This window comes from Stegostoma tigrinum, chromosome 32 (genome assembly GCF_030684315.1).
Source record: "Stegostoma tigrinum isolate sSteTig4 chromosome 32, sSteTig4.hap1, whole genome shotgun sequence".
NCBI classification, from domain to species: domain Eukaryota; kingdom Metazoa; phylum Chordata; class Chondrichthyes; order Orectolobiformes; family Stegostomatidae; genus Stegostoma; species Stegostoma tigrinum.
This window is the reverse complement of record NC_081385.1, coordinates 30,853,344-31,141,701: the sequence shown is the minus strand read 5'-3', so window position 1 is coordinate 31,141,701 and position 288,358 is coordinate 30,853,344. Positions and strand designations below refer to the sequence as shown.

The 288,358-nt window shown below is 42.7% G+C and overlaps 4 protein-coding genes and 1 non-coding gene across 8 annotated transcripts; 4 read left to right on the top strand and 1 right to left on the bottom strand.

The window, feature by feature from the left end:
- Positions 1–519: 519 nt before the first annotated feature.
- Positions 520–87,385, bottom strand: hepacamb (hepatic and glial cell adhesion molecule b). 2 transcript variants are annotated; one of them, XM_048562409.2, is made up of 7 exons: positions 87,253–87,385; positions 28,573–28,914; positions 23,161–23,442; positions 16,074–16,167; positions 12,915–12,988; positions 3,018–3,094; positions 520–2,930 (listed from the first exon to the last, which is right to left on the bottom strand). In XM_048562409.2, the coding sequence occupies exons 1-7, from the start codon at positions 87,335–87,337 to the stop codon at positions 2,640–2,642; spliced, it is 1,245 nt and encodes a 414-aa protein (XP_048418366.1). In that variant the 5' UTR covers positions 87,338–87,385; the 3' UTR covers positions 520–2,639. The 2 variants fall into 2 exon arrangements, with proteins under 2 accessions (XP_048418366.1, XP_048418367.1); XM_048562410.2 differs by having other exon boundaries at positions 3,018–3,091.
- An 18,497-nt stretch (positions 87,386–105,882) lies between these two features.
- ccdc15 (coiled-coil domain containing 15) lies at positions 105,883–144,593 on the top strand. Of its 3 annotated transcripts, none has more exons than XM_048562075.2 (11): positions 105,883–106,096; positions 121,559–121,726; positions 122,950–123,147; positions 125,282–125,398; positions 127,669–127,824; positions 128,867–129,022; positions 134,130–134,249; positions 137,689–137,792; positions 139,697–139,867; positions 141,735–141,883; positions 143,409–144,593. In XM_048562075.2, exons 1-11 carry the CDS (start codon positions 105,929–105,931, stop codon positions 143,522–143,524), a joined length of 1,623 nt encoding a protein of 540 aa, XP_048418032.2. In that variant the 5' UTR covers positions 105,883–105,928; the 3' UTR covers positions 143,525–144,593. The 3 variants fall into 3 exon arrangements, with proteins under 3 accessions (XP_048418032.2, XP_059494891.1, XP_048418033.2); XM_048562076.2 differs by having other exon boundaries at positions 105,884–106,096; positions 121,577–121,726; XM_059638908.1 differs by lacking the exon at positions 122,950–123,147.
- Positions 130,104–130,327, top strand: LOC125467084 (small nucleolar RNA SNORA53). The gene has a single exon (XR_007250560.1). It is a non-coding gene; the product is annotated as a small nucleolar RNA SNORA53 (small nucleolar RNA).
- A 10,331-nt stretch (positions 144,594–154,924) lies between the features above and the next one.
- Positions 154,925–207,950, top strand: slc37a2 (solute carrier family 37 member 2). The gene is made up of 18 exons (XM_048562379.1): positions 154,925–155,420; positions 175,691–175,772; positions 179,409–179,499; positions 185,167–185,245; positions 186,321–186,456; positions 189,605–189,681; positions 192,906–193,072; positions 194,854–194,891; positions 195,431–195,580; positions 196,718–196,808; positions 197,514–197,576; positions 199,456–199,541; positions 200,255–200,303; positions 201,276–201,349; positions 201,906–201,984; positions 203,200–203,291; positions 205,346–205,410; positions 207,595–207,950. Exons 1-18 carry the CDS (start codon positions 155,359–155,361, stop codon positions 207,608–207,610), a joined length of 1,497 nt encoding a protein of 498 aa, XP_048418336.1. The 5' UTR covers positions 154,925–155,358; the 3' UTR covers positions 207,611–207,950.
- Positions 207,951–230,897: 22,947 nt separating this feature from the next.
- On the top strand, positions 230,898–287,528 carry pde9ab (phosphodiesterase 9ab). Its single transcript, XM_048562190.2, has 19 exons — positions 230,898–231,066; positions 237,321–237,391; positions 238,426–238,503; positions 239,522–239,565; positions 242,374–242,428; positions 242,986–243,056; positions 247,096–247,177; positions 247,585–247,666; positions 259,807–259,881; positions 262,740–262,826; positions 267,803–267,907; positions 270,078–270,160; positions 271,689–271,845; positions 273,414–273,527; positions 274,051–274,155; positions 276,002–276,130; positions 281,001–281,096; positions 284,978–285,033; positions 286,365–287,528. The coding sequence occupies exons 1-18, from the start codon at positions 230,995–230,997 to the stop codon at positions 285,023–285,025; spliced, it is 1,554 nt and encodes a 517-aa protein (XP_048418147.1). The 5' UTR covers positions 230,898–230,994; the 3' UTR covers positions 285,026–285,033; positions 286,365–287,528.
- Positions 287,529–288,358: the final 830 nt, after the last annotated feature.

Here is a 288,358-nt window from a genome sequence, read left to right as displayed (position 1 = left end):
AACCCCTTAAATGTTAAAGATGCCTGAAGATCAGGCAGCATTATCATCTCCTCTTCACTATGTAAAACCACTCCCGAGGCAATGATTTGCGCGTTGGTGCTGCAGTGCCCAGATGTGACGCAGGGGATATCCCAGTGATAGCTCAGTGTTGAGATGGGCCCCTTCCACCCAATGCCCGCAGTGAAACTGCTGAACAAATGCCAACCGCTTCCCTGGTGTTGGGCAGGCAAGAATCTGAGGTGAGGATGATGGCTGGCAACAATTCACCTGCACAAAGCATTGTCTAGTGATTACTGCATGATCCAGGGGAAAACTTAGACAAAGGTATCAGGAGGGAAAAAAAGAGACAAGTTTACCAAAGAAAAGCAGTGGCAAGTAGGAGTGAATCATTGAGGGAACTCCCCAGTGAAGCACAAAGCTTGCACACTGTCCTGCAGAAGTCAAATAAATTGGATTTTGTCTTAACATCACTGTACCAAGGTAAGATTAAGCTGCAAGTAAATACAATTTACACTTGAGTTGATTAAAAAGCTTTATGTTAAAATTGAAACTGCAGCTGAGAACTGAAAAGTAATTAGGTGCCATGCTGTGACTTTTGACTCCTAATGTAATACATGAATAAGTTCAAACAGTATTAACTGAGGACTGCAGTATTTTCTCCTCTTATTTCAAACAAACTGCACCTGTCGCAAAATTCTCCAAAATCTTAATGACATTCAGAATGATCGCAGCTATGGGAAATGTCAGGTGAGGTTTGAAAAATCGGGAATCTAAGCTCTCAGTGTCCTGTCATGACTGGCTTAAAGATGATGGAACTGTCTGTGTACAATAACACAGTCTGGGATGGGCAGTCAGTTCAGAGACAATGTGAGTTGGAAGTATTGGATGTCCAGCAGAGACAGAGGAATTGACACAGCGAGGGTTAGGAAAGAGAGAGAGATGGACATCCCGAGGGTTAGGAGACACAGAGGATAGACAGAGTGAGGATTTGGGGAGACAGTGAGATGGAGAGAGTAGGGTATGGGAGAGAGAGAGGGATGGACTAAGCGAGGGTTAGGAGAGACAGCCTGGAAAGATTGTGATTAAAAGTGGTAAAGATACTTGTAGGCTCATCCAAACTTCTTGTACTCACTTTTAGCTGTAGAGAGTTTCTGGGGAAGACAAGGCCTGGATGTATGAATAATTAATGGTACCAGCCACTACTGGGACTGGGAACTATCCAGGCAAAATGTTTCTGAATGATTGTCTCTCTTCCCCTCCTGGACTAGCAAAAAAGTGCCAAGCTCCAGCAGCTCTGCAGTTCCTCACCAAAATGGACATTCTTCATGTGGGAGATGACTGTTTGACTATAGGAAACATCACAGTCCAATTCCCATATTCATTTGTTTTCACTTTATTGATGAGGGAATTACAGGACAGTGACCAGAGGTTACCATCAGCAGTGACCAATTCCCAGAAATCGATCTAATGTTTAACGCATGCTTCTATTGTTTTATATTTACAAAGTAATGAATTACACGTCCTGTTCATGCCAGAATCGTAAAATTCCACATCAAAGGCGTCCTGTCAAGTGTCCCTTCTCTTGGTTGGATTAAATTAACTGAGTTATTGATGGGTTTGAATCTAACTAGTTCCTACTGATTGACTCCCTCCTAATTAACCAAACACAGCCATCAAAGACTATTTGAGACCCCACCTACTTTCTACTCTATTGTCTTTTTGTACCTGATTAAGTAATGATTCCCTTTGCATAAGGGTGACCTGCCTTGTCGAAATCTCTGTGATAGCCCTGATCTGAAGGACCAATCCTGGTTGAGCCATCCTGACCTCAAAGAGAGCATTGGCTCCAGCGGATTGCATGATTCTAGGTTACTAATTAGCAGGAGTACTCTGACCTCTGCTCTGTTGACTGAAGTTTTGGATCTTGACCTCCAGAAGGTATAAGTGTAACTATCCAGGAAACATTGTTTATTATGTACCTTCAGTCCCAGGGCACAGTTTATGCATATTTCCAGTACCTTGCTAAAGTGGCCAGTTTCATGCATGAGCTGACATACTGAGGCATCAAAACTGAGTTCAGTTTAGGCTGACATGCACAGGGTAACAGGTTAGCTACAAAAACCCAATTCCCCTTTACCCCGAGCAACTCTAGGAAATCAAGACCAACTGCTGTGTCCATTCAAAGTCATTGCAGTTGAGAGCTGCTCAGGACCAAGAATGGGACCTTTCTGTTCCACATGGACTATGCCTGTACTTATCCACTGGGCCACTGGGAGCATCCAGGAAAGTCTTATATTCTTATGATTACATTGCTAAAATTAATTTGTGGCACTTTCATGTGATATCCAAAACTAAGGAATTAAAAATGCCCTCCCCGAAATGTCAATGACCAAAATGGGATGCATTTAAACATATCTTATGTACTTGGTCTTAGGGTCTGACCCTGGTTTGCATTGTAGGAGCTAAGGTCGCTGTGGTAAACTCTGGTTAGGGGAAAGAGGGTTATAGTACTCTATGATAGGTATATTCAGAAAAAGCAGGAGGTCAGAACCCTGGATATATTCCAGGATTTGATACTGATACTTCTGCACCTACAGTATCTTTTATGTCCATGGAAAAGTTACAGGGTCATTCAAGCGTTAATATTCTTCCATACTAGCTTCATCTTGCTCCATGATCATGTGGACTCCTGCTGGTCGGATAATGCGGTTAGCACTCCTTTGATGCACAGGGGAGCTGGATGATCGACTTGGAGACTTGTGTGATCTGGTAGAGCCAGGGGATCGGACAGGAGACCTGTTGTATCGTCTGGGTGATCGACCAGCTGGTCTTGGTGATCTAGTAGGAGGTCCAGAGGAAACTATGAATCCAGCTTGCTCAGCTGCGTTCTTGGAAACACTTCGGGAATCTTCCTCAGCATCTGGAGAATCCTGCAATATATATGGAATTGAGTAAAGATTATTTGTGCTGATTCAGAGGCAGGGGTCCCATTTCTAAACTCACTACCATGTTTCTACCTTTTCTCTGATGACATACAATCCCGCAGGGTTCTTGCGTTCCCGTTCATGGTCAACAGCTTTTGGTAGCAGTTCTACTAGAAAAGAAACAGAATAAGCATAAAATCACTAACTGACTGTTATTAACCTGTTTTGTGTCTTTTTTATTATGGTCACCATGTTCTACGTTGATTAGAGCATCCAACAATATGTAAGGCACAGTACTAAATTAACTAGCCTTTATGTGAGTTTGCTCACTGAACTGGAAGGTTTTTTTTCAGACGTTTCATCACCTTTTTTTTTATTTGAAAAAATATACTTTATTCATAGAATGTACAAAAAATAAAACATTTATACACCTACCCAGTCATGCAAGCCACTCCGGGTTACCCGGGGGTACGTACACCAACTAAAGGGAAAAAAAAAACAAAACAGAGAAAAAAGAAAACAAAGCAAAGAAACCGCCCCGGCAGTCGTCACCCCGCACAGTCCCAGTTGGCCCCCTGACCAGTTGGGGAAGGCGCCAGCTGGGCCCAGTTACCAGATAGGATTCTTTTCCCTTTTCTGGACGAGGGGGCTCATACGGTGGTCTTTCCCCACCGCGCCTTGGCGGCGGCTGCCCCAAGCTTTAGCGCGTCCCTCAGCACGTAGCCCTGGACCTTGGAGTGCGCCAGTCTGCAACACTCGGTCGGGGTCAGTTCTTTCAGCTGGCAGACCAGCAAGTTGCGGGCAGACCAAAGAGCGTCTTTCACCGCATTGATGGTCCTCCAGGCGCAGTTGATGTTGGTCTCGGTGTGCGTCCCCGGAAACAGCCCGTAGAGCACGGAGTCCCGCGTCACGGAGCTGCTCGGGACGAACCTCGACAAATACCACTGCATCCCCCTCCAGACCTCCTGCGCATAGGCACACTCCAGAAGGAGGTGATCAACAGTCTCGTCCCCCCCGCAGCCACCTCGAGGGCAGCGTGCGGTGGCGCAGAGATTCCGGGCATGCATAAAGGATCTCACTGGCAGAGCCCCTCTCACCGCCAGCCAAGCAATGTCCTTGTGCTTGTTTGAAAGTTCTGGCGATGAGGCATTCTGCCAAACGACTTTGGCAGTCTGCGTGGGGAACCACACGACGGGATCCACCCTCTCCTTTTCCCGAAGGGTCCCGAGGATACTACGTGCTGACCACTGCCTGACGGCCTTGTGGTCAAAGGTGTTTCCTTTCAAAAATTTCTCCACGAAGGACAGGTGGTACGGAACGGTCCAACTACTCGGAGCGTTCCGCGGCAACGAGGCCAGGCCCATCCTTCGCAACACCGGGGACAGGTAGAACCTCAGTAAGTAGTGACACTTGGTGTTTGCGTACTGAGGATCTACGCACAGCTTGATGCAGCCACACACAAAGGTAGCCGTCAGGGTGAGGGTGGCGTTCGGTACGCCCTTTCCCCCATTTCCCAGGTCTTTGTACATGGTATCTCTGCGGACCCGGTCCATCCTCGACCCCCAAATGAAGTGGAAGATGGCCCGGGTGACCGCAGCGGTGCAGGTCCAGGTAATAGGCCAGGCCTGCGCCACATACAACAGTACCGAAAGCCCCTCGCACCTGACAACCAGGTTCTTACCCGCGATGGAGAGGGACCGGAGCGTCCACCTGCCCAGCTTCTGCTTAAATTTGGAGATACGCTCCTCCCAAGTCTTAGTGCATGCCCCAGCTCCACCAAACCAAACACCCAGCACCTTCAGGTAGTCTGTCCTGACGGTGAAGGGGATGAAGGAGCGGTCGTCCCAGTTCCCGAAGAACATGACCTCGCTCTTACCCCTATTGACTTTGGCACCCGAGGCCAGTTCAAACTGGCCGCAGATGTCCAACAGCCTACTCACCGACCGACGATCGGTGCAGAAGACGGCGACATCATCCATGTACAGGGAGGTCTTGACCTGAAGGCCTCCGCTGCCTGGGATAGTCACGCCCTTCAGGCTCACGTCCTTCCTGATGGAGGCGGCGAAGGGCTCCACACAGCACACGAACAAGGCAGGAGAGAGCGGGCAGCCCTGCCTGACTCCAGATCTAACAGAAAAACTGTCTGATTCCCACCCGTTGATCGAGACTGCGCTAACGATGTTGGCGTAGAGCAGCCGGATCCAATTGCGGATGCCCTCCCCGAACCCCAATTTGGAGAGGACGTCCCTCATGTAAGCATGAGAGACCCTGTCGAAGGCCTTCTCCTGGTCCAGGCTGACGAGGCAGGTGTCCACCCGCCTGTCCTGTACGTAGGCGATCGTATCCCTGATGAGCGCGAGGCTCTCAGCGATCTTCCTGCCCGGCACAGCACAGGTTTGGTCAGGGTGAATCACCGACTTCAGGACAGACCTGACCCGGTTGGCAATGACCTTGGCCAGGATTTTGTAGTCCACGTTCAAAAGTGAAATGGGACGCCAATTCTTAATTTCTTCCCTCTCCCCCTTCCTCTTGTAAATGAGGGTGATGATGCCCTTCCTCATGGACGTGCACATTTCCCCTGCCCGAAGCGCTCTATCGTACGCCTCCAGCAGGTCCTGGCCGACCAGGCCCCACAGAGCAGAATACAGCTCGACCGGTAAGCCATCGCTTCCGGGAGTCCTATTCCTCTGCAAGGACATGAGGGCTCTGGCCAGCTCGTCCAGGGATATCGGCCGGTCCAGCCACTCCCTCGTGCCGTCGTCTAAGACCTCCGTGATAGACGACAGGAACGACTCGGAGGCCGTGCTGTCCGTGGGCTTCGTGTCGTACAGTCCGGCATAGAAGGATCTGCTGATCCTCAAAACGTCGGGCCGAGACGACGTCACCGAGCCGTCGTCCTCCTTCAGCCGGCTAAGCACAGAGCTCTCTTTGTGCACCTTCTGAAAGAAGAAACGCGAGCACGTCTCGTCCTGCTCCACAGAGCGGACCCTGGACCGGAAGATTATCCTGGAGGCCTCCGCGGCGAAGAGCGAGGCTTGCTGGCCCCTCACCTCGCGGAGGTCCTCCGTGACATCGACCCCCATCAACTGCAGAAGGAGCAGGTTCTGCACCCTTTTCTGGAGTCGCGACAGCTTTCCCCGCCTCTCTCTTGCCTTCTGAACACCCTTGAGGACAAAGAACCTCTTGATGTTCTCCTTCACCGTCTCCCACCAGTCGCCTGGAGACTCAAAGAGGGGTTTCACGGTTCTCCAACCGGCGTACTCCCTCTTAAGCTCCTCGACGTTCTCTGGGGTCAACAGAGTCGTGTTGAGCTTCCACGTCCCCTTGCCAGCCGGCTGGTCGTCCTGTAAGTGACAGTCGGCCAACAGGAGGCAGTGGTCAGAGAAGAACGCCGGCTCGACACCAGTGGATCTGACCGAGAACGTCCGTGACACAAACAGGAAGTCTATCCTTGAGCGGATAGACCCGTCTGGCCGCGACCAGGTGTACCTCTGCTGCGCTCCGTCTGCAGGGGTGCTGAAGACGTCGAGCAGCTTCACCGTGCCCATCAGGAATCTGGACGTGACGTCCAGTTGAATCCCCCCACCCGCTGTCCCCACGCCGGATCTTCCATCTGCATCAATGATGCAGTTGAAGTCTCCGCCTAGGATGGCCGGCCTGGACGTAGCCAGCAGGGGTGGAAGCCGCTGCAGGACGTCCAACCGCTCACTCCGTACCGCTGGGGCGTACATGTTGATCAGCCTCAGGGGAGCATTCCTGTAGGTGATGTCAGCCACTAGGAGGCGCCCCCCCACCACCTCCTGAACTTGAGAGATGGTGAAGTTGTGCCCCCGCAGCAGAATAGCCAGGCCCGAGGAGCGACAGTCGTTACCCCCCGACCAGATCGAAGGCCCACAGGTCCAGGCGCCGGACCATTTCCCGTACCTGCCGAGGTGCAGTATCCCGCACTCCTGCAGAAACAGGAGGTCCGCCTTGATGGTGGTCAGGTAGGCCAACGTGGACACACATCTCGCGGTTGACTTGACGCTGCGCACATTAATGCTCGCAATTCGTACCCCCGTTGTGGGCAGTGACCGCAGTACCCTCCCCAAGTCCAAGGTCCAGCCCCTCCATCTGTCCCTTCATGCCCATTGCCCGGGCTAACTGCTGGACGCTCTCTGGGCTCAGGAAACCGTCTGTGCTGCCTTCCGGGTGGCATCCCCCCGTCAGGGGTGCGGAGGCAGGAGGGTCCGGCTCCGGATCAGGCTGGGGACGTGCTGTTTCCTCCTTCCCGCCTGGAAGTTCCGGGGGGCCCTCCAGTGCTCCAGCGGCACTTGACTGGGTGTCGGAGTGAGCCTCAGGACGCCTCCCGTCACCTGGAAGCGGGGTGCTGCTTTCCTTCCCCCTCGAGACCTTTAACTTCTGCTTCGGGTGGGCCCTCTCCGAATCCTCCTCGTCAGAGGAGCTCTTATAGCCCCCCTGTAGCTGTCTCTTCCCTCCTGATTGTTGCGGTTCCTGGGCCCGTCGACGCACCTTCCTCCTCGCTTTCCGGACTGTAGTCCACTCCCCTGGGTCGCCTGTCGCCGCCTCCATTGGCTCCGGGTTGTCGGGGGGGATTGGAGCCTGCAGGGGTGCTTTGCTGGCCTCGGGCCCATCCTGCAGGGCTGGGCCCTCCTGCACGGCCTGGCCCTCCTGCACATTAGTGGGGTCCTTGTTGGGCCCTGGTGCCTTCCTCTCCTCCGGGGGGGCTGGCCCCGCATTTCCCCTGCCGGCGACCTGGGCGAAGGTGGTACCCCGCCGCGGGCATGCCCTATAGAAGTGGCCCGCTTCCCCGCAAAGGTTGCAGCTTCTCTCTCGTGGGCAATCCTTTGCAAGGTGTCCCTCCTCCCCGCAGTTCCTGCAGATGGTGGCTTTGCAGTCGGCCGCCACGTGACCTGACCTACCACAGGCATGGCAGACTTTAGGTTGCCCTGCATAGGTCAGGTAGCCCCTGCTCCCGCCGATCGCGAAGCTGGACGGTGGGTGTGCGACATTCCCGTCTGCGCCCATCCTCAGCGTCACCTTGACCTGCCTCTTACTCGTCCAGATGCCAAAGGGGTCCACCATGTCAGTTAGGTCCCCTTCCACCTTCACATACCTTCCGAGGAAGGTCAGGACATCAACTGCTGGCACATGCGGGTTGTACATGTGTACAGTCACCATACGGCTCCTCTGCGCTGGCATCACAAACAGCGGGACAGCGGTCAATACAGAGAGGGGGCCCTCACCTCCTTTCTCCTTGAAAACCTCCAGGAAGCGCTCGCAAAGCTTGGCACTCCGGAAGGTCACATCGTAAAAACCCCCTCCAGGGAAATCCTGCAGGCAGTAAATGTCCGCAGCAGCGAACCCACAACAGTCCAACAGGACCCTCTTCACGAAGAAGGTGCGGTCCACAGGTGCACCTTCATCCACCTTCTTTACGGAAACACGGATGGTGTTCCGGACCCCCTGACCTGGGGCACGAGCACTTGCCGCAGCCATCGTTGCAGGTTGGCTGCTCCCCTGAACCAGCATTAGGCCGAAGCCAGCATTAAGATCCACTGGTCGCAAGGGTGCACAGCCAACCCGACGTCCTCCTTTCACCTCCAAGACTGCACTCTCCTCCTCTCAGTCCACAAGAGAGTGGGTCTTTATTGTGTTCGAGATGTGAGCTGGTTCACTGAGCTTGAAGGTTTGTTCCCAAATGTTTTGTCACCATTCTAGGTAACATCAACAGTGAGCCTCCAACAAAGCGCTGGTGTTATGTCCCGCTTTCTATTTATCTGTTTAGGTTTCCTTGGGTTGGTGATGTCATTTCCTGTGTTGGTGATGTCATTTCCTGTTCCTTTTCTCAGAGGATAGTAGATTGATTTGGAGCCAATGTGTTTGTTGATGGAGTTCCGGTTGGAATGCCATGCTTCTAGGGATTCTCGTGCGTGTCTCTGTTTGGCTTGTCCTAGGATGGATGTGTTGTCCCAATCAAAGTGGTGTCCTTCCTCATCTGTATGTAAGGATACGAGTGATGGTGGGTCATGTCGTTTTGTGGCTAGTTGATGTTCATGTATCCTGGTGGCTAGCTTTCTGCCTGTTTGTGCAATGTAGTGTTTGTCACAGTTCTTGCAAGGTATTTTGTAGATGACGTTCATTTTGCTTGTGGTCTGTATAGGGTCTTTTAAGTTCATTAGCTGCTGTTTTAGTGTGTTGATGGGTTTGTGTCCACCGATTTCTCAGCAATAAACCCAAACAAACAGACAAAACGGGCCCAGAAACCATAACCACTCTCCCCTACATCAAAGACATTTCCGAAATGACTGTCAGACTACTCAGACTACTTGGCATCAGGGTAGCCCACAAACCCATGCATTTTGGAATCAATGTACAACTTCACTAGCATTACCCTCATCAGTTTGTTGCCTCTTCAAAGAATTCCAAAAAGCTAATTAAACACAATTTTCCCTCATGAAATCCATGCTGGTTCTCCCTAATTAACACGTTTGTCCGTGTGAATATTAATTCTATCCAAAATTATTGTTTCTATGTGTTTCCCAGAACCAACTTTAGACCAGCAGGCCTGCAATTGCTGGACTTTTCCTTACTAGATTTTTTGAGTAAGGGTGTAATAACTGCACTTTCCCCATCCTCTGGCACTGCCCACATGTCCAGGGAAAGGAGAAAAATTTATTGCCAGTGCATCTGCAACTCCTGCTTTCATTTTTCTATCAATATCCTTGGATGCATCTTATCTGATCTAGGTATTTTGTCAACTCTAAATACCAACAGCTTATTCAAAACCTAAACCAAAAACCAAACAAAACCGTAGAAGCTGGAAATCTGAAACAAAAACAGAAGCTGCTGGAGAAACTCAACAGATCTGGCAGCATTTGTGGAGAGAAAGAAGAGTTAATGTTTCCGATCCAGTGACCCTTCTTCTGAACTGACTGTAGCCAGAAAAAGGATGCGGACCAGCGAGGGGTAGGCTTTGGACTTGGAGAGAAGTAGGAGTAAATTATTGTTGGAGATGGAGCCCATAGAGAGAGAGAACAGTCATTGGACAGATAACGGAATGATTTCTCAGTTCCTCATTAACTGCTCCAGCTCAGACTCATCTCACATGGATTCCAAATTAAGTTTCACTCATTTCTTGAATCCATGTAGGATCGCAAGTATGTCCGTGATGTACAACACTCCTCAGACAGCTGTTCTCACAGCACTCTGAAATTCACACGCCGTGTCATGCATTGCCATATGCACACTCAGGACCTTTCTCTCCATCAGCAGTGCCTCTCACTGGCTCAGAGCTGTCCTATCTCCAGTTCCAGCTCATTCTCAGGCTCGTTTGATATCCAAACAAGAAACTTTTGCATTTCCTTTCAGGCTTTAAGGAGCCTGAGCTGTCATGCCCACCTGGAACCCTCCTTGCTTCCCTTTCCCTCTGTCTCTATCTCTTCTTCCAACCACACTTCCTGTTGATTGTTTACTATCCGTACTGAACTTCCGCGCTCTGATGCTGAACATTCTATACTCTGCAAAGTTTGTAGTTTTTGGGTCCCCACCTCAATCAGTTTCAGGCATGACATGGCATGGAGCTCTTGTTCTGTCGTCTTCACCTCCATGTCCATTTCATTGGAAAAGGGCCCCCTTCCAATGCCACAGGCACTTTCACCAGCCTCCCATACTCTCCCTCCATCTGGACCCCTCTATTTCCCTCTGAACTGATATTCTACATACCCCCAGATCCAACCCTGACTTTATTATCAAGCCTGTTGATAAGGACGGTGCTGTTGTTATCTAGAGTATAGGCTTCCACATTGCAGAGGCTGAGTGCCAGCTCTCAGATACTTCTTCCTATCTCCCCCTACACCATAACCCCACCATGGAACATCAGGCTGTTGACTCCATAACTGACACTAGTCTCATTTCATTTGCACTGCCTCCAAGCTCATAGAAACAAACCCTATACAGCTCACTTCTACCTCCTTCCCAAAATCCACAAACGTGAATGCCTGGTCGGACATATTGTTTCTGCCTGCTTCTACCCCTTGGAACCCACATCTTCCTACCTGGGCTTAATTTTTTTCTCCCCGTGTCCAGTCCCTTACTGCTTATATCAGTAATTCTTCTCACAATTTACATCAGTTTCAGAATTCCAGTTTGCGGGCTCTACCCACCTCCACTTCACCGTGGATATACAATCTCTTTAGACATTCATTCCCCATCGGGATGGTCTCAGGGCTGTCTGCTTCTTCCAGGGAAATAAGCCTGAACCATCCCCACCCACTGCCACCCTTCTAGGCCTAGCCGAGCTCGTCCTCACGGCTTCGCCTTTAACTCCTCTCACTTCCATCAGGTAAAAGGGGTGGCTATGGGTGCCTGCATGGGCCCCAGTTATGTCTGTTTCTTTGTGGGTTACATGGAACATTCCTTGTTCCGATCCTACTCAGGTTCCTTTCCACAACTCTTTCTCCAATATATCAATGACATCATTGGTGCTGCTTCCCGCTGTCATCTGAAATTGGAAAGCTTCATCAATTTCGCTTCCAATTTCTATCCTGCCCTCACCTTCACCTGGTCCATCTTTGATGTTTCCTTTCCCATTCTCAATACCTCTGTTTCAATTTCCGGGGATAGGCCAGCCACAAATATCACTACAAACCTAACGAATCCCACAGCTATCTGGACCTACACCCTCACACCCTGCTTCCTGTAAAGACTCTATTCCTTCTCTCAGTTTCTCCATCTCCGTTGCATCTGTTCCAATGATGCCAACTTCCACAAGTGGACCTCTGATATGTTCATCTTTTTCCTCAACTGAGGATTCCCCACCACCATGCTTGACTGGGCCTTAGCTGCGTCCAACCCATCGCTCACACTTTTGGACCTCACCTCTTCTCTTCTCTCCCACAACATCGACAAAGTCCCTCATTCCCTAGCCTCCATATTCAAAGAATGATGAGCTGCCATTTCCACCATCTCCAGCAGGATGCCACCACCAGATGCATATTCCCCTCTCCTCTCTTGTCAGCATTCCTTAGGGACTGTTCCCTCTCCACACCTTGGGGTCCACTCCTCCTCTCTTCCCAACACCTCCCCGCATCGCCACAGCACCTTCCCCTTGTTATGAGCCAGACCAAACTCTCTGCAAATATATCAAGGAGATGGCCGAGACCCTAACTTTCATTTTATTTAAAGGCAACTCACTTTGTTAATATTAAATGCTCTAATTCATTCTTGTTCAAGGAGAGGTTGTTGATTAATAAGTAAGTCCAGGGTTTCTCCAGTTCGTAGCATCAAGTCGCCCAATTCAACTATTGTCCAGGTTAGGTATGGACTAAACCTCTTTTTTTAAACGGATTCTGCAGTACATTTGGCTGTTAGTTGAAAGTTTGGTCATTTCAGACCATCCAGCAATGAAATCCTTGCTGTTTCAGGCTCTGTGGCTCAAAGGTTGTGTGCCCACCTATGAGCCAGTAGCATGGAGTCAAGTCCTACTTCCTCTGGACATCTAACACATCTGAACAGATTGATTACAAATCTACTATTGAAAGTTCTCTCTTCCTAACCTGAGCCGAGCACCTATTTGTGCAAAGATGAGATTTCTATTTCCCACAATTGACGTTTGTGTGGATTTGCCAAATGAGATTATTGATTTGTGGTCAAGGTGTATTAATCAGGGACTTTAGTTCAACCCGGCCAAACTCCAGTCAATCAGGCTTCAGGCAATTTATTGCTTTTTTCTAAGGCTCTCAGCCTCCCACTCATATTCCCTTTGTCAGAAATACGTGCTCTACAGCCTACTCAGCATACTTCAACGTATGGAAATCTTTCTTCAAGGGAATGGAGTAGTGTTTCGCCGGTGATGCTCCAGACAACACTGCTCCCTGCTTTTCATCCTATCCTTTCACCTGGATCTGAGATTGGGGGCCAGAGTTATGAGCTTCACCCTCCAGCCCCATAACATACACACCATTTGATGATATTCATGCTACACATTACCTTCACATTTATCCTGATCCTCATTTCGTTCTGCAGAACCTGAAGATGTTCCTTTCTGTCCTTGACCTTTATTTCTGAAAACAAACCAGGCAAAACGGTAAAACACAATACCTTACAAATTGACATATTAGGAAGTATCCACCCTTTCACAAACAGGCAGTCAGAAGGAGATAAAATGAACAGTAGAGGACGTATTTAAGAGTGTTTATGCTTATGACAAAGTTAATCAGGAACTAACATGAAAATAATCAGATTGTGTTCAATACAGAATGGGATAATAATTTGTTTTTGGCATCTTGTGAGCTTGGGGATTACAATTCCTAACTTGTTGACATCTGTTGAAACAGAGAAGAAAGTTAGACTCATTCAACTGCTAGGTTGCAAGCACAGCTGGAAACAGAACAGCTTGAAAAGATGGTGCATGAGGCTTGCACAGCTGAACTCCAGCACTTAGTGGTAGACTGTTCCCTCTGAAAGGGCAACTGCACAGGATAACTAAAAGCTACAACTGTGTGATATCGCAACAGTTAAACAATGGCTATGAATAACATCTGGACAGTGAGTGGGCTCCAAAATTCGTAGATGCAGTGCTGGAGACTTTCATAATGGACTTATTGATCCTACAGGAGTGGGGGGTAGGATGTAGAGAAACCCTTCCAAAGGATATGTAAGCATGGAAACATACAAAATCAGAGCAGGAGTAGGCTATTTGGCCCTTTGTATCTGCTCCACCATTCATTATAATCAATAGTCTGTTCCCACTTTTCCTCCAAATCCTTTGATCCCTTTAGCCTCAATTGCTATATCCAACTGCTTCTCAAAATTATATAATGTTATAGCCCTGATTGCCTTCTGTAGTGAATTCCATAGGCTCACCACTCTGTGTGGGTGGATAAATTTCTCCTCAGTCCTGAACAGTTTACCCCATATCCTTAAACTATGAGCCCTGGTTCTGGATTCCCACATAGCTGGGAACATCCTTCCTGCATCAAACCAGTCCAGCCCTGTCAGAGTTTTAGAGGCTTCCATAACATCTCCCCTCATTCTCCTGAATTCTAGAGAATAAAATTTTAATTCAATTCAACCTCTCCATTAATATCAGCCCTGCAATCCCAGGAATCAATGTGGTATACCTTTGCTGCACTCCCTCTATAGCAAGAACATCCTTCTTCAGATAAGGATACCAACACTGCACACAATATTCCACGCATGATCTCACCAAGGCCCTATGTAATTGCACCAAGCCATCCCCACCGTTATACTCAAATCCTCTTGCTATGAAGGCCACTTTACAATTTGTCTCCTTTGCCACTTGCTGTACCTGCATGTTTACCTTCAGCGACTGGTGCACAAGGACACCCATATTGAACATTCCCCACTCTCAATTTATATAGCCACTCTGATAATAATCCGTCGTCCTCATTTTTACGTACATTTACCCACATTATACTCCATTTGCCCGCTTGCTTGGTTTGTCTAAATCACACAGAAGCATTTCTCCATCCTTCTCATAGTTTGCCCTCCCAGCAGGTGATGTTGAAAGTCTGGCAGTAGGGTGGGAAGACATTTAATGACCTCTAATACATAGTCAATGCACCTTCACTTCACATCACAGGCTGATGAAACACTAGCCTCTCTTACCTCTCTGAGTGCACATAATCTCATTGTTTGTCAGCAGCTTTCATTACCACTCAGAGCTCGCATCTGGCATTTTATTTTTCTTAAAAGAGAGGAGAGTCCTGACCCGAAACTTCAACTTTCCTGCTCCTCTAACGCTGCCTGGCCTGCTGTGTTCCTCCAGCTCCACACTGTGTTATCTCTGACTCCAGCATCTGCAGTTCTTACTATCTCTGATATTTACACGCTCCATCTTAGTCCTTCATACCCTCACTTTCTCTCTCTGTGTCTCTATTTCCTTTTATTATCTCGTTTTCATGTATGTCCTGCTGATTTTACCATGTTTGCTGTATCTCTATTACTCAGCTGGTAGTGCTTTCATTCCATTGAGAGACTGCTACACTATCACTGCCACTGTCTATCACATGAAACATTAACAGGAAATATTGCTGAGATAACAAGATGTAGAGCTGGATGAACACAGCAGGCCAAGCAGCATCAGAGGAGCAGGAAGGCTGACGTTTCAGGCCTAGACCCTTCTTCAGAAAAGGAAATATTGCCTGTTCAGGTGGACATGGCACCATTTGAAAATGTGTCACAGAAATACTCTCAGTTTACTTGGCAATATTCATTTCTCATTGAACATTATTAAACATATAAGTAGATTCTTTGATCATTTATCTCATTTGTATCTTTGAGTCCTTGCTGTATGAAATTTAGGTGCCATGTTTCCCTACAATATAGTAGTGACTAAACTTCAAAAGTACTTCATTGACTGTAAAGGACTTCAGCATATCCTGAAGTTCTGATATGGACTATACAAATACAAATTCACATTTTCCAATAATGCAGGTGTTTGCAAGTCAAGCTCAAGCAGATGTAATCATTATTTCTTATCTTTTGAATTTTAACAGCTTGCTTTATTTCACCAAATTTCTCAATTAAAAAGAATCATTCAAATCAATAAGTGAATATATATAATGCTTGATGCAATTATTTGTTCCCCTAAATTTTCTGTTCTTTCAGATATTCCACTAAGCAGAATGTATTTTTCAAATGCAAATTATTAAAAACAAATCCATTCTTAGGAAATGGACATTGCTGACAAGAATGGCCTTTATTAAGAGTAGACTGAAAAGGTAACAGGCTTTCTAATAGAAACACTGTCTTTAGCAGCAGTTTGATACAACTAATTGCTCTTCTAGACCACTTCAGGAACAACCATATTTGTATGGGGCTGGACTCACATTTAGAGCAAACTGGAGAGCAATGTTATGTTTCCTTCTCTAAAGGATACCAATAAACCACTTGGGTTTATCTAACAATTTGACAGGCTTTTAATTTCCAGGTCTTTAAATTTTAAATAAAGTGTTACAACTTCCATTGTGGGAGTTCAACTCACCCACACTAGAATACTAATCCAGTAATAAAATCACAATATGACTGTATGCTTTAGTGCAAGGTCATTTGCAATAAGTCATTCTGCGCGCACAAAAACAAACAGGCGTGGCATAAAAACCAAGAAGCTCATTTAAATCTTACTTTCTGGAAGGTTTCCAGCAGGCACAAACAGTTACCAAGGTAACTAGGAGGAAAATCCCACCTGTAGAGAGGATGATATATAAAGAACTCCGCCCTAGAAAAAAAAATAACAAAATCACTGTCCGATCTTTCAGCCTTACAATTTTAAATGGAAGTATTCTAGTTATCTTTAGAAGAACTGCAATGGGCCCTCTTGTGGTGCAGTCATAGCATCTCTTTCCTGAACAGAGAAACCCAAAGTTCAAGTCCAGCCAGAGGTCTGTAACAGGTTGATTAGGAAAAATATGTTAAAAAAACAGAACACAAGAAAGGGCCATTCAACCCACAAAGCCTCTTTTACTCACACTATCATAGAATCTTTGAATTTTACAGCATAGTGAGAGGACACTTGGCACCATGTGTCTGTGTTGCCTCCATGACATTTGGCCTCAAATATTCAAAGATTGATCCATTTCCCTTTGAAAAGCTTTTGGTGTCTGTCACAACACGGCTTTTGAGAAGGCATTTTGGTTGCTGACAACTCTCTGCTTTAAAATAAAATTCTCCTAACATTTTAGGAATATAGGAACAGGAGTAGGCCATTCAGCCCCTCCAGCCTGTTCTGCTATTCAGTGATTATGGCTGATCTGTGGCTTAACTCCATGTACCTGCCCTTTGGCCATATCACTTAATACCTTTGCTTTAACAAAAACTGATCTACCTCAGATTTAAAATTAACAACTAATCTAGCATTTACTGGCACTTGTGCAAGAGAATTCCAAACATCTACCAGCCTTTCTGAGTAGATTTATCTTTGCTACCCTGTCTTTTCTTGTTAATATCTTGAAGATGTTGATCAAATCACCTCTGAACCTTATAAATTCTCAAGAAAACAGGTTAGTTTATATAATCCTTCCTCATAACTTAACCCCTGAAGTATAGGTATTATTATTCTAAACCTATATTGTAATCCATCCAAGACCAATCTATCCTTCCTAAGGTGTCATGCCCAGATCTGCTCACAGTACTCCAAGAGGGGCCTAACCAGTGTATAACTGCAGCACAACTTTTTCATCTTTATAGTTCAGTCTTCTAGATATAGAAGGCAGCATTCCATTACAGTTATTGATTATTTTCTGCTCCCGTTCATGGTATTTTAAAGGTCTATGCAGCCGGGCTCCCAAGTCTCTTTGGACATCACCATATTTGACTTCATTCCATCAGTAAAGTACCCTGTTTTGTCAAGTCATAGAGTCATACAGCATGGAAACAGACCCTTCAGTCCAACCTATCCATGCTAGCCATAATCCCAAACTAAACTGGCCCCACCTGCCTATACTTGGCCCATACCCCTCCAAACATTTCTTATTTACGTACGTATCTACATGTCTTTGAAATGTTGTTGCACTACCCACATCCATCACTTCCTCTAGAAGCTCATTCCACATTTGAACCACTCTCTGTGTAAAAACATTGTCCCTCCTTCTTTTTGCCATCATAATCACAAATCTACCCCTGCACAGGGACAATATACAATTGCTGACCGCTGGGTTAGTATGAAATCACAAGATACAGGAGCAAGAGTAGGCCATTCGGCCCCTCAAGCTTGTTCTACTATCTGATACTTGATCTGATTGTGGCCTTAGCTCTATTTTCAACAACAACAACAACAAAAACCAAAGTTGCTGGAAAAGCTCAGCAGGTCTGGCAGCATCTGTGGAGGAAAAAACAGAGTTAATGTTTTGGGTCTGGTGACCTTTCCTCAGAATGGGAACTTAGTCTCATTTTCCTGCCTGTCCACCCATGAGCCCTGACTCCCTTGTTGATAAACATCTCCCCAACTTTGTTTTGTTACATGGTAACCCCACCTCAAAACATCATCCTTGGCTGTGATGCCTGAGGTGGCCAAGGTGCCAGGGAAATGCAATTTTTTCTTTCCAGTTTCATTAAAGCTTGCTCATGAGCCAGTGTATCTCACACAAAGGCTCAGTTTTACAGTTGTTACATCTTAAGTAGAATGTAATAAGGCTTTATGCTGGAAAAGCATTAAAAAATAAAATTAAGAAACTAAGAGTGGGACCAGGCCATTCAGCCCTTCAAACCTGCTCCTCCATTCAATAGGATCATTCAAGAATCTTTCATTGGTTCAAAATGGAAAACCTCACATTTGCTTACATTGAACTCCATCCATCACAGTTTTTTCAATTCACTTAGTCTATCAATATCTCTGCTGTTTTAAGCTATTATCTACACTGTCTGCAAAGCCGCTCCGCTTTGAATCATCAGAAAATTTGAGTGTATGATTTTCTATCCATTATCCAAGCTGTCAATAAATAATGTGAATAACTGAAGTTCTAGTATAGAACCTTGTGGAACAGCATCGCTCACATTGGGCGGCATGGTGGCTCAGTGGTTAGCACTGCAACCTCACAGCTTTCGGCACCCATGTTCGATTCCAGCCTTGGGCAACTGTCTGTGTGCAGTTTGCACATCCTTCCTGTGTCTGTGTGTGTTTCCTCCGCGTGCTCTGGTTTCCTCCCCCAGTCCAAAGATGTGCAGGCTGGGTTGGATTGGCTATGCTCAGTTGCCTATAGTGTTCAGGGGTGTGTGGGTTATAGGGGGATGGGTATGGGTGAGATGCTTCAAGGGGCATGTGAACTTGTTGGGCTGAAGGGCCTGTTTCCACACTGTAGGGAATCTAGTCTAATCCTGTCAATTTGAGTACCTACCCATTTCTTTCTGTCTCTTGTCTGTTATCCCATTTGCCCACCATCCAATTGGTTTCCACCTTAGTTAGCAGTTACTTATGGAGGACTTTATCAAATGTCATCTGGAAGCCCATATAAGCAACATCCATAGACATTGCCCTGTCCGTTATCTCAGTCACTTCTTCAAAAAAATTAAGTGAGGTGTTTCAGGCATCATCCATCTGTCATGAATCCATGCTGGCTCTCCCTAATTAACTGAAAATTTTGAGATGTTCAATTACCCATCCTTGATGAGATACATCAAGAATTTCCCCACTGCAAATGTTAGGCTAAAAGGGTTGTAATTCCCTGGTTTTCTCCTTTCACCCTTCTTATAAAGGAAGAATGATGCACAATTTTCCAATCCAGACGGACAACTTCTGTATACAGTGGACTCTGAAAGATTATAGCTAGCCTAACTACAGCATGCTTCCCTCTTTCTTTAACACCCTCGAATGGAAACCATCAGGTCCCAGGGATTTCTCACTCTTTAATTCCATTAATGTCCCTGACTCACTATTAATTTGCTCAGGACTCCCAATAAGCTATTTTCCCTGTCTACTGTAAATGCTGAGGCAAAATAATTATTCAGCATGTCTGCCATTCCCCATAGTCACTGACATTGTATCCTCTTTCAATCTCCTTTCATAATGTCTTTTAGCAGCTCTTATAAGTTGTTTTGTGATCCTTTGCTGGTCTTTGTATCTTTCCCATTCAGTAGGATCTGTGCTTCTTTTTCTGCATTTTTGTGAGCCCCTTCTCTTAGTTTTATGCTGTCGCTTCTCTCTTTATTTGTCCATGGCAGTTTTTTTTCTGTGAAGTGGAGCCTTTCCCTGTCAGGTATATAAAGTAGTTTTGTGGTGTTAAATGTTCCTTTAACATTTCTTCTACAGTGTTTCTTCTACACTGTTCTTCAGTGGTTTTACCCCATAACAGACTTTCTCAGTTTATTATGGACAGTTTCTGTCTGATCTCATTAAAATCAGCCCTACCTAACTCAAAAAATTCCAGTAGCTGACTCACGCTTTTCACTTTCAAATGCTACATTGAACTCAATCATGTTGATAATGTTCATGCACAATTAAGTTACTAATTAAATCCAATTCATTACTCATTACTAAGTCAGTTACTGTTTATCCTTTGTTCCATCAAGGAAATATTACTGTAGGAACCTGTTCCGGACACTCTAGAAATTCACAGCCTTTCTGACAAGTGCTGTCTGTCTCTGCCAATCTGCACTAAAGTTAAAATTCCCTCTAATTTTACTCTGGCTTTGCCAGAAACTTGGCCAATTTCTACATTTATACAATCAAGCATTTCAGGGTTGCTACCAGCTGGTCTATACACAATACCTATGACAGTTTTACATTCTTTAGCATTCCTCAGTTCCACCTGTACAGTCTCCAGTTGATGCTTTCCCCTCATTATATCCTCCCTCAGCATTGAAGTAATTTTATTTCTAATCAGCAAGGCTATTCCACCTCCCAAGCCATTTTCCCTGTCTGTCCTGTAAATTTTATAACCTGATATATTTAGTTCCTTGACCAGTCTGCAGCCTTGTCTCAATAAAGGCTACTAGGTCATAATCTCCAATTTGAGCCAGCAGATCATTTAAATTATTCCTTCCAACCAGTGCACTTGTATATAGAACTCTTACTTAGGCCATATATTGATATTTTGTTCACCTATTTTTAATTTTTTTTCCAATTTCATCAATACATTTCTTATCATGTTACCATTATCTGCCATACTAAAAGTAGAGTCATAATGATCTTAAATTCTGCTAGTTTGCTAATGGTCTTAAAGTTTTATGCCCTTTATTAATGATATATTACCACACAGTTTTCTTCATATACCTATCAGAATATCTCAAAGTTTTAAACACTTTTACCCATTCTACTCTTAACCTTCTCTGTTCTAATTGAAAGGGTCTATGAAGCTGGTAGAAGCATCAAAATTATTCCAGCAGATTCTGGAGAAAGTCATTTTCTAGGCCTTGAGGGGGGACTTTTCCCTTGGTTCCAAAAAAATCAAACAACAGAAGAGATGAGGACCAAGGGTAGGGGATTTCTATGTTGGAAATTCTTGCTCTTACGCACTTAGGACCCATTGCTTGACTGCATAGGCTTACCTGATGTCACCTGGCATATCTATCCATTATTGGTCTAGGTAGGATCAGATCCTGGATTTTGGAAGATAGAAGATTAAATGTAATTTTTGAAGGGGACCGAAGTTCCTCCCTTCATAAGAGACAAGGGGCACCCAAATTCTTTCAGGGTGTTGGGGGTTATGGCTCTTACCTCCAGATCTGTTAATTGCCACCAAGCTTTCATGAGTGAAGTTGGAGAGGCTACTTCATACCCTATAAACCCAGCAATATTTGTGGCAGAGGTCCATCATGGATAGTTCTTGAACTATGTAGGTCACAGCCTTTTGAGAAAAGGTCTTACAGAGTTTTCCGCAACCTCACAGGAAAATCAAACAACACTAAGCACTTAGCTAACCTTCCTATTCATCTGCTCAGGAATCTGTCATAATTTCCATGCAATATCTCAGAAGTGGTATCCAAACTTAAACTCTTAGGAAGATTTGTAACTTTTGATTATAGTACAAATTGATGCTATTGGATTGATTGCTATTAAATACTTTGCCTTATCATACATTTAAAAGATGTCCTTCTTTAAGATCCATTGCAGCTAGTCGCCTTTATATTGTACTGCAATATCAGGTCCAGACCATTAGCTGCGTCCCTGAGCACGTAATGTCCTTACTGCAGCATGTTAGCAAGAATTGCCATTGACCCTAAAGTGCAGCATTGAAGGGCAGAAGTCTATTGTAAGAGGATCAGAAATGTGCCCTGAGGGTTCTTAAAGGTTGCAAATGTCAAAAACCAATGCCATTGAATGTGATGTATGTGAGGCCAGTGTCCATTGAGAGTGCCTGCAGATGTTGGTGCTCAGTGTTCAACTCTGGACCAAGTGATAAGCTGAAACTATCAGGCACTGCCCTCGCTTCCACATCCATCTCGGTGTCTAGTTTGCTCACAGTCAAGAATAGGATAAAAGCTGCATATTAATGAGCTAACAAGTGCTAGTCCCTCTTAACAAGATACTCTTGCTGCCAGGCAAAATATAGGAATATGGGAATTAGGAATGGGAGCAGGCGATCCACCCCTTTGAGCCCATGCCGCTATTTAACATAATCGTGGTTGATCTTATCCCGGTCTCAACTCAACTCTCCTACCTGCTCCCCACAATCCTTTATCCTGATCATCATCAGAAACATATCTATTTCTTTCTTGAATTTGTTGATTGATTTGGCCTCTACTGCACTCTGTGGCAGTGAGATCCACAGAATCATAACCCTCTGATAGAAGTAGTTACTCCTCAGCTTAGTTTTGAGCCTACCCCCTCTCACTCTATATCTATGAACTCTTGTTTGAGACTGTTCCACAAGGGGAAACATCTGTTCAATGTCCACTCTATCAATCCCCTTTAGCATCTTATATACCTCAATCAGATTCCACCTCATACTTTTGAAATCCAGTGAGTACAAGCCGAAGTTATTCAACCCCTCCTTGTACGACAGCCCTTTCATCTCTGGAATCAATCCAGTGAACCTCCTCTGAACTGCCTCCAGAGCCAGCACATCCTTCTGCAAGTAAGGAGACCAAAACTCTACACAATATTCCAGGGGTCATCTCACAAATGCCTCATATAATTGTATAAAACTTATTTACTTTTACAATCCAGTCCTTTTGCAAGAAATGCCAGGTTTCTATTTGCCTTTCTTATTTTATGCTGCACCTGCATACCCACTTTCTGTAATTCATGCATAAAGGTGCCCAGATCCCTCTGCACTGATGCATTTTGAATGTGCTTTCCATTTAAACAATAATTTGCTCTTTTATTTTTACAGCCAAAATGGACAACCTCCAATTTGTCCACATTAAACTCCATCTGCTAGATTCTGGCCCATTCTCCTAGCCTATCAATATCCATCTGTAAACTCCTTATCTCCTCATTACAGCTTGCTTTCCCACCTATTTTACTACCATCTACGAATTTTGCTCTGTTACACTCTGTCTCCGCCTGCAGATCATTTATATAGGATCTCACATCGACACTCAGAATTTATTTCAAAGATGAAAAAGTTGTTTCTGACTTTGAGAAAGGCCTTACTGGATCTCTGGTGTGAGTCTGCCTCATTTCACACCATAGCCCATGACTCAGGCCCCTATATGATTCTGCCTCAGTGTTTCCTCTTTAAAGTTCACTGACCTCCCTCCAATGTAATAATAATTCTACTTTGCCACATTATTTCCTACCATTCCACCATATTTTCCCTTTGCATTTACATACTGTATACAGTCAGCTTGACTGGTGTGCTTCGAGAGCTGCTGATAGGGTTCTCCACCATACAGCTGTAAAGGTCATCATCGCTTATGTGGACTCGTGTGATGGTCAGAGTTTTCTGATCACTGGACAAAGAGAATCTTTCATCATCATCTAGGGGCTTCCCTCCTTTCATCCATGTATATATCGGTTTGGTTCCATTTTCATGTGAGCAGTTCAGTGTGACATATTCACTCAATTCCAGGACAGTAGAGGATGATAGCACCACCACAGGCTTCGTCACAGGGACTGGATAAAACAAAGAATAAATTCACAAAAGGTACAAGGCTATAAAACACACAACAAAGATTTGCTAGTTGGAAAACTTTTAAGTTTGTAAATCCTCGTAAGACCACTTTACAGAAGCATAGTCAGATACGTAATGATGTAGAGTAAAAGATGGAGGAATTAGGGCAAGCGAGTAAAAATGTGGTCAGTGTCTTCAGGGACAGAAACAGTTTGAAGAGTTTTAGAGAATGAATTTCAGAAATTCAGATTTAGACAGCTAAAGTCACAATAACCAAAAGGAAGATGAACATAGCTTGAGATTTTGAAGGACTTGAAGTTGGTGGAGGTTATAGAGACAGGGAGGAAACAATCACAGGGGTTTTTGAGTGAGGACATTTTTCATATTTAAGGCACTGGTGGATAAGGAATCAATGCAAATCAGACTGCACAGAGGTGATGGTTGAACACAATTTAGAGCAATACAGGTGGCAGAGTTGGATGAGCTGTAATTAATGAAGGGTGGAAGATGGGAAACCAGCCAGAGAAACAATCCCTTGGGTTAACTAGTTCAGAAATACCCTGTGGCATTCATGAGAAAGGTATGGAGTTACCATGCCCTGGCTGGGAAGGAGTGGTGGGGTGGTGGGATGGCTACTGCCAGTGATTTTATTGAGGTCAACCAGATAATTGCAACACAAATTGGGGAAACAGCAAATTGTTCCTTTGCCTCAACCATGAGTCTTAGGGAGCTAACAACTGCATTTGTCAAAAGCGGTTGGTAAAACATTTTGACAATTTAATAACCCAATTTGATTTTGCCTGTTTCTTTTGGTGCTTCTGTTGGTGCAAATGAAGTTAAGATCTTTTAGTCATTACTATATATTGCTGATGCTTCTTGACTACCTTTCATCTCAGGCATAGTGGAACTTAGAAACCCAATCCATTTCCTGTGCTAGTGCTTTCACTTTAAAGAAAGAATCATCGCCTGGTAGTCAAAGGAAGAAGCCAGAACTAATTTGCTTTCACTTATGAGTCAACCAACACGAATAACAAGAGTTCCCTAATCATCATGCCAAGCGCAACACTGTCCGAGAGTGAACTGAATTGTAGTGAGCAAGAGAATGGCAACTTTGACTTCCACTCTGAGCTGAGATAATTGATCTAAGCCAGGCTGATCTTAGTCTACATTAAAATTTTCGTGACCCCGGTAGGAATGGGGAAATCAGACCATATTTCAACCTCTACGTCAATACAAATCAATTCTTCTTTCTTCCTTTCTATCTAAAGGAGTGTATTCCATAATATTTGGAGTGAAGTGGCCTGGACAAAGTAATTGAATATATCATGGTCAAATTTTCAAACAATAGGCAGGGAAGGAAGTTGAGAGGAAAATACAAGGAGTCTGGAAAAGGATATACAAAGGTGGGACAACATGGCAAATGGAGAATAATATGGAAAGCTTGTCCACTTTGGTATGAAGAATAGAAAAACAGAATATATTTTAAATAGCAGTGGACCACAAAGTTCTGTGGTATAGAAGCATCTATATGTACCTATACATGGAATCAGAAAGAGTCAGCATGCAGGTATAGCATGTCATTGAGAAACTAAATGGAATGTTGTCCTTTATTTTGAAGGAGATAGAATATAAAAGTATAGAAGTCTTATATCTGCATAGGGTATTGGTGGGATCACTGTTTGAGTATTGAATGTAGTTTTGCTCAGTTTATCTGGTGAGGGCACCTCTATAATGATATAATTTGGACTGATATATTTTAGATACCCAGGACTTTAAAAGTATATATTCATTTCACCTTGTTTTTGAACTGGACATTATTTTTCAACTTGTGTGCGTTAGACATTCTTAGAGAAGATGTTTTTCTATTAGAGTAAGTTCAAAGAACATTCACCAAAGGGTGAAGAAGTTCTCTTACGTGGAATGATTCAGCTGCTTGAGCCGATACTCTTTGAAGTTTAGAAATGTGAGTGACATTCTTGTGGATGTATATTAGATTTTGTACAAATTGACAATGTGAAAGTATGTTTCTGCTCAGGGAGAAACTGAGAACTAGGAGCATAGATTCAAAAACAACGTTTTTCACTGAAGATGGAAATAAGATGTTTCCTTTTTATGAGGGTCAATAGTGTTTGGGATTCTCTCTCCATGAGGACGTGAAAACTGGCACATTGAAATATACTCAAAGCTGAGTTTGAATTCAGGAGAGATTTAGAGTCATAGAATTATAGGCATATACAGCAAGGAAACAGATCCTTCGGTCTAACTCATCCATGCCGACCAGCTATCCTAAATTAATCCAGTCCCATTTGCCAGAATTTGGCCCATATCCCTCTAAATCCCTCCTATTCATATACCCAGTCAGATGCCTTCTAAATGTTGGAATTGTACCAGTGTCCACCACTTCCTCTAGCTGCTCATTCCATATGTGCACCACACTCTGTGTGAAAAAAATTGCCCCTTACATTCCTTTTAAATATTTTCTCTCACCTTAAACCTATGCCATCTAGTTTCGGACTTCCCCACCCTGAGAAACCTTGACTGTTCTCCCTATCTCTGCCCCTCATAATTTTATAAACCTCTGTAACATCGCCCCTCAGCTTCTGACCCTCCAGGGAAATTAGAAGAAACCTTCAAGACCATCAATAATGCCCTTACTGGCACAACATTCACAAAAGAGGAGGAAAACCTCAACAAACTGCCATTCCTAGATGTCACAGTAGAGCGAACAGCCAATGGGGAACTTCAAACCAGCGTCTACAGGAAAACAACACATACGGACCAAATATTGAACTACAGGAGCAACCATCCTAACACCCACAAATGAAGCTGCATTAGAACATTATTCCAACGAGCCACCACACACTGCAGCACAGAGGAACTACGCAGAGCAGAGGAAAATCACCTATACAGCATATTCAAAAAGAATGGGTACCCTATGAACACAGTCCGCCGATTCCTCAGCAATAAACCCAAACAAACAGACAAAACGGGCTCAGAAACCATAACCACTCTCCCCTACATCAAAGACATTTCCGAAATGACTGCCAGACTACTCGGACCCCTTGGCATCAGGGTAGCCCACAAACCCACCAACACAGTAAAACAGCAGCTAATGAACTTAAAAGACCCTATACAGACAACAAATAAAACGAACGTCATTTACAAAATACCTTGCAAGAACTGTGACAAACACTACATTGGACAAACTGGCAGAAAGCTAGCCACCAGGATACATGAACATCAACTAGCCACAAAACGACATGACCCACTATCACTTGTATCCTAACATACAGATGAGGAAGGACACCACTTTGATTGGGACAACGCATCCATCCTAGGACAAGCCAAACAGAGACACGCACGAGAATTCCTAGAAGCATGGCATTCCAACCGGAACTCCATCAACAAACACATTGATTTGGAGCCAATCTACCATCCCCTGAGAAAAGGAACAGGAAATGACATCACCAACGCAGGAAATGACATCACCAACCCAAGGAAACCTAACCAGATAAATAGAAAGCGGGACATAACACCAGCGCTTCGTCGGAGGCTCACTGATGATGTTACCTAGTATGGTGATGAAATGTCTGAAAACGAACCTTCCAGCTCAGCGAGCAAACTCACATCCAGAAACTCAACCTGAGCTACAAATCTTCTCAAAACTCGCTAAAATAGCCCCAATCTATTCAGCCTCTCCCTATAACTCAAACCCTCCAGCCCTGGCAACATCCTTGCCAATCTTTTCTGAACCCTTTCAAGCTTCACACCATCTTTCCTATAGCAGGGAGGCAAGATTTGCACGCAGTATTCCAATAGTGGCCTAATCAATGTCCCGTATAGCCACAATATGACCTATCAGCTCCTAAATTCAATGCACTGACCAATAAAGGCACGCATACCAAGCACCTTCTTCACTATCCTATCTACCTGCGACTCCACTTTTAAGAAACTATGAACCTGCACTCTCAGGTCTTTTTGTTCAGCAATACTCCCCAGTACCTTACCATTAAGTGTATAAGTTTTGCCCTGATTTGCAGCACCTCACAATTATCTAAATTAAACTCCACCTGTCACTCCTCAGCCCATTGGCTCATCCGATCAAGATCCTTTTGTACTCTCAGGTAACCTTCTTCGCTGTCCACTACTCCTTGAATTTTGGTGACGTCTGCAAACTTACTAACTATACATCCTATATTCACATCCAAATCCTTTATATAAATTACAAAAAGCAGTAGACTACACACTGGTTCTTGTGGCACACTTCTGGTCACAGGCCTCCAGTCTGAAAAACAACCCTTCACCACCGCCCTCTGTATTCTACGTTCAAGCCAGAACATTTTACCAGAATGTCACTGGGTATGGAAGGTTTGAGTGTAAAGATAGACTGGGTGGGCTGGGACTTTTTTCACTGGAGCGTAGGAGGTTAAGAGGTGACCTTATAAAGGTTTATAAATTCTTGAGGGGTATAGGTAGAGTTAATGGTAGGTATCTTTTCCCTAGGATGGGTATTTTTTCAAGAATACAGGGCATATTTATAAAGTGAGAGTAAAGATGTCTTAAAAAGACATGGGGGCAAATATTTTGCTTATGGAATGAACTGCCAGAGGAAGAGGGTAGATGCAGGCACGGTTACAATATTTAAAAGACAAACATGAGTGCATGAATAGGAAAGGTTTGGAGGGATATGGGCCAGGAGCAGGCACGTGGGACAAGTTTAACTTGGGATTATGTTCGGCATGGACTGGTTGGATCAAAGTGTCTGTTTCCATGTTATATGACCCCATGACTCTATAAAGAATTATGGAGTACAAGAAGTAAAATGGGGTTAACATCAGCCATAATCTTATTGAATGGCAGAGCAGACTTGAGCAGCCATATAGCCTCCTGGTTCTATTCTGTTATGATCGCAAATTGGCTATGGACAGAATTAGCTTTGATAACACCCAACCCTGTAGCTGGACAATTCTGTGAAACTCAACATATCAAAAAATGTCTATTTGAAAGTGAGATCGGTGTCCAACAAGCTGTAGATAGTTTGTGTGGAAAAGAAAGCTTGAAGGGGAGGGCAGCAATTGGTAAATAACTCAGCATAAGTCAGAACATGATTGCACGGACAGTGTGTTACATACCATCAACAGTTAAATTGAGTGACTTCACTGCAGTGGAGGCATCATCTGTGATTGCGATCTCGACTTCATACATTCCCTCATCGGTTGGCTGCAGGTTGTGGATCCACAGGGATCCATTGCGGAAGATCATAATTCGATCCTTGTACTCTGGCCGTAGCTTGCCCAGGATGCGTGTGCCAAAGGACTGGATCAAAGGGATGGGCTTATCCCTCTTCAATTGCCACTGGATGACTGGAGTCTCTGAGCTGCTAGTTGTGTAATGTATAGAAAGTAAGATGGATCCACCCACAATGCCGTGTGTAGTGAGCTCTTCTGCTGTTATATTCACTCCCTGTGCTGACACTGGAACAGCAAGAAGATATAAAGCATCAGAAAGGAGTATATTCAGAAGAAAATCAGAAGCTGAATTGGATTATTGTTACCCTGCCCATTAATTGTTGCTATCCAGTTTTGAGAAAGATACAAACTTGGAGAAGAAGAAAGTTATTGCATTTATATCACACCTTTCCCAACCTCAAAACCCTTCAGATTCCAGGAAGGACTTTTTCAGGGGTAGTTGCTAAGCTAATATCAGAAACATCACAACTGTTTGTGCACTGCAAGCTGCTTCAAACAGCAACGTGGTCATTGACCAGATCATGGGTTTCAGTGTGGTTTATAAATGGATGAACATTGGGATGGAATATGAGGTGGACACTCTTGTTCTTCTTCAAACAGCAACACAAATCTTTGCCATTACCCAGCAGAGGACAGGCAGGATCAGAGATTAATATCTTAACACCTTCAGCAGTGAAGCAACAAGATGTTAAAAAATGTTGGGAAGGAAGCAGTGTAAAATCCCTACAATGAGGAAGTAGGCCATTCAGCCCATCAAGTCCACACCACACACAGTAGCTCAGTGGTTAGCACTGCTGCCTCACAGAGCCAGGGGCCCAGGTTCAATTCCACCCTCGGGTGACTGTCTGTGTAGAGTTTGCACATTCTCCCCATGTCTATGTGGGTTTCCTCTGGTTACTCCGTTTTCCTCCCACAGTCCAAACATGTATAGGTTAGGTGGATTGGCCATGCCAAATTGTCTGTAGTGTTCGGGAATGTGTAGATTAAGTGGGTTACTGGGGGTCAGGTCTGCGTGGGATGCTCTGAGATTTGGTGTGGACTTGTTGGGTCGAAGGGCCTGTTTCCACACTGTAAGGGTTCTATGATTAAATAAGCATCCCACCCAGATCCACCCCATCCATGTAACCCTGCATTCCCTGTGGTTAACCCACCTAACCTGCACATCCCTGGACACTATGAGCAATTTAGCAAGACAAGTTCACCTAAATGGCACATCTTTGGACTAGGGAAGGAAACCCACACAGACAGGGGGCGAATGTGCAAATTCCACGCAGACAGCCCCGGAGGGTGGATTCAAATCCAGGTCCCTGGCGCTGTGCAGCAGCAGTGCTAACCTCTGAGCTTCTATGCCACCAGTAGTTTGCAAGTTTGTTTTTGTTTTAAAGGGGAGGGCAGATTTAAAGGGAAATGGTAGCCACCAACATTCCCTCCACGTTTTATCTGCTGTTGTCTATGTGGCCCCTTTACTGCAATGCTGGAACGTTGTAAAATTCCTGTGCAACTGCATGAGTGCATACGCTAAAGGAACTTCAGTTTACATGGCTCCTGTGCTGCACATTGCCAATTAGGGTGTGGCCATGCACCTACGAGCTTAGAGACAATGATGGACAGAATTTGAAGGGAAAGAATTGATGACAAGAGCAGCAAATACAGGGAATAAGAGCAGAAGCTGGCTGCTCAACAGTTTTATGAAAATAGGTTTAAGGTAGTAGGAGCTGATTCTCCTGGAGTAGACGAACTTGGAGAGGGCTTTTCTTTAAATTTTATATTTTTTGATCTATAAAACACAGGATCCCATTTATTCTTTGCAATTATTGTCAGTGTACAGCAATGCAATCAGCCTACAAATGGGGATGAGCATGTTTCCTCATGTCCTATATGAGTAGGCAGCTAATTGTCCATGAGAGACTGTAGGCATTATTCTCTATTAAGGAGAGACAATTGGTCATAAAGCTTAAGGGATGTCTCTTCACATCAAGCACAGGCAAGCAAGGAAGAAAGTCTTAATAAAGACTGCGATAGAAATGCAGATTCTGTGATCAGAAATGAAAACATAAAATGCAGGAAAAGCTCAGCAGGTCTTACAGCATCTGTGGAGATTCATTAGAGTTAACACTTTGGGTCAAGAGATCCATCTTCAGAAGGCCTTAAGTTTACTTCAGCCTGAACAGGAAGTGAACCTGTGCTGCTGGTGGCATTCTGAACTGTACACTATCCATCTAGCCATCTGAGGCTACCAGCTGTCTAAGCTACATAAATATACAAATAGACCTGCCACCGAATTGCCCACTCCACTGACTTGCGTGTGTCTCCTTGCAGTGTTCCTCACAGTTTTCAGTACATACAATTTGTTATTATCACCAAGCTTGAATATGATTCTTTTCTTTTGTGCATGTGTTTAAATCTGTCAACAGGGCAGTATATCAGGCTTAATGACTGCAGTACTGAGGTCAGTGGGCTGAGATAACTGTGTTTGGGCTGGGGGCAGGGTATTCAGTGTTTGGATCTAAGCTGGGGCTGCTGCACTTGGGCCAGGGGCAAGGCTGGGGATCCAGGTCAAGAACATGGCCAGGGCCCACGATTGTAGTCCCTAACCCAATCTGTGCCTATCCTACTCACGTAAATGGAAAACAAAAGCAACAACAGAGGCACATATCCGTGGGCACACAATCTCTAAATTCTGTGAAAGAGTGAATCATCCTTTGAATGAATGCAGTGCTACAGTTGAGCCATTTTCTAATGCATTAGTCTTGATAATGATTTCCACAAACATGACTACTGTAGCCACTGTAGTTATATGGCTAGTCAAGTTCAGCTTCTGGTCAATGGTAACTCCCAGAATATTGATATTGGTGGATTCAGTGGGGTTGTGCCATTGAATGTCAAGGGGTAATGGCTAGATATTCTCTTACTGGAGATGGTCACTGCCTGGCATTTGTGCGACATGGTTATTATTTGCAACTTGTCTGCCCATACCTGGATATTATCCAGATCTGTGTTGCATTTGGACTGCTTGTGTATCTGAGGAGTCACAAATGGTGCTGACCATTATGCATTTGTAGGCAAACATCCCCACTTCTGACCTTATGATGGAGAGAAGGTCATTGATGAAGCAGCTGAAGATGGTTGGGCCTAGACTACCCTAGGAACTCCTGCAGAGGTGTCCTGAGGCTGCAATGAATGACCTTCAAAAATCACACTATCCTCCTGTGTGCTAGGTATGGTTCCAACCAGCGGAGATTTTGCCACCTGATACTCATAGTTTCCAGTTTTGCGAGGGCTCCTTGATGCCACACTTGTTCAAATGTGGCCTTGACGTCAAGGGCAGTTAGTCTCACCTCACCTCTGGAACCCAACTCTTTTGTCCATGTTTGAACCAAGGCAGTAGTGAGGTCAGGAGCTGAGTGGCCCTGGCAGAATCCAAACTGGTTGTCACTGAGCAGGTTATTGCTGAGCAGATGCTGCTTGATAGCACTGTTACTGACACTTTCCATCACTTTACTGATGATTGAGAGTAGACTGATGGGGCGGTAATTGGCCGGGTTGGATTTGTCCTGCTGTTTTTCTGTAGGGTGGCCATGATATTAATTGGCAAACCAGAAGTCAGAAAATATCATAACTTATTTTTGCTCTATCTGAACTGCTAATAAGTGTGACTGAAGGAATCTCCTGGTCCTCCAATAAAATTAGGGTGACACTTATCAGAGTGCAGCAAGGACATACACATGGAGTCTTTTACCATGGGGAGGCTGTTATGCTGCTGATTTCACTGATCAGGAAACTCCCATGCCCCTACAGCATGCTGTGAGCACATTGAAAGGAGTTGCAGGTTAATGTTCAGCCTGTCTGGCCAAATTATGAATGTAGCATCCTTCAGCATAAAACCCCAGGGCTGAACACAAACTCTGACCTTCTGACTCAGAGACAGGCTCACTACAGAAACTGCAATATAAGGCTCACCCAAATAAATGATTCACAGAATTACTGATATAGAACAAACTACTTTACTGCACTATCATAGTGTAAAACACCAGGAGGTCAGCCCACAAGCGATTAATGTGGCCATTTTCAAACATCCAACTCATTGGAAATAAAACAATGGAATAAACTCTACGCGAGTACAGTCTTTCAATTATTGTGTGTTTCCCATTGTGAGAATATATATAGTAAACACTTTCTTCCAACTGAGTCAAGTTGGAAAGACAACACATTATCAGGGTCACATTGCTGTTTGTAGCTGGGATCATCGGTCATGCAGATTTGTCAGTTTTGTAGTTCAATTCACAATGGAGCTTGTTTGCACATCTGGTCTGAGAAGAAATGACTGCATATGTTCATTAATTAATTCCTAAATAATGGAATATTGACATTACCAACAAACAATTGAAAAGCTCACATATTGGGTGGATTTGATTCAGCAGCTCTATGGGGATTGTGAGCCAAAAACGTGCTGAAAGACAGAGATATATTCCCAGAGATGACCTCCTCACTGGCTGTCTCTGGGCTTGTTATCCTGTGGAAATTGTCAGAAAACCTAAAGCTTTGTCAGCTGTACCAGGTAAGGTGGCTGCTTCTTAAACAGCTCAAAAATACAAAGCTGTTTCAAAGTTGAGGCACTGTTAGACAGCTCGGTTTCATTTAAGTCAAAATATTAAATGGTCAAGTCTGGAGTGAACCATGGAACAGAGGGGCAAGCCCTGTAAGGGACAGCTTTGGGTTCCACATTGGCCTTTCCTTCATGCAGTTCCTTCAATGGTGCTAGCAGCCTCCAGTCCCTGGGTTATTGCAGGTCTCTTACTCCCAGGAGGATTGGATAGGCTCCGGGAATGGGCAAAGAAGTTGATGGAATACAAAGTGAGAAAGTGTGAGGTTAAGGAAGAATTGACAGACAGACTATTTTCATGATTGCGGAAAGACTTTGGAAATCTGAGGCACAAAGGGAATTAGGATTCCTAGTTCAGGGTTCTGTTAAAATTAACATACAAGTTCTGTTGTCAGTAAGGAAGGCAAATGCAATGTTTGCATTCATTTCGAGACAGCCAGAATACAGGAGCAGAGATGTGCTGCTGGGAGTGTGTAAGGCTCTGGTCAGACTGCATTTGAAATATTGTGAGCAGTTTTGAGCCTCACATCTAAGGAAGGATATGCTGGTGTTTGAGGCAATCCAGAGAAGGTTTACAAGCATGATCTTGGAATAAAAAGGCTTGTCATATGAAGAGGAGTTGAGTACTCTGGGTCTGTACTCAGTGGAGTTTAGAAGGATGAGGGAGGATCTTATTGAAACTTACAGAACACTGAGATGCTTGGATAGAGTGGATGCGGTGAAGATGTTTCCACTAATAGGTAAGACTAAGATCCCAGGCCACAGCCTCAGAAAGAAGGCATGACCCTTTAGTACTGAGAGGAGGACGAATTTCTTCAGCCAGAGGATGGTGAGTAGGTGGAACTCATTGCTGCAGCAGACTTGTTGGATGCCATTTCAAATTACCTGGCTTAGCCTCATCTAATAGTCAGCTATCCACTCACTGACCCAATCATCTCCATCAGGCATGCTGCGTCCACAGGAAGGAGGGCACCTCACCCGAAGAGGTGAGAGTGTGAAGAATAGCCCATGGATGAATGCATGGTGTAATTATGAACATTACCTGCCTCTGTAAGGAACTCGGGCCACTTTTATTTACTGCCAGGAGGCAAGGTGCACATCATACAGCACATAGTTGAATTGTTCAGACTATCCATTACCCTCCGGACGGTCAGGCTTCTGGCAATGCCAATAAAAGTTGCAAAGGTTCTGTAACATCACGCTGTTGCAGCTGCACCCCGACATCTGTGAATCTCACACCTAACACTGAAGCTTAGAGGTGACCAAGTTTCCATTGCTGAGGAAGCCCACAGAAAATTCCAAGTTGTCCTCTGGGAACACAATGAGTCACTCTCTATCTGGTTTGGCATGTGATATTTACTCTTTAGAGATGTGTTCGGGACATAGTATGAATCCCTTAAAATTCCTATACTTAACCACAGATACAATAACTGTTTAACTCAAGAGTAAACAGCACGAGAAGGGCACTTCCTGCTTCTGGAAAAGGAGGAATTCAAAATATATTTGTTGAAAAAGATAATGCTGTTTTATTAACCCGAATAGATACGTACGTTACAGACCTGTTAGGCATTCATCATTAACAGTAGAATTCCTGTACTTTGATTGAATAATGTGACATATTTAGTACTTTCACTCATAAGAGTTTTTTTTTCTCATTTATCCAGTATTGATGTCCACGTTCATCACTGAGACTGCTATCTGGCTGAGCAGATGGCCCACCAAGTATAGAATGCCCGTGATTTTCATCCTTATTGTTGCAAAATCGAACAAATCCATTCCAGCAGTTAACAAATGGTGAATGTGAAAATTAACTCCGTCAAATTTTTAAGGGCATACTTTTAAGGTGAGGAGAAAGATTTTAAAAAAGCTACGAGGGCCAATACTTTTACGCAGTGTAGTTAATGTGTGGAATGAACTTTGAGAGGAAGTGATGAATGTGGGTACAGTTACAATGTTTAAAAGACATTTAGAGAAATACCTGAACAAGAAACATTTGGAAGTTTGTGGGCCAAGTATAAACAAGTTTAGTTTGGGATTATGGTCGGCATGACTGGCTGGACCAAAGAGTCTGTAAGACTTTATGACTCACTAAATTGTCATTGGCCAACCTAGAGATAAACACGCTGACTTTAACTGCTCCCATTGTAACATCAGGATGGAGACTTCGGTATTTGGGTGCTTCAGAAGGAATATCCTGCAACTATGTTAGTGAATCTCTCATTTATCTAATATTGTCATATGAAGAGGAGTACTTACACAATGTACAGGGAAGATTTGAGCAAGACATCTCTAGAACCTTCCACAGTCAGGTTTAGATTAGATTAGATATTAGATTCCCTACAGTGTGGAAACAGACCCTTTGGCCCAACAAGTCCACGCCGCCCCCTTGAAGAATCCCACCCAGACCCATCCCCCCTAGTAACCCATTCACCCCTGAACACTATGGGCAATTTAGCATGGCCAATCCACCTAGCCTGCACATCTTTGGACTGTGGGAGGAAACCGGAGCACAATGTCCTGGAGCTAAATTTTGAAATATACAAGACAAGTTAGACTGTTTATGAGTTTACAGTGTTTTTTTCTTTTTCGGACTGGAAAAAGTGTAGAAAAAAATTGCAAGGATGAATACTACAAGTAGGAAAATAGAAGCAAATAAACTAGGAGCAGGAATAAGCCATTCAAACCTTTCAGCCTGCTCCACCATTCAGTATGATCATGGCTAATTCTTTATCTCAATTCCGAATTCCACTTTTTCCCATACCCTTTGATGCCTTAAAAATCTCTAGGTTAACAACTTCTTCCTTGAATGTATCCAGTGACTTGGCCTCACAGACTTTTTTGGTCAAAAATTCTACAGGTTCACTAACCTTTGAGTGGAGATTTGTTTCCTCATCTCAGTCCAAAATGGTCTCTCTCTCCTGTATCCTGAGACTGTGCCGCTGGTTCTAGATTTCCCCAACTGGGGAAAACATCTTCCCTGCATCTAGTCTGTCCAGCCCTGGTAGAATTTTATATGTGAGAGGTTGGGAAGGACTACACAGGTTAAGGGAACTGCTGAGATCTTTAAAGCTATGAAGGATTTTGGTAAGAGAGGATGTGTCCACTTCCGGGGAAGAACAAAATGAGGGCCATAAATGTAAGAGTCACCGATAATTATGAAATTGAGGGAGAAATCCCTTTACACACCGAATGTTTAGAATGTGAGACTCACCACAACATGGGAGGTTTTGGGGTCGATAACCTCTCTTAACTGTAAGATAGATAAGTACATCAGGGAGGAAGGAGCAGAATTGCATGCCGGGATGGTTAGCTGGTAAGGGATACAATGAGGCTCCTGTGGAACTGAATACCGTACATGAGTTGGGCTTCTGCTGTAAATCTACTTCATTTCAATATAATCCTCTCAGCCACCGTCATTTGCAGCGACAGGGCAGCATTGTGTTAACATGCCATGGTTTGCAAACACACATATACGCAGGGTCACCGTGAAACAAGGAATAAATTAGCCTCCCTCACAGGAAGTTTCTCCAAATGCGCAATCAAGTTAAATAAACTGAAAAGAACTGGTTGGCAGCTGTGCTTCTTGGCATCGGTGGCTGATAGTATCCAACGATAGCTGGCAAACTAAGAGCTATCACTCTGTAAATTCACCCAGCTTTACACTGGCTGGGCATGGGAAACCATTCTGGATGGTGCAATGGCCACATGCAATAAAAACAGAAAATCAATGCAAAGATTTTCGAGATTCAACTCCTAGACTGAAACAGGCAAAGGCAGACTCAATTCAAACAAAGGCCTGATGTCAGAATAAAATCAAACAATTGAAAATTTCAAAATTCTTTGGGTGAGCTGTTTAATAGAATGGCATTTATTGCCCATCCCTCATTACCCTAGGGAAGGTGCTGGTGAGCTTCTTGAACCAGTGCAATCCTTGAGGTGTGGAGACACTTACAGTACAGTGAGGGAGGGAATCCATGATTTAGACACAGCAACAGTGTTGTAGTGGTGATTTAGTTTCATGTTTGGATGAGGGTGGTGGTGTTCCCATGCAACTGCGATCCTGTCTGTCTAATTGGTAAATGTCACAAGTTTGGAAAGTGCTATGAAAATGGCCTTAGTGAGTTACTACATCTCAGCAACATGGTCCAACCTGATGTAGATTGCATTGAATCTATACAGAGAAAAAACACATTCAGCTCAGATGTGCTGTGTTGATGTTTATGTTTCGAGTGAACATTTTCATACCCTTCTTCATCAAACACAGGCCACAGGCCAAAATGTGACCCGCCAAGAGGGCCTCTCCAGCTCTTGACGGAGTCTATCAGTAGCAAACATGGAAGAGAAAAGCTTCCTGTGTGGAAGAGCAGCAAGTTGTGTCAATATCCTTAACTTAATTCAACTTGAAGTGTGATTACTGTAAGCAGTGACAAGTCTGCTGCTGATAGGGAGAGTGCAAAAAGACAAGATTCTGGGGCAGTTTTTAGGGCCAAAAAGATCAAAAGGTGTGGGGAGAAAGTTAGAACAGGGCACTGAGTTGGATGATCATATATGATCATATTGAATGGTGGAGTATTCTCAGATACCCAAATAGCCTACTCCTGTGCCTATTTTCTATGTTTCTATGAACCTGGGCAGGTGAGGGCACAAGGCTCCTGTAGGCAAGTAAATCAGGGGAAGTCACCTATGTTGGTGAACAGGTTGGGGAAGAGGCAGGAAACAGTTCCAGGCAATGAGATTGTCTCTTCCATGCACAGGCCCTGAGCTCCTGAAATACCTTACACTGTGTGTGTGTGTGTGTGTGTGTGTGTGTGTGTGTGTGTGGTGTGTGTGTGTGTGTGTGGTGTGTGTGTGTGTGTGTGTGTGTGTGTTAGAATGTGTGTGGGAGGGAGTACAATGTGTGTCCATGTGGGAGGGAGTGAATAGTAGAAGCAGCATGCAACATGTTAAGTGAACCAACAATCAATGTGTCAGATCTAAGCTCTGCAGACCTGCAGAGAGATGATGGACAAGTAAATAACCAATAGGAGCTGGACGCTCAACTTTGGGGAGGTCAACATCTCAATGCAGAAGACAGGGCTGAAGGATTTGTATCTGTCTCAGTGGAAGCCCAGCTGAGGTCAAGGGCAGTGAAATGTCAGTCTTCAAACACTTCAATTCACTCTACGTAAAATCAAGGAACCACTCAGAGTATGGGTAACTGCAAAAACTACAGGCCCTGACAACATTCCGACAATGGCACTGAAGACTTGAGCTCCAGCACTTGCTATGACCCTGGTCTAGCTGTTCCAATTAAAATACAACATTGACTGGATGTGAGTTTGCTCGCTGAGCTGGAAGGTTAGTTTTCAGACGTTTCGTCACCATTCTAGGTAACATCATCAGTGAGCCTCCGACGAAGCGCTGGTGTTATATCCCGCTTTCTGTTTATCTGGTTAGGTTTCCTTGGGTTGGTGATGTCATTTCCTGCGTTGGTGATGTAATTTCCTGTTCTTTTTCTCAGGGGATGGTAGATTGGCTCCAAGTCAATGTGTTGGATTGGCTTGGAGCCAATCTACCATCCCCTGAGAAAAAGAACAGGAAATGACGTCACCAACCCAAGGAAACCTAACCAGATAAATAGAAAGCGGGACATAACACCAGCGCTTCGTCGGAGGCTCACTAATGATGTTACCTAGAATGGTGACGAAATGTCTGAAAACTAACCTTCCAGCTCAGCGAGCAAACTCACATCCAGAACCTCAACCTGAGCTACAAATCTTCTCAAAACTCGCCATACAACATTGACATCTATCTGACAGTGTGGAGTACTGCCCAGGTATGTCCTGTACAGAAAAAACAGGACAAATCCAACCCAACCAATTACCACCCCATCAATCTACTCTCAGATTCATTACAAAAATATGGAAGGGATGGTCAACAGTGCTATAAAGTAGCATGTGCAAAGGAGTAACCTGCTCACTGAATCTTAATTCGTGTTCCGCCAAGGCCACTCAGCTTCTGACCTCCTCAAACATGAATAAAAGAGATGAATTCTAGCGGTGAGGTGCGAGTGATTGCCCTTGATATCAAGGCTGCATTCGACCGAGCATGGCATCAAGGAGCATGAGCAAAACTGGAATCAATGGGAATCAGGGGAATAGCACTCCACTGTATGGTGTTATACCAAACACAACGGATGAGGTTGTGGTTGTTGAGGGTCAGTCATCTCAGCTGCAGGACATCTCTGCAGGAGTTCCTCAGGATATGTCCTAGACTCAACCATTTCAGCTGCTTTATCAGTGACATTCCCTTCATCATAAGCTTGGATTGGGGATGTTTGTCAATAATTGCACAATGTTCAATACCATTCACGACACCACAGATACAGAACAGTTCATGTTCAAATGCAATGAAACCTGGACAATATCCAGGCTTGACCTGACAAGTAAGACGTTACATTCACATCACACAAATGCCAGGGAATGACCATCTCCAATAACAGATAATTTAACCACTATTCCTTGACATTCTATGGTGTGACCATCACTGATTCCTCAACTATCAACAACCAGAAACTCACCTGAACTCACCTTATAAATACAGTGGCTACAAGAGCAAGTCAGAGGCTAGGAATTCTGTGGTAAGTAACTCATCTCCTGACTCCCCAAAGCTTGTCTACCACTTACAAAGACACAAGTCAGAAGTGTGATGGAATACTCCCCAGTTGCCTGGATGAGTGCAGCTCCAACAACACTCGAGAAGCTTGATACTATCCAAGTCAAAGAAGACCACTTGATTAGCACCACATCCACAGCTTCAACATCCACTTCCTTCAACACTGAGGACAATGGCAGCAGTGTACACCATCTGTAACTCCAGTGACTCACCAAGGGCAACTAAGGATGAGGAAGAGAAACTGAAAACTCGGCCAAAATCTTGATATAAATTTTAAAGTTAGGTGGTCAAGAGGATTAATCGGAGTGGAGCTTCAATAAGTGTTGGCCAAAGTGGATGTTGTCTCAGGTAGAGCAAGGGGTAAGGTTGGAGATGGACAGAAATCTGACAATTAGAATTCAGTAAGGGCCACTATGTTAGACAGCACACATGCACGTTTCAGTACGGGCTCACTTTCTAGTGATTGAAGGCTCATCTGTACAATGTGGGAAGGATGGGTCTATTCAGCAAAGGATGTTGGACAAATACTACTAAATCTTTTCTACAGGAGGTTGTTCTTAGTAAGCTTAAGAAATGGGCTGGGACTAAATGGACAAATGAATGTTAGGAAATGGATTGCCTGAATAGCAGGCAATAATAAAAATGAGCTAAAGGGAACAAGATGAAGTGTGTGGTCACCCAGTGAAAGCAAAGGTTTGTGAGTTTGAAGAGATTGCCAAGTAACTCCAAACAAAGTGTCTGATTTCTTTCTCTGGGTTCATTTCCTGTCCTTGGCTCTGGTTAAACAGAGTAGCCTTGTGAAAAGCAATGTTTTTCCAGTGTAGAAAGTGCTGCAGGCAGCTCAGTGCACACAGTCGCTCCCAGACAATAAGTCCAGGGGTTCGAATGCTCCACACACTAACTGCAGGACTTTGACAATGCTGTTCTCTACGGACTGCATAGAATAGGGAGTAGCTCCATGTCGATGTTGCACAGTTAATGGCTGTAGGTTTCCCATTAATCACATGCCCCTTTCTCATGAAGACACAACCCCTCTTGTAGTAGTGTAAAAGAAGAAAACATTCCATGCCTCTGAAAATACCATTCACCCACTGTGTTCCATGCCATAACCTTAGCACCAAAACCGGTTAAACAATGATAATGCTAAAGTTATAGAATCACCAGAGTGCAAATCAGAAAAATCACATGCTACATAACACACAATTCTTTTGCTCTTAAACCCCTTCAATGACACAAAAATCTCCTAAAATGCAATTATATGTCTTTTTCAAATACTTGGACACATTTTAATTGCTGTCTAATTTATTTCAGCCTATTCAATTGTGTTCCTAAGCCTCCAGTTCCTTGATTCCACAACGTGGCCAAAGATGCCTGCACAATAATTTGCTCTCATGGGAATGATCTTGCATCAGCCCTAAAATAGAACAAAGAACAAAGAAAATTACAGCACAGGAACAGGCCCTTCAGCCCTCCAAGCCTGCGCCGCCGGTGGGGAATGAGGTATAGGCAAGAGGTTGGCAGAATGGGCGTTGCATTCACTTGAACACATCCTTTTCAGATGCTGGTCTGGATCTGACTGTTGCTGGTAAGCTGTGGGTGCCAGACGGAAACCCCACTGTGGCATGTTTCAGTGGGGTGTGGTGGGACAGTGATGGAATAGAATATTTTTGTGGAAGCAGGAGGAGTGCTCCTCCTTATCCTGGGCCCCACAAAAATAAAAGAACAAAGTTTGGGGCCTTTTCCTGAGGGTAACCACATTCCCTTTAAACACTGCAGGGTAAACCACCTGATGGAAACCAGCCAGAGTACTTGTGCCTCAGATTCTACTCTTTGAGACCAAAAAAATTGCAAACCAAGGCTTATTTAGCAAAGGACATCCAAGCTGATTATTAAGCATTCTCCTGTTCAACAAAGGTATTCCCACATCCCTACACATCAGCTAGACAATAAAATCAAGCAGACATTGGGCTGGAAACAGGTACCACGTAAATTCAAGGTGTACCATATAAATTCCCCACTGCACACCACTGCCAGTTTACTCGCCTCCTTTTTTTCAACAAGGAATGGGAGGCTAGCATTTGCCCCATATAATTTACCTGGCCTTATCAAGTGCAAATCCTTACTGTCAGGATCATCTGGTTTAAAGACCATTAAAAATATGACATAGAATGAGAAGTAAACCATACAGCCCAATGATTCAGCTCCATCATTCAATGAGATCATATCTGGTTTGATAATCCTCAGCACTGCCTTCCTGCCTTTTTCCCATAACTTTTGATTCCGTACCAACCAAACATTTATCTCAGTCTTGAATATGCTTAATAACTCAACCTCAGCAGTATTCTGTGACAGAGAATTCCACATATTCACAAAGAAATTCCTCCACATATCTATCCTAAATTTGCGACCGCTAACTCTGAGATAATGGCATCTGGTCTGAGGCTCTCCCACAAGGGGGAACAACTTTTGTTCATCTTTCCTAAGTATACTGACTGAACCCACTGCTGCAGCTCCCTACAGAACTCTGAAACAGAGGTTCGGGACAGATCCACCACATCTCAGGCAGTAGCTCTAGTATAGAATTGTGGTATCAGTTAAAAAGAAGAGGGAATAAAAACATTTCATCTCCCCCTCCCCCACTGCATCACAAAACCAGCCCAGCTCGTCCCCGCCTCCCTAGCCTGTTCCTCCTCTCACCTATCCCTTCCTCCCACCTCAAGCTGCACCTCCAATTCCCACCTCATCCCGCCTCCTTGACCTGTCCATCCTCTCCGGACTGACCTATCCCCTCCCCACCTCCCCACCTATACTCTCCTCTCCACCTATCTTCTCCTCTATCCATCTTCAGTCCGCCTCCCCCTCTCTCCCTATTTATTCCAGAACCCTCTCCCCAAGCTCCTTTCTGATGAAGGGTCTAGGCCCGAAACGTCAGCTTTTGTGCTCCTGAGATGCTGCTTGGCCTGCTGTGTCCATCCAGCTTCACACTTTGTTATCTCCATTGATATCTTCCAACTTGGAGATTTACAAGCAGCTGTTGATTCATGGAGAAGCCTTGCAAGCATTTAACCCTCATTGAACTCAGGACGAATCTTTAAAAACAATTAGTTCTTGAACCATTTTACGTAATAAGAACATTTAATAAATGGCACTTTTCAGTCCTGTATAGAATCCTTTTGGAATTAGCTGTCACAGCATTTTATCTCTTCAGAAATGCATAAACATTTCTGACACTTAGTGATCGAAGCAAGATTGAGAAAAGTGTCACAAAAATTGTGCACTGCATGTGAGGTGACTTTACAGGCATTGGGGATGTTGGAGAGTCTTCTGATGATGGGTGTGTCCCGTTCTATATAAAAGTGTTTGGAAAGGGTTAGCAAATAACCTCCAGCCCAAACTGTAACCTCCAACCAGCAAGGTGCGCAATGGAGCAAAGGTGACTATCCTGATATCTTTGGCGTCTATCTTTATATTTAGAAGGATTTGAACAAATACTTGACAGAGGGTTAATCACTAGCACCCAGAAATACAGAGAAATAAACTCTGAGGTTGTTTTAGTGGAGACAACAGACAGTCTCCGTGTTAACACCTTTGTTTATTTTGTCTAATCTATGGTGTGTTCCAATAGCTTCTTTTTCGATGAAGTGCTGGTGTTATGTTCCGCTTTCTATTTATCTGTTTAGGTTTTCTTGGGTTGGTGATGTCATTTCCTGCGTTGGTGATGTTATTTCCTGTTCTTTTTCTCAGAGGATGGTAGATTGGCTCCAAATCAATGTGTTTGTTGATGGAGTTCCAGTTGGAATGCCATGCCTCTAGGAATCACCAATCCAAGGAAACCTAACCAGATAAATAGAAAGCGGGACATAACACCAGCGCTTCATCGGAGGCTCACTGATGATGTTACCTAGAATGGTGACGAAACGTCTGAAAACTAACCTTCCAGCTCAGCGAGCAAACTCACATCCAGAACCTCAACCTGAGCTACAAATCTTCTCAAAACTTGCTATTTGAGCATCTGCATTTTTTTTAAACTTTAGTTTACATTGACTTCCCTCACCATGATTCTGATTCATTTTACACTTCTAAAGAGTTTAATCTGATTTCTGCAGTCATCTTTTCAAGGTGGGTCTCAATCTGACAGATTCTTGCACAGGTCCTGATCAGCACCCACAGTCCACCAATCTTGATCTGAGATCTGAGATCCAAAAGCAAATTTATCACAGAAGACAGCATACAAGTGGGCACAGCATATCAGGTGACCATGTATGTTCTGCTAAATTATGCTGTATTCTTATTTGGAGTTGGCCTCAATTTTTTACCTCAGGAATGCATGTTGTTCTCACCTTATAATTCATTGCATGGAACCAAATGGGTGATAAGGGCTGTGTCTCCAAGAACTTGCATGGGAGTTTAACATACACCCACAAAGAGTAGATTGCCCAGGGTGAACAATGAACAGAAATGGGTCCTTTGGCAAAGAGAATGAAATACAGAGTTGGTTTCATGCTAAAATTTGTGATCTAGTCAAATAACTGCGCTGCAGCAAGAGAGATTATGTAATGGAAAATGGCGTGAGAATAGAAGGAGAAAGAATTTGCCCTGATAAAGAACTCACGATCCAATGCACCATGAGAACGTCGACCACCCAGTGGCTCATTATTGAGAAGCATGAATCACAGCAATTTCTCGAGTTACACCATCTGCAGAAATGCAATGTGCATGCATGCATTTAAATGAAACCTTGAGTTTAGCAAAGATTTCAGAACAATAGCTCCTTGGTGGCAGAAGACCAAGGTTGCTGAGAGACCACTAAAAAACCTTGTTGCTAAAATTACCAGTTTGTTGCAATTCATCATCAGATAGCAGTGAAACATGAATGCCATTTGGCCACCATCTTCCAGACACAGGTTTGTAGGTTGTCAGATGGACAATCCAAGATGTGAGTCAGCACCTGCAGAAGTTCCAATATACTGACTTCTGTGGAAATTGCCTGGGAAGTCTCAACTCCTAATGGGCAATTCTCCTTCTCCCCAAGACTCTTTATAAATGTCTCTGAGTTAGTGTGAGAAACTGCAAATAGTTCCATTGGACTTTAACTTAGTGGTTACCCAAGAGATATTAGGCAGAAACATCCTGCTCTAACTCTTGCATAACTACACAACTGACATCCCTTCCTCCAACATCGACACTCATGCCACTCCTTGAAATATTCCTAAACTCCTGATTAAATCTTGGCTTCTTCTTCCTGTCTCCCAACTATCCCCTTGATCAGAACTGACCATCCCTTTTGATATGCTACCCTTGACCACTCAAATAACCCATCTCCAACCAGACCCAAATACCCCTTCCAACCTTGCTAACCCACCGTTATTTACAACCTCACCTGATTATCCCTCTTGATCTGTCTAGCCTTTGACCTTCAAACACGCCGTCCACTTGCCACTCTACAACCTGCCACCTTACTCACCCTCAAACCTGCCTACTTGCCAGCCTACCCACTTACTTCACCCAAATAACCCACCAACGACATAGCTTAACCCCCCAACCCACTCATTCACTCAGCCATTTGCCAACGTTCTCCCAACATGATTTGGCATTCACACTGGACACGTACACTTAACAGACAGTGCTACAAAAAATTTGAATGTACAGTATCTTCCCATTAATGCTATAATGTTGTGAAGGAGCTCCCAAATGGATAGAGAGCTCTATATTTCTGGAGAAGCTGAAATCAGAAGACCGGAAGGGCTGAGCGGCAGCAAGATGTGACAAAGTCCAAGCAGATCAACAATTAGACAAATATTGCTACTTAACCGAAGATCCAGGCCAAAATGTCACATTGACAACATGGATGCACTTCGATATGTGCAACAGATGATCACTGGAGTGAGAAGGTTGAAAACAGTTCAGATGAAAACCATTGGACATGGATAGCCAATACTCACATTGATGCTAGCTTGTGTGGCCAAAATTAAAGTCTATGGTAATTTTCACATTAAAACTATGCCAAAAATGAAGTTCCCTGCTGGAGCTTTTGTGCAAGTTCATGATAATGGTCAGATGGATGAGGAGAGTGTGAGCTTGCGGATTCATAATATGTGGAAGTAATAGAACACAGTGGATGTGTAAGGAATATGTTCAGATCCTACACAAAAGAGAAGATACAAGGCATGACATCCAAATTACAATTTAGGTTAATGTCTAGATATCAATATTGGGATATGTGCATCAACAAGCCATTCAAGGATCATGATTGTGATGAATGGTATAGGTGGGTAAGTTGATGGAATTAAAAATGATCACAAAGAGTGGTGTATTATGTTGTTTTATCATTGCATTGTGGAATGCTATTAGTGCAGAAAGTGTCATCAGATAGTTCAAAAAGTGCAAAACATTCAATTCAATGAATGGAGATGATGCTTATTTGTTATGGAGGGATAAATATAAAAGCAACTGCATAAATCCAGTAGTTCAAATTTTTTTTAAAAATTGGTTTTGGATTTTTTTTCATTCACTCATTAAATGAGGGTAACACTTCTGAACCAGCATCTACTGCACATGCTTAGTTGTCCTTGAGAAGGTAGTGCTGAGCTGCCTTCTTGAACTGTTGCAGTCCATTTGGTGCTGGTACACCCACAAAGCTGTTAGGAAGAAAATTCTAGGATTTTGACGCAGCTGAAGACAATTAATTTGGCAGTTTTTAAAATGTGTGATTGTGGTTAAAGATAAGATCGTGGACTTATTTCAATAAGAAATGTTACATTGATTTAATTCAAATTACCCATGTCATCTTTCTTCACATTTCAAAATGGTGACCATCTGCTCCAACTCTGGCATTTTACGTGTTATACTTGTCCTATACAATGACTCCCATTTCCGAAAGAATTTTTCAAGACTTCAAATGTTGACATTGTGATTTATGGTATTTTGTTCCAGAATGCTAACATGCCTCACCATTGTCCTAAATTTGAGGCACTAAACAATTGAGACACAATAAATATGTATGTTGACAGAAAAGAAGAGAATGAAAAGTATGTAAAAGACATATTGTCATGATCACACCGATCATGATTGTTGTGAACTCCTTCTAGGAGAAAAACTAAACTTGTTTCTAAACTCTGGTGTTTTCTTTAAAAAATTAAAATAAAATCACTCAATTCCTAGATTCTTCTGAGCTAAAAATAAAACAAATGACCTTATGTATTTACCCTACCCATCATAAAACCAACTGTATAAACAGCTTTCAATTAATGTCAGAGAGGTCTGCAATCACCTGTTTTTTGGTGGATAAACTATAGATTAGGTCACTGGTCTGAAGGACTCTCTGACCATTTTGTTAAAGAAAACACTTCACATAAGTAACCAATGTTATCTGTCTCTATTTTAAATTCAAAATTCTAAAAGTGACATTAATGTATAAAAATGATATACCTTTTCATCTCAACGGTGTCTCACAGTCTGTCTTACACAAATCAAAAATGTAAGATGGCTGCTATGATAACTTTTGCTAAATCATGTCACAAAGAAAATGTCCTTCTCATCTTCTGTTTTTTTCTGTCTCAGAAGCTATTCTCATGCCTTAGAAGGATGCATGTTATGTCCAAGGGTTAACCGAATTCTAAATGTCTCCCTTTGTGGCTGATTCTCTGATAGCTTACCAGACTGTCTGTTTTGTGGCTGACCGTACATTAACAAGGACAATCATGTGATATCCGGGAGCCACTCTGCAGGATTCTGTGTCTATTTTAACAAACAGATCAGCCTTCTTTACAAAATATATAACATTATAATCGCACAATTGTGACAATAGAAAGATTACTGTTATAGACTTGGGCATCAATCCAAACAGCTGTACAACAGCATTTTATATTTCTATTAATTCAGCTCTTCTTAAGATGTCATATTTTTTCTTTCTGCTAATCTGCTACAGAAATCCACAAAACTGTGTGAAATGCAGTTTCCTTTCCTAATTTTTTCACCAATTTCTTCCTCTTTTCCCTTTCTCTTGAACTTTCCTGTGGGGGAATCCATGAGTATTCATCAGTCTCCAGACTTAGAGAGAACACAATGTTATGGACTGTCTCAGCATTTAGTCCTCTGCTACCTCCAAGACACAGTGTGTCACTTGCTGCTGCCAGAATGACCCAGTTGAATTGATACTTATTGTCTCGGTGACCTTTATGATCATGGGCCGTGCTGTTCTCATCCTGCTATCAGGTCCCGTGCTGTGTTAATGAAACTCTGGCATAATTCTGTAACTACTAGCTTGGTGAAGTCAAGAATTACTTCTGCCTGCAATGGGGGCCTTTTTGGGCAGCAGCCTTCTCTTCCTCCACTTCGCAAGGCTTCTCTCCCTGTAGCAAGATTAGTTTTATACTCAGGTGACTGACCATTAATAGACTATATTGAATTTAACTATATACCAGTGAAAGTGAAAGAGGACATCTCTCTGGGACCCAACAGTTATGGGTTCCAGTTCCACATGATCTAAAATAAAAACAAACCCTGGAGGAACTCAGTATCCCCAATATTTTACCTCTATTATCTCTGTGATCTGATGATACTGTGACATCTATGACATAGCTCCTTACACATCAGTGCAGTGGCTAGTCTGCAGTTAACCCTCCACTCTACACTGTTGCAGCTTCTGTTTGATTTAATGCAGACTTACCGAAACAGCAACAGCACCCCAACAGCACCCTAACAAGCTACAAGCAACAAAACTAGGAAGACTTGCAATTATATAACATTTTTCACAACCATACAATAATTTAATGCACTACCAATGATGCACTTTTGAAATATAACCATTGTTGCATTGTAGAAACCTAGCAGCCAATTTATACACAACCCATACTGCAGCATTGCAGTAATAACCAGATCATCTACTTTTATTGAGGTTAATGGGGAGTAAACAGTAGCCACAGGAATAATGATAATTTCCAAACTTTTCTTCAAGTCAGTGTCCTGCAGTCTTTTACGTGCACTTAAGAGGGCAGGCAGGGCCATGGCTGATGTTTCACCTGAAATTTGGCACTCCCAGCATTACAGCGCTCCCTCAGTATTGCATTGGATAGTCAGCCTTGATGTTTGTGATTAGGTACTGGAGTGAGTCTTGAACTTGCAATCTTCTGACTCAAAGGAGAGAGCATTCCCAATTGAGTTATGGCTAACACACCTGTTTTTGCCCTCCCTGAATGGATACACAAGCTCTACCACCAACAAGCCATGTGCACAATTCCACAAACTTCTCAATAACATAAATAGAGCTACTTTCATGTTGGATGCCTGTAGCTTTAAATAGCATGGTTCCCCATGCATTTGAATCTGTTCAGCTAAGAATGATGGCATTCTGTATACTCACACAGGCCAAGTTTGAAAAATGCTCATGAAATCAGCTGAAACAGATGGCTGATATTACCATCTGGCCCCTCCTCATTCACGATTATACATGTGGCACATCGACACTGGCACGTTGCCCAGCATCAGGTGCTATGAGAGATATACTAGAAATGTCCAGGAGCTCAGCCCATGCAAATTTATGCTTTGAGAATTGTGTAATGCCAAGTCTGAGGCCTGTTACTTCTGCCGTAGCACTTCCATTTGCAGAAGACAATAAATTACATCTGATCTGGTACAGGGGAGGTTCTGCTAAAGTGTTCTAAAGGTCAGTTCATCTCAGAGCAACCAAGATCAACCCTCACTGTCCACCTCTGCCTATCTCTCCTTTCCCAAATGCCAGTCTGCTGTTTTACTAATGTGTCACAGACAGAAGGCATGCCCATTACCCTGCCAAATGAAAGTTCAGATCCAATCTAAGAGAGATTGAATCCCTTCAGAGCAGCGACCTGGCCCATCTCTCCTAAAATATGATTGTGGCTATCTCTCAGCAACTTACCCCTGTGTTCAAAGTCTGAAGGAACTATATGTGAAAAAGTCTGGCCCAAAGCACTCTACAGCCATGGAAAAAATTTTGAAGTGCAGTTACTGCCGTATTGTTGGAAAAGTACAGCAGCCAACTTGCACATAGCAAAGTCCAAACAGGAATTAGAAAATAACCAAATTACCTGCTTTTAGAGATGCTGTTTGAGGGGTAAGTATTGGCCAGGACACAGGGTGAACTGCTGCATTCTTCTCCAAAATCTACACGTTAAGTATGAGGAGGTCCAGTCCTAAACGTGTGCTATGACATTATATATTGATTTTTGAAATTCCAGCTTCCCCACTGTCTTAGTGACAATTTTTAGCAGTAGCACAACTCTGAGTGAGAGCTCGCAGCTCAATGTGTTTATACTCCACTGAACAGCCTTCATGTTCATTACTCTAGTCATCTGTCTCATTCTGATTTTAATTAGTTTGTTTGGAACTGTTCAGATCTTGCTCCTAACTGATTGAGAAAGGAAAAATTTTGAGTCACATTGAAAAGAGTAGATTTTTAGGTTTGTTCCCTGTTTAATGATTCTTAAATCTACTCAGCACTTCAACAAACATTAAATCTCAGTACCTAATGGTTCCTCTTTTCAGTCCTGTACAGATCTGGTAGTAAGTGTAGTTACAGTGAAATGAGAGTAGTATACAGAACACTGGAAGTCTGTAGGACATGCTATCATTGGCCTTGCTTTTTATCCTCTTCTTCCATTTCCATATTTTAAAACTTCTTCCACAATGTGGTAAAGCCCTGCACACTCTGTATCACAACCAGTTGAAAGGTAGCTAGTTCCACATATCTATCAGTGTCATGTCAACTGACTAATCCTCTTAACCTGTTGATGCTTTCCCTCCTATGTATATGTCCTCATGACAACCCAGCTAAGGTCAATTTCCTGATGTATTAGTTCTATACGTATTACTGCTGAACAGTAATAAAGCCAGTAGTCAGACAGGCCAACCTTATTTTCATAAATCATACTACAATCTTTATACCCAATATTCCTGAAGGCTTCTTTCCCATTCACAATGTTGAGTTGAAGGTCTGTTTGGCCTCTGCAGTTTTGTACTTGAGACAGAACATGGGACTACAGGGTATTTAGAAAGAGGCATTGAATAACTTAAAGGCAAAGAACTGAATAGGAAATCTCAACAGAAATCACTGGACAAGCAGGTCTGGCAGCATTTGTGGGCAGAGAAACAAAATTAAAATTTCAGTTTCAATACGACTGGCTCTAAAGAAGAATTGTATTGGACTTGAAACTCTATTTCTCTCTCACTGTACAGATACTGCCAGATCTATTGAATTGCTCCAGCACTTCCAGTTTTCATTTTAATTTGGAATATTTTTCCTCCTTCTGTTGCATAAGGCAGCCAGGATCTGAAACAGCTAACTTCTATTATAAGGTTGACCCAGCTCAGGATTTAAAGGACTGCTGCTGGGAGATCTAAGCAGATTCAAAGTGCTAGACACGTTTTTCATAATTTCCAGTGTGTGCTCCAGGGATCATTTTTACTGTTAACTGTATGTAGCTGAAGTTGCTATGTATACTTGTAGTTGAGCCTGATGTCTGACAAAGTCAGAAGTCACACAAAACCAGGTTATAGTTCGACAGGTTTATTTGAAATCACACACTTTCTGAGCTCTGCTCCTTCATTAGGAGAAGACTTAACCTGATGAAGGAGCAGCACTCGGAAAGCTTATGATTTCAAGTTAACTTGTTGGACTACAACCTGGTGTTGCGTGACTTCTGACTTTGTCCACGACAGTCCAACATCAGCACCTCCGCATCATGACTTTTGACAAGACACGCATTTTGTTTCTTAGATGCAACATAATTATTATTAAGTAATATGTAATAAAACTGTACTGTTTAACCAAAGTCAGAGTCCAACTTCTGCCTGAGGCATAGTGTGAGCGTTGCTCCCCACATGGTAGCAGTACTTTGATTAATATCAGCAAGAAGAATCAGTGTTAGTGAATCCACCTAAGATATTGCAAATAGTTCTGGCAGAAATAAGTGTTTACAATATTTTACATACAACATTTTAATCCAATTGTAACTGTGAAGGCTGTTAGGTCAGTTAACAGCATGTACAATACAATGGGAGAACATTGTAAAAGGACCAATAGTTTAGGAGAGTTGGGTGAATTAACCTTGCATTAGCATATCAAAAATTCTTGGGACACAACCTGGCAAAACAGGAAAACATTTGCCTAAAAGTAGATCCTTACTGAGTAAAAGAGCTAACAAGGAGTAGAGCTGGATGAACACAGCAGGCCGAGCAGCATCAAAGGAACAGGAAAGCTGATGTTTCGGGCCTAGACCCTTCTTCAGAAATGGGGGAGGGGAAGGGGGATTCTAAAATAAATAGGGAGAAAGTGGGAGGTGGATGGAAGATGGATAAAGGAGAAGATAGGTGGAGAGGAGACAGACAGGTCAAAGAGGCAGGGATGGAGCCAGTAAAGGTGAGTGCAGGTGGGGAGGTAGGGAGGGGATAGGTCGGTCCGGGGAGGACGGACGGGTCAAGGAGGTTCGTTGAGGCTGGTAGATAGGGGGTGGGGGTGGGGTTTGAGGTGGGAAGAAGGACAGATTAGGGAGGTGGGGATGAGCTGGGCTGGTTTTGGGATGTGTTCGGGGGAGGGGATATTTTGAATCTTGTGAAGTCCACATTGATACCATTGGGCTGCAGGGTTCCCAAGCGAAATATGAGTTGCTGTTCCTGCAACCTTCAGGTGGAATCATTGTGGCACTGCAGGAGGCCCAGGATGGACATGAGATAATGGGAACTGCAGATGCCGGAGAATTCCAAGATAATAAAATGTGAGGCTGGATGAACACAGCAGGCCAAGCAGCATCTCAGGAGCACAAAAGCTGACGTTTCGGGCCTAGACCCTTCATCAGAGAGGGGGATGGGGAGAGGGAACTGGAATAAATAGGGAGAGAGGGGGAGGCGGACCGAAGATGGAGAGTAAAGAAGATAGGTGGAGAGAGTATAGGTGGGGAGGTAGGGAGGGGATAGGTCAGTCCAGGGAAGACGGACAGGTCAAGGAGGTGGGATGAGGTTAGTAGGTAGATGGGGGTGCGGCTTGGGGTGGGAGGAGGGGATGGGTGAGAGGAAGAACCGGTTAGGGAGGCAGAGACAGGTTGGACTGGTTTTGGGATGCAGTGGGTGGGGGGGAAGAGCTGGGCTGGTTGTGTGGTGCAGTGGGGGGAGGGGACGAACTGGGCTGGTTTAGGGATGCAGTAGGGGAAGGGGAGATTTTGAAACTGGTGAAGTCCACATTGAGACCATTAGGCTGCAGGGTTCCCAGGCGGAATATGAGTTGCTGTTCCTGCAACCTTCGGGTGGCATCATTGTGGCACTGCAGGAGGACCATGATGGACATGTCATCTAAAGAATGGGAGGGGGAGTGGAAATGGTTTGCGACTGGGAGGTGCAGTTGTTTGTTGCGAACTGAGCGGAGGTGTTCCGCAAAGCGGTCTCCAAGCCTCCGCTTGGTTTCCCCAAGTAGAGGAAGCCACACCGGGTACAGAAGATGCAGTATACCACATTGTCAGATGTGCAGGTGCCCCAGCTATGCCTGCCTCTTTGTAGGTTACGTGGAACAGTCCATCTTCCGCACCTACACAGGCCCCAAACCCCACCTCTTCCTCCGGTACATTGATGACTGTATCGGCGCCGCCTCTTGCTCCGCAGAGGAGCTCGAACAGTTCATCCACTTCACCAACACCTTCCACCCCAACCTTCAGTTCACCTGGGCCATCTCCAGCACATCCCTCACCTTCCTGGACCTCTCAGTCTCCATCTCAGGCAACCAGCTTGTAACTGATGTCCATTTCAAGCCCACTGACTCCCACAGCTACCTAGAATACACCTCCTCCCACCCACCCTCCTGCAAAAATTCCATCCCCTATTCCCAATTCCTCCGCCTCCGCCGCATCTGCTCCCACGACAAGACATTCCACTCCCGCACATCCCAGATGTCCAAGTTCTTCAAGGACTGCAACTTTCCCCCCACAGTGATCGAGAACGCCCTTGACCGCGTCTCCCGTATTTCCTGCAACACATCACTCACACCCCGCCCCCGACACAACCACCCAAAGAGGATCCCCCTTGTTCTCACACACCACCCCACCAACCTCCGGATACAACTCATCATCCTCCGACACTTCCGCCATTTACAATCCGACCCCACCACCCAAGACATTTTTCCATCCCCACCCCTGTCTGCTTTCCGGAGAGACCACTCTCTCCGTGACTCCCTTGTTCGCTCCACACTGCCCTCCAACCCCACCACACCCGGCACCTTCCCCTGCAACCGCAGGAAATGCTACACTTGCCCCCACACCTCCACCCTCACCCCCGTCCCAGGCCCCAAGATGACATTCCACATTAAGCAGAGGTTCACCTGCACATCTGCCAATGTGGTATACTGCATCCACTGTACCCGGTGTGGCTTCCTCTACATTGGGGAAACCAAGCGGAGGCTTGGAGACCGCTTTGCAGAACACCTCCGCTCAGTTCGCAACAAACTACTGCACCTCCCAGTCGCAAACCATTTCCACTCCCCCTCCCATTCTCTAGATGACATATCCATCATGGGCCTCCTGTACTGCCACAATGATGCCACCCGAAGGTTGCAGGAACAGCAACTCATATTCCGCCTGGGAACCCTGCAGCCTAATGGTATCAATGTGGACTTCACCAGTTTCAAAATCTCCCCTCCTCCAACTGCATCCCTAAACCAGCCCAGTTCGTCCCCTCCCCCCACTGCACCACACAACCAGCCCAGCTCTTCCCCGCCACCCACTGCATCCCAAAACCAGTCCAACCTGTCTCTGCCTCCCTAACCGGTTCTTCCTCTCACCCATCCCTTCCTCCCACCCCAAGCCGCACCCCGATCTACCTACTAACCTCATCCCACCTCCTTGACCTGTCCGTCTTCCCTGGACTGACCTATCCCCTCCCTACCTCCCCACCTATACTCTCTCCACCTATCTTCTTTACTCTCCATCTTCGGTCCGCCTCCCCCTCTCTCCCTATTTATTCCAGTTCCCTCTCCCCATCCCCCTCTCTGATGAAGGGTCTAGGCCCGAAACGTCAGCTTTTGTGCTCCTGAGATGCTGCTTGGCCTGCTGCGTTCATCCAGCCTCACATTTTATTATCCAGGATGGACATGTCGTCCAAGGAGTGGGAGGGGGATTTGAAATGGTTCGCGTTTCGGAGGCGCAGTCATTTGTCGCGAACTGAACATAGGTATTCCACAAAGCATTCCTCTGCTTGGTTTCCCCGATGTAGAGGAGGCCACATCGGAAACAGCGGATACAGTACACCACATTAGCAGATGTGCAGGTGAACATCTGTTTGATATGGAAGGTCTTCTTGGGGCCTGGGATGGGGTTGAGTGGGGAGCTGTAGGGGCAGGTATAGCACTTCCTACGGTTGCATGGAAAAGTGCCGGGGGTGGTGGGGCTGGTGGAGAGTGTGCAGCGGACAAGTGAGCCATGGAGAGAGCGGTCCCTCCAGAAAGTAGACAAGGGTGGGGAAGGAAAAATGTCTTTGGTAGTGGGGTGAGATTGTAGATAGTGGAAGTGCTGGAGGATGATGTGTTGGGTCCAAATGTTGGTAGGGTGGTATGTGAGGACAAGGAGATTCCGTTTTGGTTGTTATTGCATGGAGAGGGTGTGAGGGATGAGTTGCGGGAAATGCGACAGACACGATCGAGGGCATTTTTGACCACCGTGGAGGGGTAGTTGCAGTCTATGAAAAACAAGGACATCTGGAATGTCTGGGAGTGGATTGCCTCATCTCGGGACCAGATGTGGCAGAGGCGAAGAAATTGGGAATAGGGGATGGCATTTTTGTAGGAAGGTGGGCGAGAAGAGGAATATTCCAGGTAGCTGTGTGAGTCGGTAGGCTTGAAATGGATAACAAAATGTGAGGCTGGATGAACACAGCAGGCCAAGCAGCATCTCAGGAGCACAAAAGCTGACGTTTCGGGCCTAGACCCTTCATCAGAGAGGGGGATGGGGAGAGGGAACTGGAATAAATAGGGAGAGAGGGGGAGGCGGACCGAAGATGGAGAGTAAAGAAGATAGGTGGAGAGAGTATAGGTGGGGAGGTAGGGAGGGGATAGGTCAGTCCAGGGAAGACGGACAGGTCAAGGAGGTGGGATGAGGTTAGTAGGTAGATGGGGGTGCGGCTTGGGGTGGGAGGAGGGGATGGGTGAGAGGAAGAACCGGTTAGGGAGGCAGAGACAGGTTGGACTAGTTTTGGGATGCAGTGGGTGGGGGGGAAGAGCTGGGCTGGTTGTGTGGTGCAGTGGGGGGAGGGGGCGAACTGGGCTGGTTTAGGGATGCAGTAGGGGAAGGGGAGATTTTGAAACTGGTGAAGTCCACATTGATACCATTGGGCTGCAGGGTTCCCAGGCGGAATATGAGTTGCTGTTCCTGCAACCTTCGGGTGGTATCATTGTGGCAGTGCAGGAGGCCCATGATGGACATGTCATCTAGAGAATGGGAGGGGGAGTGGAAATGGTTTGCGACTGGGAGGTGCAGTTGTTTGTTGCGAACTGAGCAGAGGTGTTCTGCAAAGCGGTCCCCAAGCCTCCGCTTGGTTTCCCCAATGTAGAGGAAGCCGCACCGGGTACAGTGGATGCAGTATACCACATTGTCAGATGTGCAGGTGAACCTCTGCTTAATGTGGAATGTCATCTTGGGGCCTGGGATAGGGGTGAGGGAGGAGGTGTGGGGACAAGTGTCTCTGCCTCCCTAACCGGTTCTTCCTCTCACCCATCCCTTCCTCCCACCCCAAGCCGCACCCCCAGCTACCTACTAACCTCATCCCACCTCCTTGACCTGTCCGTCTTCCCTGGACTGACCTATCCCCTCCCTACCTCTCCACCTATACTCTCTCCACCTATCTTCTTTACTCTCCATCTTCGGTCCGCCTCCCTTTCTCTCCCTATTTATTCCAGTTCCCTCTCCCCATCCCCCTCTCTGATGAAGGGTCCAAGCCCGAAACATCAGCTTTTGTGCTCCTGAGATGCTGCTTGGCCTGCTGTGTTCATCCAGCCTCACATTTTGTTATCTTGGAATTCTCCAGGCTTGAAATGGATATCAGTTTCCAGGTGGTTGCCAGAGATAGAAGCAGAAAGGTCCAGCAAGGAGAGAGAGGTATCGGAGATGTCTAGGTGAACTGAAGGTTGGAGTGGAAGGTGTTAGTGAAGTGGATGAGCAGTTCAAGTTCCTCATGGGAGCACGAGGTGACGCCAATATAGTCATCAACGTAACAGAGGAAGAGATGGGGGATAAGTCCATTGTAGCTGCGGAAGAGGGCTTGTTCCACGCAACCTACAAAGAGGCAGGCATAGCTTGGGCCCATGGGGTGCCCATGGCCACTGCCTTTGTCTGTAGGAAGTGGGAGGAATTGAAAGAGAAGTTTTTGAGGGTGAGGACGAGTTTGGCGAAGCAGATGAGGGTGTTACGGGATAGGAAGAAGCAGTGGGCCTTTCGGCCATCTGCATGGGGAATGCAACTGTACAGTGACTGGATGCCCATGGTAAAGGTGAGGTGTTGGGGACCAGGGAATCGGAAGTTTTGAAGGAGATGGAAGGCATGGGTGGTGTCACAGACGTAGATAAGGAGTTCCTGGACTAATGGGGACAAAATGGAGTAAAGATAATTAGAGATAAGTTCGGTGGGGCAGGAGCAGTGAAGACAATGGGTCAACCAGGGCAGTCAGGTCTGTGGATTTTGAGAAGGAGATATAAACAGGCGGTGTGGGGTTGGGGAACGATGAGGTTGGAATCTGTGGGTGGAAGATCGCTTGAAGTAATGAGTTTGTGGATGTTTTGGAGTGGGTGAGAGGGGTGGAGAGGTTGAGACAATTGATGACTCGACTACTGAGTAATGTTTGAGGGATAAATATTGAGTCTGAAACCATCAGAGCTTGAATTGTGTAATAAGACTGTAAGACCATAAGATAAAGGAGTAGAAGTAAGGCCATTCGGCCCATCGAGTCCACTCTGCCATTTAATCATGGCTGATGGGCATTTCAACTCCACTTCCCTGCACTCTCCCTGTAGCCCTTGATTCCTTGTGAGAACAAGAATTTATCGATCTCCGCCTTGAAGACATTTAATGTCCCGGCCTCCAATGCACACCATGGCAATGAATTCCACAGGACCACCACTCTCTGGCTGAAGAAATGTCTCCTCATTTCCATTCTAAATTTACCCCCTCTAATTCTAAGGCTGTGCCCACAGGTCCTAGTCTTCTCACCTAACGGAAACAACTTCCCAGCGTCCGCCCTTTCTAAGCCATACATTATCTTGTAATGAAATCTTTTAAAACCTCCTGAGCAGGCTTAAGGAATTTTGGTTTAATGTCTCATGCAAGACGTCACTGTACCCCTCAGCACTGCACTACAGTATCAATCTTGAGTTTTCATTTAAATCTCTAGAATGGAGTGTGAATCCATAAACCTTCTGAATCAGAGAGTTCTGCTACACAGTACAAATTAAAACCAGTGTTTAGCTCAAAGTTTTTGAGAAGATTTGTAGCTCAGGTTGTGGATGTGTTTGTAGACTTGCTCACCAAACCATTGGGTTTGGTTGCAGATGGGTCATCACCCTGCTAGGTAACATCGTCAGTGCATCTCCAGTGAAGTGTTGATATTCTGCCCTGCTTGTTATGTATATACCTCAATTTGCTGGGGTGGTTGGCATTACTTCTGGGTCTGTATTTCAGTGGTTTGTACATCAGGTCCAGTTCAATGTGTTTGTTGATGGAATTCTGTCACTGTGAAATTGTAGCCGATACACAAATCACTGAAATACAGACCTGGAAGTATTGCCAACCACCCCAGCAAACTGAGGCATTTAAATAACAAGCAGGGCGGAATATCAACGCTTCACTGGAGGTGCACCGACGATGTTGGCAAAACGTCTCTGACCAAACACATTGGCTCAGTGAGCATATCTACACTCTCAGTGTTTAACTCCTTCCAAATTATCTAACCAAGTGCTGCTAGATTGGATTTTGAATGTAATAAGGGCAATACACAGGCCAACTGCAGCAGAGAAGTAATGTATTTTGGTTACTGCTATGAAGGAGATTTGCTTTTTCCAATTCTTTCTGTACTTTACAATATCTCTCATGATAATGGTCACATGCCTTCTGTTTTAAAACAAAACTAGGATACAAAGGAAAGCAGGCTTAATCGTGAGTTGAACTGTTTCAATACAGCCACAACACTGGCATCTGCTCAATGAAGTGGCATGGTTTTGAGAGAAAGCTGGACAAGTTCTGCCTTCCTCCAAACATGGACAGAAAAGCTGGATTCATGAGGTGAGAGTGAATGACCATATCAAGATATACCTTTGACTACAGTGACATTAAGAGCTCTGGGGTAAAATTGAAGTCAGCAGGAATCAGGGAAATCTCTCCACTGGCTTGAATAATTCCCTTCAGGAAGAAGGATTGCTGAAGGCTTATCATCTCGGCCCCAAAATATCACTGTAATGATGCCTTAGGGTATGGTCCTGGGCGAACCATCTTTAGAACATAAGAACTAGGAGCAGGAGTAGGCCATCTGGCCCCTTGAGCCTGCCCTGCCTTTTAATAAGATCATGGCTGATCTTTTTGAGACTCAGCTCCACTTACCCGCCTACTCACTATAACCCTTAATTCCTTTACTGTTCAAAAATTTATCCAGCCTTGCCTTAAAAACATTCAACGGGGTAGCTTCAACCGCTTCACTGGGCAGGGAATTCCGCAGATTCACAACCCTTTGGGTGAAGAAGTTCCTTCTGACCGCAGTCCTATATCTGCTTCTATTTGTTTTGAGGCAATGTCCTCTAGTCCTAGTTTCACCTCCTAGTGGAAACAACCTCCCTGCCTCCACCTTCTCTATTCCCTCTGTAATCTTATGTTTCTATAAGATCTCCCCTCATTCTTCTGAATTCCAATGAGTGTAATCCCAGTCTACTCAGTCTCTCCTCATAATCCAACCCTCTCAACTCTGGAATCAACCAAGTGAATCTCCTCTGCACCCCCTCCAGTGCTAGTATATCTCTTCTCACGTAAGGAGACCAAAACTGCACACAATGTTCCAGGTGTGGCCTCACCAGGACCCTATACAGCTGCAGCATAGCCTCCCTCTAGCAATGGCAGACAAAATTCCATTTGCCTTTTTAATTACTTGCTGCATCTGCAATCCTACCTTCAGCAAATCAAGCACATGGACACCCAAGTCCCTCTGCACAGCAGCGTGCTGTAATTTTTTACCATTTAAAACATAGTCCATTTTGCTGTTATTCGTACCAAAATGGATGACCTCACACTTACCAACATTGTACTCCATCTGCCAAACCTTTGCCCACTCACTTAGACTACCTATATCCCTCTGCAGACTTCCAGTGTCTTCTGCACACTTTGCTCTGCCACTCACCTTAGTGTCATCTGCAAATTTTGACACACCACACTTAGTCTCCAACTCCAAATCATCCATGTAAATTGTGAACAATTGCGGTCCCAACACTGATCCCTGAGGCACATGACTAGCCACTGACCGCCAACCAGAAAAACATCCATTTACCACTACCCTTTGTTTTCTGTTGGTCAACCAATCCTCTACCCATACCAATACGTTACCTGTAATATCGTGCAACTTTATCTTATATGGCAGCTTTTGATGTGGCACCTTGTCAAATGCTTTCCGGAAATCCAGATACACCACATCCACAGGTTCCCCATTGTCTACCATGCAAGTAATGTCCTCAAAGAATTCTACCAAATTAGTTAAAACATGACCTACCCTTCATGAACCCATGCTGGGTGCTCCCAATGGGATAATTTATATCCAGATATCTTGCTATTTCTGCCTTAATGATAGATTCAAGCATTTTCCCCAATACCAAAGTTAAGCTAACTGGCCTAAAAACTTACTTTTTTAAACAGTTGCATCACATTGGCTGTTTTCCAATCTGCAGGAACTACACCAGAGTCCAGTGAATTTTGGTAAATAATTACCAGTGCATTTGCTATTTCCCCTGTGACCTCTTTTAGTGCCCTGGGATGCATTTCATCAGGGCCAGCAGACTTGTCTACCTTTAGCCCCATTAGCTTTCCCAGCACTGCCTCCATAGTGATGATGATAGTTTCTAGGTCCTCGCCTGCTATTATCTTCTTGCCACTAGTTTTGGGCATGTTATTTGTGTCTTCCACTGTGAAGGCCGACACAAAATAACTGTTTAATGTCTTGGCTACTTCCTCATTCCCAGGTACTAAATTGGCCTTTTCATCCTCTAAAGGACCAATGTTTACCTTTGCCACTCTTTTACGGTTTACATATTTATAGAAACTTTTGCCGTCTATTTTTATATTCTGAGCTAGTTTACTCTCTTAATCTATCTTACCTTTCTTTATAACTTTTTTGTGGCTTTCTGTTGGGCTTTAAAGATTTCCCAGCCTACGAGTTTCCCACTACTCTTTGCTTTTTTGTATGTGTTTTTTTTTCAATCTGATACCTTCCTTTATTTCCTTAGACATCCATGGCTGGCTCTCTCTTTTCCTACAGTTCTTCCTTATCACTGGAATATACTTCTACTGAGCACTGTGAAAAATTGTTCTGAAAGTCCTCCACTGTTCCTCAATTGACACACCATAAAGTTTTTGCTCCCATTCTACCTTGGCTAACTCCTCCCTCATTCCTTCATAGTCTCCCTTGTTTAAGCACAGGACACAGGTACTGGATTTTACCTTCTCACATTCCATCTGTATTTTAAATTCGACCATACTGTGATTGCTCCTTCCGAGAGGATCCCTAACTGCGAGATCATTAAGCATTCCTGTCTCATTACACAGGGCTAGATCTAGGATAGCTTGCTCCCTCATAGGATCCATTACATATTGTTCAAGGAAATTATCGCGGATGCATTCTATGAACCCTTCCTCAAGGCTGCCATGACTGACCTGGTTTGACCAATCGATGTGTTGATTAAAATCCCCCATGATAATTGCTGTACTATTTTAACATGTATTAGCTATTTCTATGTTTATTTCCCACCCCACCACGATTTCATTATTTGGACCACACCTATCAATGACTTCTTCTCCCTGCTAGCCCTAATTTCTACCCAATTTGATTCAACATTTTGTTCAGTAGAACCTATATCATCTCTCATTACTGCCCTGATATCATCCTTAAAAATCATAGCAACACCACCTCCTTAACTTCCTGTCTGCCTTCTGAACAGTTTGATACCCCTAGATATTTAACACCCAATCATGACCATCCTGTAACCATGTCTCTGTAATGGCCACTAAATCATACCCATTTGCCATGATGTGCACCATCAACTCATCCCCCTTGTTTCGAATGCTCTGAGCATTCAGATAAAGTGCCCTTATACCAGTTTTTGCATCTTCTTTTTTGTTCCTTTTGAGCTCTTGAGTTCTCCTTCCCTTTAACTATTTTCCTAATTTTCAATGGAGTCGAAGCTTCCTCGTCACCTGCTAACTTGCTGCTTTGCCTTATATTAATTGTTATTCTCCCTCTACGCTCACTTCTCCCTTCCCCCCTGCTTACTAGTTTAAAGTCCTTTTAACTACCCTATTTATCCTTTTCGCCAGAACACAGGACCCGGCCCTGTTCAGGTGGAGTCCATCCCAGCGGTATCGATCCCTCCTGTCCCAGAACTGATGCCAGCGTCCCATGAAAAGGAAACCCTTCCCCACACCACTCTTTTAGCCACATGTTTACTTCCCTGATCCTCGCCTCCCAATGCCAATTTACATGTGGCTCGGGCAGCAATACAGAGATTATGACCCTTGAAGATCTGTTTTTTAAATTTTATTCCTAGCTTTTCATAATCCTGAAACGGGTATTTTTCCTCAATCCTGCCTATGTTGTTGGTGCCTACGTGGACCACAAGAGCTGGATCCTCCCCTCCCTCTCTAGTGTCCTCACAAGCCTGTCAGAGATGTCTCGCACCCTGGCACCGGGTAGGCAACACACCATGCAGGATTCTCTATCCTGCTCACAGAGGATACTGTCTATCCCCCTGGTGATGGAATCCCCTGCAACTACAATCTGTCTTTTTGCTCCCCGCTCTTGAATGGCCTCCTGGACCATGGTGCCATGCTCAGTTGAGTCATCCTTCCTGCAGCCCTGCTCCTCATCCATGCAGGGAGCAAATGCCTCATACCTGTGGGAGAATGTCAAGGGCTGCGGCTCCTGTGATCCTGTGTGTAGAGTCCTTCTACCTGCCTCACTCGCATTCACACACTGCTGTCCCTGGCCACTGATTGAATTAACATTAGTTAATCTACCAGGTGTGACTGCCTCCCGGAACACAGCACCCAGGTATTTCTCCCCCTCCCGGATGTGCCGCAGTGTTTGGAGTTCGGATTCCAGCTCATCAATTTTGAGCTGAAGCTCCTCAAGCAGCCAACACTTACTGCAGATATGGTCACTGCCGTTCTCAATGGGATCAGCTCGCTACCACGTCATACAGCTACAGCACATCACCCGGCCTGCCATCTCTGCTGAGTTAATTATTTAAAATTAATTAGTTTGTTTTAGTTTCGCAGTGTTCTCTGCACCAGTAAGTTTACTCTGTTATATACTCAAACAGACTCCGGCTTTCCCTTCTGACCTGCTCCCAGAGGATTTGGCATCGAGATGACCACCCCAAAAGATAACAGAGATGAGGAAAAAAATTGCAAATAGCTTACCTGGTCACCACAATGAGTTGTTGATTAGGTTAGAGGAGGTGGAAGGGTGGGAGACACTATGTGTGTAGTGTCTTGGATATTAGTTAACTCCCAAATTTATTGGGTGGAAGCTTACTTTCCCAGGCTGCCCTCACGCTTTCTCCCAGACTCCCGCCACTGAAGCAACTGATGAAGGAGCAGCACTCTGAAAGCCTGAGTTTTCCAATAACCAGGACTCTGACCTGGTTTACTGTGATTGCTGACCTTTGCCCTCCCCAGTCCAACACCATGACTGTTCCACTATTCTACAATCAGAGGTTGGGATCTTCACACAGGACATTCACACAGAATTGCGTTAGATTCCATTTATAATTTCTTACGTATTGAAACATTACATGCCTGCTTACACTACTTCCAGGCTTGGGCTGATAACAGGCAAGTTAAAATTATCTTAGCTCTTGTTCAAAATGAATGTCTCCGAAAGAGAATGCCTAATTACTTTCCTTTGATATTTAATGGTATTATCATCATTAAAACCCTACTATCAATGTTCTGGGGTCACTATTGATCAGAGGATCAATTGGACTAGCCACATAAACACTGTGGTTCCAAGGACAAGTCAGAGGTTTGATATTCTGCAGTGATATAAAGGAAAAAGAGACCACAAGACCAGGACTGGCACAACAATCAGATTACAGGATGACCATAAAAGGTAAGTCACATGACAGGTTAGTGGGTGAGATGGTTGGCAGTAAAGAGCAGCGGTTAGGGTTTGGAGAAGACCTGGGAAACAGTAGCTACAGCTAAGTTTTGGGATTAGGGTTGTAGAAAATTCCCAAGAGCTTTCTGGAACCTTGAGGTGCTTATAAGAAGCCTCTGAGTCAGGTTGTAGACTTGCTCACCGAGCCAATTGGCATCACCCCAGCAAACTGAGGCATATAAATAACAAGCGGGACAGAACACCAACGCTTCACCGGAGGCACACTGATGATGTTACCTAGCAGGGTGATGAAATCAAACACACCAGCTCGGTGAGCAAGTCTACAACATCATTCGCAACACAGGCTACGAATCTTCTCAAAAACGTTAAGCCTTTGAGTCATTAATATTGTTGCAAAGTTTGGTAGAGTATTTGTGGATTGGAAGGCAGGATATTAGAATTTGATGTTTGCAAATTGATAGGGTGGGAAGAGTGCATGGTCTCTTCAAAAGATAATGTGTTTTTTTTCCTCGGCCTGGAGATTTTAAAAAATATGCAGGTGCACAGAGAGCTCCCAAAATTGAAAAATTGTATCAAAAGTGTGTACGGTTAACAATCAAGGCAGTGGTTCCTTTTGTTGTTAAAGCAACCAGCTTGAAAACCAGTCAATTAATTTAAACCAGGCACTTAGAAATTAATAACCAATTAAATTTAAATCAAGTGGTTTTGACAACCCAGGACTGAACCCTATTGTAAGAAATTAGTTGGTCATCATCGGTATTAAAAAGAGGCCGTTTGAAAATTGATGTGAGAGCAACTACCATCTGTTAGAGTTAACAACTGGGAGCTCTAAAAAGAAAAATCACTGGCTCTCACAGAATTCCGAAGCTCCCAGAAAACCATTTGACAAAAGGTACAGCAGCATTCTTAGTTAATATTCCTGACACAAAAATTTGACAGAGAAGGGTGCTCCTGACTGAAAAACAACGGAGAAGGCATAGAACATCCCAGAACATATATACTGGCTGCAATTTCTAGAGGTTAAGTTTTAATTTATTTTATTATTATTTTGGTTTATATAAGTGGGATTTGTATTTATTAGAATAGCACACCATTACAATTTTGTTTTAATCTGGAATAACCAGTGGTTATGGGGGAGTTTTTCAGTTTGTCTGTAGCTCCGTTAATTTGAACACTGTTAGATAAATAAATTGTTACTTGTTGATTATATAGTGACCATCAGGAGTTCCTATCACTTAACCTCTCACTTATATCAGGCAGGGTAAATTACGAGGAAGGTTATACCACTTTTCACACTTCCTTTAACAGATTATGAGGTGAGGTGAGCCTCTCTGGGTGCTTTGGTTTGATTATCAGAGGAAGGGCCAATCTCTTCTTCATAACAATATCTAGGTTCAACTGAGTCTAGAGTTAAGGTAGCCCACAAGCAAGATGTACTTGATCCACCTAAGAAATACTGAAACCTGGAAAAACTAGGGGTAGTGAGAGATAATGGGAACTGCAGATGCTGGAGAATCCAAGACAACAAAATGTGAGGCTGGATGAACACAGCAGGCCAAGCAGCATCTCAGGAACACAAAAGCTGACGTTTCGGGCCTAGACCCTTCATCAGAGAGGGGGATGGGGTGAGGGTTCTGGAATAAATAGGGAGAGAGGGGGAGGCGGACCGAAGATGGAGAGAAAAGAAGATAGGTGGAGAGAGTATAGGTGGGGAGGTAGGGAGGGGATAGGTCAGTCCAGGGAAGACGGACAGGTCAAGGAGGTGGGATGAGGTTAGTAGGTAGATGGGGGTGCGGCTTGGGGTGGGAGGAAGGGATGGGTGAGAGGAAGAACAGGTTAGGGAGGCAGAGACAGGTTGGACTGGTTTTGGGATGCAGTGGGTGGAGTGGAGGAGCTGGGCTGGTTGTGTGGTGCAGTCGGGGGAGGGGACGAACTGGGCTGGTTTAGGGATGCAGTAGGGGAAGGGGAGATTTTGAAACTGGTGAAGTCCACATTGATACCATTAGGCTGCAGGTTCCCAGGCGGAATATGAGTTGCTGTTCCTGCAACCTTCGGGTGGCATCATTGTGGCACTGCAGGAGGCCCATGATGGACATGTCATCTAAAGAATGGGAGGGGGAGTGAAAATGGTTTGCGACTGGGAGGTGCAGTAGTTTGTTGCGAACTGAGCGGAGGTGTTCTGCAAAGCGGTCTCCAAGCCTCCGCTTGGTTTCCCCAATGTAGAGGAAGCCACACCGGGTACAGTGGATGCAGTAATACACATTGGCAGATGTGCAGGTGAACCTCTGCTTAATGTGGAATGTCATCTTGGGGCCTGGGATAGGGGTGAGGGGGGAGGTGTGGGGGCAAGTGTAGCATTTCCTGCGGTTGCAGGGGAAGGTGCCGGGTGTGGTGGGGTTGGAGGGCAGTGTGGAGTGAACAAGGGAGTCACAGACAGAGTGGTCTCTCCGGAAAGCAGACAAGGGTGGGGATGGAAAAATGTCTTGGGTGGTGGGGTCGGATTGTAGATGGCGGAAATGTCGGAGGATGATGCGTTGTATCCGGAGGTTGGTGGGGTGGTGTGTGAGAACAAGGGGGATCCTCTTTGGGCGGTTGTGGCGGGGACGGGGTGTGAGAGACGTGTTGCGGGAAATACGGGAGACGCGGTCAAGAGCGTTCTCGATCACTGTGGGGGGAAAGTTGCGGTCCTTGAAGAATTTGGACATCTGGGATGTGTGGGAGTGGAATGTCTTGTCGTGGGAGCAGATGCGGCGGAGGCGGAGGAATTGGGAATAGGGGATGGAATTTTTGCAGGAGGGTGGGTGGGAGGAGGTGTATTCTAGGTAGCTGTGGGAGTCGGTGGGCTTGAAATGGACATCAGTTACAAGCTGGTTGCCTGAGATGGAGACTGAGAGGTCCAGGAAGGTGAGGGATGTGCTGGAAATGGCCCAGGTGAACTGAAGGTTGGGGTGGAAGGTGTTGGTGAAGTGGAAGAACTGTTCGAGCTCCTCTGGGGAGCAAGAAGCGGTGCCGATACAGTCATCAATGTACCGGAGGAAGAGGTGGGGTTTGGGGCCTGTGTAGGTGCGGAAGAGGGACTGTTTCACGTAACCTACAAAGAGGCAGGCATAGCTGGGGCCCATGCGGGTGCCCATGGCCACCCCCTTAGTCTGTAGGAAGTGGGAGGAGTCACAAGAGAAGTTATTGAGGGTGAGGGCGAGTTCGGCTAGGCGGATGAGGGTGTTGGTGGAGGGGGACTGGTCGGGCCTGTGGGACAGGAAGAAGTGGAGGGCCTTGAGGCCATCTGCATGCGGAATGCAGGTGTATAGGGACTGGACGTCCATGGTGAAGATGAGGTGTTGGGGGCCAGGCAATTGGAAGTCCTGGAGGAGGTGGAGGGCGTGGGTGGTGTCACGGACGTAGGTGGGGAGTTCCTGGACCAAGGGGGAGAAAATGGAGTCCAGATAGGTGGAGATGAGTTCGGCGGGGCAGGAGCAGGCTGAGACGATTGGTCGACCGGGGCAGGCAGGTTTGTGGATTTTGGGAAGGAGATAGAAACTGGCCGTGCGGGGTTGGGGAACAATGAGGTTGGAGGCTGTGGGTGGGATGTTCCCTGAGGTGATGAGGTCATGAATGGTGTTGGAGATGATGGTTTGGTGCTCGGGTGTGGGGTCATGATCGAGGGGGCGGTAGGTGGTGGTGTCGGAGAGTTGGCGTCTGGCCTCGGCGATGTAGAGGTCAGTGCGCCATACTACCACTGTGCCACCCTTGTCTGCAGGTTTGATGGTGAGGTTGGGGTTGGAGCGGAGGGAGCGGAGGGCTGCCCGTTTTGTGGGGGAGAGGTTGGAGTGGGTGAGAGGGGTGGAGAGGTTGAGGCGGTTAATGTCTCGACGACAGTTAGAGATGAAGAGGTCGAGGGAGGGTAGGAGGCCTGGGGGTGGTGTCCAGAAGGAGGACTTGTGTTGGAAGCGGGTGAAGGGGGTCAGTGGAGGGAGGGTTAGGTTCCCGGTTGAAGAAGTAGGCATGGAGGCGAAGACGGCGGAAAAACTGCTCTATGTCCAATCGTGACTGGTATTGGTTGATGTGTGGTTGTAGGGGGACAAAGGGGTAGGGGTAGTGTTTGCTTAGTGGGGCAGGCTATCTGTGAAAAAAGGCTAGAAATTTGTCCCTGAGTGGATGTCTGAGTGCCATCTGAAGAATCCTGGGGAATGCAGTCCCAGGAAAGGAGAGTGAACTGCCAGATCATAAACCATCATTGAAGCAGTCAGTGATGGAATAACTTTGAAAGGAGCTCTAAAGCCAAATCTTTGAAAGTAGAGAACTGTAGAGTTTTCATGAGATCTGGTGATCCATGTTTCATCGCTTGCTAAGAAATTTGTGGGAACTGTCTTGACTGCTTTGGAACTTTGATCTGCTCTATACATGTTCAACCACAGTTTGCTTATGATTCACATTTGCCTCATGTGAATTTTGCATGTCAGCATATAAGTTGTATGCTTTTGCATAGTAAAGGTGATTATTGTTTGTTCAAAACCATGGATCTTTAGACTTTATTCTCTTAGTAACTACTTGGGATGGCAAACTTTTCCTGCTTTAAGAAAATAAATTTTTGGTTCTTAGACAGACCATTACATAAACTTGATGGTCTGATCAGGGATCATATCAATCATCTGAAAGATGCAATGTGGCAACGCATCAAAACTCCTTTAACAATAGCTCCCAGCATCAAAACTTTTACCACCTAGAGGAACAAGAAGAGCAGGTTCATGGGAATATAGGTTCCCCTCCAAGAGACACACCATCCTCTCTTGGAATTATATGAACATTCCTTCAACATCAGTGAATCAAAATCCTGGACCTCTAAACCTAACAGCACTTTGAGAATACAGTCACCATGCAGGTTTCAGGAGATCCAGGAGATTACTATCACAACCTTCATCTTTTCAATGACAAAAGAAATGGACAAAAAATTCTGACCTTGCCAGAAACATGTATGAATTTTTTAAAATTAAGAACTGAAAGAGTTAGATTAAGGTGAAAAGACAGTGGTAAAAAGCAAAGAACAGAATCTGACTTGGTAAACTAACCCAAGATTACAAAACATGAAGAATAGTTAATGCCTTTCCAACAGTTTAAACAAGGAGTTAGTTCATCAGTGGCATTAATAGTGAAAAGATATTCGAAGGCATTTTATTGAGTCTTGCTAATAAACATCATGGACCAGGAATTACTTCCACCTTTAAAAGCTAATACTTCATACCTATCTTTCCACGAATGTAATACAAGAACAAATACATTTAATTTTTCAATATCGCCATTACAATAGCAAAAGAAGGGATCTCATGCAACCATACTAAGCATTTCATTACTACATTGGCAAAAACAATTTTTAGCCTCCATAGATCATACATATCATAACATGAATTTTGCATGTCAGAATATACGTTGTATTTTTTTGCATTGCAAATGTCATTATTGTTTGTTTAAAACCGTGGATCTTTAGACTTTATTCTCTTAGTAAGTACTTGGGATCTCAAAGTTTTAAACCACTTACAAACCACTGCAATTTTTTTTGGAAAGTTACTAAGCTGATCTGCATTGGCAGTTGGAACTCAGGTATACTTCCCATAGAAGTTATTCAGTCAGATTTTAAAGGAACTTTAACATGAGCTTAGCATAAAGGTGGAATTGATAGGGATTGTCAGTTAGTGTCAATTGATAGGGATTGTCAGTTAAACCCTAAGGCTGATGGATTCTCCATATCAGCTAGGAAGACAGGTGTACTAACATCAGCATCCTTGAAACATCCAATATTAGCAGCATCAAGGCCAGGATCATCCAAACCCAATTCTGCTGAGCAGTCACGGATTGGGATACCTAAGTTCCAATGTTAATGTAGATCATCTTCACTTAGCTCGAGAAAAGCACTCCAATGAGAGGGGCACAAAGGAAGTCTTGAAAAACTGAAGGTTCCCCTCAATAAATGCAGCATAGATGTCAATGCATGGGAGATCATTGTTTAGAAGAAACCAATGTGGAGGAAGCTCCAGTATGAAGGAGCACCATTCTTTGAGAACACCCATTGACAAGAGGAGGTATTGAGAAAGGAATTGCAGAAATAAATAACAGCAATTTCAAGGCCAAGAATCAATTCCACCTCCCAGAATACTTGCCAAATATATCATCAGATTTGTGATTCTAGGATCAGGATCAGCACCCACAGAACACATGACAGTAACATGGAATTTCCTTGGTGGATAATCATACTGTTTAGACAGTAATTGCGGACAATAACAATTAGCAACAAAGCACCATGGATGGAAAATGTTGCCCCTGAGAAATAAGAATTGTGGTTCACATAACTTGTGAATGGTTTGTTAGAGCTGGAACATAATTAAGTTTCCCAATTCCAACAGAATGAGTATGGATCATTTTCAAGTTGATTCAAGCCAGTTGTAAAGATGGGTTGAGACACAGTGGATTGAGTTTATTATTGGAAAAATGCAACTTGGTAAATATAGAAGGTAATAATAAACATTTATATAACATGAAAAGGTACCCAGAAGAGAAGAGGAGAAGCATTTCAGGTTGATGGTTGATGATATTGTGTTATATAGAGTGAAACTTATTAACCTGCTCAATAAAATATACAAATGAAGCATATTGGATAACAAACCAAAACATTTTGCATAGACTCCACAAATTAACAGTGAATATGGTATGTACTTTTGGATACTAATTCCCAAAAAAGATATTAATGTGTTAAAGACATTCAGAGAAAGTTGACCAGGTTTTAAGGGACTAATTTATAAAAAAAAGCTCATAACTAAAGTAAGATTCTTTGGAGAACAGACTGCAGGAGAAATTGGTTGCATGTTTAAAATAGCAAAACAATGACCAAAGGACACAAAGTGAAAATTCACAGAGTCCAAGTTAGGTTTATGGAAGTGATAAGGAGTCAATAGCACAGAACTAGATTTAATAGTCTTTAAATATTATAGCAAAATTAGTGAGGCTGCCCATTGTTCCAAATAGATAACAGAAAGAACTTAAGCTCCAATTTTTACTTGGATTGACTGTGCAACATGGAAGCAGCAGATTCTCTCTGATTCATTGACATTAAGCTCAGGCCATGTTAGCTCTCTGTCTTCATTAGTATAGTTCACATACAAGTCTCCACAACCCAGCAGAAATTTAACTGGGAGAAAGACTGCTATCAGGGACTGACAGAGACAATCCCCAGGCAGGATATTGGGGCAGTTGGTGGAGAAAGTGGGAGAAGATGTGAAAGCTGCTCAGAGACAATTGTTGGGAAGCCTTTGAAATTACAGATCCATAGTTTATTTTCAGTCCAGAGGGAGTTGCATCAGAATTAAGGTGGGGGAGGGGTATGGGGCAGGGGGAGATTACCTTAAGACTGAGATAAAGAAGAATTTCTTTTCTGAGGTTTATGAGTCTTTGTAGCTCCTTGCCACAGAGAGCAGTGGAGCAGAGTCCTTGTGTATATTTAAGGCTGAGTTTGATAACTTTTTGATCAGTGAGAAATCAATGGTGATGGGGAAAAGGCATGAAAGTGGATGTGAGGAACGTGTCGGATCAGCTATGCACCTAATGAATGTGGAGCAGGTTCAACGTGCTGAATGGTCTATTCCTATTGCTAATGGTCTTATAGTCGGTAATTCACTCAGATAAGAAAATCACAAGAAAGCCTGGCAGTCTATCTTACAGTCAAAAAATTATTAAGGCTAATTCTGTTCAATGTTGTTCAATGGAGTTTGGAAACATGACTGACAACAGTGCCAGAGCAATAATAATATTGAGCAGAATCTTCGGCTTCCAGTGGCGGTAAGCTTGAAGGTGAAAGAGCACTTAATGTATTGCGGCACATCCAGCTTCCTTGTTGTCTCTGCCAGAATTAAGTTCTGGGCAAGAAGACACATGGTCGATCTTCCTTCTCCCAGGTCAACTGAGACCCTAGATGGGCCAGTTAAAGACGATGTGAAGGTCTTAGGCCACCATCAATGGAGTTAACCCAGCTGCAGGCAGGGCCTGTCACCCATGCGGTAATCTCAGTAGCTACTATTCGGGGAGTAGATTGTTAACTCAGTTAACCACTGCTTGATCAAAAAACTGGATCTCAAATGGGGTTGGACGCAGAGCTGTTGTCAGACTCTTCTGCCCTTACTTCCAAACTCAGTGGACCCCTTCTTCCTGTGACCCGTATCCAAGACACTGTCTCCAACTACATCATTTAATCTTGTCCTGGGTGGACCCTGTATGAATGTGACTTCAGTGGGTATTTTTGCACCAGCAACCATTATCTTACTGTTTCACCACATTTCACTGAGAAACTCAAAATTAAAACAGAAGACACAGATGAAATTCGGAATATTTAAGTGATAGATTTAGGCTAAACTTTCTTGAAAAAGTTGGGTCAAATCCATTGTGACGCAAATCCATTTTGACAAGTGTGGTAAGACTTAGTCACTGTTAAATAACCTCTCTGGCAATGAAAATTGATTTTTGTTTATGTGTTGGGTCTCATTCATTCAAAAGTGAATTATTTTTGGAGATAACTTCAAAAAGTTGAAAACTTAAAAATTAAACAAAGTGGCTTTGTTAACTTTTTTCCCATATATCTCTTTCATCTCACTCTCTAAATCCCAATATTCTTTGCCTCTCACTTTCAGTTTTTCTGTTTGATTTGACATTGAATGAACAAATCAGACATACAGCTCCCAGTTTAGACTTGACACCCCTCATCAGAGGTGCACCAATTTGTCTGGTGAAGATTCAAGGCCGTGTGCTCTGCTCACACAGATCCCAGATTGGTTACAGATTGTACTGAGAAGAGTTTTTAATCATCATCAGTTCCAAGTGGAAATACCTATTAGAGGTCTGTGGGCGATTGTGAGTGCAATGAATAGCAGCACTGTTGGTTCTCTGCTGACCATAAAATCTGGCCCTTATAAATCAGAAACATGCACAAGCAGTTTGCCAAGAAACCTGAATTATACTTGGACTTGGATTACTTTATAAAGTGCAGCAGTATAAAAGTTATTAGAATCTGTAACAATATGCCAGTCATGAGGTTAAACTTGACAATGAGTAATTGGGAAATGTTTCACATTCATGGTTTAGGCTAGAAAAGATCAAGTCAACCAGCAAAGTTTGTAGTTATATGAGCTTGGGCATTAGATGGAAATACAATGAAGCTATACATTACAATAAATGCCTTACGATATCAACCTACTAGTGGATACTGGGAACAATTAGCTTTCTTCTCCAGTGTCATAAACTTCATTCCAGTGACATCATGAATAGAAATTGTGCTAACGTTATAGAAAGAGAAATCTGTATGAGTTGCCTCCTCTGAAGCTGCAAAGGTTAATCTTAACCAATGTCAGAGTATTCAAAACCCACAGAATATTGAATTCAATGCGTGCAGCAGAAGAATGGCTCATGATAGAGGAATGATTCTGAAATTGAAAATGCCACATCTAACCCAGAGTAAGATCCAAATGATGATGGCACAGCCAAACTGACTGAAAGAACTTGATGGACTCTGTGTCAGATGTCAAAGGCTGTGAATATTATGGTGTTTAGAACGTTTTGATTGTGGTACAAACTATCTGTGTAGAATTATTAAACAAAATAAAATGTGACACGTTGGATATGGTTTCTGTTGGCTTAGTCCAAGTTGTGTTGAGGTTTTTGAAGATATTTCTACTGTGAGGCATAATAAGTTTTCCTGTCGTATCTTATCAAACTCGCTTCATTACACCTACCCCATCCCTATTGGGTCCATTACTTCCAATATTGACCTCATCTTACCACGTACAGTTCCCAGAATGACTCACTGCTCCATAAGACATAAGGGCAGAATTAGGCCATTCAGCCCATTGAGTCTGTTCTGCTATTCGATCATGGTTGATATGTTTCTTCACCCTATTCTCCTGTTTTCTCCCTGTAACCATGGATCCACTTACCAATCAAGAGCCCATCTATTTCCGTCTTAAAGACAGTCAATGACTTGGCCTCAACAGCTTTCTGTGGGTAATGAATTCCACAAATTAACCAGCCTCCTGCTGAAGATTCTTCCTCATCTCAGTTGTAAAGGGTTGGCCCTACAGTCTGAAGTTATGCCTTTGGATTCTAGTCTCTCCCACTGGTGGAAACATCTCCACATCCACTACCTTTGCACTGAAGTGGATCCTCTAGAAGCCCCCTCTGAGAATTGTGAAGATGACAATACTGAAACAAGAGATCTACTCACCGAAGTGCAGAGGGACAGCCATACTCACTGAGCTCACCCCGATTGGGCTCCTGACTGTAGCTGCGGTATAGGAAGTTGCCCTTGACTTACTGCGCTGAAATCCCCTGACTAACAGGTATCCCTATGGGTTTTGGTGAGGACTGAAGTCCATGAGATATGTCGGTTCACTTTTACTCAGTAACAGGTTCATGGTGCAAGTATGAAATCAAAATAGCACACTGCTCTATAGCAAGATGTAAACGCCCCTGACTGAGGACTGATGACTAGCAAGGCAAGCCCTTGGTTGTGTAACTGTGCTAACCGATATGACAAGGCAAGAACGGTACGACTATGCAAGTAAGCACTAAGTAAGCAAGGGCTAAGAGAGAAAATGAGAAGCCCTGAGACAACATACAGTTCGGTCCTTCAGCTGAGTGCCTGTTCATGCACGGAAGGTGTCCCTGCTGCAGCCTTTCAATGCTAGTTACCTGTGCACCCTGAAGTGCGGATTGCCCTACCTATGTGTTGGTGAGATGTCATGATGGTCATGTGGAGCTGGCAAGCTGATGCCAATGCCTGTGGATGAGGGGTACATGTGGCTGGAATCCGTGGATTGTGCACTGAGTTGTACTTTGGTCATTTGCAACATAGAGGTCCTTTAGAGCAAGCAGCGAGCTGAATATGCCAGACTCCGATTTCCACATCAAAATTTCCTCAATGTATGTTTCATTGGGTATGTTTTATAAGATAGGGAGCTAAATATTAATGAGATGAGTTTGTCTGTAAACAATGTTTTCTAATAAGCACAATTCCCTGAACTGGCAACTCGCCATTGCCCTGTGGGAAACTCACTACGCTGCTTGTCTAAAGTATAAAAGATATCCAGGTACTCCTGATATTGAGTAGACTTTGTTAGACTTCTCATCCAATTCTGTCACAAATTTCACCATAGACCATGTTGCTCAGGTCCTGTCAGATTTCACCCAATGATTTAATTGGAGTTACTTGTCATGTGGGGTTGATTAGCTGAGATGACTAGAGTGTGGTTTAGAAGAAAGCCAAGAGTGCTATGTGAATCCCTGCCCCAGGTGTGGTAGTTCTTACCTCCTGACTTTACCCCACACTTCAGGAATGGTTACTTTCAAACTACATATAATCAGTTGTCTCTTTCTAAGGGACAGTGTTGTTTGTGGTCCTTTGCAGGCTATGACTCCTTCCATTGTAATTAGTATTTTTAATTCTCATTTCAAAACAGTGATCTCCTACCCAATACCAGGATTTACATTCTACATCAAGTGCATAATCACCCACTGTTTTTAGAAGGGCTTTTCAAATCTTCTAAAGGTTGAGTTATATATACTCCAGAACACTAGGCCAATGTTCTGGGGACATCAGTTTAAATCCCACAGTGGCAGATGATGAAATGTGGACTTAATTTAAAAAATTCTGGAGTAAAAACAAAAGCTAGACTAATTGGTGATCATGTAACTGATGTAGATTCTCGCAAACAGCTGTCTAGATCACTAATATCATTTAGGGAAGGGAATCTGCCATTCTTACCCAGTCTGGTCTACATGTGATTCCAAGGCACATAGCTAGGCAGTTGATTCTCAACTGATCTCTGAACAACTAATGATGAGCAATAAATGCTGGCCTAGCCAGTGGTGCTCACATCACATGGATGAATGAGAAAATAAAACTAGGTTCTTTATTTTTGCATGAGGGAAAGGGTGCACAGAAGGAATCTGAATTCCAAGTCAGTTGTAACCTTGGGAGAGATGGCATTGACCCCAAATTTCTTTGTTTGTTTCATATCTTCACAGCATAACAGCTTGGTGATTAACCTGTTTAACAATTCCATGAATGTTCCTGCAGTGGGAAATGGGACTCAAAACTGAAGCTGCTGATTCAAAGGCAGAGGCACTGACAGTTGAGCCAAAAGATATCCTCTCCTTCGCTTTTTTGTAGATGCCTTTCTGCTCATGATGGCTGTATTCAATTTCATGGCTATGACTTTGAGTAGTGAGTCTTGGAAATGCAGACCACAAAAGTCAGCCAACTTTATATTCACTCTTGATGAATCTTAGGGTGCTTTTGGCCAAGTCTGAGTTGCATCAGGTTTTTTAAACAGATTTTTATCAAAAGGCCCAGTGTGTTAACTGGCCCTTGAGCATCACCAAAATCTGACTCCAGCCCCATCATAAGATATGGCATTCCTGGAACAACTCACCACTCAACGATATCCCGGAAAACACTGGCATCTCTTGCACCTGTGTTGTATTTAAAAGATCACCAAGCAAGTGAACAATTGCAGTCAGTCTGGATTCCTGCACAGTTCTTGACATTTTTCTGAGTGTGGCAAATTAGAAGAAATCATGGCACCATCTAAATGGCAAGGGCCTGGAGACCTGCAAAAGTGGGATTTTCTCCATCTTACCCATCGGGACGAATGCCCAGAATTGCAGTAAGAAGATCTATGCCCTTCTCCAATATAAATTGTGCCATCATCTCTCTGATGCCTCCCATTCACTCTTATATCTGCTACAGTACCCACCATTCATCAAGACTCATTCTCTACCGTTCTCACAATTGCCTGCAGCATCTTCACTCACTTGCTGTCACCCACTTCAACCCAAGACCACTCTCCCTTCATACCTTCTGCACTGCCCACTCACTCACTCAGGGCACCTCCCAACCTCCACCAAACAGAATGGCTGTGCCACTACTTTCAATTCCCTTCATTCTTCCTCCCTCTTATTCCAGGAAAAAAGCAAATAAAGGAGAAGAAGGGCTGAAAACGGTTGACGAGCTGCCTGACATTTGGCCCCTCAACCTAACTCCGACCTCCATGAGTGGCTGACTGGCCAAGTCCAAGCCCCAGGACTGATCTTGGAGGCTGTTTTTGACTTACAGTGCCAGACCCCCCGAACAATGGCTACTTGCTTGGCTTGAATAAAGGCCACTGACAACCATGACCAACTCCTGGCCTTTGTTTCTGTAACCAATAACATGGTAAGACAGAAATAATATGAGCGTGCTTTTTCTGGCTGAGGAGACAAAGTGTGAAAAGGCAAGGCAATGCGAGGTAGGGATGCTGCAAACACCCAGGTAGTGAGTGTGTGCCATGACATCATTTGAAGAACCTGGAGATACAGCCTGGTCCAGTCATGAGCCCGTATCTATGAGTGGGCCTGCAGCATTAAGGTGAAGTTATATCAAACCTTTAACACTGTTTTTATTTTTCTCTACGGATGCTGTCAGACCTACTGAGATTCTCCAATACTTACCGTATTTGTTTCAGACCTCCAATGTCTGTAGTGTTTTGCTTTTATTTTCTTCACAGCTGTTGCCTTGTCAATATTATTTTGAAAATGGGCTGCTGTTTCTTCTGAGCTTGGCTTTTATAGAATTTCAGGGTCTGAGAACCAGTTTCAGTCACATGATCAAAACATTGCTCAACAATGGAAGATAAATGGTGGTCCTTCACACTTAGCTAGTCTTGTTAGATTTCCTTTGTTATGTTGCAAACCTAGAGACATAAAGTCTAAGGGTCCGTTGACTCTGTGCTTTGTGGTAAGCTTCCAACAATGGCAGCCGTAAGCTCCACAAAGGATTACTGTTTAGGCATGTCTATTCAAGGGGCAGACTGTCACTCAGTACGATTCAGTTTAGAACTTTCCAGATGCTTGATCATCTGAATTGAAGTTGCAAAGGTCACCTGGTCTGTGCCCGCCCCGCACCACCAGCAACCATCTTAACAGTTCATCAGTGTATATATTTTTTAAATAAATAAAAGCAGTTCCAGAAACTTCCGTACAAACATGGCAAAATTTAAAGTCACATACATGACATATCTTTGACTGTTAGACAAACATGTGAAAATAGCAGGTGAGAAAAGATTAGTTGGTTCATCAGGATGCAACGCTCTTTATTTTTGGAGATTGTTTTGCTGATCAAAATTTGAAGTGTTAGCAAAGTAAAATCCCATTCAAGTGCTCACGATCAACATCAACAGTTCCTAGGTCAAGTGCAGCACAGTCACTGGCAAAATAAAGATCCTCCAGCTCTAGTCTAACCTTTGAACAGTACCTGTACTGCACAAGAGTGGCATTTTTATTATCACTATTCCCTCTCAAATGTTACAAGCTTAGTGAAGATTAATGAGATGAACTCTTTTTCATTTGATGTGGAATTGAGATTAGTTAAACTAATCTCCCTTAGGAACAGTGAGAGAAGGGAAGTATTCATTCCAATTCAACAATGTAGGCAGATCAGAACTGAAAGTTACCCTTTCACTGACAACATAAGCTTCCCGAGCTGTAGTCCTTCATAACATTATCATTCTGGCAGCTCCAAGATATTAACCCTTCAGAACATTGACAACCAGTAGGGATATTCTTCACCAGATAGTTTAAGCACTGAAGAGGTGAAGAAAGGGCTAACACTGGGTTTTCAGCTGAAACACCAGCTTAGCCAACATTTAACACAAGGCACAGGAGTGTAGGAGTTGGGAGATCATGGTGTAGCTGTACAGGACATAGATTAGGTCACATTTGGAATACTGCATTCAGTTCTGGTTGTCCTGCTGTAGGAAAGATGTTATGAAACTTGAAACATTTCAGAAAAAATTTCCAAGGGCAGTTGCCAGGGTTGGAGGGTTTGAGATATAGGGAGAGGCTGACTAGGCTGTGGCTATTTTCCCTGGAGCAGCAAAGGCTGAGGGGTGATCTTATAGATGCTTATAAAACCATGAGGGATATGGGTAGGATGAATAGTCAAGGTCTTTTCCCCAGCATTGGGGAGTTCAAAACTAGAGGGCACAGATTTAAGATGAGTGGGGAAAGATTTAAAAGGGACCTAAGGGGTGACTTCATCACACAATGCGTATATAGAACGAACTGCCAGAGGAGAGCGGTGGAGGCTGGTACAATTACAACATTTAAAAGGTATCTGGATGGGTGCATGAACAGGTGTAGCATAGAGGGATGTGTGCCAAATGCTAGCAAATGGGACTAGATAAATTTAGAAAATTTGAATGGTATGGACGAGTTAGATTGAAGAGTTTGTTTCTGTGCTATACAACCCCATGACTCTATGAGATCAGCCTTAGAAACAACCACTCAAAGGCTTGTTAAATATACAATTGCCATTTAAAATGTTGGTGTTCGTTAAAGAAGCTACACATCATTTTGGTGTCAAGTACACCTACTAATAACTTTTCAGAACATTTTCTAATTTTGTGGGAGTAAACAAAGCTTAGAGTTTGATTTCAAGTATTGTTTAAAGGGTTTTCATCATTTTGTTGTCATTGCAAATGCAGAGAGAAAAAGCCAGTAGAAATACTGGGAAATGAACATACTGGTCATACTGGAGCACCGCCTAAGGTACACAAGACTAGTCTGACCAATGTGTGTCATTTGCAGATTTTACTTTTAAAGATCTTGCTTTTAAAAGTAAATGCGAAATTCAGTTGCAGATCAGTACATGCCAATTTACTTATGAAAAGATTTATTGAAGTTGGGTTTAAGGGTGATTTTAGAGATGGGGGGCTAGGATTTGTTCAAGTATTGCCCTCAAAGCAGTGCAACACAAACCAGGCAAAGGTAGTGTTGCAAGTCGGTCACTGAGTGGCTTTTTTTTTATTGATGAAGAAAGTTACACGGGCCATGCAGGTGGTGGCCCTCAACACTGCCCTTCCTGCAGAATCAAAGTAGTTTTATATTGCTCCAGGAAGCCAGTTGGTGAAGGATAGAACAGGAGTCATGCTTTACACATTTATTTCTAATTACAGTGTTGAATATTACAAATGTACATGTTCTAAACTGAAAAAAGTAGCATTTCTACACATTAACAGGGCTCGAACTACAATTAATAGAATGCAATAGTGCTGTGCAACAACACTTCTCCCCTACTTTCAACTGGTGCAAATTTACTTGCTACAAAAATACGAAAATATATAACCATAATTCTTTCATTTCCTCCCTAGCATTTCTCTTAATCTTTAAATAATAAACTACCAGCATTCTCTGATTTAGCATCCATTCATAATAAAGGTAAAAATTGCAAATGCTGGAGATCTGAAATAAAGACAGAAATACTGGAGAAACTCAGCAGATCAAGCAGCGCCCACGGAGACAGGAACAAAATTAACATTTCAAGTCTAATAACTTTTCTTCAGAAACAAAGCTCAGTTCCAAAGAAGACTCATTGGACTCAATCATTGCCTGTGTTTCTCCACAGTTGCAGCCAGACCTGCTGAGTTTCTCCAGCATTTTCTGCTTTTTCTTGCATTCCTTCCTGTTTGAGGAATAATTTCCTCTGCATTCACCTCACAAAGTTTTACAATACCAATATTCAGCTACAGAAAAACCAATGTCCATCTAATATCCAGTCTCTAACTTCCTAATACAAACCTTCTTCGTTAAGGTTTTAATAGCACTATCCATGCCTTAACTGTTCACTTTCTACAATTATGCTATGGAAAATCACTTTATTTCCCTTGATAATTTTTGGTAATTGTCTTTCTGATTGCTTTGGTTCTAATTTACCCATTGCTGATGTAACAATCCATTCATTTCATATTTCATTTAATCTGCACAAGTTCCATTTATATCTAGTCTAATTGATTTTTTTCATTTCTTAGTCAAGTACTCTTGATATGGAGTTTTGTGTATTCCTTTCTAATCCAAGATCTTGACTCTAATTTGCATTTGATCACTATTCCCTAGGTGTTCTCTAAGTTTACATCATCTAATTAAGCAACAACTCAATACTTGGATCAAGGTCAAGTTAAATTTACTTCATCATTCAATAATATATTGACTGAGAAAACAGTTTTGAATGAGTTGAACAATCTTCCTTTCTTTCAACAGAACTATTATTTCTCATTCTACATACTTTTCAATTAAAATCTCTCCAATTACTTCAATTCCTAGTACATGGCTCCCCGATTGAGGGTGAATTTTTTTGACCAATCTCATTTCACAGCAGATGTGGAAACATCTGTGGGCAGAAAGGAGAATTAACATTTTTGGTCCAGTGGCCCTTCTAATGGCTGACTATGGGTTGTTTGAGGTAGCAGCCCACGTAATGGCAAGGCCTGGTATGTGGAGCTTAGCGTCAGGCAGGAGAGAAGGTGTTCAGGCCTTAAAATTATTGAGCTTGATACTGAGTCCAGAAGGCTTTAGGTCCCCAAGCAGAAAATGAGATGTTGTTCTTCCAGCTTGTACTGGAGCACTACAGCAAGCCTGAGACAGAGATATTGGCCAGCAAACATGGTGGTGTATTGAAATGGCAGGCAACCAGAAGCCCAGGGTCTTTTCTCCCAACTACAATCAGTTCTGAAGAAGGGTCACTGGATCCAAAATGTTAACTCTCCTTTCTCTGTATTGATGCTGCCAAACCTGCTGAGTTTTCCAGTAATTGCTGTTTTTGCTTCTGATTTCCAGCATCTGCAGTTCTTTGGTTTTCAATCTAAACTATCTTCCCAATGTTATGGCTGAAACCTTGAAATTTCTGAGCTCAATTAAAATGAGTCTGTTAGGATCATTACTCTATTTAAATATTGAGACTCCAAGGATACTGTAATATGTTTAATTCATATTCAAATTACTTTTTTTGTCAATTCAGGCTCAGCTAAAACACATTTTAGTTCCTAAGTTTATTTAATACTTCTTTATTCTAATCAGTTTCCCAGTTTTTCTTCACTGTGAAATAGGTCTACATTGCTGTTTGCATTTCCATGGCTTGTCAAATTCTGCTTATCTTTATTTTCCCATAACCCGATTTCTTCCAGCTAGCTATCTTCTCTAATTGAACTTTGTTCGACCTTCCTTCCACCTAATTTGCTATATACTTAAAGCATATATTCCTTTCCAAACTGCAAAATATGTAACTTAAAATTAAAATCCCTTCAAAGAAATTGGCCTCAGTGCAGCTCAGTTCTAGGTCATCACATTGCCAATTAATTCCTATCCCAGAACAAGTGTCAATAAATGATGAAGATAAATAAGCCTCAATATATCCAAATTGAAAACCATATACCCTAAGAAGCATATCTGCCTGATATTTACCTCCTTGGTTTGCTTTATCTTTGTCGGCTAATATGTAAAAATCCTGCAATTACTCCATCACACAGCCAATTTCTTACTCAATCATAGTACTTCTAGAATTTTTTTACTAAGGCAGGAAATATATTTTTTTCCTTGCGCAATTGGTTCTGACATTAACTTTAATTTCTAGCTGTTTCCGTTTCCCATCCAATATTAATACGCATTGTTGGGTGTGAGCAACATTAGTACATGGAAGAAACCTACCTATGAGATCGCATGTGTTTCCCATTATATATAGCATTTATTCCTTCATGAGGGTATGGGCATGACCTTCCCACATTGCCCATGAGGTGAACCACTACCCTGAACCGAACGGTTGATGCTGTGTAAGTATATCTACAGTGCTTTTCAGGAAGAAAATTCTAGTAACATTGAAGGAACAGCAATATAGTTCCAAGAAGGATGTTTCCAATGACTGGGGAGCTCAGAACTAGAGGACACAGTCTAAGGATATGCTGTAGGCCATTTAGGACTTAGATCTGGAGAAATTTCTTCACCCAGAGAATGATGACCCTGTGGAAATTTTTTTGCCACAGGAAGGGCTGATGTCAAACCATGGAATGCTTTCAAGGAGGAGTTAGATATATATCTTAGGACTAAAGGAACAAAAGAATATGGGGAGAAAATGGGAACAAGATTCTGAGTTGAGTAAGTCATGATTAAGTTGAATAGCAGAACAGGCCCAAAAGTTTGAGTGGCCTATTCCTACTTCTATTTTCTATATTTCTATGTTATTATGGTGATTATCTTGGAATGGAGCTTGCAGATCATTATTTCTCATGCATCTTCTGCTTTTGATCTTCAAGGTACTGAAGGGAATGGATTTGCAAAGTGTTATCAAAGGAGGTTCAGTGATTGCCGCAGTACATCCTGCACATGGTAAACACTGCTGCCACTGTAGTGGAGGAAGTAATGCTTAAATTAATTTATGGGCTGCTTTATCCTAGATGGTATCAAACAATTTAAGTATCATTGGAGGGGCTTTCATCCAAGAACGAAGAGTATTCTATAACAGTCCTGGTGAGTGTCTTATAGTTGGCAGACAGGTTTGTGGCGTCAAGAGGTCAGTTACTCACCTCAGAATTCTCAGCTTTTGACTTGCTTTTATAGGCACAGTATTCAATTTACTAGTCCATTTAAGTTTCCAGGATACTGATGGTGAAGAATTCAATGATGATGATGCAATAAGCATCAAAGGTAATTGTCTGTGTGTAGTGAGTATGACTTGCTACTTATCAGACAATGCTTGAATGTAGTCCAGATATGGCCCAAACTCTGGAGATTTTACCCTTATTCATTTGGCTTTAATTTTATCTGGGCCAAATGCTATCTTTGACTCAGAAGGCCTCTTACACTGAAGTAAGATTTCTAAGCATGTGCTTCAACTGCGCCGGTGTTATAAATTCCTGAAGCTTTATCTCACACAAAACTAAATATAACACTGTATCCGATCATTCTTAATCTAACTAGCATTGTACATGGGCCTGAATGGGTTAATAGTGAAGAATGCGACGTGCACCACCCACTATGATGGTTTCTTGTGAGGCTGCATTTGGAGTGTTGCGTGCAGCTTTGATCACAATATTACCAGAAAGATGTGGAAGCTTTGGAGAGAGTACAGAGAAGGTTCACCAAAATGTTGCCTGGTCTCTAGGGCATTGGCTATTGAGGAAAGGTGAAAAAGACTGGGATTGTTTTCACTGGAAAGACAGCGGCTAAGAGGAGAGCTGATAAAGGTCAACAAAATTATGAGAGGCATAGATACGGTGGATATCAAAGGCTTTTTCCCGGGGTTGAAGTTTCAATTATAAAGGGAGCACAAACTCAAGGTCAGAGGAGGAAAGTTTAAAGCAGATGTGGGAGGGAAGTTTTTCACGCAGAGAGTCGTAGCAGCATTGAATGCATCACCAGAAGAGGTGATGGATGTGGGCATATTGAAGACATGTAAGGTGCACCTAGATGGGTACATGAATAGGAAGGAAATAGAGGGATACAGATTGAAAAATGGCAGGTTTGTTTTTAGATTAATTAGGGATGATGGTTGGCACAGGCTCAGAAGGCCAAAGGGCATGTTTCAGTTCTGTACCTTTTCATTTGTTCATATGAACTTGTAGACGAAACAGCTTAAGTTCTCACAAGAATGAAACTTAACACAGGGCCCTCCACAGTCTTTGTAACAATCGCTATCATATCAAAGTAATTTGTAACACAAAATCAGCTACACGTTGTAAACTACAATGGACTCATCTAGTTAGACCAGGAAGCGGTTGTCCTCTACGTGGTTGGCCTGAAGCAAATCTTATGGAGAGTGGTGGCACTGACCTTCATCACAAGCAGTGTTTCATACAGCGTAGTGAGCTGACAAGCCCATACAACAATCATATACATGACAACTTGAACTTCAATTGAAATAATTTAATTAAACTAACTTGACTTCTACCTGTATATGGTGACACCATCTTATTACCCCAGCTAGGGCAGAAAGTGCTAGAAAAATTCAAGTTGTTGTAATCACCAATAACATATTTTCTGCCACACTATTACCTACTGAAAATCATTTGTACATCACTGTTCTGCCCTTGTACTGACAGACATTTATTGGTACAAACCAGCAACACAACTGGCCAACAGAACATTTTTTCACCATGCCATATTAATTCTCCACTGACTTAAAAATTATTGCACTATTTTTAAGTTCAAGCAACAGTGAAGACAGGGAAGCATTTTTGAACTCTCGTTCTGTGAACTCCAGTGGGAAGAAAATCATGCACGTGGAAAATAATCTCTTCTGCACCTGTTTTGTGCTGCTGACATCCATTAACTTCAACCCCTTAAATTCTGCTCCGCTGCCATCTTTGAGCTTCACCTGTACCATCTGTCAGCTTCACCTGTACCATCCGAACCACCCTCACCATCCCTTATGCACAATAGAAATGTTTCAAAATTAGTGATTTTTTTCTGAAGTCATATTCTAGAAGTCACAACAATGAATTTACAAGGGAATTCATAAATTGGGAAAATTCTAAATAGTCACAGAGATTTCGTTAAATTTCTGTCATAAGATTCTTGTTGCACCCGGTTAATTTCATTGAAACATTACTGGTGGGAACTGGGAGAATAACTTTTACCCAAAATGATACTGAGCTATGGGCTATGAGAGGATCCCATTCTTGACAAACATTCAATTCTTCATTAGTTGAGCTCACCTGTTTGGATTGTATAATTGACTTCAGAACCCCTAAGTGAAAGAATAGAATAGATAGAGTTTCTGATCCTAATAACTATTCACTAATTCTAACTGGAAAGTGCCTCTTATTGTTTACTTGGATGCTGGTGAGAATGAATTGGACTGTGGTTGCCATCAGCCCCCGACTGAATTGCGAAATGGGTTCTTATTATCAGGCTTAATGCGAATGAAAGCCATGGAACATTCATTCATATTACAGCCAAAACATGTTGAATGTCAGCCTGTAAATCCTTCCAGGACGCCAGATCCTGGAGAGCTGGAGAGTCGACTGGTCAGTGATTCTGCAGAGAATGCTGGAAAACCACTATGGTATTCTGCCCAAGAGCATTGAGTAATCAAATGCAAGTCCATGCCCTGAGTCTTGAAAAGGAGGGTGGGAGAAAATTCAGGCAGAAAGAGATGAATACTAGTCACTTTAACATGGCACAAAAGGCTGGCACCAGGGAATGTGTCAGCAACTTTATCAGAACCAGAAAGGAGAAGGTCGCAATAAAGTAAAAGATGCACATTAATGTGATAAGAAAAACATTACTTCGATTGGTGTTCAACTAGAGGCTGAGGGTTTGATTTCTACAGTCATGAAGCTCCGCACCAGATGATACCTGATCAATGTTTGGGAGTGCAAAATCAGTATAAGTTCCAACTTAGATTGTCCTAAAGCTTCCCCCAATCCAAATGTGATTATAGGCTTTAAACATAGCCTGAATCATAGGACACATAGAAAAAAGTATGATAAAATAATGTATTTAGTGACTGTAAACATATTATCTTCAATGGATATTGATGTTGAAAGGGTTAAAGAGTAAACAAGTGCATAGCAAATACCCACACAGACATGCATGACCCTTTGCCTCTGCAAACTAATTATGCTCTCTGAATATGACAGCCCGTATCAACTTGAATGTGGGAAGCACAAAAGTTTACACCATCACTGTACAATGCCAACTTTCTATAAGTGTCCCTCAGAAATCCATGCACGAAGCATGTCATGGAGTTTGACATGCAATAGAGTGGGCAATTGACACTGTTTCCGTCTGAGAGAGACAGAGGCATAAACAATGCTTGTTGTTTCACAGGATGACTTGGTGGCTTATGTGCTTGACAGCCAAAAGCTTGAATTGTTATTTCTTTTTCAAAAAAAGTTCTCATTTTTTTTTTAAAAAAGTGTTTAGATCAATTTTCTGAGGCAATATCTGCTCTGACATAATGACTAGTCTCAGCAACTTTAACAAGGGACCAGCAAATACACCGAGAAAACTCTGCAGTAGGTGCAGAGACAGACTAAAGCTCAGGGATATGTTAATCTGCCATATTTTAAACAAATAGAATAAAACAGACTTCCTACCTGGCAGTGCCAGCAAAAAGCAGAAAACGTTGAAGAATTGCAGAGAAGTGAAACCTCTTGAGAATACTTCCCTTCCTGCCTTCATTTTGGGACTAACACTGACTCCTGGCTGAGGATGATTTGCATTATTTGTTTAATCAGGGCACGTCCTCAGTACCACTAGGAGTTTTCAACAGACCTCAGCTCTGCCAAGCCCCTGAATAGAAGAGCAGTGTTCTCTAATTTATTACGAAGCCATCAGCACTATGAATCCATGCCAATTCCAAAAAGAAAGATGGAGGAACATAAAGCTGGAGATCTTGTCCTTGTACATTACATAAAAAAAAACCTCTTGAGAAAACTTGGGAATAGACTTTTAAGCTCAAAACCATTTCCAGACACTGCTGGTGTCATTGCCCTCTGAATTATCTAACATGGGCTTTAACTCTTGCTACTCTCAAGCTTTCAAATCTTGAGTTTCCACAAAGCAACAGCTTTCCTTTTTAAGACTAAATGCCACCCTGAACATTAGTTTTCTGCCCTTGCAATTTTAAGCTGCCACATTGCAACTTGCCTTGATGCTGGAGGAACAAGCCAGTCCCTCCCACTGACCGCTCTGTGACCACTGCCAACATGTCTGCGGCGTTCCCACATCAGAATCAGATGATTTTTCCTGTAGGTCACAACCCTCCCCACAAAAATTTCTTGAGTCTTTTTGCCCTTCACCCCATCTGTCAAAGATAAACTGGAACAGTTCGACAGGAGTATAGAAAATGTGAAGTTGTTCTGGCCCAAGACTTAAAGTAAAAACTGTAATCATTCTTGCGACCGATGTTGCTCATTAGCCTGTAATTGCCACTTTGGCAATTCATTATAAATGGCTACGTGACAATTTGACTGATACAATATAACTCCATGAATGTCTCATATGTCCTGACCATTTCACTTCTCTAATGTACCAAGTCTGCAAATCATAAATACCAGTAATTGACTATTTATCTGAGACTAGGATATGCTTTTTCACTACCATTACACGTTTTTAGGTTCCTTATTTCATGGCCAGAGTCCCACCTCCTCTTTTATAATTGATCTGAGCATTAGCCTATCACTCTTGTTGACATAATGTTATTTTGCAAATGTTGTTGGACATGGGTTCCATGGTTTGGTTCATGGATTTTTTAGAACAGCTTTCCTTGGATCTTGTGTTCAACAGTGCAGGCAAAACAAAAACTGAAAGGATTGCAGGTGCTGTAAATCAGGGACAAAAACAGAAGTTGTTGAAAAAGCTCAGCAGGTCTGACAACAGCTGTAAAGAAACATCAGTTAACACTTTGGGTGCGATTCTGAGGAAGAATCACTGTCCCCAGTGAAGAGGAGGTAGTCATCTCTGACAGTATAAAGAAGCATACCTGTACCTTGATCTTTTAGTGAGGCTGCAGCTGAAACTGGGTCTCCTGGTGGAGCATTGCATCTTTTAAGATCTTGGCTGAAGTCACACAGTGAGTGCTGAGTTCAGCTCAATGACATGCAAGTGTTTTTTGATTCCTAAAAATTTTGTACTTGATATAGTACACTTCGCTCTGCCACCATTGAGGATGGGGGTGCAGATGGAGCCTGTTCCTTCTGTTAGTTGTTTAATAGCCCAAAACCATTCATGATAGGATGTGGTAGGTCAGGAAGTCCTTGATTTGATCCATTGACTTTGGGATTCTCAACTTGTCTATCGTTCCAGTTCTATATTGCACCTATACAATCCTATTTCTCACAGTTTGTCTGATGAAAAGTTGCCCAAAAGTTGCTGATTTTCAGTTGATAAGACAGCAGAATTTCTGAAGACAACCTTGGGCAGTGCACGAACAGTGCCATTATGGGGAGGTGACAGCCCAGTGGTATTATCGCTGAACTGTTAATGCAGGGACCCAGGTCGATACAAACAGGAAGCTGGAAGAACACAGCAAGCCAGGCAGCATCTGGAAAAAGGGAGAATTAAATGTTTCAGGTATTACCCTTCTTCATGTCCTGAGAATCCAGGTTCAAATCCTGCCACAGCAGATGGTGGAATTTGAATTCAATAACAATCTGGAATTAAGAGTCCAATGATGGTCTCAACACAATTTTCAGAAAAAAACCCATTTAGTTCACTGATGTCTTTTAGGGAAGGAAACTGCCATCCTTACCTGGTCTGGCCTACATGTGATTCCAGACTCACAGCAATGTGGTTGACTCTTAACTGCCCTCTGGGCAATTAGGGATGGGCAATAAATACTGGCCAAGACAACACCCTTGTCCCAAGAATGAATAAAAAACAAATCATAGATGAAATTAGTCTGGGCCACTTGGCTGCCAGAACAGAACACTGATGGAATGGCAGACATGTGAGAATGAATTTTATACTCTTGTGAAAGATAGTTGGCTCCTACTTCACAGAATCATTGTCATGTAGTTTAGTAGCACCTCAGCAATCTTAGTCGTTTCTTTATCATTCTCTTCTTGGTGTTCCTACACTGGTTGGCCAGGTTGCATCTTTTGCGGATTTGAAAGGGACAAAAATGGCACAAGCACTTGGCTATGGGGGCAGCAGCCAGAAGTTAGATGTGTGTGTCACAGCATCTGTAGCTTGTAACTCAGAAGGAGTTGTGGAATGAGGAGTATTAGCATGGGGAAGAATAAGAACAAGCATTAGTGTCAAAATATCATTGATTTCAATTAATTCAGCATGCCCAAGTTTCAGAAACCTGAGCACTGTGCAGTTAGAGCATGTTCCTGGTTAGCAGTTGCTGCTTCCGGTTGTGAACCAGCCAGTCTTGCAACAGTGAAAGGAAAGGCTGGTGCAACATGGAAAATCATGACTGACTTGCTGGCAGCATGTGCAGGCTGTGAGATGTGGCTGTGAGACTTTTTATCTGTTCTCTGTGTCTTAGAATTGTGTAGTAGGTGTAGGTGTAGGTTGTGCGGCGTGCAGCAAACAATCACTATTCTGAAGACCCAGCCTAACAACTACTGAAACATTCTTCTTGAATAAGGGAAAGCTTCCAGGCAGTGAAGGTGATTGCAGAAGGTTTTGTCCTGTGGTCATTAACGATTACTCCTGTCCCCAGTGAGCCATCCTTTTGACTCTTGGCCCTATGACTTTTTCCCTGGATATTCCTGCTCCTCTCCTTTATCCAATTCAGCCCTCTACTCCCATTCTCAAATTTTAAGACCCACCTCCCGCCCCAATCATTCGGTTCCACTATTCTTTCTCAGGAACAAAAACATAGTTGCTGGAAAAGCTCAACAGGTCTGGCAGCATTTGTGCAGGAGAAAACAGAGTTAACATTTCATGTCCGGTGACCCTTCTTCAGAACCACTATTCTTTCTCCCTCCCCAGCATACCAATTAACTCCATTGCGTTCCTTGCCCTTAAAATCCAGCTGTCACCATTCATTGTCCCAATCGCCCCAATGACTGTTATTCTCCCCGCTATCTTCAGGATCGAAGGCACACACATGCCTGTGGTCACAAATAGGCTGGTTACTGAGGGAGTGAAATCCCTTCCTGTTCACGAATCTGGCTGGATGATGCCATGGAACTCTGAGCACCACAGGCAAGCAGTTATTAGTCCCTCGGACCTGAGGGAATCCACCTGGGAGATACCATAAAAGTTGAGGATTGAAAGCAGTTGGCAGCACGCAAATTCAACACTACAGAGCTCTTCAGGCCCGCAAACATAGCACTGCCTCCAAAACCCAGTGACTGTCTGCAGAAGGTGGCAGATTGTTTACACTGCTTCCGGGGAAAGAGGGTGTCTGTGCCATGTAAATTGCCAAATCTTCATGGATATCTCTCTCCAAAGTCAGTGGCAAGGGCCCTGTTTTGCCACTCTCCACAAAAGCTGGATCCACAGCATTTTTGCAATCATGTGGCACAACTCAAATGCCAACCAGAGATAACAAGGTGTGTACAGCTGGCTGAACACAGCAGGCCAAGCAGCATCAGAGGAGCAAGAATGCTGAGTTTCGTGCCTTCTTCAGAAAATCCAAAATCAGCCTTCCTGCTCCTCTGATGCTGCTTGGCCTGCTGTGTTCATCCAGCTCTACAGACCTTGTTATCTCAGATTCTCCAGCATTTGCAGTTCCCTCTATCTCTCAAATGTCAACCATCTCTATTTCCTGTCTTTGCCATAAAAACCAATTACAAATGCACAGCGACTGATAGTTGTTCTTGTTGAGGCTTAACCCATTGAATATAATAAGCCTCAAACAGAATAAGGTACAAATTCTGATCCTAGAAGAGGTTTGTTGTAACAAGAATTCACTGTGTTGTTTTGTATGTTATGTAAAGTTGAATGGTGCAGAGCACAAAAGCAGTGGAACTGAAGCTTATTAAGGTCAAGAGCTCAGGGCACCAAAACACTACCTGACAAAATGAAAGACTGAATTGTTGCTTGAAGATTTTTTTACTGAAATGAAAGGCTTTAATATTAAAATACCCCTTTAGCCAAGACATATGCTTCCACAAATATTTTAGAATTTAATTGGATTACTGCAATAAACTAATTTGGTGCATTGTTAGTTTAATTTGATCTTTTTAAAGTTCTGACGACCTCATAAATCACATCACTACTAACAGTTGTGAGACAGCTTTCTGTGTTTGGAAGGGAGCTAAGATTTGTTTGTGGATGGAGCAGAATACAAACAAAGAAATAAAGAACACACGGAGTTCCCATAGTAATGCAGTAAATTCTCGCTGGTAATTTCTGTAAGTGGCGGATGCAACTTAAAAAGGGGAAAATTGAGCTGGGAAGAAAGTTCTATGGCCAAAAAAAAGACTTTACAGTCCATTGTAAACCAATCTAACTCTATAAATTTTGAAATATTACTGAATTACAACTGAATTGGGCTGTGTAATCTCCATTTCTTAGAACCTAGCTTAACGTTAATAGCACACTGGGAGCACCTTGCTGACTCACAATTACTATTTTCTAATCTTATAAACCTTTTTCCTTGGCATTATGAGATATTTGCTTAAATGTCACATACAATGTCTTTCCTCTTACTCCTTTTCCCGGCCCAATTTAGACAATTCTTCCTTAATACCTTTGTAATTAATCTTTTTTTAAAGATAAGGATAATGGTTTGAAAGGCCAGTTGCTCTACGTCCTCAGAGAATTCTTAACTATGAACTCTCTTAATAATCCTACGTCATTACATTTATCTAGATCAAAAATAGCCTGTTTCCTGGTAGGAGCTGCAGAATACTTCTCGAAGAAGCAATCCTGGTGCAGCAATCCTGGTGCACTCTCGAAATTCATCTTCCACATTCCCCTTGCCCATGTGATTTGTCCAGTCACTATGCAGATTAAAATCACCCATGTCAATTGTAGTCCCATTTTTACATGCCTCTTTTATTTCCAGATTTATACTTTGTCCTTCAGTGAAGAGTCTCTTCAAAAGCCTAAATGATGCTTTCCCTCACTATTCCTTATTTTGATCTAAACTGATTCCACATCATTATAGATTGCACCTACATCACCATCCACCATTGTACAGATACTTTCCCTTATTAGCAAAGGTACTACACTTGCTGTATCTATTTGTCGAGTCTTCTGGAACATTGAAAACTCTTTAAATTAAACTCCCACTCCTGGTTAGCTTGCAATTACATCTCGGTAATAGCTATCATGTTCTTTTATTTTTATTTCTGCTGTCCATTCATCTACCTTGTTACAAGCGCTGCATGTATTCAGATAATGAGCCTTGAGCTTTGATTTTTTCACTGTTGTGACTTTCTCTGGATCTAATTTATGTTGAACTGTTCTGCATGTATTTTCTACCTCTTCCCATTGCATTTTGATTATTGTTTGATTCTTCACTACCCTGCACTTCTACTTTCTCATTTCTTTTTGATTTCACTTTTGAAATTATCCCTTTAATTGAAACCTACTACCCACAAATTAGTTTAAAGCCCTATCTACAATCTTCATTATACAATTTGTCAGCACACTGATCCCAGGTCAAATGAAGCCCACCCCAGTGGAACAACTCTCTTTCTCCCAGTATCGATACCAGTGCCCCAGGAAATGTAATTCATTTCTCTCACGCCAATTTCTGAGCCATACATTTATATCTTTAAGCTTATTTAACCTATTCCAATTTGAAAATAGCTCAGGTATTAATCCACAGATTATTGCCTTTCTGGTTCTGTTTTTTAATTTAGCCTTGAAGATGCATGTAATCCACCAACTGACCATTTTTCCTAGTCCTCCCTATGTCAAGGGTACCTATGTGGATCATAACACTGGATACTTGCTTCCCACTTCAAGTTTACTTCAAACCCAGAAACGATGCACTAAAATAACAAAGTGTGAGGCTGGATGAACACAGTAGGCTGAGCAGCATCTTAGGAGCACAAAAGCTGACGTTTCGGGCCTAGACACTTCATCAGAGAGGCGTATGGGGAGACGGTTCTGAAATAAATAGGGAGAGAGGCGGAGGTGGGCTGAAGACGGATAAAGGAGAAGATAGGTGGAGAGAAGGGTATGGGTGGGGAGGTAAGAAGGGGATAGGTCAGTCTGGGGAGGACAGATGCACCACGTACGCACCACAGCCTTCGGGACTGTCTGCGTAGAGAACAATATATTTATTCCCCGAATTTTGCTACTCCTTATTACCACTATATTTCTATTTTCTCCCCTCACTTGAACAGGGCTCTGGACCACAGTTCACTCATCCTCCCTGCGCATTATATCCTTGTATTTTGTATCTTTGGAGCAGTGCACTGGATGAGACTTCTCCAAAGCTACATTCTGAATTCTCATACATGTCTCTCTCATAATGCTATGAGAAGGAGAAAAACTATTAGAGGGATGCCATTTTCCACCAAAAATGAAAAACACACACATTGCTGCAACATTACCTTCCCAACTAAATGGGTCCTACCCCATGTTATGGACCAGACGAAACATATTAGGAAGATAGCTATAAAACAATAAAAAAAAATAGGGTTCAGCCTAAGTGTAAGGTGGCGCATTCCAGATGCAATTTGATTGGTCAAACTATCAATTTTAAGCAAAACATACTTTATTTTTACACTACAGTTAAAATACAGACAAAATGAAAAGAATTGTCTTAACCGTAACTCTCTTAGAATGCTCTACAAAATAATGTATTGAAATAACTGCTCAGAGGCTAGTGTCCAATCAGGAAATCATCCTTTATTTACTAGTGCACAGTACATTGGCTGTGGCCAGCCATCTTGAAGTCAGTGCTCAATTGAGGAGATTCTAATCTCCTGGTTATATATATTTTATTTCTTTTTTTCTAACTGAGGAGATTCTAATCTTCTGGTTATATTGGTCAGCCAGGGCTTTCCTGATTGGCCCAGGTTGAGAACACCAATTAAGAATCTTGTAGTCAATGAGGCTTACCTCGTTCCAATCACTACATCCCTCCCTTCCTAAGTCTGGGGATGTAAGCCTGGTCTTTCGCTTATAGATTCTCTTGCGACACTTTCACCGCAGGTCCTGTTTCTTCGACTTGGACACAGACACAGGAGGCGTGTACCAGAACGTGGCCCATATTTTGCATCTGGAGCATCTCAGAAGAGTCTCCTCTTCTTCTTTCAGCAGCAATGATATCGAGGCTGCATCCATTTTGGACTCTGAGGTTTCCTCGATACTAGATGGAAGGGGAGCGCCTGCGGTTTCTGCTGGGCTTTCAGGTTGTTCTGACAGACCAGGTACATTTGGCTCCTGCCCTGTTTGCGAGATAACGGCTTTCAAGTGATCCACTTGTTTGTTGTGGACTGCATCCTCTACCCAAACTTTGTAAGTCATAGGACCTGACCTCACCTTGCACCCATTGGGTGCCATTTCCATGGTTCCAGCACCAAGCTTCGTCATCTGAATTAAATTAAATGGCATTCCTGCTGCCATTTCACCCTTGCCCTGCAGATCTGGAAATATCGGGTTTAACCTGGTGTAGAGTCTTCTCCCTGTCAGGAACTTTGCGGGAGCTATTCCTGTTGCTTTTTGTGGTGGTCCTATAGTTAACCAGGATTGGACAGTTTGGTATCAATAGATGCTGTAAGCTGCTTCTTTAAGTCAGCCTTCAATGTTTGCACTGCTCTTTCTGCTAGACAACGGATCATATGGCGCTGTCCTAATGTGCTGACAGCCATTGGACTTTAGGAAATATTTGGATTTTCTGCTGGTATTGTCCATGGCCAATACTTCTGGAAATCTGTGTGTCATGAACAATGCTAGCAGGTTCTCAATCATCATATCTGTATCTGACTTGAAGCCTGGGGATACGGTTGCACAATGACATTTTTTCTTCACAGATGGTGCCAGACCCACTGAGCTTTTCCAGTAACTTCTGTTTTTGTTCCTGATTTACAGCATTTGCAGTTCTTTCAGGTTTTATAGAAAATAGGGAACTTGGGAAAATAAATATTGATGTCTTAAAAAGCCTGAAGGTAGATAAATCTCTGGGACCTGATCAAGTGTACGCCAAGACATTGTGGGAAGCCAGGGAAGAACTTGCAGAGCCCCTAACAGAGATATTTGTATCAACCACAGCCACGTGTAAAATGCAGGAAGACTGCAGGGTGGCTAATCAACCCTCCAGTCAGGCCCTGAAGCAGGCCATTCAGCCTAACAAGTCTCACCCACCCTTTGAAGGGCATTCCACCTAGACCCAACCCTCTCCCATGGCTAATCTACCTAGCCTGCACATTCCTGGGCACAGAGGGAAATTTAGTGTGGCCAATCCACCTGACTGGTACATCTTTAAATGAGGGGAGCAAACAGGAGCATCTAGAGAAAACCCCTCAGAGACAGGGAGCATGTGCAACTCCACACAGACAGTCATCTGAAGTGGAATCAAACCCAGGTCCCTGATGCTATGAGGCAACAGTGATAACCACTGAGCCACCGTGCCATTAATGTTGTACCTTTTGGTGGGTAAGTTGTTGGAAAAGATACTGAGAGACAGGATTTACATGCATTTATAGATACAAGGACTAATTAGGAATAGTCAGCATGGTTTTGTGTGTGGGATATTGTGTCTCACAAACTTGATTGAGCTTTCTTAGGATGTGACAAAGAAGATGGATGAAGGGAGAGTGGTAGACATTGTCTACATGGACTTTAGCAGGCCTTTGACAAGGTTCCATGTGATAGACTGGTTAAGTGTGATCACATAGGATTCAGGGAGTGTTTGCCAATTGGATACAAAATTGGCTTAGTGGCAGGAAACAGAGGATGGTGTAGCAGGTTTTTACATGTACTGGAGATCTGTGACCAACGGTGTTCCACAAGGATCGGTGCTGAGTCCACTATGGTAATTTATATTTGGATTTGGATGATAATATAGGAAGAATGGTTAGTAAGTTTGTGGATGGCATCAAAATTGCTGGTATTTTAGAGTGACAGCAGTTATCCAGAATACAAAGGGATCTTGATCAATTGGATCAATGGGCCAAGGACTGGCAGATGGAATTTAATTTAGGTAAATGCAAAATGTTGCATTTTAGTAAGATGAACAAAGCCAGGACTTACACAATTAATGGTAGGGCCCTAGCCAGTGTTGACAGAGAGACCTAGGGGTTCAGATGTATAGTTCCTTGAAAGTTGCATCACAGGTAGACAGGTTGGTAAAGGTGGCATGTGGTATACTTGCCTTCATTGCTGAGGCCATTGAGTATAGGAGTTGTATGTCACGTTGTGTTTTTTCAAGATGTTGGTTAGGCCATGTCTGGAGCACTGTGTGCAGTTTTGATCACCTTGGTATAGAAAGGATGTTATTTAATGGGAAAGGGTACAGAGAAGATTTGTATGATGTTACTGCAGTTGGTGGATTTGAGTTATAAGGTGAAGCTGGATAAGCTGTGACAGTTTTCACTGGAGCATAGCAGGTTGAAGGGTGGCTTATTAGAGAGATATAAAATCATGAGCCGCATAGATAATGTGAATTGCAAAAGTCTTTTCCCCCTGATAGGGGAGTTTAAAACCGGAGAACATAATTTTAATGTAAAAGGTGAAAGCTTTTAAAAGGGATGTACGGAGCAACATTTTTAGACAGAGCGTGGTTCATGTGTGGGATTAACTGCCAGAGGAGGTGGTAGATGCAGGTACAGTTACAACACTTAAAGGACATTTGGTCAGGCACGTAAAAGGAAAGGTTTAGAGGGATATGGGCTGAATGCAGGCAAATGTGGCTGGCTTAGTTTCAGGAATCTGGTTGGTATGAGCGAGTTGGATCAAAAGGTTTGTTTCAGTGTTCTATGACTGTTCCAAAGCTTAGTGTCAAGGTAATACATTGCACAGAAAGAGGATTAACTGACTAACAGGAAGCAGAGTGTAAGAATACATTTTTTTTTGGGTTGCCAAGATGCTACAAGTAGTGTGCCATAGGGGTCGCTGCTGGGGCCTCAACTTACAATTTGTGTAAATGATTTGAATGATGAGACCAAAGGTATGTAGCTACATTTGCTTATGATTGAAAGATAGGAAGGAAAGTGGGTTGTGATGAGGATATAAGGAACTTACAAGGGCATACAGATTGGTTAAGTGAGCGAGCAAAGATCTGGCAAATGAAGTACAATGCGGAAACGTGTGAAATTATGCAGAGATGATGGGAACTGCAGATGCTGGAGAATCCAAGATAACAAAGAGTAAAGCTGGAATGAACACAGCAGGCCAAGCAGCATATTAGGAGCACAAAAGCTGATGTTTCGGGCCTAGACTCCTCATTAGAGAGGTCTAGGCCTGAAACGTAAGCTTTTGTGCTCCTAAGATACTGCTTGGCCTGCTGTGTTCATCCAGCTTCACACTTTGTTTTCTGTGAAATTATGCAGTCTGGCAGAAATAATAAAAAAGAAGCATATGATCTAAATGATGAGAAGTTGCAGAGTTCTGAGATGCAGAGAGATCTGGGTGACCTGGTGCATGAATCACAAAGTCAGGATGAAGCCAGATAGTGGGAAAACTATAACCTGCAATCCAACCAACGACTTTAATTCCCATACCAGTTTCTGAGGACCCACTCAGTAGGCTCTCAATCGACTGTGTTGCGAAGTTGCTTCATATTTAATGTTAACATTTTGAAAGAATGTGGAAAAATGATTTATCGAAAACTTATTTCAAGGTTACATTTGTAACCAATGTGCAAAATTGGAGCGATACTTCATGATTTACTTGAAAACATGTGCATAGTCATTCCAAAATCTAATGGTGACAAATAACATCATCGAATCAACTCATTCCCTCCTTATTGAAAGAAACAAATGAGATACTGTAGTTTGGTATATGTACAGCAACCATGTCACTTAAATGTTTTCAGTGTTCTCAAATGCCTCCTTCCAACAAGCAATTCTTTACGATAGTTCTTTTTCCTTCCCACACGTTGCACGACATCCTGGATGCAATGGGATATGTGCAGGATTGCAGCAGCTATTTTTCATGGTGGCACCCCACTTCCTACATTTTGAGTATACTCTCTATGAAAGTACTTGAAGTGGGTTCTCTAAAAAAGGTCATTGAAAGGTCACTATGGATATTGCAATTTTTTTAAACAAAAGTTTCCCAGGTATGCAATGACTGGTGATAGCTGTTTGCTTTGCAATAAATCCCTGCAGTTGTCTGAACACTGACTGACTTGGAGAAATTTGTGTTTTCTGTGTTCAGTTGCGGGACAAAAAGTACTATGTGGAAGGGCCACCCACCTCATCTCTCCTATTTCTAAGAAGAAAACCCTCCTATTGTTTCCAGGGTTAAACTTATTTGTTCTTCTGGAAAAGTGTTTGAATTTTGTACCTCCTGAGCAAACTGTGTCTGCCCAAATTCCAGAGACAATAATGTGCGATTAGTCACTTGACCACACACCAGAATGACAGATTTTGGAACATGTTACTCTTTATCTTTTTGCATTCAAGAATAACCAATTCCTGTGTTTCTTTTTTCCAAGAAGACCAATCTCTGCAGAGAAATCTATTCTTTTCTGCTTTTTTTTCCTGAAATGTCTGTTTTGGGGCATACTTAGAATGATAAACATTTATACTTCTGTATTATTAATGGGTATGCTAACCAAAACATTGAATATATTTTGGATGCTTATGTTATGATTTTATTATTATTATTATCTTATTTTGTATTCAATACATTTATTGAATATATTTTGTATTCTTAATAAAATAGTGATTGTGTTTATTAGGGAACCTGGTTCATAGATCATTTCAGCTAAAACCAAACATAGATATGGTATGTACTTAACCATTTCAATAACTGGAAAATATATTTTTATTTCTTGTGCTGCATGGAGTAGTAGGTCAAGAGTACACTTCACCATCTTCAGGCATAAAAGTTAGGACATTGGGTTTTTTGTGCATTACTCATTTTATAGGTAAGTTGGATAATCATAGCTGAAAATGGATAAAAGGAAAGATAACATGTTTCTTGTGTATTATTAGATCAAAATGATTTTGGCATTTGCTCAGGCTTTCTGGAATGCAACATGTATCTCTGAATGGTTTATAGTAAACAGCCAATATTAGGCTAATTGGAGATAGTAAGAACTGTAGATGCTGGAAGTCAGAGTCACTGACTTAGGCTAATTTGGTTGACAGAGATGATAGGCATAGAGTTAAAAGTAAGGCATGGAAAAACTGGTTTAATGGTGATAATGGCAAGACAGTTTAAAATGCGAGTACGAACCACATGGTGAGTGAATTGGGTTGGCTAAAATTCAATTGTGGATGAAGCTGCATGAAATAAAAAGAGAAAAGGAAATGGGAAAACTTGGGAAAGGGAACAGGAATTTAAGAAGGTGGGAGTAGCATTGCATACACTAAAAGAAGCTGGATAATTGAAAAAATTAAACCTTCAGGTGATTTCACTTGGAAATATCTACTCATAACCTGCTTGCCATGCCCATCAGGGAAAAGGCAGCAGTTAGTGAGATAGTGCACTAATGTCACATGGTCCTAATGTTAAGGAGCTCTCGGGTATACGTCAGGATATAACATCCAAATCCTGCACAGCAAAATCCCCGGGGTAGCCACCAGTTTCTTGACAGGAATCCTGAGGAATCTTTTTCTTTTTAATTCTTCAAACATTAACAATGTGTGGATAGTGTCAGGTTTCCCTGAGATGCGTGCAAATCCTCTCGGACAATGTTTGACCAGAGAGAGGCAGCGCTTTGTGCAGCTGTTTTTGGCAGACTGTGCTATGAGGAAAAGTCAACGTATGATCTGCCCTTCGTACATCTTACAACATTGAATAGCAGGGTGAGCCCTTGAAAGGCTGATACACTGAATGAGCCTTCTCCTGAGAAATGTGTGGTATTGTCACTGATTCTGTACTCTTACTCATAAACTCACAAGGTGGGTGTAAATTGGAATGACATTTGCAAGACAGGCCCTAGCACATTCCTTGCACATTGCAATTAGCCTCCACGTTGTCTACATATAAGTGCAGTGCCTTGGCTGCAGCCCTCAACCTCATGCTTCAATAATCCCAGACATTTGTTGACCTCTCTCTCTGCCTGGCATGGGCCAGCATTACCTGCAATGAAACAAAAGAAGAGTTTCAATATGATGGAGATGCTGCAACAACAGTACATGAACAGGAGAGATAGTTGTCCCAACTGAGTGAGTAACAACCACAGTGGGCAGGAAGGGTTAAAGAATGAGAGGACAAGATGGAGTTAGAGTCCTTGAATGGACAGACTGCATGGAATATTAAGGCTAGTAAGCCCATCAGCTCTGGTGAGATGAATATGCATGAATAGAGTTAGAGTGATTGCTGGCCCTGAGTATGATGTAGTGGACAGAAGATAGTGGCACTGAACCTTGCAGAGTGCAGGAGATCACTGGTCTTTCTGCACTGTTTGGTCCTCATTTTGACTCAGGGGACACACCTGATCCATTCTGCAATTTCTGTCCATGCAGGCTGGGTCTGTTCACATGACCTCCTTAGGCGATCAGCAGTAGAAAGAACCACCTTAGGTGATCAGTAGGAGAAAGGACTGTTTTCTTTTCCATTACTTTGTCCATGAGCACCTCCAGATCTCTGTCCTGGAAACCAGAGAGCAAGCTTGCCTTTCCTCTGATGCACTTTCAGGTGACAGGTAGCCCCCGCCTTGCAGCATCTGAAGTGGTGTGCAGCTGGGCTTTGAATATGGGGCCACACCAGTGCAAGCCAGAAGGAAGCACCTCCAAACTGCATGCTATGCAATTCCTTGAAAAACCATTTTCAATTGAAAGCAAAAAACAAAAGAATTGCTGTAAATCAGGAACAAAAACAGAAGTTGCTAGAAAAGCTCAGCAGGTCTGGCAGCATCTGTGAAGAAAAAAATCAGAGTCACCCGACCTGAAACGTTAACTCTGATTTTTTTTTCTTCACAGATGCTGCCAGACCTGCTGAGCTTTTTCAGCAATTTCTATTTTTGTTCAATGGAAAGCAAGTGTTGATGGAGTATTAGCATGAAAGGGCTATTGCTTGCCTTCGTAATCCTATCTTCACTCACTGCCAGATTAATTCAACATTAAGATTATTTAATTATTGAGAAATAATTTGTTGCACATATCCAATGTATACCTATTAATAGCACATGCTGCATTTCTACTTTGCCCAGTTATCAGCTAGCTCAGTCAAAACTTCACTGAAAGAACATGGAATATTTTTTATCTCAATAGTTTGATTTCAAAGGCACTTTCCTTAATGCTTTGTGAAGGCATTAGAAGAAAAAAATGCCAAAAGTTTCCATTGTGTGGAAGGTCATCCAGTGGAACAAGTTTGCATTCTATTCGTGAATGCCCAGGGTGATGTTTTTTATCTGACCTCTAGTTTGGTTTCTGTAATGTAAAAAGAACAGAATGTGTAGTGTTCTGCAAAATTAAAGACACAGTATCCCATCTGTGTGCCCCAGTTTGCATGCAGTCCATTAACAAGCTTCCTTTACAATGTCATCTCATATTTAAAAATATTTTCAACAGCAGGTTATAGTGTTGAGGGCAATGTTATTCCAAGGGGAGTTGGAGTAAAAAAAAGCAGCAGCTTTACATGAAAATAGTAGTTTAGATTAAAGAAAATGAACTGAACACTGGAGTTTAAAACAAACCTTCAAATGTAGAAAAATTAAAGCCTTCTGACAGCATCCGGACAGAAAGTAAAGCTAATCTTTTAACTGTAACCTCAAAGCAATATCCTTTGCTCACATCTGAGATACCTCTCATATTTTGTAATGTTACTACAATTCCATGTTTATAGTCTCATGAAAGAGCTAGCATGATAGTATTTGTATCTTGAGGTGATTACCAACACTGTGTAAAATAAATTTTAAACATCAATTTACCTTGTATAAGTTGTTTTGATCACAATCCGGTGTTTTTTGAAATATATGTTTTATAAACATCACAAAATTTTTGGTAACTGCTGCAAAGCAGTGCTGAACAGGTTAATTCTTGATACAAACTTGCGCGCATTTACTTCCCATCCTTAATCGTCCTTCAAAAGGCGGGCTGCCTCCTTGAACCAGTACAGTCCCAGTGATGTAGGTATATTCAAAGTGCTATTACAAAGAAATTTCTAGGATTTTGATCCAAGTGACAGTGATGGAACGTTCTAAATCAGACGGTGTGTCCCTTGCAGTGAAGCTTGTAGATGGTGGTGGCATAGATTAGGGGCAGCATTGTGACTCATTGGTTAGCACTGCTGCCCCACAGGGCCAGGGACCCTGGCTCGATTCCAGCCTATATCGACTGTCTGTGTACAGTTTGCACATTCTCCCTGCGGGTTTCCTCCGGGTGCTCCAATTTCCTCCCAAAGGTTAAATGGATTGGCCATGTTAAATTGTCCATAGTTCCCAGGGAGATACAGGCTAGATGGATTAGCCACAGGAGGGTCATGGGGATAGGGTAGGGAGTGAGATGCCTTCAAAGGCTCAGTGTGGATCCATGGGCCAAATAGCCTACTTTCACACTGAAGGAATTCTATAATTCAAGGAGAGGTGCTCCCATGGATTTGCAGCCCTTGTCGTGCTTCATGGTAGAGGTCGTGGGTTTGGAAGGCACCGCCTAATGAGCTTTGGTGAGTCACTGGAGTGCATCTTGTAGATGGCACACACTGCTGCCACTGTCAATTAGTGGCAGTGGAGGGAATGAATATTGAAGGTATCTGAAGGGGTGCCAATCACATAGCTGATTCATTCTGGATGAGCGTCCTTCAGAATTTTTAGAACTGCGCCCATACAGAAAAATAAAGACTACTCATTACACCCCTGCATTCTGTCTTACAAGTGGTGGACATACTTTATGGAATCAAGAGGTAAGCTATTTACTGCAAAATTTCCAGCTCTCACATGCTCTTGTAGTGATGTCATTTATAGGAGCGGTCAATTCAATCTGGTCAATGGCAATCCTTAGATGTCCAGCACCAGTAATACCAGTGTAGACAGAGGAGGTCATAAGTTTGAAAGGTGCTGTTTAAGAATCTTTGGTAAATTTCTGTAGTACATCTTGGACATGGGACAAAATATGCTAGTGAGCCGATGGTGGAGGAAGTGGATGTTTGTGGATGTGGTGCCAATCAAGCTAACTTCTTTGTCCTGGATGATGTCAAGCTTCTTGATTGTTGTTGGGGCTGCACTCATCCAGGCAAGTGAGGAGTATTCCAACACACTCCTGACTTATGCCTTGTAGATGGTGGACAGAATTTGGGGAGCCAGGAATTTAATTAATCACTATTCCTAATCTCGTATCTGCTCATGTCACTTTACAATTCTATGATGAGTCCCATTGAGTTTCTGGTCAATGATAACTCCCAGGATGTTGATAGTGTGGGATTCAGTGATGATAACACCACTGAATGTCAAGGCACGGTGGTTAGATTGTTTCTTATTGGGAGATGATCACTGCCTGGCAATTGTGTAGTGCAAATATTAGTTGCCACTTGTCAGCCCAAGCCTGGATATTGTCCAGAGGTTGTTGCATTAGATCATGGACTGATTCTTTATCTGAGGAGTTTCAAATGGAGCTGAGCATTGCACAGTCATTAGGGAACATCCCCATCTCACTTAATGGAGGGAAGGTCATTGATAAAGCGGCTAAAGATGGCTGAGCCTAGGACACTACCCTGAAGAACACCTACAGAGATGACTAGAGCTGAAGCGACTGACCTTGAAAATCCACAATCATTTCCAATGTACCAGGTATGCCTCCAAATAGCAGAGAGTTTGTGCCCTGATTTCTATTGTTTCCAGTTTTGCTGGGGTTCCTTGATGCTACATTTGGTCAAATGTGGTCTTGTTGTCAAGGGCAGTCACTCTCACCTCACCTACGCAGTTCAGCTCTTTTGTCTATGTTAAAGCAATGGAGACTCTTCATGGATCAAATTAAAAGTAGGAATTAAAAATCTTTGAGAGAGGACTGTGCATTGCACAACTTACAATTCACTCTCCAACTTCACTCTGAAGAAAATTTCCTCACTTCGCTAATGATATTTTGCTACACCACTTATCAGCTTGGGATTCAATTGGTCACATTCCAATTAGTCATGTTCCAATTATCTTTAAAATATACATTTATGTGCTAATGAAATTTACATAAAACTTTAACGTAATGTTTTATGAATGAAATTGACGCTTGCTTGAGCCTAATTTGGGATCAAATTCTTGAATTACTGTCTTGAAAAAAATTAAATACTGATGTTCGATCTGAAAAATGAAGAGTATGGTGCAGAAGTGGTGCAATAGCACTAGCATCTGGCCAAACACAGCAAACTCCCAAATTATGGAACAACCAGCTTGGTCAGCAAATGAACAAACTCATATTTATCTTCCATTTTGGGGTACAAAATAATCATCTAACCTAGGATTGAGGCATTAAAATTGAAAAACATTCAGTATGTACTATTAGTTAAAGTACCTCTCCATGCTTCAATACTCTTCCAAGAATTTTTTTAAAAGGTTTCCATTTTGCTGCTGCCACGTAGACCTTCAAAGAGGGTGTCTGTGACTACTTTACTGCTCCAATAATGCAGTTGTACAAAATAATCTGGAGAGTTTCGACTGATGGAAGAACCGACCATGGCTTCAAATCAATGTGAGATTTTGTGCATCTACAATATGCCCTCTACAGGCTAGAAAATAGGAACAGGTGTGGGTTTAAAACAGAAACTACTCGAAATATTCCCCTTCGGTCAATCATACCTGTGGAGATAATCAGAGTCAAGGTCTATTCGAATGAAGCGTCTAGGCCTGAAAGGTCAGCTTTTCTGCTCCTAAGATGCTGCTTGGTCTGCAGTATTCAACCAGCTCCACACTTTGTTGTCTCCATGCTGGTACTCACCATCTGGTCTCACGTAAACACAAAAAGGTAAAAATTTTACAGCACTGAAGGAGATTATTCCTCCCAATGCGAACTCAAAAAAAGTTCCTCTTTCCAGCACTTAGGCTGTAATCCTGTGGGGAGTGGGGCGAGATGAGATGACAATGTAAAGGACAGCAGAGACTAAATGGAGCTTTTGGTGTGGCCATCCTGAAGGACGGTGGTTTCCTTCACCAAAATGGCCGCCACAGAGGCGGAAACGCCACCGTCCCATTGGTCAGGATGGTGAATGAGCAGAAGTCGTTATGGTCGGGGGCGTGATGCGGTAGAGGTGATCACGGGTAGGTCTCGCGATAGTTAGATTAACGGCCGTTGGTGCTGGCCGCGGGTGATGCCCCGCAAAGTGGAGTGCGGCCGTTCGGCAGGAACCCGAGCCATACAGTACACGCGCTGCCGGCCACAGGTCCGGGTATTGGCCGAGAGGAACCAGGCCGTGGTACCAGTGGGAGCCTGGGTGGAATGTGCCAGGGATTGGCCCGAAGAGCAAGACCCCGCTTTTGTAAGAGCCTGATACCGACAGAAGCAGGGTCATTGTGGTGTGTGTACAGTGAGGGGGAGAGGGGGGGGGGGTGTGTGTACAGTGAGGGGGAGAGGGGGGGTGTGTGTACAGTGAGGGGGAGAGGGGGGGTGTGTGTACAGTGAGGGGGAGAGGGGGGGGTGTGTGTACAGTGAGGGGGAGGGGGGGGTGTGTGTACAGTGAGGGGGAGGGGGTGTGTGTGTACAGTGAGGGGGAGAGGGGGGGGTGTGTGTACAGTGAGGGGGAGAGGGGGGGTGTGTGTACAGTGAGGGGGAGAGGGGGGGGTGTGTGTACAGTGAGGGGGAGAGGGGGGGGTGTGTGTACAGTGAGGGGGAGAGGGGGGGTGTGTGTACAGTGAGGGGGAGAGGGGGGGTGTGTGTACAGTGAGGGGGAGAGGGGGGGGTGTGTGTACAGTGAGGGGGAGAGGGGGGGGGTGTGTGTACAGTGAGGGGGAGAGGGGGGGGGTGTGTGTACAGTGAGGGGGAGAGGGGGGGGTGTGTGTACAGTGAGGGGGAGAGGGGGGGGTGTGTGTACAGTGAGGGGGAGAGGGGGGGGTGTGTGTACAGTGAGGGGGAGGGGGGGGTGTGTGTACAGTGAGGGGGAGGGGGGGGTGTGTGTACAGTGAGGGGGGGGGGTGTGTGTACAGTGAGGGGGAGGGGGGGGTGTGTGTACAGTGAGGGAGAGAGGGAGGGTGTGTGTACAGTGAGGGAGAGAGAGAGGGTGTGTGTACAGTGAGGGGGAGAGGGAGGGTGTGTACAGTGAGGGGGGTGTGCACAGCGAGGGGGAGAGGAGGGGTGTGTACAGGGAGGGGGTTGTGTGTACAGTGAGAGGGAGGGGGTTGTGTGTACAGTGAGGGAGAGAGGGAGGGTGTGTGTACAGTGAGGGAGAGAGGGAGGGTGTGTGTACAGTGAGGGAGAGAGGGAGGGTGTGTGTACAGTGAGGGGGAGAGGGAGGGTGTGTGTACAGTGAGGGGGAGAGGGAGGGTGTGTACAGTGAGGGGGGTGTGCACAGCGAGGGGGAGAGGAGGGGTGTGTACAGGGAGGGGGTTGTGTGTACAGTGAGAGGGAGGGGGTTGTGTGTACAGTGAGGGAGAGAGGGAGGGTGTGTGTACAGTGAGGGAGAGAGGGAGGGTGTGTGTACAGTGAGGGGGAGAGGGAGGGTGTGTGTACAGTGAGGGGGAGAGGGAGGGTGTGTACAGTGAGGGGGGTGTGCACAGCGAGGGGGAGAGGAGGGGTGTGTACAGGGAGGGGGTTGTGTGTACAGTGAGAGGGAGGGGGTTGTGTGTACAGTGAGAGGGAGGGGGTTGTGTGTACAGTGAGAGGGAGGGGGTTGTGTGTACAGTGAGGGGGAGGGGGTTGTGTGTACAGTGAGGGGGAGGGGGTTGTGTGTACAGTGAGAGGGAGGGGGTTGTGTGTACAGTGAGGGGGAGTGGAGTGTGTGTACAGTGAGGGGGAGTGGAGTGTGTGTACAGTGAGGGGGAGAGGGGAGTGTGTGTACAGTGAGGGGGAGAGGGGAGTGTGTGTACAGTGAGGGGGAGAGGGGGGTGTGTACAGTGAGGGGGAGAGGGGGGTGTGTACAGTGAGGGGGAGAGGGGAGTGTGTGTACAGTGAGGGGGAGAGGGGGGTGTGTACAGTGAGGGGGAGGGGGGGGTGTGTACAGTGAGGGGGAGGGGGGGGTGTGTCCAGTGAGGGGGAGAGGGGAGTGTGTGTACAGTGAGGGGGAGAGGGGGGTGTGTCCAGTGAGGGGGGAGTGTACAGTGAGGGGGAGAGGGGGGTGTGTCCAGTGAGGAGGGAGTGTACAGTGAGGAGGAGAGGGGGGTGTGTACAGTGAGGGGGGAGTGTCCAGTGAAGGGGAGGGGGTGTGTGTACAGTGGGGGGGTGTGCACAGTGAGGGGGAGAGGGGGTTATGTACAGTGACGGGGGGGTGTGTACAATGAGGGGGAGTGTACAGTGAGGGAAGGTGTGTGCAGCAAGGGGGAGCAGGGTTGTGTACGGTGAGGGGGACAGGGGGGTGTGTGTACAGTGAGGGGGACAGGGGGGTGTGTGTACAGTGAGGGGGACAGGGGGGTGTGTGTACAGTGAGGTGGACAGGGGGGTGTGTGTACAGTGAGGGGGAGAGGGGTGTGTGTGTACAGTGAGGGGGAGAGGGGGGTGTGTGTACAGTGAGGGGGAGAGGGGGGTGTGTGTACAGTGAGGGGGAGAGGGAGGGTGTGTACAGTGAGGGGGAGAGGGAGGGTGTGTACAGTGAGGGGGAGAGGGAGGGTGTGTACAGCAAGGGGGTTTGCGTATAGGGGTCGTGTATGGCGGGGGGGTGAGATTGCGTACAGTGACGGTGAGAGAGGGGAGAGGAGAGTGTACAGTGAGGCAGGGTGTGCAGTGAGGGGGAGCGGGGTTGTGTATGGTGAGGGGGAAAGGGGGGTGAGTACAGTGAGCGGGAAAAGTGGGTGTGGACGCTGAAGAATGTGCAGTGAGGGGGAAACGGTGATATGTACAGTGAGGGTGAGAGGGGTTGTATGCAGTGAAGGGGGATGTACAGTGATGGGGGTGTGTACAGTGAGGGCGAGGGGGGGGTATGTACAGTGACGGGGGGGTGTGTACAATGAGGGGGAGGGGCCTGTGTATAGTGAGGGGGAGAGGTGGATGACTACGGTGAGGGGGCAGGGGATTGTGCACAGTGAGGGGGAGAGGTGGGTGTGTACGGCGAGCGGGGGGGTTGTGTACGGTGAGGTCTGTACAGTGAGGGCGAAAGTGGGGTGTGTACGGTGAGGGGGAAAGGGGGGTGTGTATGGCGAGGGGTGGGCTGTGTACAGTGACGGGGAATGGGGGGTGTGTACGGCGAAGGGGGCTGTGTACAGTGAGGGGGAGAGGGTGGTGTGTACTGTGAGGGAGGGAAGTGTGTACAGTGAGGGGGAGAGGGGTTGTATGCAGTAAAGGGGGATGTACAGTGATGGGGGTGTGTACAGTGAGGGCGAGAGGGGGTTATGTACAGTGACGGGGGGGTGTGTACAATGAGGGGGAGTGTACAGTGAGGGAAGGTGTGTGCAGCAAGGGGGAGCAGGGTTGTGTACGATGAGGGAGAAAGGGGGTTGAGTACAGTGAGAGGGAAAAGTAGGTGTGGACGGTGAGGTATATACAGTGAGGGGGAAAGGGGGCTATGAACAGTGAGGGTGAGAGGGGTTATGTGCAGTGAGGGTGCATGTACAGTGACGGGGGTGTGTATAGTGAGGGCGAGAGGGGTGTATGTACAGTGATGGGGAGGGGAGGTGTGTTCAGTTAGGATGAGAGGGGTGTCTGTACAGTGTTGGTGAGAGGGGCATGTGTACAGTGAGGGGGAGAGAGTGGCATATATACTGTCAGGAGCAGTGTTTACATTGAGGGTGTTGTGTCCAGTGTGGGATGTGTGTACAGTGAGACGGAGGGTGATGGTGTGTACATTGAGGGGGCGTGGGTGCGGTGTGTACAGTGTGGGGGGCGCAATGTGTTCAGTGAGGGGGGCTGTGTGTACAGTGAGGGGTGTGGACAGTTGGTGGGAGGTGTGTACAGTGAAGGGGAGAGGGGCGGTGTGTTCAGTGAGGGGAAGGGTGGGCAATGTGTACAGTGGGGGGAGTTGTATACAGTGATGCGGTGGGGGGGTGCGGTGTGGACAGTGAGTTGGGGTGTGTACAGTGAGGGGTTGGGGGTGTGTGTACAGTGAAGGTGGTGTGGTGTATACAGTGGCTGTGTTCAATGAGGGTGTTGTATACAGTGAGGGTGTTGGGGGTGTGGCGCGTACAGTGGTGGCTGTGAACAGTGAGGGAGTTGTGTACACTGAGGGGGAGGTGGGGTGGTGTGTACAGTCAGCATGGCAGGGGTGCGATGTGTACAGAGAGGGAGGCATGTGCACAGCGAGGGGTGGTGGGTACAGTGGGGCAGGGTGTACAGAGTGGGGGGTGTGTACAGTGAGGGCGAGGGGGTGCAGTGTGTTCATTGAGTGGGTGTGTGTGTACCGTGAGGGTGAGGAGGGAGTGGGGCGGCGTGTACAGAGGGGGTGAGTGGGAGGTAGTGTATTCGCTGTCGGGATAGTATATATACTGACAGGGAAGGAGCGGTTGGTACATGTACACAGTGGTTAGCACAATATCCTCACAGGTCTTGGTATCTTTGTTTGATTCCATGGTGACTGCCTTTATGGAGTTAGCGACTTCTCCCCGTGATGGCATGGATTTCCAATGGGTGCTCCAGTTTCCTTCCACTGCCCAAAGTTGTGCAGGTTTGGTATGCGAAACAAAATACGCTATAGTGTCCTGGGTGTGCATGTTAGGTGTGTTAGCCATCGTTTTAAAAGAAACCCGTGCCACTTTATGGGATGGAACATGATGTGCAGATGGAAGTGAGTTGTATTCTCTTTGGAGTGTCAGCTGAATTGCCTGTTTCTGCTCTATAGTGATTCTATGATTTTCTGAAAAGATGTGAAATACATATACAGGGGTGTGGTAAATAAATAGAAAGAGTAGGTGGGTGTAGTAAAAATAGAAAGGGAAAGTTTCCGTCAAAACCAATGTTACTACTGAGGGGTTGTCTGCTGTAAAATTTAAATCAATTCTATCACTAATTCTAAACTCTGTTTGGATGATGACCATGGTTCAGTATCAGCTCAAGTTTTGAACTCGAATCTCACTCAGGAGCCCTGAGCCCACAGTCAGTGGCTCGGTAGTTAGCACTGCAGCCTCACAGCTCCAGGGACCCAGGTTCAATTCCAGCCTCGGGCGACTGTCTGTGTGGAGTTTGCATGTTCTCCCTGTGTCTGCGTGGGTTTCCTCTGGGTGCTTCAGTTTCCTCCCACAGTCCAAAGATGCGCAGGGTAGGTGGATCGGCCATGCTAAATTGCCCGTAGTGTTCAGGGGTGAGTGGGTTATAGGGGGATGGGTCTGGGTGGGATTCTTCAAGGGGCGGTGTGGACTTGTTGGGCCGAAGGGCCGGTTTCCACACTGTAGGGAATCTAATCTAATCTAATCTGGTAAACACATTACATTGGAACAGGATTGTGCCATTCACCTTTTCCCATCGTGTGTTGCTTAGACTTGCTCGCTGTACTCCAAGTGGGGTCTAAACCAGGGTTTTGTATAACTTCAGAGAAAAATACCAAGAAACAGATCTTTTGGTCTAACTTGCCAAACTAAAGTAGTCCCATTTGCCTGCATTTGGCCCATATCCCTCTAAACCTTTCCTGTTCAAATTCCTGTCCAAATGTCTTTTAAATGTTGTAACTACCCACATCAGGCACTTCCTCTGACAGGTCAATCCATTAGCCGCCTTGATTTTTTTTTCTGCACCTGTTTATGATATTTTAAAGATCTATGCACCTGAACTCAAAAGTCACTTTGGACATTCAATATATTCAACTTCATGGTATCAAGAAAGTGCCCTGATCTATCATTTTTTAGCACAGTATAAATAACCTTATAAGTAACCTGAGGAAGAGTCACCAGATCCAAAACGTTAACTCTGTTTTTTCCTTCACAGATGCCGCCAGACCTGCTGGGCTTTTCCAGCAGCTTTGTTTTTGTTCCTGGTTTGCAACATCCACAATTCCTTTGTTTTTTTTTATAAATAACTTTACACTTACTTTGAACTCACCTGCCACTAAACTTCACCTGCCACAGTTTTGCCCATTCACCTAATCGATCAACATCCCTTTGTAATGTTGTGCTGTTATCTATTCTGTCTACAGTGCCACCTAACTTTGTGTAGTCAGCAATTTTTGTCCTGTAACTTTCTATGCCATTATCCAAGTTAATAAATAATGTGAATAATTGAAGCCCTAACACACTGGTCACATCCTGCTCACTGAGGCCTCCTCTTCCCTCTCAAAGCAAATTAAAAGCATTAATTTTGAAGAACAGTGTAGTGATTGTAACGAGGTCAGCCACCTGGACCTCATAAATATGTGTTACCTGATTGGGGCTGTTAATCTGGTCCACTCAGGGAGATCTGGCTTGACATGAAAGGGTGAATGTTCGTGATATTGAGATACTGAATGCCTGACACAGTGACAGGCAGTCCTATGTTAAAACGGTAATGGATTTTTTTTTAAACCCCCACTTGTCTTCCAAAATATTTGTTTCTTGGCCAACATTACCTTAAAACTAAATAGATTAGAGTTGGTTGTGGGATCTTGGTATGAGCAAATTGCCAGTATTTGTGTACGTTACAAAGTGACTGCATTTGAAAATTGTTTGTTTCGCTTCAAAGCCCTTTGGCGATGCCCTAATTTTATTGAATGGATATATAAATGACAGTTTATTCTGTTTCTCTTCAATCTTAAATGCTAACTCTCACTATGTCAATAGTGTATCATGGTTTTAAATGGTTCTTTGTAACATTTTCCAATCCAAATTTTTGCAGTTCAATTCAGCATTGGAGTGAAAACATGCAGTCGGTGGTAATGTAGAGAGAGAGAATATCAACTAAACCTCTTAACTTAAACCATTCTGCCTATCCACTGCCTACCTTAACACTCATCTTTGTTATCAGTCCTCTTAATTTCTTTGCCTTGATATCTTTATAAAATCTATCCACTCTCTCAAGTAATTTAGGCCCCCCAATAGTCAGTGGGAAATTGAAAAACAAATTTGTAGTGTGGTTATGGTAAGAAATTTAACTTTCCAAATATAGACTGGGACTGCCATAGTGTTAAAGGCTTGGATGGAGAGGAATTTGTTAAGTCTGTATAAGAAAATTTTCTGATCCAGTATGTGGATTTACAGACTAGAGAAAGTGCAAAACTTGATCTGCTGTTGAGAGATAAGGCAGGACAGGTAACTGAGGTGTCGGAGAGGGGTGGGGCCCATTGAGGCCAGTAACCATAATTCTATTAGTTTTAAAATAGTGATGGAAAAGGGTAGACCGGATCTAAAATTTAAAGTTCTTAAATTGGAGGAAATCCAGTTTTGACAGTATTGGGGAAGAACTTTCAAAAGTTGATAGGGAGTGGATGGTTGCAGGTTACAGGACGGCTGGAAAATGGGAAGCCTTCAAAATGAGGTAATGAGAATCTAGAGGTAGTATGTTCCTGTTAAGGTGAAAGGCAGGGCTGGGTGGTATAGGATGACTACAGAATTTGAGATTTTGGTCAAGAAAAAGAAAGAAGCATATGTCAGGTATAGAAAGCAGAGATCAAGTGAATCCTTATAGGAGTACAAAGATAGGACGAGTACACTTAAGAGGGAAACCAGGAGGGCAAAAAGAGGATGTGAAATAGCTTTGGCAAATAGGGCGAAGGAGAATCCAAAGGGATTCTACAAATACATTAACGACAAAAGGGTAACTAGGGAGAGGGTAGGCCCAAAATCAAAGTTGCTGGAAAAGCTCAGCAGGTCCGGCAGCATCTGTAAAGGAGTAAACAGATTTAACGTTTTGGGTCTGGTGACCCTTCCTCAGAGAGAATAGGCCCCTTAAAGATCATCAAGGCTGCCTATATGTGGAACCACAGGAGATGAGAGAGATCCAAAATGAGTATTTTGCATCAGTGTTTATTGTGGAGAAGAATATGGAAGGTAGAGATGGTGGGGAAATAAGTAGTGACATCTTGAAAAATGTTCATATAATAAAGGTGGTGGTGCTGGACGTCTTAAAATGCACAAAGGTGGTTAAATCCCCAGGATCTGATCAGGTGTACCCTAGAATGCTGTGGGAAGCTAGGGACGTAATTGCTGGACCCCTTGCTGAGATATTTGTATCAATGATAACCATAAGGGAGGTGTCGAAAGAACGAAGGTTCGCTAACATGGCACCAGCATTTAAGAAAGACGGTAAGAATGATAGACTACAGGACAATGACTATAGACTGGTGAGCATGACATCGGTGATGGGCAGGTAGTTGGAGGGAATCCTGAGGGACAGGATTTACATGTATTCGGAAAGGCAAGGACTGAAGAAGGATAGTCAACATTGCGTTGTGTACGGGAAATCATGTCTCACTAACTTGATTGAGTTTTTTGAAGAAGTAATAAAGAGGATTGATGAGTACAGGCTGGTGGTTGTGTTCCCCATGGTTCTTTATGGCAGACTGATTAGAAAGGTTAGAGCACATGGAATGTAGGGAGAACTAACCATTTGGATACATAACTGGCTTGAAGGAAGGAGACAGGGTTGTGGTGGAGGGTTGTTTTTCATATTGGAGGCCTGTGACCATCGGTGTGTCACAAGCATTGGTGCTAGGTCCAATGCTTCTTGATACATAAATAATTTGGATGTGAACATGGGAGGTATGGTTAGTAAGTTTGCAGATGACACCAAAACTGGTGTAGTGGACAGTGAGGAAGGTTACCTCAGAATATAACAGGATCTTGATTAGATGCACCAATAGGCCGAGAAGTGGCACTTGGAGTTTAACTTAGATAAGTTTGAGGTGCTGAATTTGGATAGTCAAATTAGGGCAGGTCATATACACGTAGAACGTTACAGTACAGTACAGGCCCTTCGGCCCTTGATGTTGTGCCGACCTGTCATACCGATCTCAAGCCCATCTAACCTACATTATTCCGTGCACGTCCATATGCTTGTCCACTTAATGGTAAGGTCCCGGGGAATGTAAGTGAACAAAGTGGCTTTGGAGTGCAGGTTCATAATTCCTCAGGAGGTCATATTGTGGTTGTACATGATATTGGTCAGGCTACTTTTGGAATGCTGTGTGCAATTGTAGTTTCCCTGCCATAAGAAGGATATTGTGAAACCTGAAAGGGGTTCAGAATAGATTGACAAGGATGTTGCCAGAGTCGGAGGGCTTGAGCTACAAGGAGAGGCTGAATAGGCTGGAGCTATTTTCCCTGGAGCGTCGGAGGCTGAGGGATGACCTTATAGAAGTTTATAAAATCATGAGGGGCATGGATAGGGTAAATAGACAAGATCTTTTCCCTGGGATGGGGGTGTCCAAAACTAGAGGGCATTGGTTAAAGGTCAGAAGGGACCTAAGGGGCAGCTTTTTCACACAGAGGGTGGAGCATATATGGAATGAGCTACCAGAGGAAACAATGGAGGCTGATATAATTGAAATATTTAAAAGGCATCTATCTAGATGGATGTATGAATAGGGTAAGTTTGGAAGGATTTGGGCCAAATGCTGGCAAATGGACTGGATTTATTTAGGGTATCCGGTTGGCCTGACAAGTTGGACTGAAGCGTCTATTTATGCACTGTACATCTCTATGATTACGCTTCAAAAATGTACACGGTTGAAGCATATCAATATTTTGTTTTCTTGAATGTGAACGTGTGTTGTTTCTAGCAAGTGTAAATGAGCCACATTGAGCTTGATTGATTTTTTAAAATTGAATGCTACTTTATCTATTAACATATGTCACATGGATTGAATCAATTTTGAAAATAGGCAGCTGTGATGCTTGGATCTCTGTTGGGAGGCTTTTAGTGATTAGTTTATTCATACTTCAGATTCCTTTGTTCCTCTACCTCACTTAGATTCATAGTTTCCTAGAAATAATTGACCTCCTTATTTTCTTAGCAAACTTTGTGTCCTCCTGTAATTTGTTGCAGTCATCCTCACTGTTGACTATCTCTCCAGTTTGAAGTTAGAAGTGTATTTTTTTAATCCAAAATTCAAATCATCAATGTCAATTGTGAACAACTGTGGTTCCAAAAGTAATAAATGTGGAACAACACTTCTCACCTTCTTTCACCCTGAATCATGTTTTCTAACTGAAGGCAGAGCAGCATGAACTTTGGACTGGTCATGAATCCAGTGCTACAGTGTTAGTACCAATCTGATCCACACTGGCCACATACAGAGCCAATCAGATCCAGGACTATTTTGAATCTACTAGGTTTATGGAGGTAATACAAATGCCAAAACTTGAATTTCAGATGACTTTTCAATGAATGCTACACATATGCAACACCTTTTCCACAGAAAATGTTTTTTTTGTGCAGTGATCTTAGGGAAATTGTGCCGTTTAAAGCGGTTCTTGAATAAGTTATTCTGTCAGCCAGCTGTGGTAATGCAATTTGTTTTTAGTTTAAGTTGGCCAGTTTTCACTGAACTAATTGTAACCGTAATGTTCTTTTAATCACTATAACATAACTACTCTTATTTGTTTCATTCTACTACAGAATTGGTCTTCCACATTTTTTTGAATGAGAACATTAAGAATAATGAGCTTTAACTGTGCAGGTGATATGCCTTCCACAATTCATTTTTCTTTAATGGTATTGTTACTGCTGCAGACAGCTTCTCTTTACTTTGTTACTTATCATTCTGTCTGGTACCAGAAATCTTCTAAACTGTTGGAGGGACATAGAAAAATACCTAAAATTTATACCTTCCTACCTGTAATGGAGCAGACCAACCCCCCCCCCCCCCCCCCCCCAAATAAACTAAGAAGACAGTCTAGATCCTAACATTTTCTTATTTTAAAGGTGAGTGTAAGGTGCACATTCCTGATGCAATTCAATTGAACAAACTAATCAAATTTAAGCAAAACACACTTTATTTTCACTGTAGTGTAAAAATACAGAGAAATAAAATTAAACTAAAATAATTGGCTTAACTATAATTCTTTACCAATGCTTAACAAATAATATATTAACTACTAATTAACTGTTCCAATAGAATAATATTCTGTAAACACACCCTTGGCAAAGGTAATTTCAGTAAAATAGGTTGTCTCATGCAAGTCTAGCAGCAGGAAGAGAATGCCACCTTTTAGCTGTAATAGAGGGAGGAATAAGACATTCCACATCCAGCTTCAAGATCCCAGCAACTGCGGAAAGCTAGAACTAAATATCCTGGTTTCATGTGAGCTTGGCCCACCCATTCAGGCTGCTTCTATTGTACCAACTTTAATTAAAAAAAACGAAGACCTCTCAAATGGTCTACTTTATTGGATTTGAATAGGCAGCTAGACAACTCTGTCTTAACCTTTCTTCATTTTAAATAAAGGACAATATCCATCTCTTAAAGCTATTGTATCTTCATATACCCAATTATAGAATTGAAATGAACTTGTATGTATGGCTTCAATAAAATGGGATAGAAATATAGCTTTCCTTTAATTTAAAGTTCACCCCCATTGGGTGTAATATTTGTTAGTTGGATTGACTGTGCAGTTCAGAATCCATACTGTGCAAAATTTTAAAGGGCATGATATCCCCTTCTCAGTGTCACATAGGTAAATGAACTGCCTTAAATCTCCACGTTCTCTTTCACACAAATAAGTTATGTGTCTAAGTGAGACTAACTAGCTTAATCATGAGTAATGATGTCATGGATGGAAATACTTTCTGATACAGTGACTGACTGGTATTTTATTTGTGGAAGTTGGTTATCATAGTTGGCTGGTCAGCTGGTTTCCAATGCAGGATGAGACCGACAGTAAGTGTTGCTGGGATCTTGAAGCTGGATGTGGAATGTCTTATTCCTCCCTCTATTACAGCTAAAAGGTGGCATTCTCTTCCTGCTGCTAGACTTGCATGAGACAACCTATTTTACTGAAATTACCTTTGCCAAGGGTGTGTTTACAGAATATTATTCTATTGGAACAGTTAATTAGTAATTAATATATTATTTGTTAAGCATTGGTAAAGAATTACAGTTAAGCCAATTCCTGCACCAGCTGAGGTTACCATGAAGGATTCACCCTCTTGCTGTCCCCTCGCCTGAGTTATGGTGACCATCCCATTAAACCAGCACCAGATGTTGTTCTCTATGTTGACCTTACTATTCATTTTGTAATCTTTTCCTTCTCCAGCCATTCTAATTTCTTCCCCTCTTTCTTGAAAATGCTAGGATGTAGTACAGTTTAGTAAGCTCGTGACCCTCAAAATTACATTTAATTAAAAGCTCTGATTTTTGGGCCGCTAATGGTGCTTAGCACATGTTGCTTATGCTGCTCAGATTACAGTTGGTGAAACTTAAAATTAAATTTCCTGTCAAAGAACGTGCGTCGGCAATTGAATTAATCATTGCAGTCTAGCAAGACACAAAAACAGAAATTGCTGGAGAAACTCAACAAATCCGGCAGCATCTGTGGAGACAAAGCAGAGTTAACGTTTCAGGTCTAGGGACTGTTCTTTGGAACTAGGAAAAAGTAGTTTTTTGTTTGAGATTTTCAGCGTTCACAGTTCTTTATTTTATTTTAGAGAATGCTTTCATATTTACGATGGTTCCTATTTGACCTTGGCTATTGATGAAATCTACCTTCTCTCAGGTGCACATTTACCAAACAGGATTTTGATTTCATTGAAAAACATTCTCAATTTTATGTAGTGCATGCTTTTAACTTTTGCATTAGTCATGTCATGTTCTTGCTCAAGCCAACTTCTTTTAGCATATTCTTCTCCAGTTGGCTATTGTACACTTGTGACTGAAATGATAGAGAGCTGACAAGCTGTTTAACTTAGCTTGCCAAGAGCAAATTGTGTAAAGTCATAATCTGTGAGGTGGCTGCTGGTGGTGTTGTCCTGGAATCCCTTACTAAAGTTTACTTGCAGCAGCTTAACAATGAGTTCTTCTGCTTGAGAGTTTTGGACTGACAGGCGGCATCAGGAAATCCAACAGTTATGGGCCATTGACTTAATTCCACCTTTCGTTAACATGGACTGTGGTGGTCCTTGACAACTTCACGCATTTTCGTCAACAATCATCAACAATCTGACCCTCGCTACCAAGATGAGCATCAGGATTGTCAAGGCGACAGCTGTCATGTCAAAGTTGTGAAGCCAAGCATAAATCAACAGCAACCTAACAAAAAATGTAGTGAGATTATGCTTGTTCTCAGCACCATCCTTAATGTGGTGAAGGATGGGCAGCTTGTGCAAGCTAAGAAAAAGGGCTAAGCAGCTTGCACAGCAGCTTAGACAATTATTAAGTGGGACAAGACAGAATACCTATATATTAACGTGCAGGGACCCCTCTTGAGTCAATAGCAGTGCTGTTAGTCAGGTCGTTTGCACAGATTGGATGATGACTGCATTCTCGAAGAAATGTTTTGTGCTTACTATTGTCGTGAGGCAGCCACAACAGACTATTTGCAGTCTAGAAGTGGCACATATTCCGTGATTAATCATTATCATACTCAAACCACCCTCTGAGGGATGAATTCCATTATAGTGCTGCATTAGCTATAATTACACAAGTGTTTAGCAGCATCAAATTTAATCTAAAATCCATCTCCCTTGACCCTTCATGTCTAAATCTGCAGAGGCAGAGGCTGTTTAACTATAACATCATGAAGTCAGTTTCTTTTTTCTTGCTGATCACATATCTGTGTTTCTTGAGAGGCACTGGTAACAATGAGGAGTTGGATCTTGGATGACTTTTCCTCTCAACTAAGGCAGTTTGAACCTGACTCTAGCACTTCCGCTACAAAAATCAGTGAAAATCTCCAGAACAGGGAGCAAGTACATGAAGGTAGTTTCACAAATAGCTCACTAGGTAGTACAGCCATAAGCCATAACTAAAGGTTTTAAATCATTCATGCCATATATTTTTGTGAACCTGCTGCAGCCTTCCTATAGTGAAAAGTGTGAGAGAAATGGCACCTGACTTTTGTAGTAATTTATTTGTAGGAATAATCTGAGGGATGTCTTTAATGCTGAACATTCAGAAGTAACATTTTCTATACTTGAATTTTTATTTATTTTGATAAATTGTCAATTTGCATTTAAATTCAATCTATGTCTTGAGTGGGGGGGGGAGGAGGGAAGTTCTGTGTGCTTCTTTCAAAAGAAAAAGCAGTGAGTAGCAAAGTAGTCAGCCTAAAATTAGTAATTGGGGTAACCCAGATCTGTAATATATACAATTCTGGAGCTTCTATTTTGTACGGGGTTGAGGCAGTAATTACCTTGGAGAACTGAATGGTTATCTGCTTCAATTCCTCATTTTCTGTGCTGTCCTATTTGTTGCCATAATGGACTATCATCTACTTCATGTACTTTCTATTTATTAACTCTTGACTCTGAATAGATAATTTGAGATTATACTTTTATATTGGAATCTGTCTTCAGCATGGACTTTAGCAAAAAATCACTAGTATACAAGGCTGGGCCTTTACAGATGCCAAATAGTATTTCATTTTCATATATACAATCCTAATTGGATACTTGAACATGTTTTTGAATTCCAGTCATCATCATCCATCTCCCATTTACTTTTCTAGCCACAAATTTCTATTTGCAGTTAGTTTGTAAAATGCAAGACTGAAATAATTGATTTTCTTCTTGCATTTTTAGAAAGGAGCTTCCCCTCACACAGGTTGGTAAATTAGATTTAGCATAAAAAGTGCGGTCTCAGTTTATCACCAATTTTCCTCATCAGATGAGTTGGATTAGAATATAGTTGGCATGGTTAGCAAGTTTGCAAATGACACCATTAATGGTGGTATAGCGGACAGTGAAGAAGGTTATCTGAGATTACAAAGCGATCTTGATCAATCGGGTCAATGGGCTGAGGAGTGGCAGACGGAGTTCAATGTGAATCAATGTGAGGTTGATTTTGGTAAAACAAATAAGGGCAGAACTCGTACAATTAATGGTGGGGCCACAGATAGTGTTGTAGAACAGAGAGATCTAGAGGTTGAGGTGCATAATTCTTCAAAATTTGTCACAAGTAGACAGGGTGGTTAAGAAGGCATTTAGCATGCTTGCCTTCATTGCTCAGACTTTTGAGTAGGAGTTGGGATGTAATGTTGAGGTTGTACAGGACATCGGTGAGGCCTGTTCTGGAGTACTGTGTCCTGTTTTGATCACCCTGTTATAAGATGGATATTATTAAACTGGAGAGGGTTCAGAAGAGATTTACCAGGATGTTGCCAGGAATGGTGGGATTGAGTCATAAGGAGAGCCTGGATAGGCTGGGAGTTTCTTTTATTGGAGCATAGGAAGTTGAGGGATGACGTTTAAAGGTTTATAAATGAGGGGCACAGAAAAGATGACTAGCAAAGGTGGGGGGAGTTCAAAATTAGGAGCATATTTTTAAGGTGAGAGAAAGATTTAAAGGGACATTACGGGCAATTTTTTTTAAAAGAGTGTGTGTTACACTGCCAAAGGTGGTTGATGCAGGTATAGTTACAATGTTTAAAGGCATTTCGTTAAGTACATGAATAGGAAAGTTTTAGAGGAACATGGGCCTAATGCAGGCAGGTGGGACAAGTTTAGTTTGGGAATATGGTCGGCATGGACTAGTTGGACCACATGTTTGGTTTCTATGTTGTATGAATCTATAATTTCAAGATTTGTTTTATACCACCATCTAGCTATGAAGTGGTCACCGCTCTAAGGAAATCATTTTTGTACAGATTTCCTTATCGCTTTCTCTGATACTGTCTTAATCTCATTTTCTTTTAATCATGTAGTATTTAAAATGTTACAATGAGTCATGAAAGAACTTGATTTTGAAGTTGTGATAATTGTTGTAAATATGATTCTTATACTGAATCAAGTATTCCTTTTAAAGTGGTTGCTATATGGTAAGATTTCAGCTCTTGAAGTGGATGAACAACTAAAAGAAATCCGTAGAGAAAAACTGGAAAATTTGAAGCGTTTTCAAGAAGAGGTGAAGCACCGTGTGAACAAGTATACTCGATTACGGAAAAAGCAGCAACAGCAGCGATCTTATGAAGCAGTAAGGAAATGTTAAAGAAGTGATTAAACAGATACACATTCGTCATCTTAGTATCTCTATATCATTAGAAATACATTAATATCCCTCTTAGTGCCTTTTTAATATCTAGTAAATTGAATACCATACCTACCTAAATTTGACACAATTTCAAAGTTAGATTTTTTTGTTTCTTTTTCAACTTCTATTTTTTTAATTAATCATTGGAGATATAATTTGAATGTAGCCATTATTTTGCTCAACTTTTCGAGAAGATCTTACAGTGATCTCTCTTGATACAACGATGGTTTAATGTGGCTCGCGACCTTTATAAGACAGCTCCTGAGCTGTGTTAACAACTTTTCCAAATTCTTGTAAAAATGTCAGGATAAAATATTTAGAGTCACTGGAAGTTAACTCTGATTTCTCTCCACACTTGCAGCGAGACCAGCAATTTCTGTTTTTGTTCTTGATTTCAATTTCCAGCATCCATAGTTCTTTTTTTATTTTTAAACTTAGGACAGAATATGGTATGGACCTGACTGCTAATTCACTGTTATATTAACCAAAACTTGCTGAAAGTACTCAAACTGAGCACCAACTGTAGAGAAAAAAGGACAGAGTTGCTGTTTCACATTGATGATCTTGTGTCAGAATTTGATTAATACCTTAACTCACTTCTCTCTCTGCAGGTGCTGCCTCACTTTGAGGTTTCGCAGTATTTTCTAGTGTTATTTCAAATATGTTCTCTGCAGTTTTTTCTTTTGGTAGACTCATATCATCTTTTTAACAATTGTTAAGATATTTCATAATGACAAGTTAATGGAACTATGTGGGGGGGAGAAATGGGTACATTGCATTAATCCAGTATCGCAGTATAATTTCTGTCACCCTACTTCTGCTTTAAGTATTTCAACACAACAGTACAAGTGGGGAGGAAAAAAAACATTAGCCATGTTATATCACATTGCATTGAGATAATCAGGTCAAATAATGCATTTTTTGCAATGTTCCATTAATTAGTGTATGTGGTATACATTAACGTAGCCACAATAATTCATGTATTGCATTTGAACTAGTATGCTGTTCTACAAAGATAGGGGGGTTGTCAGTTTGATCAAAAGACAAAGAGGATAGTAAATGTAAGGTTTTAAGTTGTTTCACACCCTATTTTAAGCAGTGGACCCTACAATCTAGCTGTACGTAACACACTTATCATTTAAACTATCTTATTTCTGTTTTTCTAGGTTGAAAGGGATGATCATGTCATAAAGCAATCATCTGCTTCAGTTGAACATCTCACTCCAAATAAAAACACTTGCGTGTTTCGTGGTAATAATGCAGAGTTTGCTATTTTCAGTCCAAGCTCCAGATGGGTGTGTGCTCAGAGTCTAGGCATTGACAAGGAGGAAAGCAGTGATGTTTTCAGTGATCAAGCTCGGAAGGTGAGCATATTCGAGAGAGAATTGAACTGCAGCTGGTTTTCCTTGAAGCTACTTCATCCTTCTAACAGGGCAAAATAATACTCCTTTTGTTACAGAAGGGACAATTGCACATCATGAGTCCTTGCCATGTCAAATCGCACTCCTTTGTTGAACCTAGGATTTCAAATATTCATCTTTCCACTACCCATCACTAAAATTCTGTTACTTTTATGAGTATAAAATGTAAAAACAGAGTACCGAGTCTTGCACAATATTTGCCTTTTGTGCTCAGTCAATGCAAATGCTCTGCAGAAATTTCATATTGTTCACAATTCATATTGATTCATCTATCTGTGCAATAATGTCTAAGTATGACTAATTTAGGAAGATTTGATCTGTTAGACCAAGTCTGGAGGTTGCTTTCTTTCCATATTAAAGATTTAATGAGAAGTTACAACATAAATAGTAATGATCTTTATAATACATGTGTACAATTATATAACATTAAACAGGTCATTGAAATATAACCTGATAAAGTTTAATACTGACAAGTTTCCACGGCAGTTTCCTTTGAAAGGTATTGTGGTAAGACCTGATTTATCCAGTCCAACTTCAAGAATGTACCCCCTCCCTTGACTGCCCCTTTTGGAATTGTACGTCAATCACTCCTTCTGTCTCTTTCCAAAAGAAGAGGTAGGTCGGTTTAGCTCAGTTGCCTGGATGGCTGCTTTGTGATGCCTGATAATGCCAACAGCATGTGTTCAATTCCTGCACTGGCTGAGGTTACTGTGAAGGATTCTTCCCCCACCCCCGCAACCTCTCACCTCCACTGAGGTGTGGTGACCCTCTCAGAGACCGCAGCCCTATGGTATGGTAAGACTATGGTTACTTCTACCTGTTTCCAAAATATGGCAGGAATCGGTAAGTAATAGCTTCTGCCACAATTTCAAACTGATACAGCAGCCAAGACAGGTTGTCTCATTATTTGGGCAGATCAATGATACACTGTTATAGCAAGTTTATGTAATCTAAATGATGGTTGATGATATTAATTTGAAAGCTTATCTGCTTTTCTTAAGGGAATGTCACAGTTATTGTAGTTAAGCAATTGTATTAAAATTATTTTTTGAGTTTGAGAGGGAAATGTTTTTGATCTCTTCATGGAATGGCTGTACTGTAATTTGTTCCATTTCGCTCTTTGAATTGTTATGATCCAGTTGGGGCTTGGTAACATTTAAAGAGAATTTTAAACAGCTTATTTTAAGCAATAGTCTACACCACAAAATTTCATGATTTTAAACAAAAATAAATTTGTGTTTAATTCAGAAAATACAGGAATATTTGACCTACATTGTAAAAAATACCAGTGACAGCCTTGTATTACTGTAAAGAAATAAAATTCTCTTGTCTGTTGTTTTTGAGTGTGTGGTATTTTAGATTGCACATCTCCCCCTCTCTCTCCCCCCTCCCTTTCTTTTTTTCTTTCTTTTTCTCTCTCTTTACCCTGCTTTCTCTTTCTCAACTCTCTCTGCCTTTCTCTTCTCTTTCTGTCTGTCTCTCTGTTTTTGTCTCTGTCTAGCCTGAAGATTTTTTTAATGCCTACTTCCATTCACCAAGTAAGAAAAGGTACAGGTTACTTTCTTGCTTCTAGGTATTTGCCAGGCTATGCTGGTGAATTGTACAACAGGGACTATTGAGGGTTTTAATCTTAATTTTTGACTATATGCTTTCCAGTAGATGCTTTGCTGGATCAACAGAGATTGAAAGTGCAAACTTACTACAAACTCACTTGTCTAGTTGCAGTTTCTTATGCTATTACATCTAGAGTTAAAATCAAATTGAGTTTTTTTGTTCAAAAACAAAGTTGCTGGAAAAGCTCAGCAGGTCTGGCAGCATCTGTGGAGGAGAAAACAGAGTTAACGTTTCGGGTCCGGTGACCCTTCCTCAGAACTTGAGTTTTTTGTTTCTAACTTAAGTTAAAGGTAGTTTCATATAAATTGGAAGCATTCAGTGCATTTATAAAATAGTATAACTTATTAAGGAGGGTTATCGTGTAGAACTAAAGTGTTGTTTCTGAGTTATCTTGTATTTGTGCCTATTTCAAGGCAGACGTTATCCTTTTTAAACTAATACTAATGAGTCCGATTTGTTGTAGCTTAGTAAAGTTACAAAACAAGCTCGGCATAGGCTTGCATCATGTCAAACAGTATCAGAAGAGGAGTTGTGCTCAACACTTCCAGGAGGAATTTGGAGGGAGTCTCCACCAAGAGATGTGAGTTAAGTTGCATGTCATAATGTAAAAGATGACTATGAATAAATCTATTGTCTTGGAATGTGTAGAAATTTTTGCTTTTGAAATAATTTGAGAACCTGACATTGAAAGAAACCACAATCTCCCAATTTGGAGTTTTTAATGCATCTCTTTAGAAACAAAATAGACTTCATTTGTTTTTTTTCTCAATCGCAAACTGTTGATTTTGTGATGAATTGCGAATTTATTTATTGTGGACTATGTCCATAAGGTCCCATTCTTTTCTAATGCCATTTCACTTAAGACCTCCAGAGCAGAGAAGTAGGCTTTCAGTTATATCATGTTTAGTTGAAAACAACTAGGCTTCTCAATTGAAAGAACTCTTACTAACATTTCAATCTCAAACATCCATTTTCGAGTTTAGAGAAATTAAATAAGTAGACACCAGTTGATTGCATAAGACGTGCATTCACTTCCTCTTCGAAGTTTTACAATGACTTCTGAAAGTGTTTTCTTACCCAAAAAGTGTGTCCATGAGAAATAGGGAAGTAGTTTGTATACAATTACTGCCTTAATACTGTGTTGGAGTATTTAGAATCAATACTTGCTCAGACATTAGCTCATCTCTATTATTTTGTGAAATTGAAAGTCGGGTGTTTACATTTTAAATCACAGCTTTAGTTCTATGTTAAAGCTACATTTGCATTTACGTGATGTCTAAATGTCAAATTAAATGCTGGTTTATATTGGTCTCACATAGTTTACATCACGTATTATATAAACTGTAATTTTGAATAGCTTTTGAGAAAAAAATGGTACTTGATCAAGGCTATGTTTGAAGCAGACATTTTGTTACCTGGGTCAGTAACATCGTCAGTGCACCCCCAGTGAACCGTAATGTTTCTCATAGTCCTTGCATGGTATTTTGTAAATTACATTAGTTTCATTGGTTGTGGGTAAGTTGCAGTAATGTCTCAAGGAATAGGATAGAAAATAGAGGAAGGAGGTGGTGATGGAGAAAAATTGGGAAGGAAAATGAAAAGAGTCAGTATGCCCTCATGTCCAGAAGCCTAATGAATTATTTAAATGGCCAGTTAGGGACTGCTTCCTGCCAATGCTGGTGTTCTACCAGCAACAGGTACGAATCTCTATCCCTGTGCGGAGCCTGTCAGTTGAACCATGGTGGTCTCCCCATGGGGTTTGTGTATTCTGATCATGCACTCTGTGATCCATCAAAGAACCCCAACCCCCACAGAAATGGTGACAATACAGCAATGCCAGTTGCACTTTGCCAGAGTTTTACCTGGCTCCAATGATCCTGATTCCATTTATCTTTGTTTGAAAGTGCTGTCCATGTCATCTGCCTGTATGTCAGTGAAAATTTAAATCCTTGTAAACTCTGAGAGTAAAAGGTGAAATAACAGGAGTGACATTGCAAGCAACTTTTTGAAGTCAATATTATAAAATTTGATTCCTTTACTTTGGAATCTTAAGTGTTAGATATTTAATTTTTCAGTGTGACTTTATGTTCATTGGCGATTGAAATGAAAATAAAATCAGTATATACTTGTATTAAGCAAAATTAGCAAAATTACTTATGACTAGACTGCATCATGTGATTAAACTAAGATCGTCTTGCTCTTAAATAGGTTTTAACTGCAAACCTGAAGTTCTATCTACATTCAAACTGGAATGGTGTTCCAGAATTGGATTTTATCCATCAATTTTTTCTTCCCACTTTTCCTGAAGGCATCTGGTTTAAACTGTCCTAGCAACATGTCCAAATGGCCACTCAAAGCTGAGCCTAAGCAGTGAATGTCACTCAGTTACTCGATTGCACTTAAAACTATAGGCACTATTTGCTCTTCTACAAAATATTTTGTCCTTTATAACAGGGTCATTGTTTATGGTGCTTAGGATGGCTTTTTCTCTTACAGAGAAATTGTATTAAGTGTTATGTGTGATATACTTCTAATATAGATTACAAGTCGCACAGTTCCCCTAAAGTAAAAATCTTAATATTTTTGTCCTCAAACAGCTGTTTTTGACATCTTGTTCACCTACACTTCTTCAACCTGATCCAAAATTGCAAAATCTGCAATAAAAATGGAAAATACTGCAAATGCTCAGCTGATCAGATAGCATTTGTGGAAAGAGGAGCAGATTTTGATGATAGGTCAATGACCTGAAATGTTAAGTGTCATGTTTTGATCTTAACGACTTTGTCAGAGTTTAAAATAACAATAGAATGGCCACTAGTCAATCATTAAGGACGTTTTCTCCTTTTCCAGAACCCAATATCCCAAAAAGAGGGACAACTAGATGTTACAAGAGATTTCACGTGTTTGGAAGGCCAACATGACCTGCCTGCTGAGTTGCAGGAACAGTCTCAGAAAGTGATGGATGGAAAACATGTCACTTTGCAGCCAGAGCTGCAACATCTAAAGGTTAGAGTTACACTTCTAGATTAATGTTCTAAACTATGATTTGGCAAGGAACATGGTTCATATTTCCAGCATTTTCTATTTTTATTTCTACTTGAGTATTGTTTGAAAGTTATACAATCATAGAATCCCTATAGTGTAGAAGCAGGACAATTGGCCCATCAAGTCCACACCAACCAGCATCCCACCCAAACCAACTCCCATTCCCTGTCCCTGTAACACTGCATTTTCCATGCATGATTCAACTAGCCTGCTCATGCCTGGAAACTACAGGCAATTTAGCATGGCCAATCCACCTAACCTGCACGTCTTCGGACTGTGGGAGGAATCGGTGCAACTGGTGGAAACCCTGATAGACACGGGGAGAATATGCAAACTCCACACAATCACCTGAGGGTGGAATTGAACTCAGGTCCCTGGTGCTGTGAGGCAGCAATGCTAACCACTGAGCCACCATGGCTCCTGTTGTTATACTTGAGATTTAGCAGTAATCAAATTGTGAATGGAATACTTATGATTTGTCTATTTGGAAGCATGGCAGCTTTATTTACAAAGTACCTAAGCAGAGTTGAATAAAATAATGTTTCGTACTAATCCAATGGCCGGGGGTGGTTTTGTTTTCTGGCTTCTTGTGTTAGCGTTCATGTTTTGTGGTAAACTAAAGATGTAAAAAGATCTTCAACAGTACAGACTGCGTGTGGACTTCTAAAGAAAGGCAATAACATATTTTGTGTTTGTTTATTATTAGTTTCTACCTAGACTTAATTTTATAAACTTGTATTGCCTGATTTATTATAGTGCAACTGAATTGTGACCTTATCCATTATCCTGCTCTTAATGTTAATGGCCAAAGATGTGTTCTTATCATATCTGTTACACTTCTGCAGATGAAGCTGCTGGTTTACTTACTGCATCCAAGTTCCTTTAAATATGTGGTTTCATTTTCTTTTGTGCATTTTATATGGGGGTAAGAATTTTGTGAGGAGACATAAAAAGTCAACATGGTGACCTAGTTTATCATTCAGGGCATTCTGTCGTTTTCCAGAACTCAACATCCCAAAGAGGGGCACATCTGAATATCGCAGGAGAGTTCATGTGTTTGGAAGGCCAGCATGACCTACCTGCAGAGTTGCAGGAGCAGTCTCAGAAACTGATGGATGAAAAACATGTTACTTTTCAGCCAGAGCTGCAACATGGAAGGGTAGGACTTGGGTTTCCAAAGTATTGTCCTAAACTGTGTTATATTGAGCAGTGAAGTGAAATCTATCTAAAAATGTGATTTTTAAGTCAATGTAACATTTTAATTGTTGCAAAATTCTATTGCTTTTAAAGTGTTTGCAACTTGCAAATTCCTTAAGTAATACAGAATCTAAATCCAATTTTTCATCTGCACTAGTTTACGTTCTTCGCTGTCTTGTTAAGAAAACTTGCAGCATCCCAAGCTTAATATCTCAAATTCTGTGAGGGCATTTTGAGTTTGTGATTTCCTCCAGTGTCACTTTACCAGTATTTTTATAATTGTTTAATGTCATTCCCTGATGTTTATACAGCTGATGTGGCCATAGTGAATTGATGTAAGCGCAATATGTTTAGTTTTAGCTATTTTTTTTCATTATATTCAGTGGTGTTACCATTGCTGAATTACTTCAATATCATAATCCTTGGGATTATCACTGACAAGAAACTCAACTGGACTCACCACATAAACACAGTGGCAACATGAGCAGGTCAGAGGCTAGGAATACTGGAGCAAGTAACTTGCTTCCTGACTCCCCAAAGCCTGTCCGCTGTTCACAAGGCACAAGTCAGGAGTGCCTCACTTGCCTCGATCGGTGCAGCTCCAGCGACTCAAGAAGCTTGATAACATTGAGGCAAAAGCAGCTCACTTTATTGATACCACATTCACAAGCATACACTCCCTGTTTAGTAGCAGCAGTACACTGCAGAAATTCACTAAAGATTCTTAGCCAGCACTTTCCAAATCCATGACCACTTCCATCTTGAAAGACAAAGGTAGCAGATAAATGGGAATACTACCACCTGCAAGCTTGCCTCTAAGCCACTCACTATCCTGACTTGGAAATATATTGCTGTTTCTTCACTGTCACGAGATCAAGATCCTGGAATTCCTTTCCCTAAGGGCATTGTGAGTCAACCTACAGCAGGTGGACTAGAGCGGTTCAAGAGGACAGCTTCTTAAACTTCTCAAAGGCAATTGAGGAGGGCCAATAAATGCTAGCCAACCAGTGACCCCACTTTCCATGAGTGAATACAAAAAGAAACACATGCTCTAGGTCTACCTTTGGGATATATCTGTTGTGCCTTGCTTATAAATCTCTGGTGGTCTTCAGAGACCGGCAGGTTACGTTCACCAACTTCAGTTGTTGTATAGCCGAATGCTTGATCATTGGTATGTAATATAACTGCTTGGTAGCATCTCTGATGTAAATGATCTGTTGCTTCAGACTGTTTTCTGCTATCAGGACTTTGTTGCTGCGTGGACATGTTTATTAAAATGATCTTGGTTGAAATGTTGCAACAAAATGCATTAACTGTCATAATACTACTTTTTCAGAGGTGTTTAACTTCCTATATTCCTTTGAGAGTTATGAATTATTTATTTAAATGTTTTATAATCTTCCACCATTATCTTTTGGTCTAATTTCCCAATTTCAGACAGTAAATTGGCTTTCTTTAAAATTAAGACCACAGTTTCGAACATGGCTGCATCTCTGTTCCTATGAAATTCATCATACTGTGATCCCCAGCGAATCATGTTACTAATTAATCTCTCATTATACAATGAGATCTAGTCTATTCCCTAGCTGGTTCCTCAATACCATATTCTTGAAAACTGCCTGCAAAGTATTCCATCAGTTTACCTTCCAAGCGACATTAGTTCACCCAGTTTTTGTGAAGATTAAAGATTCCCACACTTATTGCATTACTCTTGTTACATGCTCCTCTGATTTCCTGATTATAGACTCTGCCCAATTGTATTACAATTCATGGTCCTGTAAACTACCAGTGTTTCTGTTTCCTTTGTGATTTTACAGCTACATGCTTAATATTTCTGCATCCTGATTTTCTAGACAAAGATCCTTTTCCCCCTATTTTCATCCCTTTGATATACCTCTGTTCCATTGCCAGATTTTTAAAGTAATTTAAAGACAGACAGTTTGTGTGTGTGTGTGTGTGTTTCTGTCACCAAAATGAATGACTGACTCACCAAGCCTTTTTTGATGTCTGGTGAATGGAAAAAGTCTGTATTTTAATTTTAGATTCCAGATGCAATTGACTTCAGTAAAAATGGCATTGCAAAATATCTCTCATCTTCCTGTTTTCTTCATATTGTACAGAATTCTGAACCAAGGACAATGGTTTTCCATTTTGGTGTATACTTTAACTCTGTGCAAGCTATGATTTATTGATTGCCGCATTTAATCTGAAGCACGTATATTTTACAAATATATTGGTGTGTTTAAAGCATGCAAATTATTTTATTAAGTTAATTCATAGTTTCATGGAACTGTTTTAAAATTTGCCTTATGACAATTTGATTGCACCCTAGAAGTCTTGTTTAGGCATATGGTTTAATAACAACATTTTTCAAATTATCCACTAAAATAAAGGTAATGTTACTATTGTTCCAGAAGACCATACGGTTGTGCTCTCATTAGAGAAAACAAAGAACTGAACAGCACACAAACAGGCTCTTCGACCCTTCAAGCACTGGAAACCACATTTTGCTCTTCCATACTGCAACTGTCTTCACTTACAGGATCCGTATCCCTCTAATCCCTACCTATTCATGTATTTGTCCAGGTAGTTGTTGAGTACTGCTATTGTGTCTGCTTCCACCATCTCCTCTATTAAAGCATTCCACCACTCACCACCCTTTGTATGAAAACCTTGCCTCGCACAGCTCTTTAAAAAGCCCCCCAGCACCTTGAACCTGTGTTCCCCAGTAATTGGCCGCTCCATCCCTAAGAAAAAGCTTCAAACTTTCCACTCTATCCATGCGATTTACAATCTAATAAACATCTATTAGGTCGCCCCCACCCACAACCTCCTGTGGTCCAGGGAAAACAAACTAAATCTAGCCAACCTTTCTTCATAGCTAAAATCCCCCGTACCAGGCAATATCGTTTTTCTGTTTACTCTCCAAAGTATCCACATCGTGTGGTGACTAGAATTGTATGAAATTCCCCATGTGTGCCCTAACTAAAGTTCTACATAACTTCTCTATCCTTACACTCAATACCCCTTACAATGAAGGCAAGAATGCCAAAGCCTTTTTTACTACCTTACCTACTTGGGCTGCCACCTTCAGTGATCAGTAGACCTGCATACACAGATCTCTCTGCATATCAATACATCAATACTCCTAAGGATTCTGCTATTCACTGTATAATTTCCACCTATACTTGACCTTCCAAAATGCATCACCTGACGTTGATAATGGGAACTCCAGATGCTGGAGAATCCAAGATAACAAAGTGTGAAGCTGGATGAACACAGCAGGCCAAGCAGCAAACATTTGTCTGGATTAAAGTCCATCTGCCATTTTTCTGCCGATGCCTCCAACTGAGCTGTATTCTCTGACAATCCGCCTCACTAAACACAACTCCACCAACCTGTACATCATCCGTAAACTTACTAATTAGACCAGCTATGTTTTCCTCCAAATTATTTATGTAGATCATGAACAGCAGAGGTCCCAGCACTGAACCCTGTGGAAAACCACTAGTCACATTCCTCCATTCCGAAAAACGTTCTTCTACTCTCTGTTTTCTATGACTAAGCCAGTTCTGTGTCCATCTTGCCAGCTCACCCCCTCATACTGTGTAACTTCACCTTTTGTACCAGTCTGCCATGATGGACCTGGTCAAAGGCTTTACTGAAGTCCATGTAGACTAAATCAACCCTTTTCCCTCCTCAATCATTTCAGTCACCTCCTCAAAAAACTCAATCAAGTTACCGATGCATGATCTCCCTCACACAAAACCATACTGTCTATTGCTCATAATTCCACTTACTTCTAAATGCGTATAGATCTTGTTCCTGAGAATCTTTCCAATAATTTCCCTACTAACTGGCTTGTAATTTCCTGGATTATCCCTGTTACCCTTCTTAAACAATGGGACCACACCTGTGGCTGAAGAGGATACGAAGATGTCTGTCAGTGCTCCAACAATTTGTTGTCTTGTGTTCCTCAATATTCAGGGATCGATCCCATCTGGACCCAGAGACTTATCTACCTTAATCCTTCTTCAGAAGCACAGCACCTCTTCCTTTTTAATGGCAATTTGGCTTTGAAACTCGACATTCCCTTCCCTGAGATCATCCTCCTCCAATTCCTTCTCTTTGGTGAATACCGGCATAAAGTACTTGTTTAGGACCTCACCTACCTCTTCTTCTGACTCCACACACAGATTCCCTCCTTGACCATGAGTGGACTACCCCTTTCCCTGGCTACCGTTTTGCTTTTTATATAGGTATAAAAAGCCTTTGGGATTCTCCTTAATCCTGTTTCCTGATGACTTTTCATTACCCCTTTTGGCCCTTCTAATTCTTTAAGTTCTTTCCTACTTTCCTTATATACTTCAAGGGCTTCAAGTTCCCATCCTCCTAGACCTTACATATGCTTCCTCTTTCTTTCTGACCATAACAGCCAAGGTTCACAAAACTTGCCATTCCTATCCTTTATTCTCGCAGGAACATGCCTCTCCTGAACTCTTATCAACTGCGGTTTGAAACGTTTCCAGAATTTCCATGTAGATTTACCCTCAAATAGCTGCCTCCAATCAAAATTCTCCAGTTCCTGCCTATTATTGTTGTAGTTCACCTTCCTCCAGTTTAACACCTTCACCTAAGACTGCTGTTATCCCTATCCATGAATATCTCAAAACTCATGGTATCATGGTCATGACTGGTAGTGGTTTAACCTGAGAGTCAACTCACCTTAGGCAAGGGAAGAAGTTGAGAATGAGGGACCTTCTAACCTTAACCAATGACGAGAACTGAACCTGTGCTGTTGGCTTCATTTCATCACAAACTGGCCATCCAGCCAGTAATTTGAATGAAGTAATCTAAAGAAGAGCAAAATAGATATTTATGTCTTAAAAAGGATATTTTAAAAAGTGTTTTGAGGTTAAAAGAATTAAAGGTGTATATTGCAGAAAAAGGTTTAAAATTAATTTAAATAAATAAAATGTGTGACTTTCTAACCCCTTAAGCTTTGTTATCGATTGTGCTCCTCCCTGTAGACTGTTATCTGACTTTGTGTATGTTAATTATTATTTCAGCCCTGTAGTCGATTTTATCATGAGCCCTACCCCACAAGTTCCTATGTAGGATTTAGTACTGACTATAAGACAGCACTAATCTTGAGACCTGGTGTGGACCAGGAAGAGAGAAAGAAGCAGGTAAGAAGTCTTGACTTTTATGAATCAATTTGACCTTTGTTAAATGGCAATTGGCAGGTTACTTTTAACATTGGGAAGCGAAAAATCTGTGTTCTGCTGATTTTTGATTACTACATCCACATTCAATTGATTGTGGAAGCTGTGTGATGTGTACAGAATCTTAACTAACAGACTGAATAAAACTGCTGAATAATCTAGTACAGGAGTAATTGAATTTTTATAGCAATTATCTGCAGTAGTCTCTGAAAGTTTGCTTTTCTTGTCTTACTGATGTGTATGTGCTGCTGTAGAAATAGACGCAACATGGATTTACAAAAAGGAAATCGTGTTTGACAAATTTCTGAAATTCGACTGAGGATGAAACCAGCAGAGTTGATTGGGGGAATCTGTCGCTGTAGTTTGTTTGAACTTTGAAAAGGTTTTTGACAAAAGTCCCACATAAGAGATTAATGTGCAAAATCAAAGCACATGGGATTGGGGTAATGTGTTGAGATGAATACAAAATTGGCTAGCATTCAGGAATCGGTGTTAGGTCCCCAGCTATTCACAACATATGTTAATAATTTAGGTGAAGGAACTAAAGGTAACATTTCAAAATTTGCAGATAGCACAAATATGGGTGTACGGGTGAACTGTGAGGAAGCAAAGATGTGGTGTGATTTAGACAGGCTGAGTGAGTGACCAAATGTACGGCAGATACAGTGGATAATTGTGAGGTTAGCAGAAATAGGAAGATGGATTATTATTTGAATGGCTGTCAATACACACCATTTGCTGAAGGTACACATACAGGTAGCAGGGAGTAAAGAAGTCCTTCACGATGAGAGGATTTGAGTACAGGGACAGGGATGTCTTGCTACAGTTTTAGAGGACATTGATAAGAGAACACCTGGCACATTGTGCACAGTTTGGTTTCTTATCTGAGGAAGTGTACTCAGATAAGAGGGAGTTCAGCGAAAGTTTACCAAATTGATTTCTGGGCTGGCAGGACTGACATATGAGGAGAGATTGAGTTAGTTAGGATTGTGTTCACTGGAATTTAGAAGAATGAGGGAGGAGATCTCATGAAAACCTATAAACTTCTAACAGGACTAGACAGGTTAGATCAGGATGGATGTTCCTGATGGGGGAAGTCCAGAACCAGGGGTCATTGGTCATTATTTAAAGCTTAGGGGTAAACCTTTTTGGACTGACGTGAGGAGAAATGTCTTCACCCAGTGAATAAGGAGCCTGTAAAATTCACCAACAGAAGTGATTGAGACCAAAACATCATTTCAAGAAAGAAGTAGATATAGTTCTTGTGGCTAAAGGGATCAAGGGATATGGGGGTTGGGAGGGGTGGGGTGCAGGTATAGGGATTAGGGTATTGAGCCCAATGATTTAGCCATGATCATACTGAATGGCAAAGCAGGGATGAGGAATGTTTCCTAGCTTCTACTCCTGTCTTTTTAAAAAAAACATACAAATGCTGAATTGGTGACTACAAAATTACATAGTAAGTACCTGAGTACATGGTCACTTTGTGTTCAGTTAATTAATGAGAGATTATGTATTCAAGGCTATAGCTAGTTATGCACCTGAGGATGACTTTCCTTCTTTTTTAGATTATGAACATCCTTGGCAAGTCTTGTGTTTATTGTCCATCACTTGACTAGGTGTTGGTGAGCTGCCTTCTTGAACTGTAGTTTCAGAGATGCAGGTATATCCACCATGGTGTTTGGGAGGGTGTTTCAGCATTTTCACAGTGTTACAATTCAGGATGTTGTGTGGCTTGGATCAGAAAACAAATTGGCAGTGTATGCATTCGCTGCCATTGTCTTTTTATATGGTAGAGTTTGTGGGTTTGGATGGCACTTTCAAAGGAGCCTTGGTGAGTTTCCGCAGTGCATCGTGTAGATGTGGCAGACTGCTGCCACCTTGTGTCAATGATGCATGAAGTTCTGATCAGATGGTGTAGAGGTGGTGAAGGCGTAGAGTTTCTGGAGAGTTGTTGAACTTGCAGTGAACGTGCATGTGTGAAGGCATACTTCTCACTTCTCACTCCTCACTCGTGCGTTGTGGTAGACAGGATTTGTGGGAAAGTGGAAGCAGGTTACTTGCTTCAGTATTCCAAAACACAGACTTGTAGCTACAGTTGCAGGTTTTGAGTTAACTCTAACCATAGTAACTTAATGATTTAATCCAGTTAAATGCAACAAGATCTGGACAATATCCAGGCTTGGGCTGACAAGTGGCAAGTAACTTTCACGCCACACAAAAGCCAGGCTATGACCATCATCAGTAAGAAACAACCTAACCACCGTCTCTTGACATACAATGGTGTTACAATCACTGATTTCCCCCAGGATCAACATCCTGGGGGTTACCATTGACCAGAAGCTCAACTGGACTCATCACATAAACACAGTGGCTACAAGAGCAGGTCAGAGGCTAGGAACTGCAGTGAGTAACTCACCTTCTAACTCCCCAAAGCCAGTTTTTCATTTACGAGGCACAAGTCAGGAGTGTCACGGAAGACTCCCCATTTGCCTGGATGGGTGCAGCTCCAACAACACTCAAGCTTGACACCATCCAGGACAAAGCAGCCTACTTGAGTGGCACTACATCCACAAGCGTCCACTCTCTCCACTGCTGATGCTCAGTAGCAGCAGTGTGTACTATCTACAAAATGCACTGCAGAAATTCAGCAAAGGTCCTCAGACAGCACCTTTCAAACCCATGACCACTTCCATCTAGAAGAACAAGGGCAACAGATACATGTGAACAATACAACTTACAAGTTCTCCTCCAAGCCACTGAACATCCCTCCTTTGAAATATATCACAATTTCTTCACTGTCACTGGGTCAAAATCCTGGAATTCCCTCACAAAAGCATTGTGGATAAACCCACAGTAGGTGGACTGAAGCAGTTTAAAAAGGCAGCTCACCACCATTTTCACAAGGGCAACCAGGGACGGGCAATAAATACTGGCCAGCCAGCAACGCCGACATCCCACAAATGAATAAAATAAAATTTGTGGTCAAAAGCTAATCCTTTTAATGTTGTTGTCAGGACTTGGTTCAGCAGAAATGGGCTTAGCTGTAATTCATTATAATTAACTGGCTTTTTTTCCCTTTTAGCAAGTAAGACAAATTCCATTAAAAGAAACCAGGTTGCAAGCTGACCAGAAGTTTAATTTGTTCTCCTGTATTAACAGCCAAACAACAATTCCTGTGTTTAGATAAAAATATGCACCAAATTGATTGATTTATTTTGGATGCATTCAATTTGTGAAGTAGGCCCAAAAATCTGTTTAATGCGGAGGTGTACTGCGCCTTTAAAAGACATTTGGTCTGGTTATCTTTCAGAAGTAAGCATCGTGCACTTTGCAGCTAACTAAAGTAATGGAAAGTATTGAAATAATAGATACATTTTTGGAGTGATCTTTCTTTTCCCAGCGTGGTAACCAGTATTTGATGTACCGTCGCCTCTTCATGGATATTGAACGAGAACAGGTGAAAGAACATCAGCGTCAGCGAGAGCATGAGAAGAGGATAGCTAAGTGAGTTAGTTTAGTTTAACATTTAGAAAACTAGGAACAAGAGTAAGCCATTTGGCAGTTAAGGTGGTGCTGAAACTTGCAGCTTAAACACTAGTAAACAAAATCCAGTGATGGTCTTGTTGCAATTGTCAGTAGAATTTTCCATAGAGAATGTGACTCCTAACCATACTTAACAAAGTAAATCGCAGTTTCATACAACCATTTGGACTCTCAGGTGTGCACCCACTCTTTTGAAAACCAGTCCAATTAGTTCCACTCCCTGCAATTTGTTTCTTCAAGTATTCATCCAGTTTCCTTGTGACAGATACTGTTAAATCTGCATCCACTACCCTATCAGGCTTTTTGTTGCATAAAAGAAATTCTCATCTCGCCTCTAGTTGTAGAGTCAGAGTCATACAGCAGTTCTCTCCAACTCGATCTTCTGACTGGGTTTTCCAAACTAAACCAGTCCCATTTGTCAACATTTGGCCCATGTCCCTCTAAACTCTTTCTGGTCATGTACCTATCCAAATGTCTTTTAAATGTTATAACTGTACCTGCATCTACCACTTCCGTTGACAATTCATTCCATAAACGAACTACCTGCTGTGTGAAAAAGTTGCCTCTCAAATTCTCTTTAAATCTTGCCCCTCACAGCTTAAGACTAGCTCTGAACTCTGCTAACCTAGGGAAAAAGACCTTGGCTTATCAACTTATCTCTACCCCTCAAGTTTCCCTAGCACTTTTTCTCTATAGATAGTTCATGTGTGTTTATTTCCTTTCCTCCTCTTGCCATTAGATTATTGGTATTTTTAAATGTGATTAGTGCCTGCTGATGTAAAGTATATATTTCCTTGTTCATCATTTTTATTTCCCCAGTCTCTGGCCAGCAGCAAGACCATGGTGTGTAGGGCTGGTCTCAACCTTTTTTGTGCTGGTGGTAAGACTTGCTGTCCAAGTTGAGGGATGCAGCCATCAGGGGAGGCAGCTGAGAAGGCTAATGGAAAGGTGTAAAAACGCCAAGCCTGTGCCCCCTTGGTATCAGCTTATGGCCTTTTTGCCTTTTAGAAATCACCTAGAATCCACAACCTCTGATTTCTTGTTTGTTCAGTCATTTGAAAACTATTTCTGAACATGCACATTTCCCACTTCTGTGAGATTCCATTAATGCTTGTTTTTTGTGTATAGCATGTAGTGTTTTTTTAAATCATGGGATCTTTCATCTAATTACTTATCCATAGGTAATGTACTGCAAACAACTGATTGAAACATGTGGAATTAGCTATAAGAATACTACCCACATCCTTCAGAGAACAGCAATTCGCTTTGGATAACAAGGCAAAAACCTGGTGGATGCTGCATGTGTAATATGGCTGGAAACAAATTTTAGTAGGTTTCCTGCCTTTCGAATTGCTTCCTGAACTTGTGTGTTATCTTGTTTTGTTCCTTGTACCAACGTCAATATACGGGTAATACCATTTTTGTGACAAGCAGCGGTCAAACCGCTGACAGTGACATAACTGCAACACTGTTTCTTCACATGTATACTAATGTGTCACTTGGTGATGACACAGCCAATTCACAGCCAGACAGTTCATCTTCACCAAAATGCTTCACGATTGTAAGTCTTTATTCCAGCTTTCCTTTTAGTCATTGCTTCAAAGGAAAACAATCCCTTTTGAAGCAAGTTGTGACATCTTATCAAAAGATTTGCATTTGTAAATTATTTTTTGTGTTGATGATGCCTAACCAAGCTGTTAACTCAGAAATTGACTTTGAAACACAAAAAAAATGCTAAAACGCAGTTCTATGCTTGTAAATAACATGAGTTTCATTTGGCTTGGCTTATTTATATTCATACTCACACCAATCTGCAGCCTTTGTCTCAAGTCAGTGTTTATGTTTCTTTAAAAATCTTTGTTCAGAATTAAGGAAGAGAAGGAGAAGCTGAGGGAAGCAGAAGAGAAAAGAATGCTTAAGCTGACTCAGCAGAGGGAGCTAATGGCTGAAAGTGAAAAGATTGCTCAGTTGGAGGAAGAGGAGAAACGAAAGAGAACCGATCAAGTCAAAGCGCAACGCAACAGAGAGAGCACCAGGTATACCAAGAATTATTTCAGGAGAATTTTTTTTATATAGTTATTGCAAGAAGTAGTAAATCCTGTGGTCAATTTTTTTCTTTGTTTCTCAGCTTTTTATTAGTACAAGATATGTGCTCAGTGTTTGAAATACAAATTTTTGGCATCTTGCAGAGAGTTCTTGCCAGAGAATGGATTTAGGAGACTTTCTTTGACAAAAGGAAATTCCTTTTGCAACTGAAAGATTAATCCGTTTGTCCTGAAGTTTGCTACTGATTTCTCTTTAGCTTTAGTAATGGAAATCTGTTCGCTTTTATCTGAGGAAGTACATGTCAATTTGAATGCCATGGCCAGTGAACTGTTAAGATTGGCCATAAAGAAATGGTTAGTGTAAACAATACTCCTAATTATAATTTCCAGTGAATATTTCAGATAACATTAATTGTAAAGTTTGACAGAAGAAAAACATCTGTGACTGTGTCACGAAGAGACATGGCAGTCAGTTAAATACAATGTAGGGTCAAATTACTCCAGATGCTGGAATCTGTACTGAAAACAAGAAGTGCTGGAGAACACAGCAGGTCAGGCAGCATCCCTGGAGAGAAAGCAAGCTAACATTTTAGAAGTGGGAAATTCATATCTTAGTAATTTCAGGTTTCACTTGGTAGAAAAGCAAGATCTAAATTATTGAGGGGGCAAATTAAGGGAATTGTATCATTTATGGATGAATAAAATATTAGTTATTCGAAGTGGCAAGAGTGTACTTCATTAACATTTGTCTGAAATGTGAAGCTGTTTATTGCAGAAACAAATAGATTGTCTCAAAGAAAAGGGAAGAAAAAATGCTATAAACAAATTTGGATTCAAAGGCATGTAGTTTGCCTATTCAATTAGGAAGTGGAACATTTACAAATCCTTCAACAAAATGTTAGATTTTTTAATGAAAGTATTTATTTAATTTCAGTATAATTAATAAATATTTTGGATCTGGCATTCAGTATTGCGAACCTTATTGATTTAAGGAATCCATTATTAAGAAGAAAATAAATATTTGACCTTCTTCTAATACTGTGTTCAACAGATTCTTGAAAGTTGGGACAAACAGGCTTTTCCGCAAAGTAGAAATTGCACTAACTGATTTTGTATATCAGCTGGTGAGAATTGGCTTCACATTTTAGTGATTTATCACAAATTCACAAATGGGACAAAAATGTTCTACTATGAACACTTTAATTACATTGTGATGTTTTATGCTATTACTTTCAATTTACTGCAGTTTTTAAGAATGTGACATATGTTATAGAGCGTAATGCAGTTGGGTGGAGGGAAGCCTGTATGTTTTAAGTTGGTAGTTGCGCTGGAGAGAGGCTTTATCAAATGGGAGCTGATGGTTAAAATTCTCTTTGAGAAATGAACACAGCATTTTCTTTTCAGTGCTTTTCAATTTATACAGCTGAAATAAAAATGAAAAGGATGAACTCAGTATCAAGCTTGTCAACATTTGAAAATCAAAGGAATTGGGACTGAACCATCACAACATTCACCAAACATTTATGAAGTGGTTATTTGGAATGCTGATGGACCTGGAGAACAGTACTTTCTGTGTTATACTCAGCTGTCTTTTATGTATGAACAATAAGGGGCTGAGCAACTATCTAATGATAAACCTTAGTTCTAATGACTGCCAAGCAGCACCATAATTAACTCTGCTTGCTGGATCTGAAGTAATGAGAGATGGTGGCAGATGAATACAATTTAATATTTAGGTGAATTTCAGGCACATTGGAGTTGTGTATCTTTAGGATCACTAATACAGGTTACACTTTCTTTTGAGTAAATCAACTGCCTTCAACTCAAATTCTATTCTGTTGAATTTGACTTATTGCAGATTTATAGAAGCCTTAAGAGCACAGATGATGGAGAAGATTAAATTGCAGAACACAGATCTACCTCCCCTCTGTTGCTGCGGAACTGATTTCTGGGACTCTCATCCAGACAAGTGTGCAAACAACTGTGTCTTCTATAAAAACCCGAAAGGTATGAAAACTGCATTATGAAGCCGATTAGAACAAAATTTGTTTCCCTTAAGTACCTCCCCGAAGAACCGTGGATACTTGCAGAGGTCTTTGTAATCTGCCTAAAGGCTGTGGGACAGACAGATGCTAAACTCTGCATAACAATGTGTACAAAATGTTGGAATTTCTGGATGAAACAGATCACTAAATATTTCAGATGAATTCGCCATGCCCTTTTCATTTCAGGAACTGAAAAGTTAGGTTGGGATCTGCCTTTTCAAGGTCAGATTCCTGAATTGCATCTTTGTGAGGGGACAAGCGTGGAAATGGAGTTATGGCCACAAACAGGTTGGCTATGATGTTATTGCATGACATAGCAGAGTCTGAACTGATAAATGGCCTACCCCATCCTGAAAATTAATGAATTCTTCTGAGGTCTAGACTTGCTCACTGAGCTGGTGTGTTTGGCTGCAGATGTTTCGATGTAGGTAACATCATCAGCGTGCCTCCCGTGAAGCGTTGATGGTCGGTCCTGCTTGTTATTCATTTGCCTCAGTTTGCTCGGGTGGGAGGCATTACTTCTGGTTCTGTTTTTCAGTGGTTTGTAAATCGGGTCCGGTTCAATGTGTTTGTTGATGGAGTTCTGGTTGGAATGCCAGGCCTCCGTGAATTCTCTGGCGTGTCTCTGTTTGGCTGGTGTGATTATGGATGTGCCCAATTATAGATATGACCAATTCTCACTGGTTTCAATACACACGGACAAAGAAAGACACGGATTTGACTGGGACAACACATCCAATATAACACTAGCCAAACGGATATGCCAGAGAATTCCTAGAGGCCTGACATTACAACCAGAACTCCATCAAGAAATACATTGAACCAGACCCAATATACAAACCACTTAAAAACAGAACCAGAAGTAAGGCCTCCCACCCCAGCAAACTGAGGCACGTAAATAACAAGCAGGACAGACCACAACGCTTCACCGGAGGCGCACTGATGGTGTTACCTAGCAAGGGTGACGGAACATTTGCAGCCAAACGCACCGGCTCAGCGAGCAAGTCTACAACCTCATCCACAACCCAAGCTACAAATCTTATCAAATACTTTCATTATTCTCTTTCACAAAACACCTTGTGTGTTGAAAGCCTAGTTTTTCATCAGATTTTTTACTTTGATGACAAACATTGCACCCTAAATTATGTTAATAATTTTGAAAATTGCTAAAATATACCATCATGTAATGTTTCAAAATATCTATCATGAATGCCAGAAAAGACTGCCAGTTATGAGAGACACTGGCTATCAAGGTGATTTCCGTCCTGTGAGAACATATAACAAAGTTCACCACTGCTCAGGCTTTATGGAGAAACAATGTCTTACTATTGGGTATGTATTCTGTGCAGTTTCAAGTTCTGTTTCAGGTATATTAAGCTAACAAGTACTTCAGAACAAATATCTATAATCAAACCAACCTAAAACAGAGATTTCACAGTATTTTTACGTTTTGTCTCCCTCCATTCCCCCTCTTGCCCCATCCACAGCGTATGCCAAAGCACTACAATCTGTATTATCTTCATGTGATGCTTGGGATGGACACTGTAGAAATACCTCAATGAAGAAGATTGCTTCCGTGCATTTGTGTTCAGCCTGGAAGTAATTCATCTGCAGTGGGAAGCTAAAGTCACTCGAGACAATTAACATTCTCAAAAATGACTCTATGTTGAGATGTGTTCAGAAAATGTATGATTGTCTTTTTTTAATAACAAGTGGTTGATAAATTATTTTGCTGCTTTCATTTAATTGTATGAGAAATTGAATTTTAAAATATGTAATCATTTTTCTGAGAATTTCAGTTGAAGACGTATGGTTTGGTTAAATTGAAAATATATCTAAAGGCCATTTTTAAAGAAAAAGAATGGTGATTTCTAAATTGGCTAATTCTAGGAAAGGACAGTTTAACGTCCAAATGCAAGAATCATTATTTAACAACTAATAATTGCCTACCTCTTCGAATTCACTTTTTTTTTTCTTTTATTTTCCATTCTTACTTGGTTCTGTAAATCTAGTCCTTTGTGGGGAGATGTCTGAATTTGAGAATGTACTGACCTGCTAAAGTCCTGCTATCCCAGATAAATGTTATAATTTTACAGAATGTCCTCAACTAAACATCACTCTACTTATTTGCCAGGAGAGAATATGATTGAGGGAGAGGTGAGGTGGTGTAATTCAGCCTGTTAAGTACACAGTAATTGTCATCAACTGCAATTTCCCCTATCCAGGCTTATAAAGACTTCAAAGTTTACAACTGCACTAGAAAGTTATAAAAGATCATTGGTTCCTTGTCAGTAACAGTTGGATATCAAGTACCCATTTAATGGTGTGAGGTCTTTAAATTTCATTTAAACAAATCAAACATAACAAAGGGCAAATTAAACAGGCCACTGCTTTTTTTTTGAGTGTGTGATGCTATGTTTGTTTCATTTGCATTTATTTTATTTATTTTTTTTTGGAAAGGCCAGGTCAACCAGTTCTGTTATTCAGATACTCTTTTCCTGGAATTTATTGGTCTGATCAATAAACAAGCAGGTTAATTTCAGCAAAACATAAATTTATATTTAGATTTGTGTTGCTGGTGTCATTCTGTGAACAATAAATTGTCTAAGAGGTGAACTTGTGGTTTACATATGGATGTAACTTATTGGCCAATAAAATCATTTTTAGAATGCCTTGACTGTTTAAAGAACACTTGCAATAATGTCAGAGATCACTGGAGTTAAGTTTATGCATTGTCAAAAGACTCTGCTTCACTCATGTATTTCATATACACTTCCTGTGTTTTAAAGTCTTCAGCTTATGTAGAGGCATTTGTAACTTTTAAAAAGGCAAAATTGAAGATGAATACTTAAAATTTCACAGTTTTCTACTTTATACACATTTGCCACATTTTTGCCCTCAATTAACCTGTCAGTTTCCTTTCTGCAACTGTCTCCCCTTCACAATTTGCTTTCCTTTTGTGTTATCAGCAAATTTGGCAGCAGTACAATCTGATTGTCAACAATTTATGTAAATGATTTAAACTGTTAAAGCCCAGCACCAATCACTGTTTCACCGTCAACCCGAAAATCACTCTCTTCTGTTTCTAATTAACCAGACAATCTTCTATCCATGCCAATATGCCACCCCACACCAGCTTTTATTTTCCACAAAGTTCTGTGGAACTTTATCAATTGCTTTCTGGAAACCCAAGTATATACATCCACTGGTTTCCCCTTCTGCTCAATGATTTCAGTTTCACAAAAACATGTTAACTCTGCCTTATGATCTTGATCTTGAACATATCCAACGGTCCTGCTATAACATTTTGTAACAATAGCTTTTAACCTTTTCCTTCATAGATATTCAGGTAATTGGGTTGTAGTTTCTTGCGTTTGGTCTGCCTCCCGTTTTGAAAAAGACATTCCTTCTTTGGGTGATTGAATGTATTGAGGCTATGAAAGCTTCTGTCTTCAAATAAACCTGTTGGACTATAACTGAGTGTTGTGTGATTTCTGACCTTGTCCAGCCCAGTTCAACACTGGCACCTCCACATCAATCTCTTCCAATTAATGGATCCATCCCTGAATCAAGAGAGTTTTGAAAAATTAAAAATTAAAATCAATGCATCAACTATCTCACCAACCACTTCTCTGAAGACCATACAATGATTAGTGTGTTGCACCCGTAAACACCATAGGATTATGTCAATCAGGACCCAGGCAATCCATAGCTCCATTAATTTCCTCAGAACCAAATCTCTAAATTTCCTGAGTTCATTTCTTCCATCCAGTTATCATTGCTTCTGGGTATTACTTGTATCCTGTATTGTGCAGATTGATGGAAAATACATTTATTTGGTGTTAAGAACATAAGAACCAGGAGCAGGAGTAGGCCATCTGCCCCCTTGAGCCTTTTAATAAGATCATGGCTAATCTTTTTGAGGCTCAGCCACACTTACCCACCCACTCACCATAATCCTTAATTCTTTTACTGTTCAAAAAATTATTTAGCCTTGCCTTAAAAACAGGGTAGCTTCAACCGCTTCACTGGGCAGGGATGTCCACAGATTCACAACCCTTTGGGTGAAGAAGTTCCTCCTGATCTCAGTCCTACATCTATTTCCCTTTTATTTTGAGGCGATGCCCTCTAGTCCTAGTTTCACCTCCTAGTGGAAACAACCTCCCTATCTCCACCTTATCTATTCCCTTCATAATCTTATGTTTCCATAAGATCAGCCCCTCATTCTTCTGAATTCCAATGAGTGTAATCCCAGTCTACTCAGTCTCTCCTCATAATCCAACACTCTCAACTCTGGAATCAACCAAGTGAATCTCCTTTGCACCCCCTCCAGTGCTAATATATCCCTTCTCACATAAGGAGACCAAAACTGCACACAATATTCCAGGTGTGGCCTTACCAGGACCCTATACAGCTGCAGCATAGCCTCCCTCTAGTAATGGCAGACAAAATTCCATTTGCCTTTTTAATTACCTGCTGCACCTGCAATCCCACCTTCAGCGATTCATGCACAAGGACACCTAAGTCCCTCTGCACAGCAGCGTGCTGTAATTTTTTACCATTTAAAACAGAGTCCATTTTGCTGTTATTTGTACCAAAATGGATGAGCTCACACTTATCAACATTGTACTCCATCTGCCAGACCTTTGCCCACTCACTTAGGCTATCTATATCTCTCTGCAGACTTCCAGTGTCTTCTGCACACTTTGCTGTGCCACTCACCTTAGTGTCACCTGTAAATTTTGACACACCACACTTAGTCCCCAACTCCAAATCATCCATGTAAATTGTGAACAACTGCGGTCCCAACACTGATCCCAAAAAAAACAAAAGAACACTCATTTACCCCTACTCTTTGCTTTCTACTGGTCAACCAATCCTCTTTCCATGCCAATACATTACCTGTAATACCATGCAACTTTATCTTACGTAGCTGCCTTTGGTATGGCATGTTGTCAAATGTCTTCCAGAAATCCAGCTGCACCACATCCACAGGTTCCCCATTGTCCACCATGCAAGTAATGCCCTCAAAGAATTCCATAAAATTACTTAAACATGACCTACCCTTCATGAACCCATGCTGCGTGTTTCCAATGGGACAATTTATATTCAGATGTCTTGCTATTTCTTCCTTAATGATAGATTCAAGCATTTTCCCCACTACCGAACTTAATCTTATTGGCCTATAGTTACCTGCTTTTTGTGTATTTCATTTTTTAAACAGTGGCATCACATTGGCTGTTTTCCAATCTGCAGGAACCACCCCAGAGACCAGTGAATTTTGGTAAAGGTGTTCCTTCTTTTAGTCTTTAATCTGACTTTCTATCAGTTCATTAACTCTTTTCTGTAGATATTTATAGAAATTCTTACTGTGTTTATATTTCTGGATATCTTTTTGTTTAATTTTTTGGTCATTTTAAAACAAAAATTCCATCTATCTATGATCTGCTACCCTTTGCACAATTATATGATTTTTCTTGTAAGTTTGCTTCAGTCTTTAATGTTCCTAGTTAACCACTGATGATGGGTCCATCTCTTTTATTCTTTTTTATTTGAATATATCTATTCTATACATTAGAAATCAAAGAATCCCTACAGTGTGGAAACAGGCCCTTCGGCCCAACAAGTCCACTCCGATCCTCACAACATCCCGCCCGGATTCATCCCCATAACACACCTTATCTACACATCCTTGAACACAATGAGCAATTTAGCATGACTAATCCACCTACCCTGCACATCTTTGGACTTTGGGAGGAAACCCATGCAAACATTGGGAGAATGTGCAAACCTTCTGAAATATCACTATAAGTGTCTACCTCTGCATCTCTAGTAACTTATCCTTTATTCTAATTTAGCAATTCACTTTAACCAGCTCTGTGTCCATGCGTTAGTAACTACCCTTGTTTAAGTTTTAATAAATAATCTCACACCCACTTACTTCTCCCTGAAACTGAACATAAAATTCAATCATATTACGGTAGCTACTTACACCAAGGTGTGCCTTCACTATGAGATCATTCATTAATCCAGTCTCATTGCACAATATCAGGTTAGTATTGATTGTTGTCTGGTCGGCTCCAGAATGTGCTGTTCTAAGAAACTGTCCTGAAAACGTTGTGAACTCTTCATTCAGGCTACCTTTGTCCATATGAATTTTAGTCAATGTGCAGATTAAAATCTCCCTTCATTGTTGCCGAGCCTGTTTGAAAAGTTCTCATTATGGCGCATTAAGGAGGAAATAGTATGGTTACTGTTGGGTGTCTTCTTGCTTTTATCATTTCTTCCCAAACTCCATTTCATCAGTTTCAAATAGCATGTGTTCAAATACAGAGTCTTGTGTTTCATCCTTCTACTCACAATTTAAATTCTAATCTTATCTGTTGGTCTTAAGTTATGATGGAAAGTATGAATCTATCATTTCCTTCTCATTGGCCTTGACTTTACTCTGATTTACCACATCTTCCCAAATTTGATCCCTTGCCCCCATTTTTCAGTTTTAACTCCTCTCTACTTCCCTCATTATGCAATCAGCAAGAAGACTGGTCCATAAGACACAGGATCAGAAGCAGGCAATTTGACCTATTGAATCTACTCTGCTATTCAATGAGATTGTGGCTGATCTGAGATCATTTCTCCACATTGTAGTCTATCTCCCAAGTTTTTGTTCACCCACCAAACCTGTCTATAATCCTATGCAGATAATTTGTGTCGTCTTCGTCACTTGATTTCTCACCTACTTTTACATTATTCACAACTCTGACATTTGCTTTCTTCTTCCAAGTCATTACGACAGTGTAACTAATGGATCCAGCGTTGATCCCTGTGGCACACTACTAGTTGCCAGCCTGAAAATCTTTCTGTCTTCTGTTGGTTAGCCAATCCTCTGTCCATGCTAATAAACTGTCTCTAACACCACAGGCTCTTATTAAGTAGCCTAAAGTGTCGCACTTTATTACACACCATCTCAAAATCCAAATATATCATATCCACTGCTTTCCTTTTATCTATTCTGCTTGTTACCTCCTCAAAGGATTCTAGTAAATTTGTCAAACGTGGTTTTGCGTTCATGAAGCCATGGTGATTCTGCTTGATCATATTATGTCTAACTAAATGCACCTGGTATTACATCCTTTACAATGGAGTCTAACATTTTCCCAATAACAGATGTTGGGTACCTATAGATCAGTTAACTTTTTTTTGTCTACTTCCCTTTTTAAATAAATATGTTACATTGGCAATTTTCCAATCCTCTGGGACATTTCCAGAATTTAAAGATGCCTAAAAGATTACTAACAGTGCACCTATAGCTACTTCCTTTAATATCCAAGGATACATCTTATCAGGTCCAGGAAATTTGTCTGTCTTTAGACCTATTAGTTTTACCAAGCAATGTTAATTTTTGCCACTTAAGAATATGTAATTTTGGGATGCTAATAGTATCTTCCCTTGTAAAGATTGATGCAAGGATTAACTTGACTCCTGTTCTATTTCGGAGTTCCCCATTGTTATTTCGCTAGCCTTATTCTCTAAGCGGCTTATGTTCATTTTGATTTCTCTCTTTTTATATATTTAAAGAAGCTCTTGCTATCTGTCTTGATGTTACTTGCAAGTTTAGTGAGTTTAGTTTCTCCCCTTTTTTTGATTGCCTTTTTGATTCAAAATTTTCATAGTCCTTGGGATTACCACTAATCTTACCACATTAAATGTTTTTTTTTCAATCTTACTTCCCTGGTTAACCAGAGCTGGCTTAATCCCTTTGTCGAATCATTCTTCCTCTGGAATATGTCTTTGTTGTGAGCCACGATCTTGCTTAACCAGTCTACATATATCCCTGTGTGGACTGTTTGTCATCTTTAACATTTGCCTTCCCACCTATTTTATCATCCACCAAATTGACAGGACATTCACTTCCCTCCCCCATTCATGGATATATATTGTAACTAATATCGGCCCCAGCACTCAGAAACACATAGAAACATAAAAGACAGAAGCAGCAGTAGGCTATATATCAATATGATTATGGTTGATCGTTGAGTTCATTACCTTAATCCTACCACTTCCCTATATCCCTTGATCGTTTTAGCCACAAGACCCGTACCTACCTCCTTGAAAACACAATATTTTGGCCTCAACCACTTTCTTTGGTAGTGAATTCTACAGGCCCACTACTCTCTGACTGAAGAAATTTCCCCTCATCCCAGTTGTAAAACATTTGCCCCTTTAAAATATAACCTCTGATCATTGAGAATATCCATCCATATTTAACCTGTGCAGTAATGTTACAATTTTATGGTCTTCCAATGAGATCCCCTTCATTTTTCCAAACACTAGTGAATAAAATCCACACCGTCTCAATCTCTAGTCATACATCTCTAGTCCTCACATGCCAGCAATCAATTTGCTAAATTTTCGCTACACTTGCTCTGCAGCAAAAACATGCTTCTTCAGATAAGGAGAGCAAAACTGCACACAACACTCCAGATGTGGCCTCACCAATGCCCTATATATTTGCAGTAAGAGATCCCTGTTTGTGTATTCAAATCCACTTACTATGGAGGCCAACATACTGTTTGCTGTCTTTACTGCCTGCTCCACCAGCAGACAGTGTGCACAACGACACCCAGGTCTCTTTGAATATTCCCCCTCTCAATTTACAGCCATTCAGATAATAATCTGCCTTCCTATTTTTGCTACTAAATTGGATAACCTCACATTTATCCCTGTTCTACAGTATCTGCCATGCATGTGCCCACCGCCTCATACTGCCTGTATCATGCTGCAATATCCCTCCATCCTCATCACAGCTCACCCTTTCACCCAGTTTTATTCATCAGTAAATTGAGATATTACATTTACTTCCCTCATCTGAATCATTAACATAATATTGTGAACAGCTGGGGTCCTAGTACTGAACTCTGTGCTACTCCGGTCTTCCCCCAATCACACCTACCTGCCCCTGAACACTGACCAAATGAGACAATCCATCTTTAGGAAGTGTGATAGCCTCCTGATATGAAGAATCCAGGTAACATCCCTTTCCATGAGGCAGCACAGTGTCCATAGTTCTGCACACAGTTCATAAGCTCTGGGTTGAAGCTGCTTGAGCTTCAAACATTGCTGACATGTTTGCTGTGTATCAAGATAACATCCAGGAACAACACATGCTGCAACTGTGACACATCACCTGACTTCTTATCCTCAACATGTTCTAAAGAAGTACTTAATTACTGCATTCATCTTCATATTTATTTATGTTTTTATATATTTCATTAACCTGATCACCAGCTGCTATACTATTTTGAACAAATTGTCTTCATTTACTAGATATTCACAAATTAACCAGCTTCTTCCCCAGCAGCAGAGTAAGAATTAATTCCTGGAAACTGAAAAAATCTAGACAAAGACAAAAGCAACCTACATCTCATCCCCTCCTTCCATGAAGCTAATTATGTAAATAAGAGCTTGCAATTATTGATTGGTAAATAGACTAAAAAGGTGTGATTATAAATAAAGTGGGGAACATTTAACAAAATAATTTCAATAAAAATGGTGGAGGAGGTTTAAGGTACTGAATGCCCAATCCTAGCATACATATTCCAAATATAAAGTACAGTATGTACTTACCTAATCCAGTACACTATGGTCCAACTACCACTGTTGACCATTATGTTCTGAAGGCATAAACCCCACAATACTTCTGGTTTCCAATGTCCCAGAGTTATACTGGCAGTTAAAGGGATCATCTAACTTCTTTACAATAACCTTTTCATCTCATCTTCAATTGCACAGTACTATTAAAACAAGTATAAAAATTCCTGTGCTGATCCCAATAGTTAAGCTACCAAGGATCAGCAAATTCTGTGATCTTCCAAGGCCCCATGCCTAGACTGCCAGATTCCACCTATTTATTGTGGAGTGTTCAGCTACATGATATTAGCACACAACACAGGATGTGTTTGAGCCCCTTAACCATAATGGCAAAGTCTAGGTAAACATATGCTTCGTCCACTGAATTCCAATCTGCCACTTCCATTAACTCCTCCACATGGATATCAAAAATATTTGACAATTTTTTCTCATTCTTAGTAGGTAGCTGGGTCAAGTGTGTGGTTTTCCACCATTGTAGTAGTACTGGACTAGAAATAGCTCCAAAGAAGAGTCAGACCAGACTTGAAACATTAACATTGTTTCTTGCTCCAAATACATTGCAGTTACTCTCATTCTTTGTGTTTGTTTCAGATTTACAGCATCCACAGCCTTCACTATTGGTCTTGGGGAAACTGCAATAGCTTGCCATCACCAATGCTTGTTTTTAATACTGTGATATATCTAGTTTTCAGTAGTAGGTGTCATACCAGTAGTGAGTCTAAACAGAAGTCGTACTGGGCTTAGTTAACAAGACGGCATGATAGCCACAAGTTTGCACTACCACTCATTTCCAATTTTTAAGAATCCCCTGTTTCCAACAAAGACCATGATGACCTCAGATTGCGTGCAGTTCATACTCTTTCTGAACGTTATGCAACATCTCCCCTTAAGTTTTTTCCTCTTGAGTTAACCCACGTTTGCATTAATCACTACCTCATTTTACCATAGTCTCTGACTTCACAAATGCAGGCAATCTGGACGTTTCACAATTTTTCCAGAATGCATTCTCTTCAACCTTGAAAGAATGGTGGGACTTTTGCTTGAGGACTGTGGACCCTGTTTCTAATCTGTGGGTCATTTCTCCATGCTCTTTTATTTGCTTTAAAGGATCAGATCAGTAATCTTATGGGACCACAGGGCTGCTCTCTCATTACAGAAATATGACTAGTGGTGTTAAACCTGAGGGTCATCACATCCTAGATGAGGGGACAGCTGAGAAGCAGGGTCCTTCATGGTAACTTCAGCCAGTGCAGTAATTTGAACTCATGCTGTTAGCATCATTCAGTACTACATTCAACCAACTGACTTAACTGATATGTGCTCAGTAGAAATCAGTACTACATTCTTTTGTAGTATCTTACATTTTAGCACAAAATAATACCTTTCTGATTGAAGTGGCTATTCTCTTTTTTGGGGGGCTTTCTTGGATGATTACACCAGGCAATTTGTTCTTCTTGATCACGACCTGTTATTTCGCTCAATTTGCTGGTCAGGTTAGATGTCTTTAGTCACTCTGTAGTTGTTTAGTGAAATAGACTTTTTTCAATCAAGTTTCTGAAAGATTACTGTTCACTACAATGACATTGGTTATTCTGTTTGAGGACAAGAACATTGAATATTTCCACCAGTCCTGTATAATCTGTTAATTCATTTCTGTTCATAATGTGAAAGAATTCTGTTATTCAAACATACTTCATCCCATTTAACTTTTTCTTCTGGGATATTAGGAACTGCAGATGCTGGAGAATCTGAGATAACAAGGTGTACAGCTGGATGAACACAGCCGGCCAATCAGCATCAGAGGAGCAGGAAGGCTGACATTTCGGGACTAGAAATTTCTGAAGAGTCTAGGCCCAAAACGTCAGCCTGCCTGCTTCTCTGATGCTGCTTGGCCTGCTGTGTTCATCCAGCTCTACACCTTACCTTTTTCTTCTGTTTGGATTCAGCCATGAGTCTCAGAAACCCAATTAAGTCTTCAACTGGCTACCTCTTGTTCATCAATTATGGTTTGTTCCTGGGCCCGTTGCTTACTGAGAGGTCATTCAATTTGCTTTAGCTCTTCTGATGAACTTGAGGATGAAACATGCATGCAGTGTCAAAAATGAAGATTTTGATTGGGAACAATGTATGCGTTTTCTATTCTCTTGCAAGTGTTCCTTTGTAATTTGTAGTATTCCTACACTTTTCACAGATATTCTACTTGCACCGTGTAATCTCATCTCTAGGCAGTAATTGCTGCTCAATCAGCCATAGAAACTGGTCTGACAGGTTGATAACACTTGCTCCTGTATCAATTAACAGGCTATCCATTGATAAAGATAAATGCTGTGACTTCTGGCTCATCCGGTTAGGCAGATCTTCCTAGCAACATCTGAGGCATTTTCTCCAACAGAAGTATTGTTTGGTGAGGGTACCTCCTTTAATTTTGGTGGATGCTGTGACTACCAGCATATCTGCTGTCCTGAAACTGGGTCTTATGTCTGCACATTTTCTAGGAGTGACCTACAATTTGTAGCATTCCATCATCAGTGTTTGGACTCTGAGGCCTCGATGCTCAACACTGACAACCAGTTCTTTGTGTCTGGTTTTTGCGCTAATTTGGGTTCACTTTTCATGTAGGCCTATGCCTTATAAAGTGAAGAGACTTGAGGTAAGGTTGGTACTCTCCCCTCAAGATCTGCAATATAACCATTGAAAAAGGAATTGGATAAATACTTAATGGGGGGGGGATGTAATTTATGGGAAACCGAGGGCATTTTGGCACATGGCTGACAGACCAAATGGCAGGACCAGAGATTCATTCTGTGGAATCCTGCTGGGCCATTTAATACCACTTCAATGTATATTATCCACACTATACCAATGACTCTTTATGTCACTGGTAATCAAAAATCGATCAATTTCTACTTTAAACAAACTCAGCTCCCACGTCCTCTGGGGTGCACTCACCACCTTCTGAGCAATAAGCCTCATCTTCATCTCAGTCCTAAGTGGCCTCCACCTGACTTTTAAATTGTGCCCCTCGATCCTAGACTCCCCAACCTGGGGAAACGTCAGCCTTCCGGCTCCTCTGATGCTGCTTGGCCTGCCCTGCACCTATACGTTAACTATTTCCGCAGGCTTCAACTCCGGGCCTTTCTTACGGTGATCAAAAAATCCGATTGATCTAAAGGGTGTGCAGTTTTTAACGCGGTTTGGGCCGACTGAAAACCAAATGCACTTTTCATCGAGCAAGTGAGTCATCAACGTTGACCATCCCTCGGTGATAAAACGCTTGCAGCGACCAATCGCTGCTTGAGATGGAGAAGGGGTTTGAGATTTTCGTTCTGAGCTCCACCCAGTGTGAGCTCAGCACTCGTCAGGTTTATTGGCGTGTTTTCTCGTCACTCTCCGGCGGGTCACATGCACCTTAAGGTGGAAACGTTCTGGGTCTGGAGCTGTCCCATCGATGACCGCATTCATGTGATTGAATCCCATCTCAGCTGATCGGTTCCGGAAGCGTTCCCTGCTGTAACGTTTGTCATCTTGCCCAGCGGTTGGCTACATGATGCATTGTTTCCATGTAATTTGTTACATCACGGGGGCCGGATGGAGACCGGAGCAGTTTTAAACCGGGAGCTCTTATTCCCGGTTCAATCCCGGAGCTCTCAAAACCATTCCCCGGGCCACAATTACTGAAGCTGACAAGGCGAGCCTGGGGGCTCACTGCGGGAATTTGCCAGCTCGCTCCTGCTGTTCTATCGTGTCATTTTGTGCACGAAAATAAACATCGTTACCGAGTGAATCATGGCAAGGGCTACGATACCTCCGGGAATCCGCTGTATTCAAGCCTTTTCCAGAGACAACTGGTAAGGATTGTGTGCTGGGTTTTACACATAGGACGGTGTCCTGGTGAAACCGGGACTGTGTTACCCGGTAACCGAGTGCCTAGCTGGGGGGAAAAAAATCTCCCCTCCCCAAGCAAAGACAAAGAAGCCTGTGCTGTTGTGTGTCGCTTTATTGTCTGCCTGTTTTGCTCCCGCTCTTGTGTGGCTATCTTCCTTTCGTCAGGAATGCCACTTTTCTGGCTCTGTGCGTCATCTTGTTACTTTTCTGGTGCGAATCACTCTCTTAGCAGTTGGTTCACAGTCTACAGGTTTTACTTTTTTTTTGCCTGCAAGCAGCTGTTACCTTTCACAGTTCTTCCGGTGCTCCTACCTCGCCTGTCATTGCTTGCTGCTGTGCTCCTTATCTTTTCCACACTCCGACCTCCTGCCTGCTGTGTCCAGTGTGGATTTTATTGGTTATAACCACATTCTTTTCGCACTGTATAATAGCCATCACGATGGCTTTCACTTTTCCTGTCCAGTCTCTCTCTCAATCAATTATGCCAACTGTTTCTTGCTGACTTCCAAACATAATCGAGCAAAATTGTATGGTGTTGCAATGGAAGCAAGAATACTGCACGCGCTGGAAAACACAAAATCCCGAAGAAACTCCAGGTCTAGAAGCATCAGTGGAGAGAGTTAAATATTTCAAGCTCAATATGAGGTCACAATTTCAAGATCCTCAGCGTGAGACCTAGGTGTGACATGAGACACTATTTTACTTGTTAGAATTTGGAAAGTACTGCCTGGGAGAGTGATGGAGGCGGATTCTGAGAGGTTTAAAAAGCTAGCTAATGTACAGATGTAGGGCTGGAGAGTAGGGCTTGTTGGATAGCTCTTTTCAGCAGCTGGTATAGTCTCTCAATGGATTGAATGGCCTCCTACACTGTAAAATTCTGACTCTTTGGAATGCAGAACTGAAAAAGCCCCATTAGTCTTTAATATTTAAACACTGTTTCTTCCTCACTGGGAGATCAATAGAGTTTCCCCACCCTGTCCAAAGAACATACACGCACTTATTTTGTTATCAAAGCTTGATAAATTTTCTATCCCTGTTCCATCCTATTGGATGCAATGGGCTGATTGCTTGCCACTTGTGCACTTTGGATCCAACATTCCAGTAGCACAATATTCCAGCGGGTGTTTGAGCATTGAGAGTTCATATGTATTTTTATGCCCTGCATTTAACCTGATTGCCTCAAGCAGTTGGATTAACAATAATAGCTTCACATTCAGCCCACCAAAGGCTTTCTATATTTTAGACTTTTTTTGGGGTGGGGGAAGGCCCCTTTTTAAACTGCTGCAGACGTAGTCCCAGTTGTCCTCTGTAACACACATTTACCATGCTTGGCATTGTACTTTGGCTGTTTGACTTAACTTATTTTGTCATATATATTAGGAAAAAAAAATGTCTGAGGTTTAGGCATAATGGTTAACTAGCTGGTGAGTTTGTGGTGTAGAACGATACCAGCAGTACAAGTTCTGTCCCAGGACTGACGCTGAGAGCATATTTTGAGGCTGACCTGCCTCCCCTAGTCCCAGGCTTGATATGGTTTTGTGCCCCTCAAACTGCATGAATCCCTTCCTGTCTTGTATGAGAACTGCTTTTTGCACACAATGGTGCAGGTAAGTTTATTAGCCAATGTTCAGAATATGGCAAGCACTGAGGAGACTTCATGCTCTATAGTTTTTCAGCACACGTAAACATTTCAGTTGAACGTTTGTGATATTATGATGGGTAGCTGTCGCCTAGTCTTCCAATTGACTGAATCTCCTTGAAAGAATGCTTTGCTACAACTTTAAAGATGCAGAGAAGCAGTTTTTTTAAATCAGTGTCTCCTTTGTATAGTGACTACTAAAGCATGAAAGATCCTGAGGCACATAGTAGGTGTGGAGAGGATGTTTTCTGTTATGGGAGAATCTAGAAAATGATGTTCACATACTTCAAACTGATTTTAAAAATCACGTTGCCCACTTAGACCGTGGCTTGATGGTTAGCACCAGGGACCTGGGTTCAATTCCACCCTCAGGTGACTGTCTTTGTGGACTTGGCACATTCTCTCCATGTCTGTGTGGGTTTCCTCTGTGCTCTGGTTTCCTCCCACAGTCCAAAGATGTGCAGGCTAGGTGGATTGGCCTTATTGTATTGCCCATAGTGTCCAGGGATGTGTAGGTTAGGTGGATTGGCCATGGGGAAAAGCAGAGTCACAGGGATAGGGTAGGGGGTGAGAGTCTGCGTGGGATGCTGTTCAAACCATTGGTATGGGCTGAATGGCCTGTTTCCACACCATTGAGATTCTAATTCAAAACAGATGAGAATTTTAAGGGTCGAAATCCTTGGAATGCACTTTCTTCCTGTAAAGGAGTTGGGTGTAGAGTCTTTCTCTGAATAACTAAGTCAGGTGGGTAAATTTGCCAACCTTTTCACTCCCTTGCTTATCCAGGGTGGGCAGAAATGTGGTTTTTGCCACAGCCATAATCTTATCAACTGGTGGAGCAGGCTTGAGGGCCTGAATGGCCCACCCCAGGCTGTTGTATTTAAAGACTAAACTGTGTTGGAAACATACCAGCTCTCTGACAGGTAACGCAGCTCTGCTTTGCTTCAGTTGGGTTGCACTAAATGGCTGTCTTTGGATAATTGGTACATAATGCCATTCACAGCAGGGATTCGTATTATAATGTAAATGCAGCTGGGTCTGATGTCTGTATATTTTGTTGAAATAAGTATAGCAAAAGTTTGTTTTTGTTATATTGGCTGACTGGTAACAGAACTGAAACTGCTGACATTACATTTTCCTGTTCTCTTGTGCCCATCCCCTCTCAATCGCTTCCCTTCATCTGCTAGTCATCCATAGCTTGACATTAGTGAGATGTAATAGAATATCTGAAAGACTGAGGTGTGTGTGTGTGTCTGTGTTAACATTTGGCTAAAATGTTGAAGTTAACAACTGTTCATTTGGCTAAAAACTGTAATATTTTAAATTGAAGAAGTAATTGCATTTGTACAACCACCATTCACAATTTCAAACATGCTCCACAAGTACTTAAAGAAATACTTCTAAAGTCTTGTTGCTTTTACTGTGTTATACCTTTTGGATTGCATTGGAGTCAACAGTACAAAGAACATTGGTTCATTTGGTCTGACTGTTTACTTCCGTAGGCTTGGAGCATGATGTGCAGCTGGGGCATTAGAATTCAGGAGGGGTCAGGGCTAACTGAGGGAAGTAGCTGAAGGCCTTGTCTGAAGGATGGATTTTAGGTGGGAGGTGTGTGGCAGGGCAAAGACAATTAAGTAGCAAGTACGAGGCTGATGTGCAAAGTGCTTGAAGATTCTTGGGTGTGATTTTTAATTCATGTTCCAACAGAGGTGAACTAGTGCGGAAGGGTATGGATGTTTTGTAACATTAACAACTCGCAGCAGTTTGCTATATCCAAGCGTAGGGCTTCTGGCATTGCATAATGTTGCTGAATTTATAGTTTTTGTAAGTAGGACTGATTTTCAGCAGAATAGAAACCACCCCTTTTATTAAACTTTCTCCAATAATTCCTGTTTAGTGGACTGCAGGACAGTGGAACTCTGCAACTTTATTTCCCCTGACTTGTGGCTTTTAAAATCAAACCTGGAGTCACCTGATTACATACCTCAGCCTTTCTTGCACAGATATAGTGCTGAAAATAGTGAGAATTGTCTTTTTATAATGTAAAGTTTGTTCTTTCATGGGGTTTTGATTGTCACTTGTTGGGCAAGCATTAGCCCAGAGGGCAGTTTAGAATCAACCGTGTGGCTGTGGGTCTAGTCGTACGTAGGCCAGACAAGGTAAAGGTGGCAGATTCCCTTGTCTAAAGGACATTAGTTCACCTGATGAGTTTTTGCAACAATCAAGTGATTATGTGGTTACCATTAGATTAGATTTTCATTTTTAAATTCAAATGTTGCCATCTGACATATTGAGATTTGAACCCATGTCCTCAAATATTAACATCAGCTTCTGGAGTACTGATCTGCTGACATCCCAATGCCACCTTCTCTCCTGTATGCTATTTGTCCTGCTAGATGTGTTCTGCACTGATTCCATGCCTTGGTTTTGCAACTGATAAAAGGAGGTTATTTATTGGAGCTGAAAGGTCTTAAACAATATATTTCAATCCTGTAGATTGTATATTTTGCCAAGGCTGAAATTGAACCCAGGCCCCTCGCACTGAGGCAGCAGTGCCAGATACTGTCACCCATGTCCCTGCCGTCTCCTCCAACCCTGTAACCAATGGTACATGTGGTTAAAAGATCACACTGGGATTATAACCAGTCTTGGGTGTTTGGGTCAAACCACTTCTAGAAATGGCTTTAGAACCAACATAATTTCAAAAAGTACTTCCCCTTGTTCAGCCTGGTCACTTATCCAGCCAGCCGTAGTTTTGGCCAAAATACAATGAAACATGTGGCAAAAACTCGTGGTTTATTCGACATCTGGTGTAACGTATAACAATGGGTTAGATTGGTTTAGAATTGTCAAACCGTGAATAAACTAAATACAACATATTAAGTATGAGTGATAATGGGAACTGCAGATGCTGGAGAATCCAAGATAATAAAATGTGAGGCTGGATGAACACAGCAGGCACAGCAGCATCTCAGGAGCACAAAAGCTGACGTTTCGGGCCTAGACCCTTCATCAGAGAGGGAGAATGGGGTGAGGGTTCTGGAATAAATAGGGAGAGAGGGGGAGGCGGACCGAAGATGGAGAGGAGAGTATAGGTGGGGATGTAGGGAGGGGATAGGTCAAGGAGGTGGGATGAGGTTGGTAGGTAGGAGATGGAGGTGCGGCTTGGGGTGGGAGGAAGGGATGGGTGAGAGGAAGAACAGGTTAGGGAGGCAGAGACAGGTTGGACTGGTTTTGGGATGCAGTGGGTGGAGGGGAAAAGCTGGGCTGGTTGTGTGGTGCAGTGGGGGGAGGGGACGAACTGGGCTGGTTTTGGGATGCGGTGGGCGAAGGGGAGATTTTGAAGCTGGTGAAGTCCACATTGATACCATTCGGCTGCAGTGTTGCCAAGCGGAATATGAGTTGCTGTTCCTGCAGCCTTCGGGTGACATCATTGTGGCACTGCAGGAGGCCCATGATGGACATGTCATTTAAAGAATGGGAGGGGGAGTGGAAATGGTTTGCGACTGGGAGGTGCAGTTGTTTTTTGCGAACAGAACAGAGGTGTTCTGCAAAGCAGTCCCCAAGCCTCCGCTTGGTTTCCCCAATGTAGAGGAAGCCACACCGGGTACAGTGGATGCAGTATACCACATTGGCAGATGTGCAGGTGAACCTCTGCTTAATGTGGAAAGTCATCTTGGGGCCTGGGATAGGGGTGATGGAGGAGGTGTGGGGGCAAGTGTAGCATTTCCTGCGGTTGCAGGGGAAGCTGCCGGGTGTGGTGGGGTTGGAGGGCAGTGTGGAGTGAACAAGGGAGTCACGGAGAGAGTGGTCTCTCCGGAAAGCAGACGGGGGTGGGGGATGGAAAAATGTCTTGGGTGGTGGGGTCGGATTGTAGATGGCGGAAGTGTCGGAGGATGATGTGTTGTATTGGAGGTTGGTGGGGTGGTTTGTGAGAACGAGGGGGATCCTCTTTGGGCGGTTGTGGCGGGGGCAGGGTGTGAGGGATGTGTTGCGGGAGACGCGATCAAGGGCGTTCTCGACCACTGGGGGGGGAAAGTTTGCGGTCCTTGAAGAACTTGGACATCTGGGATGTGCGGGAGTGGAATGCCTCATCGTGGGAGCAGATGTGGTGGAGGAATTGGGAATAGGGGATGGAATTTTTGCAGGAGGGTGGGTGGTAGAAGGTGTATTCTAGGTAGCTGTGGGAGTTGGTGAGCTTGAAATGGTCATCAGTTACAAGCTGGTTGTCTGAGATGGAGACTGAGAGATCCAGGAAGGTGAGGGATGTGCTGGAGATGGCCCAGGTGAGCTGAATGTTGGGGTGGAGGGTGTTGAAGTGGATGAACTGTTCGAGCTCCTCTGGGGAGCAAGAGGCAGTGCCGATACAGCCATCAATGTACCAGAGGAAGAGGTGGGGTTTGGGGCCTGTGTAGGTGCGGAAGAGGGACTGTTCCACGTAACCTACAAAGAGGCAGTCAGCTGGGGCCCATGTGGGGGCCCATGGCCACCCCGTCAGTCTGTCGGAAGTGGGAGGAATTGAAAGAGAAGTTGTTGAGGGTGAGGACAAGTTCGGCTAGGCGGATGAGGGTGTCGGTGGAGGGGGACTGGTCGGGCCTGCGGGACAGGAAGAAGCGGAGGGCCTTGATGCCATCTGCATGCGGAATGCAGGTGTATAGGGACTGGACGTCCATGGTGAAGATGAGGTGTTGGGGGCCAGGGAATTGGAAGTCCTGGAGGAGGTGGAGGGCGTGGGTGGTGTTACAGACGTAGGTAGGGAGTCCAGATAGGTGGAGATGAGTGTGACATTGTTCTGTTGTCATTGTTCCTAATACAGAAAAGAAGGTTCCCCCCACCGCCTCGTCAAAAGTGCTCATGACTTGAAATTGTTTCTTGCTCTCAGACAGACGCTTTCCAGATCTATGGCACCAAGATTAGTTTAAACTGATCTGTGGGCAGTAAGTGAGCTAGATATGTCCTTGCAGGAAAGTTTGCATTACTGCTTTAGAACTTCAAGAAAATTGGAGTACTCCTTATGGAATAGAATCATTTTACAGACTTAATTGGTTGCTGAATTGTACTATTCAGCTAATTCTGCCTACGAGAGAGCAATCAAATTCACTTTTCTTCCCCCTCTAGTCTGATTTAAAACTTTCCCTTTCAACCATTTTATCCCCTTCAACCATCCCATTTGACAGTTGCAATATTTAAATCTGCCTCCCCTGCTCTTAAACAGTGCATTATCTGAAAAAATAAAATCCCTGGATGTCTGTCCTTTTTAAATAGCACTTTCTCTCTGGCCCTTTCTTATCTTGTCTGACTCATGCCTGTGATTAAGGCTAGAGCACAAGAATGATTCTCCAGTGGTGAGGAGCCAGCTGACCCCAGTTTGAGTCTTGCCTACTTGAGATGTGTGGCAACATCGCCAAACTGGTTGACTTAAAAAATGCCTAGAAAGATTCTCAAACTTTGCAGTGATGCTCCATGTCTGTCATTTGCTTCTTACTATTACTGACGTTTAGCACTTGCGTTTGTTGACTGTTATGTTGTTTTTAAGGCATGGAGTTGCACCATTGACTTTGCAGCACATTTGGACTTGTTATGACATTGCAGAGTTTGTGTTGGTTTAATTTTGCTCAGCAATACTGATGGCTTTTTGACTGTGTGAACTGTCCTTTCTACTCCTAAATTTGGTCTGTTAGTACCATAAGTAAAATCCAACGGAGGCTAAAGGAATACTGGAAATCAGTACTATTGCCCTTGTTCTGCTTTACTCCAAGTTAAGTGGCTGCTGTAGTCCCAGAGAACCATAGAGCTGTGCTCTTATAAGAGAGGTGGCAGTCAAATCTCGAATCGCCGTACTTTCCAGAAGCAAAGTTGGGCCTTCGTTGTAACTTCTGTCACTCTGGGAAATTATCCTGTTGATGTTGCTCTGCGTCACAAAACAGCCAACTAGCAACTATGCTAATCTTTCTCGTGGATAATGTATGGACTGGACCTTAATGCAGCTGGAGCTTCGATTTTTAATCTTCTCCTGGTTCAAAAACAAACTAAACGCACATAATTTAATTTGTGACTGAAGGTTAAGTATAGGACAAATGTTAGATATAAAAATGTGAATAGTTAACCAAACTTAACTTGAGATCATGTGACTGGAAACTCTGGAGCGCTTTGCACTAAGTTTTTAGTAGTGTTACAAGTTTAGATTGTTGAATAAAACACCCATCTTTCTGGCCACTTGGCTTCTAGTAATCTCTAATGATCCTTATAAAGGTCATAACTTCTAAAGACTCACTACTGTCCTAATAAGGCTGTAAACAGAAATGATTTGATCCTTGTATCATTCCACCCATGTCTTCCCTCGCGCACCGTGCACACCCCCCCCCCCCCCCCCCCCCCCCCCCCCCCAGCCCCATCGAATTTCCTGGAGAAATTAGCCATAGTCATCCTGCATCTGTACAAAATGTGGGTTCCTTGCTGCAAAAGCTGTATCAGAGTTGACTAAGAGATGGAAATGTAACCTGAACAGTTACCCTGTATTTTTAGTGATTGCAGTGATTTTTTTTTTTTAATTTTTGGTTGGAACTTGACTTTTTGAAGCAGCAAAAGAATTTGAAAGTACATGGCACTGTTTCCATAATTTCCAAACAATTCATCCAGTGATGAAAAATGATAGCATTATCCAACGTAATGGTTATAGATCCAAATGAGAATATAATACAGAAACACACGTGTGTAGGCTGCAAATGGGGAATAAAACTTACTTGCCCCACTTTTTTGCATTGAGCAGGGCAACATCTTGTGGAAAAATTGGAGTGGGGAAGGCAATGGCCTAGTGATATCTCTGGGCAGTCAACCCAGAGACACGGAGAATGTTCTTGGAACCCAATTTTGAATCCTGCCATGGCAGATGGTGGAATTTGAATTCAATTTTTAAAAAGTAGATGTCGGGAATTAAGGGTCTAATAATGACCATGAATTCATTGCCGATTTCTAGAGAACCCCATCTGGTTCACTTTTATGTCCTTCAGGGAAGGAAACTGCCATCCTTGGTCTGGCCTACATATGACTGCAGACCCACAGCAGTGTGGTTGATATTTAACTGCCCTCTAGGTAGTTAAGGTTGGGCAATAAAATGCTGCCTAATTAGTGACTCCATCATCCCATGAATGAACAAAGAAAAAAAATTAGCAGCTATTATCTTTGTAAGGAACATTTGTAGCAGGATGCATATGGATCAAGAAGCAGGAGGAAAGGATCTCTTCAGAGATGTCTGTTACTAAGGAATATGGTGAAGTTAACTGTCCCCTTATGTAGATGCTGATCTATAATATGTAAGGTTTACATATTGAAAACTATTATGTTGATTTATTCAGAGATAATGGGAACTGCAGTTGCTGGAGAATCCAAGATAACAAAGTGTGGAGCTGAATGAACACTGCAGGCCAAGCAGCATCTTGGGAGCACAAAAGCTGACGTTTCGGGCCTAGACCCTTTGCAAAACGTCAGCTTTTGTGCTCCTAAGATGCAGCTTGACCTGCAGTGTTCATTCAGCTCCACACTTTATCTGTTATGCTGTATTTTGGCATTTAGCTTCATAAATTTTGTCTATTAAATGGGATCACATTTAGACAGTGGTGTTCGTTCTGTGCTTCCCAATCTATTCTTGCCCAAAGACCATCTTTAACAGTTAAATTTTGCTCCAGTCCACTGAGGAATTCTTAAAACAAAACATTAAATTGGCTTAATTGTATACTTTTTTAGCAGACTTCTAAATAAGGTGATTTATTTTGGCTAACGCTTTTGGTGTCACAATCTTTTCTGCTCTGACATTTCAGTCCTGTTTATCATCTTGGGATTAATGGCACCTATTCACTGCTATTTACCCATTTGTGATCTCAGTTGTGATCAGCCCAAACTTCAGTTTGGGTCTGACTGAAAATGGATTTAGATTTGGCAATAGATGCCCATTATTAATGTTAAATTTGAAATTGGCTCAGACACTGATTTCTCAATCTCTATTAAACCAGTGTTTTAAAACTTTATATTGAATATGGTCAGTGAGGTTTTGTGGGGCTCAGCCAGGATATGTCGTCCCATTCCATTGGCTTCAGTCCAGAGTCAACACTTTGCTTACCAAGACATTGTCAATTTGCCAGAATTATGGGTCTGGTAATTCAACTGTGGGAATAAGGGAGCAACTGATGCAGCATGAATGTGGGAATTTGTGTGGACTTCAGTCAACAACAACATTTCTGCAACACATTTATGTCTCCAGTCTTATGACCAGTTTGATTCAGGACGTGGGCTTAAAGGATACCTGAGACTGAGACAAGGATCCAGGAACTCCTCAAAAGCTTGATGTCTTTGTCTTTGGGTTTTTGTGCAGATTCTGATACAAGGCTCTGGGTTAGGCTGTCAGAATTTGAAGTTGTGGAGTTGTTTAAATTTATACCTCAGATACTTGAGCCACACTTAGGATAACCTCAGCATTCGAGGATGACTATTAATCAAAAGCTTATGATTCTGCTCTATCAGTACTACTTATTGTCCTTTTGTGACAAGTTTCATGTGTATCTGAAATCTTAAGAACACACACCACTCAAAGTAGCTTTGTGAAAGAGAAAACAACACTAGTTATTTGCCATGTGAAGGAACCAGTTCCTCTAAGGCCCATCTAGTGTTACTGCATGGTTTCTCGCTGGTTCCCTTTTTATTCTTGTCAGTAACTTGCTTGGCTAGAAAAAGATTTCTTTGCTAACTTTGATTCACCAATGCTACATGTGTCTCTGTGCTATTTCAGCCAACAGGCCCATTTCATTATAAACTGAATTGAATTCTCACTGAGAAAACACATCCCACTTGATATTAGAGATAATGGGAACTGCAGATGCTGGAGATTCCAAGATAATAAAATGTGAGGCTGGATGAACACAGCAGGCAAAGCAGCATCTCAGGAGCACAAAAGCTGACGTTTCGGGCCTAGACCCTTCATCAGACCTCTGATGAAGGGTCTAGGCCCGAAACGTCAGCTTTTGTGCTCCTGAGATGCTGCTTTGCCTGCTGTGTTCATCCAGCCTCACATTTTATTATCCCACTTGATATTGTACCTTTTGGGACGATTAATTTTTTGAAGGAACATTTTTAAAAATTAGGAAGGATGAGCCATTCAGCCTTTTATTGAGCCTGATTTGCTATTCAGTATCGTCATAAGCAATCATCTAGCTTTCACTTTGTACCCTTCAATCCCATTTAGCTTCAAGAATTGTAACTCCTTAAACTTAGTGTTTGGCCTCAACCACCACCTGTGGCAGCAACTTCCACAGGCTCACTGTGTAGGTGACGACTTTTTTTTGGTCCCAGTTCATAAACCACAGGAGAGGCCATTTATGAACTGTGACCCACTAGTTCTGGACCCCCTGCTTGTCTGGAACATTATTCTGCAAATACCCTATCTAGTCCTGCTAGAATCTTTTATATATAGGTTTTAAGTCCTGTTCCTCCTCTCTTCCCTTCACCACCATCCCTCCCCCATCCCAATTCTTCTAAAGTCAGTATAATCTGGACTGATCCAGTCTCTCCACGTGTCAATCCTGCCATCCCAGGAATCAGCTTGGTGAACCCTTTTTGCGCTGTCTCTATAGTTAGACCGTCCTTCCACATAGTGAAGGAGACTAAAACTGCTTAATTCTCCAGGTGTTGTCTCACCAAGACCCTGTACAATTTCAGCAAGGCATCCCTGCGCCTGTACTCTAATCCCCTCAGTATGAAGGTCAACATACCATTTGTCTCCTTCAATGCCTGCTGCACCTGTGTGCTCAATTTCAATGACTTATAAGGGCACCACAGTCTACCTGCACCTCCCCAGTTTCTCAATCTATCACCACTCCGATCTGCCTTCCTGTCCTTGCTATGAAGGTGAATAACCTCAACATTTTATCAGTATTGTACTTCATCAAATGTTTGCTTACTGGTTCAGTGTACAAATTGCACTTGAACATTCTGCATCCTCCTTATTGTCCAATCTCTTGCTTACCTTTGTGTTGCCTGAAAGATTATATATTTATTCCCTCCTCTAAATCATACTATATATTGTAAATATCTGGGGTCCAAGCACTGATCCCTATGGTAACCCACTAGTCATTGCTATTTTACTGTTTCCTGTCTTCCATCCAGTTCTGCACCCCCTTCCCCATCTCATGTGCTTCAGCTTCTGTGCTAATCTTCTATATGGGAATTTATGTAAAGTTTCGGGATTGCGATTTACTTAGACAGCCACTGGCTACCACTTAAAATCCGCTGCATTTTGAGAGGATATGTTACGAGTAGACTGCCAAAGCATGATTTCCCATTTTGTAAATCCATGCTGACTCTGAACAATCCTGGCACGCTTTCAAGTGATCTGCTATCAAGCCTTTTACAGACTCTAATATTTTCCCCATTACTGATGTCAGGGTAACTGCTCTATTTATTTCTTTATTCACTCTATCGCCTTTTTTTTAAATAGTACAGTTAAATTAATTACCTACCCTCTATGTGGGAACTGTTCAAAATCAGTGGAATCATGGAAGCTGACCACCAATACATCCATTATTTCTAGAACCACTTCCTTCTATAGTGTGAAGATGTAGATTATCAGGCCCTGGGGATTTGTTGGGTTTTTTAATCCCATCAGTTTCCCCACAGTACTGATTTTTCCTTCAATTCTTCTCCCTCGCTAGACTCTGTTCTCCAACATTTTTAGGATATTATTTCGGTCCTCCTTTTGAGAAGGTAGACCTAACTGTACAGTAATGAAGGATAATCAGATCAAGGATGTGATGTTAACTCAGTTACTGCATCAACCAGTAACTATTAATGTTTGAAGTTGGATAAAAGTAGATGAAGGATTATGGGGTATAGTGGATAAGTGATTTGAGCTTTCTGCTTCTGTATAGGATAAACACAGACAGGAAGAGTTTGGGCCAATGGCCTGTTTTTACGTTATCCTTCAACCATGCATAAAATGGCTAATATTAGAGGTTTCCTGTTGTCCCACCCAATGTGCTTCAAAATTGTGGTATTGGATTTGTTTCCATCTACAAACCAGGCAGAAGGGACCTCTTATTTAATAAGATATCACCTCAAACAGTGCAGTATTCCTGGATAATGTATTCAAGGCTCTGGGACAGACTTTGAAATGATGATCTTTTGGCTGGAAGGTGATTGCTGCCACTGCACCAAACATATGCAGACTTGTTTTTAAGAAAATTCTCATTGGGTTCACCATTGTCCCTACTCCATCCATTATTTTCTCTCTCATTTAAAGGTTGTTGAGATGGAAGTTAAACTTTTTTTTTGGTTTTCCCAATATTTGAAGTTCCTCATCTGCCTTTGTTCATGTGGAAATCTTTTCCCTTTTGGGTATAGATGATCTGCTTCCCAGTTGACCTTCTGGTTCAATAGCTACAAGGTGGATCAGGAAATCTCTCTTTTAATGGTGTGGACTCCATTTACTCGTGATTTACTATTGGGACTGATCTGAAAGCCCAAGTGAAATATTATTTTTCTCCTTCTCTCCTGGCCCTCTTTCTTTTTCTCTTTCCCTACCCAACCCATTTTGTGTTGATGCCTATTGGACTGTTGACCCTCTGATTCTTTGGTCAGTTGACCATTCTTAGAGTTTTTCCAAGTTGACTTCTTCTGAAGGAGGTACAAGTGGAGACTGTTCTCAAATAATCAAAGCATTTCCTTTAGCATAAGTTATTTGAAAACCAACTTTCACTTCCTAACTTGGAGACTGTACAAAAGGAAAGAATCAATGCCCAGGTGGAATTGGCTAACTTGGTTAAAAATGGAATTAATTAGGACTCAGCTGAGCCAAGTGAGATTCTGCAGTTACCCTTTTTACAAAAGAAACGGCTTACTGAATTACTGAGACATTGGTTTGCAGTTTGATATAATGTATTGGTTGCCAGAACCCCTCTTTTGGTGACCTTGTCATCTTTTTAAGTTGTTGCAACCTTGACCCCATTTAATTCTTGAGGGCTTGTGGTTAATGTCAGCATGCTTTTCGATTTGATTAACCACCAGACTCTCCGATTAAAATCAAAATGATTTCCTATTTACCCAACAACTAGGGTAGGACTACCTGGTTCCTCTTTCTTGTCCAGTGCAATCTTGCTCAATTTCTGATGTATCTTTTGTCTTTTTTAAAATTTAAAATCCTTGGTGTGCATTCAACCTATTTTGGGTGCAGTGGTCTGGCAGTTTGCCTCCTCACGTCCAGAATTTTTGTGGAGGGCACTAATGCCAAAGAACTGCACCACCATTCCACTCCCCATGAGTTCCTGATGCCAACCATGGAGACAGAATGCATCATTCCATCGTGAAGCATGTGTATTTGTTGTAACTGATCCCTGATGCTGCTCTAATTCTGTGGTATCAATGAACATGGATATTTTGTCTTTACTCACCTCTTTAGAGCCTGATCATGAACCTTCTTTTAATTTGAACAAGGTAATTCTGTACCTTCTCATTTCAGGTCATGATTTGCAAATGGGATGAGAAAAGTGTGTGTGTGTTTGGTATGCTGAAAAAGTCAGATGTTTGTTTTTATTATGTACTGATACAGTGAAAAGTGTTCTACATGCTATCCAAGCAAATCATGGCATGTGCACATAAGGTAATAGAATATAGTGATACAGCTATGGAAGATGCAGAGAAAGATCCGCTTTTGTATTTGAGGTCTTTTCAAAAGCCTGATAACAGATTTGAGAACTGCTTCCCTGTTTGGTATGTGGTTTCAAATCTCTTTCTACCTTCTGCCTGTTAGAGAGTACAACAGGGGTGGGAGGGGTCTTTGATTATACTGGTTGCTCTCCTGAGGCTGTGGGAAGTGTAGATGGAGTCAGTGGAAAGAAGGCTGGTTTGCATGATTGACTGGGCTATGTTCATAACTCTGATTTCTTGTGGTTTTGGGCAGAGCAGTTTCCAATACCAAGCTGTGATACATCTAGGTGGGATGCTTTCTAAGGTGCATCTGCCTTTTTTTAACAAGCTAAGAATAATTTTGTGGGAAAGCTTCTGTTGAAAACCAGCATAGAATGTATTGAGCTCATTGGGAAGGGATGCATTGTTGCCATGATTCTACTCGACTTTGCTTTGTAGCCTTTTTTAATCATGTAAGCCTTGTCACAATCAACGACGTTTGTGTGGTTAGTCTGGTATTGTGTCCTTGGTGTCTGGTTTTGTGAAGGTTGTACCTAAATTTCCTGTGTAGGTCAAGGTGGCCTGACTTGAATGCCTCAGACCTGGACTTCAGTAGGAAGTGGATCTGCTGGTTCATCCATGGCTTCCAGTTACAGAACACTCAAACTCCTTTTGGCGTGTAGCCCCCTACACACTTTCAGATGAAGTCTGACTCTTGTGGCATGCTTATGAAGGTTGGCACTAAGTTCTTCAATGTGGACCAGTCTATTGAATCTAGGCAGTCATGTAGCATTTCATCCATTACCTTAGATTAGCACTTTATGATTTTCTGTACTGAATCCTCACTTCAGTTTCTGCTTGTAAGCCAGGAGAAGCACAGCATTTATGATCTAATTTCCCCCTACAAAAAAATGTGGGCAGGGGATTGAGTGGTAGTTGTCTTTGGTTGTACAATAATGGTCAAGAACGTTCAGATCCATTAAAATGTCACTTGTCCCACCATGGTGTTTTGGCAGTGCACCCTGAAGTTGACCTGGTTGAAGTCACCAGGTATGATGAAATGAGGCCTCTGAGTATTCTGTTGAAAGACAATTTGTAGCCTTATGTATTTCATCATCACGTGCACCCTTCTTTCCCAAGTAAGGTGGGATGTAAACTACTGTGAGGGTAGTGGAAGTAAAATCCTGCAGCAGGTGGTAGGGATGGCACTTCACCATTAGATATTCTATGGCCCAGGAGCAAAAACTAGCCAGAGTTGCCACTTCTGAGGACCAGGAGGTGTTGATCAGGAGAGCTGGCGTGCGGACATGAGCTGAATATTCTCTCCTGTGCTATAGCACTTCCAATTCTATGCTGTTTTTAAATAAACTCTAGAATGATGTACACAACCTGTGGATTGTTTTAATTCCTTTTTTCTTTCTTTATCTTATGACAATACTTGTTCAAAGCATAAAGTAAGCTTTTGAAACTGGCCCAGTGTGGTGGGGATACTAGGAGGGTATTCCATTCAAAATCAACTTGTATCCAATTTGAAAACCCCCTGGTCTGACCTATTTGGTGTTCAGGAAACTTCTCTGGCCATGTTTGTATGATGGAACCTCAGATGCGGAGGATAAAACTATTGTGCCGTTGTCCCATTTCAGGCTCTTTGCAAAAAGTAATGGTTAATGTCCCTATCTTTCTAAATAGGCTTAGGAAAATAGGTCCTAAATTTGGATATGTTACAGTAATGGTAAATGTGGATAATTGAACTTTAATTTCTGGTTTTTGTCTTATAGCTAAAGCCACTCCTTGGACTGAAGTTTCATTTTGGTGCTGTGTAATTGCTCCATTGCTCAAAAAAATATAGTCCTTCTACATTTTGTAGATGAGGCTAGTGACGTCAACGAGCTGTGACAGGATCCAGGATGCCTGTGTTGCTGATGTCTCGGTGCTTCCAAGAGTGACATCAGTGAGACTGTGTGCAGACTTAGTCACCGTTCGTGACCTGTGAATTAGCATCTCTGGTTACTCCATTCCAATGCAGCTTGGAGGGCTTCTTCATCCCTCTCTATCTGTTTTTGTTACCTTTTTGAGCCACAAGATTGTCCTTGGGGGTTCCTTTGTATTTTGTTCTGCCAATGCTGCAGTCCTTAAAGAATGCCACATTTCTGAAGATAGGCCCTGACCTGAAACATCAGCTTTCCTGCTCCTCTGCTGCCTGGCCTGCTGTGTTCATCCAGTTCCACACTGGTATATCTGTTACTGCTGAATGATGGGTTTTTTTCGTAGAAGCTGAACTATTTCCAGCGCTTAAAGGAAACATGAACCAAAAATGGCTGCGTTGGTCACCTGACCACAACATAGCAAGCTTCATGACCGCCGCAAGGAATAAGCAAAATCCTCTATCAAATTACCACTTCTGTCTAAACCAGGAGTTAGTGTCAAGAAATTTGGACATAATGGGGGCGGTGGTGATAGCTTTCCAGTATGTAGACAAACTTGAAAAGACAATGGAGTTAGATTCTGAAATACACAGTAATTTCAACTTTCTTTTGAAGATTAGAAGTAAGGGAACATGAAGCTGTGACAGCTGGAACTCTCGCCTGTCTGTTTCAGGGAAGACTCCACCTGGTTTAAAAAGCAACTCAGCGTGTGTGTGTTCATTTTGTTCGTTCTCCCAGTCTGAATCAGTTCCTTTAATAACAAAGTGTGGAGCTCAATGAACACAGCAGGCCAAGCAGCATCTCAGCACAAAAGCTGACATTTCGGGCCTAGACCCTTCTTCGGAGAGGGTTCTGAAATAAATAGGGAGCGAGGGGGATAGAGGAGAAGATAGGTGGGTGGGGGGGGGGGGGAGAAAGAGACTAACCATAACCCACCCTCCACTGACCACTTCTCCCACCTCCAACACAAGTCCTCCTTCAGGACACCACCCCCAGGCCTCCTAACCTCCCTTGACCTCTTCACCTCCAACTGCCGTCAGACATTAACCGCCTCAACCTCTCCACCCCTCTCACCCACTCCAACCTCTTCCCTGCAGACCTTCCTTCCACCTTCCACCTTCCACCTTCCACCTTCCACCTTCCACCTTCCACCTTCCACCTTCCACCTTCCACCTTCCACCTTCCACCTTCCACCTTCCACCTTCCACCTTCCACCTTCCACCTTCCACCTTCCACCTTCCACCTTCCACCTTCCACCTTCCACCTTCCACCTTCCACCTTCCACCTTCCACCTTCCACCTTCCACCTTCCACCTTCCACCTTCCACCTTCCACCTTCCACCTTCCACCTTCCACCTTCCACCTTCCACCTTCCACCTTCCACCTTCCACCTTCCACCTTCCACCTTCCACCTTCCACCTTCCACCTTCCACCTTCCACCTTCCACCTTCCACCTTCCACCTTCCACCGCAGTATGGCGCACTGACCCCTACATCGCCGAGGCCAAATGCCAACTCTCTGACACCACTTAACACCCCCTTGATCATGACCCCACCCCTGAGCACCAACCAATCCTCTCCAATACCATCCGTGACCTCCCACACACAGCCTCCAACCTCATTGTTCCCCAACCCCGCACGGCCCGTTTCTATTTCCTTCCCAAAATCCACAAACCTGGCTGACCTATTGTCTCCGTCTCTGTCTCCACCTGCTCCTGCCCCACCGAACTCATCTCCACCTATCTGGACTCCATTTTCTCCCCCTTGGTCCAGGAACTCCCCACCTACGTCGGTGACACCACCCAAGCCCTCCACCACCTCAAACTTCCAATTCCCTGGCCCCCAACACCTCATTTTCACCATGGACGTCCAGTCCCGATACACCTTCCATCCTCAGGCAGATGGCCTCGAGGGCCTCCACTTCTTCCTGTCCCACAGGCCCGACCAGTCCACCTCCACTGACACGTTCGTCCAGCTGGCCGAACTCATCCTCCCCCTCAACACTTCTCTTTTGATTCCCCCCACTTCCTACAGACAAAGGGGGTGGCCATGGGTACCCGCATGGGCCCAAGCTATGCCTGCCTCTTTGTAGGTTATGTGGAACAGTCCCTCTTGCGCTGGCCCCAAACCCCACCTGTTCCTCCATTACACTGACTGTATCGGCGCCGCCTCTTGCTCCCCAGAGGAGCTCGAACAGTTCATCCACTTCACCAACACCTTCCACTCCAACCTCAAGTCCACCTGGGCCATCTCCAACACATCCCTCCCCTTCCTGGACCTCTCAGTCTCCATCCCAGACAACCAGCTCGAAACTGATGTCCATTTCAAGCCCACCGACTCCCACAGCTACCTAGAATATACCACCTCCCACTCACCCTCCTACAAAAATTCCATCCCCTATTCCCAATTCCTTCACCTCTGCCACATCTGCTCCCAGGATGAGGCATTCCATTGCCATACATCCCAGATGTCCACCGCCACCTCCCACCCCCCCCCCCGCAAAGTGGTCGACAATGCCCTTGACCGCGTTTCCTGCAACACATCCCTCACACCCCACCCCTACAATAACCGCCCTAAGAGAATCCCCCTCGTCCTCACATACCACCCCACCAACCTCCGGATACAACTCATCGTCCTCCGACACTTCCGCCATCTACAAGCCGATCCCACCACCCAAGACATTTTTCCATCCCCACCCTTGTCTGCCTTCCGGAGAGACCACTCTCCATGATTCCCTTGTCTGCTCCACACTCCCCTCCAACCCCACCACACCCGGCACCTTTCCCTGCAACCGCAGGAAGTGCAACACTTGCCCCCACACCTCCTTGCTCACCCTATCCCAGGCCCCAAGATGACTTTCCATATCAAGCAGATGTTCACCTGCACATCTGCCAATGTGGTATACTACATCCACTGTACCCTGTGTGGCTTCCTCTACATTGGGGAAACCAAGCAGAGGCTTGGGGACCACTTTGCAGAAAACCTCCACTCGGTTCGCAACAAACAACTGCACCTTCCAGTCGCGAACCATTTCAGCTCCCCCTCCCATTCCTCAGACGACATGTCCATCCTGGGCCTCCAGCAGTGCCACAATGATGCCACCCGAAGGTTGCAGGAACAGCAACTCATTCCGCTTGTGAACCCTGCAGCCCAATGGTATCAATGTGGACTTCATAAGCTTCAAAATCTCTCTCTGTCCCCCCGCACTGCATCCCAAAACCAGCCCAGCTTGGCCCAGCCTCCCTAACCTGCCCTTCCTCTCACCTATCCCTCCTTCCACCTGAAGCCACACCTCCACTTCCCATCTACCAACCTCATCCCACCTCCTTGGCCTGTCCGTCCTCCCTGGACTGACCTATCCCCTCCCCACCTATACTCTCCACCTATCTTCTCCTCTACCCATCTTTGGTCTGCCTCTCTCTTTCCCTTCTCTGAAGGGTCAAGGCCCGAAATGTCAGCTTTTGTGTTCCTGAGATGCTGCTTGGCCTGCTGTGTTCATCCAGCCCCACACTTTGTTATCTTGGATCCTCCAGCATCTGCAGTTCCCATTACCTCTGAATCAGTCCCCTTCCCTTGTTAGCTTTCCTGCCTATGTTGTGTGTGCATTTAATGTGGTGTTGACGTCTTATTATCTATTAACCTAAAACGGCTAAACAAATCCCTCCTCTCTCTTTTACTCCAGAAAACCTTGGTAATTGGCTAACTTTGAGCTACTTTTTTTTAAACTGGTGATCAATATGTAATTTTATAAATATTTTGCGGGAACAAAACCAAATGGAGGCCAAAAAGAGGGGAAGCTGTATGGTCTATTTCTCTCTGGTCAATAACTTTTCTCTCACGGTGTTTATTTTGGTTTTTTTTTTAAAAAAACAGCCATAAATGACTTCTAATCTAACTGAAGGCTGTTATGGGTTGATCAGATGGGCATCACCTTTTTAAAGCTTTAAATTTACAATGTGATTTTTCTAGAATAAAATCTAAACCTTGTTTTCTTTTTTGCAGGTATCGTGGGTTTACACTCGTGCTAACCTTCCTGTTTTACACCAGTTATCACTTGTCTCGCAAACCCATCAGCATTGTCAAGGTACGTTCACAGCCAGACCATAAGGCAAGAGAAGTAGGCCATTTAGTCCATCAAGTGTTTGCTGCCATTTGATGAGACTCTCAACTCCATATTTCTTGCCTCCCACCGCCACCTCCCCCCCCCCATGACCCTTGAGTCCTTTCTGATTAAATATCTGTCTCTGCTTGCAATATATATTTTAACCCAGCTTTGACCACCTTGTGTGATAAAGAATTTTGCAGACTCACTGCCTTCAGTAGACATTTCTCCTATGTCTATACATGTGTATGACACCTTATTCTGAAAATGTGCCACCTAGTCCTATACTCTCCCACAAGAGGGGGGGATAAATCTCACCACAACCTGTCAAGTCCTCTTAAATTATAGTGTGTTCCAATGAGTTGCCTCTCATGCTTCTAAATTCCAATGAGTACAGGGCAGTTAAAAGTGCTGCATCTGGCAACCAGATGGAGTGGGAGACTATTGACTTAATTGCTCTTAGCTTCTGGCTAGCCAACAGATTCACTCAAGCACATCTCTACCACTCCAGAATCCTCTGCTGTGATTCTTTTCGATCTGTTAAGAAGGATGTTGTTACACTGAAGACAGTTCGGAAGAGATACACCAGGATGTTGCCTGGAATGAAGGGCTCCAGTTGTGAGGATAGGCTGGAAACTTGTTTCTGGAGCATAGGTTCAGGAGTGACCTTTAGAGGCCTATAAAATAATGGGGGGTGTCGACAAGGTGAATGATACGGGTCATTTTATCTACTCCCAGGATGGGGGATTTCAAGATTAGGGAGTGTATTTTTAAGATGAGGAGAAAGATTTTAAAAAGTACATGAGGCAGTAGTTTTACACTGTAGTTTGTGTGTGGAATGAACTGCCAGAGAATGTGGGTTGGTATGTGAAAATGAAATGTTCAGAGGGATATGGGCCAAGCACAGGCAGATGGGACAATTTTTTTCCTTGCTTTGGGATTATGGTCTGCATGGTTTGGATGGACTGGTTGGATTGAAGGGTCAATTTCTGTGCTGTATGAGTCTGACTCGATAATCTTGTTTCATCAAATGCTTGACTGTCTCATTTTACTTGTAAATAAGTTAATCATTCTGTTCAAAGTTGTACACGTTCTCTGAATTATGATATTCAGCGAGTGACCACATGCCACAGTTCAAGGTCACAGTGAAAATTTGAGTTAATGCTTGCAAGTAGGTCCATCTGTGACAGCTTTTCTGAAATGAGGCAGATACTTTCTAGAGGGTGGTGTGGGGAGAGGTGAAATCTTCAGTTTTGAAAGGACTGTCCAGAAATGTTGCAGTCTATTTTTTTTTTTCTCTTTCCCTGCCCTGATCTAATGGGCACTTGCTTAAAACTGAGCCCCATGCTAAAAGTAGGTTCCTGAGGGCCATTGCCTTGACCCATCATGTTTATTAGCCCAATACCTAACTTCTGGACTACAGATGCCTAAATGGCTAGTTTGTTTTCCTCTCTGATCACTGCATGTTCTTATTGCTGTTGGCTTTGGTTCACCAAGATTGTGGGTTATAACTCCCATTCCTGGAGCTTAGACACAATCTCTATTCTGACATATTAGAGCAGCATAAAGGGGGCTCTGCAGAAGTGCCATCCTTTCAGCTGAGATGTCGAATCAAAAGTTAAGGTTAGTTTTGGCGTTTGCCAAAGTAATGGGGGGGTGGAAGGAGATCTCGCAGAGTCCCAACCAACTTTTTCTTCAATCAACATGAGAAGATGAGTTCAAATTGATTACCAACTCCATAACAACCAACACTATACCAAACATGTTAAATATCGTTGGCCATTGCAGACTTCAGGACATCCTGAAGATGTATTTTGTGTAAATTAAGCAAAGAGCTCTTGTGGCATATGGTAATGGCTTCCTGGACCAGATGCAGGGGCAACATTCAAATCCCACCTAATCCTGAGGTGTTTAATAACTGTCTAAACAGCAAGGTTAAAAATAGTCAATGACCTTTTTTTTGCCGTCTTTCAAAGTGGCCTCATGCACATATGTCGATAGAAAATTCCCAGCAGTGTGCTTGATGTTGAAGAAAATTTGAAGAATTTGGCTTCTTTCTCCCTGTAATTATACTCTGCTTGTTTTTTTTGTGGTTTTTTTCTCGTTTATACATCCCACCGGTGAGGCTCTGATCAAGATCCATAGTCAACAAGTGCTGGTGTTCTAAGGGTTAAACTGGTTTCTAATTTGCAAGCTTGAAAACTCCATTCAAATTAGATGCTTATGAAAAACCAGCCCTACTTTGCCTATTGACAAATGCATGTGTTTGTTTGGCTGGACTATTCCTGGCTTAGAACTGTAGAAATATCTGGTTAATTTTAGCTGTGAAATCATCTATTTTTAAAAGTAGAAGTGCACAAATGGGCCAGTGGCTGTTTTCCTCATGTTTCTAAAATTACCTTCTGCAATTATTTCTTACAGTCCCTTTTGCCAGCATTTGGCCCATATCCCCCTCAACCCTTCCTGTTCATATACCCGTTTAAATGCTGTAATTGTACCATTTTTGATAGAATGCTGTCCTTCAATGTCAGGGTATTAGGGTTCAAGGGCATTGAGCCCACATATCACACACGATGCAGCCTTAGATTTACTGTCATATAACAATACAGTGAAAAGTGCAAAGAGTTGCCACTCTGGAACCATCTTTTGGATTTCTAAATTTAAAAAGCAAGAGGCTTAAAGCAGTAGATTTGCAATTTGTCAGGTAGATGTCAGTCCAACGGCTCAGCTATCCTACGCCTACTTGGCTGCAATCTCTCGCAATAAGTCAGCCAGGCCCTGAACCGGGTTTCTTCCCACCCCACTGTGCCCCCCCCCCCCCACCCCAAAAAAAAGCCTTAAGCCTGTGCCCCCTCAGTGGGGGGAGGGGGGAGTCCCCGGTGGGCTGCAGGTTCAGTGCACCATTCCTGCTGCCATGGCTCCTATGGCCATGCCCTGTAGGATCTCGGACCTGGCTCCTACTCAGATGCTATCTGCCTCCACCGCACCTGCTCCTGACACGTCTGAGCCTGAGAATCACTGAATCCATCAAAAAAACCCCTCTGGAGGCAACGGTACCAACAACATGGTTGAAGATGTGACGGGAGTTTTGGATGTGACTGGTCCCACTGCATGGTGCCCAGAAGCTGCTGAGCCTTCTCCTTAGGAGATGAATACTGCCCACCCCACTGCTGCTGCCATCTTATTTAAAGGTTTCTGGAAATACATTTGGAGGTGGTGCAGGAGAAGCTACAAAACTGATATTTGGAATGAACAGGTTATCTTACAAGGATAGTTTGGACAGCCTGGACTTCTATCCTTTGGAGTTGAGCAAAGGCTGACTTTGGCATTTCAACAAATATCCTGTGTGGTTTCAATAAGGTGCATGTTGAAATGATGTTGCCTTTTTGTGATCCCCCATGTTAGCGGCTGTAGTTTTAAAATTAGGGACTGCCCTTTTTAAGACAGATGACTTTTTTAAAGTTTGTGCTACTTTGCCTGCACCCGCAGCTCCTCGTTTTCATGTTTAATCAGCCCCGTCCAGCTGGCTGCACCACTTTGATACCGTCTGATCAAGTTTGTTTATTTTTGTCTATTTTATAAATACTTTACAGAAGCTTTCATTTTCCTTCTCCCTAGAGTGAACTTCACAAGAACTGCTCAGGAGCTGGTGGCCATGGATCCACGAGTCGCCGTGACAATGACACTTGGTGTGACTGGGCACCATTTGGTAAGAATCTCTGCTCTTGCTACCTCGTGGGTTAAAATGCCAAATGACTCCTCCATCACATCTTGGTTGTATGAGAAACACCCATTCTGTTTTTTCTATCTTCTTGTGCTTACTTTTGGCTTGGCTTCCCCATTATGTCGTTTTTTTCCCCCACCCCCGAATAGTGATTCACTTTCTCTTTAGTGTTGGTATCCAACAACTTTGAGGCTGTGCTTATCAATCCAGAGCTTGTTCAATTTCACCACTTTAGGTGTGAATTCGAGCTTGTGAGCTGGTTAACTCTATATGTAACAATGTCATGGATTACGCAGAACAAAAACAGGAAATGCTGGAGAAACTGTAGGTCTGGCAACATCTGTATGGAGAGAAGTCAGAGTCAATGTCTCCAATCAGGAGTCTTCTGAACACCCTTTACCTATTTCAATTGTAGTCAGCTATCCACTCGACTCGTGCACCCACCTGTCTATTCTGCAAAGTGCCAGGGGTTTGCTCAATAAGCCACTAGACACATTGTCCCTTTCCCCGTCTTCTCTGTTGCACTAATGCACCAAATTTTGATTTATTTGTTATTCCCAGCTTTGTCAAGATTCAGCCAAATGAACCAACCAACCAACCACAGGATAGGAGAGGGCCTAGTTGGGGAGAATACATAAGCTGTTTCTCTTCCTGACTGTGGTAACTTCTGCTGCAATGTGCCATCACCAGTCCTCTGGAGTGAGAGACGTTGCTGTCCTTAATACAATGTCTGGTATATAAACTGTCAAAATGCCTGTAAATAGATCTTGCACCCTGTACCAGACCACAGTAATCCTAATAGTGAGCTAATAAGAGACCTTGATCAAAGAATTCCTTGCCTTTTTTAAACCCTGGCTTGTTGGAATAGGTCAGTCTGCTCAGTTCTTTGGTTAGTAGCTGAATATACAGATTGTGACTAAGGCTAAAAACCAACATGCAAGTAAGTGTATTTTAGACTAAAACTGTATTTGAACAGAGATCTATACAACCACACATCAACGAATACCAGTCACGGTTGGACATAGAGCAGTTTTTCCGCCGTCTTCGCCTCCATGCCTACTTCTTCAACCGGGAACCTAACCCTCCTTCCACTGACCCCCTTCACCCGCTTCCAACACAAGTCCTCCTCCTGGACACCACCCCCAGGCCTCCTACCCTCCCTCGACCTCTTCATCTCCAACTGCCGTTGAGACATTAACCGCCTCAACCTCTCCACTCCCTCTCACCCACTCCAACCTCTCCCCCGCAGAACAGGCAGCCCTCCGCTCCCTCCGCTCCAACCCCAACCTCACCATCAAACCCGCAGAACAAGGGTGGGGCAGTGGTAGTATGGCACACTGACCTCTACATGGCCGAGGCCAGACGCCAACTCTCCGACACCACCACCTACTGCCCCCTCGATCATGACCCCACACTCGAGCACCAAACTATCATCTCCAACACCATTCACGACCTCATCACCTCAGGGGACCTCCCACCCACAGCCTCCAACCTCATTGTTCCCCAACCCCGCATGGCCCGTTTCTATCTCCTTCCCAAAATCCACAAACCTGCCTGCCCTGGTTGACCCATCGTCTCAGCCTGCTCCTGCCCCACCGAACTCATCTCCACCTATCTGGACTCCATTTTCTCCCCTTTGGTCCAGGAACTCCCCACCTACGTCCGTGACACCACCCACGCCCTCCACCTCCTCCAGGACTTCCAATTCCCTGGCCCCCAACACCTCATATTTAGCATGGACGTACAGTCCCTATACACCTGCATTCCGCATGCAGATGGCCTCAAGGCCCTCCACTTCGTCCTGTCCCGCAGGCCCGACCAGTCCCCCTCCACTGACACTCATCCGCTTAGCTGAACTCGTCCTCACCCTCAACAACTTCTCTTTTGACTCCTCCCACTTCCTACAGACTAAGGGGGTGGCCATGGGCACCCGCGTGGGCCCCAGCTATGCCTGCCTCTTTGTAGGTTACATGGAACAGTCCCTCTTCCGCACCTACACAGGCCCCAAACCCCACCTCTTCCTCCGGTACATTGATGACTGTATCGGCGCCGCCTCTTGCTCCCCAGAGGAGCTCGAACAGTTCATCCACTTCACCAACACCCTCCACCCCAACCTTCAGTTCACCTGGGCCATCTCCAGCACATCCCTCACCTTCCTGGACCTCTCAGTCTCCATCTCAGGCAACCAATTTGTAACTGATGTCCATTTCAAGCCCACCGACTCCCACAGCTACCTAGAATACACCTCCTCCCACCCACCCTCCTGCAAAAATTCCATTCCCTATTCTTAATTCCTCCGCCTCCGCCGCATCTGCTCCCACGATAAGACATCCACTCCCGCACATCCCAGATGTCCAAGTTCTTCAAGGACCGCAACTTCCCCCCCACAGTGGTCGAGAACGCCCTTGACCGTGTCTCCCGTATTTCCCGCAACACATCCCTCACACCCCGCCCCTGCCACAACCACCCCAAGAGGATCCCCCTCGTTCTCTCACACCACCCTACCAACCTCCGGATACAACGCATCATCCTCCGACACTTTCGCCATTTACAATCCGACCCCACCACCCAAGACACTTTTCCATCCCCACCCCTGTCTGCTTTCCGGAGAGACCACTCTGTCTGTGACTCCCTTGTTCGCTCCACACTGCCCTCCAACCCCACCTCACCCGGCACCTTCCCCTGCAACCGCAGGAAATGCTACACTTGCCCCCACACCTCTTCCCTCACCCCTATCACAGGCCCCAAGATGACATTCCACATTGGCAGATGTGCAGGTGAACCTCTGCTTAATGTGGTATACTGCATCCACTGTACCCGGTGTGGCTTCCTCTACAATGGGGAAACCAAGCGGAGGCTTGGAGACCGCTTTGCAGAACACCTCCGCTCAGTTCGCAACAAACAACTGCACCTCCAGTCGCAAACCATTTCCACTCCCCCCTCCCATTCTCTAGATGACATGTCCATCATGGGCCTCCTGCACTGCCAAAATGATGCCACCCGAAGGTTGCAGGAACAGCAACTCATATTCCGCCTGGGAACCCTGCAGCCTAATGGTATCAATGTGGACTTGACCAGTTTCAAAATTTCCCCTTCCCCTACTGCATCCCTAAACCAGCCCAGTTCGTCCCCTCCCCCCACTGCACCACACAACCAGCCCAGCTCTCCTCCCCGCCTACTGCATCCCAAAACCAGTCCAACCTGTCTCTGCCTCCCTAACCGGTTCTTCCTCTCACCCATCCCTTCCTCCCACCTCAAGCCGCACCCCCATCTACCTACTAACCTCATCCCACCTACTTGACCTGTCCGTCTTCCCTGGACTGACCTATCCCCTCCCTACCTCCCCACCTTTACTCTCCATCTTCGGTCTGCCTCCCCCCCCCCCCCCCCCTCCCTATTTATTCCAGTTCCCTCTCCCCATCCCCCTCTCTGGTGAAGGGTCTAGGCCCAAAACGTCAGCTTTTGTGCTCCTGAGATGCTGCTTGGCCTACTGTGTTCATCCAGCCTCACATTTTATTATCTTGGAATTCTCCAGCATCTGCAGTTCCCATTATCTCTATACAATTAGTTTGGTCATAATTACGGTACTTTGAATTGCAACGCAGCAAAGATATTTCTCTTTTGCTATCTTTTCAATGTCACATTAATCCTTGAATACTTGGCTAGCATTTTATTGTGCAAATAAAATGCTAATCGTGTTGCCACACCAGTACTGACTTCAAACCCCCAGCTTTTTTTGCCAAAGCTGGCAAATGGCACTAGGTAAAGCGGCCATGTTAATTACAATATAGCCATGTTGCACAATGGAAGCCCTGAAGCTTTTCCAATGAGTTTAAATATTTCCCACTTTATCAAGACCCAGCCAAAATGTCAAGCTGCCACGATGGAGTTGCAGGTTCTGCGGTATTGTGTTTGGAGTGATGTCTCCATGGCTGCTTTGTGTGCTGTACTTTGCAGCAGCCAGTCTGAAACCTTGACTATTGAGGTCACTGCTTGGAAAGTTGTAGAAGCACTTTTTTGTTTTGTCAGAGGGGGTTGGACTTGGGACCTTGACCAACATGACCAGGTCTTTAGCCCAGTTGTGCACTGTTGCTTTTGTCCATTTTAATGAAAGAACTAAAGCATAGATCCACATTTTCTCCAGTTTAATGGAGGTAAATATGAGGTGCTGCAATTTGAAAAAGCAAATCAGGGCAGGACATGTGCTCTTGATGGTAAGAACCTGGGGAGTGTTTCTGAACAAAGAGCTGTGGCGTGTAGGTTCATAGACCCCTGAAAGTGGTGTCCCAGGTGGACGCACTGGACAGTGAAGGCAGTGTTGGGTATGCTTGCCTTTATTGGTCAGTGCACTGTGTAAGAGTTGGCAGGCCATGTTGCAGCTGTACAAGGCATTGGTTAGGCCACTCTGGAATACTGCATTCTATTCTGGTCTACCTGCTGTATGGAGGATGTTCTGAAACTCAAAGGTTCAGGAAAGATTTACAAGGATGTTGACAGAGTTAGAGGGTTTGAGCTATAGGGAGAGGCTGAATAGGCTGGGACTATTTTCCCCTGGAGTATCAGAGGTTGGGGAGTGACCTTCTAGAGGCTTTTAAAATCATGAGGGACGTGGGTAGAGTAAATGGAAAAGGTCTTTTCCCTGGGGTGGGAGAGTCCAAAGCTAGATGGCATAGGTTTAGGGTAAGATGGAAAGATTTTTAAAAGGGACTAGAGCAGCAACTCTTTCAGAGTGGTGTGTGAATGGAATGAACTGCCAAAGGAGGTGGTAGATGCTGGTACAATTGGACTGAAGGGTCTGTTTCTATGCTGTACAGCTGACTTCAAATGACTTCCTTTTTAAAAACCAACCTCTTCCTTAAGAAATTGCAGCTAACCCTGATCCTGTTCTCACTTACCCACATTCATTCATTAGCCACAAAATGAAGTCTACTGAAAATTAAATCGTTTCTGCTTGAAGTTCCATGTGTGTACTTACCAAGAGTCTGCTGAAAAGAAATAAGACAACAACTTAACGTGCAAGGTCTCTGGCTGAATATAGAATTATGTTCTGTTTTGATACCTTTAGAGAATTACTGCTACATAGTCAAATGTATGGAGGTTAGTTGCTTGCTAACTGATTTTAATTCTGAAATCAAATTGAACCCTGGGACCTTCACAAGTTTGTTTAGTGGGGAATTCAAAACCCATTGTAATTGTCAGACTTTGAAGTGTCTACATTTTTTCCAAAAGCAGTAAACATTTGTGAGCCATTATCAAGACACAAATGGGTGCTGGAGCAAATGCTAGGATGTTAAAGTGATCTTTCACTGGAAAGGCAAAAATATTTTAATAGTACTACTTGAGGATGGTTATCTCCATCGAATCACTGCAGGTGAAGGTACTCTGTGCCATTGGGTCAAAAGTTTCTTGCATCTGGCATTATCCAAATCAGCACTGAAGAGGAACTGGGAGCTGATGGTGTTCTCCTCTATTGGCCATGCTGATTTTTTAAAAAATTTTTTTTCTTTCTGGGTAGTAGGGGCTGTGGGTTTGTGAGGCCAAAGACACTTTGTCAAGTGGAGCCATAGGTGGGGTGGGGCTGGGGTGGGTGGTGGGGGGGCACGGTGGTGTGGAGAATATTCAGTTACTTAATTCATGTTCCCTTTATTTCAGATAAACCCAACTACAGGATATTGTTTGGTGCACTAGATAATTCCTTCCTGATAGCCTATGCTATTGGCATGTTTTTCAGGTTAGTATTCAAGAAATTCAGACAATATATACCTATTAAATTTTGTTTTTGGATATCCATGTTAGTATTCCCAAAGTTCCACTGAACTCTGAACTTTTTGCCCCAAATTTAAAACTTGCCATTAATCCACCAGCCTGTCAGTTTCATTTTGTTCTGAATGATGGGCACCAAAATGGCTATCATGTGATCATCCGAATAAAGGAGCCAATAAGTGTTTATCATGGGACATTGGTTGCCGTGTATTGCTCTACCAGACTTTGATGCAAAACACCAAATTCAGCTTGGAACATTTTTTAGTTTGTTGTGAGAAATTTTGTTTCTTTAATTTTTTTTAAACAAAACTGCCCGTAATTGCAAATGTTCAGGAATGTTTTTTCACTGGCTGGTTTAAAGTTTGGGAACGTTTCTGTGGAGTAGATGAGGAGTCACAGACTTCTTGATAGTTGACATTGAAATCTGAAGAACACGTTTATCACTTGATATCCCAGCACAGATGATTATACCACCTCTGGAGCAGGTGGGACTTTTAACTTTGGCCTCCTGGCTTAGAGATAGGGACACTGACTCTACATCACAAGTCCACACTGAGATTGGAATTCCTGCTCTGGATGGGATGCTGTTCAGAAGGCTGGTATGGACATGATGGGCCGAATGGCCTGCTTTCACACTCTAATGATTCTGTGACTGTATTCTCTGTAGCATTCCTTAGCTTTGTCCTCCCTTGGGTTATCTAATGTCGCATGGCCTAGTTGCCCAGGCTATAGCTGACAGATCTACAGAAGGAACACTTTATTAGTAGTTAATCATCATCTTTTATGTCAATCTCTGACCACCCCATGTCCACAATGGGTACTAGATGAAACATAGATGAATTAGTAGCAGCAGAGTTCCTGAGAACTGATTTTAGTGGAAAGAGCTGATGACACAGCTTTGATATTTTTAATTCCTGTGTATAATGCAGAATGTTTTCCTCGGTCCCGTAAGCAGTTCACCAGTTACTTGGGAACTGGTGTGTAGAAATGATTTCTAATTACTCTGACTAGTTTTTAAACTTGCCTCCTGTGTTTTGTTGCAGTGGTATTTTCGGTGAGCGGCTCCCTCTGCGATATTACCTGACTGTTGGGATGTTGCTCAGCGGGTTATTCACAGCACTCTTTGGGTTTGGATTTTATTGGAATATTCACAGTATCTGGTACTACACAATTGTACAGGTCAGTCACAATAGATTGTGGACCCCTACTGTAGGTTTCAAGTAGCAATTACATGTGTGGGCTGTTTACTTATGTTATCACTGTCACCCTCTTAGACATTTCCTAATGTCATTTTGAGATGATTCTAATGCCCATTGGATTTGTTGACCGATATAATGCTCTTGTAGATGTAAGAGCAGGCAGCTGATGTCTTAGCAAAATACATTGGCTAATATTCTTTACCCCCTATTTAAAGTGTTAAACTGAGGTATGATTTATAACCAGCCCAAATGCAGTCAGCCTGAGTCAAAAGCTGTGGTTTGAGTTCCATCCCAAGACTCATGTTGGTAATGTAGTGACCCAGCAGGTGGAGTGTCAACTTGCAACTTACACCTGAAAACACATTCACAGCTAAACTGTCCTGCTCCTGTGTGTCCACCACTGACCTCACACACTGTTCAAGTGCAACAATCATCTGTGCTGATCCTTTTTTTTGCCCATGTTCCTATTGCTGGACTTTTAACGTGTCTGTCTGTGTCTCTTTATCTATTTCCATTCTATTCTGCTCCCAGCAACCCTTCTTCCACCACGCGCCCGCCGCCCCCTGACATGCATACCTTGCTGGAAGTATCAGGGAAGGGCTGAAACCACCACTTGTCATGGACCAGTTACATTGGTTGGATTGGGATGAGGTGGGGTGGCAGGGTTAAAGTTGGCTTTGATTTATTTTTCAACAATTCTAAAGGCTCTTTCTTTTTCTTTGGAGTGAAAATATTGGAGATGTTGGCTCCCTCAGGCTACAAGAGGGAAAACTAGCTTGTGACAGGGGCTTCCATGGAAACTCACAGTAAAGAGCCATTCTGCCCACAGCCTCTGACTGTGACAGGATTTGACCTGCACTTCTCCCTCTGTTGTGGAGAACACCTCTACCTTATGCACATAGTACATTTTATTGAGGCGCTCAGCTGCCTCCTTTGGCCCGATCACAAGGAAGTAACACCCAGGATTCAAAGAATTGTAGCAAGAGACAATTCTGCTGGTGCTAGGGAGATTGGTCTTGTCTTATTTTGGAATAGACCAAAATAAAACCACATTCTGCTTCAGGTGCTTGAGGTCATTATGGAGCTCTGGGTAGCAACATTGCTGGAAGCCAGAAGCTCCAGGTTTAAGTCCTATTCCAAGTGGTGAACTGCCAAGGAGGGTACATTCATTCACATACAATGTGAATATCAACCAGCAAACCCTTCCATTGCATGCCAATAGCTGTAAGTGCAAGGAAGATTCCTTGCAATGGGAGGAAATGGATCATCTACCTCGGATCCATAGCTGCAGACCACAACATGCATGCTGCCAGGTTAATACCACCAGCACAACTTCTGCCTGAAAAATGTTCTCTCCATTATTTCTTTCCACCTCAAATCTGAGAAATATCTTCAGAATGGGTAGTAAAAGTCTAAAGCTCCTCCTCCCCAAGGCAGGGTTCCATTGAGACAAAGAAATAGATTTTGTTGGATGACCATATCTAGTGTTATGTTCTGGGAATATAAAAATCAGGATTCAAATTGGCTACAATCTACTTGAATGGCAGGGCTCAGGGCTGAATGGCCTCCTCTTGTTTCCATGCTCCTGGGGGACAAAACGGCAGCAGTTTGTAGGTTACAAACTCCAATAGAGATTGTTCTTCAGCCCACAGCTGACTTGGTATCCTTATTCCTAGTCGTCTTCACTTTAAGCCTCAAACTTCTACAGTTAGCAAAGTGTAGAGCTGGATGAACACAGCAGGCCAGGCAGCATCAGGGGAGCAGGAAGGCTGCCGTTTCTGAAGGGCCACAACCCGAAATGTCAGCTTTCCTCCTCTGCTGCCTGACCTATTGTTTGTCCAGCTCTCCACCTTGTTATCTCAGACTCCAGCATCAGCAGTTGCTACAACCTCTGAGCTTATCCTACTGCTAGGATCTGCAGAACAGGCCAATTAGCATGAATATTTATTGCTTCTGTACGCTGTTCCCATGGCAACAAAACTTAGGGTATGTTGATTCCTTTGTACAATGCAGAATGTTTTTCTCGGTCGTGTAAACAGTTCATAAGTTACTTGAGAAGCTTGGCTTCATCTCTTGCAAATGCTGCAATCAGCATTTTTTTATTTGCTCATGAGATATTGGTGTTGCAGGCTACGCAGTTACTGACTATCAGAATGCTCAGACAGTAGTCTGGAATATACCACACTTTTGTGGGTCTGGAGTTGTGTAGGCCAGATGAGGTAAGGACAGCAGTTTCCTGTCCGAAAGGATATTTGATGAACCAGAGAGCGCACAGCAACCTAGGAGTTCAGGCACAATTCTTTGAAGTTTGCGTCATGTGTGGATGGGATGGCTAAAGATGCTTAGCACACTTGCCTTCATTGATCACTTCCTTTTCAGGATAGGAATTGGGGCATCATTTGAAGTTGTACAGGATATTGGTGAGGCCCCTTCTGGAATATTGCATGCAGTTCTGGTCACCCTGCTATAACAAGGATATTATTAAATTGGAGTGGGTTCAAAAACTCTTTTTTTAACCACGATGTTGCCAGGACTGGAGGGTTTGAGGTAGAAAAATCAGTGGGAAAGACTGGGACACTTTTCACTGGAGTGAGAGGTTAAAGGGTGATCGTCTTGAGGCTTTTAAAATCATGAGGGCCATAAATAAAGTGAATGACTGACTGATTTATTCCAGAGTGTGGGGAATTCAAAACTTGGGGCATGAGGCAAGAAATAACTATAAAAAAGGACAATGAAGGTGGTGGGGTGGGGGGGCGGGGAGCAGTGCTTTTAAAGAGTAACTTGTGTGTGGAATGAATGACTGGAGGAAGTAGTGGATCTGGGTTCAGTTACAACTTTGGAAAAGACATTTTGGATAAGTTCATGAATAGGAAAGATCTAGAGGGATATGGGCCAAATGCAAGCAAAGTGGGACAAGTTTAGTTTGGGAACATGATCAGTCTGGACTAGTTGGCGCGAAGGGTCTGTTTTCGTGCTATACATCTGACTTTAGGTGGGTTTCTCCCAACAATCAACAGGAACATTACCACCTGTTATTGGCTCCATCCACCAGTAGTTGAACTCTTCTTATATGCAACGCTCTTCTTCCTCACATTATTAATAATCTTCATTTCTCTTCTCTTCCATAGATTGCAAATGGTTTGGCACAGACTACAGGGTGGCCAGCTGTTGTCACTTGCGTTGGGAACTGGTTTGGAAAAGGGAAGTGAGTACTTATTTTTACTGGTCTGGCAAAAAAAGCCATGCATGTGATCCAGCATGTGAGGCTACAAAATGGTCATCGTTACTTGGTGCTTGACACTTTTTTATCTTGTGATCAAATCAACTGAATTAAATAACTTTGTTTATTATTTCATTTTCGAATAAAGGTATGTGCTTTTAATTTGCAGCCAATTACATAGAAATATTAAAGGATTCACTTATGTAAATTTGTGCTTAATTCTGTGCATTGTCTGAGTATTCACTTGATCTTCCTGTTGCTGTTTTATTTGCCTAAAGAAAGCTATCAATGGTTGGCTGGCATGGCATTTGATTACAAACTGCCTGCTTGGTATGCACCCCTACGCTAATGTCACTTTCTAAACTAGAAAAGTGAAGCTGATGACCTCCTGTAGTGGCTTTTCAAATTTTAGGGAAGTGCTTAATGAGGCTGTATACAAGCTCCCATTTTTTTTGTTTCAGATTCCATACAGTATGGAAACAGGCCCTTTGGCCCAACAAGTCCACACCGCCCTTTGGAGCATCCCACCCAGACCCATCCCCCTACAACCCACACACCTCTGAACACTATGGGCAATTTTAGCATGGCCAATCCACCTAGCCTGCACATCTTTGGACTGTGGGAGGAAACCGGAGCACCAGGAGGAAACCCACGCAGACATGGGGAGAACATGCAAACTCAACACACAGTTACCCAAGGCTGGAATTGAACCCGGGTCCCTGGTGCTGAGGCAGCAGTGCTAACCACTGAGCCACCATGTTGCCCTAATTTGTGGGGGAACTTAATGGAGGGGGTTGGGGAGGGAGCAAAACATAACATAACAAATGAGTTGCGCTAAAGAATAACTGAACTCATTTTACCTTGTCAGCATGTGGAACCTGTTACTACATTAAAATAACTCTGAACAGCTGGGACGTATTTATGGAGAAATTAAATACATGAGGAAAGGAATAGTAGTTTGTGAAGTGGCGGGATGCGGTAAGTTCAAGTAAACCCACATGGAGTATAAATACTGGCATGGATCAGCTGAGCTGAATGATCTCTCTCTACAATACTTCAGGCAAAACCTGGCTTTTCTCCAGCTCAGAGAATGAGCCCATTCCAGAGGATTGGGTCTAGCTTTGCAAAGAAAGGGATGAACTTTAATGACTTCAATTCAATGGAGGTATTGGAGAAGCTGGGATAGTTCACTGAGCAGGAAGGTTAGGGGATGGTTTGCAAGGTTGTAAATGACTTAACCCCCATGGGTGGGGTGGGGGGGGGGGGGGGGGGGGGGTTGGTCAGTAATCAGTGAGCACAGATTTAATGGGATTTGCAAAAGAACACAGCATGTTGTGAATTTTGTGCTGTGACAAATTGTAATCTGCAAGGGCAAAGAGTCAAATTCAGTAGTTCTGACTAATATAGATTTTTGGGAAGGAAGAAATTTGCAGGGCTATGGAGATTGAGCAAGGAAGTGAGAGTAATTAATGGTTCCTGTAAAACCAAAGTTGATGTTGACAAACTGAATCCCCTATGCCACATCCACTTCAAGTCCGTTGCTGTATCTCCTCCCCCCTCCCCCCCCCCCCCCCCCCAAAACCCCTGGAACACATTCTTTAAATTGTAACGCAACAAAACATTTAACTTCATACCTCTTGATGCAATCCATTTGTGTTGCTGCATTCACCCCAACTCTCCAGTTAGGTAGCTCTGATATCGTGCACAGTATGATGTGTTCAGTCAAACAGCCAAGGATAGACCTCCTTTGGATATCCAATGTTAACTGATTTTACTAGGGATAGTTTCAAACATCCTTAATTAGAGGAATTGGGGCAAAGTTTCCTGTTGCTGATCAGTCAGTGATCTTGGAAAGCAAGTGTGGACACGTGGTACAACAGTGAATGATGGATTGGCCTAAGATCCTCCAATGGCCTGCCCTGCCTAGATAATCTCCCTTGGGAGAAAGGAAGGAGAGCCCTGGTAGAATCACCACCTCCTGTACCACAGGCTGTCAAGTTCAGATCAACTGTACTCCCCTCACCTGGTGGAGATGTGCTACTCAATGACAGAGGACTGGATTTCAACCCTATTGTCCTTCAAACCCATCCCCTTTCAGGCAAAATTTCCACTCCCATTCTTCACGCATTCAACCACGGACTCTTGGCCAATAGCTACTCCCCGGCACCTGAACGCTAGTCCATGGTCATCTTCTGCTCTGATCCTGTTTGAAAATCAGTAATGTCTTCGTCTGAACACTCCGTGACAGCCCTGTACATAGGGGCCCACTCCAGTTAGTCTATTATTTTTCAAAAATAGCCACAGTAACGTTTGTGTTTCCTATTGTCGGTTCTTAGATCAAGTCTTCACTTTCCTAACCCTAACCCCAACCCATCTCGCTGCAGGGTTACCCCACCCTGCTGCTCCCATCATGTTGTTTGTATTTATCTTTCTCCAACTCATTCCCTGTCGGCCAACCAGGTGACTCTCTCAATTCTGCCAGTCTCCCTTGAATATAGCCACTAAAATGTTGGTAAACTGTGTGGTTCAAATGAACACAAATGCTTTGTTCTGCCTTTCTGTTAGATCGTGTCTGAGGTGTGACTTGGAGCTCTTTCTGTGCTTGCCTTAACTCCTGTTCTTCTTGATTTCCAATTGAGCCCAAGTTTTTGACTTTTGGCAGCAGAGTAAGCCTGACTTTGAGGATGATGTGGCCTCTAGCAGCTTGCTTTGAATGAACGGAGTTTTCTGTAATCATAGGCACGTGGAACATTAGGAGTAGGCCATAATATTCCCTTGAGTTTGGTTCACCATTCGCAAAGGATCATGGCTGAACTGTGACCTAACTCCATTTACCTGTCTTCAGACATATTGGCCCTTTTTAAATACTTTTCGCTTAACAAAAATGTATTTCTCACATTTTAAAATTAATAACTGATCTAGCATGGTTTGCCATTTTTAAAAAAGTCCTAAACTACTTAGACCCTTTTTTGTGTATAGAAGTATTCCCCAGTAGCTCTCCTGAACACACACACTTACACTTACAAATGCTGAATAGTTGAGAAACTTAACTTTATTAACGTATCAATCTGGGCATGCCAGAATTTTGTGCTTTTGATATCTTGACTCTCAAGCTGTGCACTCTGTCTGTCAGCCTTCATTCCCATGGCTTTTTGAATTCTGCGAAATCCCACATTGTTTTCTAACCCCGTTCCCACTTAATTTGACAGGAGAGGCTTCATCATGGGAATCTGGAACTCTCACACATCAGTCGGAAATATCCTGGGCTCCTTGATCGCTGGGATCTTTGTGTCATCTGCCTGGGGTTTATCGTTCATTGTGCCTGGTGCCATCATCGCAGCAATGGGAATCGTCTGCTTTCTCTTTCTGGTGGAATGTAAGTGATGGCTCGGTGATAGTGTTTTTCCGCAGGCTGTGTCTGCCTGCTTCATGCGATATGCTGGTTTAGCTGTGAATGAAACTAATTGAATAAACTTTTTATTGTTGTCAAATTGAGTGCAAGTAAATTGCTGTTGATTTGAGCTTGTAGCTCTGTCTTCCCACCACCTCCTATGAGCATGTTATGCTGCCCACAGCAAATGAGTGGGTGCAGATAGAGAATGTCGAACTATGGCTTTGTGTACTTGAAGCCAAGTAATAACTGGTGATCTTCAGATGTTGCAGTGTGATTTTGGACCAGCTGAGGCATTTTACTTTAACAGGTTGAGGATGATGCTGGCCTAGCAGCATTTATTGCCCAAAGGGCAGTTGAATCAACCACATTGCTGTGGGCCTGGAGTTGCATGTAGGCCAGACCACACAAGGATGACAGTTTCCTTTCCTAAAGGATGTTAGTGAACCAGATGTGTTTTTACAATAATTAGCAATGGATTCTTGCTTGTCATTAGATTCTTAAAAATATAAATAAAAATAAAAAGTTGAATTTCAAATTCAGATTCCACCATCTGCCATAGTGGGATTTGAACCTGGGTCCCCAGAATGTTATCTGGGTCTCTGCTTAACTGTCCAGCAATAATACAACTAGGCATGAGTAAGTGGGCCATGGCAAATGCAGTTTAATGTGGGCCAAGGAGAGGTGGTCCACTTTGGGAACAAAAATAAAGCAGATTTTTTTTGTAGTAGTGAATTGGGAGAGGGCCATGTTCAATGGACCTGGGTGTCCTTGCGTATTCTTCTGCAAGTGAGCAGGCTGTGGAGAAGGCAAACTAAACGTCGTTGTTCTTAGTGAGAGGATTTGCATACAGGAGCAAGAATGTCTTAATGCAATTATGTAGGGCATTGGTGAGGCTACAGCTGGAATGTGGTGTTCTTAAGGAAGGATGTTCTTGCAATAGGAGTGCAACGAGGGTTTACTAAATTGAACCCTGCTATCCCAGGAATCAATCAATGGAGATTGAGTGAATCAGTTAGGATTGTAGCCTCGAGCTCAGGAGAATGAGGGGATTCTCTTAGAAACCTAAAATTCTAATGGAACTAGACAGATTAAATCCAGGAAGGACTGGGGGAGAAGGGAAAGAGGTGGGCGTGGGGGAGGGGCAGGAGTCCAGAATCGGGGCCGTTACTTAAAGATGAAAGGTCCTGTCTCTTTTTTTCGGGACTGAGATGAGTGGAAACTTTTTTCATTACCAAGAGAGTGGTGAGGATGTGAAATTCATTACCGTAATGTTTTCAAGAAGGAGGCAGATTAGCTACAAGATGCATAAAGATTATGGGGGAGAGCACAATTCAGGTTTTGAACTTGATCAGCCATGATCCTAGTGAATGGCAGAGTAGGATTAAGGGGTCAAATGGTCTACTATTTTTTATTTTGTTTCTATGGCTTTGTAATGGATAGTTATTTAGGGTAGTGTTGATTTAGATACGTGTGCACACCAACTTCTCCTTTTGGGTTATTGTGGGGAGAGTGGAAGCAACTGTCCCCTTACAAACTCTACCTCCACCTGAAATCTCCAAATAAAACATGTGGTAGAGCCACTGTAGACCACCTGGCAATTGCCTGTCTGCAGGAGCTGAGAATGACTTGTGCTGCCTTGTCTGGGGATCTGAGATTTTTCTTTTGGAAAGAGCGTCTATAATTGACTTTAATTATTGAATTCTGATAATTGCTGCATAATGTTTCTGAATTAACAGCTTGCTTTTTTGTTGTCTTTTTCACAGACCCTGAAGATATTGGCTGCACCCCTCCAAAGCACTTTGTAAGAAAATAGACCTTTTTCTATTAACCATTTAAAATGCAGTAATGTAATTGAAATAAACTCCAGCTTGGTCACTGCTCCAAACCCAGTCTGTGCTAATATTCCAGTTCTGTCTCTAGATCAGACGTGTAGCACTGTACTACACTGGGTCTTGATTGTTGTCCTCTTGAGAGGATTAGCAAATTGGCAAAGGGTAAATTTCAAATTGGTGGGTCAGTTTTTAAAAAAAAACATGAAGATACTCCACTTTCCCTGAATCTTCAGACTTCTGCAGAATCTGTCTCTAAATATTTTTTGTTTGAATTAGAGCTGCTGTTGGATACTATCATCACAAGCTATCAATCCTTCTGTTTTCGTGTTTGAAAATGTGACACTGGGATCAGAGTGCAAGGGAAGCTGTCTAGCCCCCACCTCGACCCCTTGCATATTCTGGCAGCCAGGCCTTTGAGGTTTGGAATATTTAAAAGGAAGAGAGGTTTTTACTGTCCCATGGATCAGGGCTTTGATTATTAAAGAGGTGACTTTTGCTCACGTCACAGGACTCCAAGGAGCAGGAGCCGGTGTTACGCCGTGGGAGCATGGAAGAGATTTTCACCAACCCAAGTGATGTTACTGAGAATGGCAGCATTGTCAGTCCTGCTCACACTGAGCCTTCTGCAATTAGCTTCATTGGAGCACTCAAAATTCCTGTAAGTGCCAGAACCCTGGACAATCCATGTGTAATTAAGTTCTGACAATAGGTAGTGCTCATGATTTCACACTCTGCTGCAGAATTGAAAAGACGGTGCACTGCCTTTTTAAAATTCTTTGAGCAAAACTTTTAAACAAAAAGAAATCTGGATTATCCAACATATCCATTTATCAAAATGATGAAATGGAACTTTAGTACTCAACACTTTAGCTCATGGATATGGGTCTTGCTGGCAAGCCCAGCATGTGTTATCCATGCTATTCACCTCCTCAGGAGGTAAAGGTCAGCCTGTTACTCCCTGACTCTGTGCCACATGTAGGCTAGACCAAGTGAGAATGGCAGATTTCCTTCCCTGAAGGACATTCTGATACCAGATGGAGTTTCACAGTAATCTTTGTTTGTTTCATGACTGCCATTCCTGACAACTTCAATTTGAATTTAAATGGCATCAGCCACTAAGATGTGAACATTTTGTCCAGTGCTTTAACCTTAAATAACCACTTTAGGGAAAAAGTGATGGCGTGGTGGTATTATTGCTGGACTGTTAATCCAGAGGTCCCGATAGTGTTCTGGGAACCCAGGTTGAAATCCTGCCATGGCAGCTGGTGAAATGTGAATGCAATAATTTATAAGTCTCTGGAATTAGGAGCCATGAGTCTATTATTGATTGTCAAGAAAAAAAACCATCTGGTTCATTAAAGACCCTTTTTAGGGAAGGAAACTGCCACCTTTTACCTGGTTTGACCTACATGTGACTCCAGACTCTCAGTAATGTGGTTGACTCTTAACTGCCCCCTCAGCCATTAGGAGATGGGCAATAAGTGATGCCCTCATCTGTGAGTTTTTTTCTTTTTTAAAAAGAGCTTGAATTAAATAGTCCTGAATTAAGATGTCTGTCCAGGCTGCTTATTTGCCAGTCTAACTTTTTTGCTGATTTGTTGTTTTTTTCAAATCCTTCCATGGACACTGAGAAAGTAACAAAGTGAAACTAGCTGGATGTGCTTTTTTTCTATGGTTTTAGATATAGTGATACATTGCTACCACCCAAGTGAATGCGATGTGAGGAGTGTAAAGCGGACTAAGCTTCTTCAAATAGTCTTTTGTACTTGTTTAATGAAGTCTCTTTTCTGTGCAGGGTGTGATTGAATTCTCACTGTGTTTACTCTTTGCCAAATTGGTCAGCTATACATTCCTGTTTTGGTTGCCTCTCTACATTTCATCTGTTGGTGAGTAACTCTTTTTTTGCACAGTGCATATCCACAACACACGTGCATGGTGCTTGTTTCTGGAAGGAGAAAGCTTCCCACTAACCTGTGTGCAAAGGATTTCTCCACTCAGAAATTTAAATGGCGTATTAATGAATGTAGTGTTCAGTTGTTGAATTGTTCAGTGCTTGACTATGTTTAGTCTGGAACTGATCTATGCGTACTAATTCATTTTAGTTGAGTCAGCACTCATGCTTAAACTTACATTTGATGAGCATGAGTGTGAATGTGCCTTTGAAGATACCTTGAAGTACTATAAACTGGCTGTACAAATGATTTTAAAATAAAACTAGTTGTCACTGCTTTGGTCTGAGATGTATACAATACAGAAGAAAACTGAAGCGCATAAATTGAAAAACCAACATGACTTGATATCCCAAAATCAAATTCTGTTTTACAACATGGATTTTTTCTTTTAAAACAAAAATCAATTTCTAACTCAACAATATTATCACTCCAGAAAAATAACACCTCTGATATAGTGCCCCTTAAGTGCTGGTGTCTCATGACAGCTACCTATGTGCTGCAACCTCTGGAGCTGGACAGATCTTCCAGCAGCTGAACCACAGTTAAATCTTCTGGCAGATGTTAACATAAATTTGTTAACTCATTGCAACTTCTAAAAGAGGCTTATCTAATTTTTTTTATTTTCTCTTGTTTTTTCAGCCCATTTGAATCCCAAAGCTGCTGGTGACATTTCAACACTTTTTGATGTCGGTGGCATTTTAGGTATGAGTTTTGATTTGAGGAATGTAACAGCATTTGATACAATGAGGTGGTACAGACATTAGACTAAAATGACCTATTAATTTCCACTTCTTTCTGTGTACAAGCTTGTTGCAAGTTTACCTGTGTATATTTTTAGTTATCATGAGGTTAATATTAACTCATTATGGTTTTCTCATCAACTAGTTAGATTGTAACTGTAACTGGTGCTAAAGTTTAGTTTCTACATTTGTTGGCACTCTTACTCCACTGGTTATAGATGAAGATTGCAATTAGCTGGACTTGTGGCCTGGTTAGGGAACTGCAACCAAATGTTTTCCCAAGGTTGGGGGTGGGGGTGCAGTGAAGGCCGATCAAATTCTGTTTGTTTGAAATACCACGTACCCTTTTTGGTCAAATAGATGCTAACTTCTCTTTGCCCTTTTTGGTATGGTCACTTGAATTGGCATTGGAGGTGTTATGGAGCCAGTGAGAACTACATACCTAGTTGGAATTGGGCTGGGGGGAGGGGTGGAGGAAGTACAAATGACAGCAAACTCCCTGGTCAGTTATCGGTGGCAGTCATTGAATTGGCCTAGACTTGATCAGAGTTTAATGATACCTGTCAATCCTGAACCTTTGAACTAAAATATAAAGAGGATCCATTTTCAGTGCAAACTTATACAGGGGAATTTTGAAGGAACTGGCTTGAGTTGTACAGCCTGTTCCCATCAACAGCCTGGTTTTGGGTTCCTCCCAGTAGAGTTCGAGTTAATAATTAAGTATTTGAGGTTAGTCACCACCGGAGGGGCAGTATTAATGTTCTGTTGTAAGTGCTTATTAAGCAAATATCCTGTATGCTAACTATTCTTTCCAGTCTTTTTACACTGTACACTAAGCTTAGCTGTGGCTGGTCATTGGAAAATGTGTGACTGAAAGATGATAGGCCAAGGATGCTATAATGGCTAATGAAAAGAGTGCCGTTAGTAACAAAAATGAGGAAATGTCACTTTAAGAAACAAAGTTTCAGCCTCTCAGCTAAATGGAGGACTTTGATTTGTAATCCTCAGACAATACTATAATAACCAGCTTAAAACTGAAGAATGATGTTAAATTCTTATTAAAATATTATGATCCCAGTTAATCATCTTACTAGACATGACAGAACCCAGTCGGAAAACCGTCTTTTGTTATAAACGAACTTTGCTTTTACAGCTACGTTTATTACCAATGCCACCACTAGGTGGAGCAGAAACACCACTTTGGTAATTTAAACAGCGTCAGCTCAATTAATCAATGCGCCTTGCAGTTTGGCACGACTTCTCTGGCTTCCATAAATTTGCAGCAATGTACTGTTATTAGCACCCATGCAAGACATACACCTGAAATCAATTGGAAAGCTGTTGACCTGGATCACTCCAAGGGCCTGCATGGTGGCTCAGTGATTAGCACTGTTGCCTCATAGCGCCAGGGACCTTAGTTTGATTCCATCCTTAGGTGACAGTGCTTCTATATGGAGTGTGGGTTTCCTACCCGTCGTTTTTAAGAATTGAGAGCCGGCCTTTGCTGAAGTTTGTGGCTGTACATGAATAAATGTATCTACTTGGAGCTGCTGCTGCTTTCATCAACAATGCAAATGTAACCTTGGATACCTCAGTCAATCCTTCCCCACTCCCATTCCATGCCACTTCATACCAAAGAAAATTCCTTGTCCTTTAATTACTTTGAAGTGGGGAAATGTACTTTATTGTGGATCATGCTAGCTTTGGCATCCTTCCTTGTCTTCCCAAGGCAATTGGATGTTTGGTCAGCACTGGACAAGATGTGGTGGATTACAGTATGTGCTAACTGTCTTGGCACTGCTTTGCCAATTGTTCACTGTCTCCTTTTTTTTTCTGTGAAGGTGGGATTCTGGCCGGAATTATCTCTGATTACGTGGGTGGGAGGGCCACAACTTGCTGTGTTATGCTGATCATCGCGGCTCCTATGGTAAGGATGGCACGGGGCAACGGGTGGGCATTAGCATTAAGATGACTGCTCTATTAAACTTCAAAGTGACTGCCATGAGGTAGCCATGAGGCATTTAAATAGGCTGAGGGGTTGCTATCTGGCTGCATCTGAACGTGTGCTAGGAATGAGGTAAAATATGATTTCCCCCCCCCCCCCCCCCCCCCCCATGTAGCTGCTGTTTTTAATCCTTTCTTGGGATGTGGACTTTCTTGGTAAGTGTTTGGGATGACTGCAGAGGGAGGAGAAAGCCTCCTAAAATCTGAGACAATATTTCTAATTACTTTAGATGTGCCTGAGGCATTTTGTATAATAACTACTCCAGTATCTATCCCAATTGGGCATGGGGACGATCATTCATTGAATGTAGGAGAGAATCTGACTGCAGAGATTTGCTGGATTCTGAGCTTTCTACAAAGTTGAGCTGAAGAGACCTTTTATCTAAAATTTTGCTCCTGCATGCCAAGAACAACCCAACCAGCAAATGATTTTTTTTTCCTCCTGGCCACCAATTCTTACTCAACACCAAACAAGGAGTTTTCTCCAGGAGAGTCAAACACAAGGAATAATTCACCTGTGCTTCAAAAGCAGCTTCTTGTGACTTGTTTTAAAACAGCTCTTCAAATTTTATGAACTCCTAACTACTGCTGTGTTTTATTTCTGTCCCTTCTCTTTTCCCCCCCCCCCCCCCCCAGCTGTTTGTTTACAACTACGTTGGGAAGAATGGATTAGCAACAATTGTAGGTAAGGCACTTCTGCTGTGCTGGCCCTACCTTTTTGAGTTGTCTGAAGTCTCACTGCTTCATAGATTTCTCCATAGTTTAGCTGCTTTCGGTGGATATAGTGTACTTTAGATTTCTAGAAGCCGTTTGATAGAATAGCAAAGATCATTGCAGAATATAAAAACCTGTATACAGGTTACAAATTAGCATGGGGAGAAGATTATTTCCCATTGCTTAGCCAATGGACATAAGGGAAATCTAATCTTAAATTTGTCTGGAAAACTAACTGCCATAGATTTGCTGGGGATAACTCCCCTCTGGTTGAATGGTTCCTTTTTTGTGGGGAAGGCTATTTCCCGTCCTTGCATGACCTGGGCTAGGTTTAACACTAACTCCATTGTGATGGACAGTTTTATCTGCCCTCTGAAATGGCCTGGAACAGTTGAGGATGGGCAGCAAGTACTGGCCTAGCCTGCAGCACCCATGTTCTCCAAATGTTTTTTTAAATTAAAATGTTGAAATGCTTTGGCTGTGAAGAGATAGGAATAGACTAGGGAGACTGACTATTGGATGTTGGTTGTAGCTCTGTGCAAAGGACCCCAACCTCCAAGCTTGGCTGCAGGTTGTAGCCATCCCCTCCAGCTTAAAGATTCAAGACAATTCAAACTAATGCAAGTGTGCAGCATCAGAGGTGCGATGTACTTTCAGGCAACATTTTTAAAGTGAGGCCCCAATTTTGGTGTTTAAAAAAAATCATACATGATTTCAGAAAGTACCGGTATCATCCTCCTCCACTGTCCTAGATGGCATTTATCCCATCCTCTATCATTTAAAACATGTTTCTCACTGTTTGTGAACACTTGCTGTATATCAGTTGCCTGTTGCACTTCTTGCATTTAATTTTGAAGTGCAGTCACCATTTTTTTTATTGGCTTTGAGGACATCTTCTGAAAGGTATAATACAAATGCAAGTTTTTTTTGCTCTTTCTAACAGGAATGTTAATATTCTGTGGTGCACTAGTGAATGGACCGTATGCTTTGATCACGACAGCAGTAGCAGCTGATCTGGTGAGGAGCCACTGTACTCTTTGCAAGGGTGGGGAAGAGTAGGATAATGATTTAACACTTGATCATTGACCAAAAACCTATGGTCAGTTAACATATATTTCCAGCTTTTCAAACACCTCTTTCAAAACAAAATTTAAATGGGAAATAGAATTCCTGCAGTGTGAAAGCAGTTGATTTTGGCCATTGAGTCTGCACTGGTCCTCCTGAAGAACATTTCTTCCCCCCCCCCCCCCCCCGCCCGCCCCAGCCCACCTACTGCCCTATCCCTGTAACTATTGCCCATGGCTAACCCACCTAGCCTGTACATCCTTGGACGCTATATGGGGCAATTCTGCATAATCAATCCACCAAACCTACACATCTTTTGGACTGTGGGAGGAAACCAGAGCACCTGGAGAAACCTATGCACGTGGAGTTTGCACAGACTGTTGCCTGAGGCTGGAATCAAGCCCACTGAGGCTGCAGCGCTAATCACTGAATTGCTGCTGCCCCAAGTTGTGTGTAACCAGTAAAATACTGACTGGAAGATGTGTAACTCTTATGACTTCTTCATCAGGGAACTCACCGGTGTCTTAAAGGGAATGCTAAAGCTTTATCAACTGTCACAGCAATCATCGATGGAACAGGTTCCATTGGTAAGTCAGTCCCACCAACTACTCAATGATGTTAATGGGCTATACCTGATTAGAGTTAAATTTGTTAGATATAACCCAGGTGAGAAGAAAGTTATAATTTTTAGTTTATCAAATTAGCTGATCATTAAGTTGCAGGTTTTATGCCTTTAGTTTTTTAAAGGAGTGTGCTTTTCTATTAGTGCAGTTATTTTGTGTTTTTTTTTTAAGTCAATCTGGACTGTATCAGCAGGAGCTGCCATGACAATGCTTATGGCTTAAGGATGTTTATTTTTGTAGTTGGGACCTCACTATTCTGCAATTTGGGTAGTAGTATTTACACTGACTGATATATATATTTATTATACACGAGTTTTGAGATGGAGCATGTGTATCTGTACCAGCTCTCTCTGGTCCTAAAAGTAACACTTGACCAATTATCACTGTATTCATTGCTATCATGCAATAACCCTCTGTTATGCCACTTCTGTTGATGCTGTACAGTGGTGTATCTTCTACCATTTGTCACTAGCTAAGCTCAAGGCAAAGAAGGATTGTGACACTGACCTACCCCTGACATTTCTCATCCACTACTGCATGCTGGTACAGGAAGCAAAGTAATCTAGGAGTGGCCATGTGTGGAAATAACCAACTGAAACACCTCCTGTTCTGACAGAATTATCTGGGGAGAGAGTTGACATTTCAGGTGTCTATCTTTTTGGTTGCAAAGCCAAACAGTTCCTGTGTGGTTGACCAAGTTATTGGTCACATTGCTAATCCCTGCCTCTAGCTTGAATTGTTTTCTGAGTTCCTTGAAACAGACATTTTTTATTCATTTTAAATGCCACAACTTCAACTTGCATTGTGTGGATAATGTCCTTTTTTTGAGTTTGCAACATTATTAATAGAGCCTAATTTCCATCCTTGTGCCTAAAACCCTTCTGTTATGCACTCCATACTGTTATGGCAGATGTCTGACTAGTCTATGACGAAATGCAATGGAGATTGAATGTTGTGAAATGAGAAGCTGATCTTACTTTTGGAATGTTGGTTTTCCTGCTATTAAGGATTTTTAGTTTTTTAAACTAAACACTACTTTTCTTTTTCCCCTGATTGTCAATTGTTGCCTTTTTGAGAAGATTGACCTCTTGTTCCTGCTGAACATTTTCAGATGCCATCTCATGTGGAGAGCCAGCTGTAACTGCAGAATGGTTGATCTTCCTGCTGTTTATTTTCTAGGTGCTGCATTGGGCCCGCTGCTGGCTGGACTCCTCAGTGACTGGAACAGTGTCTTTTACATGTTGATAGCATCTGACATCTTGGCCTGTCTGGTATGTCGTGCTAACTCTCTAGATAGTATGGTGACTCAGTGGTTAACATGTTGTGTAGCATCAGGGACTTAGGTTTGCTTCCAGCACTTACCCCTGGGGGCTCCGGTTTCCTCCTACAGCCCAAAGATGTGCAGGTTAGGTAGATTGGGCAATTTAGCACAGCCACAGGAACCAGGGTGTACAGGCTAGATATTGTAGCCATGGGAAATGCAGGGTTATGGTGACATTGTAGGGGCAGCTAGGCCTGGGGCTGGATGGGATCTTCTTTGGAGTCAGTGCAGATGGGATGGACCAAATAGCCTAATTCTGCGCTCTTTCCCCCTGCATACACTCGCGCGCGTGCGCCCCCCCCCCCCCCGCCCCCCCGCCCCCCAAACTCTGCCTTTTGTGTCTCCTGTCTCAACCTTATTTACACCAGTTAGAGATTTTATAAATACTCCCTCGGGTCAGTGTTGTCTTTTTAAACTTTTCATTAATGAAATAATGATCCATCAAAGGAACAGGGAGCCGGGATTCCCTGCTTTTGTTACCCCTCGTTACACACTCTAATCTCTACACTGCTTGTACAGTCCTTCCACGAGGTGAAAGTGAGACCATCCAATTTAGCACAGATTGTAAATTTAAGTTTTTCTACCCTATGATTAAAGTTCCTTTTATCTTGTTTGCATTTGTTCCTCATTGCACCATATCCCATTTATATATTTTTATATTTTGAAATATTGCTGAGAAGAGATACTTTTGTCATGGCTTTTAATTTTTCATCAGGACAATTTGTAAGAATATCACATTTGAGAGAAAAGCCAGTGTTTTAAATTGCATGAGGGCAGTACATGTTGTGGACTACACATTTTAATGGGTGTATTCTACATGAAGGTGCTTCTACCAGTCAGACCCTATTTGCCAACCATTCACTGCTCTCTAGAGTATAAATGTTTCCACTTGAATTGGAAATTGTACATTTTCTGATCAGTGCAAGATTGGCCAAATGTTTCTCTCCATCAATAAGCAAGTTCTGTGCTGCTGACTGACTTCACTGAATATGGGAAGTTTCATACTTTATGGAGTGATTTGGGTTGAGGTTTGTCACGGTACAACCCCTTTTTTTTTCTTTGATAGCACTGTATCAATGTGTTGGAAAGCCAGTTTGTTGTGGGATAGGGGTTGCATTTGCAATTCTGTCTCTTGTACACAGCACGGAGTTCCCATCATTGACCCACTTTGGATAATTGTTACTTGAAGGTCAGCCTTGTCCCTAATGAGTGGTGCGAAGACTACTGTGCTCTGAGAATGATGCTGCAGGAGGGGTTGAAATCGAGGCAAGGGGAGAAAGTGAACACCAGATGATATCTAGAAGTAGATTGGAGCTGAAGCCTCATTTGAGGAATCTGAATAAGGACAGCGATGAACCCCTCCATTTTCTTGCCTCCCTTTTTTTGGTTCTTGTTAAACCCAAAATCTTCTCTGTTTTCTTTCTCCACCATTGGGAGAAGTGGGGATGATTTTGAGTGTGTAAAGAGAAGCAAAAGAGTCTCCACTTTGCTCTACCTCATGGCCCTGACCATTCTCTTCTGACACCATTCTCCTAGGCAGGTGGCTTTAAATGTTAAATTATTGCTACATGGGCTTATTCAGAATATTTTCATCAGGAATCAATAGCTCCAATTTTTTTCCCCAATACGGGCTTGCTTGAAGTAAAACTGAAGTTAATGTTACTTACAGGAGACAGTAATACAATTGGTTTAGACCTGGGGTTGTTTTGTTCATGTATTGAATATAAATGGTTTCTGGTAGCCAGCAGAAAGCATTAGGCTGGGCACCCCTCAACCCCTATCTCTCTCCAGGACAAGGTATTGGATTTCACTGGGGTTGGGAGCTTATGGGCAGAATATTTTCACATTATTTAACATTGATCTGAAATAGTAAGAACTGCTGATGCTGGAGTCTGAGATGTGTGGAGCTGGAGGAACACAGGTCAAGCTGCATCAGAGGAGCAGGAAGGCTGGTGTTTCAGGTTGGGACCCTTCTAATCTGTTTCTCTTTCGGCTGTTTTGCAGTTATTGAGCAGACTGGTGTACAAAGAGGTCCGAGGCTGCTGTGGATATCCCACAAGGCTGAGAGGGTAAGAATGAAGCCATCTTGCTGAACTTCCTGCATTTTGAGCCTGAGAACCAGACGGTGTCTTGTAACTGGAGTTCTTAGATAGCAGTTTGTTGCAGTGGCTCTATATTTTTGTTTTGTAGACAGACAAGTTGTAATTTTTGCCTTTTTTAATTGTATGAATGAGACACTTCAGAAATAGATGTGCTAAGTTCCACTCCCAGCCTTCCAAATTGTCATTCCCTTTTAAACTAGGGACTACCTTTTTGGGGTTCCTTTAGGCAAAACATTGCAGAAAGCTCCTCTCAACAATGTCTGGGGAAACTGCTATTCCTAGAAGGTCCCCAGGATGATCTGGGATCTAGCATCCTAGCGCCACGTGCTGTGATACACTGGTTCTTCTGAAAAGCAGAACGACAGCTGGGCACGTTCATCTCTGGTTTTGTGGCTTCCAGTAACGATATTGCCAGTGTCTGGGGTTTTGTAAAGGAAGTCCCATTTGAAAGTGTAACTCTACTTGCTGCTGCTCCCTCTGAAGTTTTTAAACTTTATCCTAGTATGCCTATGCTGCTACTGTTCAAGGTTTTTTGTCCTTTTATTTTTCTGTTCATGTATTTAAGGGTAACACAAATCATTACTGTCAACTGGACATGTTGTCTTATCCTTTTTTGGTTAATGTGAATTGATTTCCTCAGCTCAACATGAGAACACAGACTGTTGGGCTCCCTCTGTGCAAAGGCATGTGCCACTCTCTGGTTAATAAACCTGGCACTTGGTAGGAATAAGGCCCCTCTAGTCTGCACTATTTCAGTTAAAGCATTGTGTGAGCTATTTTTGACTCGATTTGCCTTTTTTTCTTGGCAGTGTATCCCTTTTTTTTTGACAGATTTGGTAGGCAAAGTCAATCAGCTGACTTGACAAGTCCAGTAGAGCCCCAGTGTCTCTCCATTTTAATCTTTGTTTTGTTTTTGTTTTCAACTGTTCACCTGCCCAGTGTGTGCAGAAGTGCCTCTCGACATCATCCTTGAATGGCCTGGCACTAACTTCAAGGTTATTCTGCTGTGTTCTGGACTATCCCATCAGAGCAGTTGGGTTTCTTTTCTCTCTCAATTCCTTTGATTGTGCTTAGCACAGCTGGTTAATACCTCTTAATCCTCTAAACTTGAGGGAATACAAACTTTATGCAACCTTTTTGCATGCTTAGGATCCCAAGTGTTTTCAAAAGTGGATTTTTGTTTGCTGTATAAGGGAAATCTTGAATTGGTTTTACAATTACAGGAATAATTGGAGCCGTGGGGTAAAACTTCTGTTGATGGGAGCCCTCGACTGACAAGGTCGATTTTGGCAGTGAACTGGGATTGAACAAAGTAATGCAGGAGATTTGGATGGCATCGACTCTCCTAGACTCAAACACTTTTTTTTTCCACAAGTGCTGCTTTTAAAAAAAAAAAAAAAAATCTGAACCTGTACCTTGTATTGTCCTCAGCAATCAGGCAGTGTATTGCTGAGCCTCGTAGTTTCAACTCCAGTTTGTGCTGTTTTTGATTCTGTGAAGAGAGCTAATGGACAGGCAGCATTCTGTCAGCAGTGATTTTTTTTGTGCTGGAAATGGTTCTGTGCAAGAACCAAATCAGCTGCTGGTTTCCCTGTGCCCCTCAGAATCCATACAGTACAGAAAGGGGCACCAACTATCAGCGTCCCACCCAGACCCCTGGAACCTCACGTTTTCCATGGCTGATCATTCTGGTCTGCACATCCCTAGATACTACAGAGAATTTTTAGCATGGCCAATCCCCCAACCTAGATATCTTCTGGACTGCAGGAGAAAACCAGTGCAGCCAGCAGAAACCCACACAAACACCAGGAGAACCTACAAACTCCACATACTTGCCCAAGGGTGGAATCAAACCCAGTCCCTGGTGCTGAGGCAGCAGTGCTAATCACCTGAGCTACCAAGCTGTCCATGTGCAGCTCTCCAGTTTAACTATTAATGTTTGTCATTTAAATAAGATGCTAGAAACCTGATGACACTGTTCTCTCGAAAGGGCATCCTTTTTACAGGAAGAATTTAAAAGGCAGGTGCAGAGGAAGCAAAGAATAGAAGATAAAGATGAGTGCTGTATATTTAAGTTTTTGTGTTTAACACTAAAAAGCTGCATAGATCTCTAAGTTCATTTCCCCTTTCTTTTTCTCTTTTGCCCTGTAGGTTTAAGGAGTTCTGAGAATGCTGTTCAGAGTAGTTGCTAAGTGAGACCAAGAGGCTCGAATTTTGCGGCTTAATTTAATATTTTTGCTTCAAAGCTCACTTCGTCGATGTGTGGGAGCAAACTCTCTCGATCCAGTACAGTGAGAAGAATGAGTCTCTTTAATCTCTCAATCCCTCCCAGAACATAACATCGCAGAGATTAAAGTCCTCTCAGCTTTTGAAACAGTCAATTAAATTTTAGACCCTCTCTATTGAAAATTGTCTTCCAATTGATGGTGAAAAGGACTTCATTTGACAGCAGAATCTGTGTGATGTACTGTCTTTTATTGTTTAAAATAAACACAATTTGTATAATTTTTTTTGCTTCCCAGCTCTTGTTTAAAAAAACAAAAACAAAAAATCAAACAGCAAGCTTTTGCTTTCCTTCTGTTTTATTTATTCAGGTTTTTATTTGGTCCCTTCTGATTTTCCATTCCTCCTCCCCCCCCCCACCCCATTTGTGCTGCAGCCTGAACCAGTTTAATTGGCTTTTGGTGAGGATTGAGAGGAAGATGGAGCCTTGCTGTCTCCCCCTCCCACAGGTGTTTTGGGAAAAGACAGTGCCTGTCAACTACTGCGCCAACCTCTGAATTGCACTTGTCGTTTTTCAAAAGGGGAAATAAATGTCAAGGGTGCATGCTTTACGGTGCGGCACTTAACACTTTTTAAAAAAAATTTGTCCTCTTTTACTGTCCACATTCTGCTATGATCTGACTGACGCGAAACCGAGTTTAATGCTGCCAGGAGCCACAGTAAGGCCAATGGCTATGCTGTTCTTCAATCTTATTTCACATGGACACATGCACCAATGACAGTTGTACTGTTACATTCCACACAATATCAAGGCTCCAGATGGAAAAACAAAACCCTGGAAATTCTCCAGGTCATAAGTATAGAGAGCAACTCAGTGCTCAGAAGCAGGACCTGTGATATTAAGTGTTTCTGCCTTCAATTTCCAGACAGACCTGCTGAGCCTTGCCATTATATCAGCAACTATCAAAGACTTTGGGGGTAAATTCTCTCAAATGAATTCTGCTGATCTGCTTTTCAGTTAGCATCATAAATTTGCTGCATTTTCAGTGAGGTGTGCAATTTTACATTACATTGAAACATTATTATTGAGACAGATGTGTACATCCCATCCATGCTTGTTCCTGCCCACTTGTGCAGGCAGTTTTTTTTCACTTTTTTTGGAGCTTTTAAAGGAAAAATCAGATCATCCAAGTGATTTTGGATTCTTTATCAAGAGCTTGCGCAGACATGATTGGATAAATGTTCTTCTGGTTTTTTTTAAAAGCCCCAAACCAGTACGCCTTATGAATCAACAGGAGCGGTGGCTGCATCGTTGGTTATGTGGTAGGCCTAGTGGGGTCCTTGTGGTAGCCCCAGTGTGGGACTCCTAGAATGGACTGTGCAAGGGCATTGGTGGGCCTGGAGCCCTTCCCCTCCTCTCCTCCCTCCCTCTGTTACCCCACCCACCCAATGTCAAGCAGAGCACAAGGGAGGAAGAACTCCTTTTATTTATATCTTACCATCTTCTGTAACAATGGCACGTGTGACAAATTATTACACTTTTCACTGTATTTGTTTAAAAACAACTAGCAGTAAATCACTTAATTCCCGGTTTGAGCAAACAAATGGCCTATTCCTGCTCTGTCACACGTCCACGTATTCATATGTAAATGGTCTTTCAGGTCTTGGCTGCTTTTGCAAAGTACTAACCTGACTAAAGAACATGTGTAACATTTTCAAACACCCAAAATGAAAATGTGGAACTGTTAAATTCTCCCTAACTGTTTTCTCAATTTGTGGCGAGGCTTCTGTGCTTTTTTGTTGGAGAACATAGTCAAACTGCCAAGTTGTCTTTTTTAAACTTTTAAAATTTCATTTTGTAACCAGTCTCTCAATTCTCATTTGCTATTCAGACATTCCTACTGCAGCTTGATGTTTGTCTACATGCAGGTTTGTGGGAGACCATAGTATGTATTTTGTTTATTTGTAATGTTGTGGTACTTCACTTTGGCTATCCAGGAAAATTCGGATAAAATGGATTTCCAGTTAATAACTGGCCAGTTGGTCAAAGTCTGGTTGGTAGGTACTGAGCTTAATGAACGGATCCAGTATCTCCTAGCAGTTTGAGAGAGATAATGGGAACTGCAGGTGCTGGAGATTCCAAGATAATAAAATGTGAGGCTGGATGAACACAGCAGGCCAAGCAGCATCTCAGGAGCACAAAAGCTGACATTTCGGGCCTGGACCCTTCATCAGAGAGGGGGATGGGGGGAGAGAACTGGAATAAATAGGGAGAGAGGGGGAGGCGGACCGAAGATGGAGAGTAAAGAAGATAGGTGGAGAGGGTGTAGGTGGGGAGGTAGGGAGGGGATAGGTCAGTCCAGGGAAGACGGACAGGTCAAGGAGGTGGGATGAGGTTAGTAGGTAGCTGGGGGTGCAGCTTGGGGTGGGAGGAAGGGATGGGTGGGAGGAAGGACCGGTTAGGGAGGCAGAGACAGGTTGGACTGGTTTTGGGATGCAGTAGGTGGGGGGGAAGAGCTGGGCTGGTTGTGTGGTGCAGTGGGGGGAGGGGATGAACTGGGCTGGTTTAGGGATGCAGTGGGGGAAGGGGAGATTTTGAAACTGGTGAAGTCCACATTGGGAACCCTGCAGCCATATGGTATCAATGTGGACTTCACCAGTTTCAAAATCTCCCCTTCCCCCACTGCATCCCTAAACCAGCCCAGTTCATCCCCTCCCCCCACTGCACCACACAACCAGCCCAGCTCTTCTTCCCCCCCCCCCCCACCCACTGCATCCCAAAACCAGTCCAACCTGTCTCTGCCTCCCTAACCGGTCCTTCCTCCCACCCATCCCTTCCTCCCACCCCAAGCCGCACCCCCAGCTACCTACTAACCTCATCCCACCTCCTTGACCTGTCCGTCTTCCCTGGACTGACCTATCCCCTCCCTACCTCCCCACCTACACTCTCTCCACCTATCTTCTTTACTCTCCATCTTCGGTCCGCCTCCCCCTCTCTCCCTATTTATTCCAGTTCCCTCCCCCCATCCCCCTCTCTGATGAAGGGTCTAGGCCCGAAACGTCAGCTTTTGTGCTCCTGAGATGCTGCTTGGCCTGCTGTGTTCATCCAGCCTCACATTTTATTATCTTGGAATCTCCTAGCAGTTTGTCCTTTTTTGACCATGAGATTCTCTAGCATTCACAGAGCATTTTAAAGTGCAGGGCGAAACCTTTTAATTTGTTTAGTGTTATTTTTGGATAGATAAGTAAAAATAGTGCAGCATTGAAACCTCACTGCAAACTTCTAGCTAACAATTACCTCTCCTAAAGCTGTCGGAGCTATTCTCCATTGAAACCACAGTGGAACCAGTGCTTTGACTAAATGCTTTCTCTTTTGTCATGTTTTTGGGCTACACCTGAGGTTTTGTTTCAAGACTGGCCAAGGAGAAGGACAGTAAAGATTTGTTTGTAAAGGAATATTTTTTGAATGTAACACACTTTTGCTATTTTGAGGGGAGGGGGAAGCAAGAATTTAAGTTTTTCTCAGTTGTTTGCTACATAGGGCACCATGGCTGCTAGGGATGGCATGGTGACTCACTGGTTAGCACTGCCTCACAGTGCCAGGGAACTGGGTTCACTTCTGGCCTTGGACAACTCTGTGGAGTTTGCATGTTTTCCCTGTGTCTGCATGGGTTTTCTCTGCTCTGGTTTCTTCCCACAGTCCAAAGATGTGCAGGTTAGGTGGATTTGGCCATGATGAATTGACCATAGTGTCCAGGGATGTGTGAGCTAGTTGGATTAGCTGTGGAAAATGCAGGGTTACAGGAATAGGGTAGGGGAGTGACTGGATGGGATGGTCTTTGGAGGGTCAGTGTGAACTTGATAGGCTGAATGTCCTGTTTCCACACTGTAGGGATTCTATTCATTTGTGGAGGAGAGAAGACTGGAGTTTGGTCACCAGTGACCTTTCAAAACCTTAAAGAATAAAATTTAAAATGGTACAGCCTACCCTTTCACTTCCCCACAATTATTGCACATAATTTCTGTAGCGTTTTCTGTCACTGTTCAATTATTCCAGACTTTAGTAGGATTTGTTTTTTGTTTTCTTGATGTTATTTAAACCAAGCTTATTTATTTAGTGTTTTTTTTTGCATGGACACCACATTAATATACCGCCACAGTCTGTGTTTGCACAGCGTGTTTATATCCCAAACTGTTTCAGTCCATTAAATCTTCTAAACATTGGAGTGTTCCAAAGCAAAGTTTCACACCATGACAGTAAGGGAAATATTTGGGCAAGAGGTAAGAAACTCCGTCTCCTGACCTTTTTTTGACAGAATTTATAGAAAATGAGGATTTTTTTTGACAACTGAAGGTACAATTGTTGCTGATGGAGCAATTGAAATCAGGGATGATCAAGAAACCAGAACTTTTGCAGGGGGGTGGGTGGTGGTGGTGGTGAAGTGTTGGAGATTATAGGGTTGAACACCGTTAGAGACTGGCCAATGGTATGGAACAATCTGAAAATGCTAAAAGCAAGGTGGTTGGATGGAAACATGGGTCAGTAAGCACCAGGCTTGACATGCCTAACCATGTGGGGGGGGGGGGGGAAGCAATAATGAAGAGGAGAGCCCACAGAGGGCTATAGACAGATGGAATATAATGGGGGAAGATATAAGGATGTCTGTTTGGAAGAATAAAAGAGCTGAATATGACCTAAATGGAGGAGAGCTGCAGCATAGCAATTTGGTTGTCCTCCTGTAAGACACTCAAAGTTGGTATACAGGTTCAGCAGGTAATGGGAAGGCAAGTTGTCAACACTTGGCAGTATGAAAATGAGGAAGTCTGAATAGTTTTGGCCCCTCTTATCAAATGAGTGTCCAATGCCAATGTTCACTAGTTAGATGCTGGGTGTGGAAGGATTCAAAGTAGACTTGCCCTGTACCCTTTTTTCCTTTAAAACGTACAGCTGCTCAGTGATGTTGACAGGGTAGAGGCAGAGAGGTTGTTCCTCATGAAAGGGAGTGCCTTGAACCAGAGGGCAGAAGCTAGAGTAAAGAATATCTGAGAATTGGATGAAGAGGAATTCTTAACTATGGAGGACTGAAGCTGGGATGTTAAGTATATCCAATACTGAGAGATTTTTAATCAGTAAGGGAGTTGAGGGTCATGTGGAAAAAGCCAAGGACAGTGGAGTTGAGGATTCAAATCAGCCATTACTTCCTCGAATGGTGGAGTAGACTTGAATGACCTAACCAAATTTCTGGTATAACATGAGCAGTAGAATTTTGGAGGGCATCAGCTTTATAAAGGGGACACTTGAACCTATTCATTAGGAGTGGGCCTCTGAGCCCCTGTAACCTGCCTAGCCACTCAATGAGGCCATGGCTGATCAGATATTAATTTCAAATCCATGTTCCTGCATACCTCTGAGACCTTTTTCACCTATTTCATTAATAATCCATCTCTCTGCAAAAAAATTAAAGAATTCTTATTTCTGGCACTTGTCAGGAAAAGAGCTTCAAAGACTCTCTCAACCCTTGGGAAAAACTGTTTTCAATGGGATAATTCCTTTTTTTTTAAAACAGTGACCCCTAATTCTTGAATCTCCGTAAGAGGCTATTTCCTGTTGACATCCACCCCGAATTATGACATTTTAGTCAATTAAATCTTCTAAACTCCAGTGGATAGAAGCCAACGTTATCCAACCTTTTTGTCATAAGACACATGCTCCCAGCCTACCCTCCAGATATTTAGTCTATAACCCTTCTCTGAATTGTCTCTGGAATATTACCATCCTGAAGTTATTCTGCTTTGTTTTCTTAAATTTTTGTCAAGTGGACATGGAAAATTTAGTGAGTTTTGAGAAGATTTGTAGCTCAGGTTGAGTTTCTGGATGTGAGTTTGCTCGCTGAGCTGGAAGGCTAGCTTTTGGACATTTTGTCACCATTCTAGGTAACATCAGTGAGCCTACGGTGAAGTGCTGGTGTTATGGTCCACTTTCTATTTATCTGTTTAGGTTTCTTTGGGTTGGTGATGTCATTTCCTGTGATGTCAGAACAGGAAATGACATCACCAACCCAAAGAAACCTAAACAGATTAATAGAAAGTAGGGCATAACACCAGCGCTTCACCGGAGGCTCACTGATGTTACCTAGAATGGTGACACAACATCTGAAAACTAGCCTTCCAGCTCAGCGAACAAACTCACATCCAAAAATTTATTTCTTTTTGGTGGTGTTATACAATGTTGAATTCTCTCTGCAGGCAGCACATTCATCTATTCAAATGAAGTAGAGCTGACTGGGAAGTGGCAGCTCATTACCAAAGGAATTTCTAGATTCCTCTTTTTAAAACAAATGATAGGGACTATAACCAATCATATGCAGTGTGATCATTGTAGTGCCTGCCCAAGCCTAGTATTACAATTCTGAACCAGACCACCATATTTCTGATCCCCCACCAGAGTATAAACTTTAAAAATAAAAAGTAGACAAAAAGTGGAATTACTAAGAGACCAATGATTTCACAAAGAAGAATAAACTTTACAGTACAGTAATGCTGTTTCCAATATATGAAAATCTTCTATTCTAACACCCTTAATACAAACTGTTTAGGTAATTAAAGGTGTTTGATTAAACACCAAACGAAATCAAAGCACGTCCTGTAGATTTCTTAGCACTTTAACAAATGTAAACAACATTGAATTTGAATAGATTGCATTACCAAAGTATCTCAATTCTTTACTTTTACTAACTGGACGCTGAAACACTCTAGAAGAGCTGCCATGGACTGCTCTTGTTCTAGTTATGTAATTTCCTTTCCTGGGTCTGTTATTCTCTGCTCTGAAACTGCATGTGAGTACTCACTCAAGTGTAATTCTAGCTGTTCACTGACAACTAGTCACATCAAATATTCAGCCCCAGTCTTTATCCCCACAAGTTTCAATCTTGTTGAGTTGCATTAAGTAAATACTGTTTGTTTTTTTCAAGCCCTGCCTAATCAACCACACTGAAGTATTAATGCTTGCAAGCTTCTTTAAGCCCCTGAGGACTTCTTAGAGCCAGCAAACCCTCCACTTTGTCAGCTTCCCAGGATGACGACTTCGTCCTGATTCCAACATTTAGCTGCCCACTCATTCCTAGAATGGTTTTATCCTGAGTTCTAGCAGCACAGGGCTATCTAACTGTTCTTGACTCCTCAGTAAGTACCTTTTATATAAAGACTTTGTAGCTGTTGCTTTCTCAGCTTTACAGCTCCTCTATCATGGAATCTGCTTCTCTCCTTTTTCTGGCTCAAAGCGAATCTTCAAACTGTTATTGAATGAGCCCTGAAATGCCCTGTTGGAAATCTTGCAATGTGCCCTACTGCTCTGCAGAGCATCATGTTGCTACTGGTAATTCTTCGTAGAATTCCTACACAATGTGGAAGCAGGCCATTCAGCCCACCAAGCCTCTTCACCCCCTGCGTTTCTCAGGGCTAATCTACATAACCCCACACATCATTGGACTGTGGGAAGAAACCAGAACGCCTGGATGGAACCCCCACAATCACAGGGGGGAAGTTTGCAAACTTCACAGTTGCTTGAGGGTGGGAGTGAGCCCAGGTCCGTGGTGCTGTGAGGCAGCAGTGCTAATCACTGAGCCACTCCAATCTGGGAACTGTTGGTTCCATAGATGTGACCAGTCATAGATTGCTGGCTTGCTCATTATGAAAAATGGCTGTAAGTAAATGAATTCCTCAGAGGGCAGATGTTAACTTATAAATTGCTGCTTCTAAGATTTTATGAAGCACACTACGTTACCCAAAGGAATTGCCGGTGCTGTGTTCATTACTGCAATGTTTACATTTTTACATATATTCTGGATCTAACGTTGGAAAATTAGAATCACTCTCGCTCCCCCACCCCCGACCCCTACCATTGTCAGCTAGGAGTTTAGCTGACACCTCCACTTCACTGAAGTGGAAACTGAAACTGTTGTTCTCCGATTGTCTCTGTTCAAGTTAATTGCTACAATTTCTTTAAAGTCAGTTGCTAATGAGAAACTCACAATGGACAATGATGTCCTCTGTATTAAATTCTGTACATTTTGTGTACGTCATGCTTCCTGCATCCTATAGTAGGATTTTCAACCTGTAAAGGGATGGATTGGCAAACTGACAATTTCAAGAGAACTCCCTTTTTACGTAAAACCCCTATCCCCAATACCAATGCCTCCACACTGTACTTTGGTGACAAAAGTTTAAAGGTACATAGTAATGTCTGGATAATAAGTAAATCTATTGACTTCCTACAAGCAGTTGTCTTGCTCAGTACATATCCTATTTTATTTCAGATTTTGTCATAAACGGACTGCACAATAGTACAGATATTTCACTTGATACTATGTCTTAGATAAAATATTTTGCCCAGAAGTGACAGTTCTACATGTATAGCTCCAACCTAGATTGTTGCAAAACTGCCCAACTGAAACCTGAAAGATTTTCAATGCCCAAAAGAAAAATTGATTCTTGCTTTCTAAACTGAAAACTTATTGTATAACTGTTTACTTTATTCACCATCAAGACCTCCCAATAAGAAACAAATTTTAATCTGTTTCCCCAAACACACCTCTTTTTAAGAAAAGAAATCACTATGGCTATGGACATACATAGATTAATCATTGAACCATTCAGACACCTAAAACCAATATGCCACTACTTAAAAATTCTCAAAAATAAATAATATTAGAATACATAAAGTGTGGGATTTACATCACATTTGAACCATGCAGTTATCTCATTAATCTGATTTACTTAATGGAAATTTGCATGCAGAGATTATGTTCTTTGGGATTGAGACCCTCGTTCTTTTATTCATTCCTAAGATAAATGCTGACCCAGCCGTGACGCCCTTATCACCCATCCCTAGTTGCCTGTTTAAGAGTTAATCACATTAGCGTGGGTCTGGAGTGTAGGAGGTTGAGAGGTGACCCACTAGAAGTTTAGAAAATAATGACGGGTACTTAGACACAGGGGATTTCAAGGTGAGGGGACACATTTTTAAAAGTGATAGGAGCGAGATTTAAAAAAGACATGAGCAAATTTTTTTTACAGAGTGTAGTTCATGTGTGGAGTGAACTTTGTGAGGAAGTGGTGAATGAGGGCACAATTACAATGTTTAAAAGACATTTGGATTGGAACATGAATAGTAAAGGTTTGGAGGAATATGGACTAGGAGCAGGCAGGTGGGACTAGTTTAGTTTGGGATTTTGTTCAGCATAGACTGGTTGAACTAAAGGGTCTGTTTCCATGCTGTGTGACTCTAATGGAGTCACATGCAGACCAAACAGAAAAGGTTTTCTTCCCTAAAGGACTAGATGGGTTTTTTTTTGACAATGGATTCATGGTCGTCATTAGATTTCTAATTCCAGATTTTTATTGAATTCAAATTCCACTATCTACTGCGGCAGGATATGAATACAGGTTTCCAGAACTTTACCTGTGTCTCTTAGGTTAACAGCCCACAATAATACCATTAGGCCGTTGCCTCTCCTCCTTTATCACTATCTCATGTTTTAATGTAATTAAATCTTTAACTTGTGACTCACTAGTTGGTGCACCTAGTCCTTCTGAATTTGAATAAACCCAGAGGTTTTTAACCAATATTTCAATTACTTCTACCTCTTGGCTCTGGCAGGCAGTTCCACTTCAAACTTATTTGCCAATTCCAGCAGTCTGTCTTTTGTTAATTCCTGCAAATTCATCACGGATACCTGCTCCAAGTACAGGTAGGTTTTAAGCTGAATCCAAATCCATCTCATTTTAGAATGAGAAACCTGGTATCTTTTCTTTTCTGTGGCAATTATGCTAATTCCACATCCACTCTGCTGTCCTGTTCAAAGATCCCAGATTTGCAAGCTCCCGAACATTTATTACAACTTAACCGGGAAATGCATTGGTTAGAGTTATAGATCAGATAAGCATATTGGTGGCAGATGGAATTTAACCCTGGAAGAAGGAACAAGGAACAAGACAAGGGATTATTCAACAAATGAAAAGATGCTCGGAAGCTCAGAGAAGCAGAGGAATCTTGGGGTGCTAATTTACAGATCCCTGAGGATGGAGGGGCAGACAGGTTAAGAAGGCATAGGGCTTGCCTTTATCAATCGTAGCATAGAATATAAGAGTATGGAGGTCATCTTGGATCTGTACAGAACTTTAGCCAGGCCATAGCTGGAGTATTGTGTGCAGTTCTGATCACTGCATTGTAGAAAGTTGTGATTGCACTGAAGGAGCTGCAGAGGAGATTTACCACAATGTTGCCTGGGATGGAACATTTCAGCAATTAGAGGCTGGATAAGCTCGGCTTGCTTTTTTTTTAGAGCAGACAAGGTCGAGGCGATCCTCATGTAGCTGTATAAGATTTTGAGCTAATTATGCAGCATCTCCTATGTCCTGATGATGACATCACAGGTTCCTCTCCAGCGCTGAGCTGAAAGCTCAGATCCTCACACTGAGCAGGCAACACAGCTGTTCGGATTCATGTGCTTTGCTGCAGGGAATGGGGTCAATCCCTTTCATTATTCTGTCCCCTACTGGCACTCCACTCCTTCTTACACCTCTTTCTTAAATGGCTTCCTGTGCCACACCATCATGGTTTATTTGGTCATCCACCCTGGCCACACCCTCAGTCAGACAAACTGAAAGAACCTCGAACCTATTGCAAACACTGAGACTCCTCCACCCATTCCCTCTGGATTCTGTTACCTGCCTCACTTAAGGTCACTCACTCCTGCCCTGTTTGCTGACCAAATCAGATGAACTATGACTGTAGCGATGTGACAGGCTCCAGGTACAAAGGAACCACATGAATTACTCTGTCCCTGATACACCACAGTGTAAATTTCAGTTTTTGCTCATCAGCTCCGAGTCAAAGCTGCTCATACTTCAAGCACTTGTTCAGCACCAAACTCTCATCCTGGAATTCCCACATACAGCAGCTTTACCTGTCCTTCTATCCCCTGTGTTCTGATAACTACTCAATCATTGTATATTTTGTTATATACCTTACGACTACTTGCTTCACAATGTTAAATCTTAGGAATACAATAAATGTTAGTTACTTACTGGCTATTCCCCAAACAATAGCATTGTGGCTCAGTGGTTAGCGCTGCTGCCTCACAGCGCCAGGGACCTAGGTGTGATTCCTGCCTCGTGTAACTGTCTGTGTGGAGTTTGCACATTTGCCCAGAGTCTGTGTGGGTATCCTCTGGTGTCCTCCCACAATCCAAATGTGAGCAGGTTAGGTGGATTGACCACAGAAATACAAGGATGGGGTGGGTGTGGTGGGGATACTCTTTAGAAGATCAGTGTTGCCTCAGTGGGTTAAATAGCCTGCTTCCACACCGTAGGGACTCCATGATGCTAATTAACTTCTTGCCCTGCAACAGGGTAAAAATGTCTGAGACTCAAACAGTTTTGGAACTTCACACACCCTGTAACTCACCTAATCACACAAATATTGTACTCTATTGTAAGTGACATTCAACTCTAGGGCAAACTGAGTTTGCTACCTGAATTTATAAGTTTGAAACCAGAGGACTGAGCTGACTGACTTAATGGGGATAACAAAGTGTGAAGCTGGACGAACACAGCAGGCCAAGGATCATCTTAGGAGCACAAAAGCTGATGTTTCAGGCCTAGACCCTTCTTCAGAGAGGGGGATGGGGAGAGGATTCTGAAATAAATAGGGAGCAAGGGGGAGGCGGACCGAAGATGGCTAGAGGAGAAGTTGGTGGAGAGGAGAGTATAAGTGGGGAGGTAGGGAGGGGATAGGTCAGTCGGGGAGGACGGACAGGTCAAGGAGGCGGGATGAGGTTAGTAGGTGGGAAATGGAGGTGCGGCTTGAGGTGAGAGGAGGGGATAGGTGAGAGGAAGGACGCGTTAGGGAGGCGGGGACGAGCTGGGCTGGTTTTGGGATGCGGTGGGGGGAGGAGAGATTTTGAAGCTTGTGAAGTCCACATTGATACCATTGGGCTGCAGGGTTCCCAAGTGGAATATGAGTTGCAGTTCCTGCAAAGTTTGGGTGGCATCCACTGCATCCCAAAACCAGCCCAGCTCGTCCCCTCCTCCCATCATGATACCCTGGAACATGAACAATAGGAGCAGGGGTAGGCCATCTGGCCCCTCAAGCCTGCTCCGCTATTCTGTAAGCCCATGGCTGATCTTCTCATGGACTCACCTCCACTTACCCACTCACCACAACCCTTAATTCCTTTACTGTTCAAAAATCTATCTATCTTTGCCTTAAAAACATTGTGAGTTAGCCTCAACTGCTTCATTGGGCAGGGAATTCCACAGATTCTCAACCCTTTGGGTGAAGAATTTCCTCCTCAACTCAGTCCTAAATCTGCTCCCCTCGTATTTTGCGACTATGTCCCCTTCATCCGCCAGTGGAAACAAATTCCCTGCATCTATTTTACCCATTCCCTTCAGAATTTTAGATGATTCTATAAGATCCCCCATTGTTCTTCTAAATTCTGACGAGCATAGCCCAATCTCTTCTTGTAAGCCAACCCCCTCAATTCTGGAATCAACCAAGTAAGCCTCCTCTGCACTCCCTCCAATGCCAGTACATCCTTTCTCAAGTAAGGAGACCAAAACTGGACCAGTACACCAGGTGTGGCATCACCAGCATTCTATGCAGCTGCAACATAACCTCCCTATTTTTAAACTCTATCCCTCGAGCAATGAGGGACGATATTCCATTTGCCTTCTTAATTACCTGCTGCTTCTGCAAACTAACTCTTTGTGATTCATGCACATGGACAGCCAAGGCATTCTGCACAGCAGCAAGCTGCAATTTTTCACCTTTTAAATAATAGCCCATTTTGCTGTTACTCCTGCCAAAATGGAAGATCTCACATTTACCAACGTTGTACTCCATCTGCCAGACCCTTGCTCGCTCATTTAACCTATCTATACCCCTGTGCAGACTTTGCTCTACCAATCATTTTAGTGTCATCTGCAGACTTTGACACACTACACTTGGCTCCCAACTTTGTTTGTAATTTACATAGATAATTTAATTTGCAATCCCAACACTGATTCCTGAGGATCATGAGCAAATTAACGTATGCTATGTTTTCCGATGATGTCACCGAAGCAACAACATGTGAATATGAAATTTTGGTAGACCAAGGATAGATTCCTGAAGGGACAGCACCAGACTTAGTGTTGTGATAGTGACAAGAGAAGTCAGTGCAAGTGGAATTCTGGCTACAATTTGATAGATAAAGATGGAATCAAGAAGCCAGAGGGTGACCAGCTGAACCACAGATGACTAACCATGTGCAGGGTTTTCCAGAATGCATCCATTTTAACTTCATGCAGAAGATGTGGCAAGGTGACTACAACTGGAAGGGCTTTTGACCTGTTTTAAAGCTAAAGGTAAGGGGGGGAAGAAGGAACAAGAGACTGGGTTGGGTTATCAACTATGATTAGAATATAGAACAGTACAGCACAGTACAGGCCCTTTGGCCCACTCTGTTGTGCCGAACTTTTACCCTAACCCTAAATTCTATTGAGAATCTGAAAGCTGGATACGGGCACAAGATGGCTGCTGGTGCAAGTTAGCAACAAAATGGCTTCCAGCCTGGGAACTGTAAATTCTGCTAGAGCTGCTCTTTTAGCCTGGGAACTCCGAGTTCTGCTAGAGCTGCATAAATAACGCAGTAATGATAAGATAATGCAGTACTAACTATTCTAGCTGACCTTCAGTAGCAAATGTTATGGCGCTATATGGTGAGACAAAAAGTAACCGAAGCATTATGACATAAGTTGTTTACCACTTAATACTATTGGATTATGTAACTGTCAATGAAGCAATATTGTGTATTGATTGGTAATTGTTTGAAAACACTATGCGTCTGCTTTAAGAAAAGTATAAAAATGTCTTTGTGTTAACCTACAATGTGCAGCTCCACCGAGGAATACGGAAGTGCTCAATTTCTGTGTTTTCCAGATGATCTGTACCAGGCCGATTGAAGAAATAAAGAGTAAAGTCTTAAACAGCCAGACCGACTGCGAATGTTCATTGACTGAACGCGGAATCGAGAGACCCCACCGGGCGTCTAGATTTACACTATCTAAATTCCTCCCCTATCTTATACTATCATCCATATGCCTATCTAATAGCTGCTTAAATGCCCCTAATGAGGCCAACTCCACTATCCTCTCCAGCAATGCATGCAACACCCTGGCCACTCTCTGAGTAAAGAACCTACCTCTATATTGGATACAGGAGCAGGCTTGTAGGCTGAATGGCCTACTCTTCATAGACTGTAGAATTCCTACAGTGTGGATACAGGTCACCCGGCATAAAAAATCCACACCAACTCTCCGAAGAGCATCCCACCCAGACTCACCCCCCCCCCACCCTATAATCCTGCATTTCCTATGGCTAATCCACCCAAACTAATCATCCCTGGACACTATGGACAATTTAGCATGGCAAATCCACTTAACGTGCACATCTTTGGACTGTGGAATAAACCGGAGCACCCAGAATGTGCAAACTCCACACAGACAGTCACCCGAGGGTGGAATCGAACCCAGGCCCCCGGCACTGTGAGGCAGCAGTGCTTACCATTGAGTCACTATCCTGCTCTATGTGGAACTCCTGTTCCTATTTTCTATGTTCCTATATATTTTACAATTTTGCAAATGAACCATCTTCAAAATAACTGATTTTTGTTTAAAATAAAGTGCAGGATATTTCCAACAGTTCAATTTGTCTCCCTGCCCAGCGTGGTGATCTCCAGGCCCAACATGGCAGTTTCTCAGCTGCCCCTGATGACCTTTGACCCTGGCATGGCTTCTGGCCTCAAGGTGATTCAGGGCCTGGAGTGTAGTAGAGTTGAGTTGCCGGACTGGGCTGGGTTGGATGGATTGTTATTCTGAACTTGTTCTACTTTATTCCTATAATCTGTGACGATGGCCTTTTTATTTCTTTATTTTTCTATTTTTTTTCTCGAAGAACTTGTACTGAAGAATCTGCACCTAGGAACCTTGTACCTCATCTGGCACCGTAAGTGGAGACTTGTAAACTTTTCACTATATCCATGTGACAATAGACATAATTCAAGGTTTATTTTTGAGAGACATGGACAAGAAGGCAGAAATGGAAAGTTTTATTTGCTGGAAAAGCTCAGCAGGTCTGGCAGCGTCTGGTTCCAGTACTGAGGAAGGGTCACTACACCCAAAACCTTAACTCTGTTTTATCCTTCACAGATGCTGCCAGACCTGCTGAGCTTTTCCAGCAACTGATTTTGAGCGTCTGCAGTTCTTTCAGTTTTTATTAAGTTTTGTTTGGTTCTTATTTTCCTTTTCCCAGAGCAATTCTTGATCGCTTCTCAGGAGAAATGTTTTGATTATCAGAGTGGCTTAATGTTCAGTGTAATCATGCCAAACAGGGACAGCTGTGTAAAGAATGATATTTCTAAGCAATATGTTACTTCTCAAACTCTGATACCTCCACTTCTCATTGCAACATGTATAGATATAACCTCTGCTAAATCTATTAAACCACGGAGCTGTTTTCCCCTCCCCCCTCATTCCAGCCTCCCACATTGCTAATGCTTATACATTTCAAAGTTCCCATCCATGCTATCAATCTAGTATCTTACCAAATGGTCCTAGAGCTTACAAACTTTGAATTTCAATGGACCAGCTCCCACCATCTCTCCAATGTTCCTCATGATTTGAGATTCCCATGCTCATGTATAGAGAATCTTTGTCTCCAGATAAAATTCCTATCTTTGGAATTGGTACTAAATGGGTCATTTATTTCTGAGGATTTGCAGCCCTTTTTGCAAGTGGTACTTCGCTTGTAGCCACGACAGAAGTCACAACATGAAGTGAACGTTGAGCCAGCTATCACCCGATTATTTCAACAATGCTGGTATACAACTTAGACTTTAAAAAATGCATTTTAATTTGTTGGCGCAGGGGTTGGAATATGACTGTCAGTATGACTATGTCGTTTGTAGATCTTCACCAAAATCTTGAAGCATTTCACACAATTGGTTTCTGGATTTATTCTTTCATCTGAGGTATTTACCAAAAATAATATCCCCATAAAGTTGAAAGCTAATTGAAAACTCTTCAGTGGAAAGTAAAGTTTTACACAGAAGCTGCCCTGACCCTGCACAGAGTTAGCACTGTGTTTCATTCACACTGGATTCACTGAGGAAGTTCAGAAAATAAACATATGTTTCTGTATTTAATGCCTCAGATTCCCCAGCGGATTAATTAACCAAGTTGAGCAAGAAAGCTTGCTGCGGTTCATTAAAAACATTCATTTATGTGTGTTAGGTCTGAGTGCTTAAAAATTCACACAGGAAGGAACTTGGGATTTGATTAGAGGAAGGGGCAATAATCTGAATATATGAATCCTTTCATTCAGCATCAATATTGTGAATCAGCATCAGTTTCCTTGGAGACCAATATGTCAAGACACAGGGTTCATCATAATCTAAATATAGAAAAAAAAACTATCTCCTCTGGAAGGAGAGCCCAGGAGAGTTGCTGACGTAACGGGTGACAACTCCCTCTTGGTGGTTTCAATACATCAAGGACAGTCGGCACCTGATTTATAAAATTATCAGATGGAGTTGTGTGGAATTTTATAATTTATCATTTTGGCAGCTTACGTCTGCCAAAGACTATATTGAACACAAACAGTGCTAATGTCGCAGCAAATTACCATGTTTTTGTTTTGTTTACACTTTGAGATTATACCAAACACATGGAAAAACTATCTCTTTTAATAGATTAAGAATTACCTGGTCTTGTATCTTGCACAGACTGATGGAATAACCTATACTTTCACCCTGCATCTTTTCAGTAAGAGTTTGATCATTTTCAATTCACAGACATTAGGTAACAGTCAATAAAAAAAAGCATTGCATTCATCGTAGCTCAGTCCAGCAGAGGAAGCAACCCGGGGAATGGACTATTGAGACATTTAGTATTGTCAGTGAATGTACATACCACTAAGCAATATATCACTAGGTCTGGAAAGGATTTGCAAGACTTCATTACATTGCTAAAGATTTGTTCATGAAATATTATAATTCCTTTTCTGAAGATGTTGCCTAATGATGGGTCTAGCTCCATGGACTCATTGCTAATCTAGCATTTCATTCAAGTCCTGTCCTCATTCATAGGCATCTTAGGTGAAATTCCTGGATTCTGATCAGGTGTGGTAATCCTTGGCCAATGTTAATTTTCTGTCTTCTCTGCCTAAGCAAAGAAACAAAGAGGTTGGACTGACGAGAGATGTACTGCTGAGGTTTTATAAGGCACTAGTCAGGCCCTTTTGGAATTTGGTACTGGCATTGGAGGGGTTCCACAGGAAGTTTATAAGAATGATTCTATATGAAGGATTGTCTTATGAGGAGCAGTTGATGACTGTTGGGTCTGTACTTGATGGAGTTTAGAAGGATGAAGTGGGATCTCATTTAAACGTACAGAATACAGAGAGGCTTGGATAGATGAATGTGGAGGAAATGTTTTAACTAGTTGGAGTGACTAGGATCTGAGGGCACAACCTCAGAATGAAGAGTTGACCCTTTAGAAATGAGATGAGGAGGAATTTCTCACCCTGAGGGTGGTTAATCTATGGAACTGATTGCAACAGAAGGTTGTGTAGGCCAAGCTATTAAGTGTTTTCAAGACAGAGATAGATAAGGTCTTGATTAATAAGGCAATCAAACTTTACAGGTAGCAGGTAGGAGAGTATGGTTGAGAAACGTATCAGCCATGATTGAATGGTGGAGCAGACTCAATGGGCCAAATGGCCTAATTCTGCTCTTATATCTTTTGATTTTATGGTTATGGTCTTATGGCGGTGAAATGTACCAATTCATCCCACCTTCAGATCCCAGCATCAATGTGGAATCTATAATCTCAACTGGATCAATGCCACAGTGTATCGTTCAATAATCCTCTGGATCACTCAGATATTAGGACAGATCTTCCTCACCAGAGAGGGTGGGAGGGGATGGTTTAGAAGACTGATCTAGCTGTACAGCATTAGAACTTAAAATAAAATGAAACATTTGTGATGCTACTATTAAACAACTGTTTGGAATTATGACATTGCAATAGAGAAAAGATACTCAAACCACTATGAGAATACAGAATAGAATCACGGGATGGGAAACAATTTAGGAGGAGCATTGTGGGATACGAGGGCCATTACTGTTGGGAGGCTAAAGGGAAATACAGTGAATATTTTTAACATTATGAAGAATTATGATGCAATGAATAGGAAATAATAATTTCCCCTCATCCAGGAATGCATAATGAGAAGTTATCAATTTTACTAGAAGTGTCTAGGCCCGAAACATCAGCTTTCCTGCTCCTCTGCAGATTGGCCTGCTGTGTTCATCCAGCTCTACACATTGTTCTATCAATTTTACTATTGTTAATTTGCATGATGAGGGAGATTTTTAAAAAGAAAATTAATAGCTAAGGTAATTATCAAATAGAATATTTTGCAACAGAGCATGTTTAAAGCAGAGAGTAGTCTATGTTTAAGACAAAGGTCAATAGAATTATGTAGCAGCAGAAAAGCAAGACTAAAGAAGGTCAATGTGATTAGATTTGCTCCAGAATATTGCTTGAAGAACCCCTTAGTTTCTTTCTGAGCCTGAACCTTTAAGCAGGACAGCACAAATTGACTGCCTCAGACTATTAACATGGCTGCAGAGAGTGGAAGACATAAACCTCCAATAACAGTGCCCCAGACAACTAGAGCAGGCTTGATGGATCAGTTGGTCTTTTCCTGCCTGTCCTTCTTGGATGTTCATATCTGCATGATCCAGGGGCAGTTCCAGGGACAAGTCTGCTCATTGGCTAGACCTGGTTCCCGAAACATGGAATTGGAATTTAAGCATAGCTGTTGCTCTGTGGACCTAATGGCTATATTCCTCCCACCTGCTGTAACTATCGTTGCTACTTTACGGGCCCCAGCTCAATTGTCTCGAGAGGTAGGATAATTATGAAAATGAATAAACACTTAACTACTTCGTTTTCAACCTGCCAAAGGATTCTTGAGACCCAACAGTCCACAGGCATCACGTGGGAATCCATCTATTCCTCAACAGTACCAAGAGCAACTCATGTTGGCATGATGGCCTGGGAAAGTTGATGCTGTCTCCTTACAAAGTGCTACTTCAAGTGCTGTTCCTGTTGGATTAGGTTAAAAAAAATCCAGACAATATATGGAGTTGTGGGTGGATGGGCCTAATGACCCAGGGATGGTGTGGGATTATGGACATTGTGCAACACTACAACCTGAACACAGAAAATTGGTGGCCTAAGCGTTGATATCTGTATCCAGTTATTTTCAATAACTGATCTTCCCTCCGTGACCACAGGAGAAAGAGTAACTGCCTTTCTTGATGTTAACGCAGCAAAGATGGCAGCTCCTGGTCCAGCACCCGACTTCAATGGGTTAACAAGAGACTGGCAGAAGGTTGCTGATTGGTGACTAATGTAATCCTCAGAAAGACAGAAAAGGTAAACTGACCAGTCTCCCTAGACAGGAAACTGAGCAGATGGGGTTGAGGCACTTGCATTAAAGTTTGTACTCCATCCCTCTCTCTGGTTTTAGTTCAGCGAAGGCCAGTGAAAGGTGAAATCAGGCATACGTTTAGCAGACTAAACAAAACTGCTTCCCACTCCCTACCCCATAACCTGCTACTTATTGCACTGCTGGAGTACCTGATGAGCAGAAGGTTTTCGATGCGCTGTTGTTTACAGAGGGTGAAGAGTGGGAGACCAGGAATAAACTCATCCAGAAGTAGCAAAAGCATGGTTTGAGGAGTTTAGTGGCGGATGAGCTGACTATCTAGTCCTGGTTGTCAAGCAAATGCAGACTACTTTGCTCAAGAGGAGTCATGTGATAGCATCATCTCGTGGGACCTTTGTGGGATTCTGAACCATCCATTCCAGGAAGACCCAGCATATGGAGAGATTCCTCATAAAGAGAAGACAAACTTACATTTCCAGAGCGCCTTTCAGAACCTCAGGATATCCTAAAGAATTTTGCAGCCAAATACCATCACCTCTGCTGTAACATAAGAAATGTGGCATTCATTTTCACAGAACAGAATCCAACATACAGCAACGTGATAATGTCAATATTATCTGTTTTGGTGGTGTTTTTGAGGAACAATTGTTGATCAGGGTAACACGGCGAACCTGTTTGTTATTCTGTCAAATAATGCATGGTGTATTTTATGTTGAACTGACAGCTACGTTGGATGAGCACTCAGTTTAATCTCTATTAAGAAGAAGCTCAAGATTTCCTTAATGCCAGACTGGATTATGTACTGAGTTCTCTGGAGTGGGACATTCACCGGTGAATCAGAAAGATTCAAGTGCAATCGAGTGAGTTATGGCGACGCCATTAGCAAGGGAAGGAAACTTTAGGCAGGGTTGATTGTGACCAAATGATGCCGGAAATTGGAGAAGGAGAACACCATAACAGGACAAATAGAATCAGGAGTCAGCCATCCGGCTCCTCAAGCCTTCTCTGATGACTGATGACTGATTTGATATGGCCTGAACTTCACTTCTTGCATCATAGAGCCCTGGGACTCAGGTGCAGTGGTAAGCTATTTACTCCTTCCAGCCAGCACCACAGTTCAATAACACTATCACTGGTCTGGTTGTGGGCTCAGCTTCACCCTCTTGCCTACCGCCTATAAAGTTCGTCACCTTTGCAGCTCAATGATCCAGCCTTCACCATATACAGGAGAGAGAAAATCCCAAACACACCCTTGAAACAGAAATTACTTCTCATCTCCCTTTTAAATCGGAGACATCATATTCTGAAACTGTGCCCACTATAATAAGTTAACAAAGCGTGAATCTGGATGAACACAGCAGGCCAAGCAGCATCTCAGGAGCACAAAAGCTGACGTTTCGGGCCTAGACCCTTTGCTGCTTGGAACAGCAACTCATATTCCGCTTGGGAACCCTGTAACCCAATGGTATCAAAATCTCCCCTTCCCCCACTGCACCACACAACCAGCCCAGCTCTTACCCTCCACCCACTGCATCCCAAAACCAGTCCACCCTGTCTCTGCCTCCCTAACCGGTTCTTCCTCTCACCCATCCCTTCCTCCCACCCCAAGCCGCACCCCCATCTACCTACTAACCTCATCCCACCTCCTTGACCTGTCCGTCTTCCCTGGACTGACCTATCCCCTCCCTACTTCCCCACCTATACTCTCTCCACCTATCTTCTTTTCTCTCCATCTTCGGTCCGCCTCCCCCTCTCTCCCTATTTATTCCAGAACCCTCACCCCATCCCCGTCTCTGATGAAGGGTCTAGGCCCGAAACATCAGCTTTTGTGTTTGCCCCAACCCGGACCCACTTCACACTTTATTATCTTGCATTCTCCAGCATCTGCAGTTCCCATTATCACTATAATAAGTTGTTTGTTTTCTACACCCAGTATCTAAACTGAATCCTTGCTTTCAATACATTTGATCTTTGCAAAAATGACTAAGAAGCAACTGGAGTAGAAAATTATCAGATCAGCCCTGATGTCATTGAATGGTAGAGCAGACTCAATGAGCTGAATAGCCTTCTTCTGCTCCTACATCCTATGGTCTTTCAGCTTGAAATATATTTAAAATAAGTTGTAGAACAATGGATGTACTAAAATCTGGAGTGTCTCCAATTTACCAGAACCTCCCAGGTGAACCTTTACCCTAATATGTAATACACGGCTGTTTGTGAAGTCATCATAGAGTTGTACAACGGTACAGTAAGTAAACAGACCTTTGGTCTGACTCATCCATGCAAACCAGCTATCCTGAACAAATCTAGTCCCATTTGCCAACATTTGGCCCATACGCCCCTAAACCATCCCTATTTATTTACCCATCCAGATACCTTTTAAATGTTGTAATTGTACCAGCCTCCATCACTTCCTCTGGCAGCTCATTCCATACACACACCTCCCTCTGTGCAAAAAAGTTGTTCCTAAGGTCCCTTTTAAAGCTTTCCCCTCTCATCTTAAACCTATGCCCTCCAGTCGCCATGCTGGGGAGAAGACCTTGTCTCTTCACCCTATCCTTGCTCCTCATGATTTTATAAACCTCTTTAAGGTCACCCCTCAACCTCAAATGCCCCAGGGAAAAATAGCCCCAGCCTATTCCACCCCTCGGTATAGCTCAAATCCTTCAACCCTGACAGCATCCTTGTAAATCTTTTCTTTCAAGTAGCCCTTTCAAGTTACACAACATCCTTCGTATAACTGGGAAATCAGAACTGTGTGCTGTATTCCAAAAGTATATAATTCTAAGAAAAAGGCCATTACTGAGTACACACTGCATTGTTGCGTGATATATTGTCTTTTTTCTACTTCCCTAATTAGTTGCATAGTTTTTCTAATTTTCAAACCTTATTGATTCAAGTACATTGCATTTAAGTTCCCACGAGAGGAGAAACTTCCTCTCTGCATCTACCATGCTAAGCGTCCTCAGAATTGTATACGATTCAATAACAACATCTGTGGATGGCTATATTACACAAACAGAAATGACGGTGTGCTCAACTGCCATCCACAGATAAATAACTTCTAATTTGTACACACCCATGGGTTAAGAATGACCATTTGGTCATTTAGCAAAATACTATGTTGCCTCTTGTAGGACTAGCTCCATGACAAGTGACTTCCTTAAAATGAGGAAGGGAATGAAGGGGTGTTAGCAGAATAAATGCTGTCTAGTAGACCTGAGCTGTGGAGCGGCCTGAAACAGTAACATTTCACCTCTTGTCTTTCCGAACCAACTCTGTAACCTCGCACACTCTCATCCTGATAAAATTCAGCAACTTTAAAAGAAGAAAAAAAGACAAATGATTTCATGTGATGGTGAATGAAGGTCCTGCTGTGAATATTCTTCTAAATCCCTCCCAGTTTCAATCAGCTTTATTTTGTTTATGTTTTCTTAATTTGGTCAGTTCCTAATGAGGCAAGTAATTAACTGTACTCAGGGGGTGAGAAGAATTTCAATGCTGGGTTAACAGCTGCTTGTGTAATCACATGGAATCATTTGGTTTGCCAAGGCAACAACACCCAGTCGGGGACAGATTGGTTGTGAGTGGACGAACATCTTTAGATCGCTGCCTTTCAAGCTCTTGCATTTCAGTTGCACCTGCTCGAGTTTCCCAGGTCACAGAAGGAGCTGTGACAGTAAAGGGAGCAGAGCTGAGAACAGCAGTCTGGTCTCCAGCTCCTGTGCACAGTACTCCTCCCTGACTTCCTATCCAGACTCCAGGAGATGGGATCAGCCTCCTCCTCTGCCTACGTACCAAAGGTTATCTACTTGGAGAAAGACAATGTTCCACACAAGGTATGGGCTCCTTTGCAGCATTTTCTGTCATTTTCTGCGCTCTTCCGAGGATGCTGATTAGGGTTGAGATACAATGCACAGTGAAGAATGTTTATGTAGATTTATATTGAGGTGCGATTTGTCCTTTTGTGAAATACCTAGTTATGGGATTCATAATGAGGTTCATCTTGAGGCAAGCTTGGCTTTGAATTGAGCTTAATCTTGAGGTGATATTCATATTGATGTGAGATTCACTTTGGTACAAAATTTTACTGAAAGGGATTTCATTTTGAGCCCCAAATCATATTGAGGCACATGATCGACATGATGTGAAGCTGCCGGTGATGGACTGGGGTGGACACAGTCAGAAGTCGCACAACACCAGGTTATAGTCCAACTGCTTTATTTGGAATCACACAAGCTTTTGAAGTGCAGCCTCTTCATCAGGTGCAGTGGGAGAGCAAGGTGCACAGTTACAGAGTTTATAGGCAGAGAGATTAAGGCCAGGGAGATTTAAAGATCATACAACTGATGTGACTGGAGTATCAGATGATAATTCTCTACAGGTGACCAAGTGTGTCAGATGGTGAGTAAAGTGTTTATAAAGTCAATGCCAATGCTGTGCTGCCATGACAATCAGGCAGAGCCATAGGAACATATAAAAAGTGATATCTCAGGTCAGACTCTGAATAGTAGGTGTGGTGTTTTGTTCAGAATCTGTCTCCGAGTTTTAACCTGGAATCAGGCTGGTTTTATTCCGAAAGCCTGGATTTATAAGTTGCCACACTGACTGACTGTGACTACAGATTGTGTGTTTTATCTGCAAATGAACAAACATCTTAGATAAAATGATTCACCCCATAGCTTTGTTTTTGGTGTGTGTGTGTGTGTGTGTGTGTGTGTGTGTGTGTGTGTGTGTGTGTGTGTGTGTGTGTGTGTGTGTGTGTGTGTGTGTGTGTGTGTGTGTGTACATGCAAGAAAGAGAGAGTCTTTGTGTATGTGAAAGAGAGAGTATAGGTGCATGAGAGAGTGAGTGTGTGTGTGTGGGTATAAGAGTATGTGTGTGAGAGTGTGTGTGTATGTGAAAGAGAGAGTCGAGGTGTATGAGAGAGTGTGTGCATGTGTGTGTGTGTGTGTAGGCATAAGAGTATGTATGTGTGTGAGAGAAAGTGTAATAAGTAATTCAAAACTGTACAAACTAGTTAAGGTAGAGAGATCATATTAATTTATCAAGATGATGGTGACAGCCTCAGCTGTGACCTTGTGTTCATGTCACACTACATGTGACTCCACCATACTGTTCTGTATCTGTAAAATCTTCCTTACTGTACTGTTTTGACACCATCACCTTGATAAATTGGTATGGTCTTGCTACCTTAATTAGTTTGTACTTATTACTCTCGCACACACACATTCTCACACAAACTTCCTCCCTCTCTGTCTCTCTATCTCTCACTCTCTCTCACACACACACACACACACACACACACACACACACACACACACACACACACAGACACAAACACACAAACATCAAGCAGATACATTCGATTTTGTTCAAAAAACACAGTTTGTAGTCATAGTCAGTCAGTGTAGCATCCAGCTTTTGGAAAAAAACCACGCTGATTCCAGGTTAAAATTCTGAGGCAGATCTCACACCTACAATTCAGAGTCTGATCTGAGATGTCGCCTTTTATATATTCCTATGGCTCTGCCTGACTGCCATGACAGCACAGCACTGACGTTGACTTTATAAACACTTTACACACTGTCTAACACTCTTGGTCACCTGCAGAGACCTATCATCTGATACTCCACACACACCAGTTATATGATCTTTGATCTCCCTGCCCTTGATCTGTCTGCCTATCAAGCTGACGAAGGGCCGCGCTCTGAGAGCTTGTTGATTCCAAATAAGCTTGTTGGACTATAACCTGGTGTCGTGTGATGCATTTTGCATTGGTATGTGAAAAACTGTTCCGTCATTTGCTCGTTGGAACCATGTAACATTATCAGACAAATTAGAACTTTGTGTGACCACAACAATGCACAAATATGTGAAAACAACATTAAAGACCATGGGGGAAACTAAACTATCAACTTTAAGTATAAGGAAGTCACATTAAGTGGACGATTGAATGACAAGATTTTTCTCTGTACGTCCTGCACAATGTGGGACCTCTAGTTTAAGGAGCGTCTGGGTCACTGTATTGTCCGTAGACAGGTAAACTAGAGCCCCAGGTCAGTTGTCTCAGGACATGAATTCAAATCCCACATGGCAAGTGGAGAAATAAAAATTCAGCTTTTTTTGGAAAATGAGATTAAAGAACTGGCCAATAATTACAGCCACAGTCAATTGTTGTAATACCCACTGACCCTCGTTAGGGAAGGAAATGTGCCATCCTTACCCAGCATGTGACTCTAGACCCTATAGTATAACTTCCCTCCAGACAATTGAGGATGAGCAACAAATGGTAGCCTAGCCAGCAATTTCCATATCCCATAAATGAGTTAAAAATGTAAGCTGATTGCATGTTTCGGGTGATGCCCCACAAATAGAGAGCTACTGAGCAGAGTGAATGGGTTACCATATAGTGTGGTTAGAAGATGCAGCTAATGCAAGAATCTGTGTAGATATCATGAGGTGCTTCTTCGGTGTTTGAACATTAAGAACTAGCCTAAATGGATGAATGTGTATTAACCATTTACGTTATGCACAGAAGCATTGTTCAGTACATTACCAGAATTTTCTTCACTCAGGTCCCAGTTCCATTTGATCTGACATTATCCAACACCCTCAATGATACAGCACAGCTAATAGCACACAACTATTAACTCCATATTCTACAGAATTCTCATGGAGTAAAGCCCTCACAAACTCACTTCCACTGTGGCACCTGTCCAGGGTCCTGTGGTCTAGAGCTAACTCATCTGACAGAGGACACAATGAGCTTGAACGTGCTGTTAGCACAGGGTATTTGATAACCAGGAGGAGTTTCTACACCCAGTAAATCTCTCTTTTCTGGTGTTGGGCCAAAGCGCGTCATAAAATCGGGGAAAGTATTGCGTGAGTGAAGGGGGAAATAGCTGGAGGTTGTGGTCCACATTGGAATCATGGCATAAGAGGGTGTTAAGATCTTTCTGATGAAAATGCTGTAAATATAAGGTTGAAAATTAGTCATCTCGAATTGCTCCTAGTGTTATGTGCTCACCATTATCTGCATAATAAGACAAATCAAGTTAATTCAAGTTTGGGGTAAGGAAGGATGGGGGAGGATTTCAGGTTTTTGGGGCATTAGGTCAGATTTTGGGGCAGAAGGAACCCCTGAAAGGTGTGTGTGATTTTCACATGAACAGGATTGTGTCAGTTGTCTCTTCAAGCAGAGATTCCTTCTGTGGGGTACCTGCGGCAGATGGGCTATTATGTTTCAAGAAGGGGACACACCGCTGCTATTTTTGAGGGCAATTAGGAATGGGTAACAAATATTGCATTTCTCAGAAACTTCCATATCCAGTGAAAGAATAAAAGTCATCCTGTGGAAGGTTTAAAAAAATTGGCAGGAAAACCAAGATGAAGCATCAGAGAACAACATTTGAATAAGGAGCAATCCAGACAATGAGGAGGTTAGAAGTAGACTTCAGAAGAATATAATCTGATAAAATGAAAAGATAGAGAAGAAACATCATGTAGAAAACTGGTAATATTTTTGGAAAGCAGAACAGAGAGGCAGTGTAAACTAAAAGGTAAAGCTTTGAAGGAGGTGAAGGAATAAAAAGATCTTGGGACTCACAAGCGGAAATCTTTGATTAGTTATAAAGCATATAACATGGGAATACTATGCACAATAAGGCAAATTACTTTAAATCTTTATGAAAGACCATTAGGGCTCAGCTGGGGTGTTGTGATCAATTCTGAACACCCACAGTTCAGGAAACATGTTAAGGCCTTGGAGAGAGTTCGAAGGAGATTTATAAGAATGGTACAAAGGATAAGTGTCTTAGGTTCACTTGCCAACTAATTAATGCTATATCCTGTAGTGTGAATTATTATGTTTGTTTGAAATCTGACATTTTCACTTGTCCTGATGAGTCCAAGACAAAAAGCTTTGGCAACATGGTTCTCTTTTCAGCAAGCTTCAGGACATTAGTTGCTGGGAGAGACTAGAGAGGCTGAGATTGCTCTCCTTGGTGTAAAGGCACAGAAAGGAAAATTTCATTGATGTTTTCAAAATGGTGAAGCATTCTTACAGAGGAAGTGGGACAATTTATTAGTCATTGGAAGGTCAGGAGAGCAGAGATTAAGATAATTGATAAAGGGTCCAAAATGTGGGGACAATGGGAAATCAGTAACAAATAGTTACATCTTGACTGTACACAAAGCGGCCGGAGCAGACTCTATAGCAGATTTTGTTTTCCAGAATTCCTTAGCTTCTGAAATACTACCCATAGTTTGGAGGATAGCATATATAACCCCGTTCTTCAGGAAAAATAGAAAGAGAATAACAAGGGGGTAATAGGCTAGTTAATAGGAAAATGCTAGAATCTATTATAAGACACGTGTGACAGAATACTTGCAGAAACATAATGATTTGGAGGGGTCAACAAGATTTAAGAAAGGGAAATGATTATTTTTGACAAATCCATAAGGGTTTTGGAGGTTGTAATCAGCAGGGTTGATATGGGGAATCACTGTATTTAGATTTATCAAAAGCAAGATGCTACACAAGAAGTTATTATACATAATTAGGCCTAATAGCATTAGGGCTAATACATTATTGTGGATTGAAGACTGGTTAATGGATGGAAAACAATATGAATAAATAGGTCATTTTGGGGGATTGGCAGGCTGTAGCTAGGTTAAATTAATGTGATTTATGTTCTGTGAAATGAGAGGTGATCTTTCAATGACTTATGAAATTCTTAAGGGCTTTGACTGAATAGATGTCTGGAGAATCTGTCTTCTGACTGAACATTTGAGAATTTGATGCTTCATGTTTGAATAAGCGGTCAGATATCTAGAACTGAGAAGAAATGTCTTCACTCAAAGATTTGTGGGTCTTTGGAATTCTCCCCTGTGGAGCGTTTTAGATACTGTTTCTTCGAGTGCATGTATGAGATATTAATAGATACTTGGCTATTCATGGAATTCAGAGGTATGGGAATCTTATGGGAAAGTGGACTTGAGCTAGAAGGTAAGCCATGGATATGAAGGAAGAATGGCCTTCATTTTCCCCATTTTCATGTCCTTGTCTTATAAGTTCCATTGGCTAACCTGCTAGCATAAAGCAGAATAAGTAAATGTGTTGCCATGATATTAGGCCTCATACTTCGCTCCTCTATTATCTTAAAGCTGCTGTCTTTTGCTGCAGTACAGTTTGACTGGTGTGAACAGCATTCTGATACCTCACTCAAATGACTGCTTTGCCATTAGGTCCAAATGAGATTAGGATGACCCTAGCATCCATAGGTGGGAACCTTGTTGTCTAAAGGACAGTGGTTTCAAGGAACCTCAAGACAAAGAAAGATAGATTTTTAGAGATAACAAGGTATAGAGCTGGATGAACACAACAGGCCAAGCAGCATCAGAGGAGCAAGAAAGCTGACGTTTTGGGCCTCAATAATAGATTTTGTTTTCCAGAATTCCTTAGTTTCTAGAATACTACCCATAGTTTGGAGGCTAGCATATATAACCTCATTCTTCAAGGAAGATGGAAAGAGAATAACAAGGGGCCATATTTTTCTGAAGAAGAGTCTAGGCCTGAAATGTCACCTTTCTGCTCCTAGGATGCTGCTTGGCCTGCTGTGTTCATCCAGCTCTGCACCTTCTTATCTCAGATTCTCTAGCATCTGCAGTTCCTACTGTCTCCAAAGATAGATTTTTGTTAGGTACAGATGTCCAGGATCGCAGAACCAGGATACATAAATGTTGGTGGGAGGAGTTGGAGTACTATAATTAGAAGGTGGAGCAGGTTTGAGGGGCAGAATGGTATCCTCTTGTCCCATTTTCTTTCATATCCTTATTTTCTTATACATTCCACATATACATTAAGAGCTGAACAAGCTATTCCTTTTCCTAGTGAATTGTAGCATCCAATCTACCTTCATTCTAAAGTTACCTTGCCCAGCAGAGAACTGTGGATATTCTGTATGAATTAGCATCACAAATGACATGAGAGTTTACTAGAGGAGGGATTGAAAGGCGTTTCACACATTGTGCTAAGTTGTTATTTATTCCATGCTGTTAACTGAACTGTATTAATCGGTCTTGCTTGCAGATAATGTTCAGCAGACATTGCAGACCCAGTGACATTAAAGAGCTGTTATGTACAACTGTTGGCCTTCCCAGGTGAGTAAGAAATCAACTATTTCACTTAGTCGCATGAGGGCCGCTGGGGCCCTCATGTTCTGTCAGTGGTGATATCTTTGTCATAACTCTTAAATCATCTGAATGAAATCTATTTGTGATGAAGAACTTACCTGTTCTATTTTACACCATCACTTAAAGAAAAGATGGTGAAAATTGTATATTCAGTCTGAGATAGGCAACAATTTAAACTTGTGCTAATTCATTCACTGTAGATATAGGCTGCAGCGATAATTCTGAGGAAGAAATAGATGTGTAATTTGTGTAGCATCTTTCATGTTGTCTGAATGTTACAAGATGCTTTACAACCAGTAGGTATGCCTGAAGCCACTGTAGCATTGTAAGAAATGTGGAGCTGTCTGTGTTGGTTCATCCTGCATTCCTATCCCACAGTGTTTTGCCTATATGAAAATATCGAGAGATGAGTCCTAGCAATTTCTTCTCTCTTGGCAACGAGGGCTTTTTAAAGAGTTGATTATTTCATGAGATAAGCATTTATTACCCTTCAGTAATGCCTCTGCCTGGCCTCTAGAGTCATGGAGTCCTACAGCATGGAAAGAGGCGCTTTGCTCCATTTACAAATATATCAAATATAGCAGTTGGACCATTTAGGTTATCAAAACACCTATATATTTCTGAACACATTCAGACTATTTCAGAGCCAACCACCTTGTTATGGATCTGGAGTCACATGTAGGCTTGATCAAATAGGGCATTAGTGATTTGGGTGTGTATTTACAAAAGAAAATGCATGACAATTTCATGGTCACAATTACTAAGATTAACTTTCAATTCCAGTTTTCATTTATTACTCCATCCGCGTGGGATTTGAACCCACATCTGCAGAGGTTTTAACCTGAGCCCCAACTGGATCACTAATATAATGACATTACCACCACTCCATCATCTCCCCTTATTTCCTGCTGGCTGTCCTGACTAGAAAATCAAGTATAGCAAATGTATATGTGACCTATCAATGAAGAACCTGTCTCTTTCTCTATTCTGTTTGTTATTAGGAACACACTGATCATGCTCATGGACCAAAACAATGCTATTATATCCATAGACCCAACTATGCCAACTAACTCAGCAAGGTAAGATTGTCTGAACTTTTATATGAAGGTTTAGACCAAAGCAATGCTAGTGTAACATCTACACAGTAAAACCAATGGAGGACAACTAATATCATGACGAGACAATGTTATAACTATGTCTTATGGTCTAACTTGGATAGCAGTTTCTCCAGTTCATCAACTTTGTTTTGAGATAAAGTCAATCAGAAACCTCTCTAGGATATATGTATAGACAAGGGATTACCATTTTGGATTTTGTGCATTGCATGTTCCTCTTGTTAGGGTGTGACACCCCCTCTAATGGACAGATTTTAAATACACGAAGATGTTAAAAAGTACATTGAATATGTTCAAGGATATGTTGTCAAAAGAGCTGTAATTACATCAGAATTTGGAAATACATACTTTGAGCAATTCATAGATATACTCTGGTGGCCTATGAACCCAGAACCCCAGGATATTAGCCGGGATATCAGAGGTTCACTATCCCACTGTGGAAGATGGTTAAATTTGAATTCCATAAAATTCTTGAATAAAAAGTAGCTGAATGGAAACCATGTAACCACTGTCAAATGTTATTAAAAACCGATCTGGTTTACTGATATCGCTGCCTTCCTCACTTGGTCTGACCTATATGTGACTCTTGGCCTCCAACAACATGGTGATTCTTAGCTGCCTCTGTGCAATAAGTACAGGCCTAGCCAGCAATGACTACACATGAATTATACACGAGTCTTTCAGTCACCTTTGTGCAATGGAACAAGTATCTCTGAAACATAGTGAAATGTGAGGCTGGATGAACACAGCAGGCCAAGCAGCTTCTCAGGAGAACAAAGCTGACGTTTCGGGCCTAGACCCTTCATCAGATGAAGGGTCTAGGCCCGAAACGTCAGCTTTTGTGCTCCTGAGATGCTGCTTGGCCCTCTGTGTTCATCCAGCCTCACATTTTATTATCTTGGAATTCTCCAGCATCTGCAGTTCCCATTATCTCTATCTCTGAAACATGTTTACTTAATCTCTGTTTCTTTTATGTTTCCAGTTCTCCTTACAAAGTGGTCCCTCTCAGTGATAGACAGCTCACAGGTATTGACTCTTTACACATCTGTTGATGTACCTACAGAAATATTAAACGAATACCTGCTAGAAATTAGTGCCAAATGCAGTACATGGTTTTTATATGGTGGGGTTTATGAGGGGCCATGGATTCTATGCAACGCAGCCCCAGCAAAATGTTTATGGGAGCTTGGCCATAATACCGAAAGCTGCTCCTCAATAAATTAATGGTGGAAGCAGTGTGAATGACTTTAAGAAACAACCTCTGCCCCATCTCAGTGGAAAGTCCCACTGAGCTGCCAGCATTGTTGCCCCAGCAGTACCAGTCATAAATGGTGCGACGACAGATAATTGGGTTCCTTTGTGTGTGGGTCTGAGATCCAGGGCCAGCGGTCTTAGAAAGGAAGCCTGAGTGAGGGGTGGTGGGGCTGAGGCCAGCATTAAAGAGGGAGGGGTGGAATGACCTTTGACAGACTGCCTCTGAGTGGATTGAAGGGGCTTGTTAAGGAGCCAACCTGCGCCCACCTTCCTCCTATCCCCACCATCCCCTACATTTCCCCACCTAGCTAACACCAACCCACACAGCTATAGCAGCCAATCCTTTTGTTGGAGTCACCCTAACCCCCAATTCTACTGGCAAAATATTGTTGGGGAGACGGTATAGGATGAGGCCATTAAGTGCTCTGTATTGGGCATCGACAGGCCCAAGTGTGAACAACAAGTGTAAATAGGACACAAAACACCCACTTAATATAATTTGTGACGATTTGACATTATGTTGGTAGGACATGGAAAGTCTACCTATTTCATTCTGTGTGTCCCCATCCACATGTTGAACTCTGCTGTTGGATGAACATCATCTCCAGCTTCGTAGTGCCAGAGATGAGCGTATTTCTCCTGTGGTGAAACATTGAGTTGAAAATTTACATTTATAAAAATGAAACAATCTTACTGAAATTTCTAAAATTCTTAGAGCTCGAAGTTAGACTCTGACAAGTCATGAGCCTGGCAAAAGAGTCTAGAACAACAGATCATAGCCCAAGAATATTATTTGGCATTGATATAAGGAGACTTTTTTATTGAGAAGGTTACGAATATGCAGAATTCTCCTGCTCAAAGGTTTGTGGTTGTCCAGTCATTGAGTATATTCAAGTCTTTGGTGGATTGTGCCACATATACAAATGTTCATGCCTTCCAGGTGGATGAGGGTAAAGCAGTTGATGTGGTGTATATGGATTTCAGTAAAGCGTTTGATAAGGTTCCCCACAGTAGTCTATTGCATAAAACACGTACGCATGGGATTGAGGGTGATTTTGCGGTTTGAACCAAAAATTAGCTAGCTGTAAGAAGACAGAGGGTGGTGGTTGGTGGGAAATGTTCACCCTGGAGTTCAGTTACTAGTGGTGTACTGCAAGGATCTGTTTTGGGGACTCTGCTGTTTGTCATTTTTATAAATGACCTGGATGAGCACGTAGAAGGATGGGTTAGTAAATTTTCAGATGACACTAAAGTTGGTCAAGTTGTGGATAGTGTGGAAGGATGTTGCAGGTTACAGAGGGACATAGATAAGCTGCAGAGCTGGGCTGAGAGGTGGCAAATGGAGTTTAATGTGGAAAAGTGTGAGGTGATTCACTTTGGAAGGAGTAACAGGAATACAGAGTACTGGGCTAATGGTAAGATTCTTGGTAGTGTGGATGGGCAGAGGGATCTTGGCGTCCATGTACATAGATCCCTGAAAGCTGCCACCCAGGTTGATAGGATTGTTAAGAAGGCATTCGGTGTGTTAAGTTTTATTAGTAGAGGGTATTGAGTTTTGGAGCCATGAGGTCATGTTGCAGCTTTGCATACAGTTCTGGTCGCCACATTATAGGAAGGATGTGGAAGCATTGGAAAGGGTGCAGAGGAAATTTAGCAGGATGTTGCCTGGTATGGAGGGAAGGTCTTATGAGGAAGGGCTGAGGGACTTGAGGCTGTTTTTGTTAGAGAGAAGAAGGTTAAGAGGTGACCTAATATAGACATACAAGCTGATCAGAGGATTAGATAGAGTGGACAGTGAGAGTCTTTTTCCTCAGATGGTGATGGCTATCGTGAGGGAACATATCTTTAAATTGAGGGGTGATAGATATAGGACAGACGTCAGAGGTAGATTCTTTACTCAGAGTAGTAAGGGCGTGGAATGCCCTGCCTGCAACAGTAGTAGACTCACCAACTTTAAGGGCATTTAAATGGTCATTGGATAAACGTATGGATAATAATGGAATAGAGTAGGTTAGATGGGCATCAGATTGGTTTCACAGGTCGGCGTAACATCGAGAGCCGAAGGTCCTGTACTGTGCTGTAACGTTCTATGTTCTATGTTCTATGTTCTAAGCTCCATGACCAACACTCAGCTGCAGCAGTGTGTACCATCTACAAGATACATTGCAGAAATTTAGCAAGTCTTCTTTGATAGCACCTTCCAAACTTACAACTACTACCATCTAGACGGACAAGGGCATCATGTTAATGGGAACATCCCCAGCTGCAAGTTTCCCTCTGAGCCAGTCACCATTCTGACTTGGAAACATAACACCGTTTCTTCAGTGTCACTGTGTCAAAATCTTGGAGTTAGCTGCCCAAAAGCATTTTGAGTCAAACAGGAAGTTCACTACTACCTTCTCAAGGATGATTAGGGATAGCCCATAAATGCTGGTCCAGCCAGTAATGCTCACATCCCCTGAATGAATAATAAAGAATATATTTTTGAACACCAAGGGATAGTGGATAAACTGAGAAATGTTAAACAAAAGCGTCCAACATTCTAATGTCTGTCATCAATCGCCTTCTCTGTACATCTAGAAGAAGAAGACTTGATGCAAAATGTTCTGACACAAGTTGCCGACCAGTTTTCAAGGTAACCAGTCATTATTCTTTCCTTGAATTTTCAACAATTTGCTTTCCTCTTGTGCTGAAGGTATTGCCTGTTCTGGGATGCAGATCCAGTGGAACTGATAGCCCCATGATTGCATCAGCCAGGACAGTGAATGTTAGAAGCCTAATCCAACATGAAGGACTTCACAGTATCCAAACTTTTCAGACTTATACACTTTGGTTGGGGCCGAGGATAGCAGTTCAGAATTGAGGATTTTCCTCGAAGGTCGATTACTCATTGTATTTATCCTTCTCTTTACCCTTCTGGACTGTTAAGCATTCTGCACCTAAAAAACTGAAGGCAGCCAAGGCATTACCAAGAACAAGAAAGATGACAGTCTCCAATTCCCTTCATGAGAGGCTGAACACTCCTTTCCATTTAGTGTCTATATTTAATTAACACAAGACAGTAGAGGAACCTATAACCTACAGCTTTATTGTACGATGGTGTTTGAACAACTGAGGAGGACAAGTCAAAATGCAAAGGTAACCAGATGCAGTGAATTTTCTGTAACTGTTGATAGTTTGCTTTTCTTACAGAATTTTCAAAGTCAATGACCTGAAAACTGAAATCTCAAGCAGGTTGGCAGCATTGGAAAAGAGGGTTGAATGTAAGTTGACATTTTGAACCTTTCAAAAGCCCACTGCAGATAGTATTGGTGTTAATAGCGATGGATGTCATGGCAATAGAATGGATAGATTTCCTCCTACCTTCCAGTTTTTTATTTCTGCGTGAAGCTCTGATCCTTGGAGTGACTGTGTGACCTCATGGCTCAGAGGGAAGGTTGGTTTCTTCCCTAGGCCAATGAATCACACGGATATTAGCAGCTGCAATATTCATGGTCAACATGAATGGAGGTGCAGATTATCCATTTTCTGAGCATTAAAGTTATTTGGAGTCAAAGAGCTTATTTCAAAATTGACATTAAACTTCAGACATGAACAGTGGCACAAATCAGATCAAGAAGCCACTCAACGGTAACCAAGTATTTTTAACCAGGATTCAATTGAAGTAGCAATTTGGAATTAACTGTTGAATTTCTAGACTGTTGGTCTGACACTTGCAATTATTATGGTAGGGAATTTGCAGTCCTAAAGAATTTGAGATTAACAAGCCTCACAGATAACCTCCCAGGTTTTAATTGTGATCAGAAATAATGGGAACTGCAGATGCTGGAGAATCCGAGATAACAAAGTGGAAGCTGGATGAGCACAACAAACCAAGCAGCATCTCAGGAGCACAAATTCCCTGGCCCCCAACACCTCATATTCACCATGGACGTCCAGTCCCTATACACCTGTATCCCACATGCAGATGGCCTCAAGGCCCTCCGCTTCTTTCTGTCCCGCAGGCCCGACCAATCCCCCTCCATGGACACCCTCATCCACCTAGCCGAACTCGTCCTCACCCTCAATAACTTCTCTTTCGATTCCTCCCACTTCCTACAGACAAAGCGGGTGGCCATGGGTACACGCATGGGCCCCAGCTATGCCTGCCTCTTTGTAGGTTACGTGGAACAGTCCCTCTTCCGCACCTACACAGGCCCCAAACCCCACCTCTTCCTCCGGTACATTGATGACGGTATTGGCGCCGCCTCTTGCTCCCAAGAGGAGCTCAAACAGTTCATCCACTTCACCAACACCTTCCACCCCAACCTCAAGTTCACCTGGGCCATCTCCAACACATCCTTCACCTTCCTGGACCTCTCAGTCTCCATCTCAGGCAAGCAGCTAGAAACTGATGTCCATTTCAAGCCCACCGACTCCCACAGCTACCTAGAATACATCTCCTCCCACCCACCCTCTTGCAAAAATTCCATCCCCTATTCCCAATTCCTCCGCCTTCACTGCATCTGCTCCCAGGATGAGGCATTCCATTCCCGCACATCCCAGATCTTCAAGGACAGCAACATCCCCCCCACAGTGGTCAAGAGCGCCCTTGACCATGTCTCCCACATTTCCCTCAACACATCCCTCACACCCCACCCCCGCAATAACCGCCCTAAGAGAATCCCCCTTGTCCTTACATACCACCCCACCAACCTCCGGATACAACGCATCATTCTCTGATACTCCGCCATCTACAATCCGACCCCACCACCCAAGACATTTTTCCATCCCCACCCTTGTCTGCCTTCCGGGGAGACCACTCTGTCTGTGACTCCCTTGACCGTTCCACACTCCCCTCCAACCCCACCACACCTGGCACCTTCCCCTGCAACCGCAGGAAATGCTACACCTGCCCACACACCTCCTCCCTCACCCCCATTCCAGGCCCCAAGATGACTTTCCGTATCAAGCAGATGTTCACCTGCACATCTGCCAATGTGATATACTGTATCCACTGTACCCGTTGTGGCTTCCTCTACATTGGGGAAACCAAGCGGAGGTTTGGGGACCGCTTTGCAGAACAACTACACTCAGTTCGCAATAAACAACTGCACCTCCCAGTCTCGAACCATTTTAATTCACCCTCCCATTCCTTAGACGACATGTCCATCATGGGCCTCCTGCACTGCCACAATGATGCCCCCCGAAGGTTGCAGCAACAGCAACTCATATTCCGCTTGGGAACCCTGCAGCCCAATGGTATCAATGTGGACTTCACAAGATTCAAAATCTCCCCTTCCCCCACTGCATCCCAAAACCAGCCCAGCTCGTCCCCACCTCCCTAACCTGTCCTTCCTCTCACCTATCCCCTCCTCCCACCTGAGGCCGCATCTCCGTTTCCCACCTACCAACCTCATCCCGCCTCCTTGACCTGTCCGTCCTCCCTGGACCGAACTATCCCCTCCCTACCTATACACTCCTCTCCACCTGTCTTCTCCTCTATCCATCTTCAGTGTGCCTCTCCCTCTCTCCCTATTTATTCCAGAACCCTCTCCCCATCCCCTTCTCTGATGAAGGGTCTAGGCCTGAAACGCCAGCTTTTGTGCTCCTGAGATGCTGCTTGGCCTGCTGTGTTCATCCAGCTTCACACTTTGTTATCTCTAAGGTTTCAAACTGCTTGTGGTGCACATATTATTTGTTGTTTGCAATAAGTATGAGTATTTATCAATGGAAAATCACATGGAAGCAGCAGAATTAGCAACATCAATCATGCCAGCAGTCTCAAGATTTCAGGATTAATGAATCCTGTTTAGGTTGCCCTGAACGTTTAGTTGTCTACTGCGTTTTGCTGACCAGTGCAGCCTAGAAAGATCTCAGCCTTCAGTCTCCAGTCTGTGCAGAGTTAAATGCTTTAAGCAAGGGTAATAACCATGCAGCAGTTGTCTCTGTACTTCTTGTCTCAGGGATCAACTCAGACAGGGCCCCAACACAATGGGTGCTCCTGGAACCTGCTTACACCTGAGTATTAAGATGGAACATGATTGTGGACATAGTCAAACTGTCAATACTCTCTGTCTGAAGTCACATGAAGAATGCCTTTTTGGATAGGGTATGTGAAGAAAGCCAATATTTGTGGATTGCTAATAGGGTGAAGAGAGAAGAGATGGAATGTACATTGAAATAACATTAACTGTTACTTCATAGAATTCCTACAGTGTGGGAACAGGCCCTTCGGCCCAAAAAGTCCACACCAACCCTCAGAACATTCCACTGAAACCTATCCGCCTATAATCCATCTAATCTTCGCATCCCTGAACACTTACAGGCAATTTAGCAGGGCCAATCTACCTAATCTGCACATCTTTGGGCTGTGGGAGGAAACCGGAACACCCTGAGGAAACCCACGCAGACACGGGGAGAATGTGCAAACTCCACACAGGCAGTCGCCAGAGGGTGGAATCGAACCCGGGTTCCTGGCTCTGTGAGGCTGCAGTGCTAACCACTGAGCCACCGTGCGTTACCTCTCCTGAAAAATTAAGCAAGTTTAAAATGATGCTGTGGCCTATTTTTTATTACGTAAAGAAAACTCTCATTTCTTTGAATTTTGAGGTTCTAAAGATAACTCTAGAATTTAATAGAAATAACCTATTTACTCTACTGTCCAGAATCACGACAAATACATTCAAATTAGAACAAAATAATTCAGCAATCATGTATTATCTGCAAATTTGCTTTTCAATTTCTTGGACATCTTTCTCCATAAGGGTTTTGAGGTCTTGAGATCAGGCACGTGGTGGGATGGTGCCTTTATTAGTGCAAAATTGCCCTCATTTTCAAACCCTTGAGTACAAATGAGAAATAAGATTCAATAACAAGAAAAAAAAGAAAATGATTGGGATGTGAGGCTGAGAAACAATAGTTTTATGACCTACTACTGGGTTATCCCAATAAGTCTCACAGACAGAGAAATCATGCATAAAGTCATAGGCCCATCAGATTCTAATTTCCTCCTGATCCATTGGTCACATTGACTGTACTTGGAGGTTTTGGGCCAAACATCTTCATGAGAAAATATTGACACATTTAGGTCAACCAATATTACAGTCCTTTTAGGCAATAGAGACAGGAAGGGAGAAATTTAGCACCAAAACTCAACCCAGGGCTGTCAATAGACTCCAACAGAAATTGACATCTCAAGATAGAAAAAAAAAGACATAAAATTCAGATCTTGCCTTTAACGGTGGTAACAACATGAGTTCTAAATTGATTTTTTTATCTACACCATTTAATTTGTGTCTGTTATTTTCCATTTGTTTCCAGTGGAAGGTTTAAAGGTGGTGGAAATAGAGAAATGTAAGAATGATCTGAAGATACTTAAGGATGAATTGTCATTGAGCAGCAGGTGAGAGCCCTAAGCAGTCAATAAATATTGTTTTGCACCTAATGAGAGGAAAATATTATGATAAAACAAGCAGTGGCAGTGCCACCAGCTAATGTCAGGGATGGACTGGAAATTAAATCATTTTAGTGAAACCATGCGGCAATATTTGAATCTCACATCGGCACCAGTAAGAACAGTCAGGGACTGGGTTGAAGAGTTCATTAGGAAAATGCTACTCTCTCTTTCAACAGTGCAGCATTCCATCAGTACACCATTGCAGTGCCATTCTCGATTATCTGCACAAGTCTTAAATGAGATTTGACTACCTCTCTGATTTGGGTGCGAATATAAATACTGAGCCACAGCCAATACCTGGATCAGAGACCACCTGAGCGTCCCTAACGTTTACATTTCTTGCTTTCTGCCAGATCAAACACATCTTGCAAACACACAATCGTGGAGGAGCCTATAAAACTGACTCTGCAACGTGATGTTCCAAAATATCCAAAGGTAACTATTCAATGAAAGTATATCTTGTCAGGGTTATAGGATAAAAGAGTGAATACATTGATAACTATAATTACCAACCTTAGCTGGTTGGAAGCAGACGCAGTAGTAGAGAATATCGAGTGAAGTGAGAGAAACCCACACAGTGCCTTAGGAGAGGAAAGGAGATTGATTAAAGTCAAGGCTGGGGAACAGGGGCTTAGTTGATTTGTTTTCTGTGAATGTTAGCAGAGTACGCATGAATGCTCTGTAGAGATGCAAGATGTTTTGTTTCCACCAGCCTGCTGTCTGACCAATTGAAACCTAGCTGCAAGTTTAAACTATGCAGAAATCCCAATATCTAAGTCCAAAGAATATAGGCACAGGCTAGCATTAGTTGAAGATTCCAGATTTGCCAATCTGCTGGAGTTTGACTGGTAAAATTATGTAAATGCTGAGAATGGAGCAGTTATAAACACCCTCCAATCGCTGAGGAATTGTCAAAACATAATTGCCTGGAGTTGAGTGGAAAGGCTTCCAATATCCAGAAATGTTCCTCTCAGCTCAGTGATCAGCATGGTTTGAGGTGGATCTTCTCAGTTCAGGTATTGCACAGCCAAGTACCCAACAAATGATGTGATTGAATGGTTTAGACGGGCCACAGAAACCCCAAGAATAAACCGAGTCTTGATGGAGAGCTCCTCTGTCCAAGATGCCTTTATTTTATTGTGGTAGGAGGCTCTTGTGATAAGGCTACAGGAATTGCACTATATAGTTGAGGAAGAGGTGCCATGCCAACAGCCAACACCTGTACTGTTGGAGACAACAAGGACTGCAGATGCTGGAAACCAGATTCTATAGGTGCGAGGCTGGAAAAGCACAGCAGGTCAGACAGAATCCAAAGAGTAGGTAAGTCAATGTTTCAGGCCGAAACCCTTCATCAGGACTGTTGGCATGGCATCTCTTCCTTCTTGTGTTCTGATATACCAAAATATTGTGATTAATAACTTTGAGAAATGTTAGGAACTATTATTAATGGCAGACATTAGCCTAACTGATGTATATTTTCTTGCTGTCAGTCCCCCTCTTGAACTGAGGTGTACATTTGACTTTTTCCAGTTTGCTGGGATCTAAACATTTTGGACATAGAGTGCAGCCCGTCATTTCCAGGGGACTCTTCAGCCTTAAGTTGTGTTAGTGTTCCCATTAGTTTTTCTCTTGTGAGCGTGATGGTTTATGTTCCTCCTTCCATCATTATAGAGTCGTGGAGTGATACAGCACAGAAACAGGCCCTTTGGCTCAACTCGTCCATGACACCAATAGTCCCAAACTAAACCAGTGCCACCTGCCTGTGTTTGGTCCATATCCCTCCAAACATTTTTTATTCATGTGCTTATTCAAATATCTTTCAAACTTTGTAACTGTACCCTCATCTACCACTTCAGCTGGAAGTTTATTCTACATATGAGCTATGTTAAAAAAAAGTTGCCCCACATGTCTTTTTAAAATCTTTCTCCTGTCACCTTAAAAAAATGCCCCTGGTTCCCCCACTCTAGGGAAAATGCACCTTACCTACATGGCTCATGATTTTCTAAACCTCTATAAGGTTACTCTCAAACTCCTACACTCCAGTGAGATAAGACTTAGTCTATCCAGCCTCTTCTTATAACTCAAACCCTCCATTCACAGCAGCATCATGGTAAATCTGTTCTGAACCCTCTCCAGTTTAATAACAGCCTTTCTATAACAGGGTGACTAGAACTGAACATGTTCTCCAGAAGAGGCTTCATCCAATGTCCTGTACAATCTCAATATGACGTCCCAACTCTATACTCAGTGGGCTCAGCAATAGAGGCAAGCACGCCAAATGCCTTCTTAATCACCTTGTCTACATGTGGCCCAAACTTCAAAGAATTGTATACCTGAACAGACTAAAGGGTCTGTTCGAGGGGTCTGTTTCTGTGCTGTATGACCCTATGACTAGGGCTATGGAAGGAGGAACACAAACCGTCATGATTACAAGAGAAAAAGTAATGGGAACATTAATGGGACTGAAGGCTGATGAGTCCTGCTGTTTCACAACAGTACAACATTTCTTCTTTGTCTTTTGATTTTCTACTATTCATGACATGTTTTCTGTGTCCTCTGCTGTGAAGATAGATACAAAAATACTTGTTCGAAGAATCTGCCATTTCCTCAATTTCCATGAGTACTTTCCCAGTCTCAGCATTAGCGAAATTGCTCACTTTAGCTACCCTCTTCCTTCTTATAAACTTAGGTTTTTATGTGTATTGTTAGTTTTCTCTCGCTTGTCCCTCTTCATTATTGTTTTTTGTCATGTTTTGCTGGTTTCTAAAATTTTTCTTTATCTTCTGACCTATCACTAATTTTTGCAGCATTGTACACATTTCCTTTCAATATAGTATCACCCAATCCTTGCTTATTTAGAAACAAATGGCACATTCTTTTGGCATAGTCTTTATTCTTCAATAGAACAGATCATCAGAGGCTGAGGAGTGACCTTAAAAAGGTTTATAAAGTCCTGAGGGGTATGGGATAGGGTAAATAGCAAGTTATGTTGCCCAGGGTAGGACAGTTAAAGGTGAAAGGGGAAAAATTTAAAAGGGACCCAAGGAGCAACTTTTTTCTATAAGATGGTGTTGTGTTTGTGGAATGAGCTGCCAGAGGAAGTGGTGGAGACTGATACAAGTACAACATTTAAAAGGATGGGTACGTGAATAAGAAAGGTTTAGAGGCATATGGACCAAAGTAGGGCAAATGGGACTAGTTTAATTTAGGATACCTGCTCAGCATGGATGAGTTGGACCGAAGGGCCTGTTACCATGCTCACTACAGCTCTATGACTCTACAACTTATGAACTATCTCCTTAAAAAGCCATTGCTTCTCTATCATTTTACCTTGCACCTCCTCTTTTGTCTAATTTTGAGTACAGGCTGTTAAAATGTATTATTGAGCTAAATAAAATTCTATTTGTCGTGCACATGGTGCACCAAACTCAATTTAAAAAGTGAGAACTGCAGCAGTGCAGATCTTATATGAGGCTGGTACTGAGTAGGTGTTTGTTTACAGATCTGATGAATTCTTACTGAGGTAGTTGTTGTGTTCGAGCCACGCTAAACATCAAACACTATTATTGGATGCTTTTGAATATAAAAACAGCTTTTGATTAAAATCTGTTTCCATGTTCACTGCATTGTCCAATCTAACTGATGTAGTTGCCAGCTCCAGGAATATGTATTTGAAGTTAATACCCTGTCCTGCCCTCTAGCCTGTGTTAGCTCAGAGTTTTAAACAGAGAAAGGTCTAATGAAGAGAGTCGCTAGATCACAAACCCATCTGTATACCTTCCCACGAAATGTCCCATTATTCTTTCTCCAGAAGATTTTTTTCCCTTTCTGAAACTTATTAACATTCTCTTTGTCGCCTTCAGTAAATTATTGCACATGTCTGTGGATGTTTCCTTGTGTAAAATGCAATCTATTTTCCAGCTATCTCTCCAGAGAATTCCCAAATGTTTTCCTACTGTGACCCCATTTTGAGGCTTGATTGGTGTCATAAGCCCTGAATGAAAATTGAGAATGGTTTTGGGAGAGCAGGAGGAAGGGGGAATAGAGCCCTGTTTGAGCGGGGGCACTGCGGAGGTAACTGTGTCAGATTTCTAGGGTGGCATTTGCAACATTGAAATTTCAGTCCATGACCTGATTTGGGAACCCTGCTCGAGGCTTACCTTTCTCTTTGGATCCCTTGATAAATTTATTCTTTGCCATTATGCTTCACGTCAACTTTTCAAGGTTCTGACAGGTGATAGAACTATCAAAAGGTTACATCTCAGAAATGCCATTCAGCCCATCATGTCAATTCCAGCTGTTTAAACTAGCCATGAGTGCATCCCAATCCTGTACATCATCACTGATTATGGTTTTTGAGTGCAAATCCAGGTTTAATTTCAAATGAGTTGAGTGTTTCTGCCTCAACCACCAAATTGGGCAGTAAATTTCAGACGCCCTCAGCGAAACGCTGAGTGAAAATGTTTTCCTTCACGTCTGGCCTGGGTAAAGGTAAAGTCACCATCGTCCTCAGGGACCATAGGACAGCTCTCTTATTTGAGAAAGAGAGAGAGAGAGAGAGATGGCTGGTGGTGAGTTGACCCTGAAAGTCACCAGGTGACGAAAGGTGAGGAAGGAGAATCTTTCATGGTAACCTCTGCCAGAATTGAACCCACGCAGATGGTGCCACTGTACCAGGCCAGCCAGCTGAGCCATGAAACTCCCTAGAAGAACCGATGTTCCCTATCGCCTCCATCCAAGCCCCTCATTGTTTTATACACATCAGGCATTGGTATTCAAATCGCCTGTTTTCTGAGACAAGCAGGGGCAAAAGTGAACACTGAATCTGAAACAATGCTCGATGTTGCAGGAAATACTCAGCAGGTCAGGCAGTAACTGTAGAGAAGGAAACAGTCGGAAACTTTTAATGGTGGCTGGTTGGGGTTGGATTCCAAAGTCTAGCTCCAATTTCTGACAAATCCAATGGTCTATGATGCAAGGCATGAATCAAGTCAGCAAGAAACCTGGGCCATTTGAAATTATTGAGTTCAAACAGACTACCTTCCTCCACCAACTGGATTGTTTTAATTGACAGGCCATCTGGTCTAAGTTAAAAACCTATTGCTCCAGTTTCAACAGGTTACTTGTTAACATATCTCAAGGTCTATTATTACAGCTGAGACATTTATGAATGTTTAATTAGATTTATTATTGTCACATGTACCTAGGCGCAGTGAAAAGTTTTGTTATGCGTGCAGTACAGGCAAATCATAGCATACAAAGTGCATCACAATAATAAAACACAGCAAAGAATACAATGTTACAGCTGCCGAGAAGGTGCCCAGACAGGAAGATCAACGTTACTTTCAAAATTTGAGAGGTCCATAAGTCTGATAACAGTGGGGAAGAAGCTGTTCTTGAATCTGTTGGTACATTTGCTTTGTATCTTCTGTGCAATGGAAAAGATTGAGAGAGATTATTACTGGGGTGGGAAGGGTCTTTGATTACACTGGCTGCCTTCCTAAGAATGGATGAAATCAATGGATGTAAGATTGGCTTGCATGATGGACTGGGCTATGTTCACAACTCTCTGTAGTGGCTGTGTTTAAAGAGCTTAAGAAAAGCACTGCTCAGTGGTAGGCACTGAGTTCACATTATGACTGATAGTTTAAAGATGATCTGTTCTGAGGAAGGGTCACTTGACCCGAAATGTTAACCTGATTTCTCTCCACAGGTGCTGCCAGACCTGCTGGGCTTTTCCAGCAATTTCTATTTTTGTTTCTGATTTACAGAATCCACAGATCTTTCACTTTTTTAAAGATTAGCTGTTTTTGATGTGCTTACTGAATAGACCTTTGTTTTTAATATTTCTTGAATGTTTAAGAAGATTTAAAATCTTAAATGTATTTTATGAATGGAATTTTTTTTTTCAAAATCAAGTGGGCATGAGTGAGAACTTGTTTAGATTGTTCAGTTATATTTCCAATCTCCAAATGGATCCTGGTGACCGCCAATTCTCTCGTGTCTGCGTGGGTTTCCTCCGGGTGCTCCGGTTTCCTCCCACAGTCCAAAGATGTGCAGGGTAGGTGGATCGGCCATGCTAAATTGCCCGTAGTGTTCAGGGGTGTGTGAGTTATAGGGGGATGGGTTTCAGTGGGATGCATCAAGGGGCAGTGTGGACTCGTTGGGCCGAAGGGCCTGTTTCCACACTGTAGGGAATCTAATCTAATCTAATCAATAGTGGATAGTGACTGTGGAAGTGGCACAGTAAACATGAAGTGGGGTGGCAAGCCAGTAGCGCCCTCTAGTATGGATTACAATAGTTTATTCATGCAAACTCAAGGAGAGTCAGCCTGAAACATTATAAGACAAAATTCTGGCAAATCGCATAGGTTCTCACTCCTTACACCTCTGAATTCACATACTCAATTTCTAATCTGATCAATTTACTTTATGTTAACCTGACATCAGTTATTTCCCACAGCACGTACATCCAGTCTCATTCATATCCACCCAACGCTTCCCCTTGTTCTGCTGATTGTGCAGTCTAGCTGAATTGTTTTTCCATCAGTCACTCCCTGGCCTGGTTCTTTGTCGCCCTATCTGGACTAAATCTGCTAATCTTCGATTCTGTTCTTTTCTGACAGAAGACACTTCAAACTGAAACTGTGTGCCCCTTGTTTAGTCATTTCCCAGTCCTGATTTGATGAGGTGAGTGGGCGATGGCTGAGAGGATCTGAGGGCTACAAGGCCTTACAACATCTGAAACTATCAGGAAAAAGTCTCAGAGATTCAGGCTGAACTTTCTAAGCAGCCCACCTTAGCATTCACCTACATTCATTAGCAGTTTTTGGGGCTGGTGGACCCAACCTTGTTCCATCCCCACATCCCCAGATGAAAACTGAGCTACAAAAAGATCTTTTAAATTAACATAGACCTGACAAGTCAGGAAATTTCTCCGCTCCACTTACACATCTCAGTCATCCCAGTGTTTCACATTTTGACAGCAAACTGTAACTTTCTCAGATTGATGTGTAGTTTATGTTTATGCATGCTGCATCCGTAATTCAAAGCCATTCATTTTGAATTATTTAATTATTCTTTTTCCTTTGCTTTAATTTTCACTTTGCTACGCTATTTAACTCCACTGGATAAATTTCCTGAATCATGTGGGGAGCTAAAGTCTGCAACCTGAAATGTAATATTAACTTCTTGTTGCTTGTTTTTCTCATGAAGTACAGGCAATAATGACTGAGAGTTACAGTGAACTTGTATCAACAACAAACAGCACACTAGAGACCCCTGGGCCAAAGCTTCTTTCCCATCTTTACTTTGAGTGTAACATACACTTAGCAGTAGAGGCCATTCAGCCCCTCAATGCTGCTCCTGGATTTAATAAGGTTATGCTTACTCTGATTTTGGCATCAAATTCATACTTCCACCTACCTACAGTGACCTGAGGCCTTGATTAACAAGGGAGTGAATCTTTCAGCTGCTGCTGGAAGCATAGTGAGTTAGTCAGGGTGGGAGATGGGCGCAGGAGGGGTTCTGATCCCTGACGATGGACAAGCAGCGAATCTAACTCCAACCCAAGGAGGACTGTTTTGTAGGCAGGTTGCAGGGTGGACGGGAAGAGGGTTCGGAGAGGGAGGGAAGTTGAGGGTCCGATCCCAGAGATTGGCTTAGGGGTTGATAGGAAAGCAATTTTCTCTACCTGGTCCATAAGAAGTGCTGTAAAGATGCTCATCTTAATGCAACATTGTATTCCTGAGAAAAGTATGAGTGAGAAAAAAGCACAAGGGAGGGATTGATCTTGGTAAAATGACGTTGATAGTTGTGTGATCTTTTATTTTCTAAACCTTGCAAGTCTCTCAAATCTCTGAAAGTATGCATCTGCTTATCCCCAGTCAGCACCTGAATTTGACAGAAAACACTCAATGAGTGCACAATGACATCGCCTTTTGAATTCAATTGAATTAACTGTTTTGTGGTGATCTATTGGAGAACAGTTAGTGTCATGTGGTAGAATACTCCTCAAGAGATTAATACTGGGACATTCAGAGATTTAAGCCAGGAATTCCAGTGTTTTCCTTCCCTAATAAAACTTTCCACATCTCTCTTTTCCTTCATGCTTGAGTCTGTTTTCTTTTAATAGCCCGCAATCGTGATGAAATGAACACACTCCTCCAAAGCCTGGACAATGACCTTCGGCAGCAATTTGACTTTGAAGGGCATCACACTTATATCCATACGCATCCAGCAGGGATTTATTGTTTAATTATTTTTCATGGGATGTAGGGTCTTCTTCAGGTCACTGGGAAAAACCTCCCCCTCACGTCAGTCTTAAACAGGAGATGTGATTTTAAATAACAATTTGTGAGGATGGTGTGAATAAGGAATTAAACAGATGTCTCCCCTGATCTATGTGGTTCAGTGCCACAATAGGAAGCAGATCTACCACTGAATCTTCGGGAAGCCTTAGTAACCGCACATTTTTATTCTCTGGGAGGAAACCAGGGGACCCGGAGGAAGCCCACACAGATACAGGGAAAATATGCTGACTCCACACAGAGGAGCCTGAGGCTGGATTCGAACATGGGCCCCTGGCGTGGTGAGGGGGCTGTGCGAACCACCACTTCTGTTTTGGTTTCTGATTTTGCAGCATTGGCAGTTTTATGCGTTTTTTTGTCTTGATTTGATCATTAGGCCTAACCTAATTTAGAAAGATTTTGTGTAAACCTCCTTCCTTTTATACACCATTCCTTTATTAATGAAACCATGATAAATCTGACATGCATTTTTAGCAGCTTTTCAGCATGTCCTGCTGCCACCTTTGAAGACTTGTGTGCACGTTGTCTTGGGTTTCTTAGTTCCTCTGAGGCTTTGGAAACTGTAGCTATTTTTAATCAACCTGTTAAGACATGTATGACATGGCTTCGGAGCGGCTGGGATTTGAGCCCAGGACACTATAACTGCACCACAAGAAACCCCAAGCCCCTTCTTTAAAATTGTACCACTTAGTCAATATTGCCCCTTCTCATTCTTCCAACAAAACCTCCTCCTGACTCTACACTAAATCAGGTGTTAGCTGTGGTTCAGTGGGGGGTATTCTTGCCCCTCATTTGCGAGGAACTGGGTTCAAGGCCTGCTCTTGCGCTTGAGTGCGTGAAATGCAGGGCTAATATTTCAGTGGAATATTGAGGAAATGCTGCCTTTTTCCTCAGGCTGTCATTCACATGAAGACTGTTGAATTTCTAACTTTGTTTTTTTACTTTTCCAGTTTATAATAAAAAGGACTTTAATGTTAACTGTTATCCTATTGTTTTATTTTCTACTTATTCAATGAAGGTCTGTAATGCTTACCTTTTTAATTTTGTTTTCTTATAAGACTTTGTCCCTGGGATTTTTGTACCTCGGTACCTTTGTACATAAGATGGCGCTGTCTGTGACAATGTCAGATGCTTTTCACAGTGGTTGAGTACACGTGACAATAAAACCCAAAAATTCTAAAATGAAGGACCCCTCCTCTAGCTGTTCAAGTAGATGTAAAAGATCCTATGCACTATTTTGAGGAACAGTGGAAGGGTTATTGCTGGTGTCCAAACAATGTTTATCCCTTAATCAACATCACAAAAAAAAAGCTTATTTGTCAAATTGCTAACAGCAAGAGCATTTTGGTGGAAGATAGATGTTAATCTGCATTGTCAACCCAGCCAATACAGAATTTAATTTGCCACCAATCTGCTCATTTCGCCAGTCCATCTGTGTTTTCCTAAAGTCTTTGATAATCCCTTCTATTGTTTAATCATTTCCAAATTTTGTAACGTGTAAGCTTTGAAATGTCACCTGTTTACCCAACTCCAAAAGCCATGCGTAAGTATCCAAGGGCGTACAGTCTCAACTTTCACCCCCGAGGAACACCACAGCACATGTTGCCTTCTGTCCCTTGCTAACTTTGTATCCACACTGCCTCTGTCCTTGAATTTCCATGGACTCGGCTACAGGCCAAATGCTGGAAAATGGGACTGAAATAGACGGAGGTTTGAGGGCGAGCATGGACACATTGAGCCGACCGGCCTCATTTCATGCTGCTAAAAACTCCAAGACTCTAACTTTGCTACTAATCTGCCAAGTGGTATCTTGTAAAACATCATATCAGTGTCACATGTGCAGCGTTAATTACTATATCCCCCTCAAACCTGCCTGGTATTTACATTGTTGTGTGTCTTCAGCATAGTTTAATGGAAATTAAGTCTCAAAGTGCAGTCATTGCTGTTAGGTAATGACAATGTGTGCACAAACAGCCATGTAATTAATCAGCAGACAATTAGTTTTTGGTATTGGCGGAGGAACAAATGTTGGCCAGGACACTGAAAGTATTTCCCTACTTTTCATCTTTAAAAGAAGCCTTAAGATCTTGTGTGCCTTCAGAGAGAGCAAACAGAACCTTGGTTTAGTATCTGATTTTTTAAAAAAGTGCAATACTGTTGACTCTCATGAGTACTGTGCTGAAAATCAGCCTACGTTATGTGCTCAAATCTGTGGGATGTGTGAATAAAAGCTGCCAACTACTCTTATTTGTAAGCTGCTTTTATGGCAATGTTGGGGAGGGGCTTACATGACCTGGCTTTCCAGCCAGATTAATGTAAATCTCCTGGATTTTATTAGTGTCTCTTTCTCACTCGTAGCCAGAGACTCTCGCTGGTTTAAATCTGGCCATTTGTAATGGGGACTCAATTGCTCCAATCTGTGGGCTACTGAGGACATGGGCAGGGTCAAACAGTGGGATCTAAAATCTTACCTGGCCCTTGCCTTTGACCCTTCTGGCTCATTGCAGGGAAGAGAGGGAGAGAGAGAGATGTGGGGGGCCAGCTCAGCAGCTTCAAAATATGAAAAATAAAATGTCGCCTCAATTAATGGGCCAGTGCTGTAGAGGGTAACCTCCACAAAGAGCAGCCAGATGTAGGCGGGTCAATGGAGGCTGTGTGATAGTGCAGTCAGACTCTGATAATTGGCCCTTATCCTTATTTATTTATATTATGCCTATTTATTATTTGTCTTGAATGTTGCTCACTGGCTGCTGGCATGATCTGGCCTCTGGATATGGGGTAAAATTCCATCCCCAGCCACCTCCCTCCCTGTTATGAGACTGGGATGAAGATGCTCCCTTGGGAGATTCACTGTGGAAGCAGAAAGACAATGCTGATACGCCATCTTGTGGCAGCTGGGCTGCACACCAAGTCGCACAGAAAAGGAGCTTTTTACCTGACCGTTTCAATTCCCCCTCCCATTCCTCAGACAACATGCCCATCCTGGGCCTCCTGCACAGCCATAATGATGCCACCCAAAGGTTTCAGGTGCAGTGCCTCATACTTCACTTGGGAACCCTGCAGCCCAATGGTATCAATGTGGACTTCACCAGCTTCAAAATCTCCCCTCCCCCCACCACATCCCAAAACCAGCCCAACTCATCCCCGCCTCCCTAACCTGTCCTTCCTCCCACCTATCCCCTCCTCCCACCTCAAGCCCCACTCCCAACCCCCACGTACCAGCCTCATCCTGCACTGTTGACCTGTCTGCCCTCCCTGGACTGACCTATCTCCTCCCTAACCCCCCACCTACACTCACCTTTACTGGCTCCATCCCCACCTCTTTGACCTGTCTGTCTCCTCTCCACCTATCTTCTCCGCTATCCATTTTCTATCTGCTTCCCCTCTCTCCCTATTTATTTCAGAAACCCCTTCCCCTCCCCCATTTCTGAAGAAGGGTCTCGACCCAAAACGTCAGCTTTCCTGCTCTTCTGTTGCTGCTTGGCCTGCTGTGTTCCTCCAGCTCTACTCCTTGTTAGCTCTTTTAGCTGAAGTGGTAGTTTTTACAAATTATCTATAAGGTAATCAAATTTAACATCCTCCACCACACAACACCATATTCCAAGCTCATCCAAAACTGTACAAGACTAACTTGCACTAAATCCCTTTCATTCATAAAATCTGCTTTTTATTCTACATTGACTTCTGTTTATGTGGCAATTTTAAAACATTCATCCTCCCTTTCAAATCCCTCCTAGACTTTGTCTATTTCTATCTCTAAAACATCTTTCTGCACTATAATCCACTTCCCTGAGCACACAACTTACTTTTGTATCGTAGCTATAGCCTAATGTCCTCTGGTGTTTCACAGGAGTTCGAGTAATATTTGGCACCAAGCTATATACTGAGATATTAGGCTCAGCAGAAGAATTGTAGGGATTTTGTTCGAGGAGGAGAGAGAGAGAGAGAAAGAGAGAGAGAGAGAGGCATGTCAACTTCTTGACTAGGGATTTCCAGAGCTGGAACACTAGCCAGCTGATGAACTGAAAGAGAGAAGGGAGTGATATAATGTGCACAAGGCTAGAATCTAGTTTGTTCTCCTTGGTGGAGATAGAAGGAATGAACAGCGGAAACCATTTTATTTCCCAGTTGTGTATTCCCTTCACCATGTTGAGCCAATACATTACCCACAGGGCTTGCTGCATATCTTGTGACAGGAATTGATTACTGACTGTATTTTGTTTTTATTGCTTTTCCAAATGAGAAATATGTTCACTGTTTTGACAGTACACACTCTCTCAGGAGACTATCGAAGCACTGAAGAAGCCAACTTTTGATGTGTGGCACTGGGAATACAATGAGGTACTGTGAACTGCTGGCCGTGAATGTAGTAGGTATAGATCAATGAATTAAAATGAAAAAGCTCAGTAATAGTCACTTTGTACCTGACAGTCGATTATCGCTAAGAAAGGAGAGATAGAATGGGCTAACAGCCTCCTTTTGATACTTATGCTTAAGTCATGAAATGATAATGTGATGGCTTCTGTTGTGTCTAACTGGTTACTTTTATATTTGAGTGACCCAACAATAGTGGAATGGTCACACATCATGAGATACTCCTGGATGATGACAGCATTATTTGGATCATCTTAATGTATCCTTTCAGAACAACCCTAAAATCCCCTTAAGACTAAATGATATTGGACCAACTTTTAGGCCATTCGGAATATCAAGTCTGCATTATTTGATTGTGGCTGATATGTTTCTCGAACCCATTCTCCTGCCTTACCCCACAATAACCCTTGATCCCCTTACCAATCAAGCATCCATTTGTCTCTGTCTTAACTACATTCAATGACTTGGCCTCCGCAGCCTTTTGCGGCAATGAGTTCCTCAGAGTCACCATCCCCTGGCTGAAGAAATTCCTCCTCATATTCCCCAAATTGCATTGTTTCAGGAATAATTCCAGGGTTTACAACTTCACCACACTGCCTGAAGTCCACTCCCAGCGCATGCTCACTGTGGAAAGAAACTCTTAACTTTTAATCGATGCTCCCACTGTTGCTTAAAATAACCCTTCTGATTGTATTTAGAACCTCAAGCTGAAAAGCTTAAGTCTCTCCAATCTCTCTTTCACAGGTAAATCTTGCATGAGCACTCACTTTAATGCTGCCTGTATGATTCAGTTAAGGTAAAAGGAGTGCCCTGGCTGAGAGATCAGTGCAGCATGGTTCAGGTCACCACCTATGGTAGGACATTTTCCTGCATGTGTCATCACTTGACCTCCTGCCTACAATTCTACAACTCTGCCTTTGGTCACCCAGTGTGTGCAAAACTACACTGCAATGCCCCTCACCCAATTTAGAAACAATTACCTTTCCAGTACCCAATTGTCCCCATGATTCTTCTTCAAGGTTGCTCACAGCAAGGTCCCAGAGATTACTCTTTATATCCCAAAGGATTGGCAAACCGACCAACGATGGAATAAAAGCCAGGAACTGCAGGACACAAAGTGCTGGAGAAATTCAGTAGGTCTGGTAGTATCTCTGGAGGGAGAAGCAGGGTGAATATTTCCAATCCAACATGACCCTCTTTCAGAACTCAATGAAACGATAGAAGCTATTTTCTGCACTACCTCAACACCCACCCAGTCAGTGGAAGGCAGGAGAAATTCAAGGATACATCTAGTGTCCCTACACGACCTGCACAAAAAGACCATGTCAGAATGTAAAGGGAATCTATGGTACTATAACTGACCAATAGGTTCTGGTCGCTCTGTTATAGGAAGGATATTATTAAGCTAAAGATGGTTCACAAGAGATTTACCAAGATGTTGCCGGGTATGGTGGGTTTGCATTATAAAGACAGGCTTGATAGGCTGGGATAGCACAATCTGGAGCTGGAGGAACACAGCAGGACAGGCAGCATCAGAGGAGCAGGAAAGCTGTCATTTCAGGTTGGGACGCTTCCTCAGAAATGGGGAGGAAGTGGGGAGCTCTAAAATAAAAAGAGGAGGAGTGAGGGGGTGCAACGTAGGTTGGATGGTGATAGGTGAGTGCAGGGTTCACCTGCACATCTGTCAACATGGTCTACTGCATCTGCTACTCCTGGTGTGGCCCCCTCTACATCAGTGAGACTAAGCGGTGGCTGGGAGAGTATTTTATAGAGCATCTGTATTCTGTTCACGACAAATGACAACACCTTCCAGGAGTGAAACATATTAATCCCCCCTCCCACTCCCTGGGTAACATGTGCATCCTGGGCCACCTCTAGTGTCACAATGACGCCACCCTCAAACTGGAGGAACAGTACCTCATATTCCGCCTCAGGAACCTATAGCCCAATGGCCTAGACATGGAATTCAACAGTCTTAAAGTCTCCCCATCCCTGGCCTCATCCAATGACAAACCCTCCCTCTTATCCCCACCTCTTTGACCTGACACAACCTGTCCATCTTCTCTCCCACCTATCCACTCCTCCTACGTCACTGACCAATCCCCACCACTCCCTACCTGCACTGACCTATCACCATCCCACCTACCTTTCCCAGGCCCAACCCTCCTCTCTCTCTTTATTTTTGACTCCCCTCCCACTCCCCATTTCTGAAGAAGGGTCTCGACCCGAAATGTCAGCTTTCCTGCTCCTCTGATGCTGCCTGGCCTGCTGTGTTCCTCCAGCTCTACACTGTGTTATCTCTGACTCCAGCATCTGCAGTTCTTGCTGTCTCTGGATCAAGAATCATGAGTGGAATAGATAGCTCCAGTAGTACGCTTCCTATCCCTAGGATGGGGGAGTTTCAAGGGGCATATTTTCAAAGTGAGAGCTGAGAGATTTAAATAAGACTTGGGGGTAATTTTACATGTGGAATGAACTTTCTGGGGACGTGGTGGATGTAGGCACAGTTACAATGTTTAAAAGACATTTAGGTAAGTACAATAAGAATAGGAAAGGTTTGGAGGGATATGGCCCAGGAGCAGGCAGGTGGGACCAGTTTAGTTTCGGATTATGGTCGGCGAGGACGAGTTAGACTGACGGGTCTGTTTCCATGTTCTATGTTCTTTTGGAGGTTCAGTGAAAGCATGTTTGTGTGAGATGCCTTTGTCAGGAGTTTTGACTTTAAGTTGGTGAACATCTCTGCTGAAGAATCAGGGTCTTAATGCAGATTTATTTAGCACAAAACATATTTGAGAATGGAGTAACTGATATCTCCTCACTGGCAGATGCTCAGCTGTCTGGAATACATGTACCATGATCTGGGACTGGTGCAAGAGTTTAACATGAACCCTATCACACTGAAACGCTGGCTGGTAAGTTTGTTGCTGTTGTGGCAAAAATCACAGCTCAAAATGGAGTGTATGCCAGAAACTTTTCAAAGAGCTGAAGTCCCCCCATCCCCAATAGCTAAGAGTTACATAGACAATGCAGACATTGCCCAGCATCAATGAAAAGATGTAAACAGAGATTATAGTCAGATGAACCTCCGTGAGTTAACTATCCAACAGCTTGAACAGCTAATTTTATTTTTCCCCAGAAGCTGCCTGGCTTGCAGTGTTCTTCCAGCCTCCTGTCTGTCTTAATATAGTTACAGTACCCACCTGCACTGACAGGATCAAAAGGTTGGAACAAAGATCCATGCCAGTCTACATGGCTCAAACTCCATCCATCATCTACCATCCTGGAATAAGCTGATAGGAGGCTCGCAGATATTCATAATGTGCCCAGCAGGAAACTGGGAAATGCATTGGCCTTTTAGTTCTGTAACCAACCCATGACTAATGCAAGGTGTTCTGTTAGTTATAAGGGGAATTTCATGAAATGAGAAGAAATCGTAATGATGTGTTTGAGTTGCTGGAACGAATTGACATCTGTATCGATTCAACTGAGAAGGAGATTTATAACACACTTTGAGGAGATTACTGTGTAACTGAATGCTAAGCAGCAGTATTATGAAGACTGCCAAGGGATGGAACAGTTTGCTTAATGTAGTTTAGAAACGTTGGACCAAATCTGCCCGTCAGTGTGAGTATCCTTCTTTCTGATGATCCGAAAAATAAAATTATCTGTTTAGGCTGTTGGATGGTTAACTCACAGAGATTCATCTTTAGATTGCAAAATCCCAGAACCAGCATTGTTTGCTTTTGTCTTACAGAGTGCCTATTTGATTTTGAGCCTGCATGTGAATTGGGTGTAATATGCATTGTCTAAAAAGGCCCCATACATGAGCACATCACTGATTAGCATTAACTCTGCTATTACTGTGTGAGAATGAAGAACAACAATCCTATGCAGCTGTTCTGGTGCACTGGTAATGTCTCTACCTTTGGACCAGAAGGCCCAGATTCAACACCCACCTGTTCCAGAGATGTATCATAATATCACTGAATAGGTTCATTAAAAAAAAATAAACATTTAGACATGTTATATTTTGTCATCCTCAATAGCCTATTTTAAATAGGACTTCTTCTTTAAAATGAGACAACTCAATAAGAGGCCATTAAGTCTATTAGCTTCTTTGAAAGAAGTATCCAGTTAATCTCACCTTTCTTCACCGTAGCCCCTGCAAATTTCCTTTTTCTTTATTCTTTCATGCAATGAGAATGCTGCAGGCACAGTCAGCATTTATTGTCTATCCCTAGCTGCCCTAGAAATGAGTGGATAGTTAAGAGAAACTACCTTTTGCTTTTGACATGAATTAACATGCAGGCTTGTTTATTTTTATTTATTGATGGGATGTGGGCATTTATCAATTGGGATAAAACAGCAAGACAGGTAAGGTCAACAGTTTCCATCCCTAAAGTGCATTTAAGTTCATTTATTATTATCACATGTACCAAGATACAGTGAAAAGTATTGTACTGCATGCTAACCAGGAAAATCATACCTTACATTAATACATCAGGGTAATAGAACAGAATGCGGAATAGAGTGCTACAGAGAAGGTGTAGAGAAAGATTAACTCTAATATATGAGAGGTCCGTTCATTCGTCTTACAACAGCAGGGAAGAAGTTGTTCTCGAATCTGTTGGTATATGTTTTCAAACTTCTGCCTGAAGGAAGAGTGTGGAATAGAGTGTAACCAGGGTGGGAGGGGTATTTGATTATGTTGACTGCTTTTCAGAGGCTGTGGGAAGCGTGGACCGAGTCAATGGAAGGAAGGCTGGTGTGCATTCATGACTCTCTGTAACTTCTTGCTGTGTTCGGCAGAGCATTTGCCATTTCAAGTTGTGATTCATCTGGATAGGAAGCTTCCTATGGTGCACTTATAGAAATAGTTAAGAGTCACTGTGGACATGCTGAATTTCATTAACCTTCTGAGGAAGTTGAGGCATTGGTGTGCTTTCTTGATTGTAGCGTCGATGTGGATGGACCAGGACAGATCGTTGGTGGTATTTACTCTGAGGAACTTGAAGGTCTCGACTAAACGGGTTTTTCCCCAACAATGGACAGCAGTCATTATTAGACTCCTAATTCCAGGGTTTATTTTAATGAATTCTAATTCCACTATCGACTTCCACAGTGTTTGAACCTGGGTCCTTGGACATTACTTGGGTTTGTGGACTATCATTCTACTGATAATACCATTAGGACATTCCCTCCCAATAGACTGCTTTATAACAGTCAATGGCAGTTTAATTGCATTAATTACAGAGCCTATTCATAGAATTTTTAAATTCCACCAGCGATATTGCCATCACATCACTGCTTTACTGAACTTGCTGCACAGAGGAATTTACAGCAAGAGACCTACAGCACAGAAAAAGGCCCTTTGGGCTATCCCATCCACACCAGTCAAAAACAATCACCTAACTATTCTAGTTGCATTTACAAGCGCTTGGCACATAACCTTGTATACTTGTTAAATAGTGTGAGTGGTCTTGCCTCTACCACCCTTACCTGCAGCTAGTGTCAGATTCCTACCACCCTTTGGATGAAAACCACTGATCACCTCAAAGCCTTCTACACTTTACCTTAAATCTGTGACCGCAGTCGTTCATCCCTCTATCAAGGGGAAAACAGTTCTTCCTGTCTACACTATGTGCCCTTCATCATTTTATACATCTCAGATACATCCCCCTTGAACTCTCTCTGTGCTCCAAACAAAAGAATCTGTGTGCCCAATCTCTGTTCATAACTGAAGCTCTCCAGCCCAGGCAACATCCTGGTAAATTCCCACTGCACCTTCTCCAGTGCTGTCACATCCTTCCTATAGTGAAGATTCTAGAACTGCACATTATATTCTAGCTGTGGTTTAACCAACCTTTTATGTAGCACCAGCATAACTCCTCTTCTTTTAAACTCTACGCCTCTTGACTCATAAAAGCATGTGTACATATGCCTTCTCAACCATTTTATCTGCCTACCCTGTCACCTAAAGGGACCAATGTATTTGCACACCAAAGTACCTCTGATCCTCAGTGATTCCCAGGGTCCAACTGTTCATCATGTATTCCCTTGCCTTGTTTGTCCTGCTCGAGTGCACCACCTCATATTTATCTGGTTTAACTTCATTTGTTACTGATCAGCCCTTCTTCATGTTCTTGCTGTCTAAGGCTATCCCCTCACTATTTACCACCTACCAATTTTTGTATCATCTGCGAACTTACCGATCAACCTCATACTCAATCTATATCATTATTCCTCAACCATTACTACCCACTCCCTGGTTCTTATGCCAATTATAATAAGCATAGATGTGGAAGGGCCTGAGAAGCACCTTAACAATCCCATTTTTAAAGCACCGCCCTCTTTAGATAAAAGGTCTAAATTGACCATACTCTCAGATTTTGCTGCAAATGAGTACGAAACCTTAGGGAGGCAGAGTTGATTGGTTTGATTACAGTACTTCTCCTTCAGGTGTTAGCTGAAATGATCAGGAATGGTCTTGCCTCCGAGCAGGCTCAGCAGTTCTTGTTAGCACTGCTGCCTCAGCGCGCCAGGTGTCCAGGTTCGATTCTAGCCTCTGGTGATTATCTGTGTGGAGTTTGTGCTTTCTCCCCGACTCTGTAGGGATTTCCACCAGGTTCTCCGGTTTAATCCCGCATTTCAAAGTTCAGGTTAGGGTGGATTGTCCATAGTATCCAAGGATGTGCAGATTTAGGTGTGTTAGCCATGGGAAATGCAGGGTCACAGGGACAGGGTAGGTGGGTGCGTCTGGATGGGATGCTATTCAGAGGGTCAGTGTGGATTTGAAGGGCAGAATGGCCTGCTTCCATAGTGTAGGGATTCTATGACTCAGTCACTTTGGGTTCTGGGTCTAATCTAGCACTTACAAACTGCCATCTAGACAGATACTGAGGCACTGAATTACCCAGAAGGAAAATCCAGTCAAACTGATGAATGAGACAAACTGGCCCATTTCATCTTGTATATTTCAAAATGGGGCTTCAGTAATGACAAGTATGTTCATTCCCAAGTATGACTGTCTTTTATTACTGTTTTACCCAGTGGGCTCTCAGAAGAGGTGTCCTTTGTTTCTAGAAGTTAAACTGTATTTTTGCATGTCTAGTGCATTCCTGAATTTCCTATTGCTTTACAAGGAGATCCCAGTTATTGTTAGCCAGTTAGTATGTCCTTCCTGTCAAACCTGATAAAGAATTTGGCTCAGAAGTATACTGGGCCTTACATTTACTGTTAAATCTGTCAAGGAGACTAACTTTTTCAGACTTAAAGCTCAAGCCACAGAGGGAAATCATCACCTCTGTGTTGACTATTCGGTAATAATCCTGGAGTATATTAATCATTCATGCTGGTCATTTACTTATATAATTGAAGCAAATGACAGATGTTGACGACTATAAGAATGTTTCACTGTGTGACAGACAAACATGAGAACTTATTACACACAGATGCTCCTGACAGATAAGCCAGGTGACTTGTCCTTGTGTTTCCAATTGAGCTTTCTGTTTCCAGTGTTTAGTTCTTTGTGTCTTCATCTTTTTGCCTCTGTATCTTCTTTTGGGTCAAATTTCTTCCAGAACATACTTTGTGTTATCAGTATGTAGCTGTGCGCCACCGTCTCTTTATTTTTGAGGCTTGTTGGCAATGGTCTGCCTCTGTCTGACCATTCTTCATCCATTTTTCTCCCTGCCTACCTCTCCCATAGACTCCTTGTGAGAGTCCAGACTTAGACTTATAGGGTGATGGCTTGGTAAGGCTGGCAGGGGATGAGTGCCTGTCAAGCCAAACCTACTGCGTAGGATCAAGGGTTAGAGGAGAGGAATTTAACAACATACCTCTTGTTCTCGCTTGTAATCATTGGACTTCTTTTATATTTTGTGTGCAGCTCAGCATTCAGGAGAACTATCGGAACAATCCCTTCCACAACTTCCGGCACTGTTTCTGTGTGACGCAGATGATGTATGGTATGATCCATCTATGCAATCTACAGGTGAGGAGAGACTGGAGTTCCAAGTCAAATGCTATTGTCACTTCTTTCCTAATTCAGGAATGAAGTCTAAGTTTGGTGAATACAGACCCCTTGTATAGATTTGCATTTGTTGTAAAAGAGAGCTTTAAACATAACTCCGTGAGCTGCCACCCTCATTCCCATCAGCAGGTTCAAATGATGTAGTGGGCATAGTTGAGTAAAATGCAGGTTAAATTAATTAAGCATATTGGGACATTTTTTAGAAGAAACTTTTCTTATCCAAAAAATGGTAAGAAAGCAGAACTCAGTAGGTGCTTAGATCATTGGAAGTGGAATAGCACAAAGGCAGTGTGGTGAAGAAGGTATTTGGCATGCTTGCCATTATTGGTCAGTGCATTGACTGTAGGAGTTGGGATGTCATGTCGCAGCTGTACAGGACATGATTGAGGCCACTTTAGCAGAACTGCATACAATTCTCGTCGCCCTTCTATAGGAAGGATATTGTTAAACCTGAGAGAGTGCAGAAAAGATTTACAAGGATGCTGCTGAGACTGGAGGGTTTATCCCTCTAAACTCCTCCTATTCTTATACCCATCCAAATGCCTTTTAAATGTTGTAATTGTACCCGCTTCCATCACTTCCTCTGGCAGCTCATACCATACACTTACCACACTCTGCATGAAAAGAAAATACCCCTCAGGTCCCTTTTAAATCTTTCTCCTCTCGACTTAAACCTATGCCCTCTACTTTTGGACTCCCCAATCCTGGGAAAAAGACCTTGGCTATTCACCTTATCCAAGGCCTTCATGATTTCATAAACCTCACTCCACTCAGGAAAATAGCCCCATCTAAATCAGCCTCTGTCTACAACTCAAACCCTCCAACCCTGGTAACATCCTTGTAAACCTTTTCTTACCCCTTTCAGGTTTAACAACATTGTTCCTACAGCAGGGAGAGCAGAACTGAATGTAATATTCTACAGGTGGCTTAACCAACATCCCGTACAGCCGTAACATGACTTCCCATCTTATATATTGGTAGAGTCATAGAGCTGTACAGCATGGAAACAGACCCTTCGGTCCAACTCATCCATGCCAACCTGATATCCCAAATTAATCTAGTCCCATTTACCAGCATTTGGAACATATCCCTTTAAATCCTTCTTTTTTAAACAAGGTGGTACATGAAGTCAGAGCTATTCCTTACGAGGTGGTTTTCCAGATGTAGCATAGGTGCTAAGCATCAGCATATAGCTGTGTGCAATTCACTGGCCCCTTCAAACCACAAGTCTTGTTGCTATATCTTTCTGGCCAGGAATCCAAGTTACTCAGTGATCAAAACAAGCCAGTAATGGGTGACATTTCTTTTAATTCATCTACTTTAATAATGTTTCAGAAATAAATCATGCAAACAAGCATTTTGTTTGAGCCATGAGCAGCCTTTAGCCTGTCTCCCTTGGCTAGTTTTGTTGAAGTACATGGATCATTTGCAATTTCAGAGATGTCTGAGACAGGTCACAAATACAACTTTTCAATGGCTGTGAATGCTGCATGCACCCATTGGAGATGTGCATAATGGTTCATGTATCCAACGTTACGTGTTCTGAATGGTTCACATGATCAACAGTACATATGTTCCTTTACATTAGTGATGCAGTCTGAGCATTTGATTGCACCAGCAGTTTAAACCATCCAGTTAGTTTGGTCAATGCCTTAAATGAGACAGAGACAAGAAACATTCAGTCCCTGAAACAGGGCTGTAACTGAATCCAGCCTCCTGGGGAACAAGGGGAGGCTACAGTGTAATGCTTAATGGCACTTGCCTTGTGATCCAGCTGGTCATGGGTGTTCAAATCCCACCACAGCAGGTGATGAAATTTGCCTGGAATTTTATGAAAAATTTAGCCTGGTGGTGACCATATAACCGCTGTCAAGTCTTGTAAAGCCCACCTGATTCGTTAATGTCCTTTAGGGAAGTAAATCTGCCATCCTCACCTGATCTGGTCTGCATGTGACTGCAGACCCATAGCAATGTGGCTGTTCTAAACTGCCAAGGAAACCATTCATTCAAGGGCAGTAAGGGATGGTCAACAAATGCTGACCCTGTTGGAGATGTTCAAATATCATGACCTTCTAAATGTTCTATACCAGCTATCAATTACACCATCCTTGTTTTCATTACATGTGAACAGGAGAGACTGAGTCTGACAGATTTGGTGATCTTAATGACGGGAGCTATATGCCATGATCTCGATCACCCTGGATATAACAATGCGTGAGTATGATTGTGAGATGACAATTGTTAACTATCAATGTGCCACATGGATGGTAATATGTTGTCTAGAATTTACTTGATAATATTAATAAACCCACACAACCTGAATAATATGTTATGCAGGCTGTGTGCCGAAAAAAATGTTACAAAGGGAATTGCCGAAGAAGCTAATCGAATGTTATGTTCTGTTGTGGGTAGGGGTGGGTGTGTGTGGGAACTGAATGTCAAACTGCAATGTAATGACTTTGAAGTAAGATAGAAGCCAGTGATTATGTTCTCAAACACTGAACAGATTATCCAACCCACACAAAGACCAACATGTTCCTCTGAATCTACGTGTTGCTGCTCTTGACTCCAAAGTTGAAGATTTTCTCTGAGACAAGGTCATTCTTCATTAAAGACATAAGGAGAATGAATGAGGTATCAGATGAGTGAGCAAGTAGAGGGCTACCGAAACAAAACAGAGTGCAAGCTAGGAATCCAAATACAAATAATTGGAAGAGGAAGAACATTCCAAAAATAATTGTGTGGTAATTTTGAGTGACAGCAACCAGCAATATGATAACCAAACTGTCAATAAATGCAACTGAAAACCACACAAACCTCTCCAGATGGATCTGTCATCACCAGATCAGGATGAGTTGTTAAATGTCAGAATTCTGAAGAAGAGTCATATCAGACTCTGTTTCTCTTTCCACTGATGCCGCTAGGCCTGCTGGTTGTCTCTAGCTTGCTGTGTTTGATCCTGGCTTACTTAGTTTTTAATTTTGATCACCCCGCAATCACAGCTAATGATGCCATAAGATCAAACCCATTTATCCCTTCTTTGTGCCATTAAATCACCTGTTACAAATGTTGTGTTCATATATTAACAATATTTTTCTGTAACTTTTACATTCTGCTATTTCCCCACCTTGTGATCTTCATTGCTAATGTCCTCTTACACTTGTTAATCTCATTGTCCCCACAGATATAATCCACCTGATTTTGCCCAACTTGCTACTCTGCAGTCTTGAATTTTCTCTTCAGATCTACACGGTAGCGACATCAACTGTGCTCTATATTACACAGAAGCATTGTATGGTTGGAATCAGAGACTATGGGAACTGCAGATGCTGGAGAATCCGAGATAACAAAGTGTGGAGCTGGATGAACACAGCAGGCCAAACAGCATCTTAAGAGCAGGAAAGCTGACATTTCGGGCCTCGACCCTTCATCAGAAAAGGTTTATGTAATGAAGGGTCTAGCCCTGAAATGTCAGCTTTTGTGCTCCTAAGATGCTGTTTGGCCTGCTGTGTTCATTCAGCTCTACACTTTGTTATTTTGTATGGTCGGAACACTGCTTTGTACAGGAATCTAGATTGAAATTATTCCCTGATGTGAATATATGTGAGGTTTTAAACCTAAAGTACTGATGCATTTTAAAAGTTAGGTCAGAAACTAAAGATTGTTTAGATCGTATTAAGATGTTTCCTACAAATAAATAATGAAGCCTTAACAAAGAGTGTCTTTTACAAATGTTGCTTAGGTACCAGATCAATGCCCGCACTGAGCTTGCTGTCCGTTACAATGACATTTCTCCCCTGGAGAACCATCACTGTGCTGTCGCTTTCCAGATCCTTTCGCAGCCAGAATGCAACATCTTCGCTAATGTGGACCCAGAAGTCTTCAAACAGATCAGACAGGTCAGTATTCACTGCATTTAGAGATGTGCTGGAAAATTACAACAGCCCCATCAGCATCTGAAAGCAAGAGATAAGTTCATTTCTTGCAAGCCCTTCTAACCAATTGCACATTTCCATTATTTTTCTTTACATGATCTTACCCAGTTTCATTCAGTATCTTTCCTCACATCTGGAATTCACTTGCTGACCATTTCATTATTTCATTGCCGTCTGGTTACTTTAATTATCATTGTCTGTTACGTGAAGTTAATGTGCTGGTCCTGATACCTGTTTCGTGTATGACACTGTGTTAATTAACACATATGCTCTAGTTCACTGGGATACTCCAGTCTTCAAACCCAAGTCTGGCTTGGGGTATCTTGTCTTTATTTACAATTTTCAAACAGGTTTATTTACTATACCCTGATTGTTGGCCTTTTAAAATAGCAATTCAACTTTAAAAAGAAATTGGATACATGACGTACTGGGTAAATATTGTTTTGTCTGAAATGCTGTGTGATACAGTATATTGACCTGATTAATACATGATGCTATTTTGTTCCAGATAACAGTGCTGCTAATTAATGTAATGTTTAGTTCTAGGCCATACTTTGTCCTGCATTGTGGGTTATCCTGTTGTTGATAATGCTGCCTGTTACAAAATGCTATCCCATTCTGTCCACATTGTCTGGTGCAATGTCACATCCTAATCTTGATCAATGCATCGAAACACACCTTGCTGTCATGCTTCAGATCAATTTGAACCAAAAGACTTGAGCTTATGTTAAGTTGGATGAATTTAGAATGGTTCCAAGTAGTTTACAGCCAATCATTTACTCTCAAAGTGTAATCATTATTATTTTATAAATGAGTGTGCCAGATAATTTGACAATACGCAACACTAAGATGAATGTTTGTTTTTTTTTTAAATGAGGCATGAATGTCAGCCAGGTTTTGAAGAACTCTCTGTTCTACTCTGAAAAAGTAATATGTATATTAACATAAACAGCCAGACTGTACCTCAATTTAACATTTCATGCACAAGACAGCCGCAGAACAGCGTAGCATTCTTTCAGCATTTCACCCAGTTGGAATGGTGACATTCTGACTCCAAGACCAGAATTCCAAGTAGGATGAGCAAAACCAACTTGACCTAAAGTAAGGTTTGATTTGCACACTCATAGAAAACCAAACCAAGCTAGACTCCAAGAGCTGCTGTTAGAATCAGACCACCTAGAAGTGAATTAAGAAAGAATATTTGTACATACAGGAGGAGTGGAAATGTGGAACTCAATCCTCCAAAAATGTGTCAATTGGAGTTGTCAGCTTTGAGATAGATTTTGGCAAGAAGGCACTGAGGGATATGGTTGTGAGACGTGCAGATTGAGTTGAGCCTCAGGTTAAATATGATCCAATTCAAGGCACAACAGGCTGAAAGGGTGGAACGTTAAATTTATATTTCCAGTATTCATGCTCATTCTTTCATCATGACATACCTACTGCAACTTAAAGATTTTATGATGGCTGTTGAACAAGACTGGTCTCTTGTTTTCTAACACTCTTTGCTTATTTTCCCACCTTTTCTAAAGGGCATTATTACACTTATCTTGGCAACAGACATGGCTCGACATGGAGAGATATTGGACTCATTCAAACCAAAAGTTGCCACCTTTGACTTCTTGAATGAAGAACATAAGATCAGTGTAAGTAAAACAAACAACCTTCAGATTAACAATGGCTATTTCAAAATGCAAATTAAGAGGTACTGGCTACAAATGTCCTAAAATCCCTCTGCATAGTGCAAGTGTCAGTCAGCCAGACATGCTGTAGATTGGATGAAAAAATTGATGGGACTGGAAATGTACTGATGACAAATTTCTGTTGGAGCCTGTTTGGAGTGGACCTTGCTTCCTTTCTGATGTTGGAATTTATGATATTGGGGCTGGAAGAGGGAATTTGCACTCCAGGATAACCATTGCTTGGTGTTTGAGCAGCAGAAGTAAGTTGCAATTGGATCCTGGTAATATATTTGTGATGTCTAGCCTTTTTTTGACAGGAAAAGATGAGCCTACTGATTTTAAAAATTCTGCGCCTCTGGTGCTGGCGAGGCCCAAGCAGAGATTAGCGCCTTCAATACTGACAGATTGGAAAGGCTGTTGAGGGTTAATAATTTCCAGTAGTGACAAAGCAGCAATGTATAAACTTACTATTTCTTCCTTTTTCAAGCTGAAAATGCTTCTCATCAAATGCTGTGATATTTCCAATGAAGTGCGGCCGACAGAAGTGGCAGACCCTTGGGTTGATTGCTTGCTTGAAGAATACTTTACACAGGTGAAGTACACATTGTAAAGTAATGAATGCAAACTGTAGATCGTGAGACCTCTTGTTCACTACAATGAGTTGCCAGTAGAGTGGGAGCATGCTTAGCAAACGATTGATTGGGTCAAAATACTGCAATTCCTTCCAGTACACTATCATCGGAACACTAGGACACCACAAAGATGGCCATGATTCAAGGAAGAAACCCCACAGTCACCATCTTAGGACAGCTCATCCCTTTAAACCTTACCACTCTCATACCTATCTGCCCAGTTATGGCATCCCACTTCCTTTGAACTCCCACTATATTTCTGCTTTTAATACATCATTTTGTTCTGAACACTTTACATGCTTTAAAAAAAAGTTTAATCTAAAAGTCTGTTTTTAAACTGTTGTGAAATCCATGACCGTATTGACTGAATCAATTCAGCAGCTCTTTGACAACAAGCTCAAGTCTCTCTACAATGTGTTAAATCAGAAACCTATTTCTAACACTTCAGTCAAGCCAATGTTCCATAAATTGGTGTGAAATGACTACTTTGTAAGTTACATTCAGTAACCTCCATTGGGATGTATTTGTGCCCTCTGATTCTCTTATATTGGATGAGTGCATCCAGTCTACTTTCTTCATTTTATGCTGAATTATATTAAAGGAACAGCTTAGGAACTGGTCTATTGATGTTTATGCTTCACATGAACCTCCTCAGTTCTAATTCATTTCACTCCAAATCCACACCCTTTCAAAACTTATATTATCCATTTGATATGATGCATTTTAAATGTGTTATAACCCCATTGAGCTGGATTTTATGGGCCCTGCCCCATCTAGTGGTGAGACAGTGTTGGGGGAGTGGACAACCTATAAAATTCCATGGGCACCATGCCTGCTTACTAACTGCCCATCCTGCTGGAATTCGGCTAGCTGTGGGAGAGGCTCACACAGAGCATCTGCTAAACAACTCTTACTGTAGTAGTTGGTGGTGGGTCACAGGAGTGGAGTTGTCTCCTTAATTACCTCTGAGTTCATCAGAGGACTAAGGTCTTCTCTAAATCCTCTGGCTCCCTATATGCCCAACCCATGCACCCAGAATTAGTGTGAGGAAGAACTTTCTTCACACTACCCACACTGATATCCTGCTCTTTGTTGGTCACTGGATATACCACACCCCCATGGCGTTGCTTAGGGCAGAGAGCTGTCAATCATTTGTTGGCTGGAGATCTCAGAGATGGGACCTCCTTCCCAGATGGAGTAAGAATCCTTGCCTTAAACAAACTGCCTGATGGCTGTTAGATCCATACGGGTGTGTAGCAGTGGAGGGCACCTTTTTTAAAACCAAATGTGTGGGAGTTCAGTGCATTAAAAGTCCAGTCTAGTGTTTAAATACATTCTTGTTGCCGCCCCCCCCATCCCCCCACTGTTGGAACCCTTGCTGCCAAATCAACCGCCTTACACTGACCAAAGCCTTTGGATTGGTTTAACCACTTGGATTGAGTGTGATTTGCTGTCAGGGTGAAGTTTATGTTTTGACCTCACTTCAAGTTTAAAATTAATTCTCAAACCGAAATGAAGTCAACGTGACAACACAAAACTTTGCTGAATTAGCATTAGACCCTCGGGTTTAAGTTTAATTCCTTAATTAAATTCAAAGTCTTTTGTCAGATCAAGATTCGGATATGAATTTGATTTGTTATGGTTGGCAGATCACATTGGATTAGAATTTAGTAAGTTTTAGGATTGTAGTTCAGGTCAGGGTTAAGTTAGATTCAGGCATAGACTCAAGGTTCATTGCCTCTTTGCAAAGAATGCGTATTTGTGCTTTCTATACCTTTGTCATGGTTTACCCGTATTTAATTGCAGAGTGACAGGGAGAAATCTGAAGGTCTCCCAGTAGCTCCATTCATGGATCGTGATAAGGTTACAAAGCCCACAGCTCAGATTGGATTCATCAAGTTTGTCCTCATACCAACATTTGAAACACTGATGAAAGTAAGTGAAGAATTAATGCAATTAGTCTTTCAATCTTGGAGTCATCAGAGAGCCCATTCTTTATTTAACACAAGTAGAACAGATAATTAATTCTAAAGGCAAATAATATACTGGACATTGTGACAAAGAGGCTGTAATACAACATTAGGAAGGACTTGCTATAATTGTACAGGGCTCTAATGGAATCACACCTTGGATTGCAGTGCAGAGTTTGTGTCTCTTTACTTAAGGTATTGAATGGTGGTGCAGGCTCGAAAGGCTGAATGGCCTAATCCTGCATGTATTTTCTATGTCTCCATGAAAGGGTTGTCCTACTAAAAGTGTGTGTGTATACTTGTCAAAGTTTATAAGCAGTAGAACTGACATGGTTGGGATATACAAAATTCAGAGGACTTTGTGGGGTTAAATGTTGAAAAGTTGTTGCCCTCAGCTGGAGAGTTTAGAACTTTGGAACTGAATCACAGAATTGTTCCAGTACTGAAGGGGATTATTCAGTCCCTGGCGTTTATACTGGGGCATAGAGTCACAATAAGGAAATCTGGAATTTCTTGTTAGTCTTTGCAATTTTCTACACTTGAGATTGAATAGTCAACTAATGAGTATTTTCAAGACTGAGAGAGACGCAGGGGCTATGGACTCACTGCAAAAAATGCTGAATATAATCCATGGGTCTGCTGATGCCTGTACTGAGACAAGAAAAGTTAATAATCCACAAACCCGCCTGCCCTGGTCGACCTATTGCCACTGCCTGCTCCTGCCCCACCGAACTCATCTCCACCTATCTGGACTCCATTTTCTCCACCTTGGTCCAGGAACTCCCTACGCACGTCCATGACACCACGCACGCCCTTCACTTCCTCCAGAACTTCCAATTCCCTGGCCCCAACACCTCATTTTCACCATGGACATCCAGTCCGTATACACCTGCATTCCCCATGCAGATGGCCTCAAGACCCTCCACTTCTTCCTGTCCTGCAGACCCGACCAGACCCCCTCCACCGACACCCTCATCCGCCTAGCCGAACTTGTCCGCACCCTCAACAACTTCTCTTTCGATTCCTCCCACTTCCTACAGACAAAGGGGGTGGCCATGGGTACCCGCATTGGCCCAAGCTATGCCTGCCTCTTTGTAGGTTATGTGGAACAGTCCCTCTTCCGCACCTACACAGGCCCCAAACCCCATCTCTTCCTCAGTTACATTGATGACTGTATCGGCGCCGCCTCTTGCTCCCTAGAGGAGCTCAAACAGTTCATCTACTACTTCACCAACACCTTCCATCCCAACCTCAAGTTCAACTGGACCATCTCTAAAACATCCCTCACCTTCCTGGACCTTTCTGTCTCCATCTCAGGTAACCAGCTAGAAACTGATGTCCATTTCAAGCCCACCGACTCCCACAGCTACCTAGAATGCACCTCCTCCCACCCACCCTCCTGCAAAAATTCCATCCCCTATTCCCAATTTCTTCGCCTCCACTGCATCTGCTCCCAGGATGAGGCATTCTACTCCCATACATCCCAGATGTACACGTTCTTCAAGGACAACAACCTTCCCCCGGCAGTGGACAAGAACACCCTCGACCGTGTCTCCGACATTTCCCACACCTCATCCCTCACACCCCGCCCCTGCAATTACTGCCAAAAGAGGATCCCCCTCGTTCTCACATACCACCCCACCAAACTCCGGATACAACGCATCATCCTCCGACGCTTCCGCCATCTACAATCCGACCCCACCACTAAAGACATTTTTCCAACCCCATCCTTGTCTGCCTTCCGGAGAGACCAGTCTGTCTGTGACTCCCTTGTCCACTCCACACTGCCCTCCAACCTCACCACACCCGGCACTTTCCCCTGCAACCGCAGGAAATGCTACACTTGCCCCCACACCACCTCCCTCAGCCCATCACAGGCCCCAAGATGACTTTCCATATTAAGCAGATGTTCACCTGCACATCTGCAAATATGGTATACTGCATCCGCTGTACCCAGTGTGGCTTCTCTACATTGGGGAAACCAAGCGGAGGCTTGGGGACCGCTTTGCAGAACACCTACGCTCGGTTCGCAATAAACAACTGCACCTCCCAGTCACGAACCATTTCAACTCCCCCTCCCATTCCTTAGATGACATGTCCAACCTGGGCCTCCTGCAGTGCCATAATGATGCCACCCGTAGGTTGCAGGAACAGCAACTCATATTCCGCTTGGGAACCCTGCAGCCCAATGGTATCAATGTGGATTTCACCACCTCCCCCCACTGCATCCCAAAACCAGCCCAGCTCCTCCCCACCTGCCTAACCTGTTCTTCCTGTCACCTATCCCATCCTCCCACCTCAAGCCGCACCTCTATTTCCTACCTACTAACCTCATCCCACCCCCTTGACCTGTCCGTCCTCCCCGGACTGACCTATCCCCGCCCCACTTATACTCTCCTCTCCACCCATCTTCTCCTCTATCCATCTTCGGTCCGCCTCCCCCTCTCTCTCTATTTATTTGAGAATCCTCCCCACATCCCCCTTTTCTGATGAAGGGTCTAGGCCCGAAACATCAGCTTTTGTGCTCCTGAGATGCTGCTTGGCCTGCTGTGTTCATCCAGCTCCACATTTTGTTATCTCTTCATATTTCAGCCCTGTCATTTTTCATCAGAGCCCTGAAAAATTAACCATGTCTCTCACACCACAGACACTACCAGGGTTGCTGAGCATTTGCAACATTTTTTGTTTTTATTTATCATTTGCAGCCTCTATGGAGTTTTGCTTTTGTACGGGATGGGATGTTCAGGCATCAAGCTGAAACAATGATCAAAGATCAGTCATGGTCTCACTGACTGGCAAAGTAGTCTCAAGAGGTGATATGGTCACCTTCTGCTCCTTTCTTTGCTTTTATGTTTAAAGATTTTTACGTTCACTCTCTTCATCCTGCCAACATGCATCCCAGCGGGTTTAACCTTCAGTTAATGAAAGGAGGGGAGTGTTGCACTTCATTTTCTGCTTGGGGACCCTGCAGCTTTCTGGACTCGATTGAAGTTCAATAACTTTGTGCTCTCCAAGGTGCTGCCCCCAACCCCCACACACCAGATCTTGTTGTCACATAGAATTTGCTGGAAAAGCTCGGCAGGTCTGGCAGTATCTGTAGAGAGAAATGAGAGTAACCCTTCCTCAGAATGCTTGTTGTCACATAGTCTGCTATTAGACACAACTCATTATTAGCCACTAACAGTCCCCATTAATAGCTATTCGCCCTCCGAACCATACCATTATCCACTCCTTTGTCTGTCCAACGGTTCTCTCTCTTTGGGCTCTATCTCAACCTATTGTTTATTCCTTATCCCTTCCCGGCCCCTCCCCCACTCCAGCTTCTGCACACAAACCAACGTTTTCCTAGTTACCAACAGTTCTGAGGCACGATCACTCAACCCGAAACATTAACCCTGCTTTCTCTCCACAGATGCTGACAGAACTGCTGAGCTTTTCCAGCAAATTCTGTTTTTGTTTCTGATTTACAGCACCTGCAGTTCATTTGATTTTTATACAAATGCAATTCTTTTTCTCATGAAGGGAAAACAACTGAATAAGCAGAGCTCCTTTAAAATTGTATTGAAGACATTATTTTGAGGCAGTATAAAATAGGTCTTAGCCTGCATCTTACTATACCTGAATACCTAATGGATGGAGAATGCTAGATGTAGGGGAGGCAATGGCCTAGTGGCATTATCGCTGGACTGTTAATCCATAGACCTGGATAACATTCTGGCGAATTTGAATTCGCTAAGATATCTGGAATTAAGAATCTAATGATGACCACAAATCAATTGTTGCTTGTTGGAAAAACCCACTAATGTCCTTTAGTGAAGGAAACTGCCATCCTTACCTGGTCAGACCCACAGCAACATGGTTGAGTCTAAACTGCCCTCTGGGCAATTTGGGGCTGGGCAATAAATGCTGCCTAGCTAGTGACATCCTCATCCTGTTAATGAACAAAGGGAGAAACATCTTTGGGGAAACCAAGCGGATGCTTGGGGACCGCTTTGCAGAACACCTCCGCTCAGTTCGTAACAAACAACTGCACCTCCCAGTCGCAAACCATTTCCACTTCCCCTCCCATTCTCTTGATGACATGTCCATCATGGGCCTCCTGCACTGCCACAATGATGCCACCCGAAGGTTGCAGGAACAGCAACTCATATTCCGCCTGGGAACCCTGCAGCCATATGGTATCAATGTGGACTTCACCAGTTTCAAAATCTCCCCTTCCCCCATTGCATCCCTAAACCAGCCCAGTTCATCCCCTCCCCCCACTGCACCACACAACCAGCCCAGCTCTTCCCCCCCACCCACTGCATCCCAAAACCAGTCCAACCTGTCTCTGCCTCCCTAACCGGTTCTTCCTCTCACCCATCCCTTCCTCCCACCCCAAGCCGCACCCCCATCTACCTACTAACCTCATCCCACCTCCTTGACCTGTCCGTCTTCCCTGGACTGACCTATCCCCTCCCTACCTCCCCACCTACACCCTCTCCACCTATCTTCTTTACTCTCCATCTTCGGTCCGCCTCCCCCTCTCTCCCTATTTATTCCAGTTCCCTCCCCACATCCCCCTCTCTGATGAAGGGTCTAGGCCCGAAACGTCAGCTTTTGTGCTCCTGAGATGCTGCTTGGCCTGCTGTGTTCATCCAGCCTCACATTTTATTATCTTGGAATCTCCAGCATCTGCAGTTCCCATTATCTCTACCCTAAATGTTTGCCTGGCATGCATTAGGGCAATACATCAAATAAAATTTGTGTCTGATCAGGTTTGGCTTTATAAGACCACCTTGCCAAGTTCTGTACTGTAAAGTGATTTGTACTGATCATTCAATGTTTGTTGTTAGTTATTCCCACAGATTGAAGAAGCCATGGTACAGCCTCTGCGAGATTCTAGAGATCGCTATGAAGAGCTGAAACAGATTGATGATGCCATGAATGAGGTAAATGATCTGTAGTTATTGCAGTCAATCTAAAGTGATTAAATCTCAAATGACCTCAGCCATCATATGTAAATCATGATATTTAATGATAATCTACTTTAGAACTGGAAAATGATGTCTTTGCAAATTGCGTTTGTGACACTGACCAACTACAGTGCCTTCTCCATAAAAGTGTCCATTTTTACAGCATGTTTCACAACCTTAGGTTGTCCTAAAGAGTGCTACAGCCAATTTACTACCCTCAAAGGCAGAATGACACCACAGAGAAGGCTGCCATTCATCCTGTCATGCCTGTGATGGCTCTTTGAGGGACCATGCAGTTAGGTTCACTTCCCTTCTTTTTCGTCATCACCTTGCAGATATTTTCCATTGAAGCATTTTCCAAATCCATTGTTTTTTAACCACTCTTTCAGATATTACATTGCAGGTTATCAGAACTTTCTCAGTAAAATTGTATTTCCTCAGGCCACCTCTGTTTTTTTTTTGACCAGTTGTCTGAAAAGTGTGTCATTTGGGTATAGATATTTCCAGCTTCTTCGCGTTTACATTATAAAAGCTCTCCATGATTTTGAACAGTTAAATCATCCATTAACCTTCCTTATTCTAAGTAGGATGACCCCAATTTCACCTTTCATCCCAAATTTGAAATTAATTAATTTCACCTCGAGGCTAAAAGGTCACTTAGACAAAGTCCAGGCCTATATTTTTCTAGCCAGAGTTTTATTTCAAGTTACACATCACAAAACCCCAATACCATTATCACTTGTTCCATATGTTCATACACAATGTCCATTTATTCTGAAATTATCACCCATCAATCACCTACTCCCTTGTCCTAACTGGTTTCCAAGTACATGCCAGACCCTGATTAATGATGACAGTTTCCTTTTTGACTTCTTATAAAAATAAATTATGATGTACAATAGTAATGCAAAATGCACCAGATAAAAACTACAACACTGTAACCTGTTGTGCAGATTGACAACTTATATTATTCTGGTGTTTAAGTGTACATTTAGACTTTAAAATATGTTTTCTTAGTGATCTTAATAGCAACTTCTAACTAAAGAAACATTATAAACCTTCAAGCACTTGAGGGCAAAAATTTGCATTAGAAATATCATTAAAACCAATAAATTACATGTTCCTGGAATCTCCAGAAGATCGAAATTTCAAAAGCGGTGCTTCATTTCTAATTCTTTCAATGTTTTGTTCACGCACATAATGTTTTTTCTCTTTGAGATCTTTCATAGTTGCACTCATTTCTAAAACCTCAAAGCCGGCAAATGGCCTCACTTGGTGGCCAACCAATTCAACTGTCCAACTGGACATTGCAATACCTTCATTTCAGTTTTGGAAGCTGCTGCATCCTTTTCAGGAACCATACTTTGCCTAACTGCAATGGGGCTAATTTGTCTAAATAAAATTTCTTATGCAAGGTGACACACGATCCATTCTTTTTGATTTTTGCTCCAATCCATTGCATGGTAGCAATAGGTACAAAAGCATCAACTATTTAGGTATAATTACAACAATCAGAAACTGGAGATGATGCATCTGTCTCCTTCATGATCCTGTCTATGACTGCCTGATTCTCCACCCAAAAACATCATTAGATTAGGTGGAGCTAATGTAATTTCACCATCAACTCTTTTAGAACTATTACCTTATATAACATCATTCTGAAGTAAACAGAAGTTGCTGGAAAATCTCAGCAGGTCCGGCAGCATCTGTGAAGGAAAAAAAACACTTCTGAGGAAGGGCCTCTGGACCCGAAACGTTAACTCTGTTTTATCCTTCACAGATGTTCCCAGACCTGCTGAGCTTTTCCAGCAACTTCTGTTTTGTTTCCTGGTTTACAGCATCCACATTTTTAAAAAAATTATCATTCTGAAGTATGTCATATCTTCCTCACTGTTGCCTGCATTGCTGTCTTTTGTGTCATCTGCATACTTTGAAAGTGAGCTTGACATATATCGAAGAGAGTAGTGATCTGAATACTAACCTCTCGGTAACACCACTGTTGACATTCCTCCAGTCCGAAAACAAACTTTCAACACTACTTTCTAGCACTCTGCTAATTTCAGATTCAATTTTATACACACAGTCACTAACACTTCAATCTTGTGTGTTGTAAATTTGGTACCCACTCCATCATGTGGTACTTTATCAAATTTGTTTTGGAAATCTGACCAACGCTCATTACTCTTATCATTACACCATCAGATAGTGCTGTTATTACAGTAATGAATGGACAGACTGCACACACTGTCAACCTGAGGGAGCTTTGTTTGTGGCAAACAGCCATTAACATTTTCCTAAAATCTTGGCTTCTCCCTGTTCCAACACCCACCTGCCTGTCTCCTCTCTGTCATAATCTGTAGCTTATGACATCTACATCACTCTTCAGTGTGTCCATCATGTATTAATGAAGATTGATGAATCACTTTAGAATTCAGTATCCTCACATGTTGAACTCTTTTCTCTTGCTACAGTCTCAAAAAGCTGTGGTTAGTTTTAACTAAATCTTTTTCAAGATTTCTAACAATAACACCATTAACTGACTGTGGGAACTCCCAGAGAGGTTTTTCTTTCTCCTCCTCTACCATCCTCTTCCTGAGAAGCCTATTCTCTCAAATTGTTATTTGCCTTGGCAAGGAAGTGAGGATAAAAAAAACTTCAAAGGACTGTTCAAACTCTCACTTTCCTTTTGTTGCATTCCATGTTGATTTCACTTGTGCTTTCTCAATATTGTTCCTCCTTTCTGAAGAGAACAAAGCTTTAAACTCGTCTAATAAATCAAAGGCTAGCACTAAACCTAGTGGAATAGAAATCTTAAGATAATAAAGTGTGGAGCTGGATGAACACAGCAGGCCAAGCAGCATCTCAGGAGCACAAAAGCTGACGTTTCGGGACTAGGCCCTTCATCAGAAAGGGGAATGGGGAGAGGGAACTGGAATAAATAGGGAGAGAGGGGGAGGTGGACCGAAGATGGAGAGAAAAGAAGATAGGTGGCGAGGAGAGTATAGGTGGGGAGGCAGGGAGGGGATAGGTCAGTCCAGGGAAGAATAGAAATCTTACTAATTTAAAAAAAACTTCCACCAGTAATACCAACTTGCCAAACTTGAGGACGTATGAGGCATCTTCCTGTGCTCCCTCTTCATCGTATAACTATGCACCTCAGGTGTTCTGATGGCAGAAATATTACAATGAGCTGCCGCCACCCACCGTTCAGATCCTTCAATGGACTGAGAATCATAGAATCCCTGCAGTGCAGGAAGAGGCCCATTCTGTCCATTGGGTTTGCACCAATCCTCTGAAGAACATCCCACTCAGACCAACCCCATCCCTGTAACCCAAATTAATTCACCTGGACTGCACATCCCTGGACATTATGGGCCAATTTAGCACAGCCAATCCACTTAAGCTGCACATCTTTGGACTGTGGTAGGAAAATGGAGCGCCTGATGGAAACCCACACAGACACAGGGAAAACATGCAAACTCCACACAGTTGTTCAGGGGTGGAATCGAACCCAGGTCCCTGAAACTGTGAGGCAGCAGTGCTAACCACTGTACTACCATGCCACTCCTCAGAAAAGCACCTAAGCAGGTACTTGAAACTTGGTGTCCTAGTCTGATGCTTTACCAACTGAGCCTCCCAGGCTCAACCCAGAGTTGAGGAAAGGCCTGTGCCAAATCAGGATTCCAAAAGGGCTCCAAGGAATTTTGGTCCCAAGCACATTTTAGAATGAAAAGGTTTCTAGCTCACTACTGTTACTGTTGCAGATGAAGGCTGCAACAGTTTTATTTTAAGGCCCACAGTGTTTAAAAGCATTGCCATATCAATTGACCACGATAATTCTTTTCTCACTTTCCAAGTTGAAGAAGAAAACAGAAAATATCCCCCTTGGATGGAAGAAGAAATGATTTCCTTTGTAAGTAGATTTGAGAGTATTTCTCACTCTTTCAACAGTCTGGAGCTCTGAAAGAAAATGATCAGAATCCAGATTCAAATGAGAAAACATTAAAGGAGTTTAAATATTTTTGTCTTTGAGTATTCAAAATTGTTTTTCAACTGGGACTATTATACAGCCAATGAGAATTTGGTCAACACTGATGTAATAGGAAAATAGAAAGATAGATCAGAGGTTGAGCTAAGAATGTTTAGCAGTGACTGGTCCATGAAGTTGACTGGACAACAGAGGACTTGATAATGGATGATAAAGCTGTGTATGACTGCGAAAGCAAAGGCATTATCACCAGGAGAAATAGTTCCAGAAATACAGATTGGGATAATTAATGCTAACAGGGACAGAATAGTAACTCAGAATTTCTGTTGATCATCAGCAGAACTCGAAGATATGTAATAAGAAAGTTTAAAAATAATACTCCAGGAAATTATATCTGTATCAGAGATGTGAATGTGTGTTGTGAAGCATAATCCTCAGAAAAACAGTGTGGAACTGGAGGAACACAGCAGGCCAGGCAGCATCAGAGGAGCAGGAAAGCTGATGTTTCAGATCCCGACCTGAAACATCAGCTTTCCTGCTCCTCTGATGCTGCCTGGCCTGCTGTGTTCCCCCAGCCCCACACTGTGTTATCTCAGACTCCAGCATCGGCAGTTCTTACTATCTCTGAATGAGATAATCCTCAGAGAGTTTGTTATTAAGAACTATTCAATTAGTTTCACTTTCATGCTCCTTTCTCATAACATTATACATTGTCCCTTGTCCTGTATATACTGATTTCCCTTTTGGAAGTTAGTACAGATACCTAAGGCTCATGAGTTTCAGTACGGTAAGGACATGCATTCCCAAATAATGGCTCAGTTACTAAAGGTGCTAGTGGTGCCAGTCTGAGTCATGCAGCCAGAATTTCCTGATATAAGTCTCTGGTATGTTGTCCAGTTACGTAACCTTAAGCCAGTTGACCTCTGTGCCTCCGTGCTTGCAAGAGAAATAAATCATTGAGTTCCTAATCGTATGTGTCCTGCAAGACATATTGACTTTCTACAGATGTGGATCAACTGAAGAATGCCCCCAAGGTCAAGTAGCCCGTTGCACTTGCTGTACAGGATCTCATGTGTAAAATGAACATCAGGTAAATCTCCAGGGTTGGGCAGTGCTCACGGAACTATACTCCAGCAAAAATTCACAATTCTTCCCATGGGAGGATGAAGTGGGAGTCAAAATAGTGGAAATACCAAGGGGTTTACTTGTATCCAAATAAAGGTATTGGTTGATTTAAAAATATATTTTCATTACAGGATTACAAACTACACTTACAGTTCTGAATCTTACAGCTGACTTGAAGAAAATGTTGGATAATGATCTAACAACTATCAAATTGAGTGAATTCATGTCAATTTATCCTTTAACTACAGCGAATAGACAAAGATAAACTGTAAAATCACAGTTAAACCCAAGCAAAACTTGAAGCATAAATCAACATTTTCCCACTGAATATTTTGGAAATTGGTTGAATCATATTAGGACATTTTTGTTTTTAAAAGGTTTTGCAGTATAGGGAAGAACAAAAATCAGTCAGTCTCAGAATTTAGGAAATTTATACTAATTTGACAACAAAAAATCGTCATTTTTAATTAGAAGCAATAGGAAAAGTTGTATTTGCCTCTGAAGTGGATTCTCCAACGTACGAGGAACATTGGTATTCAGAACTGTAATAAGTAAACTTCCTTTCCCCCTACCATTCCGTCACCCTAATAAATACTATTGCAATTACCCAAAATTCTGGAACATTCTTGCATTGTGCCAAGAGACATTCATTGCCATAGAATCCCTACAGTGCAGAAACAGGTCATACGGCCCATCAAGTCTGCACTAACCCTCCAAAGAGCATCCCACCCAGACCCGCTCTCCACCATATCCCTGTATTAATCATAGCTAATCTCCCTAGCTTACACATCTTTGGACACTATGGGCAAGTTAGCGTAGCCAATCAATTTAACATGCACGTCCTTGGACCGTGGGACGAAACCTGAACAATCAGAGGAAACCCACATAGACACAGGGAGAATGTGCAAGCTCCACACAGACAGTTGCCCAGATGGAGGAATTGAACCTACGTCCCTGGTAACGTGAAGCAGCCGTGCTAACCACTGAGCCATCGTGTGATCCAGTTGTGGAAAAGCTGCTCAATGTCCCCACAGTGCTGTCTTTCCTGTTCCTGAGACTGACAGGATAACTAAATTAACTACAAACAGATAAATGAGATATTTTCTGAACCAGCTACATTTGAAAAGTCATTCTATAAAATCAATAGCTCAACAACTGAAAATCACAACCAATAATACACCACCTAAAGCAATAGTTTACTCACCAATATGTCTTACTGTCTGTAGATTTAACGGCACATCAAAATAGATGTAATTAATTTTGTAAGACTAGATTGTTTTCAATTTAAATGTGATTGTCATGTATTTACAGGAACTTTACATCAAATAAGGATTCATTCAATAAAATTGTGGATGTTGTAAATCGAAAAAGTGTCTTGTGCTGAACACGGCTCTCATTGCTCACACTGCAAACCATCTGAAATTACTGCAGAAATCGTAATCAGCTGATCAGTTTGAAACTTGCTTTTTTATTTAAACTGAGCTTTGTCAAGTTAATTATACAAGTTAAGCACTTTTTGTTATGATCTTTGTGAAGACTGATAATGTTCAAAAAGAAATGTAAAAATCTGGTTAACAACTGAAAAAGCAGCAATTAGGTTTTTTTTAAAAAAATCCTTTAGTGTAACAAATGATTTAACTCTATTGATTAAACACTTTTTCGGTAAGGAACATATACTCTAAACTGAAGACAGGAATATTCTCATAATTATCACGTCACATTTTGCACAGAATTACAGTTGTTATAATTAACATTCTGTAATTTTCTCCCAGTTTCCTAATGAGTTCTCATATACCTGCTTTACTGAGTGGTAACTTCTAGTAAGCATCTCAAGACCCTTTCCGCATTTCATAATAAGTTTCTTAAATCAACCACTGGCTATAAATTTGTTCTGGTGCCTCTTCTTCTCTTCGGCCATGACAGAAAAATATCTTCCTGAATCTGTGATCGCTTTAGTTCTTTGCCAGGAGAGAATTCCCTTCTCGTTTCCAGGTGTGGTAGCTTACAAACCCTAGCAGCCTATTCTCTTTGCTGCCTACACAGAGCTACTTCTATCTATCTGCCATATCCATTGGTTTATAGGGCAGGTCAAATGGCTTCCTCAGTCCCTTTTCCTGAATGTGCA

Excerpts from the sequence above, each read along its gene's own strand:
- pde9ab (XM_048562190.2), top strand. The coding sequence starts at position 230,995 with ATGGGATCAGCCTCCTCCTCTGCCTACGTACCAAAGGTTATCTACTTG. Across the intron at positions 231,067-237,320 it reads AAGACAATGTTCCACACAAG|ATAATGTTCAGCAGACATTG; the intron begins GTATGGGCTCCT and ends TCTTGCTTGCAG. Across the intron at positions 242,429-242,985 it reads GTTGCCGACCAGTTTTCAAG|AATTTTCAAAGTCAATGACC; the intron begins GTAACCAGTCAT and ends CTTTTCTTACAG.
- ccdc15 (XM_048562075.2), top strand. The coding sequence starts at position 105,929 with ATGCCCCGCAAAGTGGAGTGCGGCCGTTCGGCAGGAACCCGAGCCATA. Across the intron at positions 129,023-134,129 it reads CAGAGCTGCAACATGGAAGG|CCCTGTAGTCGATTTTATCA; the intron begins GTAGGACTTGGG and ends TTATTATTTCAG. Across the intron at positions 141,884-143,408 it reads CTTCTATAAAAACCCGAAAG|CGTATGCCAAAGCACTACAA; the intron begins GTATGAAAACTG and ends CCCCATCCACAG.
- hepacamb (XM_048562409.2), bottom strand. The coding sequence starts at position 87,337 with ATGAAGGCAGGAAGGGAAGTATTCTCAAGAGGTTTCACTTCTCTGCAA. Across the intron at positions 23,443-28,572 it reads ACTCAATTTAACTGTTGATG|TCCCTGTGACGAAGCCTGTG; the intron begins GTATGTAACACA and ends TGTTTTATCCAG. Across the intron at positions 3,095-12,914 it reads GGATCAGGATAAATGTGAAG|TAGAACTGCTACCAAAAGCT; the intron begins GTAATGTGTAGC and ends TTTCTTTTCTAG.
- slc37a2 (XM_048562379.1), top strand. The coding sequence starts at position 155,359 with ATGGCAAGGGCTACGATACCTCCGGGAATCCGCTGTATTCAAGCCTTT. Across the intron at positions 155,421-175,690 it reads GCCTTTTCCAGAGACAACTG|GTATCGTGGGTTTACACTCG; the intron begins GTAAGGATTGTG and ends TCTTTTTTGCAG. Across the intron at positions 195,581-196,717 it reads TTGGAGCACTCAAAATTCCT|GGTGTGATTGAATTCTCACT; the intron begins GTAAGTGCCAGA and ends TTTTCTGTGCAG.